We start from the raw sequence: 286804 nt of genomic DNA, 5'->3' as shown, positions 1-286804 counted from the left end.
CTAATATTCAAGCTAATATCAATATTTCATTCTCATTCTGTTGTTTCACAATGATAACAGAAAAATATGTACTTCAGAATGCATTTATTGTTAGGGATGGGTATCGTTTAGGTTTTATCCGATACCGGTGCCAAACCGGTACTTTTGAAACGGTGCCGGTGCTTAAACGGTGCTTAAACCGGTGCTTAAAGAATGGAGAACACAAAATTGGTCCAAAAACCTCTCATGTTCAGCTGTTTTTTTGTAAAAAGATAACAATGTTAGTCTTTTCTGCAGCTATAGGGCATATATGGAATCACTTTTGGCTGGAAGCAGTGCTTAAACAATGGAAAAAACACAAACTTTGTCCAAAAACCTCTCATGTTTAACTGTTTTCCACTTTTTCTTTGGTCATTTTAGCCTTTTTTGCCAGGGTGAAGGGAGTATCTGCCGTCAAACAAGAAGACAGCCGCATGTAACTACGACAGTGTTTCCTAGTTCACCTTACATGCATTAATGTAATAACGTGGTTAGCCTACTCAACGTGAATTACACACGAACAACATTAAGCTACTCACGCAGAGAAGAACGGCTGCTGCTGCCATCATCATCCGTCATCATTTCTGCTACACTGGCAGGGCTAGGGGCCAGGACTCTCCTCTTCGGGTTTTTGGGGGATGTTGCTAACTCCGGGTCCGATAACAGGCACCACACCCGCAGTAGTTGTGCTCGGTGTGAGGTCTCGCAGCAAGCTATCAGATTCGAGGTGTTACCTCCTTTGCACAGTATCAGCTTAAAGCACTTGTTGCAGGCTGCTGAGTTTGCATATTTTGCCATGAAATACAGCCAGACTTTTGACCGCTTCGCCTTGGGCATTTTTAATCTGTAGCTCTGCTCTAAAACAACGTACGTACCTGGGCCCGCCTACTATCCTCGGAAATGTAAAATGATTGGCTAAAATTTAAAGTCATCACAGCTCAGGAAAAAAAAGCACCGAAATAAAGCACCGAAATGTGCGCTGCTTTTCGGTCTGGTTACTACCGTTTATGTCAGAACCCGGTACCCATCCCTATTTACTGTATATTTGGCTGTGAATGTAGAGTTTGTCAGGGTATGTTGTGGTCCTATAAATGACATATTTAGCATTCGCTTCTCACCTAGATAAAAAGCATTAGCGGCTAATACTAATTTGAAGCTAATGGTGCCAAAAAGCCAATAAACCCTGCTAATTTCCACAAAGAGCTGTCCCACAGTAACTTTAGTCCTGTGAACAATTGAAATATAGGCTAAAGTTAAACTGAGAGTGATTCTTGTTGAACAAAATATGTTTTCCTTGCAATATCATCCACATTAGTAAAATTAGCATAGATTTGTTAGCTAGCAGTGAGGAGGCAGAACTATAGTCTGTCACAGACAGAGAGAGGAGATTTAAACAAATCAGATTTATAATATTCAAATGACTCAGCTCGTTAATTGCCTTTGGCTGCACCTGTGTCAGATGAACTGTTGAGTAACTAAGATTACATGAGCTTGATTTGGGACTGGCACATGGTTCATGCAGATTTCAGATAATTCCTGAAGCGCTGCTTGGAATATGTGAACATAAGGAGAAAGAGCTGTGTTTCGGGGTCGATACTAGTCAATAAATGTATTGATCTACAATAGTTTTTATACCACAGTGAAGTGTATGTAGTTAAATCACTCAGAAGTCAGAGGTCATGTACAATAACCACAAGCGCCTTGAGGCGACTTTTGTTGTGATTTGGCGCTATATAAATTAAATTGAATTGAATTGAATTGAATCAATGGCACCAAGAGGAGAAAAATAACTGGCAGCAAAGGCAGGGAGGTGTACTTTCCAGCTAAACAGAAGAGGAACATAAAGATAATGAAGGTCACGGTTACAATCAGTCATATTTCATTCAATACAGTGGTGTACTGACAGATCCAGGATCAGTCCAAATCATCAACAGTTTGATCCACGTATGGATTAAAATGTATTTGTGAAAATGTTGGACTGTTCCTTTATCAGTGTCTAACAGTATTTGTATGAAAGCAATGTAATGTGCTGACTGTGCTGGTCTGACCCCCCTCCTCCTTTCAGGGTGGAGGCTGCTGGAGAACAATGGTTGACACCAGGTCTGAAGAAGTGTAAGTGTGTTTTTAATGTGAATTATGAAAACAAAGCAGCACACATTCAACCTCTTCAAACTGTCACGTCACTCATTCTGTTAACTGCAGCTGGATTGTGTCTTTTTTCCCTCCATCAGATTCCTGTCAATTCACAATCGACACAAACACAGTAAACACAAACCTCAAACTGTCTGACAACAACAGGAAGGTGACACATGTGAAGGAGGTTCAATCATATCCTGATCATCCAGACAGATTTGATGGTTATCCTCAGCTGCTTTGTAGAAATGGCCTGACTGGTCGCTGTTACTGGGAGGTCGAGTGGAGCAAAAATATTTCTATATCAGTGAGCTACAGAAGAATCGGAAGGAAAGGATACAGTGATGAGTGTAGGTTTGGATTTAATGATCAGTCCTGGAGTCTGCTCTGCTTTGATGATGGTCCTAATTATGTCAGGCACAATAAGAGACAAACATCCATCTCCTCCTCCTCCTCCTCCTCTGTCTCTAACAGAGTAGCAGTGTATGTGGACTGTCCTGCTGGCACTCTGTCCTTCTACAGAGTCTCCTCTGACACTCTGATCCACCTCTTAACCTTCAAAACCACATTCACTGAAACTCTTTATCCTGGATTTTGGGTTGGTCCTGCTTCCTCAGTGTGCCTGTGCTGAGTTGAGAGTGAAGAGTGTCCTCGTGTTAAAGAAACAGTCTGTACATGTCTGTCTCTTTCACTCAGAAACACGTTTTCAGATTCATGTATTCAATCAGTTGATGTTTTAAACTGTTCTAAATGATTCCTTGAAAACTTTTCGCTCTTCAGTCCTTTAAAGATGTAAGCTATGATTATTCCAGAATCTACATATTGTTTTTCTGTCCTTTTCCACTCCAAGCGTCACAGTGAATATTAGTATGTTGCGTTTCTGAAGCTCACAAAAATCACTTTATTCTTATCAAATAATAATATATATATAATGATTGATTTGTACAGTCAGTTATGGGATTTATTATACAGTAATACTAAAAGTTGTTGACTTGTTACCGTACAAAACAGATGTGATTTCAGTCAAAGTGCAAATGTTCCAATGTTTTCAGTGTCTGACTTTCAGTGTGAAAGAGGAAAAAATGAACAATTGGGAGCAAGCAAACGTTAACATGTTGATATTGTACCTAAGTAAAGCATTTGGTCAGACTGCAGTGAATATGAACTTTGATTTTCAGTGAATGAACCTTTTTCCTCTCATCATCTTATGATATCAGAATATTTCAAATCAATCAAATGTATTTGAAATGGCAGATTTAAAGTCACATTCTTGAAATGTTTGTTGTAGGCTATAAAAAGTGCACTGTAAAACACACTTCAGGAAAACTCAGTGGAATGCATTAAGCTCTAACTGTACTTTAATGTGAGTTTCCACAGGGACTTAGAAATAGTTAGCCTTCAGCTGATCCAAAATGCTGCAGCAAGAGTACTGACAGGGGCTAGAAAGAGACAGCAGATTTCTCCTGTATTGGCTTCTCTTCATTGGCTCCCTGTGAAATCCACAATTTATAATCCTGCTCCTCCAGACAGTCTCGAATAATCAGGCCCCATCTTATATTATTCCTATTTTCTTTGAAAAACGTTTCAAATCCCATATGATCAAATCTCATGAACCCATGCTAGCGCTTCTTCCTCCTCCTCTTCCTTACACACTGCTGAGTTTGTCCTGGTGGATCATCAAGGGTGGAAAGCCTCCGTCTCCTCAGCTCTTCCTCAGAGACACCACAGATGATCTGCAGAAGTGGGTTTATCAGTCTGTCCTGACTCTGGACACTTGCAGTTGTCACACATGGAAATAAAATGTGTGATACACTGCAGGATTCAAACACAAGTTTAACTTATAAAAACATGCTCATACTTTGATTTTACAATCAGAGAGAAAGAAAAAGAGAGAGAAGACAAAAGTGCAGGACAGACAGAAAAGTGACAGGCTCAGGTGTATACTGTAATGGAGACCAGGGGTTCCAATTAGTGATGCGCGAATCATGAACGAATCGTTCAATACTTGAGAATCACTTTACTGACTCGTGAATCATGATTCACAAGCCCAACTGACTCACTGACTCATCCCTGTTGCTGTTAGCAAACTAATTTCATTAGTAGAAATATATCTAGCTTATAATTAAAATTGTGTGGAAAAAAAACAACAGCCAGTTTCTTAACAAAAACATTTCTGCTCTGAACTGGAAGAAAAAAACCTGAGTAGAAAGCTCACATCAAGACAATAGCTCCTCAGCTCACAGTAGCATCGCTCTGCTAACATGCTAACAGCACATTTGAGTTACTCACCCCCTCCCTCCTGTGCTGAATCGTACCATAAACGAATCACTCACTCACTCACCCCCTCCCTCCTGCCTCACAGCTTCCTCTTCTTCTTCCTCTGCTTCTTGGTTGGCAACCAATGTTAAGGAGCATTACTGCCCCCTGGCACACAGCTCAGTGGACATTTAGATGAGAAAATATACACATCTGAGGAAAATACTAATAAAATAAAATAAAAATAAATAAAATAAATGTGCCCTTTAGAAATCTTTTTTTTTGCTCTTTTTTGCTCTATAAAAATAGTTGTTTTTCTTTTTCAATCACTCATCTTAGCAGTAGGATTTACATGTAAAGAGAAACAAATTACGTTTGACAGGTAGGATGGCCAGGGAGACTGGCCATCCTACCTGTGTCAGGAAGAAGAACCTGAGTTAGAGGTGATCACATCACATTATTATCTTTTTTTCTGTAACCTAAATTCTTGTGTATGTAAAACGTGTTAACAGTACTTACCTTTCCTGGATGCTACTTTTGCAGGATGTGGAGCAAAAGAGTAAAAGCAGCTCAATCACCTGCTTATGAGCTCCTGGAACAAACCAATGTTCCAGGCTTGGGGAGTGTGGTTAAGGTGTTTAAATTTATATAGAAGTGATTGAAATCTGTATATGTTATTGAGTTATTTATAGGAGTTGCTACACTGTAAAATGTAATTCTAGATGTTTGTTATTTCAACATATTATTCTATATCAGTTTGACGATAGATGACTGAAGTTGTTGTTATAACATAGAATTACAAGTTAAAACGTCCCAATTACACCAAAAAAGCTAACTTGAAAACTCATGTCCAGCTAAATCAGCAACTTATGTGAACTTGACAATGTGGGTAAGTTGAGCACAGCAGGATTCAAAACTGCCTCACGTGACTGCTACCGAGGTGCATCATGGGGAATTGGCGGTTAACGACATGCTCACTTTACTTGGACGTTTTCTAATCGTCTTCTTTGGAATATGCTTTCAAGGTGAGTAACATTGGTTATAACTATAAGGAAAGAGAGCTACAAAAGTTGGAACATGTTTTGAATTTATGGCATGATGTGTGTTTTCTCTTTTACCGAAATGTTTGCTTTAGCTAATGTAACTTTAGCCGACAAGGTCCAGCTTGTGTGTCATGACCAAACTTGAGCTAATAAACTGACATATGGCCTTTTTATGGGTTTAATGTGGCACTGACCAAATCACAAGTATTGTGCCGCTAGCTTTAAGGTTGTGCACTCAACCACTGTTGCGATATTAGCAAGCTAACTCAGCTAATTAATAAAGCTTATTTCATATTGTCTCTGTACTTGTAAATTTCTTTCAAGTTCACAGGCTGTTGTATTTTGGTGGAAGTTCATTTTGGCAATATTTCCAATAACTGGCTGGGTTCAAAAGAACTTTTGGCAGGACTCGGATGCTTGTTGTCATCTGTTTACCCCTATGTAATCACTTAAGTTGTTATGAACTGCTGCATGCTAAGCTGCAAGAGTGCACTGAGGACTGAGACAAAATATGGTCTACAAACCAGCATTATATTAGTTTTTATCAGATAGTCCTCCAGTGTGTTTAGTTTTTGCTTTAATTCTATTGTGCAGTTATTTGTTACCCTGAAATGCTTTATGCTTAACAACAGCTCACTATTTTGACTTATTTTTGAACTCTTGTGATCAGTATGACTAGATTGTGTGAGTTTCCATACTAAAAGAGCTGTAGTGATAAAATAATTGGCATCAGAGACACTGATTTTGGCATGGTATACTGCAGAAGTTTTTTTTTTTTTTTTTTGCATAATTTACCTTTTAATTAAACTGCATTCTCTGTATTGTAACAAAACTAACATTGTTTATATGTCAGAAAATTAGCAAACATGAATAAATGGCGAAAACAATATAATTATAACATATATTTTTATTTTACTTATTTTAGGTCTGTGAAGCCAAACTTGATGCTGGGGATTTATTTTTGTCAGTGGAGTCAAATGGTAAGTTACAATTTGTGCATTTTGTCATACTGGAAACACCACAGATTATATTGTAACTTAATAGCTCTGTGGAACAAATGATATAAAGATTGTAGTGTCAGGGTACTTCTTAAGAAGTAATATGGCACTATTGATGATCACATGCAGGTGGCATAAACTAAATATTCAGATGTGTTACCAACAAATGATTCATTAACAAAAGCAATGGAGCAGACTGTTTAGGTTCTTGTGGTTGTAATAACATCCATAACTGCAAGTTTGTCATTAATTTATTTTCACAGGTCTAGATGATCACATCTGTCTTTGTCATTTAAATGAGGTGGACTTGCAAACTTTGCGCTCTTTTGGGTAAATTGCTGTCCACTACATATACACAGAATGTGCACAGTATTTCAGATCTAAAAGGGAGTATGTAATGGACTTGCTGGCTTTAATGTAAAAAGCCTGTTGTGTAACTTTAATGAGGCAGTTGGACTAAAACAGTATTGCTCATCAAGGTAAACATCTGAGGAATAAGGAAATTGTTACTTGTCCTTTTACTCAGTGTTCTTTTAATCGCACATTTACTAAAGTTTTACATCACATAAGTCATTTTCACAATCATTCTACTTTAAAAGATTTCGAGACAGAGCTTATTGTTCTCTGAACTTCCTTGTTTGCTGAACGGCAGGTAAAGTGCATCTTTTGTTTGTTTGCTTTTGTGTGTTTGTGTTTTTCTCTAATGGGCCTCAGATGACTGTTTGCTTAAATTTGGGTCTCAAAGAATCTTTTTTTTTATTCTGCCTGTACTCTCCACCCCTCTTCTTCTATTGCTCAGGTTGAAGCAGAATATGCCCGTCTTACATCTGTTGACCTGAAAGGGTTCCTTTTTGCTGTGCTTGACCATTATGGAGAAGTTCGTGGAGCTGTACAAAATCAAGAGCGGCATAGGAGGGCTAACTAGGCTCATAAAATGCTTCAATGATGATGTAAGTGTTCAACTGCGAAATGTTCTCCTTTGTTTAAGTTTTAGGTTATCCAGTTCAACTGATGAACTCATTGAAAGAAAGCTGATAAGTAAAGTCTGTCATCATATTTCACAACTGGACATTTAGTGTGGTAACTTTTACAGAATCTGTGTATATTGGTGGTAGGTTGGATATCATATTCTACTTGAATGTCCTGATAAGCCTGATTCAAAATCTCCAATGATAATCATATATTGATGGAATTATGTATCAAAAAGCTGTGAATTTGGAGCTGTCTACATGCTTCATAAACACTGTTTAAAAAGTGTTTTTGTTTTCTTTTTGACTTCTTTGACCAGAGCCCTACACAAAGGAAGAGGACAGAGGACCTCATTTTCTAAAGGAAGAGCCCTCACACACTTTCAAGACTGTGAAGGTTAGCATTGTTTCTTTTAGTAAATTTAATAATGACAGCACCACAGTGGATTTTAAATGAAACATGTGGCATCTATGAAACAACAGATGCCACATGATAACATGTGTACTTTTTCCTCACCAAATGTATTATTACAAGATCTTTGACACTGGATTTGGTCTGGGTTTCAGAGAAACTAACTGGCAAGCTAGCATTGATATTATTAGTGTCTTGTGTTTATTCATGTCTTCACCAGGGTCTTTGACATTTCGCTGCTGTACTGTTCACTTCAGCTTTACGTTTGATTTCACATTGTATATTGTAATGGCAGAGATATTAGGATATTTAAGGGGCTGCAGTGGCTGCTACAGCTGTGGGGGCAATACTTTGGTGAAATGTCCTGGACCCTGGAAAAGAGACTGTGTAGACTGGGTAAGCAATTAAAGGTTACTGGCCGAGAGTCATTGGGCAGCTGGGTAAAGGTGGATGTTGATATTCAGTGCCAATTATGCAACCTGTTCAGCCACGTCTATATGCTCTTTTTCATGCTGTTAATATAGGGGAAAAATAAACTTTAATCAATAAACTGATTAAAGAAGCATTGTCTATGGAGCCATAATCTGATCCTGTAGTGTAGCTGCAGTTTGCACATTTCATGTATTCTCAGCCAGATTTGGTTTAGAGCACAGCCAATATTTAGCATAACTAGATTTAAATTCACACACTGGTGATGGCAAGCTACATTGTAGCCACAGCCGCCTTTGGGGCGCACTGACAGAGGCGAGGCTGCCGGACATTGGCACCACCGGGCCCTCTGGCCACCACCAGTAGGCAACAGGTGAAGTGTCTTGCCCAAGGACACAACGACTGAAACTGTCGGAGCCGGGGCTCGAACCGGCAACCTTCCAATTATAAGACGAACTGTCAACTCTTGAGTCACGATTCAGTCATCCACCCATGTGTGTGAATGACTGAATGTGTAAAGCACTTTGGAGTCCTTAGGGGACTAGCAAAGCGCTATACAAATACAGGCCATTTACCATTTAAATTGAAAATTTTGTTTGAATTCTGCAATTGAAGACATGCTCAGTTATTTATGAACATGGTCTTTGTTTTAAAGCAAGAAATGGATTTGTAACATGGGGTGCATATCTCATTCTGAAAAAACTTTAACAACTAATAAGTGTTACCCAAAGCCAATCACCATCATCCAAAGCATCAGTATGGCTCTTCTTTGGAAAGACATGAATTCTTAAGCACAAGGGATATTGTGTAATTGTAATTGTGTAATTTTTTTTTTTTTTTTTGTCTTTGAACCCTTTTATAGCCGACAGGTATTGAAGACACGTTTTCTAAGAGGATGAAAGTTGGCATTGCGATGGTGAAAGAAGAAGACATCATCGATGTGTTGGTTGTCCTTGAGGCGGCAGTAATCCTGTCTAATCTGAGGGATGTCTCAAGTGCCATTTCCATGCTGATGGGCCTTCTTTTGCCCTCAACATAGACTATCCAAAGGAACTTAAGGACATCTTTGAAGTCATTCAGAACATCCTAATGAACATTGGTGGAAGGCAGTGCATCTCACTAGTGCATGGTCTAAGAAACAGACTCTTGCAGAAAGCCATGCAGAACTGTAATTGTATGTTCCTTAGTGTTAAGGACAGTTTTTATTTTACTGTTTGTTTTTTTTTATTCTTGCAAGTTCTCATTCTCACTTTTGTATGTCACTAAATGACTACACTTTACATTCCATATTAGACAATTACTCATTTGTTCATGGTTTAAGAAACTTATGTGAACAACAATATAATGCTGGACTTTGCAGATGCTTATCTCATGCAAGTCAGTAGTTTTTCCTTTGTTTTGCAATTGAGCAGACTCAAACTGATGTTTCTGAAATATCCATATTATCAAATGTTTCAGAAGCATGCACTCATTTTCAGAGATATTGGTTCTGTGGAATTTGTTGCAATTGTAAACGAAGACAAATACAAGAGTTTGATGTCTTACTTGTTATAAACTGATCTTTACTGTCACTTATCAAAGGTTTTGTACTATTTTAATATTTCAAGTTTTATGCTAACAGGTGTGACTGAGCACAATGAAGTTTAAAAATTTTGTAAATGTAAAGAATAACTTTTCTAAAATAGCAAGTGTCCCGTTGATACATTACATTAATGCAGACTTTATGTTGTTACTTCACAAGAATCACTACTGCTCCTAGAGTATTGGTCAGAATTTAATCTTCACCCAAACTGGGCTCAAGACCAAGTTCAAATTTATTGTTTCACAGGGAGCAGCCTTTGAGTTTTGATGGATTGTGAGCCTGATGAGCTACGTCACTGATTTTTCTGTTTCTCAGATGACTAAGATGGCACACAATAAATGGTGAATGTTGGGTGCTCATTAGTAATTGTCTTGTCATGTTCTTAAAACAAACTTTCTGTATGAAATGATCAGATAGACTTTAATGGAATCTGTGGGGTTTTATTTTTTTTCTGTAAACAACAGAAAATTAATTTAAAGGAATGTAGATATTTAAACCTGAGATCTAAGATAAACCTAACAGGTAGTTTTGCTGAAATGGATGTTAGAAAGCTAAAAAACAAAACAAAACTTAAGATGTTTAATACACATTTTCTTTACATCCAGTCAATCAACTCTGATAATTAAAATGAAAATGATTTACAAGTTCACTCAGCTACCTTAAGGAGCTCAGTTAATTAATAAACTTAAATCAACTTAGCTAACAGATTATGTTAGTTAAGCTAAAATAGATTCCTAAGTTAAAAGAACTACTAAAGTATTTGAATTAACTAAAAAACCCAAGTCAACTGAACTAGGACAAGAGTTTAAACAATAGATTATTTTAATTTAGCTGAAAGGGTTTTCCCAAGTAAAAATGACAATTAAAGGAGTTGAACTGACTAACAAATCTCAGTCAACTAAACTAAGATGAAAGTTTAGACAACATGTGATTTTTCATTAAGATAACAATTGGTTGTGTTATAAGAACAAACTCTATTTCTTGACTTAACTTAAAATTTTAAGGCAGCCCTTTACCTCATATTTTTAAGTTGAAACAACAAGTTATATTTTACAGTGTAGAAATCTGAATGTCTGTCATGTGTTATATTATGGTTGGATGTTTGCTCATGTGGAGGTTTATCTTTTCATTTGGTTTGCTTACCCCAGACTTGTGCTGTTTCAGATGCTCACCTGAATCAGGTAGAGTATAAAAGGAAGCCAGTTGCTTTTAGAGGGGTTGGATTCTTTGCTGTGTGTTGATGTGTAAACACGTGTTCTCTTTAATAAAGTCTTCTAGTTGATGGATACATTTTATTCCAGTCTCTTGCCATTTTATTGGAGGTGACCCATGACCGCTGGTCAAAACTGACATATACACTACTACAAAAACAGCACAAGAGAAGGAGCATTTCATGTTTGTGTTATTGTCTATGTTATTAGTCGGGTTACTAAACAAGATGAGAGCTAAAATTAAGCACAAAGTGGTTAATAAATTGGCCCACTGGCCAAATGTTACTAAAACTATCCATCCTCCATGTAGTGGTATTCTTTTAAAGCTCTAAATAAGACACTTCTGAGCTTCGTGCACAGTAACTTCAGTCTGGTGCACATGACAAGAGTTGCGATTCAGTTTGAAAACTTTTACTTTGTAAGAATTAAAATGACATCATCGTCACACGGTAGAAAAACTATATGCTCCCACACCTAATGCAGCTCTTTGTCTTTGTCCGCTGCACATGATGTCACTTGCTATATTAAAGGGAACATGAAAACTCATCAGCTCTGTCGCTACATTTTCTGAGTCGTGTTTTAATTGAAAGATTCAAAGTGTGGTTGGTGATTTGTGAGCAGCAGAAAGGAGGAAAGCACTAATGCTGGCACAAGGGGGCCACAAGCTGGTGTACTCCAAGTGTCAGCCGGGGTAAATGGGGAGTGTTACATCAGGAAGGGCATTCTGCATAAAAGCTTTGCCACATCAAACATGTGGATCATAAAGAATCAGAATGTCCCATCAGACTGGTCAGACCCCGGGTTAACAACAACTGCTTCTGGTGCTGTTGGCCAACAGGGTGCCAGTGGAAACTGTGCTACTGATGGCTGAAAACAAAGGAAGAGGAGAGGAGGAAAGAGGCAATGGTAGAGAAGGAAAGGCAGGAGAGTGGAGGGAGGTGAGAGCAGGACTCTAAATGTATGTGAACAATGTTGTGGAGGTGAAGAGAGGCTCAGATAGGATCACGAGTCTGAAGCTGGAAATCAAAGGAGTGATGCTAAATGTTGTCGCTGTGTACGGCCCACAGGTCAGAAGTCAGATAGACGAAAAAAGAGGTATTCTGGTGTAAAGTGGATGAAGTGGTAGAGAATGTCCACTGAGGGAGAGAGAGTGGTGGTTGGAGGGTACTTTAATGCAGCAGGCCCCAAACTTTTTTGCACCATGGACCAGTTTAATGTCAGACAATATTTTCACGGACCGGCCTATAAGGTGTCGCAGATAAATACAATGAAATAAAATGATACGACCAACAAAAAAACTGGTATTTTGTAAATATAATAATAAACGCGAATTCACTGTGTAATTGTGTAACTTTATTAGCAGTGTCCTCCTGAAATGCGCCAACAACACTGAGAGTAACATCCTCTTCTCTGCCCCTTAATGCTCTCTGGTCGCTATGGTAATGCGTAAATATTTCTTTCAAAAAAAGACACACAACCACAACACGGGAAAAGACCCAAGGAAACCGACTTAACGATAAAAACTCTGAAAACCATAAATTTAACACCCGAGCCTCAACTCTCGCAGCCAGTACCAAATGACTAATGGACCAGCACTAGTCCATGGCCCGGCTTTTTGGGACCGCTGCCTTAATGAACATGTAGGTGAAGGGAACAGAGGAGATGACAAGGTATTGAATAGGTACAGTGTTAAGGAGAGAAATGTAGAAGGACAGATGGTGGTGGATTTTATGAAAAGGATGCAAATGTGAGAAACATTGACTTTAAGAAGAGGAAGGAACACAGGGCCATGTATAAGAGTGGAGGACTGTGCACACAGGTGGACTACATTATCTGAAAGAGATAGGTGGCATGAATTAGCTGCGTGAAGCAGGTAGGATTGGACCCAAACGTAGACTCAAAGGCAGTTCTTTAACTCAAAAAAGCTTAGTTTGTATCTAGTAATACAAAACAAACTGGAAAAACACACAAACTAACAGGGCAAGCAGAACAAACAACACGGAAATGAGCGAGATCATGATGCAGGACAGTGGGAGACGAAGACATAAATACACAAAAGGGCAAAAAAGGGAGCGAACTGCAGGAGGGAACACAGCTGAACATGATCTAACTAATAAACAGTACCTTTGCACAATGACTGAAACTAGGGCTACGTTCACACTGCAGGTCTTAATGCTCAATTCCGATTTTTGATCAAATCCGATTTTTTTGTCTGCTTGTTCACACTACAAATAAAATGCGACAGCAAACGCGCTCTAGTGTGAACGCTCAAAGCGGCCCGCATGCTAAAAAAGAAGATGTCACACAACGCGCGCTCTGTTTAGACCCAGACCAACAGTATTGTTTGACTGATGGCCCTTAATATTAAGACTTCGGACTTTACGTTTCCCAATTTTTGCTTTAAGTTATTTTGTTATTTACATAATAATGTAAATACATTAAAAAATTATCCTTATTGCTGTTTTAGAGGAGCGGTGCTTCAAAGGATAGTTGCAGATTTCTGTCAGAATCTGCAGATTATACAGTACAAATAAAATGTTCACGTTGTCTTCCAAACAGTTTCACTAACATCTACACGGGATGGCCAGGAAGCATTTGCGATGTCTTCTCGGGGGCTTCTCCGGCGCTGATAATTGGCGTCTGTCTTGTGTCAGTGACGTAAAAGACGGATTTAATGCGACATGATCGTTCAAACAGCAGTCGCTTTCTAAAACATCGGATATGTATCGGATTCAGTACCACATACGAAAGTGACCCAGATCGGATTTGAAAATATCGGATTTGTGCCGTTCACATTGTCATACCATGATCGGATATGGGTCGCATAGGGTCAAAAAAAATCGGATTTGATGCGCTTTCGCCTGCAGTGTGAACGTAGCCTAGATGACTGAATGAACACTGGCCTCTGAGTCAGTTCCTTGAGCATTAATATGCAAATTGCCACAACCATTTAACAACCACAGATCAACAAACACTAATCAATGACCCACTATTCAAAATGGGTTGGGGAATGGCTGCAATCTCAGCATTATAAGATGGTGAAAGATGTACCCTTAAGCCCCCTCCTCGATTCAGAGATGGTCTTTCCCTTTTCACGTAAATGGCCTCCTTGACTGCCCGCTCAAACCAACGTTCCTCCCTGTCCATGATGTGTATGTCCTCATCATTGAAAGAGTGTCTGTCACGGCTGGGGTAGCAGTCATGTGGTGCGTGGGAGAAAAGGACCCAAAATGCAGGTACTGGCTGGGGTGTGAGTGAGCGTTTTTTGAAGTGATGGCAAAGTACAAAAACAGGGGATAAGGCAGCAAATAAAACCTAGACTGGGAAAACTAATAAACAAACCTGAAAACATAAGGACAGGCCAGGACTCCACAGTAAATAGGCTGTGGAGACAAGGAGTAAACAGCTGCTATGAAAACACATCAAACTTTATGATGATAGTTTTTCACGTTACTTTATGCGAAACATAACCTCAGCTTTAATTTTCAAAGCCACAGAGTCAGACACACTGTAAAGTGAAGTGTACAGTTCACAGCTGTACTCAGGTTTAACCAACCGTCAGTTTCTGTTGGGTTGGGTTATTGCCGTTCCCAGGCAAATACAGCGTGCACACACAAACACTCACATGCACATTTCTGTTATCTACAGGTTTTCTCAGGGCAAAATCAGTGTCCTATAGCTGCAGCTCTTAAGTCTGTGTTATACAGTTTCTTCTGTGTAATAAAAATGTAAATGATGTTCATCATCTCTGTTATAGCTTGAAGTTTAGTTTTTCAGATTTGCAACTCTGACTGATCCCAGGTAACAGCTCACATTTTTCTAATTACCAAGTGCAGCAAGTTTGGACTTGTTGTAATGAATGTCTTCACTCATCACTGTCACTGTAAACATAGGACTTCATCATTTGAATCCAGAGTGATCAAAACAACAGAACAACATGATAAAGATCAGCACATCACTATATTGAGCTAAACATTCATAAACACACTTCAGACATTTCAGTAACACACAAATGCTTCTACACACAGTCCACACACCTCCTGCCTTTGCTCTCATTTCTAACATCAGGAGACCTTTATGATCTCTGTCATGGTGTCTGTTTAACAACAACAGTCACTACATGAGTGAGACACAAACTCCCCCTGCGTTTTCATAAATACAGTATACATATTTACAGAAGTCAGAGCTCATCAAACACAGAGAAACAGAAACCTTTTCAGTATCAGCGAGCAGATGAACAAACAGATCAGAGTTCAAAAAAGATTTTATTATAGCAGACAGCTTGTGTTTGCATGGACAGGTTTCTGTGTGTTTTCTTTTCATGAAACCACTCAGGATCCACTTTGGTCACTTTTCTTAACTATTTATTTAGAGTAACATTTATAGAATAATTATGAATTTAATCTAAAGAAGTTCAGAAATTAAAACCTGAAAACTGCATCAACAAGAATATTTTAATGTAACTTTTATAATGAGGTAATCTGTGTAATATTCTTCTCGTGTGCACTCAGGGAGACAAACTTAAAATCCAAACTACTGAACACACACTGCTGGAAATAAGTCACCATTTATTGAACTAGTGACAATTTATGAAATTAAGTAATTAAAAGTTAAGCAACTTCTTTCAGAAAGTTAGCATGATTAACAGATTCCTGCCCTTTATTGAGGCCAGTTTGTTAATTTAATTAAAAAATCATGATCAGTTAGATCTGAGATCATAAATACAGAATAGTTATGGTGTAACAAAACTATTAATGATGCCATTGATTCAAATGTCATATTTGATTGATAGCACTTTAAAATCAAGCTCTGAAGGACATCTTATTTTGGTAAATCCTGCTGCTGAGCAGGTGAATCCAGCATGTGGAATCTGGGAAATGAAAAATATGGGATTGTAACTTTTGTAAATCTGGAGACATTTGTTTTATTTTATTTCTCATCTCAGCTTTTGAGTCTCCTTTCTTGCTCACTAATCTGGGAGTAGAATAATAAATAGTATTTTATTTTGAACTTGAACAAAGGTTTAAACAAGCAGAAAAGATTTTAAGATATATTGACTCTTAAGATATCATGTAAGATATCGCTGCTCTTGTGATAATAGTCTTCTCAATGCATTCTTATGGGTGGAGCAAGAAACACACCCAAACAACGTTTAGAGCTAGAATAACACAAGTCAAGACAGGATCACATTTAGAAACCATCAGGTGGAGTCCCGCCTCCTCCCAGAAAGCAGCTCACCTGTGTGTCCATGTTTAGTGTCCAGGTCTGGAGTCGCGCTTGTTGTTGTTGTTCGTGTGTGTGTTTGAAGAAACTGTAAGTTTGCTTTATTTCCTCCTTCAACAGTTTGTCTTTAGGAACTTTACTGTTTGTTCAGCTCATGTTTCATTTCTCTGTGTGTTTTTACTTCTAGTGTTGTGCCAAAAAGTGATTTAGAATGTTTCTATTATTAGTTTTTTTTATGTTGACTTGGTAAATGCACTATAGTGAAAAGGCTGCATGTATGGGTTATATATGAAATTAAGTAAATGTTCAAGTATCTTAATTACTCTACATCATTGTACCCAGATTATAGAGTTCTCATGTTATACTTGTTACAATATCTGGTGCCATATTTGCCAGCTCTCTCTTAAAAAAGACATTATTAATATCAATGACACTTTCTACCCGGATAATTGGATAAATAACAGTTATTTCCCAAAAACATATTGTGGCTACTGCCTTGCAATAGGAATATTCTGTTTGGCTCATGTTTGACATATATTTGAGAGATTATATCCCAACAAGTCATTTACAACATTTTACATTTTTTACATTTCCACAATCATTTTTTTTTTTCAAAACTGTCGTCTCTTCATTAGAGTTGGTCTGTAATGTTTTCCTGGCTAACACTTGCAGCTATTTGTCTTGAGCTCAGATAGAAAGTGAACTGTTTCTTTATATTCATGTAAACAGCCAGAGAGAGAAAGTGGAAAATTAGGATTTTTTTTCGCATACTTGTAATTCAAATATAGATTAAACATGTCTGACTCTGCCTAAAATCACTGCGTCACAAACTGTTGGCTCTGCTTCAACAGACTGTTGATGGTGGAACAAGTTTTACATTTCAAATGTCACTCAGATGGGCTCAATTAGTTGTTGCTTAATCACTCGAACCATTCAAAGATAATTACACATCAGTAATCAGTTTTATTTTTCAATAGAATCCACAATACACTTTTGCATTTTTTTCTTGTTGACCATAGTATTTATAAATATTCTTAGTTAAAATTATATAGTGCTGATGGAAGTCATAACTGATGACTTAAGGACAAAAAAAATTCTGACAAGTCATTTAGGAATTTTTTTATAAATCTCTCGTGCTCTTATGTTTACTTATTACAGAACAGATCCTCTGTGTCTAGTCTGAACTACACATGGCTCTGTCTGAAGGCTCTGTTTTAATGTCTGATTGGCTCAGAGATTTTTGGAACAAGTTGTGCTGAATGTTCTGGATCTGCTGAGAGATAACGCTGACAGTATGGACAAAAATATATTTGTAAAAATTCTGGTGCTTTCACTGTATGTAACAGTGCCGTTATGATTTAATATTATTTCCGCAAAACCGAGCTGGTTCGAATATTAAAGCTGAAAGTCTGTACTGAGCTCATTTTTACTGTAAAACTATAAAATAAATATATTTTTGCTAAACAGCTGAAGCATTAAAAACTTATTTCCTGTCTAAAAATATTTGAACTGAATTTGCTGCATTAAAAATCTCTAAATGATTTCTGCACTCTCAAACCTGCACTTTAGAAAAACTCAGTTAATTTAAGTCAGTTAAATTGAAGAGTGTAAAATTATTTCCATGTGCTGCGTTGAGAAGCAACGGTGAAATCTCTGAATAGACAATTGTTCTCCAGAGTTTGGAGTTTACACTTGAAATGAAAGCAGTTAAAAAGAGATTGTTATTATTTTTTATTAGAACCACATTCATGTTGCTTATTACAATGAAACAATAAACACTATTAATACTTTTAATGATAGATAACAGTTTGCTGACTTACAAAAAAGTCATTTTATTTTAATAAAAGCCAAATCTGCTCTAGAAAAACATTGTGAAATGAGACGAGTTTAAATCCACTTTATATCTGGCAACACAAACTGTCACAATCAAATCTGAAAATCTGCGTCCTCCAGACTGTGTGAGAGAGCAAATGCTGTGTTTGTTCATCAACGCTCCATCAGACTGCTTCACAGTAACACTCACATGGAACATGAACACAGTGAAGCTGGACACAAACGCGTCTCTGTGTTAGTCTCTGTGACATTCTACTCCACCCTGCCTTCCTTTTGGCCTGTTTGCATGTCTCATCTGCAGGCATTGGAGGGGTGGAGTTCCCATTCCCAATTAGTGACATATGAACAGTTTTACTCTATGAAAGCTTTCAGAGCTCAGCTCCTGGGTGGTGCTTTCCCCTGAGATAACATTTGATTTGGATGTGGACTTTGGTGGCCTTTGGTTTAGTTCGGTTTTGCATTAAACAAGATTGCATTCTTTCACCCATACACTCCTCTACACCACTAATTGTACTGACTCCATAAGCCATAGTTTGTGTAAGGTTTCTTTTTTTGTTTTATTTTCTTAAAATAAGAAAGTTGTTTGGATACCATTTACATGCATCTCTGGGATTTTGTCATCACTGTGTGGCCCAGTTTGTGACAAGTCAGGGCTCATTCATTTAAATTTGATTTGTTCGTGGCCATTTTGGGTTTGGTTGGTATAGATTTGTTGCCAGGATGGTACGTATTTGTGAAACGTACACTGTGGCTTGTTTGCTGGGTCATTCACATCTGTTTTGGAAAAAAAAAAAAATATATATATATCTTACTCAGCTCAGCTGATGTTGTAAGTTTACCATGTACAGTCTCTTATTTCTTGTTTTTTACTTTTGTTTGAATCTGCATGCTCCACCTGCCTGTCACTTTGCTGCTGGAGCCTGCAAATTTCCCTCAATGAGGGTCAATAAGGGAAATTTCTCTTCTCTTCTATTTTGTTTTATTTAGTCTCTGATCTGTTTCTCTGACTTTTTTGTCACTATTCTGTCTCCTACATAGCATTCCTCTCAGTTTACAGTTTAATGATTAGATTTAAAATCAAATGTAAAATTAGGATGTAAACGTAAATTCATGGTCTTCATATGATTCAATTCTGTGTTTGTTGCTAGCAGCTCCTGAAAAATAAATCTACAACACTTCTATTTGACTGACGCGAGTTAATCTGAACCATCTGGAATCAGACTAAACACAGTAAATGTGTCCTGCGTCCACAGTAACTGCTGTCAGATTAACTGTTACTTAGTTAGCTTAGCTGGCAGAGCAGCTAGCAGTTAGAGTATGCGCTCTCTGTGAGCAGTCAGCTTGGTCCTGGGCATTGTTACTGAAATAAAGCTGCTGTCTGTCATTTCTAAAGACATGTTTTATCTGCTGCTTTGTAGGACTACAGTAATGGAGGGACACTTTCTGTGACACTTTTTGTACTGAACTGATGAAAGCTGTCTCAGATGGAGTGGATGTTAATCCAACACATCAGACATGAACTCTGATGTGCACATCTCAGTTAATGTGCAGGTGAATGATTTGTGTTTCCTGTGCAGGTGAAAGTAGAAAGTGTGTGTGAGCTGATGCGGATGTGAATTCAGCAGCATGGATCAGTGTGAGGACAGAGAGCAGGGAGTCCCTCCCTCTAAAACCGCTCCGTGTGGAGAACATGAGAGCCAGAACAAAGCTCAGAGGTGAGATGATCATCTCTAACGGTCCATGTCTCTTCAACATGTCACAGCTCAACACTCACAACACTGCTCCATCATTATTCACAGGAACCAACCAGGACCTGAAGCTGAAACTGAACCTAAATTGGAATTTGAATCTGATTCAGATTCAGGTTCCAGTGTGTCCTTTAAGAGTGACCGGTCACCTGATCGCTTCATTGATTTTAAAGTCCAGCAACCGTCTGCTGCAGACAGGTGAGTTATTAGTAACATAAACTCTTTGAGAGCTGAATGAACTGCTTGATGGTTTTGGATATAAAGTGCAGTGCAAACATGTCATTCCCTCAATCCCATTTTAACTGTCTCTTGAAAACAAACCCTTGGTTTCTAAACAACTGAAAATAATTAACTTTAGCAAACAGGAAGTGATCAGTCTCAACAAACATCAGTGAAGAAAACACTCTGCAGTTAAATATAAAAAAAAAACAATTATTCCAAGATGAACATACTGAGAGTTTTCCCATTAATATATTATTATATTATAATTATCTTCAAAAATGTATTCCAACACATACTAAAAAGTAAGTAATGGAATGAAAATCTTATTATTTGGTCACCTCCAAAGGAGAATTCTGTACAATAGAAAATGTTTGAGATGCACCTGGGGGATTTTTTTTGCTAATGCTATACATATCAAAAAATATAAAAGAATCCTGGGAAAGAAGATAAAAAAAAAGCATCTTAGAATTACTAATATGTAAATAAATGTGAGATTAACTATTAATTAAATTGATAAATACATTTGCTAGTTTTTCATTTCTCGTCCTATGTGTTCCATGTTAGGATATATTATACACAGAGTTTTTATCTGCTGTGTGGAGATAACCAAACAGAAATCATATTAATTTATCAGCTCTCTCATAAACCTTAAACCTGTTAATGAACAACAGCTAGAACCAAATATTAACTGCAGACCAACAGCTGCATCATTCAGACACACTCAGCTCTTTCAGTTTGCTTGCGTGGTTAGATTTTCTCCTGCTACTGTCACAGTCCTGGGTCATGTGACCCAGTGTTTCTGAGTTTTCTTATATTTTGATATTCATTGTTTATATTTCATTGTTTATTAGATTTTTTTTAAAGTTATTACAATCACAACAGAAAAGACCGGGAGATGGGAAAGAGAAAGAAGAAGGAAAGAGAAGTTGGGAAGAGAGTAAACAGAATGAGAGGGAAAAAATAGAGGAAACAACAGATAGCGAGAAAAGAAATGGAAAATCTGATCACCTGCTGAAAAAAACTGCAAAAAGAAAACAACACAGTAGCGAAGCCACAGGAACAACCAACATAAGCATAAGCATAAGTAACAGTAAATAATACATATTGAATGTTGCTGAACTGCATACAGTACTAATACTGCATGATATATTTAGAGGCAGCAGCAAACCAAAATAGTGTGTCTGTGACTACCTGTGTGTACACTTGTGTGCACACCTGTCTGTGTGTGTGAGCGTGCTTGTATTCTTCAGGTTTCTCCATGTAAGTGTCTACTTGTGGGTGTGAGACATAGCCCTGCCCCCATGTAGCAGGCATAGAGGACATCTGGGTCCCACAGATTCAGAAGCCCCGCAAAAGCACGACTGCCCAGGGAGGCCAACTACAAAGGCTATCTCACCATCCACCTAGAGCTGAGGAGTGCCCTGAATGGGGGTCACCCAGCAACCATGGTGCAGTTGCCATGGTTTGCCGCAGCAACAAGCCCGCAGGCTCCACCGGCAGCCAGCTACGCCAGACCAGACTGAGCCCCGGGCCCAGAGAACCGAGATTCAAGCGAAAACTCAACCTGACAGACATCCATAAGGATTTAAAACAAACATAATAATATTTACACTAAATAATATTTCCTGATATATCAGAGACAAAACTTTACACACTTAAGATGAAGTTCTCTTATAAACAGTGCAAAGCAGATAACGTCTTGACTGTTATCTTGTGCTTGAACTAATTGTTCATGATTCCTCCACAGAGTGGACCAGGAGAGCTTAGAGATTCCCAGTGGTCAGGTCTCCCAGCAGACTGAAACACACCTGGACTCTATATTTATGGTCTGTACATGTACAACAACTACTTTCACATTTATTCTGTTCAGCACCTCCATGCTTCTCTTTCTAGACCAGTGGATTGTCAGTGTGTCCAATATGGATCTGATGTTTGGCTCATGATTTCAGTCTGATTGGGTCATTCATAAAATATTCTGTTCCAGCTGCTGGAGGACGACATCATCACTTTTGTGAAGAATGAGCTGAAGAAGATTCAAACGGTTCTGAGTTCAGATTACCCAGAAGGCTTAGAGAGTCAGGTGGAGGATGATGAGCAGAGGAGCAGAAGCAGAGTGTCAGTTGTGAAGATCACACTGGACTTCATGAGGAGGAAGAAGCAGGGGAAGCTGGCTGACCGTCTGCATAGAAGTAAGAGGATTTATCTAAAGAGTTAAACTGCTGGTGATAAATGGAGTATTTATTTATGGCTCAGCAGAGGGACAGACATATTTTCAAGGGTAACGCTTTAGAAAATAAAACTGTAATTTGCACTACTCAAAAAAATGACTCATATTCTACTGTTTTTTTTTATTTAGAACATCTTGTTACAGTTTGTCCACGTAAACTTAAATCTAAGCTGAAGAAGAAGTTCCAGTGTGTGTTTGAGGGGATCGCTAAAGCAGGAAACCCAACCCTGCTGAATCAGATCTACACAGAGCTCTACATCACAGAGGGAGGGACTGCAGAGATCAATGATGAACATGAGGTCAGACAGATTGAAACAGCATCCAGGAAACCAGACAGGCCAGAAACAACAATCCGACGAGAAGACATCTTTAAAGCCTCACCTGGAAGAGATGAACCAATCAGAACAGTGCTGACAAAGGGAGTGGCTGGCATTGGGAAAACACTGTTGACACAGAAGTTCACTCTGGACTGGGCTAAAGATAAAGCCAACCAGGACATCCAGTTCATATTTCCATTCACTTTCAGAGAGCTGAATGTGCTGAATAAGGAAAAGTTCAGCTTGGTGGAACTTGTTCATCACTTCTTTACTGAAACCAAAGAAGCAGGAATCTGCAGCTTTGAAGACTTCCAGGTTGTCTTCATCTTTGATGGTCTGGATGAGTGTCGACTTCCTCTGGACTTCCACAAAAATGAAATCCTAACTGACCCTAGAAAGCCAACCTCAGTGGATGTGCTGCTGACAAACCTCATCAGGGGGAAACTGCTTCCCTCTGCTCGCCTCTGGATAACCACACGACCTGCAGCAGCCAATCAGATCCCTCCACAATGTGTTGATATGGTGACAGAGATCAGAGGGTTCACTGATCCACAGATGGAGGAGTACTTCAGGAAGAGATCCAGAGATGAGGAGCAGGGCAGCAGAATCATCTCCCACATCAAGACATCACAAAGCCTCTACATAATGTGCCACATCCCAGTCTTCTGCTGGATCACTGCTACAGTTCTGGAGGATGTGCTGGAAACCAGAGAGGGAAGACAGCTACCCAAGACCCTGACTGAGATGTACATCCACTTCCTGGTGGTTCAGGCCAAAATGAGGAAGGTAAAGTATGATCCACACTGGAGTCCAGAGAGCAGGAAGATGATTGAGTCTCTGGGAAAAGTGGCTTTTGATCAGCTGCAGAAAGGAAACCTGATCTTCTATGAATCAGACCTGACAGAGTGTGGCATTGATATCATAACAGCCTCAATTTACTCAGGAGTGTTCACACAGATCTTTAAAGAGGAGAGAGGACTGTACCAGGAGAAGGTGTTCTGCTTCACCCATCTGAGTGTTCAGGAGTTTCTGGCTGCTCTTTATGTCCAGCTGACCTTCATCAACTCTGGGGTCAATGTGCTGGAAGAACAACAAACAACCTCCCAGAAGTTCAAAAGAAGTCAATCTTTCAACATGCTCATTTTTATCCAGAGTGCTGTGGATAAGGCCTTACAGAGTCCAAATGGACACCTGGACTTGTTCCTCCGCTTCCTCCTGGGTCTTTCACTGCAGACCAATCAGACTCTCCTGAGAGGTCTTCTAACACAGACAGGAAGTAGCTCACAGACCAATCAGGAAACAGTCCAGTACATTAAGGAGAAGCTCAGTACGAATCTGTCTGCAGAGAAAAGCATCAATCTGTTCCACTGTCTGAATGAACTGAATGATTGTTCTCTAGTGGAGGAGATCCAGCAGTCTCTGAGATCAGGACGCTTCTCCACAGATGAGCTGTCTCCTGCTCAGTGGTCAGCTCTGGTCTTCATCTTACTCTCATCAGAAAAAGATCTGGATGTGTTTGACTTGAAGAAATTCTCTGCTTCAGAGGAGGCCCTTCTGAGGCTGCTGCCAGTGGTCAAAGCCTCAAACAAAGCTCTGTAAGTAAATATGTGGTCTTGCATTCTTTAAACAATAAATGTTGATCCTATTTAACAAAAAGTATCTCAGTAACTCAGTCAAGTATAAGACTGTTTTAATATTTGACTAATATATCTATCTATATATATATACACATGTGTATATATGTGATATATATATATAAAAAAAACACCCATCTCGCCCCTGCGGGCGGTTTATCCTTCAAGCTCGGGTCCTCTACCAGAGGCCTGGGAGCTTGAGGTCCCTGCTTGCAGTATCTTAGCTGTTCCCAGGACTGCGCTCTTCTGGACAGAGATGTCCGATGTTGTTCCCGGGATCTGCTGGAGCCACTCGCCTAGCTTGGGAGTCACCGCACCTAGTGCTCCGATTACCACGGGGACCACCGTTACCGTCACCCTCCACATCCTCTCGAGCTCTTCTCTGAGCCCTTGGTATTTCTCCAGCTTCTCGTGTTCCTTCTTCCTGATATTGCTGTCATTCGAACCGCTACATCGATCACTACAGCCTTCTTCTTCTGTTTGTCTACCACCACTATGTCCGGTTGGTTAGCCACCACCATTTTGTCCGTCTGCATCTGGAAGTCCCACAGGATCTTAGCTCGGTCATTCTCCATCACCCTTGGGGGCATCTCCCATTTTGACCTTGGGACTTCCAGGTTATACTCAGCACAGATGTTCCTGTACACTATGCCGGCCACTTGGTTATGGCGTTCCATGTATGCCTTGCCTGCTAGCATCTTGCACCCTGCTGTTATGTGCTGGATTGTCTCTGGGGCATCTTTACACAGCCTGCACCTGGGGTCTTGCCTGGTGTGATAGACCCCAGCCTCTATGGATCTTGTACTCAGAGCTTGTTCCTGTGCTGCCATGATTAGTGCCTCTGTGCTGTCTTTCAGTCCAGCTTTGTCCAGCCACTGGTAGGATTTCTGGATATCAGCCACCTCCTCTATCTGCCGGTGGTACATACCGTGCAGGGGCCTGTCCTTCTATGATGGTTCCTCGCCTTCCTCCTCTTTCTTGGGTTTCTGCTGCCTGAGGTATTCACTGAGCACTCGGTCAGTTGGGGCCATCTTCCCAATGTATTCTTGGATGTTCGTTGTCTCATCCTGGACTGTGGTGCTGACACTCACCAGTTCCCGGCCCCCTTCCTTCCGCTTAGCGAACAGCCTCAGGGTGCTGGACTTGGGGTGAAACCCTCCATGCATGGTAAGGAGCTTTCTTGTCTTGATGTCAGTGGCTTCTAGCTCCTCCTTTGGCCAGCCTATTACCCCAGCAGGGTACCGGATCATGGGCAGGGCGTAGGTGTTGATGGCCCGGATCTTGTTCTTACCGTTCAGCTGACTCCTCAGGACTTGCCTGACCCTCTGCAGGTATTTTATGGTTGCAGCCTTTCTAGCGGCCTCTTCATGGTTCCCATGCGCCTGCGGGATCCCCAGGTACTTGTAACTGTCCTCTATGTCTGCAATGTTGCCTTCTGGTAGTTCAATCCCCTCAGTTCTGACTACCTTCCCTCTCTTTGTTACCATCCGACTACACTTCTCCAGTCCGAACGACATTCCAATGTCATTGCTGTATAGCCTGGTAGTGTGGATCAGTGAATCGATGTCTCGTTCACTCTTGGCATACAGCTTGATGTCATCCATGTACAGGAGGTGGCTGACAACTGCTCTGTTCCGTAGTCGGTATCCGTAGCCAGTCTTGTTAATGATCTCACTGAGGAGGTTCAGGCCTATGCAGAACAGCAGTGGGGACAGAGCATCTCCTTGGTAGATCCCATATGCTCTTCCAGTATTGCTCCGTCTCCAGCCTTGGTGGTGCTGTTCTCTTATTGTTCCCTTGCCACTGAGAGTAAACCTTTGCTGGTTCTGTGGAGAACAGCTGGTTTATTCTCCTGCCTTCTATCTCTCTGGTGTACCTCCTCAAGCGGCTGGCCAAGGCTGTGAGTCTTTGCTTGGCAGTTTCCAAGGCCTCAAGTATGGACAGCTTACTGTATTTCTTATGCACCTTGTTTGTCGCACCTTTCTGCAACTCCGTTAGTTGGCTAACCTTTGATCTACTTATATATATATATACACATATATATCTTAGGGGTGCAACAATACATGTATCTGTATTGAACCGTTCGATACAGTGCTTTCGGTTTGGTATGCATATGTTTTGAACGATACAAAATTTTTAATTTATTTGATCAACTTTTCTTCTGACGATGCCGACTCAGTGGATCTGTGCTCGATTACTTCGCCTGGGCTGCATTGTCAAGCGCAGATCCACTGAGCGCTGCCCACATGCATTCACTCAAGTTAGCATGGCAACTGTCTCAACAGTACCCGAAGTTGAACCTTATCCACCATCACTCAGATCTGGCGTTTGGAACTATTTTGGTTTTCATGTATGTATCAAGTATGACCCTACTTAAGCGCGTCGTGGACAAAAGTACAACAGTATGTCGGATGTGCCACGCAATGCTCAATTACATCGGTTGGAACACAGTGAATATGACTGCACATTTACGCCGACATCACGCTAGTGCAAAGACAAGTGGAAGCAGACAAAAACAACAACAAGCACGCATGCTACAAACTTTACCCAAGTCATTTAGACAGCCGTTAGAACAGGATTCTAAGAGGGCAAAAGAGATAGACAGGGCAATTGCTACTTTTATTGCTGTCGACAAAATAGCTTTTATTTTGGAAAGAGCCATTTCTCTGTAATAAACGCTCTTTTCCACAGATGAGAGATTTCTCCATCAGATACATTTATTTTTTTAATTATTTTGTTGTTTCAGCAACATTTAATTTAAAATCTGTACTTTTGAGTTAAAATAAATATTTATAATTTTAATAACTTAAAAAAGGCATGAACATTTTTTTGTATCGAAAAAATATCGAACCGTGACACCAAAGTATCAAAACGAACAGACAAGAGGAAAGACAAGAGTTACATGAAAAAATTGAGTTACAGAGCTAACATGTCACACGTTTGTTTACCGGCTTGGATGGGGTTGCGTAGAGCTGGAGGCAGAGGTGGATGGGGGAAAAGAGACAAACTGGAGGAAGGAAGACAGCCAAGAATCCCTTAAGCACTTTTTCAGTCGCAAAATCAGCCGCTAAGTACAACTGCCACTTTACCACTTGTGGGTGAGACAATACGCTGACACCAGACATCAGCTGCACTGCTCCTTTTATACCCCTAACTGATAATGCCTGATGCTCTACAGGTGTGTCGGGAAGTCAGGAAGTGCTCAGAAAAGTGGGAATGACAACACAACAACAACACACGCCATCCCGGTTCCTAATAATCCCCTCCCCAAATGAACTCCTCCAGGCAGCCTCCCTGGCTTGTCGGGATGCCTCATGTAAAAGTCATTAGTCAGGTCAGGGTCCAAAATGAAAGACATGAATGATGAATGACAACCTATACGGTCAGGCACGTATAGGCTTGGACACTATCTACAACCCAGGCAGCCAGAATGGGTCTGGAAAGAGGGCACAGAGGACTGCAAGAGACAGGCCTGAGTTCAGAGACATTAAATGTAGGGTGAACCTTCATGGAGGAGGGCAACCTTAACCAAACAGTAGCTGGGTTTATGATACACTGGATAAAAAAAGGAATTAGAAAGCCTGGGGACAGCCCTTCCCTTTACCTGAGTTTCCAGAATACATGGCTGCAGGTCTGAGATGATTACAAACTCGATCACTGACCTGTGGCCTAGGGTGTCTTGGTTGTATGTGCACTTTTGGACTCTGTTGTGTTTATGTGCCTCCACTCTTGCCACTGCCTGGCACACATTGCACCTGACCACTGCACCGCCTTCTGCGGCTGGCGGGCTCACAGGGTGATGAGCCCACTGCACCGCCTTCTGCGGCTGGCAGGCTCACAGGGTGATGAGACCATGTCCCTTTTTAAAACTGTGCCCTCGGGCACCCTCCCAGGGCCTGGCTCTAGGGTGGAGCCCCGGTAACCCTATCCTGGGCAGGGTAAACTGTTCTGTTGATGTTCTACTCATAGGGGTCTTTCGAATCACTCTGTCTGGTCCCTCACCCAGGACCAGTTTGCAATGGGTGACCCTACCAGGGGGCAAAAGCTACATGACGCACTGCCCCTGGGATCCCTGGGACAAACAAACTGCTACACCACAATAAGGTAGCGATTTTGGAGGGGATGGATTGAGTTTTCACAAATTTAACTGCGTTGTTTTTTCTAAACTTTAACTGTAGTTATTTTTAATTAATCATGAATTGTAGTGTACACTGACACATTCAATTTTCTTGCACTCTGTATACTTTCAGGTCAGATCAACATATAAAAACATATTAAATCAAATCCATTACATATGTGTGTGTGTGTGTGTGTGTGTGTGTGTGTGTGTGTGTGTGTGTTTCAGACTTAGCACCTGTAACCTTTCAGAGAGAAGCAGTGAAGCTCTGTCCTCAGTTCTCAGCTCCCAATCCTCTAGCCTGAGAGAGCTGGACCTGAGTAACAACATCTTGCAAGATTTAGGAATGAAGCTTCTATCTTCTGGACTGAAGAATCCAAATTGTAAACTGGAGACTCTGAGGTCAGGATTCAAACTTTTCTACAGATGATCATTAAAAATTTTAATTTAATTGTTGCATAAACAGCTAATCTTTATAGAGTTGTCAAGTGAACTTCTATTTACATTTGATTGGATTCTAAATTTGACTCTAAATTACTGGTTTTTCTCTCTCCTTGTATTTTGTTAGGTTCTGTCTGTGATTACCCCTTCTCTTACCCCAACCAGTCATGGTAGATGGTCTTCCTGTGGCCTAATTTAATCTAGAGTATCTTTCTGTTCTTCCTTCCCATTATCACCAGTGCTGCTTACAGTGGATTTTCTGATGGTCGGGCTTTCTTGCCAATATTGTAGGGTGTTACCTTACGCTGTTAAACAACTTGAGATGACTATTGAGAGTTTACTAGAGTTTATCGATGATGTGACACAGGACAGAATCAGCTGAATTAATTCTGAGGTGTTCAGAGACATACTGTTTGCTCAGATCCAGCTAAATGCAGTTAAATTGATTGGGCAGTGTTTCATAATACAGCTGGACAATGACCCAAAACATACAGTTAAAGCAACCCAGGAGTTTATTAAAGGAGAGGAGTGGAATATTCTTGAATGGCCAAGTCACTTGCTTGATCCTAACCCAGTTGAGCATGTGTTTCACTTGTTGAAGACTAAACCAGACAGAAAGGCCTACAAACAAATAACAACTGAAAGGTGTTGCATTGAAGCCCTGGACGTGCATCAAAACGACGAAACCCAGCATCTGGTTATATGCATATGTTCAAGACTTTAGGCTGCCATTGCCAGCAAAGGGTTTTCAACCAATTATCAGAAATCAACCTTTCTGTTTTTGGTTATTTAATTTGAAAGATACTTGAAAATGTAATGGGAATATTTGCAGTTTAAAATTAGTTTTAGTAAGTTAGTTAGTTTGTTTTTGTTTCTTTGTCTATTACTTTTCAGATTGTTTTCCAACGATTTAAAACTTTTTGAATATATAAAAGAAATGAAACAGTATAATATTTAGAAAACAGAGATGTCCTGCTATTAAATTGTAAAGATAGATATGAAAAATGTGCATTCCAATCAAATAATCAGAAATAATGTTTTTAGGAAGTTTATAGCTTTTTGTTTGAAAGAAAACCAACAAGAAGGTGGTTGAGATGGCGCTTACAGTGAGTGAGTGCTATTATATTTCCTGAAACTGGCCCATCACGAGAAAACTGCCTTTTACAGGGTTAAAGGAAAATGACCAAATATGGGTTGTTTAAGATTGAGGATCAACTGAGGGATACTACTGGGGTCAAGTATTTGAAATAAATAAGGATTAATTTGAACTGTATCTACCAACATTATATAAAGATGAGTGACCAGCAGTCCTATGTACCTGTGTCAGCACTAAGATAGTGTAACTAAATGTACCAGCTCTTTGTCCATTTCAATGAAGAGGTATTAGTGTGACTGTACTGAGCAATTTAAAAATTTTACATTTTGGTCTTAGCTTAGTGTGTGGTAGCTTAAATGTCATGTGAATTATGAATTGTTTTGCAAATTGACATTTGTTCACATTAGCTTGAACATTTTTTTTTTCAGACTGACTGGCTGTTTCCTCTCGGAGAAAAGCGGCGAAGCAATCTCCTCAGTTCTCAGCTCCCAGTACTGTAAACTGAGAGAGCTGGACTTAAGTAACAACAACCTGCAAGATTTAGGAGTGAAGCTTCTCTCTTGTGGACTGAAGGTTCCAAATTGTAAACTGGAAATTCTGAGGTCAGATCAAGGACTATTTATTTTTCATCAAATAACATAACTGACCTTGTAAAACCTTTTATTACTAGAGGGCAACTTCATGCATTTCAACAAGGATGGATCATTAGAAAGAACGAATATGATTTATTGATGAACAGAATATATACTGGTGTTTGGTGGTTAGAGTCCGATGGCCTGTCTCAGCTGAATGGAACCCCAGCTGTGAAAGGGATTAGAGCAGGACCCCTTGCAGCCTAAATGCTGGTGGTGGCTTGAATCAAGCTTGAGTAATGAGAGGTGGAGATGGGGATGAGGTGGGTTCCACAAATGCTTCTATAAGGGAGAATGACAAATGCACAGTGAGATTTAAAGTATGGGGCATGACTACTGATTGGCCTGGAGAAGGCCAGTAGAAAGTGATTGGAATAAACCAGTGATGATAGAAAGAACTTGACATCGTGGGAAAGTGGGAGTGATGATTTAGCTGGCAGCACCTGGAAGCAGACAGATGTGAGGCCATAGCTCTTCCTTATTGAATTCACACATATGCTTGATTTGTTCCATTCCTGGAACATAATAGATATTCCCAGATCTAGTAAGAACTGTACCATCAATACACTTTGATTTCAGTTTTTGTGTGTGTGTGTGTTTGTGTGTGTGTGCGTGTGTGTTTGTGTGTGTGTGTGTGTGTGTGTGTTTGTGTGCGTGTGTGTGTGTGTGTGTGTGTGTTTTTATTTCTAGACTAAGCAGCTGTTTCCTCTCAGAGAGAAGTGGTTACGCAATTTCCTCAGTTCTCAGCTCCCAGTCCTCAAGACTGAGAGAGTTGGACCTGAGTAACAACAACCTACAAGATTCAGGAGTGAAGCGTCTATCTGCTGGAGTGGAGAGTGCACATTGTACGCTGGAAACTCTGAGGTCAGATCAAATATTATTTATTTTTCATCAAATAACATATTTAATCACCACCCCACTAAAGGGCAGTATTATTTATTTGTTCATGCATCTTAGTATTTTTCATCATTTTCAAATCACAGTAAATTGACACGTTTCTGATGTTTAATATAAGGAAATAGCAATCCCACCTTGTCCTGGAGCATAAGAGACATTACCAGATCAAGTAACTCATCACTGTACAATCAATATACTGTAATTTCAGCTTGTGTGTGTGTGTGTGTGTGTGTGTGTATGTATGTGTGTGTTCTTGATTTCTAGACTATATGGGTGTTTTCTCTCTGAGAGAAGCTGTGAATCTCTGTCCTCAGTTCTCAGCTCCCAATCCTCTAGCCTTAGGGATCTGGGCCTGAGTAACAACAACCTACAAGATTCAGGAGTGAAGCTTCTGTCTGCTGGAGTGAAAAGTCCACATTGTAAACTGGCAACTCTGAGGTCAGATCAAGGGTGTTTATTTATGTCAAATGACATAATTAACCAATTAAACTTTTAGCTAATAAAAGTCAGTTACATGCATTTGTTATAGTAGTATATCATTTCTCATGATTTGTAAATGACAATGAATTCCTGATATGTTTAAAATCAGACAATAGCAATTCCAACCAGTCCTTGAGGAACATAAAATATTGCCAGATATAGTCACTTATCACTACACCATCAATGCATTTTAATTTCAGTATAGTTGGTTTTTATTTTTATTAATTTATTTTTTTGTCTTTGTGTTGATTATTTTTCAGACTGAGTGTCTGTAACCTCTCACAGAGAAGCTGTGAAGCTCTGTCCTCAGCTCTCAGCTCCCAGTCCTGTAGACTGAGAAAGCTGGACCTGAGTGAAAACGACATAGAGGATGCAGGAGTTAAGCTTCTGTCTGTTGCACTGAACAGTACATATTGTATACTGGAAACTCTGAGGTTAGGATTCAGTCTTTGTCACTCAGCATCTTTTAGAATCTGTATTGCATTACTGAATATATGTCTGAAGGTTATAGTATTATCAGGAGCCTTTTATATACCTTTGGTTGGATTATTTTAAATTACTGTCAGTAAAGTGTTTTTTTTTTTATAATACTGCAATAAATCCCAAAGTCCTTTGGTTCATGTTATGTTCTCTAATACAGACATTAAAGATACAATTAAAAATACTGTTTCAACTCAAACATCAGGAATCATGAAACGAGGAACACAGGAAGAGACTTACACAGATAAGGGGGTACGATGCAACAAAGGGCAAAGGAAAATACAGGGCTTAAATATACAATGAAGGGTTAAATAACACAAATATCAAACCAGGAACACAAGAAACAAGGAACACTAGGGAGGCACAAAGACAAAACCTAAAAGCTGGAAAATCACAGTGATCCAAAGATAAATTAAGGAACATGAAATACAAAAGACAAAACTATGAAAACCCCACATAATCCCAGAACACGGAATAAACAAAACTTAAACGCGGAGTCATCTGACCCTAGACCATGACAAATAGTAACAAGGACTGTAAAAAGAGACTATATCCATTCAGAGAATATATTTCTCCCATATTATCTTGTTTTAATTCCTGTTGAATATCACCGAGGCAACATTTTACCCTGCGCGATATGTTTACCAGGGCCCCGCCCTGGAGTCAGGCCCGGGGAGGGTGCCCAAGGGTGAGCATCTGGTGGCCGGGCCTCAGTCCAGTTCAGTTGCTGTTTTAAAATCCTAACTTGAATTGAATGGATGGAATGAATGAGGGTCCAGCAAAGAGAGACCTTCAGTGAAAAGCTTTTTAGATTAATTTTTATTTTGTGTCTGTACAGTCTGTCAGGCTGTCTGATCACAGAGGAAGGCTGTAGTTCTCTGGCTTCAGCTCTGAGCTCCAACCCCTCCCATCTGAGAGAGCTCGACCTGAGCTACAATCACCCAGGATACTCAGGAATTAACGTGCTGTTGGCTGGACTGAAGGATCCACACTGGAGACTGGACACTCTCAGGTATGGAGAGAATGTCTGATAGAGGAGGAAGAGCTGGAAACATATTATGTCCTTTAATCCCTGTTTATTTCATTTAGAGTTTGCAAGGAACACTGGGGGGTGGGGTGGGGGGGGTGTATGCATGAGGCAATTTATTCCACTTAAAAGATGCTCTAAATATAACACAGTTTTTCAAAAACTTACTTTAAACTTGAGGAATTACTAAATTGCAGTTTGTTAAAAATTGTGTAGCATGATTATGTATTTCACCTGGATACTGTAGCTGAGTAGAAAGAAAATGCGTTTAATGGCATTGCTTTCTTGATAAATAAAAGTAAGCCATAGTGTAATTTAGCTTGTACAGGAAGCCAAAACGTTTATTATGCATTCGATTGATACTGGTATAGTATGAACATCTCAACACTAATCTGGCCGCCTTATTCAGGACTAACTGAAGTTTGTTAAGCTCTGTCTTGAACAATACTCCAAATGAGACAATACTAGTGCATTAATGACATCTTTCATGTCTTGATGCAGCTCAACCATCCAGGAAATCAGTCAAGTAAATTTCCAAAAGTTGATTATGTTCATCTGGACGTAGCATTTTCAGTGGGAGAAACGTTTTGTCACTCATCCAAGTGACTTCTTCAGTCTCAGCTGACTGCAGGTTTCCCCAATCGTATAAACAGTACATTTTCACAATGACTGAAACTAGTACCACTGAAAGAACAAAAACGAAGGAACTGAAGGAACTGATCACACCCACAGAAACAGCTATTTGAAACAACAATATAACAGCAGTGGAAGCTGAGCAACTACGGATGAAAGTTTCGGGCTGTCTCAGAAATGCAAAGCCCCCAGCATCCAACATCACCATGGAGGAAAGGAAGGCACTCACATAACTTAGTAATTACAAAAACATTATCATCCTTCCAGCAGACAAGGGTAGGTGCACAGTATTGCTAAACCAGAAAGACTATCATGAGAAAATTTTGTCACTGCTCAGTGCCGAAAATATTTATGAGCCCATGAAACAAGACCCAGGAAGTGGTTACAGGAAGAGGGTGATAGACTATCTGAAGCAGTTAGAACAAGACAATGCTAATGACTGGACCTTATACTACAGGCTATACTCAGGTGAATCTACACCAAGTCGCTATGGTTTACTGAAGATACATAAACAGGGTGCACCTTTAAGACCGATTGTCTGTATGATCAACTCCAAAACCTATAACATCTCTACGTTTCTGGCTTTGATCTTCAACCCGCTGGTAGGCAGCTTTGAACACCACATCCAAAACACCCTGGATTTTGTTGAGAAGGTGAGAGATGTCATTATGGAGGCAGATGAAACCATGGTCTCGTACGATGTTACATCTCTTTTCACTTGCATCCCAGTCACGGACACGTTGGAGGTAGTTCATAAGAGATTACAGGATGACCCCCAAATGGCACCCCAAGGATCCCCCCCCCCCCCCGACACACACACACACACACAAAGTAACATAGTGTACGCTGTTAAGTGCCAGGAGGATTGCCAGGATTTATACATCGGGGAAACCAAATAACCTCTGGCAAAGCGGATGGCACAACACAGAAGAGCTACTTTGTCAGGCCAGGACTCCACTGTCTATTTACACCTACAGGCCAGTGGACACTCTTTCAATGATGCGGATGTACACATCCTGGACAGGGAGGAACGCTGGTTTGAGCACGGAGTCAAGGAGGCCATTTACGTGAAAGACTATGTCTGAATCGAGGAGGGGACCTAGGGGTACATCTTTCGCCATCTTACAATGCTGTAATTGCAGCCATTCCCTAACTCTATGTGAATGGTACTCATGGCCATGGATCAGTGGCCTTTTATCAGTGAGCCTTGATCAGTGGTTGTTGATCAATGGTCATGAGAATTTGCATAATTATGATGAAGGAACTGACCTCCCAGCCGATTGTTCCTTCAGTGGTGCTAGTTTCAGTCATTATGCAAATCTGCTGTTTATAAGATTGGGGAAACCTGCAGTCAGCTGAGACTGAATAAGTCCCTTTGATGAGTGACGAAATGTTTGTCCCACTGAAAACACTACATCCAGATGAACATAATCAACTTTTGGAGACATCTTTCATGATTGAAAAAGCGATATCGAAAGACCATTTCCTAGCCATAGCTATGTCCTGTCCCATTTTCTTAATAACAAAGTCTATGTGCTGAGACCATGAAAGGTGGTGATTTATGGTAACACCAAGTAGTTTAACCTATGTGACCTGCTCTAATACTGATCCGGATATGGAAAGATTCAGTTGTGGACTGTTGACTAAACGTGTTTTACTTCCAATTAACATAGATTTAGATTTGGATACATTTAGAATCTTGTTGTTTTTACTTCCGTAAAACATGTTTAGCAAATCTTGTTGTAATATGCTGGTCAATTAAGAGTTGTCACCGGCCGAATAAAACATGGCGGAATCATTGGCATACATTAAAAGATGAGATTTACCCAAGATACATGGCAGATCATTTGTGAAAACTGAATAGAGAAGTGGACCGAGGCAGGTGCTTTGGGGTAGACCACAGTTCATGTTGCAGACCTCTGAGAAATGACCATTACAATAAACCTTTTGCCTTCTTCCAGATAAAAAACTTTTCATCCAGCGCAGAGCATCTGATGAAAATCCACAACATTTTAGGTTATGAATTGAAAGATCACGATTTATTAAATCAAATGCAGCACTAAAGTCCAAGAATAGCATCTCAACCATTTTCCCATCATCTAGATCTTTATACCAGTTATCTGTCAAATGAATGAGAGCTGAGCTGGTGGAATGACCAGGTTGTAAGCATGTTGAAACTTAGTGAGTAGATTATTTTCTGTTAAATAATGTTGAATTCATTCATAATCAATTCTCTGCATAACTTTACTTAGAACAGGGAGTAGACTAATAGGTCTGCTACTGACACCATTAAAACCAACATTCTTATTTTTTGGAATAGGAATTATTTTCGATTCTTTCCACTACAGTGGAAATAAGCTTCACACCAAACATCTATTAAATATGTGACATGTAGGAAGGGACACAAACTTTTGCTCAAAGCTGCAACTTTGAGCAGTTCACCATCTATATTATCAGAACCTGAGAATGTTTCACAGGAAGGGATATTAATAAACGCTCCACCGTCTTAACATTCACGGCCTCAAGCTTAAATTGGCATCGCTTATTATTCATGATAGCATCCTGTATAAGACAGCATGATAGAGTGGGATCTCTTCTGCTCATATTAGATTTCAAATTTGTTATCTTATTGCTGTAGTAATTTCTTAAAATAATTGGCTATGTCCTTAGCTTTACTTATAAACATTCCATCCATGCTGATGTGTGACACCACCGGAGCGAGATCTCTACTCATTATATTATTTAAAACTTTCCACACATTCTTGCTGTCCTTATTGGCCTTCTTGAGCTTAGGTTGATAGTGTACTTTCTTCTTACACCTACTGTATTTTTCCGACTATAAGGCACACTTAAAATCCTTTCATTTTCTCAAAAATCAACAGTGCACCTTTTTATCCAGTGCGCTTTATGTATGAATTCTGGTTGTGCTTACTGACCTTGAAACGATTTTATGTAGTGTGTGGGTCTCAAAAATCTGTCAAAAAATGTTTTAGTATGACTTTGGTAAGCTAACGCTTTATGGATTGTCGGAGCATAACGGCTACCGTAGTCAGCAGCCTCTTGGAGTAATGTGAGTCCAAACTCTGCTTTAGGTCCCAAAGTCAAACGAACACTGCGGCACCACTGAGAATTAAAAACTGTCTAAATTCTTTCATGTTTAATAAAATGATCAGTGTTGCTGCTTTACCAGGTGTAGCAATTAAGTTTAACATCCAGGCATCCATGAAAACAGAATTTATCAACTTTAATGGAGTTAGAAGTTAGCAGGAAGTTAGCTCACTAGTTTCCACCTAAACATGATATACCATGTTCTGACTGAGAGATTTCTGAAAAAATTAAAACGTACAACTCTGCCATCACTTCCAACACAAATGAAGACAGAAAACCAAACAGCTGTGACATTTGTAGGGTTACTGAAGTTGGACTAGCTGGTATATAATGATGTGCTACGTCACCGCTAGCAACACAGCTATGTTAGCATAACATAAACACAGTGAAGCTGGAGGATGAACACTAACTTTTTTCCACTCGATAAAAGTTAACGTGAGGGTTCCCGATGGTTTGGGACAAATGCAATTGCACATGGCAGGATGCTGTAAATGTACCAAACTTCAGTCAGGAGAACAACTGAGATAATCCATCCACAATACAAGGTTAGTCATTAATATATTGCAACAACATGGGAATAGAGCAGCTGCAAGAGAATTTGACATTAATGAATCAATGGTACGGAAGTGGAGGAAGCAAGAAGAATGAGTCAAGTAAAGTTTGACTTATCTGACTGTTTTCAATTTCACTTCAATTTTATTTATATAGCGCCAAATCACAACAACAGTTGCCTCAAGGCGCCTTATATTGTAAGGTAGACCCTACAATAATACATACAGGGAAAAAAACCCCAACAATTATATGACCCCGTATGAGCAAGCACTTTGGCGACAGTGGAAAGGAAAAACTGCCTTTTAACAGAAAGACACCTCCGGCAGAACCAGGCTCAGGGAGGGGCAGCCATCTGCTGCGACCAGTTGGGGTGAGAGAAGGAAGACAGGATTAAAAACATGCTGTGGAGGAGAGTCAGAGGTTAATAACAAGTGTGATTGAGCAGAAAGGTCTATTAATACATGCTGAGTGAGACAAGTGACTGAAAAGGAAATACTCAATGCATCATGGGAATACCCCAGCAGTTTACACCTATTGCATCATAACTAAGGGAGGATTCAGGGTCACTTGATCCAACCCTAACTATACGCTTTTAAAAAAAAGGAAGGTTTTAAGCCTAATCTTAAAAGTAGAGATAGTGTCTGTCTCCCGAATCCAAACTGGAAGCTGTTTCCACAGAAGGGGGGCCTGAAAACTGAAGGCTCTCCCTCCCATTCTACTCTTAAATACTGTAGGAACAACAAGTAAGCCTGCAGTGTAAGAGCGAATCACAGATACTGGAACATTTTCAGGAGCAGAAACACTAGTCCAGCTGGATAATAAATATATTAATAAATATATTATTATAAGACAGATATTAGTGTAAGGGGTTTTCAAGGAGGCCTTTTGCCAGAACATTAATGATAACAGTTTTTTGCTTACAATTTATTCACCATTTGGATAGATCTCTGTATGTTTGCAGTTGTATGTCTGGTGCAGTCATTTTCAGAAAAATCCTCTTCCTCCCTTTTGACCTCATTCAGGTCAGATAATTCTCTATACAGAGACAGGGCTAGAACATATTTATCCTATTGTCCCACAAACACTGGAAGCCGTGAAAACTGTTGATGAAAAGATAAATTAATTAAAATTAATTAATTAATTAATTAATTAAAAATAATTAAAGTTAATAAAAATAAAAATGAATTGTGAGAGGCCCTGACAATCACAGAGACATAGCCTGTTAAGAATTTTATTAAAAGTAGAATCTAAAAAATACTTTTAAATCTGAGACCATAAAATCCAGTTGTAGTTGTGCTAACATACCCTGTTGCCTTGACTCCTCTCTCAAGGTTATTATCGTTAACGAAAACTAACGAAATAACGAAAACTAGAAGTGAAAAAACATTTTCGTTAACGGAAATAAAAATAAAAACAAAAAAAGGAAAACTAACTAAAACTGTAATGAGTGTTCACAAAACTAACTAAAATTAACTGAATTTATAGCAAAAATGTGTTTAGTTTTCGTTGATGTGTGTGTGTGTCACACAATAGTCAAGGGTAAAAAAGAAGTTTAGTTTCCAGGTTTTTTTCTTGCTGTGTCTCATTATGCCAGCAGGTGGCAGTACGTTAGTCGAGTCGTCTGTGTTGCTGCTCCGTCCACGCGCAGAATCATGTCAGGAAAAGTCGGGAGAAAGCGCCAGAGTCCAATTTGGGATTACTTTGAATATGACTGTGTTTTGGATAAAGCAAGTGTCTTGTAGTGGAACGAGACAAATTATGAGGGACATTTCTAAAGGGAAAAAAAATCCCACAAACCTTAAAGTGCACTTGAAAAGCTTACACAAGAAGGCTAACCTAGCTTACCTTGAGAAGGTAAGGGAGCACATTCAACCCTCATCCCCAGAAACAGAAGCTAACACCAGGCAAGGCAGCGTGATGCATCCCGAGACAACAGGACAGGGATATCTACATAACTGTGTGAGTCAATTGCCTTCAAAAGGTTTATCAATTCACTTGAACCAAAATTACGAACACCCGGTGCTGCAAGAGTTAATAGTCTCATTGGGGCCAAGATATACATTTTATAGTTGCCTGGTATCAACGGTTGTTCATCTGCCTTTATTTATTTATTTATTTAAAGAACCCATAGGTGGGAATGTGAGTTGTCTGTCTCTGCGTGTTAGCCCTGCGACAGACAGGCGACCTGTGCAGGGTGCAGAGTATGGTAGCTGGAATAGCAACATACCCAAGGATAAGCAGAAGAGAATGACTGATATGATGAAACTGGGATTTTGTTACACTTAATTATTGCAAACACAACCAAAACTAAACTGAAACTAAGGATTTTCAAAAAAATAAAAACTAAACTAAACTAGCAAACAAATGGTAAAAACTAATTAAAACTAATATAAAATTGAAAATCTGAAGTCAAAACGAAATAAAAATAAAAACTAATGAAAATTGCAAAACTATTAAAACCCTGCTCCTTGTATCCCTTCCTTGCATCCTCTGCTCACATCTCTGGTGGTAGGGGCTAAGATGTGAGCAAAGGAGGACAGACCGTAAATTTGGCATGTTTGAATTAACTATGTGAGATAAAGAGTGGTGGTGGAGATGGACTACATTCACTGGAGCCTGACCGTAAAATGCTCTGAAAGGGTGATGATTTCAAAGTGAATCCTAATGGCAGGTGAAAGATGCAGAGACAGGTGAGGAAGTGACAAAAATGAGCATTTAGTGGCCAAAACTCCAAAATCATAAAACTGTCAATAAAACAGAAATCCAATGCAGGCACAGGAAGAATGAAAAACAATAAGAGCTGCATGAATTTTCCAAATACTAAGGAAAGGTGCTTCAATGCTTCTTTTATTGCCTCCTTTAGCAGGGGAGACACTGGAGCATCCTTTATGAAATGATTTAAATACTGTCCTTTAATTGATAGCTACATGGCATTTGTAGGCTCTTAACCTGTATTGGATTGACTGTATGATTTATTAAGCAAGCTGGGAGGAGGAGGACAGAGATGAAGCACAAAGATAGTGAGAAATGAGCTGATTGGCTGGTGTGTATATTTGAGGATTGGTGGCTTTTTGAATTGTTACTGGAGGTTACAGGCTGGACGTTTACATCAACTATGGAATGAAATCACTATCCCATTACATTATCCCATGTCAAGAGATTTATTCTAAAAACACTTCTTCAGCTAAGAGTCTAAGAGGAGAAACACACACAGACGCTGCAGCATTTACATGTATACAAGGGCGATCACAGAACGCTCACACCAGAGTGGGGGCCCTGCGATGCGCGCTCTGCTCTTGCACTTGTCTTTATTTATACACAAGAAAAATGAATACATTTGACGTGAGCATGTGCGTATGTGATTGTGTGTGTGTGAGTGTGTGTGTGTGTGTGTGTGTTCGAGGTCAGAACTGCTTGTTTGTCTTCTTACTATCGCTGTGAGAAGACTCAGATACAAATATCAGAACATGTTTTATAAAGAACAATCAGTCCTGAACAATGAAAAGAACAACCAGCTCTAAGCAAGGAAATGATCATCATGCAGCATTCTATCACAAGCAAACTTATATCATTAAAAGCTTATACTGACTAATAAATACAATTTTCTATTGACATTCCCTCCTGTTGTCAGTATAACCTTTAAGTGAGATATCAGCATGTAACATCTTGTTGTACATTTTCTGTCACATCATCATCAATCACACAAAGTCTTCACATTCCAACAGGTGGGGGTCATCATCATCATCATTTGTCACGGCAATGTATGCAGCTACAGTGGAAACGATTATGCGGTTAATCATGAGTTTTAGACATGGCAGGATACATGTTACAAAACACAAAATAAAAGTAAAAATACTCCAACTCCGATGAGTAAGATAAGATAAGATAAGATAAAACTGTATTAATCCTATTAACTGTAAAATTTGGTTTCCAAATAGCACAGCACCGACAGAAGTTACAGAATGTGAGCAGAATACTATATATACACATATATAAATACAGAGACACAAAAAGGGATAAATAGAATAAATACGAATACAAGGGAATTGCAAGTATTTCAAGTATTTCAAGTATTGAAGTCTATTGCACTGTTGGTTATTAACAAAAAGTATTGCACAGTGAAAAGGCAGTAGTAGTCTTTTTAGCACCTGTAGCCAGGAGCCAGTGTAAAGCCAAGAAAACCAGTCGCTTGTATCACTTACATAGTCCTGATTTTGGGCCTGCTGGATCCGTCTCAAGGCGTTCAGTGCGCCAGTCATGTTTGATGAGTGTACATTGTCTGGTATGTAAGTGCAGCAGGTGTTGTTGAAGAGGACGCAAAGTCCCCCTTTCTCTGCTAGTATCATGTCCAAAGCTACTCGATGTTGCATCACAGCGATCCGTAATGCATTGATTTCCTGATTCTGCTGTTCGTTGATCTTGCACGAAGCGTTCAGGAATAGTCCAAAGTGGTAGTCCAGAGTTTTGATCCTCAGCATGTTTTTTTCCGGTTCCCACCCAGGGGAACAATGTGCGGAGTACTTTCTGTCCGGTAGTCCACAGTTTGAATTCCTTGGGTACGTTGCTTCCCCATATCTGGTCATGTAGTTGAAGTTTAGGGAACGTTGATCTTCTTTTCCAGCGTGCTGTAGAAGTGGTGTTTACTGCGGTCATCCTGAAAGTGTGATCTGACAGGAATATAGGAGCACATGTTCCTGTCCAGCCTGGGGGCAGTATGAAATATGCCCGTTGTACACATAGCCAGGCCATTCCTTGCACCCAGTACGTGCTGTTAGATGGTCCAGTCGTGTTCACAGGGGCACCTTCTCCTCCTCCAGCGGTCCGGTTGCAGTTGGTGGTGTGTCCAAGCGGCCTGTTACCTTTGTTTGTAGCACATGGAATGGTTCTTCCCTGGTCCTGTCGTGGATATAGCGGTACCAGGCATTGTTCATTCAAGGGTGTATGTGGTCTTGCGTCATGTCTCTTAGGTGGGAGTTGTCGTGTATCCATCTTTTCTGTCTGCCTCGTGGTTCAGCTGTTGTTGGCGTCAGCTGGGGTCCTGTAAGGGTGAGCGTCGTAGTCAAGGTAACCAAGAGGGTCCACCTTCCCATGGTTGTACACACCTGCACCTGGCTGCCCTAAAGTTGATCGGATGGAGATTGGAGTGCGGGCTTACCCTACGGGGGCCCAATCAGCACTGCCCCCCCTCACCCCCGAAGCAACCAAGCGTGAGTGAGACTTTCCTTTACTAGTTGATTTCTGTGGAAGAAGTGGAATCCTCGGGGACCTCAACTTTTTTGCAGTGGCTCTGATGTATCCAGGAGGGTCTCTCCGCTATTTTGCAGGCACTTGGTATGGACCCTCCCACCGTGGCGAGCTCCAATTTTTTCTTTGGAGTACTCGGACAAGGATCCAATCACCTGGCTTCAACCTGCAAGAAATAGGTGAAGAACAGTCTTGCGGCAGTTTATTGTTCAAAACAACTTCTCTGTTTGTCAACAATTGAGTCATCCAATCTGCCAGAGTGGTTTCACGGATTGATTTATCTAGTGGCTTGCTAATAACTGGCAATGGAAAAGGTCGCCCATGTATAATTTCAAATGGGGATAGTTTGTTATTTCCTTGTGTTATTCTCATCCACATTTTGACTAGGCCTACACATTCTGGCCATGGTTTGCCAGTTTCTTCCATTGTTTTTCTGAGCCTTTGTTTTATAGTGCCATTTGTTCTCTCCACGAATCCTGCACTCTGTGGATGGTAGGCACAATGGTGTTTTATACTGAAACCTAATGCTTCAGATACTTTGCTGATCACGTCATTTACAAAATGGGTTCCATTATCTGATCTTATCAGAGTAGGAATACCATATGTTGGAATGAAATGGTTGCATAGACATTTTGCAACTGAGATTGCGTCTGCTTTTTTCACTGGGTAGATTTCTGGCCATTTTGAGAAAACATCTATAATTACTAGAGCGTATTTTGAACCCTGACACTCATTCAATTCAATGAAATCCATGTGAATTGTATGAAATGGGTGAGGTGGTGTAGGAAAATGTCCTCTTTTTGGCCTTAAGTTACCTTGGGTATTGTGTTCTTGACAGGTCATACATTCATACATATGTTCTCACGTATTCTTTTGCTGAAGTTTCAAAATTAATAGTGTAAAATTGTCAGTTTCTAATAAGGACCATTCCTTGGATCACCCCCCCTGGTGAGCCATGGCTCAAAACCATGGCTCACCAGAGCGGCTGTTTTGTGTAATGATTTGGGAAGAATGGGCTTTCCTGCTATTTTCATTATGTCATCAGTGTCTAGTACTGCTCCGTGTTTTAGCCATTGTTTTCTGTTCTTTAGGTGATGCTGCTTTTTGTTCGTCCTGCAGTACAGACAGTCGAATGGTGTGGTTTTTATGGTTGCTGCTGTTTTTCAGCTTTGTTAGCAAAATTGTTTCCCTTTCTAATTTCAGAGTCATCCTTCTGATGTGCTGAACATCAGAAGCATATTGCTAAATGTCGTATCACATGACGAGTTTTCTCCCATGTAAACAGATGTGTGCCATGATAAAATCTTCCTCCACACACTAAAAATAAGAAACTTATTTCAACCGTTGTTACATCTTATTTACTTATTTTATAATCCAGTTATTTTTCCAAATCTAGTATCAATCAACAAATTTGCATATCAGCTTATAATGTGCTAAGTTGATAGGTCAACAGAAATGCACGTTCAAAATATTATCACAAAAAATTTCCTTCATACAGTAAATTACTTGTGTTGCATCAGTCAAACAGAAAGCATCTCACAATTTATTGTATTACCAACTAAATTTATTGTCTGATTACTGCTTGGTCATACCAGACTCTCTCTCTGTCTTTATTTTCTCTTCTCTGTTTTCACAAAGGTGTCACCTATTGTCCAGGAAGCTGGAGAGTTAAATGTCAGCAGTAGATAAATTCAGCATTTGATAACAAAACTCTGTCAAGTTTTTCCTGCTTTAACACCAATGAGAGATACAGAGGTGCATGTATATCGTGTGTGCTATAGTGTAAGCTGTTCTTCATTGTTCTTCATGTGTGTTAGTACGCTTGCATGCAGGGCCTCTGGGCCTGTCTCACCCAAAAGGGCATTTTCTTAACAGTTGCCTTTCTCTCATGTGTGTTAAAAAAGGCAAATGTGCTATTAGCAGCTGTGAGATTATTATGCTGCTTTATATTACATTATACCTGTAAACAAAATGAGTGACTCATGATACTGCTGTAGGCCACATCATACTTCTTGTGTAATCAGTATGTAGTTTTAGTTTGCATTATACTTCTGAGTTAAAAGAATGTGAAAATCATTAGATTTATTAGATAGGTTTGTATTATCCTATACTGCTGATTTACCGTGAGTGAGTTACACTGTTTCATGACATTTCATACTGCTGAGTTATAAAGAGAATATTGTGTTCAGAGAGTCAGGGCCTTTTTTTTTTTTTTTTTGTAGCGACAACAGAGCACATTGCACGGGGGCAGAAAACAGGGAGCCAAGGTCATAACTCAGGCTCACTGACAGAAAGAATGTAAATGCTTAGTTTTGTGGCTGTGGCGCATTTTGTATGGCTTCTTTTCTTTTGTTTAGTAGCTTTCTGCCTTCACCTGAGAGGGTGTGCCCAAAGTATGTGACTTCATAATTAGAGTTTATTTAAAGATACCTTGTGGCCTTAACTCAGCGACATAACACAGCCATAGTATTTTGCTTACACCCTCCCTCTGTGTGGCCAGTCACTAAAATGTCATCTACGTAGAGTAGAAACTGTCTCTGCCCCTCAAAAGTGAAGCCAAACACTGAGAAAGTGTTTGATAAGTCTATCACTGAGAACCATTGTTCTTTTGGAGTGACTTGATTCAGTATAGTGTGGGGATTTGCTACTACTGGTGGCATCATTTCAGTGATTTCATTTATTGCTCGCAGATCATGCACTAGTCAAACATCACTCTTTGTTTGTTTTATTATTATTATTATTATTATTATTATTATTATTATTTTAAATTCTCCTTTTTCAAAAATAGAAAATGAAATTGTAGTTGTTCTTGGCTGAGAAACACAAAATCTCCCCTTTTTTTTCTCTCAAGACAAGAAACTAAGTTTTAACTTTTCTGCCTTATCACCTAAAGCAAAGCAGACAACCCAGCTCTCGGCTGGCTCTGAACTTATCATCATCAAGGTGGCATGGTGAGAGCTACTACAGAAGTCACAGTACTCCTCACTCAAGCAACACGTCAAAACAAAAAAACAAAAAACAAAAATCAGCACACTACACAGAGAACAACAACAAGACACAACTGAAGATGTTGTTCTTGTTTGTTCTCCTTGAATTTTAGAATAAACTTATTACATCTGCATTAGTAAATCATATGCCTAATCATTATGTGTCACCGTGATTCACAAGTGTGATCACAAATTTAATTAACTTTCAAATCAACAAAACAAAACAAAACTTAAACAAAAACTAAACAAAACAAAAACAAGTTGCTGATGGCATCAACACTTTACACACGTGAGTCAGGATGCAAAAAAGGCTGCTGCCAAAGACAAATCAGAAGTGTGAGGGGAAAAAAACTGAGCCCACAGACAGCTGCATGTTTGAGCTTTAATCGCTGTTTCCCTCCCTCTGATGTGTTCTTATGTAGCTCCTGCTCTAAGAAATGTGTAACCTGCTCATCAGCTTAGCAGTGACCACATATTTAATTCAGCTTCTCAATCTTGTAGCTTTAGCTGTTGTATACAGGGTTTAGCTTATTAGTTGTTAGTATAGGTGTGCTCTATATTTCAGCAATGTCTCATCTAGGATGACAGGTTTTCGAGCAGGTCAAGTGCCTCTATGCACTTAATTAGTTTAGATATTTTCTTTATTTTCTTCATCTCATATGTCATTGTACTGAATTTGAGCAAACCTTAAGCTTGATGCAGACTTACTTCTAATTATCCACCTCACATCATAACTGACTGAGGTGCCTCTTCATATTAATATTATGTCATTATTAATGTTATTATCTTTTTTATATAACAGCAGTAATATATTACAATATTTTATTTATATTTTATTTGTATCCATCAAGGGCTGGGGTGATCTGCAGCTTCACCCCTTCCCAAGCTGGAGACACTTTCCTTTTCACACACTTTCCTTGGCTGAACGATGACACAACCTTAATATACCTTATGCATCTCTCTATTTCATTTAATATGTGTTTGTGTGAGTTATGTATTTTCTTTCATTCTTTTCAGTCTGGGCACGGTCTTCATCCCAACTATGTTTCATTGTTCATACCAGTTTACAGGTTGTTATCCTTGCTTTTATCAGTTTGAATACATTACAGTTAAGTTTTAATTCAATTTAGCCTTTTGTTTATTTTACTTTATTCCTCTTGTATTTATATGTATTCAGTCGGGTCTGTTTCCAACCCTTTTTAAACTTCTACTTTGATCTTGAATTTTTCACTTGGTGAGGGATTATTATGTTCTTCCTAATCTGAACTGTTCTCTTCACCTGAGCTGCTATCCTGTTCTGAGTCACTGTCTTCTTTGTTTGTTAATGCTTTTACTCTTTTTCGCCTGTCTGCCTCTCCATTCCTCTCCCCTTCTTCTTTTGGATTGTTCCTGCTCCGGCTTGTTGTTTTTCTAACCATCCCTTATCAGGTGTTAATTTCGCTTGTTTATTCCCCATTTTCAAAGATTTTGCTGGGCCGTCACTGGCACGCTCGACTTCAGAGTGGTTTACTGATACGGCCTTCGACTTGACCCTAAAGGTCAAGCGGTATCAGTTTTATGAGACGAAGCTCAACCGTTCTCCTCTGTCACCAGTACGTGAGCCTCAAGCAAAGAACAAAATAAAACAGAAGTAGTTCAGCAGCGTATTGTGCTGTAAAATCAACTTACTTCTAGACACATACACACATAGACATTTGCGCGCTAATTTGTCACGAAGTATTTCACGGCTACCTCTAAAACCAGTCTAAACACAGTTCCTTTTGGCGAACTTAAACCTATTTTAATTTCTTTGTCTCAACGTGTTTTAATTTGCCTAAACATATTTTAATTTGTCACGAAGTAATTTCGGCTACCTCTAAAACCAGTCTAAACACGGTTCCTTTTGGCGAACTTAAACCTATTTTGTGACGAAGTATTTAACGGCTACTTCTAAAACCAGTCTAAACACAGTTCTTTTGGCGAACTTAAACCTGTTTTATCACGTTTCTTTAAACCTTTGCGGCCGTTTTATATATCAAAATAGTGTTTCTCACCCTCAGACGTCTCACTGGTGGTTCGGATCGCCAGACTGAATCCCACCGCCGTGGACCAGACTAAAAACACCGGCCTGGACCCGAATTTTAGCGTCCCAGGTCTTTCGGCCTCGTCTAAGAGGGCTGTGCACAGACTTCGGTGCTGGCTTCCCACGGCGTCAGGAATCAGTGCTGGATCCTGGAACAGAGTCACAGATAACAGTTCTGATGTTTCTGCCCCGGCTTCGAAGGACCAAAATAAATGTCAAGAGATTTATTCTAAAAACACTTCTTCAGCTAAGAGTCTAAGAGGAGAAACACACACAGACGCTGCAGCATTTACATGTATACAAGGGCGATCACAGAACGCTCACACCAGAGTGGGGGCCCTGCGATGCGTGCTCTGCTCTTGCACTTGTCTTTATTTATACACAAGAAAAATGAATACATTTGACGTGAGCATGTGCGTATGTGATTGTGTGTGTGTGAGTGTGTGTGTGTGTGTGTGTGTTCGAGGTCAGAACTGCTTGTTTGTCTTCTTACTATCGCTGTGAGAAGACTCAGATACAAATATCAGAACATGTTTTATAAAGAACAATCAGTCCTGAACAATGAAAAGAACAACCAGCTCTAAGCAAGGAAATGATCATCATGCAGCATTCTATCACAAGCAAACTTATATCATTAAAAGCTTATACTGACTAATAAATACAATTTTCTATTGACAACTTGGAAAACAGAACTGAAAGCTGATAAACAAAGAGTGTGAAGAAATGGATACCGCAAGTTTGACGTGGCTCAGTGGAGTATATTTAAGTCTAAAGTCTAAAGCAAGAGTTAGATGATGTTAGGATATGGAATTGTCTTGTACCTGTGGATTAATTATTGCATTGTATATCTAAAATGTCACCGCCGAAGAAAGTTTCAAACCTAGGCAAGAATAAGACCATCAACGGATACATTAGCACCACCAATGTTAGCGAGCTTGATGCTAATGACAGCTGTACCAGCAGGGCTTTGGCTGAGCTTAAAGTTGTCACTCCGGATGACAAGAGTGAAATGTATAAGATATGTCAGGAAATGTGCCAGACAATATCTGAATCAGTCCTGGAGAAACTTGATGAACGGTTTGATGCTTTCGACGCCAAGTTCCAGTCGGTGCTAACCGTACAGACTGACTTACAGAACTGCATGGAAGGTCAGGAATTAGCGGTTAACGCGCTGGACGAGCGAATGAAGTCTCTTCTGCAAGAGACTCATATTAAAAAAGATACACAACATAGATTAAAGTGCAACTGGGTATCTCAGATATATCAGTCACCATTCACCTCACACGCGCGTGGTGTCGCAATACTATTTGGGAAGAATGTCCCATTTCAGATGACTTCTGTGGTTACCGATCTCTGTGGTTACCGATCTCCTAGGTAGATATATAATGGTCTCTGGTACCATAAATTTTCACCCATTAACACTCCTAAATATATATGGCCCAAACACATATGAAATTAGTTTCTTTAAGAGAATTTTTGATCTGCTCCCAGATAACGATTCTAATATAATAGTGGCTGGAGATCTTAACTGTTATCTTGACCCCTTCCTACATAGATCCTCTACACAACTAGTGTCAGAAACAGCATCCTCAAAACTAGGTGGTGCTCTGCAAGCCAGGCTAATAATTTGAGTTCGTTATGTGAGCTAATGCTTGTGGAGGATTTTAAAAACTCTGTTCCTGAGTGTATTGCTCTTTATTTAGGTGAACAGAGGGTTTCCACTTTACAGCAAACTGGCACCTTGGCAGATGAGTTTAAACTGACTCATAAAGCAAATGCTGTAGGACATGATATCCCTCTGCGCCATAGTACATCTTTGAGAGCTAGGAGTGGGCCAGTTAACAAGGCTAATGCAATTGTGGTTTTAAGATCTAGGGCCAAACTGTGTTTCTTCTGCCACAAGCCTGGCCATGTGGTTGCTAATTGTTTGAAACTGGCACTTAAGCGGAAAGCGCATCCTAAGGGAAGAAGTCCTGATTTGAAAACAGTCAATCATGGTTCCCAAACTGACAAGGTTGTCAGGCCCAGCAAAAGACCACACTTGGGGCATAGTTGCTTAAGGGGCTCCTGTGGTCAGTGTAAGAGGTCAACTAACCCTGAGCTGCCACTGGTTGACCATTTCTCAGGACCTCAAAATGACCTGCGGTGTGACAGATTGTGTATAACACCACCACTCAGACCTGCACACCTGGCTAACAGACATGCCTGTACCCCTGACCTGAGGAATCATCTGAAAACTGTTCCAGTAAGGTCTTCTAGTTGCCTGCTGGGTTCTCCACATGTGATGGCTAAAAAAATTCCTGGCTACCAGATGGGAGACTGTTTTGAGGGTCTGGGGCCACCCTCAGTCAGTGTTTTGAACCCACTGAGATGGGGTTGGCAGCTTCCGCAGGCAATGCCTAACTGTTGCTGTGGGGTTTGGCAGGTGGAAAGCCTACAGATTTGGTGCTGCAATGGTTACGGACTTGATCAATTGTTTTGGTTATCGTAACGTTAACGTTTGATAAACCATGGGTTTGTATTTATGGGAGGGGGTGTTACGGCCCTAGCAGGGCCTCCAAGTTGCCTGTGTGGGCGTGTCCTACCAGCTCTAATGCCTTAGGTGCCACCTTTTTCTTTTGTACAGCTGACTCACATCAGCAATTAAAGGTATTTAAGCCCAGAGAAAGGTGAGCTCTGGGCCAGAAGCTCTGAGGTTGTGTTGTGGGGCTGTTAAGACTACTCCAGTGGCTGCTTTGCAAGTGGAAATGGGGGAACAACCATTAGAACTAAGGAGGCGTCAAATTGCTTTGACTTACTGGGCAAATTTGAAGGGACATAGTGAAAGTCATATAGTGCAGAGTGTACTTAAGCCTTGCCAAGAGCAAGGAAAAGGGATTGGACAATGGAGAAGTTTCGGGTGGACTATAGGGAAAGAAGTCAATGAGATGGGATTTAGTGGCACAGAACTTAGCCCAGCAGTAGCCTTGTCAGTGTTGCCACCTTGGTTATGTGACCAAATAATTCCTGACTTCTATTTGCTACGTAAGGGAGGAGGGGGGGGTGACTAAAAGCCAGGTACAAGACCATATAGTGGGAAAGTACTCAGGTTATGTGAAGATATTTACTGATGCGTCAAAACTGTTGGATAACAGAGTGGGTGTTGCATTTGTTCTCCCAGACATAATTTTCGTGACGAGTGAACGAATTACAGAATGTGTGAATGTGTGTGTGAATGGGTGGATGACTGGATATGTAAAGCGCTTTGGGGTCCTTAGGGACTAGTAAAGCGCTATATAAATACAGGCCATTTACCATTTACAGATGATTTGGCAGTTTATACTGGGGAGCTTGTAGCAATTTTAATGGCTTTGACCTGGGTGGAGGACGCACCAATAGGGAGGTATTTGGTTTGCTCGGACTCTAGCAGCGCACTAGTGAGTATAGGTAATATGTCTTCAGACTCTAGACAAGATATTGTTTTTGAGATATTTCATTTATTGTATAGAATTAAACATAGAGGGATAGAAGTGGTTTTCTTATGGGTTCCTGCGCAAATCGGTGTTGATGGTAATGAAGAGGCCGATAAGTTTGCAAAAGGTGCAGCAAGAAGAAGTCATGTAGGTTTGACTATAAAATACAGTAAAAGTGAGGTGAAAAGTATAATCAAGGTAAAGTTAAAGGAGAAGTGGCAGACACAATGGGACAGAGACGGGAAAGGCAGGTATTATTATAGCATGCAGAAAACAGTCGGGCAATGTAGAAGGAGCTTTAGAAGTAGAAGAGGCGAGGATATAATCTCGAGAGTAAGATTTGGTCACATAGGCTTGAATAGCACACTTAAAAAGATGGGCAAACATGACACAGGGAATTGTGACTTCTGTGGACAAGAGGAGACATTTGAGCATGTAGTGTTGGAGTGCGATAAGTACAAGCGAGAAAGGGAAATATTGAAGTCTGAATTGCAAGAAAATAGTGTTCACCTAAGGGTGAGGGACATATTTCAAAGGGATGCAGGGGGTGTTATTTATAGGGCAGTGTTTGGCTTTTTAAGATCGACGGGTGTGTATCCGAGACTGTAGATTACAAAACCGTTCCAACCCACACTCCATTCCAGAGGGTGGCGGTAAATGCACCTAAAAGTTGTTTGCCAACCGCCATTAAAATGTAGGAGAAGAAGAAGAAGCTCTGGGCCAGAGTGCCATGTGAGTGGTTGCAGCTAGTGAGCTGTGTGTTTGCAGCTAGTGAGCTGTGTGTTTGCAGTTAGTGAGCTGCGTTCTGTGGCTGTTTACTCCTGCCAGTGTTTGGTGACTAAACTCTTTTTTTTTTTTTTTTTTTTTTTGGATTTACTTTTCAGTTTATTGACCAACGCTTGAGTTTTGTTTGTTTCCTTAAATGGTGATAGCGGCTTGTCCATCTTTTAGTTGAGTTATTAATAGAAACTTTAATAAAACTCTGTAATTTAACCCTTTTGCCTCCTTGTGTCCTTTTTCCGACCCGGACACTTTTTGTTACTTTCCCTCATCGCCTTGACTCTTTTAGGGGAACGTAACACTTGGCATCCATTATTCATCCTGACCAGATGGGGTTTATCCCTGGTAGACTTTCCTTTTTCAATGTTAGGCTCAATGTTAGACTCAATATCATCTATTCCGACTATAAAAATTCTAAGGGAGCCTCTGCTCTAGCCATGAATGCACATAAAGCTTTTGACCAGGTCAAGTGGCCTTACATGTTTGAGTCACTGCGCAGATTTGGATTTGGTGAATCTTTCATTTCTTGGGTGAAACTGATTTACACAGAACAACCAGTCTGCCCCATTCCTTCTGCAGCGCTCGGTGCAGCAGGGCTGTCCACTATCCCCAGCATGCTTTGCCATCGTTTTGGAGCCTCTCGCTGTGGCTATAAGAGAGCATCCAGATATCAAGGGGCTCCAGGGTGGAGGTGTTGAATCATTAGTTTGTATGCTGATGATGTAATACTGTACTTGCAGGATGCTGAACAATCAGTTCCTCTGCTCCTCAGCCTGATTACAGCTTTTGGTAAATTATCACGATATACCATCAACTGGTCAAAGAGTGAGTTTATGCCTCTTTCCAACAACAGCTCGCCAGAATTTCTGCAGCAAGTTCCATTCAAAGTAGTTAGGAATCATCTAAGCTTCCTTGGCCTGATCATACCTAGAGATCCCAAATGAATATTTAAATTGAATCTCACTGAGTACCTGTGGTCTAAAGCAAAGCATTGAATACTGGAAAACACTACCTCTGTCAGTGATTGGATGCATTAATTCAATTAAGATGATTTCTCTTCCCAAATTTTTATATCTATGTCAAAATCTCCCCATTTATCTTACAGTGGCTTTTTTGAAACATTTGGACTCAGTCATTCAGTCCTATATTTGGAATAGTAAAAGGGCTAGAATCGCTAAAGTGCATTTGCAGAAAACCAAGAGAGAAGGAGGGCTGGGCCTGCCAGTTTTAAACATTACTACTAGGCTGCTAATATCAGAGTGTTAGTGTTCTGGCAGCAGGACTCCCCTGATGACCAGGCATCGACGCCCCCATTGTGGGTTAGACTGGAAGCTGAATCAGTGAACAATTCCTCCCTGTCGGCTATGTTATTTACCAAGTTTGAAAAATTGGACTCTTATAAATGTCTGGGTTTTGATATCCATAAAAAGCTGACTGATCTTAGAATAAATGCAGTTGAAGAACCTGTCCCAGTGAGTAAAGGAACAGTACAGAAGACAATGGTACCATGGTGGGATCAAGAATGTAATGCAGCAGTAAAGGACAGAAACAGCATTCAGGCAGCTTAAAAGAAACACAATATAAAGAAGGCTCAGCAGTAACGAGGAAACAGGAAAATTAAAATAACATACTGGCAGGTAGTGATGGGCAGATGAAGCTTCATGAAGCACTGAAGCTTTTCATCCAATTGGTTCACCCCAGCGCAAAGCTTCTTGAAGCTTCATTTGCTCTAGTAGGACATCTACTGGACGTAAAAATATTAGTTGGCATGAATTTGAAGAGTGTGGCATTTTGCACACAGTCTGTAAATGTCAACAACAAAAGGAGTGTGTAAAACATGTATATTGTAGTGATGGCAGTATATATATATATTTATACTGGCAGTATGGAAAATGATTATTTGGAAATGCTTAAAATGGAAATGATCATTTGCTGTGAGGTGAGGTGTGGTTGGGGTATGGACAGCGGTTGTGCTTTTGTAACGTTGAGGTATGGACAGCTACACACTGAGGCTTTGAGCCTCAGTCCTGCCTGTTCACATTTTATTCTGTAAAAACTAAATTTTCACTGCTTTTATGACCTTTTTAGTGGGGAGAACACAGCTAGGATTTGATGATTTAACAAATCTTTTAAATCCTTTGTCCTCCACAATGCTAAATGGCTGGGAGTCCTCAATCACCATGCTAACCAGGTCTTCATCTATTGGAGATTGTTCTCCTGAGGAAAGACAATAAAAACAAAGCACAAATATAAATATCACACACGCAACTTATTACAGTTGTATAATATTGTTATATCACTTAGTAACATTACGGCATGCTATATTATCATGGCATTTGATGGCTCACCTGGTCTTGCTCCACAATCGGTGTTCCCCTTATTCTCATGCAAAGCTCTGTAGTGCCTAAGCATGGATGAGGTGTTGTTGTTATATCCCAGCTCCCTGACACATAGCAAACACTTCACCTTGTACAAAAGTAAAGACAGCTTAACATAAATTGTATTGCACCATCAGTATTATGAAAATACATCTTCTGTAGAAATTTACATACCTTGTTGGGAGGAATAAAATCAAAATGTTCCACACACAGGGGAGGACATCCTCCTCTTCTTAGCTGGCTCCATTCTCTCCTGTCTTTCTCTCCTCACTCTCTCCAAACTGTCTCCAACTCTCTCCAAACTCTCACTAACCGCAACTCTCCATGAAACACCCACATTTTGAATGAAGTCGGAGGGGTTTATATCGCTGTCATACCTCGCGGCAAAGTTCGAACCACTTCCTGAACCAGTCACGTGGTACAGCCGGGCAGCGAGGCTTCGGACGTCATCATTTTCAGCTCCTCCCATAAATGAAGCAAGCCTCGATACGCGCTTCGCGGAAAGGCCCCCTCCATTACTCGACACAAGCTTCGAAGCCTCAATACAGAACGTCCCATCACTACTGGCAGGAATACTGCAGTAATTTAGGAAGAAGCACACCTATTGAGAATGTGTGGAGTACAGTTAAGAACATGAATGGAGTCAGGAAACAACAGCAGAATCCAGTATTAGTAGGTCAAGGAACAATAGGAAGTATGGATTCAAAAAAGCAGAGATCCTGGCTAAAGAATTTAATCAAATCCTTTGTGGAAATAATTGACGTGATGAAGGTTGGTGTGAGAGAGAACAAAAACAAATCATGTTGAAATGTTAAAGCAGGAAAGTCCTGGAGAAGATGATAGATCTAATGTTCATTTTGCAAAGTGTGAATTCAAAGCAGCTCATAAATGCATAAAACGTACTTCCCCTAGAAGGATCAAGTGTGTTAAATTATGATAAAGCAGTTAGGGGATGAAGGACTGAATGTTCTGCTGCTCTTAGATTAGATTAGATGAAACTTTATTAATCCCTCGGGTGGGTTCCTCCAGGAAATTCAGTTTCCAGTAGCACAGCACCGACAGAAGTTACATGTTACAGATACAATAAAGGGGGATGAGAGTAAGGATATAAGCATAAATATACCATATATACAAATATACACATATATAAATACAGAATATATAATATGGATAAATAGGACTACCAGTGGGTTGCACATTTCAGTGAGTCTATAGCACAGTGATTATTGCACCGTCGAATATAAGAAAAAATATTGCAATTATTGCACAGTGAAAAAAAAGCACTACAGCTCAGTTGTTCCCGCCCTCCTTTGTCCTCCTGTTTTCGCCCCTCCCCCCTCCAGTGAGGAGTTAAACAGTCTGATGACGTGTGGGACAAATAGAATATGACAGGAAGCTGGAAAGAAGCTCCAATAATTCCAGCTGTGAAACCAGGGAAAGACCCCACTAAGACCACAGGTTGTAGGCCTATAGCTCCAACTTCTCATCTAGGGAAAGTCATGGGAAGAATGGCAGTAGACAGACTGATGTATGTGACTGAAAGAAGGCAGTTGATTTTACCTTTTTTGGGAGCGGAAGGGACACCATGGACACAGCAGTCTGTTAGAATCAGAGATAAGGGAAGCTCAGGGGAATAAAGAATTAGTGGGGGTAGTTTCTTGGATATAGGATATATATACTACAGACCTGAAGAGTGGAGAGTATTGTTTATTAGAGGAAAAAATGTCAGATACACCTGTGTAGACAGGTAAATGCATTAGGAGATGAGGTGTGGTTTTTATTAGCCAACTTAAATGTTGGAAATGAATGAGTTGTTTCTGGTTAATATTCTGTGTTTGCTAACAGGATCACATACCCAATCTGTCATCTGTTAACATGTCCAAAATATACTAATTTATTGGTGGATAATCTAGTATCATGTTTTAATGCACAAGTTAATATGATTTCTTTGTGCTGATAACATACAGTCTGTTCTGCATGGAAATAAAATAAATACATGTTATGCTGCATGGGGATGCTGCACCCACTCAGAGGTCAGAGGTCATGCACAGTAATCACACTGACACCAAGAGAAGAAAAACAGCTGGCAGCAAAGGCAGGGAGGTGTCCTTTCCAGGAGAAGAGGAATATAAAGATAATGAAGGTCACAGTTAGAATCAGTCATATTTCATCCAATACAGGGGTGTACTGATAGATCCAGGATCAGTCCAAATCATAAGCAGTTTGATCCACATATGGATTGAAGTGTATTTGTAAAAATGTTGGACTGTTCCTTTATCAGTATCTAACAGTATGTGGATGAGAGCGATGCAATGTCCATGTGTGCCTGCTGAAAGAGACTGTGCTGGTCTGACCCCCCTCCTCCTTTCAGGGTGGAGCCTGCTGGAGTCCGATGGTTGACACCAGGTCTGAGGAAGTGTAAGTGTGTTTTTAATGTGATTCATGAAAACAAAGCAGCTCACATTCAACCATCTTCAAACTGTCACATCACTCATTCACATCTCTGATGTCAGGAGTCATCATCAAAGTGTCAATCAATGAACTGATGATAGATCAATAACTACAGCTGGATTGTGTTTGTTCTCTCCATCAGATTCCTGTCCACTCACAATCGACACAAACACAGTACACACAAACCTCAAACTGTCTGACAACAACAGGAAGGTGACACGTGTGACAGAGGAGCAGTCATATCCTGATCATCCAGACAGATTTGATGTTCATCCTCAGCTGCTGTGTAGAGATGATCTGACTGGTCGCTGTTATTGGGAGGTCGAGTGCAGAGGAGACATTTATATATCAGTGAGTTACAGAGGAATCAGAAGGAAAGGAGGGAGTAATGACTGTGCGTTTGGATGGAATGATCAATCATGGAATCTGTGGTGCTCTGATGATGGTCCTCGTTCTGTCTGGCACAATAACAAAGAAACATCCATCTCCTCCTCCTTCTCGTCCTCCTCTGTCCCTAACAGAGTAGCAGTGTATGTGGACTTTCCTGCTGGCACGCTGTCCTTTTACATAGTCTCCTCTGACATTCTGATCCACCTCCACACCTTCAACACCACATTCACTGAACCTCTTTATCCTGGTTTTTATGTCTGGTCTGGTTCCTCAATGTGTCTGTGCTGAGTTGAGTGTAAAGAGTGTCCTCCTATTAGAGAAACTGTTTTGAACAGGTAGTTTAATCTGTACATGTCTGCCTGAGGAATGTATCTAAAAAGTTACACTACCTGCTGGCTTTTATTAGATCAGATCTTCAATTATCTTCCTCATTTTCCTCCTTATCACTCACACTCTTTTTATCTGCTCTTAATGAAGGTTAATTTGTTGACTTGAATTTCAGTCAAATTTGCATATTTACTTTTCACAGCAGCTTAATTGGTTTCAAGTCTGTCTAAACTCTTTTATTTGTCACATTAAAGCAGAAAGTCTGAATAAACTGCAGGAATTAAAGTTCGGAGTTGGAGCAATGTCTCATTTAATGAATAAGTCACATAGGATGTAACATGGTGTATGAATAAGTCACACAGTATAACATGGTGTATACTGTGAGTCGTGTGGCTTTGACCACATGACTTACAGTATACACCATGTTGCATTTGTTTGTGTGACTGAGGCCCACAGAAGTGTGTAACTACAGGGAGTGCAGAATTATTAGGCAAATGAGTATTTTGTCCACATCATCCTCTTCATGCATGTTGTCTTACTCCAAGCTGTATAGGCTCGAAAGCCTACTACCAATTAAGCATATTAGGTGACGTGCATCTCTGTAATGAGAAGGGGTGTGGTCTAATGACATCAACACCCTATATCAGGTGTGCATAATTATTAGGCAACGTCCTTTCCTTTGGCAAAATGGGTCAAAAGAAGGACTTGACAGGCTCAGAAAAGTCAAAAATAGTGAGATATCTTGCAGAGGGATGCAGCAGTCTTAAAATTGCAAAGCTTCTGAAGCGTGATCATCGAACAATCAAGCGTTTCATTCGCAATAGTCAACAGGGTCGCAAAAAGCGTGTGGAAAAACCAAGGCGCAAAATAACTGCCCATGAACTGAGAAAAGTCAAGCGTGCAGCTGCCAAGATGCCACTTGCCACCAGTTTGGCCATATTTCAGAGCTGCAACATCACTGGAGTGCCCAAAAGCACAAGGTGTGCAATACTCAGAGACATGGCCAAGGTAAGAAAGGCTGAAAGACGACCACCACTGAACAAGACACACAAGCTGAAACGTCAAGACTGGGCCAAGAAATATCTCAGGACTGATTTTTCTAAGGTTTTATGGACTGATGAAATGAGAGTGAGTCTTGATGGGCCAGATGGATGGGCCCGTGGCTGGATTGGTAAAGGGCAGAGAGCTCCAGTCCGACTCAGGCGCCAGCAAGGTGGAGGTGGAGTACTGGTTTGGGCTGGTATCATCAAAGATGAGCTTGTGGGGCCTTTTTCGGGTTGAGGATGGAGTCAAGCTCAACTCCCAGTCCTACTGCCAGTTTCTGGAAGACACCTTCTTCAAGCAGTGGTACAGGAAGAAGTCTGCATCCTTCAAGAAAAACATGATTTTCATGCAGGACAATGCTCCATCACACGCGTCCAAGTACTCCACAGCGTGGCTGGCAAGAAAGGGTATAAAGAAGAAAAACTAATGACATGGCCTCCTTGTTCACCTGATCTGAACCCCATTGAGAACCTGTGGTCCATCATCAAATGTGAGATTTACAAGGAGGAAAACAGTACACCTCTCTGAACAGTGTCTGGGAGGCTGTGGTTGTTGCTGCACGCAATGTTGATGGTGAACAGATCAAAACACTGACAGAATCCATGGATGGCAGGCTTTTGAGTGTCCTTGCAAAGAAAGGTGGCTATATTGGTCGCTGATTTGTTTTTGTTTTGTTTTTGAATGTCAGAAATGTATATTTGTGAATGTGGAGATGTTATATGGTTTCACTGGTAAAAATAAATAATTGAAATGGGTATATATTTGTTTTTTGTTAAGTTGCCTAATAATTATGCACAGTAATAGTCACCTGCACACACAGATATCCCCCTAAAATAGCTAAAACTGAAAACAAACTAAAAACTACTTCCAAAAACCATTCAGCTTTGATATTAATGAGTTTTTTGGGTTCATTGAGAACATGGTTGTTGTTCAATAATAAAATTATTCCTCAAAAATACAACTTGCCTAATAATTCTGCACTCCCTGTATCGTGCTTTCCCTGTTCAGACATGGCAGCTCTGACAAAGTGTGTCAGTCTCCGATGTACAGGTTATCATTGTCTGGCTTGTACCACATTATTCACACACCCCCTTTCTGAAGACTTTGTTGGGTGGATGTGGAGACATTTTGTGAACCAGAGTAACATATTTAACCCTTGCTGTCCAGCTACCCTATGAAAATGAGAGTCTACTGCTTCTGTTGCTCTGAATCATGAAGACCAATCTCTTTATGAAAACAGTGTTGTTGGGTTCACTTTGAATTTTGTTGTATGGTGCTCAAAGTCAACACGTTTAGGAGGACGTTTCGCCAAACTGTGGAGCTCATACACGACTCATACGCCTGTACAAGCTCTGCATCTGTGATTTCCTGAAAACAGGTTGGAAAACATGATCTATGTAACACATTCAGTGTTTTCTCTGAGATGTGGATAGTGTGGGTAAGACTTGTCACACCCAGAGACACAACAATGTTTTTAGTTTGAGTATCCGTGTTTGTTCTTTTCTCTTAGAGGTGCAGCAGGTGGAGACCCACTGTGTTTTTCCACATGTGCTCTGTCCACTGATTCTCATCCTTTCACCCGTTTTTCCCCTTTTCTTACTCTTTTTCTTCCTGACTCTCAACTCTGGCATTTACATATCCCACATGCACTCGTGAATAATAATAGAAATGAATAAGAAAGAAAACATAAAGAAGAAGAGCTTATAGAGAGTCTACCGAGCTCAGTAAAGTCAGATCCTGATTCTGACTGCAAGAGCTACTCGACATGACGGCCCTTTAAAAAAAAGAAAAACTGTGTCTGTCTGATAGCAGCTGATTGGTTGATTTAATACCAAGAAAAAAAGCTATCACTGTCAAAGGCACAGAAGGCTTGAACGTAGTTCTTTAATTTCACTAAGGAATCTAAATGGAAAGTTTTTTGCAGGAAGCAAAGGTCATAGAGGGACGAGTTCACTGCAGGAGAGGAAAAAGTGGATTGAGGAAAAAGTGGAGACTGAGCTGGCCATCGTTTGTAGCCCAGGTGAGAGACAGGGGAGCGGTGAGTATTGAATCAGAACGTGGACAAGAACACTTTGCAATAACACGGGAGCTGACTTACTGCTGTGAGGTAGCAGATGACCTGGAGAAGAGTGGGTGCTAAGTGATGACGATGACCTGCAAGTCAGATGAACTGAGAGTGGGAACACAGAGGGCGGAGCCTGGATTCAGGGACAGGAAGGGGAAAAACACTCCATGACCTGACACTCAGCCCGAATCATGACTTTAGCTTAAACATGTAAGTGAGGAGTGGGCAGATACTTTTCACAGCACTGGGTATATTTTCCTGTCATCGTGCTGTAAACAGGAAGTAGATGGAGCAGTACTAAGTGATATCTCTGAGGGATCAAACTTTCATTGCTTTGAGTGCCAGATGTTTCATCATAGTTTCTGCTTTCATCTTCAGTGTTGATTTTTATTTCATTTCCTTTCATTTTCATTTTTTGCTTTGTTTCATGTAAAGTGAGGCTTTTGGCAAAAAGTCTGATACAGGGCTCCATTCTCTCATTTGCTTGGACGTTTCCGCACACGCTCAGACTTCTTGTGAAGACCTCACACTGCTCTGTGCTGTGGAAGCTTCTGAGCTGTGCTGTGGCCAGACGATTTTACCCTTCGATGATGGAGTCTGGTTTCATTTCTGACCTCAGATCTGCTCTTTCTTCCTCCTGTGACCTCAGAGGTCAGCTCCTCTGCTGCTCCCTGCTGGCTCTTGTGATTACTGAGCCATTTACACAGTGCATACACTTACTGGCCACTTTAAGAGGCACATCTTGCTAGTACATGGTCAGACCTACTTTGCGTTCAGAGCTGCCTTAAATCTTCATGGCTCAGATTCGATGAGGTGCTGGAAACATCCTTCAGAGACATGACAGTATCACAGTTATGATGGGGATCTTCCAGTACATTAGCAACAATGCAGACATTTGAACTGTGTTTATTTAAAGTGAAAATGAGAACTTCATACCAGGAACAAAAAAAAAAAAGAGGATTAAAGTGATAAGATCACATCAGTGTTTTGACGTGGATGGTAGTGAAAGCAGAAAATGACAAATGTAGTTCAGCAGCAGCGTTTAACACATAAACTCAGTTTAGAAGTTAAAAACAGCAGTCTTCTCTGTGGTGCTGTGTTGGTCTCCTACAAAAACAGAGCTTTGAATAACCCACACTGTGAAAATATTTCTGAATGGAGTCTGAATAACACATCTGAGGGAGACTGTTTGCTTTAAGCTGCTCTCACATAAACACTGGACTCTCATAGCTGTGTCACACCTGTTTATGGACAAAGTCGTGTGATCATGAGAGTCATGTGCTGACGTACTATTTTAATGTTTAACAGGTGTATCGGGAAGGGGAGGGATAACCATTGAAGCAGCTCACATTCAGCTATCACACCTTTTCTCCTCATAGGGGTAAAAAAGTTTTTACTGTCCCCCTTTCCTGAGGAAAAAAAGCCAAATGCCAGCACACATCTGAGAGCGCATGTGGAGTGTGTAATCTGAAGGATTAAAGAAATAAGCTGTTTTACTTTATCAATTGCTGGACGCATTAATGAATCTTTTACAGTGACTTGCCTAATTACGGGATAGGGCTGATACAAGTGCAGGTTGGTTTCCCTTATATACATAACTTATTATTTTACTGGAAAGAAATATTTATGTAAATTTCAAAAAATTCTTCTAACATTTTTTCTACATTCAGAATGTTATTGGGTTTTTTTCATGAATGCTGTTAAAAATTGACTTGTATAGGCTTGAAATGCACTTTGATAAATAACTCAACACAAATAATAACTGGCTGATTACTTTACATAATTTCAGTTGAGGTGTGCAAATGTGCTAGCATGTTCTTTTAACATTTCATGAAACACGTACTTATGCTTATAGAAGGATAGGCTCACACATTTTTTGTGCATGTCTCTTTGAGAGGTATTTTGATAAGTAAGTGTTAAAACAGAAGTGATCACACTTTTGTTTAATCATTTTTTTTGAACTTCCATGTCTGAGTCCAGGCTCTGCACAAAGGAGTCATACCACTGAAGACCAGTAACATGAAGCTGGCCTTGTACCTGCCAGGCTGCTTGTAGGACAATACGTTTCCTGTCTGCACTAGTCCAAATTTAGATCTGACAAGTGGTTTCTCCATACTCATGCCCATTGTTTTCACTGGTGGCATATGTAGCAGGTCAAAGTCACTGTATGCCTCTGCTACCTGAAGCACTGACAGGTCAGGAAGAGGGCTAATCATTCTTCTGAAGAAAGTGTTCCTTTGAATAAAACATATCACACAAGCGTATTATATTGACACCACAATGTGTGAGGCAGTAAAACAGCAAAAAGTATCTGTGTTGACAATATTTACTCTAATCCTTCTCTACAGACTTGGCCCTGTACAAGCTTAACTACCAGCATCTTTGCATGTGGACCTGGTTTTATACCCTGTGAAGTTGAGAACTATAGATCCAGAGTAAAGGTTAGGTGCAATGTAATTTTTTTTTTTTTTTTTTTTTTTACAAATACATTATAGTCATACTTGAGGGCTGTCAATATAATAAACGTAGCTCAGAGCTAGCTATTACTGTATGACAGGCATTTAAATTAACTATCCAGTAAGAAACATACACATGTGCACCACTTTAAAACTTACATCTGTCTGAGGTGTGTGCCATTGCTGTTCTGATTAAGTACAGGTGTAAACTGGAGGAACCACTGGCACACTGAGCTGGGAGAAGTGGGCTGTCTGGAATAGCAAAACAACTGCATGGTTGCCATGTGCAAGTCACAGAAGAGCACCTGCACATCATCATAATTACAGGAACTGCATTGTGGAGGACTACCTGGGGATGGGTGATTTTCAGTCATTGGTGCAGGGAGGTGGCTTGAGGGGCAGTGCCAGGGAGGCTGGCAGGGCAGCTGAAAGCAATTCAATAATTATGCTCTCCCTCTTACTGTGTCGCCGGGAGGAAGGAGGAACAGGTCGAGACAGCTGGAAAGCTGTCAGGATAAGAAACTAAATAAATAAAATACAAAATTGTAAATAAAAACAATCACAAACACGCCGAGTGTCTTGGGGTCTTACTGTGATCAAGCCATATTTTGCACAAACTGAACAGCTTGAACTGCAAACTTTCAGAACACTTCAAGTCGATCTCAGTCAGATTACCAGTGCTGCCCTATTTTTACACTATGAGGCTTGTCATGCTACTTCATAGATCTGAAGCGAAAAGCTGGTACAGTAATCTCTCCAGTTACCCTCTCTGTTTGACACTAACAACAACAAACACAGATTAAAGCAATAAGTACAAATAGAAATTTAAACCTGTATGATCAAATCTTACTCTTGAAATTATATCATTTTCCCCTTTACTTCTATAACATCTTTTACACCCTAACCCTATTAACACAGAACACGTTACCTGCTTCCTGTATTTACATCATCCAATCAGCGAGCTGAACATTCTCACGTGGTTTGTAGTGACGCGTTTAGGTTTGCTTGGAGTTCATTTCGATTTTTCTCCGTGTGAAAACCGCAGGATAAAGCTATGAGTTTACAAACTCGTCGGGTGACTCGGACCAGAGTAAACGAACTACATGTGTGAAAATTCCCCGAGAGAGTGCCTCCGTACACCGATGCATCATCAGGAGGGGCGGGTTCCTTGGCAGCTGAGATAACGCTAACAGCAATCTCTCTAGGTGTTTCCTTCCTGCTCAAAGTTTCTTCTTCCTGAGGTTACTGTCTGATGATCGTGTCCGTGTGAAGGTAATGTTAGCAGTCTGTAATGTTTTCCCGGCTAACATTAGCTGTGTGCAGAAAGTTATTCAGGCTGATGATGTTTCAAACAGCAGTTCGTGGCTGCTGACTGTAGTAAAGAGACCTCTGGTAGACCTTAAATGCCCTTACTTAGCTTGGCTCTTAGCGTTCCTGTCAGTTTGGCACAGTTTAGAAATGCAGAGAGACATAACACGAAGCCAACAGGACTTTATCAGTCCTGTATCAGTTAACTAATTAGCTTCCTCTGCTCTCACAGGGGCATGAGTCTATGCACCGCTGATATCCCTCACGTACAGTAACCATTACACTGCCTTCAGACAGCGAAGCCTGTAACAAAATAGGTTATTGAGTATACTGAGACCATTTAAAGAAGACTGCATACGACTCACAGTTTACAGCTCAATGGAAGAATTCAGATGTTGAGATGCAACATATTCAAAATAGAATTTTTACTTTTTTCTTGCTTAGCTGATTATTTTTTTGTAAATATTACAGCTTGTTTTCTCTTCTTTTAACGGTCTTAAAATATTCAGTTGCCCTTTTTAAACAATAGAATAGATACACTCTTGTTTTCACCACAAATGTTTAACAGAAATGCTATTACCTGGTTTGTTTTGATATGGCTGCATATCTTAAGGATGGTTGCACTGAGTTACGCTGAACTCTCTGGATTTACTGTGTGAGAATGCTGGGCAGTATGCACAAAAAATGTTTTTATTTCTATTTCATATATAAGGATAAAAATACATTTGATTATTTCTATTTTATATCTAATATCTCTGCTTTTCTTTATTTATATGGGTAACACCCCCTCCAATCCATTATCAGAATAGTTGTCCAAGAGCCAAGGAGCACTTGTGGAGAGTTATAGAAAGGAATCAGCATGTATAAGTGTTTCAATGCACTCAACCACCATCGCCTGTATGAATGCTCACCACACAAGATGCTATAGCGGAAGAAACAGCATGTTGAAGTGTGTTTTTGAAGTTTACTGATCAACATTTAGACAAGCCTGTGAAATGCTGGAAGAATAAAGTCTGGAAAATGTATTGAGACATTCTTGATAAAAAATCTGCTGCCGCCTACCAGGATGATGAAGATGAAACCAGTGTGAACATTTCACCAGGACAATGATCCCAAAAAGAGATTCAAGGAAACTGTCAGTTGGTTTTGGAGACAGAAAATTAAGCTGCTAGAATAAACCAGCCAATCACCTGACCTTAATCCAACTCAAAATCTATGGAAAGAACTAAAGCTCAGAGTTCATGGAAAGGCTCCACGAAACCTTCAGGATTTGAAGACCTTGTTTTAAGAAAAATTAAACAAACTTTTCACATTGCGAGTCTAGCTTTTTCTTGTTTTTTTTTTTTTCTTGTCTCCCTGTTAGTGTATAGAATGGCGTTTGTACTACACATTTTTTATTGCAAGAATGATACCCATCATTAATATCTAAACTTATAGTGTTTAGATAATAAAGTCTGTCATACACTTGTTCTTGTGGATGCACCCGTTCATTGCACCCCTCACAGAGAGTGACTGAAGCTGCAATGGCTGTTTCTGCTTTGACCAAGAAGATGTGGATATGAAAACAATGATTGTACAGCACTTGTCTCAGAGCTCCTGATGCCTTCAATTCACCCCCTTCAATGCAATGCCAGTCCTTCTTGCTCTGCCAGTAAACTCCAGAAAATACTGTTATGGTTTACGTCTCATTAAAGTCTATAGACTTCTCAATGTCTGTTATTATGTGTGACATTGCCCTAACATCAATCACAAGTCCTTTGTTTCAATCCGCAAACTTAGAGTTCACCTGTCTTGAATGCTAATGTGTTGTCTTCAGTGCCAGTTGTTTGTTTTGCATTGGCTTTCTTTCTTCATCTCCAGTTTGAATCTTTATGAGTGGAAGGAAAAAAAAGTGCAGCACCATTTCTGTCCTCTGGATTTGCCAGGTTATTTATTTATTTTTTTGGCCACAATTATATCAGGTTAACATTACTTTGGAGTCTGTCCTTCTTTTTGTCTGTCCTTCTTACTGGGACACTTTGCCATAGTGTTCTTCATTTTTGTAATCTTTTTCATTGTCTTAATCCTCATTGGCCTCTCTCATTCTTTAGAGTAGGGGTGGGCAATTCCAGGCCCCGAGGGCCGGTGTCTCTGCAGGTTTTAGATCTCACCTTGGGTCAACACACCTGAATCACATGATTAGTTCATTACCAGGCCATGTAAAACCTGCAGGGACACCGGCCCTCGGGGCCTGGAATTGCCCACCCCTGCTTTAGAGGCAGGGGTGGAGAACTCCAAGCCTCAAGGGCCGGTGTCCTGCAGGTTTTAGATGTGTCCTTGATCCAACGCAGCTGATTTAAATGACTAAATTACTCCCTCAACATGTCTTGAAGTTCTCCAGAGGCCTGTAATGAGCTAATCATTTGTTTGACCCAGGGAAAAACCTGCAGGAAACCAGCCCTTGAGGCCTTGAGTTCCCCAGCCCTGCTCTAGAGGTGCCCCAGGAACTTTGCCTCACATAACACGTAGTTTTTATAATCTCTGTAGATGTATAATCTGTGTTAACTGCTCCCTTCTGGACCCATAACCTGTTGGCACAGCCATCATAATTTGATTTTTTAAATTTAATTTATTACACATGCACACTCATACATGTCATAGGTCAAAGTGTAAGTGTAAGAGTATATCCCCAACAACTTGTGCACAACTTAACAAAAGCTGAGTGTCTCACTTTCAAGTCTTTGTTTATAATTGAACTATGACTTGAATATGGTTTTGGTGAAGACCTCAAATAGAAACAGCTTCTATGACTGATCATAAATCCACTGAAGTTGATCAATAAAATCCTCTAAATGTGTCATTGAGGCTGCAAAAAGTTTTAAAATGTTTAAAATATCACCACACTTTAGAAATACTCAATTAAAGTGTTACTGCATTTAGAGTATGACTTCCGTTATATGTGTACATACTCATATAAGTTCTTGGCTGTGCTCTAATATTAATGTCACTAGTTTTCCGCGTGAGTCCATGGAGTTAACAACAGTTCAAAATCAGGACTTAATCTCTAATCATAAATAGTTCTACAGAAGTTCTCAGAGCTGCTATCAGCAGTTTTATGAATCCTCATTTTTTCAGATCCTAAACACCACATTTAAAAGTTTGATTCTGTTCATCTGGACGTAGTGTTTTCATTGGGAGAAACGTTTCGTCACTTAACCAAGTGACTTCTTAAGTCTCAGGTGACCGCAGGTTTCCCCAACCTTAAACAGTACATTTGCATAATGAATGAAACCAGCCCACTGAATGAACAATGGGCTGTGAGGTCAGTTTCTCTATCATTAATATGCAAACAGTCATGATCATTGATCAAAGACCATTGATAAATAGCCATGAGTACCATTCACAGAGAGTTGGGGAATGGCTGCAATCCCAACATTGTAAGATGGCGAAAGATGTACCCTTAGGCCCCCTCCTTGAGATGGACTTTCCCTTTTCATGTAAATGGCCTCCTTGTCTTGAGAAGGCCAGCTGTGGCAGAAAAGAAGCAGCTGGTATTTGGACAGCACGCACGATGAAAAGGAGGATTTCAATTGATGTGCACATGAATGATTTGTGTTTTCTCTGCAGGCGAAGGTAAAAAATGTGTGTGAGCTGATGTGGATGTGAATTCAGCAGCATGGATCAGTGTGAGGTCAGAGAGGAGGGAGTCCCTCCCTCTAAAAGAGACAGAGAGAGCCAGGACAAAGCTCAGAGGTGAGTTGACCATCTCTAACTGTCCATGACTCTTCTCCATGTCACAGATCAGCACTCACATCACTGCACCATCATTATTCACAGGAACCAACCTGGACCTGAACCCAGCTGTCTTTCCTTCAAGAGTGACCAGTCGATGCCTTTTTATATTGAGTTTAAAGAAGGCTGCTGTTCTCATGCAGAGAGGTAATGTGTGTCTTAATGCTTTTGGTGAGTTGGTGTCTGTGAATAAATCCTCCATCATGTTTAATGTCAGCTCAGCGCTTTCTTACACACATTTCTATCTTATGTGAAGTGGTGTGTGTTGGAGTGTTTCCACAAACACAGCAGTCGGAGTGTAAAGAATGGATGTTGTAGGAGGTGTTTCTGTAGTGAAGAGGCTGAGTGTCTGTAGGACTCCAGCTGCTCCAGCAGGTGTCTCCTTTGTGCTTTGCTTCAAACACAGTGTAGGTAGGAGCTTCCACTCAGGTGTTTCAGGTGTTGCTGGATAAAGGAGGACAAACAGTTTAGTGAGCGCTGCTTTGATGTCCTGCTGACAAGTTTGTTTTTATGGAGGTTTGTGGATTCTTGCAGGGATAAAATGAAGAGCAATTCAATTTATTTATATAGCACTCTTCACAGGATAAAAACCACAAAGTGCTTCACAGTCATATAAAACAGATATACATAAAATACACCAAAAATCAAACATACAGCAAAAAATCTAATTAAAAGCCAATCTAAATAAATGAGTCTTAAGCTGCTTTTTAAAAAAATAAATACAAGCAAGAGCATGAACTGTGAGCACTGAACTTTTAATCTAAAACCAGAAGAAAAAAGTTTAGACTTTGTTTTGTCTAGAAACTGGTGTACTATAGTACAGCAAGTCCCTCAGTTCCAGCCTTCGTGTACATCCCCTCAGTGGCTTTTATTCTAGCAGCTTAATCCCCTGAAGCTAAGTTGATACTCATGTGTTTGTCTGCTTTAACAGAAAAGAAATGGCTAATTAGAATAGTTACCTGTAAATATATCCAACGATGAGTTACACAGGTTACCAGAGTTATCGGATAATTATATTTCTGTGAATGTGTTTCTGTGGTAGATCAGTTAGTAAATTTTCTTGGGTTGTCACTCACTCTGATTCAGTTTCCTGTTAATGAGCTAACAGAGAATAGCCTTTCTGCTGTTACTAAAGAAAATATTTCCCATCAATTTGTCAAAATGATAACTTGACTTTATGGTGACCTTTGAAGTTGCCCTATGGCATGGGCCCAATCCAGATCAGTCAAACGTGGCATGGTTTTAGCCAACCCCAACTGACCACTGTAGCAGGGTCCATGCTCACAGGCACCAATCAGCTTCTGATTGTCAGTATCTGGGATACCAAAACCTCAAAACGGTAGTCAATAGCAGAATAATCTGTTTGAAATTAGCAGAGAAGACTTGGTAAGTTTTTCACTCATATACTCAACTATGCTGCTCAACCCATACCATGTTTGGCAGCACAGCATGACATGAACTTTGTGTTAGTGTTTTGAAAAACACAAGTCGTAAAGAATGCAAAAAGCCACTGACCTTCACTTAACTATCAGATACTACAAGGCACTTTTAGAGCCCCAGCTGTGTTGCTTTTATTTATGTTTTCTTAAGGCACAGGGAACCATTAGCATACAGGATAGCCAGCTCTATGTTTTGTCATTCATTCTTTACAATTCCTCCACAGGTTGGACCAGCAGAGCTCAGAAGTTCCCAATGATCAGTCTGCCCAGCAGGATCAAACACAGCTGGACTCCATATTTATGGTCTGTACATGTACAACTGCTACAATACTAAACTTATTTTCTGTTTAGTCATCTCTATGCTGGGTGTGTGGATTGTGTTGTGGTTTAGGAGATGGAGCCAGTTGCCTAGTTGTCTGCAGTAGTGGAGATGAGGTGAAGAAAATTGTATGAACAACCAGGCATGACCTATAGAGAGAGAGAGAGAGAGAGAGAGAGAGAGAGAGAGAGAGAGAGAGAGAGAGAGAGAGAGAGAGACACACACACACACACACACACACACACACCCACCCACACCTCTCATTGAATGGTTTTACTTCATTTTTACTACTTTCTACGTTGCAGGTATATACTGAAGACATCAAATACAGTGGCTTGCAAAAGTATTCGTCCCCCTTGAACTTTTCCACATTTTGTCACAATACAGCCACAAACATGAGTCATTTTTATTGGAATTCCACGTGAAAGACCAATACAAAGTGGTGTACACATGAGAAGTGGAACGAAAAATCATACATGATTCCAAACATTTTTTACAAATAAATAACTGAAAAGTGGAGTGTGCGCAATTATTCAGCCCCCTGAGTCAATACTTTGTAGAACCAGCTTTTGTTGCAATTACAGCTGCCAGTCTTTTAGGGTGTGTCACTACCAGCTTTGCACATCTAGAGACTGAAATCCTTGCCCATTCTTCTTTGCAAAACAGCTCCAGCTCAGTCAGATTAGATGGACAGCGTTTGTGAACAGCAGTTTTCAGATCTTGCTACAGATTCTCGATTGGATTTAGATCTGGACTTTGACAGGACCATTCTAACACATGGATATGTTTTGTTTTAAACCATTCCATTGTTGCCCTGGCTTTATGTTTAGGGTCGTTGTCCTGCTGGAAGGTGAACCTCCGCCCCAGTCTCAAGTCTTTTTCAGACTCCAAGAGGTTTTCTTCCAAGATTGCCCTGTATTTGGCTCCATCCATCTTTCCATCAACTCTGACCAGCTTCCCTGTCCCTGCTGAAGAGAAGCACCCCCAGTTGTTAACAATGGCTTTCTTCTTGCCACTCTTCCATAACGGCCAACTTTGTGCAGTGCACGACTAATAGTTGTCCTATGGACAGATTCCCCCACCTGAGCTGTAGATCTCTGCAGCTCATCCAGAGTCACCATGGGCCTCTTGGCTGCATTTCTGATCAGCGCTCTCCTTGTTCGGCCTGTGAGTTTAGGTGGACGGCCTTGTCTTGGTAGGTTTACAGTTGTGCCACACTCCTTCCATTTCTGAATAGTCGCTTGAACAGTGTTCCGTGGGATGTTCAAGGCTTGGGAAATCTTTTTGTACCCTAAGCCTGCTTTAAATTTCTCAATAACTTTATCCCTGACCTGTCTGGTGTGTTCTTTGGACTTCATGGTGTTGTTGCTCCCAATATTCTCTTAGACAACATCTGAGGCCGTCACAGAGCAGCTTTATTTGTACTGACATTAGATTACACACAGGTGCACTCTATTTAGTCATTAGCACTCATCAGGCAATGTCTATGGGCAACTGACTGCACTCAGACCAAAGGGGGCTGAATAATTACGCACACGACACTTTGCAGTTATTTATTTGTAAAAAATATTTGGAATCATGTATGATTTTCGTTCCACTTTTCACATGTACACCACTTTGTATTGTTCTTTCACGTGGAATTCCAATATAATTGATTCATGTTTGTGGCTGTAATGTGACAAAATGTGGGGAAGTTCAAGGGGGCCGAATACTTTTGCAAGCCACTGTATATGAAGAAAGATATGTCAAAGTGTCCACCCTTTGGCACTATAAACCTTTGGTCTTTTCTCAGTGAGCTTCAGTCACCTGTGTAAGGTTTTCACTTACTTGTTTCTTGTCATGGTTCATTTGTGGAATTTCTTGCCTTCTTAATGGGGTTGAGACCATCAGTTGTGCTATGTAGAAGTTAAGGCTGTCAGGTATTGTTCCAACCTATTTGAAAACTGATAGCTGATTAGTTCTTGCCATAATATGAATTCTAATTATAGAGAACAACAGTCCATCATTACTTTAAGAACTCACACTTTGAATGTGTCCCCAAGAAGCTGTTGCAAAAATTATCAAGCGCTACAACAAGACTGGCTCACATGAGGACCGTCCCAGGAAAGGAAGACCGAGTCACCTCTGCTTCTGAGGATAGATTCATCTGAGTCACCAGCCTTAGAAACTTTCAGAACTTTTTTCCATAATAAATGAAATCATCTCTATAGATTTACTTTGGTTATTAGAAGTTTCGTAGTTCCCAGGCTTGTCAGGTCTTTGGTATATCTTTTCCACTCACCTTTTGCTTCTGAAGTGGTTGGTTAGGACTAGAGATGGCACCTTTATACCTGTATGCAAAAAAACACTGCACCCAAAATATGTCATAGTTGAGCAATACTGACTTAGACTTACAGCTTAGACTTAGAGCTTTTTATTGTCATTGTGCAGTTTCTTGCACAGCGAAATTGGGTAGCTGGACCACAAAGGTGCTAAAGTAAGAAGAGAAACCAATATACAACGAAGGGGGAAAAAATAAATAAGTAAATAGAATAAAATAAAAAGCAGTGTATATGTATACATATGTGAGTGAAACTATATACATTGGTGTATTCAATTCAATTCAATTCAATTCAATTTTATTTATATAGCGCCAAATCACAACAAAAGTCGCCTCAAGGCGCTTTATATTGTACAATAGATCGCACAATAATAAATACAGAGAAAACCCCAACAATCATATCATATGACCCCCTATGAGCAAGCACTTTGGCGACAGTGGGAAGGAAAAACTCCCTTTTAGCAGGAAGAAACCTCCGGCAGAACCAGGCTCAGGGAGGGGCGGCCATCTGCTGCGACCGGTTGGGGTGAAGAAGGAAAACAGGATGAAAGAGATGCTGTGGAAGAGAGACAGAAATTAATAACAGATATGATTCAATGCAGAGAGGTCTATTAACACATAGTGAGTGGCTGGAAAGGAAAAACTCAATGCATCATGGGAATCCCCGGCAGCCTACATCTATTGCAGCATAACTAAGGGAGGATTCAGGGTCACCTGGTCCAGCCCTAACTATATGCTTTAGCAAAAAGGAAAGTTTTAAGCCTAACCTTGAAAGTAGAGATAGTGTCTGTCTCCCGAATCCAAACTGGAAGCTGGTTCCACAGAAGAGGGGCCTGAAAACTGAAGGCTCTCCCTCCCATTCTACTTTTAAATACTCTAGGAACAACAAGTAGGCCTGCAGAGCGAGGCGAAGTGCTCTAATAGGGTGATATGGTACCACAAGGTCATTAAGATAAGATGGGGCCTGATTATTTAAGACCTTGTATGTGAGGAGCAGGATTTTGAATTCAATTCTGGATTTAACAGGAAGCCAATGAAGGGAAGCCAAAACAGGAGAAATATGTTCTCTCTTCCTAGTCCCTGTCAGTACTCTTGCTGCAGCATTTTGGATTAACTGAAGGCTTTTCAGGGAGTTTTTAGGACATCCTGATAATAAAGAATTACAGTAGTCCAGCCTGGAAGTAATGAAGGCATGAACTAGTTTTTCAGCATCACTCTGAGACAGGATATTTCTAATTTTAGAGATGTTGCGCAAGTGGAAGAAAGCAGTCCTACATATTTGTTTAATATGTGCATTGAAGGACATGTCCTGGTCAAAAATGACTCCAAGGTTCCTCACAGTGTTACTGGAGGCCAAGGTAATGCCATCCAGAGTAAGAATCTGGTTAGATACCATATTTCTAAGATTTTCAGGGCCGAGTACAATAACCTCAGTTTGATCTGAATTAAGAAGCAGAAAGTTAGCGGCCATCCAGGTCTTTATGTCTTTAAGACATTCCTGCAGTTTAACTAATTGGTGTGTGTTACCTGGCTTCATGGATAGATAGAGCTGCGTGTCATCTGCATAGCAGTGAAAATTTATGCTATGTCTTCTAATGATGCTGCCTAGGGCAAGGATGTATAATGTAAATAGAATTGGTCCTAGCACTGAACCCTGTGGAACACCATAATTGACCTTAGTGGGTGAAGAGGACTCTCCATGTACTTGAACAAATTGGAGTCTATTAGATAGATATGATACAAACCACTGCAGCGCAGTACCTGTAATACCTACAGCATGTTCTAATCGCTCTAATAGGATATTATGATCAACAGTATCAAATGCAGCACTAAGGTCTAGCAGGACAAGCACAGAGATGAGTCCACTGTCAGAGACCATAAGAAGATCATTTGTAACCTTCACTAAAGCTGTTTCTGTGCTGTGATGAGCTCTGAAACCTGACTGAAACTCTTCAAATAAGCCATTCCTCTGCAGATGATCTGTTAGCTGTTTGACAACTACTCTTTCAAGGATTTTTGATATAAAAGGAAGGTTGGAGATTGGCCTGTAATTAGCTAAGACAGCTGGGTCTAGAGATGGCTTTTTGAGTAAAGGTTTAACTACAGCCAGCTTGAAGGCCTGTGGTACATAGCCGATTATTAGAGATAGGTTGATCATATTTAAGATCGAAGAATTAATTAATGGCAGGACTTCTTTGAGCAGTTTTGTAGGAATGGGGTCTAAAAGACACATTGATGGTTTGGAGGAATTAATTATTGAAGTTAACTCAGAAAGATCAATTGGAGAAAAAGAGTCTAACTTAACATCAATGGTACTAAAAGTAGCTGTAGACGATATTACATCTGTGGGATGATTATTGGTAATTTTTTCTCTAATGATAAAAACTTTATTTGTGAAGAAGTTCATGAAGTCATTACTAGTTAACGTTAAAGGGATTGTTGGCTCAGTAGAGCTCTGACTTTTGTCAGCCTGGCTACAGTGCTGAAGAGAAACCTGGGGTTGTTCTTATTTTCTTCAATCAGTGACGAATAGTAAGATGTTCTGGCTTTGCGGAGGGCTTTCTTATAAAGCAGCAAACTATTTCTCCAGGCTAAATGATGATCCTCTAAATTTGTGACACGCCATTTCCTCTCCAGCTTACGGGTTATCTGCTTTAGGCTACGTGTTTGAGAATTATACCACGGAGTCAGGGACTTTGGATTTGAGACCTTAGTTTTCACAGGAGCTACAGTATCCAGAGTCGTGCGTAGTGAGAAGGTAAAATTATTAACAAGATAATCAACCTCTGTTGGAGTAGCGTTCAGATAGCTGCTCTGCTCTATGTTGGTACAGGGCATTGAAGATGATAACAGTGGGTGGATTATATTCTTAAACTTAGTTACAGCACTTTCAGAAAGACATCTACTTTGATAAAGTCTACTCTCCATTGCTGTGTAATCAATTATTGTAAATGTAAATGTTATCAGGAAATGATCAGACAGCAGAGGGTTTTCAGGAAACACTGTTAAATGTTCAGTTTCTATGCCATATGTTAAAATGAGATCTAGAGTGTGATTAAAGTGGTGGGTGGGTTCTTTTACATTTTGAGAGAAGCCAATTGAGTCTAATAACAGATTAAATGTGATGTTGAGGCTGTCATTTTAGCATCTACATGGATGTTAAAATCACCCACAATAATTATTTTATCTGAGCTGAGCACTAAATCAGATAAAAAGTCTGAGAAATCAGACTGAAACTCTGTGTAAGGCCCAGGTGGACGATAGATGATAACAAGTAAGACTGGTTTCTGAGTTTTACAGCTGGGGTGGACAAGGCTAAGCATCAGGCTTTCAAATGAATTAAAAGTCTGTCTTGGTCTTTCGTTAATTAATAGGCTGGTGTGAAAAATTGCTGCCACACCGCCCCCTCGGCCTGTGCTTGAGGTTTCTGGTAGTTAGAATGACTCGGGGTGTTGATTCATTTAAACTAACATAATCATCCTGCTGCAACCAGGTTTCTGTAAGGCAGAGTAAATCGATTTGTTGATCAATTATTAAGTCATGTACTAACAGAGACTTGGAGGAGAGAGACCTAATATTTAATAATCCACATTTCATTGTTTTACTCTTTGGTTCAGATGTGGATTCTGTATTGTTCTTTCTTTGTGATTTTCTATGTTTAAGTTGTTTGTTGCTGGTTTTTGGTTTGTTTTTTGTCTGTTTGGGAGCTGACACAGTCTCTATGGAGATGGGTTTTTGGGGGGTAGCAGGAGGAGAGAAGCTGCAGAGAGGCGTGTAAGACTGCAACTCTGCTTCCTGGTCCCAACTCTGGATAGTCATATTTTGGGAGTTTAATAAATTGGTCCATATTTCTAGAAATGAGAGCTGCTCCATCCAAAGTGGGATGGATGCCGCTCTCCTAACAAGACCAGGTTTCCTCCAGAAGGTTTGCCAATTATCTATGAAGCCCACATCGTTTCTGGGACACCACTCAGACAGCCAGCAATTTAAGGAGAACATGCGGCTAAACATGTCACTCCTGGTCTGATTGGGGAGGGACCAGAGAAAACTACAGAGTCCGACATTGTTTTGGCAAAGTTACACACCGATTCAATATTGATTTTAGTGACCTCCGATTGGCGTAACCGGGTGTCATTACTGCCGACGTGAATTATGATCTTACTGTATTTACGTTTACAATTAGCCAGCAGTTTTAAATTTCCTTCAATGTTGCCTGCTCTGGCCCCTGGAAGGCAATTGACTATGGTTGCCGGTGTCTCTAGCTTCACATGTCTGAGAACAGAATCGCCAATTACCAGAGTTTGACCCCGGTGGTGTGTGCCGAGTGGGGAAAAAGCAGTTGAGACACATGAACAGGTTGGTGGTGTACCTGGGGCTTCAGTTTAAGACTATGCTTCCTCCTCACCGTCACCCAGCCGCCCTCTTTCCCCAGCTGCTTGGGGTCTGCCGGGGAACAGCTAGCGGGGCCTACGCTATCTTCGGCTGCACCAGCTACAGGGGCCTGGCTAGCTACGGGTGAATGAAGGGTGCAAAGCAGAGTCTCCAATTCAGTAATCCTGGCCTCCAGAGCTGCAAATATGCTACATTTGTTACAGGTATCATTACTGCTAAAGGAGGCCGAGGAGTAACTAAACATCTGACACAATGAGCAGGAAAGTGCAGGAGGGACAGGTGAAGTAGCCATGGTGCTAACGAGTCGGCTACGAGCTAAGCTAAGCTAGCGAAACAGTACAGAGACAGTGAGTGAATACTTTGGCTATAAATTAGGCAGTGAGCACACAGAAAGGGTGATTCAGATGAAGCACGTTAAGATTATACTATGAAAAAGGGATGTATCAAAAGATTTAAATTAAATTGCTAAGCAGAAAAGCTACTCAGAAACACCACTGTGTTTGAGCAGGAACAGGAAGTGATACTATACCGCAGAGCGAGCGAACACCAAGTGACAGCCTTGAGCATTGAAACAGACTGGGACCAAAATAATTGCACGAGTCAAAAATATTGCACAGAACATGGAAAGACTGAGATATTGCACATAGATGATCAACAGCAGTGTCAGAGTATATGTCTTGGGGAAGTCTTTACACACTCTTAGTTTGCATTAAGAGTTCTGACAGCCCACGGGAAGAGGCTGTGCTTTAGTCGGTTTTGCACCTGATGGATCTGAGCCTTTTACCAGAGGGCAGGATGTTGAAGAGGTGGTGGTTAGGATGGAGGTGGTCCTTTATAATTGCCCTGGCTCTGGAGAGACATCTTGAGCTGGCAATTAAGTCCAGGGAGGGGAGTGGACAGCCGATCACCTTCTCTGCAGTTCTGATGACCCTCTGTAGTCTCTTCTTGTCAGCTGTTGTGCAACCAGTGTACCACACAGGGATGGCGTGCATCAGCACACTCTCGATAGTGGCACGGTAGAAGGACACTAGGAGTTCAGTCTGCAGCCTGTTCCATCTCAGAACCCTCAAGAAATGGAGGCGCTGCTGGGCTTTCTTTACTAGGGCTGATGTGTTTGTGGACCAAGATAGGTCCTCGGATATGTGGGTGCCGAGGAACTTAAAGGAGGACACCCTCTCCACATAGTCACCTTTTATGGATAGGGGAGGGGGATCAGTTCTTGTTTTGCGGAAGTCTATGACCACTTCCTTTGTTTTCTTGGTGTTTAGGGTGAGGTTATTGTAGTTACACCATTCTGACAGTCGCTGGACCTCATCCCTGTAGGCGGGTGTCATCATCGTTGGTGATGAGCCCCATCAGAGTGGTGTCATCTGCAAATTTGATGATGATGTTGCACGGGTGCGTAGGGGTGCAGTCACTGGTGTAGATGGTCTATAAGAGTGGACTCAGCACACATCCCTGTGGTGAGCCAGTGCTGAGTGACAGGGTGGATGATCTCTGGTTGCCAACCTTGACTGATTGTGAACGGTCTGTGAGGAAGTTTTTGATCCATGCACATGTAGAGGGGAGGGGAAGTCCAAGTTTACCAGCTTGTCTATAAGAATGTCTGGGATGATAGTATTGAAGGCCGAGCTGAAATCAACGAAGAGCATCCTTACTGATGTCCCAGGATTCTCCAGGTGATGCAGAGCGGAGTGGAGAGTGGTAGGGCTGTTCGATATAACGATATATATCGGATGACGATATAAAAACGTCTATCGTTTCATTTTACGCTATCGTTTGTTTCGTGGTGTCGCAAAATAAACTGTTTACGGCAATATTTTTTTCACCGTTTTGACGGTCACTGTAGTGGCTATATTAATGTCTTAAAGTTCTCTCTTTCTCTTATATTTCATATAACCACACTACAGATGGACAAGCGCCTGTTTTTTATGCGTTGTCGTTAGCAACAAAGACGGCAACACCATTGCGTGCCCGCTTGTTTATGTTCCACATAAACCTTTCACAATAAAGCTCAAGATCCTGTTGAGACTTTTCAAAATAAACTGAATCACATGAAAGAGCAGATTATTTACGGATGAGAAGTAAAAAAGAGCCGCCAGGTGCTAAAAAATAAACCTTAGACTCAAACGTTAGAACAGGCTTTTCCCCGCAGCACACCGTGTAATATATATTCACAAAGAAAACGGTGGCCGTTACAACTTATGTCTAAAAATTTATCGTTTCATGCATCGGTTAAAACACCCGACTCCACACAGTAAAATTCGAAGAGTTAAAATAACACTTAAAGAGTTAAATTTAACACTGGTCCCGAGTCTATTTGGTCCCATTCGGAATTGGTGTTAAATCAACTCTTTCTATAGTGTTAAAATTTTAGAGTAAAATTAACTCTAAATAGAGTAAAAATTTAACACTGAGTAACACCGCAGAGTGTTAAATGAACCTAACACTACTAGTAGTGTCATATTATTTACTCTATCATAGTGATAAATTAACTCTATTTGAGTAAAATTCCACTGATTTTTAACACTGAATTGAGTTATTTGAAATTAACACTGGGAGTTCAAATAACTCTGATGAGAGTTGATGTTACTCTATACTGTGTTATTCATACACTAATCTCTAGTGAAAAATTAGCTCTCACAGAGTAAAATTTTAAATTAATTTTACACCACGTAGTGTTACTAAAACTCTTCCTGTAGTGTTACCTTTACACTCAATTTACTGTTTTGCAGCATGAAAACCTGGTTTCTAATAATGCTTTTAAATATAAAACAAGTAAACAAAAACCACAACTAGATAATACATTTAACAGCTTTATTTTGATGTCAGGCTCAAAATATTAAAACATCTCATGTAGTGTACATAAAACACTACACACAAAAACACACTCATAAAACACTTTAAAACAATGAATTTAGTTCGGCATAAAATGACAATATGGAACCACATGCAGGGAGGAATCAGAAGTGCCATACTTCATTTGAAGATCAAATGGTTTGAAGTAACACAGCTCTTTTACGTTCAACACCTTCAGCACCATATTGGGATGCATTCTGACTTTAAATGCATGATAATGGTCATCAAAACACAGGGTTTCCATCAGCTTTCCACAGAGCAATGCAATGTCATCTTTTACAACAATACTTTTGATCTTATAAAACACCGGAATCTCAGACACTACCTCTGTACAGATGATAAAGTCAGGGCGGTACTCTGTACCATGATGTTTTATCCACTTAGCTGAAAAAACACTGGTAGACAACACAGCTCCAAATTTTAAAGCAATTTCTGGACCTTCTTTCAGCTCTCCAAGTGTCACCATCTTTCCTGGTCCTAAAGCTAATCTTTCAAGGCTAAAAGACTCCCAATACATGGCCATACAACTTTGGTGTTTCTTGGCCAATGTCATTGTAATGTTTTTAAAGCTTTTTAATTGCTTCTTAAAGAAGTTATGTTTGGCTTCGTAACGCATGCACCACATGTGCAGAATTGGGCCAATATTTCGTATACTGCGAGGGTAATGTATCATGAAGTGATGCTTTGGTAGGAGACTGAGTGTAGGAAATAACTGCTTAAAGAGCTGATGATGATCAATAATTAAATGTTTGAGGTAGATGGTCATACCTTCTGACAGCACTGGTGAAAACACAATATTGACAATTTGTAGAAGCAGAAGTAGAAGATGCCAGTAGCTATCACCCACCTGTACTAAATCGCCAAACATCAAAGGTACATTACGCAATAAGCACCAAGATTGAATTGCATTTAGTCCTAAATCATTACTGCCATCAAACAACTTTACCCTTGGTGGGCGATTTCGCTGCTGATTGAAGCCATAATCAAAGGCATGTATTCTACCAGCAAGTTGTTCAGCACTTAGGAAGTTCTCCTGAATGTACTGCAGCACAAGTTTCACCTCTAACTGAGCAACTCTCTCCAAAATGTCATGCATGATATCTACAGAAAAATTGTTGGCTGTGTTGAAATATTTAAGTGAATTCAAGAGACAAGTGCGTTTCACACCACATACATGAGGTAGCGTAGGATCTCTTTGTACACTTTCACAGTGCTGCTTATGCATATCAAGAGTTCTTAGTACAACACCAGAATCATCTTCACAGAACACACTTTGAAAACAATCCTTCTCAAGCAGACAAAAACGACAACAATATCGAGCTGCAAATGACTCCACGAACCCAAACAGACTATGCAAGCCAAGATTGTCCCCAGTGACCTGGATTACAGTGCCATGAACCAAGTGTTTAAACATGGGAAGTTTCAGTCCCTCTGTCTCAAGAACTTTCAGATCATTGACAAGTGGCTCAAGGATTGAATTAAAGCCATAACGCTTTGAGTCTTGTGCATGAAAAAGAGCGCACAAATGAATATTGACCAACAACGAATTAAAGATAGGAGGAAAATTCCTTAGTGTAAAGTATATTGCACCTAATTTATGTATACCCTTTTTAGAGCCCAGAGGATTTGCAGTTTCAAAGTCATCATAAAACAGTTGAATTTGTAAGGCATCTTTTTCTGCAGAAAATAGGGGACATCTTTTAACATAGGCAGCATCGATTAAGTCTGCATACACACCTTCTCTGGACATATTCCTCGACTTGAACATGTCGACAACATGGTGGTTTTGAAAGATAGTTTTCAGTGTTTCCAAAATAGGAACATATGCAAACCTATCAGTTACAATGACTTGATCAAAAGTCCCTGTGATCTTGTTTCTTCTACTGTCAAATCTTGTGCCAAGCACCATTTCAACAGGTTCAACAGTTGCCCATTTTTGTTTAAAGTGCCTATTTCGTTTAGCTTCTGAATTTAACAGTGTGAATGGGTTTTCAAAGTTTTCGAATGACTGCTCTAATTTCTTTTTACTTGTAGTGTCCTGTGAAGGTAAGCTCTGTAAAGCTGCAGCTTTAGCCTGAGTATGAATCTCAAAAAACACTTCTTCCATTGAGGAGACAAAACTATTCACAGTAGATTGGCTTAATCCAGCTGCCCTGAGCTGTGCAACAGTAGAGGCAGACATATCCAAAGTGCTCTTATTTGAACTTTTCAACATTTCAGATGTTGTGGGTGTTTCTTCTACATTACTTGACACCACCTCCCCTGTAGTGCTAACTTCTTTAACTGCCACATCAGGCTGCAAATTAACATCAGTGTCAGCCTGTTGGTTGAAATAGTTAAGGTGTTTGGTATTTAAATGTTTTCTAAAACCTGAAAAAGTGCCAAACACACAGCCACAGTCACGCTGGGCACATTTAAGGCGAAGATTTCTTCCAGGTAAGTAACCATGAACTAACCGTAAATGCCTAACAAGCATGTTTGAACCAGTAAACTCAGCCTGACAGACAAAACACTTCATGATGGAGAATTAACCTTCAAGCCCTAACGAAGCAACCTTGTCCTTATTTCAGCAACTCTGGGACTTTCTTTGACTTTGCCAACATCTATATTGTACACAGTGGTTTGGATGAACGTGTACATGTTGTGAAGCATGGTGTTGTAAGATGTGCCAAACACAAAATGTGCTTTAAACAGTTCATCAAAAGCACCAAGTGAAGAGGTAGACTTGCATGGTATGGCATTCTTGTCAAGAATAATGAAGAACTGGTGGATGTCATTCTTTTTCACCCCAACAGCCAGGAGGTAGGGTTGAGTGCTGGTAGTGATGGCATCAAGGTGCTCTTGGATATTTGTTCCAGTCTGAAAAGACAAATACAGACAGGCAATAAGAATCAAGTGTTTCTTAAACTGGTAATTCATACCATAAAAATAGAAAAACACAAACCTTCTTGAAAACCACAAGATGCCTTTCTGCTTGAGAAGCTGACACCTTTCCTGGTCTCTTCCGACCCTGACCAGATGGTGGAATCAGATGTAATAGCAATAGAATCGCTGAGAGGTCACTGTCCCAGCCTGAAAAAAATATTTGTTTTTAATAAAGTTGAATCATCATCATCAATAACAAATTTCAATGCATCTGCATTGACAAAATGTTTGAGTAGACCCAAAATACAAAAGGACAGCTGTTCTGTGACAAACATTATATATCCTGTGAATGTGCTAATCAAAGAAACAACAGCTCACCAATGTCAGCATTAACTTCAGTGGCATCCTCAGGAGAGTCAGCTGCCAGCAAGAGTTCTTCCAGGTCAGTGGTAGAAGGAAGCTTTCTGCCTTGTTGAATAATCTTTCTTTTGAATGTTGTTGGCCACCTCTCCAGCAACCTGCCTGATACATCCTCACCAAACATCAGTACAAAATCCTGTTCGATCTGTAACAAGGATAGAGAATAAAGAATATTTGCTATCTGCAAAAATAAAAAGTGTTTACATTGTCAACGTAATTAAAAATATTCACCAAGCCTTTGATATCTTTGAAACGTGGAAAAACAGACAGTATGTTGCTTGACAGCAGGGGGTCAAGGACCATGTTGTGTCGATAAACAAATGTCAACTTCATCTTCTTGACTGTGTCTTCATCAGCTGAATGTTTCATCAGAGAGATTGCTTCCTTACACTCATCCTCACTCAGCACGTTCTCTGTAACAAACTGCAACTCTCGTCTGACAGTTGGTCCACCACACTGGTCTTCACCCGATGATCCATCTCCTGGTGCTAGACAATATGAAATACAACTTTATTAAAACTAATAACAACATTTGATAACCATTATTAATACAGAACCACAATTTGGAACTGTATTATATGTTTCCACTGAATTATAAATGTTACCTCCAGATGATAATCGCCTCTCTTTAGCAGTGCATCTCTGTATGGTTTTAATCCTCCAGGCCAAGTACCCAGTGCCACTCTCTCCATCATAATAATGTTCCTTGGAGAGTGACATATACAGACATTTTTTATATTAATTTATCAGTAAGTTATGTAACCATGAACAGTTGATAAGGACATACATTTTGGCAGGATTTAAAATTTTGATTTTAGTTGTATCAGTTATTACTGGTAGCTACTTACATAGCCATTTTTTGAGTACGGGTCACTGAGGTAAGGGAAAAAGGTTACAATTCCTCTGGCATACATTTCTTTTGCCTGCCGTGGTGGTGATGTACTGCAAGATCAAAAGGAAAAGAACTAGTCAGCTTCCCTGAAATTAATACAGATTTAAAATAATTTGAAAATGATAGTAAAAAAATCACAGGGCCAGAAATAAATTACCCATTTTTTTCTGTCATGTCAGCTACCAGTATGTTGACCATTTTTCTTCTGGTTTCATCAACCAGGGACTTGGTCCGATTGTATTCATTTATTATACGTTCTCCACCAGGTTTGCTGGTGAGAATCGATTCCACCAACTGGAAAACACAACCACTACAGTTCAGAACACTTAAACTACAAACAAAAATGACACTATTAGAAGAATGTGGAAATCTGTTAACTCTTACTTGCTTAGCTTCTGCATCCAGCTTCTGACGTTTCCTCAAAGGGCTGTCTGAAAGGATGACCGTATCCTGTGAATCTGATGAATGTGGCGATGATAACTGGAACCGCTCAGGAGACACTTCTGCAACAGATGTTTCCAGACCTCAAAAATAGGAGCAGAACAAATCAGTTTGCATGGTCCCTCCATAGACTCATTTTATACACTCTTTGATTAAACAATGTAATAATGACACACACAAAAAAAAGACATCCAATGAAACACACATCACTCAAACAAACCTGTTTCATATTTGATGGTTAGTACCCCGGTTGAGGGATCTGTTACTATATCCTCAAATACATCCTCATGCAACTCAGTCCCTGAACTATCAAAAACTTTCACTCCTTCTGTTACGGCTGGCACACCAAACTTTGCAAATGCTGAAAACAAGCACACAACTTTGTGTAAACAAAAAGATTACATGACATCTAATGTTTTGTAGCTTAAAATGAAGATCATTTCAAGACACTTTTTCAAAAGTGAGTCAGATAAATAAAAGCTAAATTATTAAGTGCCACTAACATGCTTGATAAGTGGTAGATTAAAATGGGTGACACTTACATTATGCAGTTTTTCCCCCACTAAATAGACATAACTAAGATGCTTCCAAAACACAGATCATTTTCAATTAATCATAAAATGCAGTTTGAAGAGATTAAATAACAAAAAGAACTCAAAGCCCCTTGTATATCTTTTACAATACAATGTTGGTTTCTTACCGGCAATCAAAAACTCCTTAAGGCTTGGCACAGATACTCTAACAAATTTCTGCACACCTCCAAGTTTTGCTTTAAGCAGCATGCTTCCTGTAGACAGTAATTTCTTATAGTCAGTGATCTTCATTGAACTACAGTAAACAGAAAATGTGAATATTAAAACAGTGCCATAAATATCAGCAAAACGGCCTTGCAATATTATTTCTTACACTGTATGTTACTTTTATGTCAGTGTAACAAGGTGTTTCGGCTCTTTGGCGGTAGTTTTTAGCCCTATACTAAATGAGTATTTCATCTACAAGATATATAATCCTCAATACAAAACTAAAACAATTCCTACTACTTTTTACCATTTGTCTGATCTAACTTAGCACTAGGGAGTCAGTATTTTGTTCATCTTTAGTTTAACATACTGAACAGTCTGGTAACCAAAATGGAAAAATGAGCGGGGTAACTTTTGTCAATACCATCAACTCACAATAAATACAAACGCTGTCATCTTAAGTTCAAACTACTAAAAAAAAAAGCATTAAAAACTGAATCCTGGACATTTTGGATACTTTATCAAGCTTATAACACCTGCTGGTTGTAATCTTGTAACTAAAATCGCTGAAGACAGCCGAGTTAAAATAAGACAATAACCTTACTGAAAACGACCTCTATATCTGGTACCTAGGTATCAAAAAAAAGAAAAAAAAGAAAGCTGTAACATTTAGTGTAAACTTTTAATTAGTTAATGCTTGGGTTACCTAATTTAAAATTTAATGATAACTAGCGAATTGCCCGCGCACTGAGGTTAGCCAAAATGCTAGTTAGCTAGCTAATGTTAATATATAGATCCCAACACATGGAGGGTTTAATTTAATGGAATTTCGAACATGCTAGAACACAACACAATCACCACTACACACTGAAATAAATTTTGATAACAAGCCTTACAGTCCAACACTGATATCAGTCAACTTTTTTAGCTAATTAACAACCTTACATTAGCATACAGACAGTGTCACATTTGCTTCTGGTACAAAATGAAATATATAATAAACATGGACAAAAGGAATGTAACCTTATTTTAACGTGCTACCTGTGCTTAAAATGTCGAATTGTTGGTTTAATAAGTAAATATGAACAACTTACCCTGCAACTGATGTGAAGAAAATGGCGTCCTGAAAAATCCTCTTGGTTTGAAAACGAGTCTGTGGTGGGAGGAGCTTTCTAGAGTAACGTTGACACTGCCTCTTTTAACTCCACGAATCATCACCCACACTGGGGGGCGTTTTGCTCCAGCTATTGTTATAATGACTCTATTAGAGTAAATACACTTTAACACTGCTGATTTAACACTGGGAAATTTACTGTGCAGCTACATGACGCGCAGCTGGAAACTCTTCCCGCATGTCGAGCTGCCCGAGATTCACAGAATTTACAGAAAATGTTTTGTCATTTATATCGTTATCGCGACGATAGAATTCTTATATCGGGATATGAGATTTTGGTCATATCACACAGCCCTAGAGAGCGGTGGAAATTGCATCCTCTGTGGACCTATTTGCCTTGTAGGCAAACTGGTGGGGGTCGAAGCTGGGTGGGAGGCAGTCCTTTATGTGTTTTAGGACCTTCTCAAAGCACATTGCATCCACTGGAGTCAGTGCGATGGGTCTGTAGTCACTGAGGCTACTAATGGTGGTGGACTTGGGGACTGGGACTATTGTTGATGATTTCAGGCAGTGAGGGACAGAGGCATGTGTCAGGGAGAGGTTGAATAGTCTGGCGAACACAGGAGCCAGCTGTTCGGCACAGGCTTTGAGCATTCTACCAGGTATTCCGTCAGGGCCAGCAGCTTTCCTCTGATTTACTGCTCTGAACACATTGCTGACCTGATGTTGTTAAAGGCTAAATGTGTGGGGGCTGTGCTCAGAGGACGCTGTGGGCAGGGCGGTGTGCATGGTGGGGGTGACTGCGGTTTTCTCGAAGCGGGCAAAAAAAGTGGTTAAGTTCCTCTGCTAACGAGATGTCCATGTTATCTATATTTGTCCCATTGGCTTTGTAATTGGTGATGTGTTTCAGGCCCTCCCATACCTTCCTGGAGTTGTTATCAGAGAGGTGATCTGATAGCTTGTTTGAATAGTCCAGTTTTGCTGCTCTGATGCCTTTTTAAAGGTCTGCTCTTGCTCTGCTGTACATCTCCTGGTCCCCAGATTTGTATGCACAGTTGCGTGCCTTTAACAGTGCCTGAACCTTGCTTGTCATCCAGGGTTTACAGTTGGGGTAGACCCAGACACGCTTTTCTGTGGTGACAGTGTCCATGCAGTGTTTGATGTAACCCAGCACTGCGGTTGTATGAGTCTCTAGGTCATCCTGTTCAAAGACACTCCACTCTGTGAGAGCAAAACAGTTCTGCAATTTAGCGAGATCTTCCTCAGAAAAGGTGTTAATGGTTCTGATGGTAGGCTTTGTCCTTTTCCTGAGTGGTGTGTATGCCGGGACAAGGAGTAGGGAGAGGTGGTCGGACATGCTCAGATGGGGGAGGGGAACAGATCTGTAGGCTTGCTTAATATTTGAGTAAACATGATCCAAGGTGTTACTTCCTCTCGTAGGACATTTCACATGTTGTACAAATTTAGGCAGCACAGTTCTTAAGTATGCTCTGTTGAAATCCCCTGCAATGATGTGTACTCCCTCTGGGTATGTCCGTTGCTGTTCGGAGATCATGTCGTGCAGGTATGCAAGGGCTGAGCTAGCATTAGCGTCTGGTGGTATGTAGACTGCTGTTATTAGAACTGCAGGCAGTTCTCTGGGCAAGTAGAAAGCTCTGCACATGACAGACATTGCCTCTATGTCCGGGGAGCAGACTGTGGTGATGATCTTAGTGTTTGTGCACCAGTTGTTATGTGTGTAAATGCACAAACCTCCTCCTCTGCTTTTCCCCGCTGTAGACTTTCTGTTGCTGCGGTGCATTGTGCGGCCCGCTAGCCGAATGGAGGGGTCGGGAATTCCCTCTCGTAGCCATGTCTCCGTGACGACCAGGACACAGCAGTCGCGGACGATTGGCTGTGTGGCGAGAAGTAGGTTCAGTTCATCGATTTTGTTGTCGACCAACCGTGCGTTGGTCAGAAAGATGCTCGGGAGCGGTGGTTTGAAAGGCTGCTTCTTTAGCCTGGCTAGGAGGCCCGACCGGCATCCCCGCTTTTGTTTGCGTTCCTTCCGCCGCCTGCGTTTCTTGGCAGAGCCGATAACAATCCACGGAGCACCCGATGTTCTCACTATCTCCGGGGAAATGTTTTGCACCCTCTGATAATCACTGGTAATGGGGATCTGGCTGTTATATCCGATCTTGTATAATTCCAGATGGTTGTAGGATAATTTGGCTTCACAATAAGGAAAACAAAAGAAGAAGAAAAAGAGGAGAAATGAAAAAGAAAGGCACCTAAGTGGAGAGCATAGAGCCGCTGCGTCTGTGTGCTACGCCATCTTGAATGCATGATGATCAATGATTAATCTAATATGTCTGTGAAGGTTCTCAGTCATCCAGGTCATTGTAGTCAAAGGAGTTTGCAAAGAAAAGCGTCTGGACTTCTTTAAGTTGCTTGAAGACGTTTCACCTCTCATCCGAGAAGCTTCTTCAGTTCTAAGGTCAAATGGCCGAGAGTCCCAGATTTAAACCTAGTGGGAGTATCCCCCCAAGGAGGGACAAAGGACCCCCTGGTGATCCTCTAATCACATGCGCCAAGGTGTGAAAGCGGGTGTGGGACCTAATCAGCCAGGGTTTCGGGTGAGCTCATTGTGAAACCATTCATGTGAATTCCTGAGGTCAGATGGCCCAGGATGTGAGTGGGCGTTAAGGCGTCTGGGAAGGGAACTCCAAACTGGATTATAGATGGCAGACAGTTGGTGTCGTAAACCACTGCCTCTGTTCAAAGATGGTCGCTCACAGTGGACATAGATGGCCTCTTTCACTCCTCTTTCAAACCATCTGTCCTCTCTGTCCAATATGTGAACATTGGCATCCTCGAAAGAGTGACCTTTATCCTTAAGGGTTTAAATCTGGGACTCTCGGCCATTTGACCTTAGAACTGAAGAAGCTTCTCGGATGAGAGGTGAAACGTCTTCAAACGTCTTCAAGCAACTTAAAGAAGTCCAGACGCTTTTCTTTGCAAACTCCTTTGACTACGATTAATCTAATAAACTTAAATCTACACCATCCTCTGTGTTCTGGTATTCTAAACAGTGATTAGCAGAAATACTAAACAACTTAACTAATAGGGTTGCCAACTCCCAGCAAAAAAAATAGGGAACCACCTCCCCACCCACCGCCTCATGATGCTTAATCAATGTAATCGACTTTTTTTAATGCACGTGTAAAACAAATGCACAGAAATCAATTATTTTTCTACAATAATTAAATAGATTCAACATCTTTCTTCAACAGAATTAATTAATTTAAACCTGTTGTTTCTGACCTAGGTTTTAAGTTGGACAGTACTGTTTTTTTGTTGTTGTTGTTGTTTTTGTTTTATTTTTTTTAAATTGGCCAGCCAAATTAGAGCAGTGAAGTCCAGCTTTTATCATTTAAGGCGACTGGCAAGAGTGAAATCTTTCTAGGCAGCACCTTGAAACAGTGATCCATGCATTTATTTCTTCACGTCTAGACTACTGTAACTCACTGTATGTGCGGGTCAGTCAGTTATTGCTCTCACATCTGCAGCTGGTTCAAAATGAACCAGGTGCTCGTAAAAGCCTTCAATTTTCTCAAAACTCGACAGTGCACCTTATAATCTAGTGTGTGTTATGTATGAATTCTGGTTGTGTTTACTGACCTCGAGCCGAGTTTATGTGGTACACAGTGCTAAAAAATCTGTCAAAACAATGTTTTAGTACGACTTTGGTAAACTATGAAGCAGCACCGCTTGATGGATTGTCTGAGCATTACGGCTACCATAGTCAGGAGCCTCGTGGAGCAATCTGGGTCCAAAACGCCGTCCCTTCAGGTCCCGAAGTCAAACGAGCACCTCTGCACACTGAGAGTTAAAAACTGTCTAAATTCTTTTATCTTTGATTAAATGATCAGCATTGCTGCTTTACCAGGTGTAACAATTAAGTTAAACATCCAGGCATCCATGAAAACAGAATTTATTACATTTAATGGAGTTAGAAGTTAGCGGAAGTTAGCTCGCTAGTTTCGCTAGTTACCTAAGCATGATATACCTTGTTCTGACTGAGAGATTTCTGAAAAAATTAAAACGTACAGCTCTGCTATCACTTCCAACATAGATGAAGACAGAAAACTAAACAGCAGTGACGTTTGTAGGGTTACTGAAGTTGGGCTAGCTGGTGTATATTGATTTGCTATGTGATCGCTAGCGACACAGCTATCTTAGCATAACATAAACAGTGAAGCTGGAAGGTGAACACTGTTTTTTCCACTCGATAAAAGTTAACGAGAGGGTTCCTGATGGTTAGGGACAAATGCAATCGCATGGCAGGATGCTGTAAACAGAACAAACTTCAGTCAGGAGAACAGCTGAGAAAATCCATCCACAATGCGAAGTTTGTCATAAATATACTGCAGCAACATGGGAATAGAGCAGCTGTGATAGAATACAGCATTAAGGAATTTTTTATTTTTTTTATTTAACCTTTATTTAACCAGGAATGTCCCATTGAGATTAAAAACCTCTTTTTCAAGGGAGTCCTGGCCAAGAGGCAGCACATTTCCAAACAAATACATACAAACAAACAAGATTAAAAATTACACAAAACAATTACACATTATTGAGGCAGTCTGTAGACCTTTGAGTTTAGTTTTAAAAACATTTAAAGACAACAATTCAGTCAGTTTCAGTCTTTCTGTAACAGGTTCCATGAAAAAAGGCGCAGAGTGGACAAAGGCTTTCTTACCCAACTCTGTGCGGACAAGGGGAACAGACAGCAGCAGCTGATCATTTGAACGCAAGGAGTAAGAACCACTATTTGTCCTTGTGACCAAAGTACAAATATAAGGAGGCAACAATCCAAGAATAGCTTTGTAAATAAAAGTGTACCAATGCCCCTGTCTTCTAATGGCCAAAGAAGGCCAATTTACTCTTAAGTAGAAGTCACAATGATGGGTCAGATATCTACAATTGGTGATAAACCTCAAGGAAGCATGATACATCGTATCCAACATTAGAAGACATGAAGAAGAAGCGTTCATATACAGAATGTCACCATAATCTAACACAGATAAAAAGGTTGCAGTGACAAGACGTTTTTTTTTACTGCAAAAGAAAAACACTGTTTATTACGGAAAAAAAAAACGAAGTTTCAGCCTCAGTTTCTTTACAAGTCTCTCTATATGTGGTTTAAAGGTAAAGGAGTCATCTATCCAGACACCAAGGTATTTATATTCATGAACTATCTCTATGACATTTCCTTCAAGGGTGGACACCACTGGAATAGGCTCTGGGACCTTCTTTGACTTAGAAAACAACATTAGCTTAGTCTTGTCAGCATTGAGAACTAATTTTAGCTGGATAAGTGAATGCTGGAAAGCAACAAAGGCTTTCTGTAAGGTTTCAATGGCCTGAGTAAGAGATGATCCATAGCAGTAAATAACTGTATCGTCAGCATAAAAATGCAAATTTGTGTCTGAGACATTTTGACCCAAGTCATTGATATATAAAAGAAACAAAAGGGGACCCAAAACTGAGCCCTGTGGCACCCCCTTGTGGACAGCAACAAATTTAGAACAAAGACCTTCAAGTTTAATGCACTGGGTTCTATTATTCAAATAATTTGAGAACCACGCTATTGCATGTTCTGACAATCCAAGGCTGAGCAGTCTGTTTTTAGGACAGCATGATCAACAGTGTCAAAAGCTTTTGAGAGGTCAATAAAGAGTGACGCACAGTACAATTTCTTATCAAGTGCCATAATAATATCATTTATCACTTTCATAGTGGCAGTGTTAGTACTGTGTTTTTCCTGAAGCCTGACTGAAATTTAGAGACAATATCATTAGAGTACAAAACTCCTTCAACTGGTCACAAACTAGCGATTCCATGATTTTGGATAAAACACACAAATTTGATATTGGCCTATAATTAGTCAACACCGATGGATCACCTCCTTTCAATAAAGGCAAGACAAAAGCTGATTTCCAAACCGATGGAATTTCTTTGGTTTTAATTGACAAATTAAATAAAATTGAAAGTGGTTCTGCAATATAATCCGCTGCCAGCTTCAAAAAAATAAGGTTCCATCAAGTCTGGACCAGGAGGTTTTCTGCGATCCAAAGCCTTTAAAGCTTTATGCACTTCATAAACACTAAAAGGTACAAAGTTAAAACGGTCTCCAGAAAACATAGAGAATTCTGGGCAAGAATTTGTTAAAAAGTTTCTGCAGAATCAAACAAGGAACCCACTGATAAAAAGTGTTCATTAAAGCAATTCAAAATTTCAGTTTTATCATTAATTGAGACTGAATCTTTTACAACAAATTTAGGAAAGGTTTGAGTCATTTTATTGACAGAAAGGGACTTGATTACTTTCCAAAATTTCTGTGGATCGTTGAGATTCTCAGTGGTAACAGACAAAAAGTATTCGGATTTGGCCTTTTAATAAGAGAAGTGCATTTATTTCTAAGCTGTTTGAAAGCAGACCAATCAGTGGAAGTATCTGTTTGCCTCGCCTTGTCCCATGCTCTATTACGCTTGTGTATGTTATCTCATGAGTGTCTCGAAAACCAGGGATTTTCTCGACCTTTAATTCTAACTTTCCGTGAGGGGCATGTTTATTAACAATTTCCATAAAGCTTTCCTTAAAATATGTCCAGGCTAACTCTACATCTGGTAATAATCCGATTTTTTCCCAATTAACTACTGACAAATCATGATGAAAAGCCTGTTCATTGAATTGTTTAAGATTCCTTTTACACACTATGTGACTTACATTTTGGAATTTTAGCATTTCTACAAACAGCAACAACACAGTGATCACTTAGGTCATTACAGAAGACACCAAGCGAAGAGAATTTATGAGGTACATTTGTTAAAACCAAATCAATTAATGTGGACTTTTCAGGGCATTTAAGATTTGGCCTGGTAGGAAGATAGACTAGCTGGGTAAGATTAATTGAATCGCAAAATTCTTTAAATTCACCAGAAGTTGCATTTAGCCAGTCCCAATTCAAATCTCCAGCCATTAGTAGTTCAGTGTAATTTAATTTAGCCAAAAGGTGCTTTAGTGAAGATAATGCCTCTTTTGAAGCAGATGGGGCCTGTAACACCCAACAATGGTTATCGAAAGAGTATTAGCAATATCTACATTCAAAGCCAAAACTCCATTTGTTTGCATATCGATTGGGACAGAACATTCGAGGCATTAAATCTTGATTTGACATAAATAGCTACACCGCCTCCTTTTTTTGGCCTATCAGTACGATATACGTTGTACCCATATATATTAATGTCTTCATTAGTAATAGATTTAGTTAACCAAGTTTCAGAGATTATAACAACATCTGCATCTGTAGATTTAACCCAAATTTTGACCATGTCCATCTTCGGTAGTAGGCTGCGCACATTAAGATGAATATATTTAACACCAGACATTATTTTAAAATCAGAAGGAGTCTGGGAATATTGCAGTTCAGGGCCAGGATTTGGTTGCACATTTCCTGACAAAAATAAAAGCAAGACAATCAACAACCTCTGTTTCACCTTTGATTTGGGTTCAGAACTTTGATATGTTGAACCCGAGCTGAAGCCTCCATTAAATGGGCAAATGAAATAAGTATGCAAGACCAGAGTAGACTGAAGTTTAGGGAAGTCTCTGGGCAAAACAGGCATGAAACTAATGTCATGATCCAACTGAGCTGGTAACTGCTCTATTTTTTGCAACATTATAGAGCATGTGCCTTTTTCAGAATTCTCTTGCAGATAAAGATCATTTTCAGAGATTCCCCTGCTATGTGTCCATATGCAATTGCTTAACCGAGGTACAGATGGTACAGAAGTGGAGGAAGCAAGAAGATTCAGTTGAATAAAGTTTGACTTATCTGACTGCTTTGTTTTGCTTAATTTGCCTTATAATCCTTTGCACCTTATGGTCCAAAAAAATATGTATTAGACTTTTTTATTTGGCACTGCAGTTTAATGTTGCAAAGCACCTCTTTTTAACTTTAGTGGATATTATATATGGTTATGCTCAGGATATGTCAGCCCATTTCCACTGGAAATGCCTTTTGGTTAAACTTTGAGCAAAGAATTTGCATTTGCACTGTTAAATTTTTAGATAGCTTTAATGCACATAAAAAAAAACAGCTGCTTGTATAAGGGAAAATACATTGATGGGTTTTTTTGTGCTAGTAAAGTTGTATTTTGTATTTTGTCTCGCATCAATTATGTCGTCAGTTATATCGTTATCGCAAAGTTTCAATTATATATTGTGATAAATATTTTTGGCCATATTGCCCTGCTCTAATCCCTACACACCCTAGGGGTGTCCAAATTCATAGAGTGCATCCTTCTAAGGACCCAACCTTCAGTCTATGTGGGCTGGGTCCTCAGAAGGCCAGGTTGGCCAGAAGTGAGCAGTTGTGAAATTGGACGGTCTAGCCTTCAGATTCGCGTCACCAGCTGTCTCGGTGGAGTTTAAGAAACTCAGCCGTCGGCTCCTGGCTATTTAAAATACAACAGGACACTGGCGTAAATTCTCGATCGTGCCCTGTTTAATCAGTTTTCCATTTGACGTTTATTCAGCAGTGTGAAAACTTTAGAACTTTTAATGTCAGCCAAACTGGTTTACTCACAAACAAATAAAACACTGAAAAAAGCCAAACAATAACATTTTTAAGTTCTATAAATGACCTATATTTATCATGTTTAACCTAGCGAAAGATTGCGGGGGGTTTGAAAACGATGTGCCGGTAGCTCGCTGTTTTCACCGGCTTTAGTGAGCTGGCTAGCTATGGAGCTAGTGGGTAACAGACGTCTCCAAAATGTTGGGAGCACTTTTGCAAGTATGTGATGTCTTGATAAACCAAGCAGATATTTGAAGTTTACACAGCTACACTCTCGCCTGATAATATGTTGAAAATGTAATTTGTGATCCAGAAAGAATAAGAGTAAAATTAAAACTAATTACCTGCCGCCATTGTTGGAAACTGTAATTGCCTGGGCCGCGCTATGAATTCTGAGATATAGTGGGCCATGAAGGATACACCCTACCCATCTTTCAAATCTGGGGAAAAGGAGGACGCATTTGTCAACCGCATCTGGAGGAATCTACAAATTTGGACAGCCTTTGTCGCGTCGCTGTCACGTAATTGGCCTACAAATGCGGCCTCAGGAGGATGCAGTCCATGAATTTGGACACCCCCCCCCCCCAGTTTCGCAGCACTGTAGATTATTGGAAAACATTGGAGATAAACCATATCCTAGTCATGAGAGATTAGGGATGGGTATCGTTTAGATTTTATCCGATACCGGTTCCAAACCGGTACTTTTGAAACGGTGCCGGTGCTTAAACGGTGCTCGAACCAGTGCTCGAACCGGTGCTTAAAGAATGGAGAACACAAACTTTGTCCAAAAACCTCTTATGTTTTTATTTTTAGCAGTTTTTAGCACTTTTTTTCTGCAAAATTATAACCAAGTTAGCCTTTTCTGTTGATACAACATACCTAAAACCTCTCATGTTTAGCAGTTTTGGTTTTTTTTTGTAAAAATATAACAATGTTAGCCTTTTCTGCAGCTATAGGGCATATATGGTATCACTCTTGGCTGGAAGCAGTGCTTAAACAATGGAAAAAACACAAACTTTTTCCAAAAAACTCTCATGTTTAGCTGTTTTCCACTTTGGTCATTTTAGCCTTTTTAGCCAGGGTGAAGGGAGTATCTGCCATCAAACAAGAAGACAGCCGCATGTAACTACAACGGTGTTTGCTAGTTCACCTTACATGCATTAATTTAATAACATGGTTAGCCTACTCAACGCAAATTACAAATGAACAACATTAAGCTACTCACGCAGAGGAGAACGGCTGCTGCCATCATCGTCCGTCATCATTTCTGCTACACTGGCAGGTAGCAGAAAGTTCTTGGGGGATGTTGCTAACTCCGGGTCCGATAACAGGCACCACACCCGCAGTAGATGTGCTCGGTGTGAGGTCTCGCAGCAAGCTATCAAATACGGTGCATTTCTCGGCTTTTAAAAAAACGCTATGTGTCGCCAGGTGTTTCATCAGATTTGAGGTGTTACCTCCTTTGCACAGTATCACAGTATCACCTTAAAGCACTTGTTGTAGGCTGCTGAGTTTGCATCTTTTGCTGTGAAGTACAGCCAGACTTTTGACCGCTTCGCCTTGGGCATTTTTAATTTGTAGCTCTGCTCTAAAAGAATGTACACCTAGGCCTGCCTACTATCCTTGGAAAGGTAAAATGATTGGCTAGAATCCAAGTGTATGACATCTCAAGGGGAAAAAAGCACCGAAATGTGCGCTGCTTTTCGGTCTGGTTACTACCGTTTATGTCAGAACCATAATGGCACCGGATATCAGTACCCATCCCTATGAGAGATGGCATCCAACTTCACACTGTGAAGCTGGCATATAGAAATATGACTCATTTTTATTTTTCTGTTAGGGACCTGTATTTTTTTTTTCTTTGGTTAGTTGTGAGTATTGCATGTTGTTTCTAGTTCTTGCACTGCACTGCAGTGATCTAAAGATGTTTTGCCCAGTGTTTGCACTGAACAATAATGGGGAAAAATGGAGCAGAGGTGAACCAACACACAACCATGACAACTTATGGATACCATAAACTATCCCTTAATTGTGTTGCTATAAGCTCAGGCTGAAAGGGGATTTGATGCACTGAGCTTTTGTTCTTCACTGCCTTCTTTTTAATCCACAGGTGTTTCTCTACCTATGTCATCTCACTTAACTTAATTTAATCCTTTAATCTTTTCTGTTTGTGTTTTATGTGATTTGATGCTTCTGGGTCTCTATGGGTTGTCTCTCTTCTCTTACCCTTCACCCTGATTGAGGTTGCAGAGTGACTGGATGATTCATGTAGCATTCTGTTCTAGCTTTTGGAGGAAAACATCATCAGCTTTGTGAAGAATGAGCTGGGGAAGATCCAGAAGGTTCTGAGTCCAGATTATACGGAAGCCTTAGAGAGTCAGAGGGAGGATGAAGATGATGACCAGAAGTCGAGCAGAAAGGCATTTGTTGAGATCACAATGTACTTCCTGAGGAAAATGAAACATGAGAAGCTTGCTGATCATCTACAGAGCCGTAAGAAGATTCCTCTATTTAAGAGTGTGTGTGTGTGTGTGTGTGTGTGTATTTTTTTTCTTTTTAATCTGTTGTTTCTTTCAGGAACTTGCACTAGGGATTATAAATGGAGCCAGCGTGAAATTAAATCTAATCTGCAGAAGAAGTTCCAGTGTGTGTTTGAGGGGATTGCTAAAGCAGGAAACCCAACCCTTCTGAATGAGATCTACACAGAACTCTACATCACAGAGGGAGGGACTGCAGAGGTCAATGATGAACATGAGGTCAGACAGATTGAAACAGCATCCAGGAAATCAGACAGACCAGAAACAACAGTCAGACAAGAGGACATCTTTAAACCTTCATCTGGAAGAGGTAAACCAATCAGAACAGTGCTGACAAAGGGTGTGGCTGGCATTGGGAAAACAGTCTTAACACAGAAGTTCACTCTAGACTGGGCTGAAGGGAAAGCCAACCAGGACATCCAGTTCATATTTCCATTCACTTTCAGAGAGCTGAATGTGCTGAAAGAGGAAAAGTTTAGCTTGGTGGAACTTGTTCATTACTTCTTTACTGAAACCAAAGAAGCAGGAATCTGGAGGTTTGAAGACTACCAGGTTGTGTTCATCTTTGATGGTTTGGATGAGTGTCGACTTCCTCTGGACTTCAACAACACAGCAACCCTGACTGATATTACAGAGTACACTTCAGTAAATGTTCTGCTTGCAAATCTCATCAGGGGGAACCTTTTTTCCTCTGCTCGCATCTGGATAACCACACGACCTGCAGCAGCCCATCTCATCCCTCCACAATGTGTTGATATGGTGACAGATGTCAGGGGGTTCACTGATCAACAGAAGGAGGAGTACTTTAAGAAGAGATTTAGAGATAGGAAGCAGAGAAAAAGGATCATCTCCCACATCAAGACATCACGAAGTCTCCACATCATGTGCCACATCCCAGTCTTCTGCTGGATCACTGCTACAGTTCTGGAGGATGTGCTGGAAACCAGAGAGGGAAGACAACTACCCAAGACCCTGACTGAGATGTACATCCACTTCCTGGTGGTTCAGGCCAAAGTGAAGAAGGTCAAGTATGATGGAGGAGCTGAGACAGATCCACACTGGAGTCCAGAGAGCAGGAAGATGATTGAGTCTCTGGGAAAACTGGCCTTTGATCAACTGCAGAAAGGAAACCTGATCTTCTATGAATCAGACCTGACAGAGTGTGGCATCGATATCGAAGCAGCCTCAGTGTACTCAGGAGTGTTCACACAAATATTTAAAGAGGAAAGAGGACTGTATCAAGACAAGGTGTTTTGCTTCATTCATTTAAGTGTTCAGGAGTTTCTGGCTGCTCTTCAAGTCCATCTGACCTTCATCAACTCTGGAGTAAATCTGCTGGAAAAAAAACAAATAACGTCCCAGAAGTCTGAAACAAGCGAGCCTACATTCTTCTACCAGAGTGCTGTGGACAAGGCCTTACAGAGTCCAAATGGACACCTGGACTTGTTCCTGCGCTTCGTCATGGGTTTTTCACTCCAGACCAACCAAAGTCTCCTGCAAGGCCTGCTGATACAGACTGAAAACAGCTCACAGACCAATCAGAAAACAGTTCAGTACATCAAGAAGATGATCAATGAGAATCTGTCTGCAGAGAAAAGCATCAATCTGTTCCACTGTCTGAATGAACTGAATGATAGTTCTCTAGTGGAGGAGATCCAACAGTCCCTGAGTTCAGGACTTCTCTCCACAGATGAGCTGTCTCCTGCTCAGTGGTCAGCTCTGGTCTTCATCTTACTGTCATCAGAAAAAGATCTGGATGAATTTGACTTAAAGAAATTCTCTGCCTCTGAGGAGGCTCTTCTAAGGCTGCTGCCAGTGGTCAAAGCCTCCAACAAAGCTGTGTAAGTAAATATCCTCTTTTTATTTCTAAAATGTTAAAGCTATTTAAGAAGAAAGTCATGCAAGTCAAAATCTAATCCTGTTAAAAATCTCAAACTTTTGAATATACTGATGTAATCACAGTCAAGTAAGTTTTAGTTCTAGTGTTTCATAACAGTAGAAATTGCAAGTACTCCATATGACCCACCCAGGATGATGAACAAAATCATATTTGTTTTTCTATTTAAAGGTTCCTGTTGTTGGATCTAAGAAAAAAATGTACTGATTCATGGAAAAAAAATCTATTTATCCAGCTACTCATTATACAATACATTCATTTTCTCCCTGTCATCAAGATATTTTATCAATAGTGCTCCTGGAGAAGTATTTTTATCTTTCTCCAGACCACTTTGGTACACTTCCTTCAGATTAGTTCAGTTATCAAGACCAAGCACCTCCATAAGCCATTTTACCAAAATAAGAACAGGTCTGAACACTCAGCCCCCTGTGCCTCAGGTTTTAAATTCACACACTTGACTTTAAGACATTCATGTAGTTTAACTTTATTGGTTTGTGTCTTCTGTCGTCATGAGTAGACACAGCTGGATATCATCTGCATAACAATAAAAATGTATCTTATGTTTTTTTTTTTTGTTGTTGTTGTTTTTTTAAATAATACTGTCGAAGGAAGGCATGGATAATGTAAATAGAACTGATCCCGGCACAGAACATGTGGAAGTCAATGTGAAGAAGACTCCCAATTCACATTAACAAATCTGAGTTTATTAGACAGATGTGATTCAAACCCCTTCAGCGCAGCACCGTCCAATACCTATGGCATATTCTAATTTCTATAGTGAAATATCACAGCACTGGGGTCGAACACGGCAAGAATAAAGATGAGTCTACTGTCAGAGTTCATAAAAAGACCATTTGTAATCTTTAGACAAACCATTCTTATAAAGATGATCAGTTTAACTGCTCTTTTAAATATAAACGAAAGGTTTGAGATTGTCCCAGAATTACCCTAGACAGGTGGGACGAGTAAAAGGTTTTTCAGCAATGGTTCAGTTGTGGAAATCTTAAAGGCCTCTGGTACATTATCCATCGATGCAGGTTAATTGATCATTTTTAAGATTTGACCATTAATTAATGGTTAAATTTTGTCGAGTCTTTTAGGAATGGTGTCTATGTACATCTTGATGGCATTTGGTATGTGATTATATTATACCAAGAAAATTCAGTCATACAATACCAATATTTGCCTACGTTTCACCCAACTCAACAGCTGAATTGTAACGCGAAGTCCACCCTGAAACTGTTGCGAGGATACAGACTAAACATAATATCACAGACTTCAACCATGTTTCCCTCTCGTCCCACCTGATTGGATACACATCATTTGTTGACTGTCCTACACGAGAAAATAAAACCCTTAATCTGCAGTATGCCAATGTCAATAAAGCTGACAAAGTTACTACCTTGCCGCCACTTTGTAGAACAGAGTACATCAACTTCTGTGGAGACACAATTGTACCAACAAAGAGTATATGCTGTTTCTACAACAACAAACCGTGGAACACAAGTAACATAAATCCTCAACCAGAAAAGGTCACTTTTAGAGATGGTGACAAAGATTGGTTCAAACAGGTGCAACATCAGCTGATGAAGAGATTAAAAATAGCAAAAGTGGAATACAAAAAAACATTGAATGGAATCAACAATACAGCAGCATCCGTGAGGTGTGGAGAGGATTCTATATCATCTCTGACTCCGTGGCCACACCCACTTCCACTGCTTCTCCTCAGCCGGCTTCTTCTAATTGTCCTCCACAAGTGTGCTTCTCCACCACAGCTTCCCCTACTCGCTTCTTGCATCCTCCCATGTGGTAGCTACTTCCTCTCTCACACCTATGCCTCCAACCTGGTCTATCACAGAAACAGCATTGAGATTGGAGATAGGAATACTATCCTCTGGCAAGGCTGCTGGCCCAGATGGTTTGTGTCCAAGGCTGCTTAAGGACTATGTTGCCCAACTATGTCAGCTTCTCCACATGATCTTTAACCAGAGTACATAGCTGGGGACTACTGCTGGCACTATGGAAAACAGTATTACATACACATACATAGGGCTGTTCGATATAACGATATATATCGGATGACGATATAAAAGCGTCTATCGTTTCATTTTACGCTATCGTTTGTTTCGTGGTGTCGCAAAATAAACTGTTTACGGCAATATTTTTTCATCATTTTGATGGTCACTGTAGTGGCTATATTAATTTCTTAAAGTTCTCTCTTTCTCTTATATTTAATATAACCACACTACGGATGGACAAGCGCTTGTTTTTTTTGTGTTGTCGTTAGCAACAACGACGGTAAAACCACGGCGTGTCCGCTTGTTTATTTTCCACATAAACCTTTCACAATAAAGCTCAAGATCCTGTTGAGACTTTTCAAAATAAACTGAATCACGTGAAAGATGCAGAGTATTTACGGATGAGAAGCAAAAAAGAGCCGTCAGGTGCTAAAAAAATAAACCTCAGACTCAAACGTTAGAGCAGGCTTTTCCCCGCAGCACGCCGTGTAATAAATACTCACAAAGAAAACGGCGGCCGCTACAACCTATGTCTAAAAATGTGTAGTTTCATGCATCAGTTAAAACACTCGACTCCAGGTATGCAACGCCCAGCTAGAAACACTTCACGCAAGTCGAGCTGCCCGAGATTCACAGAATTTACAGAAAATGTTACATTTTTGTAATTTATATCGTTATCGGACGATAGATGTCTTAATATCGGGATATGAGATTTTGGTCATATCGCACAGCCCTATACATACATGTTTTGCCAGTACCAAAAATAAAGTATCCAGATACACTAAACGACTACAGACCAGTGGCCCTTAAATCACATAGAATGAAAACCATGGAATGGCTGATTCTACACCAGGGGTCGGCAACCTTTCTGATGATGAGTCCCATCTAAAACGTCCTCAGAAGTCAGTGTGCCATATGATTGCATTAGCAATAAATTTAGTAACGCTCTATACTACCAGTTACACACTATATAGACCAACTTTATAGAATTATATTTGTTCGCAGATGTTGGCAGCTATCAGAGAATAGGTATCAGCTATTTTGAAACAAAAAAAGACACTTTTTTTTTTTATCCATAACAAGAACTCCATAACAGCAAATGAACTGTACAACGGAAAATGCAAATGCTATTGTTAATACAGAGATACACATGTTAATGTGATCTCTGGTCTCCCACTCAGAGACACAGGTCTCCGAGTGTCCAGCGTTCAGACGGCTACCTGAGGACTGTCTTTGTGTGAGAGAAAATCAGCTCACACAGATATGTAGAGCCAAATACTGTCAATGAGGCCTCTGTAATGTTCTGAACACAGTTAAACTTGTCAGGTAGTGATGTCCAGCAGGTGAAAATGCAAGCTCGATGAACACGCATGGCTATGGATTCCAGATGCGTTCGTAGTTCTGCAAACTTTGATGCCCACAGAGTGTGAGTTCTGCCTTGAGTCTATGGATGTATCCGTGTATTTCCGTGGTGTTGATGCTGCGCTGAGCGAACAGCTCCTGAAGCATTTGAGGTGTCGGAATATTACAGCAAAAAATCCTGGCACAACTTCACCTGCTTCCAAGGTGCATGGAGAAGATGAAAGAATTAAAAAAGCAGGAACTCCAGCAACACTTGAGAAATGAAGAACAGCTTTAATAATTGACCAACGCTAAGCTTTTCGACTTGTGGCCTTCATCAGGGTCATAGTAAAACATTGTAAAAAAATAGCTTAAATACAAGACAGGAAACAGAAAAAAATTCAAATTAACCAGTCAAAACTTCACAGATAGGTCAGCTGACATATCATAAGTAGGTATTGGTTAATTGGTTAGGTCACGCCCAAGTAGATGTTGGACTAGAACATTAATGATGAGGAAGAGGGGGGTGACATAACCTCCATATGTCTGAAAATAATACATGCATGAATAGCATAAGAAGGATACTATAAATATATACACAGGTCAAAAAAAAAAAAAAATAAAACCAACAAGGGGCAGTCTTTAATGGTAAAAGTACGTTTGAATTGGAAAACAAGATTACGTCAACACATGGGAACATATTTGTTAAAAAATCCTAATTTATGTCTCTAAAATTTAGACTGAAGTGTAGACTAAAGAAGAGATGTCTAGAACGCTACGCCTTCTTTGGCTGAAATAACAAGATTAATTGAATAAACATTACTCATGTGAGAGTAATTTAACTGATAAAATTAGGATGTCGGAATATTGACATTTTTTTAGCCAATTACAAGTTGAATCTGGTAGTTGGGGTTGTTAGTTAAGATACCGTCATTAAGAAGCGGCACAACTAATGTGTCTGTGCGAGTTAATTTGCGATGTGCACTGTTGGCCCGGCCATTTATTTTTTTTAAATGCACCTTCTCAGATTAATTCACTGCGTGTCGTGCCCAGGGCTGGACTGGGACAAAAAATCAGCCGGGGCATTTTGACTAGAGATCGGCCCACAAGGTATTATAGGAAAAGCCATAAAGCCTTTGAATGAAAACAAACGCTGTTGTGACAGTGATGTACACTGTCTTTTTGGTATATGTATGATTTTTATACATTTTACATCAGATAAAAACTTTGGTTGTAAGAGTCAGATAATTATTTCTTAAAAGCTAGATATTAAATGAGAATAAGAAAGAAAAGTATTTCTTTGTGCCCCACTTTCCCTGTTAATGCCCTACCTGGCCCCCTGGCTAAACTTTGCTACACCCGCCCCTGCACAGTTACCAGCTGTCAGCTACTTAGAAAAGGATCCTGGTGTTATTTGTCTCTCAGAAACAGTTCATAACTTCCCTTCAACTCATTCATGTCACCTAAAAGGTAAACCTGTTTCCCCATCACCTGTTCAGCTCTGATAATTCAGTAAGGACATCTCCTGGTTTCATCTTCATGTTTCCCTCTCACCACATATCCAAACAGATATCATAGCCAGCAGCTTACAGCTGTGGCTCCAGCAAACATCAGCTGATACTAGAAAGTAATATTAAATAAATTCTAACAACAGCTGATCAAGCTTAAACGTGCTGCTGTTGTTTAATGCAACCTCCGCTGGTTTCCTGTTTCTGGCGCGAAGTGGGCGATAAACAAACAAGTAGCCTCAGCTTTGGGGAAGTAGCAACAGGAGAGGGAGGGGGAGAGAATGAGAGAAGAAGAAACAGCTGCAGCGTAAAGACGCAGAATAACTCCAGCTTTGTGTCTTTTTCCATTCTAGCTGAAGTACAGGACAAAGTGCGTTCCTTTTCACCTCAATACGAAACATGTAATATTTTCTCTGAATACGAGACAATTCCGTTTTTTACCGGATGGTAACTCTAATAACTAACCTTATGAATGATATAAAGTTCACTATCAGTAACATCATAGCACCCGCCCAGCCGTTGGCTGTATAGAAACTCCGTCATGCTAGCTAGTACGCAGTACGAGTTGTTGTAACTGACTGTAAAAAGTCAGCACAACGAAAGTAAACTACACCTAAACTTGGTTTATATCTGACCCAGATAGACTGCAGGTCATAACTTCTTACTTGAAGTTCAGTTCATCTGACACTCGGACCGGCGGCCGCCTCGGGTCTCTCCTCCTCCTGCCTCCCCTTTCCCTCATCCACCTGCAAGCCTCTGTGAAAGCTCCGCCACCACCAAACAACTGAGTTATTTTTACACATCGGCCAGCATCTGGCCAATCCCCACCACCTTTCATTGTTTATACCGTTACAAAAACAACAACAACAACAACAAAACATCGGCCCATTAAAACGAAAAATCACCATCACCGGTATGCCCGATGGCCAATCCAACTATGGTCGTGCCATCAGTTAACCCTTCTCGTGCCAGCTGTGGCACGCATGCCCAGGGTTGCCGACCCCTGTTCTACACTGACTGAGACTGATGTCAAAGACAAACTTAATCTCAGAGAGTGTGCGTACAAACAACACAATGAAGTGAATGATGCTCTTCACTTGCATGTTTCACCTCTACATGCACACATCCACACCCTTTCTCCATTCCTTTCCACATTTTATCCAGCAGACTTGAAATACAGTGGCATTTTCATTTGAGTCCTGCCACATGCAGAAATACTCAGATGACAGTGACACGTACGAGGAATGGACAGTAAACTGAATATAGGAATATTGTATAAATCTTTAGCGATTGGAGTCAGTTGGGGGACCTTGGTCTTTGTCTGTGTTGGTTTTCCTAGTGGTGCAGGAGTTGGTGACCGTTGTGTTGCTCTGTCCTGTTTTGTCCACAGCTCTGAAATTGCTATGTTATACATGTACTCATGTGAATAATAAGAATAATAATGAATAAAATAAATAAATAAACATTTGCCTTTAATACATTTAGATGTCTTTAACAGTGCATTAAAAGCATGATTCTGAGTCGAAAAGCTGATTTTTTTTTTAAATTAATTTATTTGTTTTTTTAAGAAAAAGAAAGGAAACAGGGAAAAAAGCAACTTTGTTTTATTGAGCTTTTTATTGAGCGTGTTTAACTTTGCTCAAGGCTTGAATTTAAAGGTTTTTGGTTAACCATGAATTTTAGAGCACAACGACACACATACACACACACGCGAAAGAGAGAGAGCAATTCTTGCCATATTTTAATGGTAAAAGTGATTTTTCTTTTTTCAGACTGAGTGGCTGTAACCTCTTGGAAAGAAGCTGTGAAGTTATGTCCTCAGTTCTCAACTTCCACTCCTCTACTCTGAAAGAGCTGGACCTGAGTAACAATGACCTACAGGATTCAGGAATGAAGCTTCTGTCTGCAGGACTGGATAGTTCTCAATGTACACTAGAAACCCTCAGGTCAGAATTCAGAATTTGTCACAGATTGTTTATAATGTTACTTGGATTTTTTTCACAGCTAACCCTTATAGAATTGTTTAGTGACCTATTGGCAGTTAAAGTTACATTTGGTGTTTTTGTCATTCTTTTCACTGCTTTTTGTTAACAGAGCAAGGAATTTTCAAATTAGCATTTCTAAATATACTAGTGTTGTTTAAAAAGCACAAATTATTTATATTTGTACATACTATTATTTCAGAAAAAAATATTATGATCAACATTATTTCCCCCAAAAGAAATCAGTGTAGACTTAATAATAATTAATGTTCACAAATCAGGAGATGTATATACAAAGTTATCACAGCATTTCAAAGTCTCAAGAACTGAGACCACATGCTAGACCATAACAGATTTTGCTCTGTGTTAGCATAAGGAGGGTGAAGAATTCTTCTGTGACTTTTAATCACCATCTAAACAGCCTGAGCTTTGGGGTGTTTTGTCGAATTCAGCTCCAGGTGAACACACCTGGTTAAATTCTTTCCATTCCTCATTCGCCTTTTGTTTATGAAGGCATTTTTTTAAAACTGAACTAAAAACTGAATCTAATATAATATGGCCAGTAAGAGAAGAAATTGTAAAATGATGATCCAGATTTCATTATGCATATAAAAAATTTAAAAATAAATAAATAATTCTCTTCTCGCCCCTGCGGGCATTCTATCCTTCAAGCTTGGGTCCTCTACCAGAGGCCTGCAGCTTGAGGGTCCTGTGCAATATCTTTGCTAATTCTAGGACTGCACTCTTCTGGACAGAGATCTTGGATGTTGATACTTAGATCTGCTTGAGCCACTTGCCTAGCTTCGGGGGTCACTGCACTAGGTGCTCGAATTACCACTGGGACCACTATTGCCTTCACCCTCCACATCTTCATGAGCTCTTCTCTGAGCCCTTAGTACATTTTAAGCTTCTTCAGGAACTCATCAAGGAGATGCTCTCTCCCCACTGCTGTTCTGCGTAGGCCTGAACCCCCTTAGTGAGCTTATTATCAAGACTGGCTACGGATACCGACTACGGAATGGAGCAGTTGTCAGCCACCTTCTGAACATGGATGACATCAAGCTGTATACCAAGAGTGAATGAGACATCAGGTAATCAGAACTGAGGGGATCCAACTACCAGAAGGCAACATCGCAGGCAATGAGGAGAGCTACATGTACCTGCGAATCACACAGGCAAATGGGAACCACAAAGAGGCCGCTAGGAAAGCTGCAACGACCAAGTACCTGCAGAGGGTCAGGCAAGTCTTGAGGAGTCAGCTGAACGGTAAGAACAAGATTCAGGCTATCAACACCTATGCTCTGCCCGTGATCAGGTATCCTGCTAGGATAATAAGCTGGCCAAAGGAGGAGATAGAAGCCACTGACATCAAGACAAGGAAGCTCCATCAACCATGCATGGAGGGTTTCACACCAAGTCCAGCACCCTGAGGGTGTATGCTAAGCAGAACCCGGGAGGCTGGGGACTAGTGAGTGTCAGCACCACAGTCTAGGATGAGGCAGTGAACATCCATGAATACATCAGGAAGATGGGCCCCAACCAACTATGTGCTCAGTGAATACCTCAGGCAGCAAAAACCCAAGAAGGAAGAGGAGCAAGACGAGGAGCACTCATTGAAGGACAGGCACTGTATGTATCACCGGCAGATGAGGAATAGGCTGACATCCCGAAATTCTACTAGTGGCTGGATTGAAAGACAGCACGGAAGTACTAATCATGGCAGCACAAAACAAGCTCTCAGAACAATCCATAGAGGCTGGGGTCTGTCTGAACCAGACAAGACCCCCGGTGCAGAATGTGTAAAAATGCCCCTAAGACATTCCACCACGTAACAGCAGGGTGCAAGATGCTAGCAGGCAGGGCAGACATGGAACGCCATAACCAAGTGGCCGGCATAGTATACAGAAACATCTGTCCTGAGTATGGCTTGGAAGTCCCGAGATCAAAACGGGACTTCCAGATACAGACAGAAAAAATGGTAAGGTCTAACCAACCAGACATAGTAGTGGTAGACAAGCAGAGGATAGAGGATAGCTTGTGATAGACATAGCAATACCCAATGACAGCAGCATCAGGAAGAAGGAACACAGGAAGTTAGTGAAATACTAAGGGCTCAGAGAAGAGCTCGAGAAGATGTGTAGGGTGAAGGTAACAGGGGTCCCAGTTGTATTCAATGCAATTGATGAAGTGACTCGCGAGCTAGGCGGCTGGCTTCAGCAGATCCCAGGAACAATATCCGAGATCTCTGTCCAGAAGAGCACAGTTCTAGGAACAGCAAAGATGCTGTGCAGGACACTCAAGCTACCAGACTTCTGGTAGGGTACCTTAGATTGCAAGATAAAGACCCCCGCAACTCAGTATAGTACAGTATAATACTACTCCATTCAACAAGCAACCTCTAACCCTGTAAGATTGCTTTAAATAGTCTGGTTAAAAAGTTCACTGCTCTGTCTCCTAGATATCGCCATACTGATACGAGTATGTCATCTGGACTGCCTTTGATCCTCTTTCTAGCTGCCATCACTTCTACCTTACTAATCCTCTGCACTACCTGATTCTAAACTATATCAAGATACAAAACCTTTTTTTCATCCTTCCTCACACATACACGTCTTTCCCTTTGCTTTTGCTATTTTTCTTTTTGCTGTACACCTTCCTGTACCTTTGTCTTTCTTAATTTCTATAACTAGCCCTCTTTTCCTTTGTTAACCTCTTTCTTTCAATATTTGTGTGTATATTGTAATTCCGTTATGAAGTAGACATGGCACGATACCACTTTTTTATGTCCGATACAATACCGATATCATAAATTTGGATATCTGCCGATACCGATATGAATCCGATATAGTCTATTTTATAATCAATAAAACTGTTTTGTTTTTGTTTTTTATATCTTGCTGCATTTTGTATAAGTTCATACCCAAATTTAAAAAGACAAAACACTAAAGCTATTCTATTACACTCGTATGCAAAAAATACACTGCACCCAAAATATTTCGCAGTTCAGCAATACTGATCTTTTCATTTAAACCTTTAGCAGAACTTTAAATCTAAGTATTTAAAGTAATATTCAAAAAGTAATTAAAATGCAATTTTATGCAGATTTGAAAAATTCTTTGGTTCTGAAAAAAAGAAGTGCAATATCAGCACAAAATAATGTTTATAATTCACAACTTAAAAAAAAACCAAGAAGTTGTAGAATGGACCCTTTTATACTTAAAGTTTAACATAAATAGACATCCAGAGTGTAAAGCAGTACAAATCAATGCAAACACGGCTTCATGACATCTTTTATCAAGATGAATGTCAGTGTAAGTTGCTTCTATCACATTTAACCTTAAATTGAATTTTGTATAATTTCGATAGACTAAGGAGCTTGGAAAGAAAAGCGTCTGGACTTTGAGTTGCTTGAAGACGTTTCACCTCTCATCCGAGAAGCTTCTTCAGTTCTAAGGTCAAATGGCAGAGAGTCCCAGATTTAAACCCAGTGGGAGTTTCCCCCCATAGAGGGACAAAGGACCCCCTGGTGATCCTCTACCTAATCACATGAGCCAAGGTGTGAAAGCGGGTGTGGGACCTAATCAGCCAGGGTTTCGGGTGAGCTCATTGTGAAACCTGGCCCCACCCTATCATGTGATTTCCTGAGGTCGGATGGCCCAGGATGTGAGTGGGCGTTAAGGCGTCTGGGAAGGGATCTCAAAACTGGATTATAGATGGCAGACAGTTGGTGTCGTAAACCACCGCCTCTGTTCAAAGATGGTTGCTCACAGTGGACGTAAATGGCTTCTTTCACTCCTCTTTCAAACCATCTGTCCTCTCTGTCCAAAATGTGAATGTTGGCATCCTTGAAAGAGTGACCTTTGTCCTTTAGATGCAGATGAACTGCTGAGTCTTGTCCTGTGGAGGTGGCTCTTCTATGTTGTGCCATGCGCTTGTGAAGTGGCTGTTTGGTCTCTCCGATGTAGAGGTCTGGGCATTCCTCGCTGCACTGTACAGCATACACCACATTGTTAAGTTTGTGTTTAGGAGTTTTGTCTTTCGGGTGAACCAGTTTTTGTCTGAGCGTGTTGCTGGGTCTGAAGTACACTGGGATGTCGTGCTTGGAGAAAACTCTCCTGAGTTTCTCTGATACACCGGCTACATAGGGGATGACAATGTTGTTGCGTCTGTCTTTCTTATCCTCCCTCGCTGGTGTCTGATCTTCTTATCTGTGCATCTTTGCTGACTTTATAAACGCCCAATTAGGATAACCACATGTTTTAAGTACTTCCTTTACATGTGTGTGTGTTCCTTCTTTTTCCCTTCAGGCTTAGAGGGAACATGTTCTGCCCGGTGGTGTAGGGTCCTGATTACCCCAAGTTTGTGTTCCAGAGGGTGATGGGAGTCAAAGAGGAGGTACTGGTCCGTGTGTGTGGGCTTCCGGTAAACTTCAATGTTGAGGTTGCCATTCTCTTCAATGTGCACGGCGCAGTCCAGGAAAGGCAAACAGTTATCCTTTGTGTCTTCCCTGGTGAACTTGATGTTTTTATCCACGGCGTTAATGTGCGCAGTGAAGGATTCCACTTCTTGTCTTTTGATTTTGACCCAGGTGTCGTCTACATATCTGTACCAGTGGCTGGGTACTCTCCCTTTAAAAAAGCCAAGAGCCTTTCTCTCCACTTCCTCCATGTAAAGGTTGGCTACAATAGGTGACACGGGGGAGCCCATGGCACAGCCATGTTTTTGTCTGTAGAAACCCTCGTTGTATTTGAAATATGTAGTGGTGAGGCAGAGGTCTAACAGTGTGCAAATCTGGTCGGGTGTGAAGTTGGTCCTGTCTTCCAAGGAGTTGTCTTCTTGTAGTCATTTTCTGACAGTCTCCACTGCCTCCGTGGTGGGTATGCAAGTGAAGAGGGAGACTACATCAAAGGACACCATGGTTTCATCTGGGTCCAGGGTAAGTTTCTGGATCTTGTCGCTGAAGTCGGTGGAGTTCTTGATGTGATGTGGGGTGTTCCCCACAAGAGGTGCTAGGACGGTAGCAAGGTGTTTCGAGATGTTGTAAGTGGCTGAGTTTATGCTACTGACAATGGGTCTGAGTGGGACACCTTCCTTGTGGATCTTAGGAAGTCCGTAAATGCAGGGTATGGCATCCCCTGGGTAAAGGTGGTGATATGTAAGGCGGTCAATGATTTTGTCCCTTTCAAGGTCTTGAAGGCAAGCTATAACTTTCTTTTTGTAGCTGCTTGTGGGGTCTCGCTTTACGGCTTCGTAGGTATTCTCCCACTGGGTTTAAATATCCGATCCAGTAATTTAGGTCAGTATCGGGGGGATACTCCCACTGGGTTTAAATCTGTGACTCTCTGCCATTTGACCTTAGAACTGAAGAAGCTTCTCGGATGAGAGGTGAAACGTCTTCAAGCAACTCAAAGAAGTCCAGACACTTTTCTTTCCAAGCTCCTTAGTCTACGATGACCTGGATGACTGAGAACCTTCACAGACATATAAGTTCGATACAAAACTTAACACAAGTATCGGGGGAAAAAAAGTGTTTTTCATAGTTTTTTGGGTTTTTTTTCAAACCACGAATCTGTTTAACCTGCAACACTGTTATTTTCAAAGTAAAACTTGAGTCTATCCATTGTCAATCACAACGCACAGATATCTGAGCTCCACATATCAGTTGTTAAGCTTAACGTGGGAATGCTTCACAAACATTAAGAGATGAACTTACACACTTGCTTTACTTCTCTTGGATAGCTTTCTGAAATGCCGGTTTGAAAGCATGTAGCGAGGTTGCAAATGCTTTCAGTGTGAAGTAACTCCACACCGCCAACAGGTCTCGCACTCAACAGCCGCTCTATCATGTGACAAATACTGCTCCGACGTGCTAAGGTCACTGCCTGGGTTACGCCATGTCGCAAGTTTTGTGAGGTGCTTTTCTGATATTTAATGGATTGCGTTACATTTTTTATTTCTCTCCCATATCCGATCCAGTAAGGCTACGTTCACACTGCAGGTCTTAATGCTCAATTCTGATTTTTTAATCAAATCTGATTTTTTTTGTCTGCTTGTTCACACTACAAATAAAATGTGACAGCAAACGCGCTCTAGTGTGAACCCTCAAAGCGGCCCGCATGCGCAAAAGAAGACGTCACACACAGCGCGCTCTGTTTACACCCAGACCAAACAGTATTGTCTGACTGATGGCCCTTAATATAAAGACTTGTTTCGGACTTTACGTTTCCCAATTTTGCTTTAAGTTATAAAGTTATTTTGTTATTTACATATGGCCTAATAATTATCCTTATTGCTGTTTTAGAGAGGAGCGATGCTTCAAAGGATAGTTGGAAATTTCTGTCAGAATCTGCAGATTATACAGTACAAATAAAATGTTCAGGTTTCTCCAACGCTGTCTTCCCAACAGTTCCACTGGATGGCGAGGAAGCGTTCGCGATGTCTTATCGGGCACTTCTCCGGCGCTGATAATTGGCGTCTGTCTTGTGTCAGTGACGTAAAAGACGGATTTAATGCGACCTGACCATTCAAACAGCAGTCGCTTTCTAAAACATCAGATATGTATCGGATTTAGTACCACATACGAAAGTGACCCAGATCGGATTTGAAAATATCGGATTTGTGCCGTTCACACTGTCATACCATGATCAGATATGGGTCGCATAGGGTCAAAAAAATCGGATTTGATGCGCTTTCGCCTGCAGTGTGAACGTAGCCTAATTTAGGTCAGTATCGGACCGATACTGATACTGTTTATCAGCTATTATAAAGCCTTCTTGTCTTATTTCTTCTGTCCAGAGGATACGCCAACCACCTTCTTCTGAGTTTCCTTCACAGCATCAGCTGTGCTTTTATACTTATCTGGTAACTCTTTCCTACCACCGAGAGCCGGACTCATTTCCTCCCCTGAATCCTTTCCAACATTCTTTCTTCCTCAACTTTCACCATTTAATCCTTGCCTTAGCATTTCCTTCCTTTCTGTCCTTAATGGCCAACAACATTCTACAGCCTACATGTTATTGTATTAAAAAAAAACAGTAATTAAAGTATAATTGTTGTAATAATAATAATAATAATAATAATTGTTATTATTCAGTGAAGTGTTTACAGGCGTTTTGCTGTTTTGTGTGTCTGTAGTGTGTCAGGCTGTCTGATCACAGAGGAAGGCTGTATTTCACTAGCTTCAGCTCTCAGCTCCAACCCCTCCCATCTGAAAGAGCTTGACCTGAGCTACAACCATCCAGGAGACTCAGGAATGAAGCTGCTGTCGGTTGGACTGAAGGATCCACGCTGGAGACTGGATACTCTCAGGTATGGAGAGAATGTCTGATAGAGGAGGAAGATCTGGAAACATTTTTTGTAGATGTGACACGAACAATCACAGACACACAGCTTTGATAGCGACTTTACAAATGAAAAAATGAATGCGAGAGTCAAAGCTGGTTCAGCTGCAGGAGGAGTGGAGGAGTCCGAAAGAAAATGAGTGAGTTTTCACTGAACCTGTTTCTGGAACAGGACCCAATTCATACACATTAATGTAAAGCCTAAATCTTTTAAAGGTATCATGCAGTTTATCCTCTCACCACCAGTAGGGAAGAAAATCAACCCTAAATTACCCAAACTACTTCACAGTTATGTCCACAACATGTTATCTTGGAAGTCTGCTGACCGTCATCAATTATCTGTTTTTAAGTTTTCTAGTTAGAGCAATGGCATTATATAGAGCAATGACTGATTCTTTAATCAGCTGTTGTTCTTCACTTTCATAGATGAGTTGAAATGTTCCTAAACCTGTTTCCTGGAACAAATTCAAGCATTTGTATTTGTCTTTTGTTAATTCCAGAGCCTTTCAGAAGTAAGAGAAAAATAGGGTTTCAGAATGCACCATCGCCACATGATATATGCAGATTTCAAATAGGTCATGACGTGCTTCATGAGCAGTTTGAAAGGGTGACAGATCTGTGTAAATAAATGAATTTATCTACAATAGTTTTCATACTACACAGATCTTAATGTAGTTAAATTTTTATAGTTTTCCTTGTCTTTAATATAGGTAATGATTAGTATTAATAGCAGCCTTACCTGCGTTTGTGGCACATTTTAAGCTTAGCTTAGTATTTAAGCTTAGTATTAGCACAGTCAGAACTTCTGGTGCTGCTGAGGATTTTTTACATTATTATGTACAGTTATCCCACTTTTTGTTCTCATCAAAACATGGTGATTGAGAAGGTTTATGTTTGCTTTATTTACTGTCTCACTGTGGTTCCTCCTCTGGTTCCATTGTGGGGAAACTATTTGATTTGAATTTAAAATATTTTTAATGTTATTTTAATCCATGGAGTGAAATTAAAGAATTTTCACTTGGAGCAGAAAGATCTAGACCAGCAGTTCACTGCAGTCAAACCAGCTTCCATGTAATTTTGTTTTCTGTACATACTAGGCATTATGTAAACTCAGAGCTCAAACAAAAATAAGCGTCTTCTGGTGGATATGATTTCCACATTAGCAAGTCATTTACTCTGTAATCAGTGAGTTAATAGGTCATGATGTAAATACTAATATACAACTACACAAACAACTGAACACATTCAAAGTTCAAAATTAAATAAATATTAAAATATGAAACTGCTCTGGCTAAATGGATGGTACAACACAGAAGAGCTACCTCATCAGGCTAGGACTCCACAGTCTATTTACCGGCCAGTAAATATGGACGAAATGTAATAAGAGAAATTACAGAGGGAAAAAGTATGAAACACATGAAGAAAGGAAGGTGCAAAAAGACATGCAAATTTGTGACACCAGCTGAAATCTAAATCTGTCAATAACAACATAGCGGTCCTACCACTTAATGCAAATTAATATCATCTGGTTCAGTCCCAACTAATGGCCTATAAAATGGCGTCTCATTGCTAAGGTGTCACAAAAGAAACATCTCATGATGGGTAAAAGCTCTCTGAAGACCTTTACAATCTTATTGTTGAAAACAGAACATCATTTCACTAGAAACTGACTGTGAACAGGTGGCTCCCCACAAAATTTCAGACAAAGTGGGAAAAAAATGATCAGAATAGTTGTCTAAAAGCCAAGGACCACTTATGGAGAGCTACAGAAAGACTTCGAATCAGAACGTTCAATGGTTTCACAGAAAAACAATAACCAATGCACTCATCATCGCTTAAGAAAAAGGATGATCCAATTGGCTGTCCGTAAAGACACCGGAAGATCCTTGACCCAAATTAAGGCAGTTGGTGCCGGGTGCAGCCCCTCAACCATCAGACGGCATCTGAGACTGAAGGGCTTCAAAAACAGAAAACGTCTTCAAAGGCCTCGTTTCCTTGAACACCACAGAACTGACCATTTGGACTTTGCAAGAGGGCACTAAACATGGGACATTGAAAGATGGAAAAAAAGTTTTATTCTCTGATGAGAAAAAATTTATCTTGTCCTGATGGTTTCCAACGTAACTGGCATGATTAACAGATCCCACCTAAGATGTTTTCTACACGCCACAGTGGAGGGGGTGCCAATGGTCTGAGGTGCTTTTTTTTTCTTGAGTGAAACAATGGAGCTTCAGGAGCTGCAGGGGTGTCAAACGGCCGCTGGCTATGTCCAGATGTTGGAGAGAGCATCCCTCATGACTGAGGGCCCTAATCTGTGTGGTAACAACTGGGTTTTTCAACAGGACAACGCTACAGTACACAATGCCTGCAGAACAAGGTTCTTCTTCCAGGAGAATAACATTCTCTTTTGGACTACCCTGTGTATTCCCCTGATCTAAATCCAACTGAAAACCTTTCGGGATGGATGGCAAGGGAAGTTTATTAAAAAAAAAGGACAACAGTTCCAGGCAATAGATGCCCTTTGTGCAGCTGTCTTCACCACTGACCTGGTAGCCTGGCTGCCCCAGGGTGGGTCCGGGACGGGCGTGGGGTTGTGGGGGTGCTTCGTCTCCGAGCTGGGGCCCTGACTGGGCCTCGGGGGCTTGGGTCCTGGTTGGTTTGTTGCCGGGGTTGTGGGCGGGTGGGTGTATGGGGGCCCAGCCCTGGCGCAGGGTGCCGCCGGTGCATCGAGCCACCTGGGGGGCTTTTCGACTGGTGGGGGAGGTTGTTACATCTTGCAGGAGCTCTCCTCTCTTCAGGAACTCACTCTGCAGGAGGGGGAGATACAGGAGAGGTGGAGGAAGATCCTCAGCCTGGGCGTCTATTGTCTTGTGTAGTCTGGAAGATGAGTGGATGACGGGGTGGGTGCAGTTTTCTCTGTGGTGGGGTCGGGTGGGCTGTCCCGGGCTCTGTGGGGCCAGGCGGCGCTGCTGTACTGGGCCCCGGTCCGGATGGGCCTGGGCCCCCTTTCCCTGGCAGGTTGCAGAGTATGGGGGTGCCTACTGGGGTCAGTGGGGGAGCTGGCCCCAGGGAGGGGTCACTTGCCCCTCCCTTCCTTCCCTCCCCATCTCCAGCTGCCTCCCTCTTCCCGCTCCACCACAATCACCCACACATGCAGGGCCTTGGGGTAAAGGTGTGTCACCAGGGTGCAGGGGAGGCATCCCCCCCTCTGTCCCCTTCTCGCTGCCTGTGCCTCAATTTTATCTCACAACTTAGACATTCACATTACTCACACTCTCATAACACATACATATAGGGCACGCTACACGGACTCCAAATTACCATCAGGGTGTACACCTCACCCCTGGCGTCGTTGCCCACCTCTCAATTTTAAATACACGTAGACATTGAGGGCTATCAGGAGTGGCTATGCGCTTACCTGCTGCTCTCTGGCAGATAGCTCCATGCCCTCCTGGGTTTTAAATGCACCTTAGAACACAGATGCATCAACACTACATATGAGCGGGCGGAGGGAGGTTTGGAGTCTTCTTACATCCCTGTTCTCTGCGGCCTGCTGGAGCGGGGGTGCTAGGAGGAGGACTTGGCCATCCGGCTGGGGTCTGGAATGTGGGGCCTCCCTGCTGCTGCGGAGTCGGGGCGGTCTGCATCTCCCCACCGCAGGGAAAAGGGTAACACCACCTGGGTCTGGGTGCAGTTTCCCCCTCCACGGGCAAGGGTTCCTAGACCCAGGGCTTAGAGTACGCTTGGGGATTGTGATTGTGTGTACAGTGTCTCTTTATGTCTGTCTCCACATTGGGTGAGTGTTGAGTAATTGCTTATGAGAGCATGAGGGTGGGAATGGATGTTTGTATCTGTGTGTGCCTGTTTGTTTGCGTCCATATGTCAGGTCGGGTATCAGACGCCATCTCTCTGGGGACATCTCAGACCCTCCAGAGTATGGAGGCCTACCTCCCCCCACCACTTCCCCTGCCAGTGGCAGACGCCCTCAGACATTGGTGTGTTGGTGGGTCTTTGTGTCCAGGGATGGGCGTCCAGGTACACACCGGCTCACTCCTTGGTGGCTGCTTATCAGGGCCTGGGGCCTGGGGCTCGCTCGGGCCACTTCGGGGGTGGGGTGCCCTCATGCCTCTCGGCCTGGGGCTCGGTCACTCTGGCACAGCTGGCTGCCGGCGGAGCTCCCGGGCACGTAACTGCAACCCCCCCCCTGGCTTATGCTCCGCGGCTGCTGAGTGACCCCTCATCTGGGACTCTCCTCAGCTCTTTCTGGGATAGTGGCGCGGCTGCCCCTCTGTTGGTTTTCCTTGGTCTCTTGTGTTCTGAGGGCCTCTGGATGTCTGGAGTTTTGATCTCCTCCATACCTGCTTCATGCCCTGGAGGACGGGGCTGTGGCCCCCCACACCCTCTAGCAGATCATTACATGAAGGAACCTTTTAAAAACAAGCGCGTCCATGCTCACAGGTGTACACGCGGGTGCTCACACACACAAACTACACCCTTTTTGGCTCCTACCTTAAAGCACACTGTGCGCTGTCGATCTTACGTGCTGCACAATAATGTTTAACATTTAGTATTTACTGTTATATTCCCATAGATTATCATGATGTTGTTTATTCTATTGCTCTCGTTTTCTTCTGCTTGTTTTCTTTTTTCTTTCTCAACAGGTGATCCAGGTGATTGATATATGTATTTTTTGTCTGCTTATTTTGTTGGTTCTTGTTTTTTGCCCTTTTTCCCCGTCCCTCTTCTCCGCTGTTTTTTTTCCCTCTTTCTTTCTCCCTTTTCTTTTCCTCATTCAAGTCTGTCCCGTATCTAGCAAGTGAAAATAAAAAATAAAATAAACAATAAAAGGTGAATCAAATAGACCATTACGGCAAGGCTGGGATGGTCCATTTGGTAAAGTAAATCCGTTGGGCATCTTTCTTCGCCTTTAGACAATAATTCTGATGGCAAAAGAGCCAAACGGGACAGGCAAAAAAAAGAAAAAAGAAAAAAATGAAGTGTTCCCACTGACCTTATGGAAACTCAAGCATGCCGCAATGAATTTTTGAAGTGATCAACAATAACGGTGGAGCTACTCATTACTGAGTTCATGTTTGGAACTTTGATTTCTGTTTTGGGGGTTACGGGTTTTTTGGAGGTGTGGTCCTAAACTTTTGATCAGCTGTAAAACAGCTTATTTCAGTTTTTTTTTTCTTTCAATAACTTGCATGCAAAAATTGTTTTGTCTCACTCCCATTTCTTCTTGTTGTATGTTGAAGCTCTGCTTGGAACCCTATTAAGATCCAACCATGCAAAATAAGATATTTTTTTTTACCATTTTTCAAGTGGTCTTAAAGTTTTGATTGGAATGTATTTTCTAGATGCATTGTAGTGACTGTTGTTACTCAACTGTAAAAGGCCTGTTAAACACTATAAATTAAATCAGATTAAAGTTCATGAATCAGAGCAAAGGCAGAAGGTGTCCTTTCCAGCTAAACAGAAGAGGAATATAAAGATAATGAAGGTCACAGTCTGAATCAGTCATATTTTATTCAATACAGTGGTGCACTGACAGATTCAGAATCAGTCCAAATCATCAGGAATTTGATCCACATATGGATTGAAGTGTATTTCTGAAAATGTTGGACTGTTCCTTTATCAGTGTCTAACAGTACGTGGATGAGAGCGATGTAATGTCCATGTGTGCATGCTGAAAGAGACTGTGCTGGTCTGACCTCCCTCCTCCTTTCAGGGTGGAGCCTGCTGGAGTCCGATGGTTGACACCAGGTCTGAGGAAGTGTAAGTGTGTTTTTAATGTGATTCATGAAAACAAAGCAGCACACATTCAACCATCTTCAAACTGTCACATCACTCATTCACATCTCTGATGTCAGGAGTCATCATCAAAGTGTCAATCAATGAACAGATGATGGATCAATAACTGCAACTGGATTGTGTTTGTTCTTTCCATCAGATTCCTGTCAACTCACAATCGACACAAACACAGTAAACAGAAAACTCCAACTGTCTGAAAACAACAGGAAGGTGACAGGTGTGGATGAAGTTCATTCATATCCGGATCATCCAGACAGATTTGATATCCGCCCAGAGTTGCTGTGTGAAAATGGTTTGACTGGTCGCTGTTACTGGGAGGTCGACTGGAGAGGAAACGTTCATATATCAGTGAGTTACAGAGGAATTGGAAGGAAAGGAGACTCTACAGATTGTTTGTTTGGATTTAATGATCAGTCCTGGAGTCTGAGGTGCTCTGATGATGGTCCTCGTCATATCTGGCATAATAACAAATCAAAGTCCATCTCCTCTTCCCCCTCCGTCTCTAACAGAGTAGGAGTGTATGTGGACTGTCCTGCTGGCACTCTGTCCTACTACATAGTCTCCTCTCACACTCTGATCCACCTCCACACCTTCAACACCACATTCACTGAACCTCTTTATCCTGGTTTTTATGTTTGGCCTGGTGCTTCAGTGTCTCTTTGCCAAGTTGAGTGTAAAGAGTGTCCTCCTGTTAGAGAAACACTCTGACTGTTGAACAGATAGTTCAGTGTGTACATGTCTGTCTCTTTTACTCAGATGTTTTCAGATTCACAGATTCAATCCGTTGATGTTTTAAACTGTTCTAAATGATTCCTTGTAAACTTCTTCCTCTTCAGTCCTTTAAAGATGGAAGCTACTATTATTCCAGGATCCACATGTTGTTTTTCTGTCTTTACGGTGAATATTAGTATAATGTTTGTTTCTGAAGCTTAGTTCACAATGTGAACTCTGCATTTTCAACAAGTCTGAGCTCATGAAAATGAATCCAAATGTTTGATTTCTCTTTCTGAGTGTGATTTTTCCACACTGTCCGCGTGCTCTTACTGTTTCAATCATTTTTGAAAATGTTTCAGGCATAAGGGGAAAATATTGGCTAAGTAGTTTTTAATGGGGTTTTGACCATAATATGTTTGTATTAAGTGGCATGCATTATAATAACATATCTAATACATTGCAAAGACTTCATTAACTTATTGAAACTAGTCTCGCCTTTTTCTCAGAGACATATCGAGGTAGAATTTGGTACACTATGTAGGTAACAGCTTGATTATGATATTTATAGAAATATATAAATATGCCTGTATAGAATTGCATATGTTGTGTATCTGTTTAGTTTGTGATAGTTTTCATGTTTGATACAAAGGGTTCTGGTGGTGAATCTGGTGTAATTTGGTGATAGACATTAGTGGGTTTTTTTGGGGGGGGGGGGGTTGTAATAAAACATTGCATCGAAAACGAAGAGGAATTGATGACAGACGGTTTTTTTGTCCATAAAGGAACGTTTCCCCTCTAAAGAGCCTTTTAAGCTACCTTCTGCCTTCTGGAGTACACATCACTGAGTTTACCAGGTGATGTTTGATGTAATTCCTATTTTTGATGACTTCATTAATCTCTATCATATGTTGCTGTTTGTATTTGAATCCAAGCTTTTTAAAAATACCAGTTTATGGCGGTCTTTATTGCAGCAACAGCAGAACAGAGCCACCAGATCTCCTTACTGTAGGGATGAAAGGTTCTGCTTTTTCCTTTTGTTTGTCACAGAGTGTCAGGGAAGGCCAAGGCTCCCTGTCAGTGGTTTAAAGGGGACAGTCCCAGATATGACTAAACATTCCTGTAGTGGCTCTTACTTACTTTTGTGTTGATGGTTCATTTTACAATATGTATGAATTCAAAGATCTAAATTTGAATTGAATTTATTCAGCTTTTTTGACAGGCGGCCATACTGAGACCTGGAACTCCATCTAGTTTTCACTGAAAGATGAAAAGGTTCAGACAGCTTACAGTTTAATCACATGAGTTTAGTTCGATTGCTTTGATTTAAACCCTGACACATTTGATTTATCAGAATGAAATACTGAGACCGAATCATTTTGATGCTAATAGCCCCTTGTCAATTACCTAGTTGGATTGACTCGACACAGTCGCCACAATTTTCACGGTTTTCCATTAGGTCATTGTACCTTGTGAAAGATCCACAACAGACCCGTCTACATACTCTTGCTTTTGAGCATACTTTTAGTAACTACAGTCGCTATTACACACAACTCGGCAATAGCTCTGCGGCTCACGGCCGGGCCAACCACCCCAGACTTTTTATGGTGGCGAGGCATGATTGTGGACATCCGTCCAGGTGCGTCTGCCTCTGCATGCCACCGAATGGCTGGTCAGTAGCGTCACTGGATAAGTCATGAAAGCAATTCATTCACAAAAATCAAAACAAACATTTTTGAAACCTGGCAACAAGGAAAATGTCTACAAAAAATTATGCAAATTAATTACATTGCAGGACGCTCGGATGCGCAGAAGATGTGGAGACTTTAATGCTCATAGCACACTCTGGGGAGAAGAAAGTGTGTTTCAGCAAATACTTTTTTCCTCCCTCTGATTACACACTTGAGGCTGTTTCAGCTGCTCAGTAATTCAGTAATTCAGACTCATGTCTAAAATCTAGTGAGAAAACACTGCTGTGGTTGTTGTGATCAGCACACAAGGTTTCAGCTGTTTTGGGGCTTCACACCAGCTTTGGAAAAAAAAACTTAGACTTTGGATGTGTTTGGTTGACTTGAAGCTTTCTGGGAGTAGGTGTCATCAGGTTTGTTCTACACATTGTCAAACAAAGCTGCCGTGACTTTAACTTTGATGGTCTTCACAGTCCACAGCTACAATAATAGTAATGGTGTATTGTTTTCTTTTATACATATGTGTGTCTGCTTGGGATAAATAGAATTGATAGTATCAAAAACATTCATTCATTAATTCCAAGGCCCAGCCCAGATGACTCTAGTTGATAAATATGGGGATCCTGGTTGCTCCCTGCCTAGAAGCAGCAGGTAAGCCAAACTGGATGTGTGTTTCAAGTCAGCTATCTCATCAGTGAGCTGATGCAACAAAGTATAGATATATAATATTCATTACAAAGACAATTTGACTGTCTGAAAGAAACTGAGGACAATTATAGATCATAAGGCCCATTCAGAGTCTCCTTAACATCAAGTCCAACTTCATGTTTATCTTTCATCAAAGCAGGAAGCTTAGCTCAGCAAATCCATTTATTATTGACCTGCTTAGAGTCCCGATGAGGAAAGCAACATTTATTATGATTTTGATTATTATCAGCAGAAAGGAAGAACCTGTCATTTCTCAGTCATGTTTATCATCACATTATCGTTAAAGGCCAAAACCATAAAAACATATTTATCAGTATTCTGAACATTTGTTTTACAGCAAAATGAGCAGAATTAAAGAGCTTTTTATAAGTTTCACTTTTCATCTGCTCTTTTAAATCAAAAAGTTCACAGAGTCAAATTTAGTTTAAAAGTCAAAACAAAGAATTCCCAAATTTCAATCTTAATGAATGATACAACTTTAACAAAGTCAATCAGCTGTTTTTTGCTTTATACTCTTACTTGTTGTGTTAAAGGCTATAGCTTCATCTCTTACGGATGCCTCGGTTTCCATGGAGAATGATGAGATGAGGCTCCGCCCAGCGACAGCGTGGACAGCATCCTTGAAACCTGACGTGGAGACGTTTCCACCGACTTCATTCAATTTTGACACATTTTAAAAGATTTTGAAAAATAAGTGAAGAAAAAAGTGTTACAGATTTGTAACAGTGTTACAAGTACAGATAATGAACTTTACTAAATGAACAAATGCAGGATTGTGTCCAAATAGAAAGCATACAATTAAAGAAGGAAAGGAAAAAGGAAGTAAAATGAGGAGATAGAAGGAGGGAGGAAAGGAGAGAATAGGAAGAAAGGGAGCACAGAGCTCTGCTGCTCTTCTACAATAGAATATGACAGGAAGCTGGAAAGACTCACAGGAAGTCTTCCTGTACAACTCCTCCATCTAATGCACAGTACACACAGCAGTAGTTGCACCCTCTTTGTGGGATTCTGGATATTTATCACTGAGCAATTTGTATAAATTAGAGCTATTGCTTATATTTTATAACTTTATAGTATATTGTATTATTTAATTTAGTTCAGTCTGTTACTGTTCTTATTGTCTTGGAGGAACTGTAACCACATAATTTCCGTGTTCTAATTCCAAAAATTTGACAAAACAGAAATTTTCCTGCAAACATCCATGCCACAAGCTATAACACAGCCAAAATGATGGCTAAATCAAAAAAAAAGAGTAAAAAATGTACAAAAGGTAAGGATTAATTGGATCCAGTTTATCTTGTTAAATTTCTAAATAGTGGAGGAAGATGAGATGATAAGGAAGATGAGGTTTTTTTGGTGTGCATTGGGGGTGGGGTGAGCATGATCACTGCTTGCCTTTCTGTAGAAGTCACCACACACCACTGCTGTGATGTTGGTCTGTGGACGCCTCTCTGGGTTTTCCGTCCTGCTCAAGGTTTACTCTCACCTTCCTGAACTTCCTGTTTGTTGTAACTGATGCTGGTCAACTCTGTGTGAACCTGCATGTGAAGGTAATGGAAGCAGTTTGTAATGTTTTCTTGGCTAACATCAGCTTTGTGCAGCTTAGTTCCAGCACAAATCTGCCACTCCATGGTTCACAGTGATGGACTTCGAGCTGGACCAATGACCAGAGTGTTGGACCAACCGTTACACGCTTTTCCTCCTGTTAGTGTTTGTGAGTATGTGTCTGTTAAAATTAAATCTGTCTATACAGGTCTAAGTGATTATTTTCTCTGTAGACTATCTTTAACCTGTATATAAAAGATGATTGAATACACCATGTTCATTTTTTACTTCTCTTTTGAATTTTCAAGTTGAGTGTTTTGTCTACTTCTTCTGGAAGTTTCAGCTGCTGTTTACAGGCAGGTTTATAGAATTCAAAGGAAAAAAGGCTCCATAATGAGTCTGAATGTTTTCAGTGATCAGAAAAATAACAGTGATGACTTTTTCAGTTCTCAGTAGAGGATGGAGTTTGTGGTTCAGCATGTAGGCCAGTTTGCAGATGAAGGCAGCAGCTTTGTAGGCCAGCAGTTTTATTTTTGGACTCATTTCATATTTATTTTTTTAAACCTGTCCTGTCCAGTAGTTATAGCAAGCAGAAATATGGTCTTATCTAGCCTTAATAACAATGTCCCAAAGAATAGAATAGAATAGAATGCCTTTATTGTCACTATGCAGTTGTATAATGAGATACAGAGCATCTCCTACTCAGTGTAAACATGCTGGGGGGCATCAAGGCCCAGTGTGCCCAAGACCCACGCCTGACCAAGCGCACACACGCAAACAAACACCCCTAGAATTTCTACCCCACCCTCTGAAGTGTGCATGGACAGGTGCCCACCAATAACAAGCAGTGACCAGTGATACATTTAACCCGGGTACCAGTTGAAAAAATTGTAATGCAATGTAGAAATTCTTGATGATGGTTTCTATAGTCTAAAAGTTGATGCTACTCACAGATAAGCATACGTGTTTTCAGTGGCTGAAAACACATGTTTATCCATGACCAGCTAAACTAAATAAAGGCTGAAATTCTGTTTTTAAAAAAAAATTATTATTATGAAATGTACAACATACAGAATAGAGCAGGATAGATTAGGAAGCTTACAGACAAGACAGAGTTGGTAAAAAAAAAATAATACAAGTGTGATTGTGAGTGTGTGTAGTGAGTGTGTTAATTTCTATTCAGTCCAAAGCAACATTAATTCAGTATTATCACCATCATCACCAGTGATCATAATAATGACAATAATGATAGCAATAACTGTGTCCAGTGACGAACTATGAACAATAATAATAATCACAATGATAACAATAAAAACCATTATAAGAAGAATAAAGAGTATAACTTAGAGTCATGCGTCACCAGAGGGTAGCTGGGAAAGATCATCAGTAATAATGTTCTATGGTTAGTTTTTTTTTCTTCCCCTCTCTTCCCTTTTCCTTTTTTCCCTTTTCCTCATTGGCCCTTCTTCGTTTTCTCCCTCCCCTAGCCAATAAACTGTTGGCAAAATTTTTCTTGTTTTCAGAGGTAAAGAAAGGTGAGAGGAGGAGATAATAAGGATTAAATATAATGCTGAATAACTAAATGCTGCTAGTCTGTGATGTAACTCCCAGCAGTATCACATCATTTCTTTGCTTTGACCTTCAACACTAGTTTGCTTAGCTAGCAGTTAGAGTATGAACTCTGTAAGCAGTCAGCTTGGTCCTGGGCATTGTTACTGAAATAAAGCTGCTCTCCTACAGCCATGTTTGACCTGCTGCTTTGTAGGACTACAGTAATGGAGGGATTTGGAGGCTGAAGTCGGCTCTGTGAACTATAGTGGTGAACTGATGAAAGCTGTGTCTCAGATGGGGTGCATGTTAGTCCAACACATCAGACACGACCTCTGTAGCTCTCAGTTGTTGTGCACATGGCTGGTTTGTGTTTCCTCTGCAGGTGACAGTAGAAAGTGTGTGTGAGCTGATGTGGATGTGAATTCAGCAGCATGAATCAGTGTGAGGACAGAGAGGAGGGAGTCCCTCCCTCTAAAACCACTCTGTGTGGGGAACATGAGAGCCAGACAAAAGCTCAGAGGTGAGATGACCATCTCTAACTGTCCATGACTCTTCTCCATGTCACAGCTCAGCACTCACATCACTGCTCCATCATTATTCACAGGAACCAACCTGGACCTCCACCCAGCTGTGTGTTCTTAAAGGGTGACAAAGTGAAGGATATCATCAAGAAATTTGAACCAACACGACCATTTCAGAAAAAGTAAGTTAATGTCAGTATTATAATGTCTTGCATTTACATCACATCTAAACTGTGTCTATATTAGATGAGGCTTTTATTGAGGATTTGCGCTTTTTTTAGGATCCATCAGAAACTCAAACCTGAACCCAGCTGTGTGTCCTTACAGAGTGGCCAAGTGAAAAAGATGATTAATACATTTGAACAAAGAGAGCCAAGTGGGAAAAGGTTTGCTAATGCGATAATATCAGTAATATGTGATTAACCTTTTATTGAAGATCTGAACTTTTTTAGGAACCATCAGAGAGTCAAACATGGACCTGAACTCACCTGTGTGTCCGTCAAGAATGATGTATCAAACGGTGATGGTTGTTCTCCTGCAGACAGGTAATGTGTGTGTAAATGTTGTTGGTGAGTCAGTGTTTGTGAATAAATCCTCCATCATGTTTAATGTCAGCTTAGCTCTTTTTCACACACATTTCCATGATCATATGTGAAGTGGTGTGTGTTGGAGTGTTTCCACAAACACAGCAGTCAGAGTGTAAAGAATGGATGTTATAGGAGGCGTTTCTGTAGTGAAGTGGCTGAGTGTCTGTAGGACTCACGCTGCTCCAGTAGGTGTCCTTTGTGCTTTGCTTCAAACACAGTGTAGGGAGGAACTTCCACTCAGGTCTTTCAGGTTTTGCTGGATGTCAGAGGACAAACAGTTGTGTGCTGTTGTAGCATAAGTGCATCAGTTCAGGGTCTGTGTGTCAAGTTTTGCCCAGAAGGCAGAGTGACAAGACCCAATCGCAGAACTCTTCTGAACAGTAAGGAGAAGGGAGGGGAACTCGGGATGGAGGGAAAACAAAAACAAACTGGCTGGTCATGATAGTGAGGACAGGGGAACGATGACACTGTGTGTGCAGCTGTCGGTGGTTCTAAGTTGAAGCTTGGCTGGTACTCATGTCCTCCAAGGACCAGAGTTATCATGTCATCATGTTGTCAGTAATTTAATATATATTTTAACTGTAATTATTATGAATTCCTCCTGGTACCACATTTCTGATTCTAGAGCAGATTTAGAAACCTCTTTTAAACCAGTTTATAAATCTTGATTAAAAACTAATTAGTGTGTTTATCTTTTTCTGCTGGAGTCTTGTGCTTTTACTTTCTTTATTTGACTTCATTTTTTCATTCATATTTCTATTTTTTAATAAGTGATATGATTTGTAGAAATGTCAGTTGATTTTAAGTTGTTTTCTAAAGATTATGAGCCCTCTTTGTTTTCTGTTGAGAGTTTAATTCAATTCAATTCAATTCAATTTTATTTATATAGCGCCAAATCACAACAAAAGTCGCCTCAAGGCGAATTCCATAAGTATCTCTTTAATTTATATATTACAGTTTTTCTCGATTGCTTAAACACTATAACCAGGCCTCTAAACTAAAATTTCAAAACCATAAACGCTATTGGTCAAAAAGCTCACCCATTTCCCTGAACTATAAACACTATTCCCTGCTTTGACACATGACTCAAATTTGGTGAACTGGTACTGCAAAACTCTACACACAAATCCCTACATTTGACAGTGCTTACACCATGTAGTCATGTAGAAAGCACTAGCATGCAATAATGTTAACTTAAGTCAGCATAGCTTGAGCCCAATTAGCACACAATTAACCAGGTGGAAACACTAGGAGTCAAAATTTAGCACACACCAATCAGAACCTGCGATGGATAGATAAAAGGGCCAAAGTCAGCTCATTCAGGTTTGAAACAATGGATCCAAAGAGATGCAAAGGAAGAGGACGTGGTGGAGAAAGAGGACGTGGTGAAGGAGGAGGATGTGGTGGAGAAAGAGGACATGGTGAAGGAGGAGGACGTGGTGGAGAAAGAGGACGTGGTGAAAGAGGAGGACGTGGTGGAGAAAGAGGACGTGGTGAAGGAGGAGGACGTGGTGGAGAAAGAGGATGTGGTGAAGGAGGAGGACGTGGTGGAGAAAGAGGACATGGTGAAAGAGGAGGACGTGGTGGAAGAGGAGGAGGAGGTGGTGAAGGAGGTGGAGGTGGAGAACGACGGCGACAAGGAAGGGAAGAGCAAGGGCACGAAGACAGTCAGTCTCGGATGAAATTCGAGCCACTTTAGTTGACCATGTCCTTGTCCATGGGATGACTATGAGGGAGGCTGGGCAACGAGTACAACCAAATTTGAGTCGCTTCACTGTTGCCTCCATCATCAGAACCTTCAGGGAGGAAAACAGGTAGGTGTACTTGCAGTAAGACTGCTTTGTACAGTAACGTTTAAGTTACTGAATTTATGTGTCTTGAGTTTCAGTATGTTTCCATTATTTTCCTGTAAAATGAATGTGTGACAGTTACAGTAATGAGTGCTTCTATTTTTGTAGGACACAGAGACGACCACCTGGTGGAGGCAGGTTAAGGCTTTTGTCGGAGGAGCAAGAGAGGAACTTGTAAACATGGTAATTGCAAATAATGTAATCCGCCTGCAAGAGATTCAAAGGAGAGTGATTGAGGATGATCATCTTTTCGAGGCATAAATGCCATCAGCCTCTCCACAATTGACCGCATCCTCCGAAAGAATCAATTCCGGATGAAACAGGCATACCGAGTCCCTTTCGAGCGAAACTCTGACAGAGTGAAAAACCAACGTGTGGAATATGTTCAGGTATGAGTTTTGATACTGTATAAGGTATTGTGTACCATCACAGCATGGCAGTTTATGCTGCCATCTCAGCACTCTTGAACTTTGGTTCAGGGTACCGATTGACTCTACTGTGTTATGTGTTTTGCAGAGAATCTTTGAGATTGAAGGACGGCCTGTTCCCCATGAAATGATCTTTGTGGATGAGGCAGGTTTTAACCTGACCAAAAGAAGGAAAAGGGGAGGAACATAATTGGCCATCGGGCTATTGTAAATGTCCCTGGTCAGCGTGGGGGAATGTCACTATGTGCGCAGCCATCAGCCAACGAGGGTACTCCACCGCCATGCCGTACTAGGACCCTATAACACTATGCTTCTCCTTGCTTTTCTTGATGGTTTAAGACAACATATGTTCCAGCTGGACTACAGGGAACCAGCACAGCCAGAGCAGCCTCACTACATTGTTGTGTGGGATAACGTCAGCTTCCATCGCGCTGCTCTGGTTCGTGACTGGTTTACCAATAACCCAAGGTTTTCTAATATCTTTCTGCCTGCATACTCCCCTTTCTAAACCCGATAGAGGAGTTATTTTCGGCATGGCGGTGGAAAGTGTATGACCGAGAACCTTATGTCCGTGTTCACCTCCTTCAGGCCATGGAAGAGGCCTGCCTAGACATATCAGTAGATGCATGCCAGGGGTGGATCAGGCATGCAAGAGGATTTTACCCCGCTGCCTGGCTGGGGCCAATATAGCCTGTGATGTGGATGAGATTCTCTGGCCTGACCCAGACCAAAGACAAGATGCTGTGGTGGGATAATGTTTCTGGTGTGTGTTGTACTGTATAGTACATGAATGACAATGTGCCACTGTACATACATTGGTTGCGTCTTTTGTGTTTATCATGTGACAAGGGTTTTGAAGGGAGAACCATAAGCAACCTAATTGTTTTGGAACTATTGTTTTGAATTAATTGTACCAGTGTGCAAAACTCTGTTGTAGTGTGTGTGTTTTTGAGGGCTTGTGTTTGATGTCTGAGGGCAAAGTTCGGTTTTTCAGCAGGAGTGAATAGTTTTGGGTGTAGAGCTTCATTTTGACCTGGAAATAGGATGTTTGGGGAATTGAGTGAGATGTTATGGATTTGTGTTTACTGTTGTGCGGATATGAGGCGTAGTTTCAAGAAATGTGTTTTAGCAATCGAGAAAAACTGTAACAGCATTGTTAGAGTTACATTAAGTAAAATATACATGACAACTAGAGGGCACTGTGAAGTATACTAAAAGCTAAAACGTAGATGTGATGAGACATGTTTTATGTTTTACAGGTCAGAGATGGAGAAGGCCTTACCAGTGCAGCTGCTGGAAATGCTGAAGAAAATGGGAGAGGAGGAGCTGAAGCTTTTCCACTTTTACCTGCAGTATGAACCTGGAGATGACTTCCCCAAACTCTATAAGTACCAGCTGGAGAACGCAGACAGACTGAAAACAGTAGAAGTGATGGTGCAGGCATATTCAGACCGTGTGATGGAGGTGGCGAGGTTGATTTTAGAGAAGATGAATGAAGGTCAGTCAGAGGAAAAAGACACATTAAACATTCAGTACGGTATGCAGACATGACATTGTCACAGTTTATTTTATGAAATGTATCTAACCATTTTAGTCTGACTTTTAATTGTCTTTTCTTCTCAAATGATGTACAAATGTTATATTTACATTGTTCTGATGCCACACAGGTTGTCATTTTTAAAAAGACCAGTTTACGATTCAAAGTGCACTTTCCCCAACAGGAAGTCGCCCAGCCCAGGAAGCTTTAACAGTTTCATCAGAAGGTAAGAATACATTAATTTGTCTCAGGAGACAATAATAAGGCAGAAACACATGAAGCCTGAGCTGACCAATGAGAGCTTTGATTGTGTTGGGAAATCAGTTTTACCCTGGTTCTTTTTTATTCCTCGGGCCTCCAAAGATGGCACTGGACCCAGTAGTCATTTTTACAAAAACTTTATTCATCTTTATTTAAGCATACATTCTTCTAGAAGGGAAGACGAGGCCGGTGTCCCTCTGCAAAATCTTCACTCCTTTGTTCGTTACAGCCAGCTTTATAGAGGCGACCGTTATGCTATTTGTTTAAAATGATCAAAGCAGATAAATAAATAACAACCCCCAAAAATCTCCATTAAATGGCAAGTTGAAGATGAGGTCTTTCTAAAACCTGATTCGGAATCAGAAACTTTATTAATTCCAGATGGAAATTGAGTTGTCATAGCAGCAAATACACAACAAACAACACGCACTCCTATAAAATGAGTGTAGAAACAGAGTTATGATAGATGAATATTAAGATAAATAGATAAATATAGAGATAAAGGTATGAATATAAATATACAATAAATATAAAAGGACAAGTATGTGTGGAAATATATCTTGTGGTGTACAAAAGTGACAGGCTGCATTGAGGTGTAATTAATTCTGTTCCACATGTGTGGACCTGACCCAAGTGGATGGATTAAAGATTCTGATAGCAGCAGAAGGAACGACTTCCTGTAACGTTCTGTCAGACAGCGAGGTTGAAGGAACCTGTTGCTGAAACTGCTCTTCAGATTATCCAGTGTGTTATGGAGGGGATGGGAGTTATTGTCCATGATAGCCAGCAGTCCTGCCAGCATTCTGTCACTGGTCACCTCATCCAGGGTGGCAAGCTTCATGCCAACAACAGATTTGACCTTCCTGATGAGTTTGTTCAGTCTATTTGGGTCCTTTGCTTGGGTGCCCGCACCCCAGCACGCCATCGCAAAGAAGATGTTGTTCGGAATAACAGACTGATGAAACATATAGAGCAGCCTGCTGTATACATTGAAGAATCTGAGATTTGTAGAACATAAAGCCAGCTCAGATCCTTTTTGTAGGCAGCGTCCATGTTGGCAGGCCACTCCAGCCTGTGATCCAATTGATTGCGTTGCTAATTTGCTGAGGAGAAAACGTATTCGTGGTAAACCAATCGCATGACCAATTTAAGGTGACATAGCAACAAGATGTTATGTCAACCCAAGACAACCCCGATTCTCATTTTTTGTCTGAAAAGTGTGGACTTCAAACTATATACCTGTTTTTAAATTGTGTTGATAGGCCACGAAAAACCAGTTATGATAAAAAATGCAATGTTTTTTCCTGAATACTATTGTTGTTTATGTTTACTACGGGAAGAAATGGTAAAAACTGTGTTTTCTTAGGAAAGCCCTCAAAAGCACTCTCTGCTTGTGAGCAAAAACAAAAACCAAAAACCCCCCACCCTTTCCTATTGGTGGAAAAATGCACCATGTCGACCAATCAAAAAATGATATGGCAACATGGCATTTAGGTATTTAGGAGTGATGGCAGCGAGAAAGCGAAAAAGCGAGAGAGGGAGAGAGAGAGAGAGAGAGTTTTGAGATGTGGGAGATTTGTGACGAGTCTAAAGTTAGTGTGTTGTGTTGTGTAGTTAGTGTGCAGTGTAGTCAATAAGAGTTTTTTTGTGTGTCAGAACAATGAGGAGAGTCCTGAATGTCACAGTTGCTGCCAAAAAGACACCAAAGGAAAATTACAGTGTAAAAGCTGTCTCCAGGTGGAAAACAGGATGAGTGATACACCTCCTGCTGTCAGGCCTGCAGGTATCAGGCTTGTGATGTCCTCCTTTATCTTATAGTGGAAAGAAATTATTTTTGGAATGGCATAAATAATTTCTGTGGCATCTTATTTGATGAGAACACCTGATTGTTCTGTAAATAGTTTGAAATGTTTATATAATAAAAACCCATATTTCCTCTATTTTTAGATAAATAGCTGCATATAACTTTGTTGTTTTCAGTTCCTTTTTTGAAGAAGTAACTAGTTACTATAATTAATTACTTTTTCAAAGTAACTTGCACAACAATCGTCATTATATACTGTATTTTGCAGACAAAAAGTTACAGGACTCACTCACAGACGACAGTTGGACAATCTCACCCAGTGCACAGCAGGAGCTTCACACAGACTCATACTCATAATACAAGTCAGAGCTTTATGTGTGTTTTTGAAATTTTTGTTCAATTTATTTTTACTTCCAATAGTGTTAACATATTACACAGGTCATGAACATTTTTTTTTTTTTTAATTTTCATTATAAGTGTGCTAAAGCACCTAATTAAAAGTATTCTAACAGAAATGTAAATGCTGTCATTTTATTCTTTTAATAAACCATGTAACTTGGATGGATGTGATGGGCATGGCCACAGTGCACACGTCTGATGTTGCTCACAGTGGTCCAAGGGAACGCTCAGGGAGTTTGTGTATTTGCTCAGACTCATTAAAATTTAGAGGGAACATCGCTAATAGGATGTGACTATTTTGATATCAGTCCCACCAATGCAGACAGGGGAGGGTCAGGAGCTGTTTCTGCCAAATTCCACCACCAGCTCCTTTGATTTGGCCACATTCAACTGCAGGTGGTTCACCTCACACCACCTCACGAAGCGATCAATCGGTCTTCTGTACTCCTCTTCCCATCCCATCTCCACACTTCCAATAATGGCTGTGTCATCAGAGAATTTCTGGAGGAGACAAGTTTCTGTGATCTACTTGAAGTTGGTCATATAGATGGTGAAGAGGAAAGGGATATGAGTTCCCTGGGGTGCTCCGATGTTGCTCTTCAGATTCTCTGACACACAGCTCTGCCGTCTCACAAACTGCGGCCTGCCTGTCAGGTAGTCGCTGATCCACTGGACCAGTGGAGCCTCCACTTACATGTCCTCCAACTTCTCCCTCAGCAGCCTGGGCCGGACTGTGTTAAAGGCGCTAGAGAAGTCGAAGAACATTATCCGAACTGTGGTGGTAGGTCCATCAAGGAAGGAGTACGCTCTCTGCAGCAGATGTATCACTGCATTGCCCACCCCCAAGTGGGGCTGGTATGTAAACTGCAGAGGGTCTTGTGACTTGCTCACCAGGGGTCTGAGGTGCTCCAGGATAAATCTCTGCAAAACCTTCGTAATATGAGAAGTCAGTCCTACAGACCTGTAGTTATTTAGTGCCACTGGATGATTCTTCTTAGGCACTGGGACCAGGGATGTTGTTTTCCATAGCACTGGGACTCTCTGGAAGTGCAGGCTCAGGTTGTATAGGTGATGGAGTACTCCAAAAAGCTGCCTAGCACAGGCCTTCAGCACTCTGGGACTGATTTTTTGTTTTGTCTGGAAATGTATTTGTATTCTACTGTCGTACCCATATGTAATTAATTTTATTTCATATTTTACTATTGAGAAGCACTTTGGTGTACCTCTGGTCTTTAAATGTGCTATATAAATAAAGTATTGATTGATTGATTGATTGATTGATGCCGTTGGGTCCTGCTGCTTTCCCCTGTCTGAGCCTCCCCAGCTCTCTTCTCACCTGAGTAGGTGTGATATGCAGGTTGGTCTGTGGGCCGACTGTGTGGAAAGTGGCGGTGGCACAGCAGGCGTGGACGTGACCCTAGGCGAACAGGTGGCTTGGCAGGTGGCCAGCGCGCAGGACCAGATGAGGCAGGACCGGATGAGGCAGGACTGGACAAGGCAGGACCAGAGGGCTCATTGACCTCCGTCTTGGGCTGAACAGGTCCCTCAAGTGCACAGTAGAGGGATACCACTGGGGGCAGCGGCACTGTCGGCAAGGACCCAAGCCGAGCTACCAGACTTTATAATCTGGCGCACATGCAGGGGAGGCATGATGAGGTTCTGGTGTGTGTCAGCCTCCCCTGCAGCCCTGACACAAACCACGTCCCACCACAAACTTGTTTACACTCTGTACATCCCGCACAGTTTCACGTGTACCTTTCTTCTGAAAGCCAGCGATCTCTCTCAACACTCTGATTGGAATTCATATAAAATCCAGCCGTCTCCTGTCACCTCAGGTGGCTATATATTTTAAGGTACAGACCCTACAATTATACATAGAAAACTTTAACAATGAGACGACTAACTGGGTGCTCTAACAGGGTGATATGGCATTATAAGGTAATTTAGATAAGATTGGACCTGATTATTTAAGATCTTGTATGTGAGTAACAGGTTTTTGATTTGCGGATTTAACAGGGAGTCAGTGAAGGGAAGCCAATATATGACAAATCTGCTCTCTATTTCTAGTGCCTGTCAGGACTCTTGCTGCAGCATTTTGGATCAACTGAAGGCTTTTCAGAAAGAATTACAGTAGTCCAGCCTAGGAGTAATAAATGCATGAACTACTTTTTCAGCTTCACTCTGAGAGTCACTCTGTTTCTGATCTTAGAGCACAAATGGAAGAAAGCAGTCCTATATCAGTTAGCTGTTTTACAACTACTCTTTTTCAAAAAATTTCGAAATAAAAGGAAGGTTGGATATTGGCCTATGTCTAGCTAAGACAGTTGGGTCAAGTGATGATTCTTTTAACTAATTGTTTAACAACTGCCAGCTTGAAGGCCTGTGGTATGTAGCTGATCAATAGAGATAGACTGATAGATTTTCTCTCATGGTTAAAATTTTATTTGTGAAGAAATTTATTAACTCATTACTAGTTAACTTTAAAGGAAATCTTGGCTCAACAGGGATCTGACTTTCTGTCAGCTTGGCTAAAATGCTAAAGGGAAACCTAGGGTTGTTCTTATTTACTTCAACCATTGATGAATATTAAGAGGTCATGACTTTACAGAGGGCTTTTCTTTTGTTGACAAACTGTCTTTTCAGGCTAAATTAAGATCTTCTACATTAGTGAGGCATCATTTTCTCATCAGATTATGGGTTTTCTGCTTTAAGATGTGAGTTTGTGAGTTATACCAGGGAGTCAAGCACTTCTGATCCGAAGCTTTCTTTTTGCTTCACTTTTAGAGCCTGATGCTACAATCTTTTAAGTCTTTTTTTTATTTTAATAGTCTTTACTCAATAGACCATAATGACAAAGTGAAAACATGATTCCAAATTTTTTTTTAATTAAAAAAATTATCAGAAAAATAATCTTTAGATAAGTATTCAGGCTTTCCACTTTTCTTGACTGCTTAGAGGTTTCTACACCTTGAGTGGAAGCCACTTGTGGTACATTAAATTGATTGATTATGTTTTGGAAAGGTACACCCCTCTCTATAGAAGACATCGCAGCTGACAAATCAGAGCAAAGCCATGAAGTCAAAGCTAAAAGATAGGGTTGTTGCAATGCACAGATCTGGAGGAGGCCACAGAAAACTTCTTGCCTTCATAATTCTCAAATGGTAGAGACTACCAGGATTCTCCCAAGATCGTCTTAGTGAGAGAGATGACCAAGAGCCTGAAATTCACTCTGAGCTCCACAGAGCCTCTGTGAAGATGGAACTATATTCCAGAAGGACAACAATCACTGCAGCACCTCCACAGATTTTGGCTTTATGGCAGAGTTGTTAGACACAGGCCTCTCCTCAGTGCAAAACACATGAAAGCCCATTTGGAGTTTTCAAAAAAGCACCCGAAGGACTCTCAAACTGTGAGGAACAAGACTTTCTGCTTTAATAAAATCAAGATTAAACTGTTTGGCTTCAATTCTAAAGTCTTTGTCTTTGCCTGATGGTTATATCTAGCCTAAATGAGTTTAAAAGGATTTGCAAACAAGAGATCACAAGATTCCCCTGTCACACCCTGTTAGAAAAATAAGATACGACAAACGGAGACAGAGCAGAGGCAAAGCTTTACTTTATCTTACAAAAAGGAGTCACAGAAGGCACAGAGTCTATTCAGTAACCTCAAATTGGGGAAGTCTGTCTGTCACTCTTTATGCAGTTACCCCCTCTCCCTAGTGACACAACACCAGGAATTCCTTCGCCATATGACGAGATGTTTAGGATAGAGTTAATAGTGGGAGAGAATGTCATGGCGACAGGTATGTGCTATGTTTAGCTGGTTCATCATATGTGGTATAACACAACAGACTCAGACAACTTAACTCTTTTAGTGTTTTTCAATAAAAGCAATGCTGTGTTTATTTATGATTAATCAAGTCCGTGTATCTCCTTATCAGTTTTCAACACGTTACAATCCAGCATATGCTGAAATGTCGTATGAGACATCTTCATCAGCCAGACAGAGTTGGTCATTCATGTAATTGGTCTTGGTGAGTGCCGTGTCAATTAGTCGGTGAATAGGTCCTCAAATAAATGGAATGCAGCAGTAGCCACACAGCATCAGCAAGGCGGCTGCAACTGCAATAGATACTAAGAGAGAAGAGATTAGACCATTCTACTTTCCAAACCATTGGTCTTGGAAGTCCTTAAATGGATCATTGATCCCAGAATTTCAGCTAGTTCTTCTGCCAATGTGTCACAGAGCCATCTGGATAGATGTTGTTTGGGATGAATGTGCAACAGCTGCTACCAAACATTCTGCAAACACCCCCTTTCTCAGCTGGCAAAATGTCCAGTGCCATTCTATTCTGCCAAACCATGAGTGATGCAGCATGCAGCTGTTCAAAGAGTCCCTTTTTCTGTATCTCTGGTATGATTCAGGAAACGCTGTTTAATATAATACAGAGAGTTAATCCAATCTATATTCACATTTATTGTGACCCACCAGAAAAATGGTGACTCAAATCCCATAGTTATCTCTTTGCAAGCATTGTATTCCACCAGTGCTATGGTTTACAAACCAATCTTTTTAGTAAGAGGCTGAGTTGCCTGTCACAGTCACAGTTGCACCACGACAGGTGACCCAAATTGCAATCTTGCCCCACTCTAGTAAAACGTCTAACTTTCTACATAAGCATGAGCATTGAGTGGAGTGTCTGGCTTTAAAGGTGGATAAGAGGCAGTGTAGAGTGCAACAAGAGGTATTACTTGGCCTCAATGGTGCTGCTTGAAAGCGCCATTGCATTTGAATCCTTGTGGCACATTAACTTTACATTGCTTGTAAATTGAGATTTAGTTAAGCACCTTGAGACGACTATTGTTGTGATTTAGTGCTGTATAATAATGGTCTACACACGTATGTATATCTATCTATCTATCTATCCATCTATCCATCTACACATATAGATATATATTATTCTTCATTCTATATAAAATGGATTACACTAATCATCTTGTCTCCTGTTTTAAATTCAGAGGATCTTCAAAGCTGTCAGTTTAAACTCAAATCTAACCTGAAGAAGAAGCTCCAGTGTGTGTTTGAGGGAGTAGCTAAAGCAGGAAACCCAACGCTTCTGAAACAGATCTACACAGAGCTCTACATCACAGAGGGAGGGACTGCAGAGATCAATGATGAATATGAGGTCAGACAGATTGAAACAGCTTCCAAGAAACCTGACAGACCAGAAACAACAATCAGACAAGAAGACATCTTTAAAGCCTCACCTGGAAGACATGAACGAATCAGAACAGTGCTGACAAAGGGAGTGACTGGTATTGGGAAAACAATCTTAATACAAAAGTTCACTCTGGACTGGGCTGAAGGCAAAGCCAACCAGGACATCGAGTTCATATTTCCATTCACTTTCAGAGAGCTGAATGTGCTGAAAGAGGAAAAGTTCAGCTTGGTGGAACTTGTTCATCACTTCTTTACTGAAACCAAAAAAGCAGGAATTTGCAGCTTTGAAGACTTCCAAGTCGTGTTCATCTTTGATGGTCTAGATGAGTCTCGAATTCCTCTGGACTTCCACAAAACTACAATCCTAACTGACCCTAGAAAGACCACCTCAGTGGATGTGCTGCTGATAAACCTCATCAGGGGGAATCTTCTCCCCTCTGCTCGCATCTGGATAACCACACGACCTGCAGCAGCCAATCAGGTCCCTCCACAATGTGTTAATATGGTGACAGAGATTAGAGGGTACACTGATCCACAGATGGAGGAGTACTTCAGGAAGAGATCCAGAGATGAGGAGCAGGCCAGCAGGATCATCTCCCACATCAAGACATCACGAAGCCTCCACATGATGTGTCACATCCCAGTCTTCTGCTGGATCACTGCTAAAGTTCTGGAGGATGTGCTGCAAACCAGACAGAAAGGAACACTGCCCAAGACCCTGACTGAGATGTACATCCACTTCCTGGTGGTTCAGGCCAAAATAAGGAAGGTCAAGTATGATGGAGGAGCTGAGACAGACCCACACTGGACTCCAGAGAGCAGGCAGGTGATTGAGTCTTTGGGAAAACTGGCTTTGGATCAGCTGCAGAAAGGAAACCTGATCTTCTATGAATCAGACCTGACAGAGTGTGGCATCAATATCAGAGCAGCCTCAGTGTACTCAGGAGTGTTCACACAGATCTTTAAAGAGGAGAGAGGGCTGTACCAGAATAAAGTGTTCTGCTTTGTCCACCTGAGCATTCAGGAGTTTCTGGCTGCTCTTCATGTCCATCTGACCTTCATCAACTCTGGAATTAATCTTCTGCATGAAGAACAAATGTCACCCAAGTGGTCCAAATTTTTTAAAAAGAAAAAGAGTTTAAAGTCTCTCCACCAAAGTGCTGTGGACAAAGCTTTACAGAGTCCAAATGGACACCTGGACTTGTTCCTCCGCTTCCTCCTGGGTCTTTCAATGCAGCCCAATCAGACTCTCCTACGAAATTTTTTGCCAGACACACTAAGTAGCTCACAGACTATTCAGGAAACAGTCCAGTACATTAAGAAGAAGCTCAGTACGAATCTGTCTGCAGAGAAAAGCATAAATCTGTTCCACTGTCTGAATGAACTGAATGATCGTTCTCTAGTAGAGGAGATCCAACAGTCACTGACTTCAGGAGGTGTCTCCATAGATAAACTGTCTCCTGCTCAGTGGTCAGCTCTGGTCTTCATCTTACTCTCATCAGAAAAAGATCTGGATGTGTTTAACCTGAAGAAATACTCAGCTTCAGAGGAGGCTCTTCGGAGGCTGCTGCCAGTGGTCAAAGCCTCCAACAAAGCTGTGTAAGCACATTTATACTGATCCCTCTCCTTTATCCTGCAGTTGAGTCAGTAATTTATTTAATCAGACTTTCCTCTCAGCAATCTCGTTAAAATGACGTGGCAAATTTCCGTTAGCAAGTTAACGCGGTTCGCCCCGTGCGTGGGACTGGACGGCGCTAACGCTTTGACCCTGTGCAGCCCCAGGTTTCTCAGCCCGCTTGCATGTTCTACCAAAAATTGTGCTTTGGTGGGTATCTGACTGACGAAAACCTCACCAGTTCCACACTACTGAAGTTGGCCCCGTTTTTACAAACCAATTCTGGTTCATCTGTTTTATTCAATGATCTGCTTTCACCCTTCTCATTCTCCGTCGCTGCCATGCTTTTTCCGACATGTGCGTATGAAAACAAATGCACTGCGCATGCGCGTTTTACTCATATTCCATCGCAATATTTCATTTTCTTATCATTGCCTAACATTATACCAGTATTACCGTGAACGGTATGATATGGCCCAGCCCTAAGCAGCAGAAGAGTACAAATCATGTCTTACCAAAAAGCCGCAACAACTAGAGTTTTACCTACCTTTGGTATTTCCTGACAGCACAATATTTACTGAAAAGATGTCTTCTCTCATCTTTGTTGCTATGAATGTTACTGTTTCAGCTGTCCACTTGGCTTTAAATTGTACAAATGGATCTGAGAAAATTACGTTTCTGATCACAAATCAGAAATTATGTTTTTATTAGATTTGCAGTTTGTATTCATGTCTTCTGAATCAGAACGTGGGGGAGTGCTGATCCAGAAGGGCAATTGTGTTTTAATGAAGTTATTTTGTTAACCATTAATTGTGTTGCATGTTGGCATTTTTAAATTTTTTCACAAATTTAGTTTTATTTGATTGATTTCATTAGTTTGTTTGTTTCCTTTTTTCAGACTGAGTCACTGTAACCTCTCAGTGAGAAGCTGTGGTGCCCTGTCCTCAGTTCTCAACTCCCAGTCCTCTAGTCTGAGAGAGCTGGACCTGAGTAACAATGATCTACATGATTTAGGAGTCAAAATTCTGTCTGCTGCTCTACAGAGTCCACACTCTACACTGGAAACTCTCAGGTCAGGAGTGAAATATTTCACTGCTGATCATTTACAGTCTGAATGATTTTCCTGTATAAACAACTATGCTTTATAGCATTGTCAAGTGGCCTTTTATTTAGGACTCTGATTTTGGGTAGCAGAATAAGTGAGATATCATTTTGGTTTCTGAGATATAGTGATGTTGTTTTCTTAAGTAATTTATTTAATTTAAAATTGTGTGTTAGAGTTATTTACAAACCAGATTCCAAAAAAGTTGGGACACGAAACAAATTGTGAATAAAAACTGAATGCAATGATGTGGAGATGGCAAATGTCAACATTTTATTCAGAATAGAACATAAATCACGGAACAAAAGTTGAAACTGAGAAAATGTATCATCTGAAGGGAAAAATATGGTGATTCAAAATGTCATTGTGTCAACAAATCCCCCAAAAGTTGGGACAAGGCCATTTTCACCACTGTGTGGCATCTCCCCTTCTTACAACACTCAACAGACGTCTGGGGACCGAGGAGACCAGTTTCTCAAGTTTAGCAATAGGAATGCTCTCCCATTCGTGTCTAATACAGGCCTCTAACTGTTCAATCGTCTTGGGCCTTCTTTGTCGCACCTTCCTCTTTATGATGCGCCAAATGTTCTCTATAGGTGAAAGATCTGGACTGCAGACTGGCCATTTCAGTACCCGGATCCTTCTCCTACGCAGCCATGATGTTGTGATTGATGCAGAATGTGGTCTGGCATTATCTTGTTGAAAAATGCAGGGTCTTCCCTGAAAGAGATGACGTCTGGATGGGAGCATATGTTGTTCTAGAACCTGAATATATTTTTCTGCATTGATGGTGCCTTTCCAGACATGCAAGCTGCCCATGCCACACGCACTCATGCAACCCCATACCATCAGAGACGCAGGCTTCTGAACTGGCGTTGATAACAACTTGGGTTGTCCTTGTCCTCTTTGGTCCGGATGACATGGCGTCCCACATTTCCAAAAAGAACTTGAATCGTGACTCGTCTGACCACAGAACAGTCTTCCATTTTGCCACACTCCATTTTACATGATCCCTGGCCCAGTGAAAACGCCTGAGCTTGTGGATCTTGCTTAGAAATGGCTTCTTCTTTGCACTGTAGAGTTTCAGCTGGCAACTGCAGATGGCACGGTGGATTGTGTTCACTGACAATGGTTTCTGGAAGTATTCCTGAGCCCATTCTGATTTCCTTTACAATAGCATTCCTGTTTGTGGTGCAGTGTCGTTTAAGGGCCCGGAGATCACGGGCGTCCAGTATGGGTTTACGCCCTTGACCCTTACGCACAGAGATTGTTCCAGATTCTCTGAATCTTCGGATGATGTTATGCACAGTTGATGATGATAACTGCAAAGTCTTTGCAATTTTTCACTGGGTAACACCTTTCTGATATTGCTCCACTATCTTTCTGTGCAACATTGTGGGAATTGGTGATCCTCTACCCATCTTGGCTTCTGAGAGACACTGCCACTCTGAGAAGCTCTTTTTATACCCAATCATGTTGCCAATTAACCTAATTAGTGTTAATTGGTCTTCCAGCTCTTCGTTATGCTCAAATTTACTTTTTCCAGCCTCTTATTGCTACTTGTCCCAACTTTTTTGGGATTTGTTGACACCGTGAAATTTTCAATCAACATATTTTTCCTTTAAAATGATACATTTTCTCAGATTAAACTTTTGATCTGTCACCTACGTTCTATTATTCTATATTGACATTTGCCATCTCCACATCATTGCATTCAGTTTTTATTCACAATTTGTTTAGTGTCCCAACTTTTTTGGAATCTGGAATCTGTATATTTCATTTAAGGTATTTTCTTAATAATTCTGACACATAACAAAGATGTTTCGGTGATGCAAAAAACACCTTAGTAGGATTAACTGCTGAAAGGTGTAATTCTACATGTGGAGACACTGGTATTAATTTCAGTAACATTAGTATCATTTTGTGATCTCTGAACTGTTATTTTATGTATGGCAAGTCACTAAATTTCAAAACCCAGGCCTCGTGCTCAGTCCTGCATTACCCCTGTGATCTTGTGTGAATACTAGCTGCACTGGTCGGGTGCAACAATAGCAGCAGTCATTTAAATAATCTCTGACAGTGGAAAATGTTGTATCTTTTGCTTGCTGCGGGTGTGATAGTTGCTACTAGGAGAAATTGTTTTCAGGAGAGGAGATGTTACCAGAACAAGTTTAAAAAATTAAGTGTCACTGTCTTACATTGTCTGAATGTTGCCATGTGCTATTAAAATGTACAAATGGATCTGAGAAGATTACATTTACAATCAGAAGTCAGAAATTATGTTTTTAGTAGTTTTACAGCATTTTTACATATTTGCAAATTTTTGTTTTATTTGACTGATTTCATTTGTTTGTTTGTTTCTTTCAGACTGAGTCACTGTAACCTCTCAGAGAGAAGCTGCGGTGCCCTGTCCTCAGTTCTCAACTCCCAGTCCTCTAGTCTGAGAGAGCTGGACCTGAGTAACAATGATCTACAGGATTTAGGAGTCAAACTTCTGTCTGCTGCACTACAGAGTCAACATTGTACACTGGAAACTCTCAGGTCAGGAGTGAAATATTTCACTGCTGATCATTTCAATTCTGAATTATATTATTTGATAAACAACTAAGCATTTTAAAATTTGGATAGATTATTAAATAAATAAATACAATTTTATTTATATAGCACCTTTCTAGACAGAATCACAAAGTGCTGCACATAAGATAACAAGTCATGAAAAGGTAATACAGACGATATAAAGCAGGCAAAAATTAACTAAAAGCAGTTCTAAAAAGGTGAGTTTTGAGTTGTTTTTAAAATCAACTATAGCCCACAGTTCTTAAGGTTTGGGGGAGAGAGTTCCACAGTCTAGGGGCCACAGTGGCAAAAGCTCTATCCCCCTTAGTTCTCATGTTAGTATGTTTTATAGCAAGTAAGCCCTGATCAGACAACCTCAGGGACCTCCTAGGGACATAGGGCTGTAGCAGATCAGAGATCTAGGCTGGTGCCAGTCCATGCAAAGCTCTAAAAGTCAAGATCAGGATCTTAAAATGGACTCTAAATTCAACAGGAAGCCAGTGTAGCTGAGATAGCAATGGTGTCACATGTGAATACTTAAAAGATTTTGTCAGAAGCCTAGCTGCAGCATTTTGCACAACCTGCAGACAATCCAGAGAACCTTTGCTTATATACATAAACATAACAGTGAGTTACAATAGTCCAAGCGTGAGGAAATAAATACATGTATAGCATCTCCAGGTCAGAGCGAGATAAAATAGGGCTTAACTTACCCACATCTCTTAAATGACAAAAACAAGACCAAACCAGAGATTTCACATGACCATCCAATGTAAGAGTCGAGTCCAAAGTGACACCTAAATTCCTGATAGAGGATTTAACCTAAAGTAAAAGAGAGGACCAAGGGCTTTCACCATTTGGGATAAAATTCTGTCATGAGCACATACAAGGACTTCAGTTTTCCCCTCATTAAGCTGGTGTAAATTTGCAGCCATCCATCTGTTAGGTTCTAAGTACTGTGAGAAGAATTTTTACAGTCATTTTTTTGTTTAATTAGTAACAGAAAAGTACAGTGCGGGTTATTTTTCTTGCGGCATGTTTTGTTTAATACTCAGATGATCAGGCCATTTGTTCTACAGCAATCAATGTGGTAGTTGAGTTTGACCTATTGTGCCGATGAACCTGAATTAATTTAGCCAACAAAAGGCCTGTTCCTCTCAGTTGTTCTGCTCACGCATCACTGATTCAAAACCAATTCAGACAGCAGCGATGTGGATTCTGATGGTGCTGTTGAGAGTCAGGACAGCCTGGCAATTAGAGATGGGTTGGAAGGCCAGAACTATATTCAAATTCTGAGTATCCACCAAAAAACCAACTTCTCATTTCTCACTCACAGAGTAGAAAAAAGACAGTGTTCCATAAATGGCAGGTTTTAGTTTAGAGTTTTAGTGTCAGTTCCACAAATTTGTAATTCAGATTTTGCTACAATCCAAATATTGAATTTGAGGAGTTTGTTGCTCAAGAAAAATAAGCAATTTTGCTCATGAACAAGTTTGTTCATGAAGGTAAAAAAATATAAATTAAAATACATAAGATACAATAACAACAATGCCAAGTTATAGTCTTTTAAAAACTTATTTAACTTTAATATTTAAACTTTGAAGTTTAAAGTTCAATTAATATTTAACTTTTGTCCCCTCTCTCCTTCATTTGTGTTTTGTTCTCGTCTCTCTGTGCTTATTTCTTCTATTTACCATAATCCCTTAAACCTCTTCCTGGAGCCTGTTGTTATTGGAAGGATTTTTATTTAAAAGGGAGTTCTTCCTTTCCACAGTTACCAAGTGCTGCTCAAAGTAGATTGTCTGAGAGTTTGAGCTTTCTCTCTAATAATTTAGGGGGTTGGCTCATAGTGTAAAAAAGCTTGACATGACAATGACTGTCTGTTGAAAATTGTCCTTTTTAAATAAAATAAAATTAAATTGAATGGATAAAAATGCCAGACATTATTGTATATGAAAAACACAAAGTCATTGTTCAGAGGTGGATTGTTGTTTTGTGTGTCTGCAGTCTGTCAGGCTGTCTGATCACAGAGGAAGGCTGTACGTCACTGGCCTCAGCTCTGAGCTCCAACCCCTTCCAACTTAGAAAACTGGACCTGAGCTACAATCATTCAGGTGACTCAGGAATGAAGCTGCTTTCGGCTGGACTGAAGGATCCATGCTGGAGACTGGACACTCTTAGGTATGGAGAGAATATCTGATAGAGGAGGAAGACTTAGAAACATTTCCTGTCTCTTTCACACACTTCCTGTTTGTTTCATGCAGATGTTTTAAATTTAATTTAAATTAAACACATTTTAGAAAAGAGAGAAATAAATAAATGGATTCAAAAATCCAAGATTTCTTTCTGATATTTGAAAAGGCAATTCCACTCCTCATTTGAAAATCCATTTCCATATTACATACATATTTATTAATGTAATTTAATCAAAATCCAAACACAGTGTGCTGAATCTTAACATTGAATGTCTAGTATATTCCAAAGAGCTTAATTTAAGCATTCACTGCACCTACAGTACCTACACCTAGTCAAGTGTGGTAAAGATACAGGTAATGAAATTTAATTATTACTGAAATATGCATAATGAAAAACAAAACTGGGCAGCACAGTGGTTAGCACTGTTACCTCACCGTGACAAAGTCCTGAGTTCAATTCCACCATCAGGCTGAGGTCTTTCTATGTGGAATGATTCTATGTGTGTCTGTGTCTATGTGTTTGGCCTGCAAAAGACTGGTGACCTGTCCAGGGTGTACCCTGCCTCTCGCCCTAAGACAGCTTGGATAGGCTCCTGCGACCCTGAAAAAGATAAGCGGAAGAGAATTGATTTATGGATCGCAAAACAAAAGCTGAAACTGATTCACTTTAGTACTATGCTCTGTGCTTATAAAGTCCCTTGATGCTGTGATATATACTGTAAATCATGTGGAAATAATTTTCACAGACCTCATAAAGTAAGTAAATTATTGCTGATTTTTGGTTGATGTTTATATTTTCAGGTGTTTTTGTGTGTGCATGGGTTTTTTTTATGGCAACAACTGGGACTCCTATGGGAGTTGAGCACACACCCACATCTGTTCCATATCATAGTCATGGAGGATGTTATAGCTCTGAGTCTGTTTTGTGGCATCAGACACCCACACAGGAAAACGAGCAACTGAACTTTATGCAGGAGAGACTGCTTCAGTGATGGTTGACTCTGCATCTTCTGCATCCTCTTCTGCATCTCCTTTAACTCACAATTCAAATCACTTCAAAAGAGTTGTGTATATTTACCTAGAAGGACATCTGTGACTTGTACAAATCTGTAGTTTTGCTTGTTTTATGAGTTAGATTTAAAAAGAGAGAGAGGATATAAAACTTATCATTCCCCTGCAGAACGCAATCTTAAGCGCTAATTCTTGTGATTTTATGAATTCCAGTCTGATGTGAATTCACTTTTTGTCTGATGATTGGCACAAAATTTAAACTGGTTTTCTTCTGAGAGATGCTGCTGAGGCTGAAAATAAGCCAAGTGAAACAATAACTGAAAACAAAAATCTAAACATAAAAAATCTCTTAATTCCTGAATTACAGGCAAAGACATGCCCAAAAGTTTAGTTTCTCTGGATGTTTTATCACTCATCTAAGTGACTTCTTCTGTTATACAGATAAGTAATGAAATGTTTCTTGGAAGGAAAACTGTTGTGTACAGTTGAATTCAATCTACTTTTTTAAGGTTTTTAAGGTTAAGCGAGTAGTTAACGCTCCATCACCTACATCATAGTTCTTTTCAGCTGGGGTTAGGCGACGAGAAAAAAAAGCCACATGGCTGAAGCTTTGCTTGGCGACCTGAACGCTGGGAAAGTCATACAGTCTTGTGGGTTGGTAGTGAGACAGCCTTTTGTTTGCTGAACACCTCCTGTAGGTCACAGTCCCCTAATGGGATGGAGGTAAGATCTAGAGCCATTCTATATGAGAGTTAACCAGTGGAAACCAAGAATAAGTTGGGAAAAAAATAGTAATAATAATACTATTATTAGTATTATTATTGTTACAGGACGTAACTAGCATGACAGTTTCGGTTTGATGAGTGATGTGGGCAAACACTTGATTATTTATTTTGATTATGATTAACAGCTTTGGCTAGTATGGGAAGTTCGAGTGCTAGGAGAGGAGTGTGCAACTGTTTAGCTAACTCTCAATCAACAAGTCTCTGTCCTACACCGAAATCAACGAGAGCCTGAAGGGGTTTGAGTAGCCTGGTTAGCCTGCAAAAACACAGGGAGCAGTAGCCAGGGTTTAATATTAGTAACTGATCCACCCACCTGTATCCCCGAACGTACCTGCAGGCAGAGCTTTTTAACCATTTGGGGCAGGACAATAGAAAGTGATCAGGCAAGCCACAGTAAAAACAGTTGAGAGCTGGGAATGCTCAATTTGCATGGGTTCCAGCACATAATCTGTGACAGAAGAGGCAATAACTGGGGTGGATGTTTGTACTCGTAGCGTAGCGGAAGTTAACCCAAAGACAGCGAGGAAATGGCCTGTGGAGTCTGGTTTTCTCTCAGCTTCCCTCTTCCTCAGGCATTGTCTATCTGGAGGGAAAGGGAAACTAAATCCTTGAAAGAGGCGGGTTCATCACAAGAAGCGAGCTGATCTTTCATGGACTCTTTTAGTGCTTGCAAAAATACTCCTTGTAGTGCCTGATCTGGCCAGCTTGCCTCCTCCAATACCAGCCGCCTCAGTGGGCTGGCCAGTGGGGCTGTGGGAGGAATCCAGAGTAAACCTGTGCAACCTCCAAATAGAAAGGACCTGGCCAGGTGATGGAATCGATCTCAGCACCTTCTTGCTTGGTGTGGTGATTAGCAACAGTGCTAATCACCACACCAAGTGCTGCCATAACTGGAATGTATAATTTCAAAGATGTAAATAGAAACAATATATACCAGATTTGGTGTGATGCTTGACCTGACAAAACTTCACGGTACTTTATCAGCTTTGAATGCCTAGATTTGTGGTTCCTGCTTTAAATGCATTCACTCTTTAGATTCAGAAATCAAAGCAATAAGAGGGCAGATCATCAACAGTTTGATCCACGTATGGATTGATATATAGTTGTGAAAATGTTGGACTGTTCCTTTATCAGTGTCTAACAGTATGTGTATGAGAGCGATGTAATGTCCATGTGTGCATGCTGAAAGAGACTGTGCTGGTCTGACTGCCCTCCACCTTTCAGGGTGGAGCCTGCTGGAGTTCAATGGTTGAGACCAGGTCTGAGGAAGTGTAAGTGTGCTTTTAATGTGATTCATGAAAACAAAGCATCACTTATTCACATCTCTGAAGTCTGGACTCATGATCAAAGTGTCAATCAATGAACAGATGATGGATCAATAACTGCAGCTGGATTGTGTTTGTTCTCTCCATCAGATTCCTGTCAACTCACTATCGACAAAAACACAGTACACGCAAACCTCAAACTGTCTGACAACAACAGGAAGGTGACACGTGTGGAGGAGGTTCAATCATATCCGGATCATCCAGACAGATTTGATGTTTATGAGCAGTTGCTGTGTAGAAATGGTCTGACTGGTCGCTGTTACTGGGAGGTCGAGTGGAGAATAACAGTTTTTCTATCAGTGAGTTACAGCAAAATCAGAAGGAAAGGATTCAGTTATGACTGTATGTTTGGAAACAATGATCAGTCCTGGAGTCTGTACTGCACTGATAATGGTCCTCATTTTGTCTGCCACAATAAGAGAGAGACATCCATCTCCTCCTCCTCCTCCTCTAACAGAGTAGCAGTGTATGTGGACTGTCCTGCTGGCACTCTGTCCTTCTACAGAGTCTCCTCTGACACTCTGATCCACCTCCACACCTTCAACACCACATTCACTGAACCTCTTTATCCTGGGTTTATGCTCATGTCGCCTGGTTCCTCAGTGACTCTGTGCTGAGTTGAGTGTAAAGAGTGTCCTCCTGTTAGAGAAACACTCTGGCTGTTGAACAGATAGTTCAGTCTGTACATGTCTGTCTCTTTCACTCAGAAACACATTTTCAGATTCATGGATTCAATCAGTTGATATTTTAAACTGTCCTAAATGATTCCTTGTAAACATCTTCAACTCAGCAAGGTCCACTTACATGTTCATGACCAGCTGATGTGATTGACATCAGTCGCTATGGTAATTTGCCTGGTAAAAAGAGCTAGTGCATCTAATCCTGCCTCACTGACAGGCTTTTGGACTGTTCCAATTAAACTATCAGTTCCCTAACATCAGAATGTGTGGCTGTTATGCATGTCAAAGTGATGTCATTTTAGGCTTAAATGTCCAAGTTGCTCGGCCATATTCATTACCATAGTGTAACATTACTCAGCTAATCAGAAAAGAAAAGCTAAACATGTCTATGGCCTTCACATTACTCAGTCTGAAGCAGGTCTCTGATCCAGATTGAATCCAGGGTATAGATATAGTGCTGCTATGACTGAATCTTCTGTGTTCTTATTTGCTTTTTCTTTGTTGTATTTCAAATCCTAGGAAGAGATGCTGTGGAAGTGGAAGTATTGCCCTGTTAACTTTCAAAAGAGGGCAGCTATTTAAGCATTACAGGCTAAAACATTGGATTTTTGCAGGAACCGAAGTATTTCGTTGTTTACAGATATGCCAGTTCCATTTTGCTGTATGTCATGTGGGTTTGCTGATTCTTGTTCTGAGACTGACTGTTTTACCCACCTGTGTACTGCACACTTCAAAGTACAACATAAAGTCAGGTGCCCTTATAAAGGCTGTAAGTTTGAAAGCAGAATCTGCTCCACCGAACAAAACAGACTAGGAACACAAGTGGAAGAGATACAGAGACTGATTTTCATATAGCACTTTTCTACTCTTCCGGAGTCCTCAAAGCACTTAATACAACATGCCACATTCTTCTATGATTTTTAAGTGCTTACTAACTAACATTCCCACGCTGATGGATGCATCAGAGATCAGGTAAATATTTTGCCCAAGGATATTTGGCATGTAGACTAGGAATCAAACCATCAACCTTCCAATCAGTAAATGACCTGCTCTACCTCCTGAGCTAGAACCACCATGAAGTGATTGGTTGTGACCTGAGTAACAACAGAGATGCTGCACAAGAGCAAATGCTGATAATATGGAGGAGTTGCCTCTTCTTTCTCCTTTCCTTTCATGTTTTCTCCTGGATTTTTCCAAGGATCAGATTTGTAGATAAAATGTGGAATGTACAACACACAATACAGAAAAAGCTTTAATGAAACTGATTCTCCCAAAATGTACCTTAAATTCAAAAAGTACTAAAGAGATAACAGTAATGAGCATACACTCAAACAGCAGTAATGATGACTAAGAAGTTCTTCAAATGACACTGTAACTCTATTTAACAGGAACATGGTCATTGAAAGCATCACACTTGATGCTGCCATCTCAGGTTTGTACAGAGTTTGAAGAAGAAAATTAAATAGTCACATGACGTTCATCTGTCTCAGCTGATTTTGTTCCGATGTGTTAAATTGACTGAATATTTATGGAATGAAGCTTCCAGTCAAAGTGAATCAGTGTAGGTCAATGACTGCATCGTGTGTATGATTGCCTGCAGCTACGTGACTCCATCTAGTGGACTGATTATAGAAATAGAGCTGTTCTACTTTACATTACAGACACAGCCACTTAAGAAGTGACACTCATCAGTGACAGGACCATGATGGATTTGCACTTTGTTCTAAATATTTCTGGTAATCAATAAGGTCAGTAAAATGCTGCTGTAGGAGTGAACCACAAAGCTCTGGCACTATGTTTCAAACTATTGATATTTCTCACGATAATAATTCTCTCGTTTCTTAGGATTGTGCAATCAAAGCTTCATCATCATATGACCAACTCAATCTGAATCTAGGGTGTCATGTCATTAACATCACAGCGGATTCCTTTGTCACACATTAGGTGATCATTTAAACAGCTCTCCAATCCCCCACAGAACGCCAATGACTTTCAAATCCTGGCCCAAATATCCTCTCTATGCTGGCTGTGATTTTAACACATGTAAACGGTATTCCAGGAATCATTGACAGAAAGTATTTACAGGACACGATTATAAAAATATTATTTTTTATGTATTTTCTTGAACTTCATGACAAAGTTCAAATGAGGGATCTTTGCTTTTCTCATTTTACTGCTTGTTGTTCAGCTGCTGCGCTTCATTTCCATATCATCACCTCTTGATGCAGAGCCCTCTGCAGACAAGAAGCAACCCCCCCATCTCTGCCTGTCTGTGAATCCCTTTTCGTGAATGCCACTGCTGGGTTTTTGTCCTTTAATAACATTCATCACAAAAGACTTTTAGATTTTTACATTACTGTTAAAATCAGTTTTTAAAAGTAAGCAATATGTTACTAAAACTGCTGTTATTACATCTCCAAACTTTGTGACATTTTGAATTTATAACAGAGTTTAACTTAAAAATATACAGGCGTAATGTCAACTTGGTGGAATAATCTGACAGAAAATGCCTTTTAAGTTTATTTAGGTTGAGTTACTTGAGTGTCAGCTGTCTGACCTCTGGCTGAAAGCAGCAAATTTGAATGACTGTAACTGTAACTCCATCATTATTCACAGAAATCAACCTGGACCTGAATCCAGTTGTGTTAAAGAGTCACTGGTCTGAAAATTGCCCCATTGATTTTAAAGTCCAGCAGGTGTCTGTTGCAGAGAGGTGAGCGGTTAGTACATGGACTCTCTGAGAGCTGATTTAACTGCTTGATGTTGTTGAATATAAACTGCAGTTCAAACACGTCATTCCCTCAATCTCATTTAAACTGCTTTTTATTTCATGTGTTATAGAGTAATGATGGAGGAAGAGGAGAAGGACCTGTCACAGCAGGCAGCTTCATCAGCAGGTGAGGGTTGGAGATCAATAGTCTTTCTAATGAGAGGTCAATAAAGCCGTCTAAGCTTAGTAATCATACGTGAAACACTTATATATTAATTTAAAAAATATGTACAACACCGTAAAATCAAGAGGTCTGAAATTAGTACTTTCAGAAGCGACTACATTCAGTAAAAGGACTAGATATTACAATCCCTGATAATGCATTGCTTTAAATGGAGAGAATCTTGAGGGATGGCTGTTATGAGGAAAGGCTGCCCAGAAACTTTACCAGCAGCACATATCGTTGTGTGCCTCAACTTTCGGTCTTTTACCCAAGCTAATCTGCCATTTTTTCGTTGGGTTTAGGGATTAGAGATCTGATCTAGATTATCATATTAAAATTTGGGACACATCGTCAGTAGTGAACCTTGGATTCATTGGGTGTTCCGGCCAATATCACTAGACACCCTCATCCAAGGAGGCACTGTCAGGGTTGAAGTGAATTGAATTGTTAACTATTTAAAACCTGACTCTATTTTCCCTCTGCAAGGATGAGGTTCAGTGCTTTTCTCAGCTATTTTATTTTACTTATCATTCAAGATATTTTCAAATTCAAATTGCTTCAATAATCTGGGAGACTAATATCAAATATTACTAATATCAAACTTGAGTAAAGGTTTTGAGATTCAGAAAAGATTTAAAAACATTTTGAATTTTACGAAATATTTTTAGCCGTATCACTGTCTTTGTTTTCACACTGTGCAGTGTTATTTCTGCTCATGCTTTACTATTCCCCACTCTGTGCTGTGCTGTTGTTATGTGACATGTCTGTACTTGGGTGGTATTTTATGTTTCCAGTACACTCTGGATGAAATGGGTGGCAAGAAAAAGAATTGGAAGAAAGAATTTGGAAACACAAAACCACAAGTTGAGACAAAAACATATGGAAAAGGCCCCGGGTGTGGAGATGAGATTCTTCTTTTTCTTGGGATTTTCACAACACTGTAAGTTTCTTCTTTTAACTTATTATACTTTATTGGTTGACTGAATTTAAACTTTTTGATGAAATCATCAAATGACAATTTAATTTCTTCAGAACACAAACTGTGTGTGTGTGTGTCTGTGTGTGCGCGTGTGTGTGTTATTTTGATGATGAAACCTGTTGCTTTTCCATTGAAGCCTGTGTCTGTGTGAGTGATCGGAGTCCGGGAATGAGAGCAGCAGCAGCTAGTTGATAGTTACCCACTGAACTCAGAGTTGTTGTTACTGTTGATCCACTTATTGATGACTGCAGGCAGCTTTTCCTGCCTCAGGAAAGGAAGTGTACGTCAGAATTTGGCAATTAAATTTTTGGCCAAAGTACAGACATTTATATAAATCGCCCTGAGGCGACTGTTGTTGTGATTTGGCGCTATATAAATAAAATTGAATTGATTTGAATTTAAACCTGCCAACAAAAAGTTGCTCAGCCTGTTGTATGTGTAGTTACACATGTAACTACATATACATGACTGAATGGGAGTGTGCTAGAATTCTACTGTCTTTAAGACAGTTTTTTCAGTATTAAAGTGAAGCTTGGTGATAAATCAGTAAATCCATGGCTGCACAACAGTAAGAACATCTGTAGGTAAACTGGCAAACTTACAAAAAGTCAAACCCTCAAGACTGATGTGTAGCACAGATCAGTGTTTTCACATTGACTTTCAGAGTTATTTATGAAATATATATATATATATATATATATATATATATATATATATATATATATATATATATAGATAGATAGATAGATAGATAGATAGATATACAAATGCAAATATTTTATTATGAACTCTGATCCTGTGTAGCAGAATTAGATGTACCCGCTATGATGTACACTTGTCAAGACTTAACAATTATAAAGTGTGAAGTAAATTATTAATGTAGAACATTTGTACTTTTACTTCAGTAAAAATTTACTTTTACACAATGTACATATAATATAGTATTAATACTTTTATATAAGTATAAGATGTAGGAAAGGTTCTTCTTCCACAACTGCAAAAAAGTTGATAATCAGCATTTGATCAGAGCATTTGTTCACTGTTCATTAAAACAGTGAACAACAATTTTACTAATAATCACAGATCTAAATACAGAACAGAAACTGCTCTTTAATATTGCTCTTGCTAGTCTCTTTATGAACTCTATTAAGATTTCTAATGAACAAATATTTAACTTATCAAACAAAAAATTGAAAGAATTTCGAGAAGACTGTACAAAAAATATATTTGAGCAGTGAAACAGACAGCAGGTAGATGTGTGATGTTTCCCTGTGGTTTACAGGTCCAGGCCCAGAGGGATGGATCTACAACAGACATAACTGAAGTAAATTCAGTTGTTAGCAGCACAGAAATAACCACGAAGCATAAAAACATAGAACGCCTAGCACGCAGCAGCTACAAGCATCTTGTGTACATTTACACAGCATGACAGCAACAACCTGAACTATTTATGAGACACTATTTCAGACCCGTCAGCTTCTTACTAGAGACTGTGTCACATCCATCTCTCCTGTCCACCTCACAGACTGTCTGTTCAGCTAACCTGAAATATCATCTGGAAGAACTGTTACAGTGAAGCCTGAACTCACAGTGAGTGAAGCTCTGCAGCCAGATGTGTACAGCTGTTTCACTGAGTGAAACTCACTGGCAGCAACATAAACACATTTTATAAAATTAAGTTTAATCAATAGCCTAAGAAACAGTTTGACCTTTTCCTTAGGATTGATGCATGCTTCCCATCCCAGAAGGGATGTGATACTGTCCAACAGATTAATGAGACAGCAGTGCAGACGCTTCAGGACATGCCTTTGAATCCTCTGGTTTAAAATATTTCTTCAACATTATATAATCCAGTGACAGTTGTCAGTATTTCCACTAATGCACAACAAACAATAACTTCTGACAATTCATTCGGCAAACTTTATTTTTCAAATTGTAAACAAATACAGTTTAAAACAGCGTTTCTATTGCTGCCACAGTGTAACTCAGTTTAGCAGCAACCTGAAGTGTCCATCACAGTGACCAATCACATTAGGACCCCGCCCTCTTTTCAAATCAAATCACTTTTATTGTCACATCGCATGTGTAGTGTATGCACATTACTGAATATGTATAGTAAATATGTATATCTACGTGTGTGAAAATTAAATAAAAATAAAATATACAGAGTGGCAGTTGGAAATGTGCAAAACAAGTGGCATTTATGTACAGTATGGAGTGCATAGTGTTGAAGTTCCAGTAAGTGACGGTGAGGTGTGTATGAAGTGTTCAGCACTTGGCCTTTTGTGCTCCGCCTTCAGATACTCTAAAATAAGTTTATCTGCGTGAGCAAGTTTTCTCACCTAGCGCAGACATGCGAGAGCTCTAAGCTGCAGCAGCAGCATGCAAAGCCGACATTGGCTGCACGAGTGACATGCAATTATTTGCTCGGATTCTTATTTTACCTCACGCATTTGTTATGATATAAAAATCGTTTCATGTCAGTTTGTGGAGGAGGCGTTCACTGACACACTGAATGTGGCCCAAGCTCAACCACAGAGCCGCTGAAAACACTCTCAGCTCTGGGGTGTTCATATTAACACTGCAGGACTAACAGACAGAGACATCTCTGTGAGTCTCTGAGAGCTCTGAATCAAGATCACCTAAGATGTGTTTTCACATTATTAAGAGTTAATAATCTAAAGATCAACACAAAGTTCAAACTGAAAAGTAGCCTCAAGGAGTCGTTGACAGAAAAATGTCTCCACAGAGATTCTCCTGCAGAAACAGTTGCAGACAGAAATTTTCTTCGGACAGCTACAAAGCTGCAAGCCTGACTCCTCATCACTGCTTGTGAACAGCTTTGGCTGCTCAGCTGTGGTCAGCACTCAGCTTTAACATCATTCTGGGTCTGGGCTCATTCACTGCTAGTTTTGTGTTAGGATGTTGTCTTTGGAGATGCTGTGTGTTTGTAGCAGTGGGCCGAGTTTCTGTCCTTGTTCAGTTTGAACTTTACCCTCATGTCCTCCTGGAACACATGTTCTTATTGTGATAATGTGCCTCCCCCTCTCTTTCCTGTAATTTTCCCTTAGAGGTGAACCTCTGACTCATTCCAGGTAGCAGCTCACCTGTCTGTCAATGCAGCAGGTATGGTATGAAGCTAAAGTTCCAGGAGTAGTTTAGTGAGAACAAGAGGACTCAGAATTGTGTAAATGTGACATGTATCAGCTCCATGGCAGTAAACCATGGACATGGTTCATCATTTGAATCCAGAGGGATCAAAACAACAGAAGAACATAGTAAAGATCAGCACATCACCATATTGAACTAAACATGACTGGATTTAAGAACAAACATTTCTACATCTTTTTAAATTTCAAAGTGAGCAATTTCTGTTGTTGCTTAATCCTAGCTTCCCAACAAACGCCTCTCTGGGTGTTTCCTTCCTGCTTAAAGTTTACTTCCGCTTTCCTGAGCTTCATGTTTCTGATTGATGCTGATTGTCTCCGTGTGAAGGTAAGTGAAGCAGTTCGTAATAGTTTCTTGGCTAACATCAGCTGTGTGCAGCTTAGTTCCAGCACATATCTGCCGCTCCATAGTTCACACACTTCCTCCTTTTACTGTGTGTGTGTTGGTTAACATTAAGTGTCTCTAAATAGGTGTAAGTAATTGTTTCTACTCTGTACTATCTATAAGCTATATATAAAAGATGGCTCCAAACACCAGGTTCATAGTTTAGTTTTAGTTGAAGTCTCAAGTTGAGCGGTTTTTCTTCAGTTTCTGAATGTTTCAGCTGCTGTTTACGTTTATTGTCCTGGATGTTTGTAGCTTGAAGGAAAAAAAGATACCATGATGACTGACCACGATGATCTGTAGAAAAATAACAGTGAAGACTTTTCAGTTCTGCAGTTTGCAGATGGCGGTAGCAGCTCCTTAGGGTTACAGTCTGAATCCTGGTTTAGGTACTGATGTAAAAATTCTTGCCGATCGTTTCTTGCGGTCTTAAAATTGATGCTACTCACAGATAAACATGCATATTTTTAGCCTTTGTTCAGTTTTTGCTGCCACAACTTTCCTGATGTGATGAATGTGCAGCTGTAAACATCTGGAGTAGGTAAGGACAGGTTAAAATGTTGACAACATGATCATCAGCTGAGCTGGAACAGCAGATTTCTCTCAGTGCTTCTGGATTCAGAGACTTTTGGAGACTTGTGATCACTTCCTGTTAGAAATGTTCGACTGTAAAACTCTGTCTGAAATGACGCTGCTGACTTTAGAGAGGGTTCAGCCTTAATAGTGAAATAAAAGAGGAAAGACATAAATGTTCCTATGCAGTGACCTCCCTCAGACGTTTGATCACACTCAGACTAACAACAGCTTCACTGCATTTAGTTCATGTTTGTCTGTTTAGACACAATCACTGCTGTGTTTTAGTGTCTCTGCTGGAACTGCACCAAATGCCTTCATTCACCATCCCAACACTGAGAGGGACGTTAGAGACACAGGGGCACCTTCAGCTCCCCGCACGAGAGCCCCTGGAGCTGAGAAAGTACCAGAACACAAAGAGAAGAAAATGCGTGTATTCAGCTTAGCAACCACACTTCCTGTTGTTTAACACCAGTATGAACACATAGGTGTGAGAAACACTAAACTGCTAATAGTCACATGACTTTGACCACAGGAAGTTTGCAAACTTAATTAAACTACATCCTCATCTCACACAGGAAGATGTATAGAGATAGCTTTGCTCTCGGCTCTTCCATCTTCTGTGTCTGTACCGAGTATGAAGAAAAAAGCTGAACTCTTCTTCTTCACATGATGTTCCTCTGTCTCTGCATCCGTTTCTCTGACTGCAGCTGTGTTTGAATGAACTGGTACGTCCAGTTTTCCCTCTCTGCTGATCCTCTTTGAATCCTGGATCAGAAAACAAAACCGATGAATGTGTGGTCTTTAAATAACATCTCTTTCTTTGACCATCTATCCATCTATGCTGGCTGTCATGCGACTGAGTCAACTTGCCACGCTGTTCTTTTCATTCTGTGTTTTTGATCTTTTAAATTCTCCTTCTTTCAGTATGTGATGTTATTCCCATCACAGAAGAATCTATCCAAAAATAGTAAATCCTAAGTAATCCAGTGATCTGCTGTGAAATGCACTAAATAAGTGAAAATACATGTGATTCACATACTCTCATGTTTTACAGCTCAAAGATGGAGGCATGCGTTCACGAGCAGCTGCTGAACATGCTGGATGATTTGGGAGATGAGGAGCTGGAACGTTTTCACTTTTACTTGCAGAATGGACCCGGAGGCGATTTCACAACCATCAAAAAGAGCCGTCTGGAGAAAGCAAGCAGAACGAGAACAGTGGATGTCATGGTGGAGACATATACTACTGGCCATGTAATGGAGGTGACGAGGTCGATTTTAAAGAAAATTAAAAAAGGTCAGTCAGGGAAAAAATACACTATCAGTCAGTATGGTACGCAGACACAATTTGTTTTATGATATGTATTTAATTGAGGCTGTTTTAGTCTGACTTTTTCTTTTCTCAAAGTATGATTGAATATAAATATTATATTTAGATTATTTTGAAGCCAAGGAGGTTTTAAATTTTAAAAAGACCAGTTTATGAGTCAAGGTGCAACTTCCTCCAACAGGAAGTCCTTCAGCCCAGGCAGCTTCCTCACTTTCATCAGAAGGTAAGAATTCATTATTTTGTCTGAAGAGACGTCAGCAAAGCAACAACCCTGAGTTAACCAATCAGAGCTCTGGTTATTTCAATGTGGTATCTCAGTAGCCTTAGTGCAGCTCTTCAGTACAACTTAAGCCTGAGCTCTAGTGAATGGATGGCTGTTTGGTTTAATAATCTCTAACTTTATTTCATTGGACGTAAAAGCATTTACATGATATTTATGCTCTAGAGTCACATCGACTTACAAAGCTGTAGTTGAGATGTGAAAATAAGAAAAAGCTGTGGAATCAGAAATGTTCATACAAGTTATTGTTTAAGGAAAATTATACGTACAAAAGTATAGAAGTATACAATTAATTCAGAAAACACTGAGACCTTCACTGTTTGTGCTTTTAAATGCATGATGTTGTGACTTTTTTTCAATAGTTTACTTTCAGTAACCCATAATTACAAAATTAAACCAGAATTTCTAGAAATATTAATAATGTTTTTAAAATTAAGAAAGAATAAAAATAGTAATTATTTTAACTGTTTACTGTGTATTATGCTGTTTACTTAAAATGAGCAAAGCAAATGAAATAATGATACAAAAAAAGTCCATTAGAATGGAATGGAGGTCTTTCTATAATATGAGTGGATTTCATCTCTCACAAAGCTGTCTATCTAACCCACAATCCACACTGCACATCAGGACCAAATCCAAAAACAAAGTCCAACAAGTATCTGCAGACCTCTTAAACTGTGGTGGGGAAGAGATCAGAGTGAAGGCACCAAAGAAACTTCAGAGTGTTTCAACAGCTGTTAAATGGGAAAAAAAAGAGGTTTGAACCAGCAGTGCGCTTCATAAAGTAAATCCAGCCAAACAAGTAACCTCCATAATATTACTTGCTGCTCGCTTTCAGTGTTGTTTTTTATAACTTCAGTTCAGTTTTATTTATATAGCACTAAATCACCACGAGGTGATTAGAATGTTTCTTTTAACAATAAGAAACCTTCAGACAGAGCCAGACTCAAGGAGGGGCTGGTCTCTGAGAGACTGGTGGGGGTGAAGGAAGGAAGACAGGAAAAAAGACATGCTGTGGAAGAGAGACAGACATTAATAATAAATAATGATTAAATGCACAGTGGTGTGTAAACATATAATGAGTGAAAATAGGTGAGAGAAGGAAAGAAGCGTAACTAAGGGACGATTCAGTCACACATTGATCCAGCCATAACTATATGTTTTATCAAAAAGAGAGGTTGCGTTAAATGCACTATGTTAAAAGTAGAGAGGTTGTCTGTTTCCTGAATCCAAAATGGGAGCTGGTTCCACAGGAGAGAAATCTGAAAGATGAAGGTGTTCTCACTGCAGCATTTTGGATAAACTGAACCATTGTGTAACATATCCTCTTCTTTTTAATACAGTTTGGAGATTTCTGGACATAGTGGGTTTGAGTTTCTGGACTTTTAGTGTTGGAATTTGATACCATTCTTGCCTGATGTAGGTTTACAACTGCTGAAGAGTTCACGGTTATCTTTGACGCATTTTACATTTATTGATGCACCAAATGTTCTCCATAGGTTAAATATCTGGACTGCAGGCAGACAAAGCAATGCTGTTGTAATAGTTGAAGTATGCAGTTTTGCATTGTCCTACTGAGATACATAGGGACTTCCTTGACATAAACGTCATCTGAAGGAGAACATATGTTGGTCTAAAACCTTTATATAGCCTTCAGCATTCATAGTTCCTCCCAAAAAATTTAAGCTTCCCATACCGTATGCACTTATGAACCTCCATACTATCAGAGATTCTGGCTTTTGAACTGAGCGCTAATAGCACGCTGGAAGGTCTCCCTCCTTTTAGTTGTCCTTCCACAAGGACAACTACATCTGCAGCCCTTCACAGATGTTGGCTTTATGGTACAATGGCTAGACACATGCCTCTTTTTAGTGCAGCATGCATAAAAGTCCACTTGGTGTTTAAAAAAAAAAAAAGCACCTAAAAGATCAGACTATGAGGAACAGGATTCTCTGCTCTCTACAGCTGTGGCTTATAGGCAACTTTACAAATGCCCAAGAGTAACCCCATCAGAGCACCGCTGAACTCTACCTGACATCTCTATAGAGACCTGAAAATGGCTGTCTCACAGACCCTAAAAATCTTAATAAATGAATGCTTCACCTCATATTTCCCACCAATTAAGCACAGTGTGCACCTTAATAAGACTTATTGCTTATTAAAGTGTTTATTTACTTTACAATATGAAATATACGACTATGTAAAATATTAATTGCTAGTCATTTGGTGTGAACTAACATGGTAAATTAACCAATTCTCTCAAAGTGCTTTTCAGACAATGTCCCATTCACACCAGCATTTTCTTCTATGCTTAAGTACTTTCCAGCTAAAATTCCCACACATTTATACTTGTGGTTAGTATCCTGCCCAAGGAAATTTGGCATGCAGACTGGAGCATTCAGGGACTGAACCACTAAGCTTCCAATGAGTAGATGACCTTCTCTACTGCCTGAGTTACAGCCACGCCACGAAGATCAGCTAGCCAAACATTGCTCTGTGTTGACACAGAAAGAACAAGAACAAGTTCAGGATTATGCTTAAAACTTTATTTTTTTGACAAAGCTTATACTTAGGACTGGATGTGGTAACTTTAGACAAACTTTAAAGGACTGCATGCATATACATACATACAGTGTATAGTGGACAGCTAATCAAAGGCTATTTTCTTGTATTTGTGTCAGTGTTGATGGTTTACTTGCACATAAACCACTACATTGGACACTGATTTATCACTAAATACCCTGCCACCCAATGGTTGTTTAATATTACTATAGATGTATGACATGTTTCATTGTAATTATTGTTATTTAACCCTGTCATGCATGAATTATGACAGCCTCAATCAGGATTTTTTTCCTGAGGACTTTTATTCATCCTGTCATGCCTAAAGATGAATAAAAATACTTGAGAAAGAAAAATACTGATTGAATTTGTCATAATTCATGCATGTAAGGGTTAAATATCTAAAATGTCAGACATTTCCAGACTTTGTACCATAAGATTTCCATGCAAATCAGCAATAATCGAGTACAAGGCCAATTTTGATTTGATGAGATGTATGCAAAAATTGTTATAAAGATGCAATAAAAAAAGATGTTTTACATGGTATAAACTGCAACAGGCTAATCCTCTTATCTGCTGTTTCTAACTTAGAGGCTCTACAAATGTGTCACCTTAAACTCAAGTTTAACCTGAAAGAAAAATTCCAGCGTGTGTTTGAGGGGATCGCTAAAGCAGGAAAAACGACTCTTCTGAATCAGATCTACACAGAGCTCTACATCACAGAGGGATGGACTGCAGAGGTCAATAAAGAACATGAGGTCAGAATGATTGAAACTATATCTGGCAAACCAGACAGACCAGAAACAACAATCAGGCAAGAAGACATCTTTAAAGCCTCACCTGAAAGAAATAAACCAATCAGAACAGTGCTGACAAAGGGAGTGGCTGGCATTGGGAAAACATTGCTGACCCAGAAGTTCAGTCTTGACTGGGCTGAAGAAAAAGCCAACCAGGACATCAAGTTCATATTTCCATTCACTTTCAGAGAGCTGAATGTGCTAAAAGAGGAAAGGTTCAGCTTGGTGGAGCTTGTTCATCACTTCTTTACTGAAACCGAAGAAGCAGGAATCTGCAGCTTTCAAGACTTCCAGGTTGTGTTCATCTTTGATGGTCTGGATGAGTGTCGACTTCCTCTGAACTTCCACAAAACTAAAATGCTATCTGACCCTAGAAAGTCCACCTCAGTGAACGTGCTGCTGGTAAACCTTATCAGGGGGTACCTGCTTCCCTCTGCTCGCCTGTGGATAACCACACGACCTGCAGCAGCCGATCAGATCCCTCCACAGTGTGTCAACATAGTGACAGAGGTCAGAGGGTTCACTGACCCACAGAAGGAGGAGTACTTCAGGAAGAGATTCAGAGATGAGGAGCAGGCCAGCAGGATCATCTCCCACATTAAGACATCACGAAGCCTCCACATCATGTGTCACATCCCAGTCTTCTGCTGGATCACTGCTACAGTTCTGGAGGATGTGCTGCAAACCAGAGAGAAAGGAACACTGCCCAAGACCCTGACTGAGATGTACATCCACTTCCTCGTGGTTCAGGCCAAAGTGAAGAAGGTCAAATATGATGGAGGAACTGAGACAGATCCACACTGGAGTCCAGAGAGCAGGAAGATGATTGAGTCTCTGGGAAAAGTGGCTTTTGATCAGCTGCAGAAAGGAAACCTGATCTTCTATGAATCAGACCTGACAGAGTGTGGCATCGATATCAGAGCAGCCTCAGTGTACTCAGGAGTGTTCACACAGATCTTTAAAGAGGAGCGAGGACTGTACCAGGACAAGGTGTTCTGCTTTGTTCATCTGAGTGTTCAGGAGTTTCTGGCTGCTCTTCATCTCCATGGGACCTTCATAAACTCTGGAGTCAATCTGCTAGAGAAACAACAAACGACATCATTATTCTCCAAATTATTTAAGAAACCAAAGCTAAAGTTTCTCCACCAGAGTGCTGTGGACAAGGCCTTACAGAGTCCAAATGGACACCTAGACCTGGTCCTCCGCTTCCTCCTGGGTCTTTCACTGCAGACCAACCAGTCTTTCCTAAGAGGCCTGCTGACACAGACAGGAAGTAGCTCACAGACAAATCAGGAAACAGTCCAGTACATCAAGGAGAAATTCAGTGAGAATCTGTCTGCAGAAAAAAGCATCAATTTGTTCCACTGTCTGAATGAACTGAATGATCGTTCGCTAGTGGAGGAGATCCAACAGTCTCTGAGTTCAGGGCGTCTCTCCACAGATAAACTGTCCTCTGCTCAGTGGTCAGCTCTGGTCTTCATCTTACTGTCATCAGAAAAAGATCTGGATGTGTTTGACCTGAAGAAATTTTCAGCTTCAGAGGAGGCTCTTCTGAGGCTGCTGCCAGTGATCAAAGCCTCCAACAAAGCTCTGTAAGTATATATGTGATCACACCTTCATTTTTTGATTGTTCTTAATAAAAAAAGATGTTTATAATTAATTAATTAAAAATCTTATAATGAGTTTTAAACTTGTAATTGGTACTGGGCCCTTAGACTCTAAAAGTATTGAATACAGCACTCCTAGCCAAGTATAAGATACTGTTAATGTTTCATAGTGCAGAAAATGTCTGTTTCTGAGACATTTGTGGGTGTAGCCAGAACCAGCCAGTGTTGGACTCATAGGTGATAATCATTAACACGTCAGCGTTTGTTTGTTTGTTTTTTTACGGTTTTCATCATGAAGCGCAAAGAACATTCAAATGTTTTTTCACTGTAATGTTCTGTTTAGTCCTCACTTATTTCTCCTCTCATTTTCTCAACTGGGCTATTTTTAGTGTTTGCTGTAGTTTTCTCCATGGAAATCTCCCATGGATGGGATTTTTTCTGTGTCAATTAATTATTGTTGAATCATGAACAATGACCTTAACTGTACCAAATGAGTTCTCTAGTTCATAAGATGTTGTACTGGGTTCTTCTGTGACCTTCTGGATTAGTTCTTAATGCTCTGATTAATTTTGGTAGACCAGCCACTCCCGAGAAGGTTCACCAAGGTAAAAATCCTCTCTATTTGTAGATAATTGCTCTCACCATTGTTTGCTGGAGTCTCAAAGCCTTAGAAATGGCTTAGAAGTTAATTTGTGATTTAACAGTTGTTTTGAAAAATAAATTATATTATAAATTACATAATTTAAAAACTACATTTTGTATTTAATCTAGTAATATTTGTCTCGTATTAAAATTAGTCAGAAGGAACTGCCATCCCAACTGGAGATTGTTGAGGTACAACACAAATGCTATGGCAAGAGCTGATGATGGTATCACCCCCACCCGAGATTGGGCACTAATCCCCAAATATGACAGGAGACCAGACAGTCATGATCTCCAAGGATCCCCAGAGGGGACTGGTCCCATCCAACTACCAGCCATTAACCTAACTCAGTACCACATGGAAGCTCCTGTCAGGCATTATATAATCTAAAATGAAGAGCTCAATAGTTGAATAGTTGCAGAGACTGCAAAACCTCACAGACCAACTTGCGCACCACCTGGATGGATTATAAGAAAGCCTATAACTCAATCCCCCACACATGGATCCTGGACTGCTGGATGTCTGCAACATTGCAGACAAGTACCTGGGAATCCCATAGGCAAATAGGAAAGCTGCAACCACTCCCAGGACAAGGAAGCTCTTGACCATGCATGGAGGTTTTCACCCCAAACACAGCACCCTGAGACTGTATGTTAAGCATAAAGCAAACAGCAGAAAACTAGTGAGTGTCAGAACCCAATTTTAGGGTGAGACAATAAACATCCATGATTACATCCGGAAGGTGGCCACAAGCGACCGTGTGATCTCTGTCCACAACAGCACAGTCCTAGGATCAGCAAAGACACTGCACAGGACCCTCAAGCTCCCTGGACCTGAGCTTTAAGGAAAATGAAGGGCAGAGGGAGAATCTAAATAATAAATTTATATATATACATATATACATATATAATTTGTCCAATTACTTCTATCTATCTATCGATCGATAGATAGATTCATTGTTGTATTTAGACAGCTGATGAACTGAGGGCCTATGCACTAGGGTCCAGTATATGAAATGAATGACTGAAATGTATCTAGCAACAGCAACATCACAGATGCTGGATTGACAAGTAGTATTTACAAAGTCAGTACTATTTACACGTGCCAAAACTTACTGAAGTATTATAACTAAATGTACCAGCTGCTCACTGTTTTCCATTTACAGGGGTAATTGTTTTTATTGAGCAATTTTAATTTTTTTTTTATTTAAACCTGACTTAAATTTTAAGCTTTTTTGTTAACTGGGAATTGTAGTACACTTATTTTTATTTTTATTATTAGGTTCAATGGTCAATGTGTTTGTTTTTAAACACAAATATGTATTTTTTAAAATTATTTTCCAGACTGAGTGGTTGTTTCCTCTCAGAGAGAAGCTGTGAAGCTGTGTCCTCAGTTCTCAGCTCTCAGTCCTGTAGTCTGAAAGAGTTGGACATGAGTAACAACAATCTACAGGATTCAGGAGTCAAGCTTATGTCTGCTGCACTCCAAAGTCCACACTGCAACCTGAAAACTCTAAGGTCAGATCAAAGGATATTTTATTTTTCATCCAGTGACATGATTTACCAGTTAAACATTTTAGTTACAAATGTTATATCAACCATTTCTTGTTGTGTCTTAGTATTTTTTTCTTATTATTTCCTCAGTCACAGTAGACTGCCACATTTCTGATGTGTTTAAAATAAGGCAACAATTCCAGGCAGTTTTCAAACATAAAATATCCCCAAACTTAGAAATTCCTTACAGCACCATTATTACAATAAAAAGCAACTGTTTTTTGTCTTTCTCTTCTTTATCTTCCAGACTGACTTGCTGTTTTCTCTCAGAGAAAAGCTGTGAAGCTTTGTCCTTAGTTCTCAGCTCCCCTCTCTGTAGTCTGAGAGAGCTCGACCTGAGTGACAATGACGTTCAAGATTCAGGACTGAAGCTTCTGTCTGGTGTATTACAGAGTCCACACTGCACCCTGGAAACTCTGAGGTTAGGGTTCAGTCTTTTTCACCCAGGATTATTTGCAATCTGTATTACAAGATTTCATAAAAAGCTAAATCTTATACACCTGTCAGGTACATTTTATTTACTTTTGAGTGGAATACTTGCCTCCGAATTACTGTTTGTAAAATTTCCATAACACTGCAATGATTCTTGGAGTCCTTTTTGATTAAATGATGTGATTTTATGTGCACAGTAAAGATAAAGAATGGTGTTAAAAATCAGGTAACATACTTCTGGGCTGGTTTATTGTCATTCACTGGTTGTCTGAAAAGCTCCCTCAGAAGCCTAGTTGATCCAGAGTGCTGCATCAAGAGTACTGAGAGGGACAACAAAGAGAGATGATATTTCTCCTATATTAGCTTTTCTTCATATAATTAGGTCCATAAATATTTTTAGAGACAACTTTATTCTTCTAGTTTTGGTTGATTACATTACATTACAACAGTATATTTTAAATGAAATGGTGCAGATGCAGTTGAAATGCAGACTTTCAGCTTTAATTCAGTGGGCTGAACAAAAACACTGCATAAAAATGTGAGGAACTAAAGTATTTTTTAAACAATTCCTTTATTTTGGGGGCTTAAAAGTAATTGGACGAATTAAATAATTAAAAATAAAATGTTAATTTCTTACAGTTATATTTTAATAGAAATTTAATAGGATTTGGTTTTTGGGTTTTTTTTGACTTATCAAAACTAACAAGACCGGGAGATGGAAATGAAAAAAGAAAGAGGGATGGTGAGAGAAAGGGAGAGAGAGAAAAAATATCGAGAATCTGCTTCAACACCTGTTGAGTAAATAGAAAAAGAAGAAAAACACATATTAGATAAACCACAGTAACAACCAACATATGCATAAATAACAATAATAAACAATAACTAACAAATTTTACTCAAAAGCGCAGAGTAGTAATAATACGAGAAACTGTTTGAGGCAGCAGCCACCCAAGATATTGTGTGTCTGTGTGTACACTTCAGTGCACACCTGTGTTTGTGAGCGTGCTTGTGTTCACAGAGTTTCTCCATGTAAGTGTCTAAGTGCTTCAACCCCACGGACCTGAAGCAGGCGTGTCCTGTGTCACATCATCGATAAACAGCGATGCATGCCCAAGCCATCACACTTTAGCAAGTTTTACAGATGAAGTGGTATGCTTTGGATCATCAGCTGAGGTCTTTCTGAGGGTGTTTTTCCTTACTACTATATTCAAGTGCTGCTCAAATGTTTCGATGTTCTCTAATGTTGGATAATATTGTACTGTCCACTGCTATACAACTTGAGACAATGGAATGGATGAATATCATTTTGTCTGAAAAACAGAAAAAACACAGACAAAGCTTCAGCAAATTCTTCACTGATAGATTGTTGTTTTGTCTGTCTGCAGTCTGTCAGGCTGTCTGATCACAGAGGAAGGCTGCACTTCTTTGGCCTCAGCTCTGAGCTTCAACCCTTCCCATCTGAGAGAACTGGACTTGAGCTACAATCATCCAGGAGCTTCAGGAATTAAGCTGCTGTCTACAGGACTGGAGGATCCACACTGGAGACTGGACACACTCAGGTATGGCAAGAAAGTAAGAGGAGGAAAAGCTAGAAACATTTTCTGTGTCCTTCATTCACTTCCTGTTTGTTTTGTGTAGATATGGCATGAACAGTCACAAGGTACATTATCAGAAACAGAAATACTAGTCTAGCTCGATAATAAACAGTCATTATATACACAGGAGTCTCCAAAGAGACCTTTTTCAGGAATCTTAATGATAACTGCCTTTTGCCTGTCATTTATTCACGATTCGGCTAAATAGCTGTATTTTAATGGTGCATTTATTTGATCCTTTTCCTCCCTTTTGACATGGTCCAGATTAGCTTAATCTCTGTATGGGAACAGTCCTAGGACATGTTAAATATGAAACAATCATATTTAAAACAAAAGTTTTAAAATCAGATTTGAAACTGAACCTGAAAGCCAAAGGAACATGACTAGTCTATTGTGAATTTAATTAAAAGTAGACTTAAATAAAGCAAACCAAAAAACATATCAGAAGAATAGAAGCTGCATCTTTGCTTGTCCGTGCATGTGCAAAATCTCCAGACCTCTGAACTACCTTTGCTCGTTCTTGTAGCAAGAAACGAGGGAACAAACCACAGGAGGGAACACAGCTGAATGGAATCTAGCAAATGAGACAGAGGGAAACAAAACTGAACATGATGCACACCAGCAATGTTCCCTCTAATTTTTCACGTGTCTGAGCGAATACACAAACTCCCTGAGCGGTCCCTTGGACCACTGTGAGCGACATCAGACGTGTGCACTGTGGCCATGCCAGCATCTAATCCATCCAAGTTACATGGTTTATTAAAATAATCAAATTACAGTATTTACATTTATGTTAGACTACTTTTAATTAACTGCTTTAGTCCACTTGCAATGAAAATGTAAAAAAAATCTAGTCATTGACCTGTGTAGTATGTTAACACTATTGGAAGTAAAAATAACTTGAACTCCAATTTCGAAAACACAACTTTTTTTTCTTTTTTTTAAAAATAAAGCTCTGACTTGTATTATGAGTATGAGTCTGTGGTCTGGGAGAGAGTCCTGTAACTCTCTGTCTGCAAAATATACTATATAATGACCAATGCTGGGCAATTAATTATATAGTTACTTCTTCAAAAAAGTAACTCAGTTTGGCAAACATCAAAGTTTTTTGCAGCTATTTTTTTTTAAATGCAGCCAAGGCGTTTTTAAATAAACATTTCAAACTATTTACAGAACAATCAGCTGTTCTGCATCAAATCTGATGCCACACAAATTATTTGTGCCACTCCAAAAAATAATTTCTGTCCACTATTAGATAAAGTAGAACAATAGCCTGATACCTGCAGGCCTGACAACAGGAGATGTATCACTCCTGTAACACCTGTAACATTCAGTAGTCGCCTCATTGTTCTGACACACACAACAAAACTATTGACTACACTACACACTAACTACACAAGATTTGTGCTAAACGTCTCAAATCTCTCACATCACAAAACACCGCCGTCACTCCTAAAACTTCCCCCTGTTTCTTAACAACTAGAGTCCACGTTGCCATATCATTTTTTGATTGGTCGACATGGTACTTTCTGGACGAATAGGAAAGGGAGAGGGGGGTGGAGTTTGTTTTTGCTCACAGGCGGAGAGTGCTTTCGAGCCTTTTTTCTTATAAAATGCCGTTTTTACCGTTTATTCTCGCAGTAAATATAAACAACGACAGTATTCAGGAAGAAAACCAAACATTGCATATTTTTTATCACAACTCTGGTTTTACGTAGCCTATCAACACAATTTAAAAACTGGTATAAAGTCCCCACTTTTTCCGTCAATTGTTCCGTCTGTCCTGCTCACATCTCCAATGGTTGTACACGTTGTCATTAACGTGGCTTCACTCCACATCAGCCACGCCGCTTTGCCAGCTAAAACACCGGTGTCGGCACATAAGGACGCTGTCATAGCCTGTCAACGACGTTGATTAGCTGCGTATATACGGATGTAAATCGCATTATTGGCTGCGATTTACATCCGTATATATATATACTATGGGATAAGGTGGCATCGTTCTAATCCCATACGGGAGCAGCCAGTCACTTACTGACTAACACTGCAAAACAGAATTGTTAAAGTATTAATTTTAATTTCAATTCAGGTTAGATTTTTTTTGTGCGCAACGCAGATTTTCTGTGCGCAGAGACCGTGCCAGCAGTGCGCAATTGCGCATGTGCGCACCTTAGAGGGAACATTGCACACCAGACAGGAGGCTGTCAAAGTAAAAAAAAAATAATTGTAAGAAATAGCTTGTGAAATCGAATGAGCAGATAATTGTGATGCACTTGGAAGAAATGTTGACGAAAAGGAAACTGACTGTGAAACTAATTGAAGGTAGAGCATAGCTGTGCCAGAGCAATATAAATATCACCACACAGTGTCCAGCATGACTATATGTGCAGTGTGATATTCGATACATTTAAAAGACTCATTATGTAATGGTATTGGTCTCAGTGCCCCTGAGAGGCTGGTCATTTATGCATGTGAGCCTGTGCATATATTGAGGTAATGAGCTATGTTTCTCTAAAGAATGTAGGTGTTTAATTCTAGAATACATATTATTCTCTTATTCTCTTTGGACCTTTCTAAAATGGCATAGAGCTGGCCTTTTGGTACCTAGCTTGATAAAGTTTCCCTCTTGTGGCTATGAAGAGCATGGCTGGTGTGGACAATTCCAACTGTAATGTTTGACTTTAGATACACTCTAAAAACTAAAACTGACATTTCCTTAAAAATTTTTGATGCAACATTTTTACACTCACAAATATTGAGTAGACTGGAAATCAGTCAAATCTCTTAATTATACTTGATCAATTGAATATCTAAAGCTTAAACAAGTTAATTTGAAATGAATAATTGTAGTTGGTACAGTAACATCAAAACTTGAGTCAATAGAACTGAAATTATAAGTTTAAAAAAGTAAGCTTAAGTGAAAACCACAAAAAATTGAGTAGATAATACTGAAATTCTTGGTATATGTAACTAAAATCAAGATGGTCATTTAACACAAAAATTGTTGCATTTACTTAATTTTTTAAATTGTAATTAATCAAAATTGGGCTTAAAATTTAATATGAATTTTATTGTATTTCACTGGTAGTTCTAAGTTAAAAAACTAATTATATGTAGATGTGTGTTTTATAATACATGTATGAAAAATGACCACATGGTAACATTTTTAACAATGAAACATTTTATATTTTCATCAACATGGCAATAACTCCAAACAACCAAGCACTAAAAAGAAAACAGTCTTTTCCCTGTTAGCTCAAAACCTTTCCTACTTAAAAGATAAATGACAAACGAGGAAAGCAAACACAAAATCTCAGATTGTAAAACAAAATTAACCAAACAATGAAAAAGGCTCATGGTTTCTGTTCCATCCTGCAGTTAATTACACAAGAACTGCCATGATGCAAGAACAAGCTTAGACCCTTCCTCAGGGTAATAGACAATGCACAGAGGTGATTTTTCAGTCTCTGAACCTTGACTTAAAGGTTTGCAGGATCCAGCTCCAGGAACACTTTTTGGAATACCACAAAGGAATATTTGAGATTCTTGGGGTATTTCAGATCTAAAGCATAGGCTAGTCCTAACACAGAGTAACAGGCTCTGCTGAGATCCCCAAGATTACTTAGAACAGTTATGTCCTCAATAATTATCCCTACATCACGCGGAAAGACCCATCTTGGTTCTCCAGCAGGTAAACCTTCATCACCTCCTCAGCCAAAGCCTCTTCAACACAACCATCATCAACATCCTCATGTAGACATAACACAGAACTAGAGCTTACTTTTATCCCACATATTTTAAGACATGGACACAAAAAGCCTGTTTTCATGTGAAATCTGAAGCTACTAATTTTAACACTGACATCTGCAATTTTAAGTAATTTTAGGTAAGTTAGTTTTTCCGCTGCATAAATGGTCTCTCTGTGTGAAATAATATGGGGGGAGTGGTTGTTTTGAAATGGGCGGGGGCTTTCAGCAGTGATACACACCATGATAAACAGTTATTTGATGTTTCCTTTATAGCTGGTGAAGGTTCTCAGTCATTCAGGTCATGGTAATCCTAGTAGGTTAAGTGAAGGAAACTAGGCTTCTTTGGTTCCTTCAAGATGTTTCGCTGAATTGAGTCCAGTTTCCTTCACTCAGACCTACTAGGAAATGTGAATGCTGCAGTTATGACATTTTTACATCATTATGATTCAATGTGTCTGACCCACTGATCTTTCGATTATTGTATTTGGGGGCTGGGTGGAGAATCTCAGAAAAAAAATTCCATTACTCATGCTTATATGCAACCCTTAAGTGTCCTAAAAACAGCAACAAATAAACTAAACTAAAACAGCACTACTACACACTTCCTGCAATCAAAATTTCATTTATTGCATAGGAACTATGATCCCATTACCCAAAATATAAAACTTTTAAAATTCCTGAAAGTGACTTAATGCACCAACCTTGAAGTCTTTGATTAGGGTATTTGCATCTTCTCCCAGATGGTCAATGAGACATCTGATGATCACCTCTCTTGTTTTCTCAATGGGAATGTAGTTAGTAAAATATGAAACATTGCACATTTAAACATCTTTTTGCTTTTCTGTGTAAACTTAAACATAACTTTTGCAGTTGAATTAACAGTAGAGAAATTAAGCACTTTCTAGAATAAAACACTTGTATTTGTGAAGGAACAAAAAGTGAATTCCAAAATAAAAATATTAAAAATCTGGCACATGCCACAAAATAACAAGACTAAGCCAATGAAGACTGATAAATACAAATCAACAGTGCGCCTTATAATCCAATGTGCGTTGTGTATAAATTCTGGTTGAGCTTACTGACCTCGAACCGTTTTTTATGTGGTACATGGTGCTCAAAAATCTGTCAAAAATGATTTACTACTACTTTGGTAAGCTACGAAGCCGCACCGCTTGATGGATTGTTAATAAAAGTTAACGTGAGGGTTTCCGATGGTACGTTTCCATCATTAAATGTTCTGCCATTTTTTAAAGAGATGATAAAATGAGTAAAATAAAAATTAGATTCTTATGCTGGAGCGTCTATTCTCTGGTTGAGGGTAACTTTTTGCATTTGGCTATACAAAAGTATTTACCAATGGTTTAAATTGGTATTAAACGACAATTTAAATAATAAACCGAAAACCTGTAGACTGTTCTTAGGCTGGATACTAAGTTTTAATGGCACTGGCATTTTACATTAGAGAACATTAGAAATCTGGACATGACGCCCACACTGTTGTAAATAAGAAGCAACAGGCATGCGGGTGAGCAGCATCAGCTCACATGCCAGTGACGTGTGTTAACGGATTTTACGCATAAAAAAGAACATGAAACAACCTTTTTAATATTTGTACTGACAGGTACAACAGATTGCTTGTATTTTAACTGCTATAAATAACTTGTTGGTCTATAATATGTGAAAGATATGTCAAATGTATCCCTCATGAATGATATCAAGTCATCTTGAGCCATAAAAAACATTCCTTTAACAAGGTAGAAGACGCAATCAGTTTTTGGCAGTGACTCCTATATATCCTTTATTTACCAGTTAAAAAATCTCATTGGCCTTAAAAATGTCTTTTTTAAGATTAATCTGGCCAAGAGGACAGCAGAAACTGCAACAAATATAACAATAGTTCTGTAAACATATTTTAAGTGGACAAAAAGAACAGTCCACTTACCAGCAAATTTTCCAGGTGGCTCCGCTCTCAGTTTGTGTCCGTTAACCGTCGTTGTGATGAAATGAAAATTTTCCTGTGAGGCTGTGCGTTCTTGCTGCGTACTAATAATCAATTACTCTATGTTATCATGTTTTACTTAGACTTTTAAGTTGTAGTTGCTGAAGATAAATAATATTGATTTTGAGTAATTAATGATTTTACTCCAAGGTACTGATAAGTACCTATTTCTCAAATATTTTGATTCAGTTTCAAACAAAATATTATGTACATGCAAAAAAGGTATTCTGAATTTTTTGTCTAAAATAAATGTAAATAAATACCTTAATTTAACGCAAAAACACAAGTTAAATTTTAGACATTTATTTCAATATATCCAACTCAAATAATTACTTAAACAATATTCAGAGATTTTATCAAGGCCATTTAACTTATATTTAAAGTGATATTTACTAAGCCTCTGAATCACTTTTTAGAGTGTAGGTAGACACTTTATTTAGGTAGATCACAGCATGGAAGCTGTGGGTCTGCCCAGCTGAAAGACCTGTTGATGTGTTGACATGCGTCAGAGTTGCGCACAACCACAGATTCGTTAAAAAAGTTTTTGAAAGTCTGGTCCTGCTTATGTGAAAGAGAACTGCATTAATGTTCTGTGTTTCTCTGCACCAAGTCACCGGCAGCTCTTTCACACCGTAAGGATGTCTATCAAAGCCTGTGCTTCATAAATATCTGATAGTGCTGATTGTTTGAACTGTGTTTAAAATTTCATTTATTGATGCAGACCAGACCATTTCCTCAAGATGTGAAATGTTACTGATTTGATAAAGATTTTTCTAACCCTTAGCTAGATGTCAAACATATGAAAGACTCTTAAGCTTAATTAAACCTCAATAGTCTCAGTGGTAAAAGAATGTCAAATAAAAGATGTGCACCAATGCATCCTTATACATCCCAACACAATCCTAAGTTTGGGAACAGAACTTCCCCAATCTCAATTATGTTTTATCTGCTGTTGGGTCTGCGCTTAGCAGGCCCGCTGGTTCAGAGACTTATTCCCGTGGACAAAGACAAACAGCTCAACCTGTTTTAACTTTATAGCAAGGGGAGCCTGGCCGGCAGCACCACTGCCCTCAACCTCAGACGACTCCAAAGAACCAGTCTCCCCTGCAGCCTTTTATTCTATGACACACAGTTTCACAAACACCCATTGTAAAACCCCCCTGTGGTGTGTCATAAAACTAAGGCACTGAGTGTGTGTGTGTATGCATGTGCGAGCGTGTGCGTGTGTGTGTGTGCGTGTGTGTGTGTGTGTGTGTGCGTGCATGTACACTGTTGTCATTTTATTGATTCCAAAACCTTTAGAACTAATTATTGGAACTCAAATTGGCTTGGTAAGCTCAGTGACCCCTGACCTACATACACAGGTGAATCCAATAATGAGAAAGAGTATTTAAGGGGGTCAATTGTAAGTTTCCCTCCTCTTTTAATTTTCTCTGAAGAGTAGCAACATGGGGGTCTCAAAACAACTCTCAAATGACCTGAAGACAAAGATTGTTCACCATCATGGTTTAGGGGAAGGATACAGAAAGCTGTCTCAGAGATTTAAGCTGCCTGTTTCCACAATTAGGAACATATTGAGAAAATGGAAGACCACAGGCTCAGTTCAAGTTAAGGCTCGAAGTGGCAGACCAAGAAAAATCTCAGCTAGACAGAAGCGACGAATGGTGAGAACAGTCAGAGACAACCCACAGACCAGCACCAAAGACCTACAACATCATCTTGCAGCAGATGGAGTCACTGTGCATCATTCAACCATTCGGCGCACTTTACACAAGGAGATGCTGTATGCAAGAGTCATGCAGAGGAAGCCTTTTCTCCACCCACAGCACAAACAGAGCCGCTTGAGGTATGTTAAAGCACATTTGGACAAGCCAGCTTCATTCTGGAATAAGGTGCTATGGACTGATGAAACTAAAATTGAGTTATTTGGGCATAACAAGGGACGTTATGCATGGAGGAAAAAGAACACAGCATTCCAAGAAAAACACCTGCTACCTACAGTAAAATATGGTGGTGGTTCCATCATGCTGTGGGGGTGTGTGGCCAGTGCAGGGACTGGAAATCTTGTCAAAGTTGAGGGACACGTGGATTCCACTCAGTATCAGCAGATTCTGGAGACCAATGTCCAGGAATCAGTGACAAAGCTGAAGCTGCGCCGGGGCTCTTTTAACAAGAAAACGACCCGAAACACTACTCAAAATCCACTAAGGCATTCGTGCAGAGGAACAAGTACAACGTTCTGGAATGGCCATCTCAGTCCCCAGACCTGAATATTATTGAAAATCTGTGGTGTGAGTTAAAGAGAGCTGTCAATGCTAGAGATGTTTTGTAAAGAGGAATGGCCCAAAATACCTTCAACCACAATCCAGACTCTCATTGAAACCTACAGGAAGCGTTTAGAGGCTGTAATTTCTGCAAAAGGCGGATCTACTAAATATTGATTTTATTTCTTTTTTTGTGGTGCCCAAATTTATGCACCTGCCTGATTTTGTTTAAACAATTATTGCACACTTTCTGTAAATCCAATAAACTTCATTTCACTTCTCAAATATCACTGTGTGTCTCCTATATGATATATTTAACTGACATTTTTTATTGTAACAACCAACAATTTATACAGGAAAATAATGACTATTAACAAGGTTGCCCAAACTTTTGCATCCCACTCTATGTGCACGTGAGTGATTGTGTGTGTGGATGTGGGTGTGTTTGTGTGACTTCCTGATCACAAACGGGCATCTCCCCTCACCCTGTATATGGCTCAATTCCTGTAATGGCTCACCATACACAAGCAGAGGTGAGGCCATAAATGGCAAGAAGTAAACATCCTCACTAAATAAGGACACAGAACCTTCACATAGGATGTGCCTGCAGTTAAACACTATAACTAATTGCATCCGCCGCCATTCAACAGGCCAGGGAGGAGGACAGAAACAGAACAATGTCTTTGATCATACAGTTTGAACCAAGGCTTACAAATTCAAGTACAATAATAACAACATTTAACAATTCACTCTAACATCTACCACCATGGATTTTCAAACCACCATATTGTATTTGTTTTCAGTTTTTTAATGCATTTCCAATCAGCTTGTTTACAAGAGGTGCAGTTTATACATTAGAATAAACGTCTTCTTTTCAACACACTTTATAGATATAAAACTGAAAAATTTTGAGCTCATGCACATTGGGGAAAAAAATTCTAAGTCCTGTATCTTGTATAAAAACATGTTGTTTTTATGCGGAGAATATGAGACATCTTTGTGGTCCCTAATAATGATCTATTGTAATTATTAAAGAGGAAAGAAGAAAAGAAAACTTGAGAATGTTTTTGTTCATCATAAAGATTGTGATGTGAACTATTAGCATCAACATTAGTTCAAAGTGTCAGTTCAATGATGCTGCTTGGAGAAAGCAGTGTTGACACATACTAGTTTTTAGAAATCTTAAAACACAAAAACACAAATATCAGATGTTGTTTTTAGGTTTAAAAAATTGTGTTAAGACAATGCATTTTCCTTCTCACTTTCCATGTTATGTTGTGGTATCCATTTTATCATGCATGTATGCTACTTTGCTCTGTCAAGTGTAAATATTTTTTTCTAATAAATTAGACTTTCACAGTCTGCATCTTACCTTTATGTTTTAAATGGGAAATCCTGTTAAATCATTGCTCAACTTTTGTCTGCATGACAGCAGACTTTTGATATACTTACAAGAAGACTTGATGAAAAGGAAACTGACCCTAAACTAATTCATGTACTTACTAACATACATGCATTGATGAACACCTGGGTATCTTATATTATCTCTTAATTTCCTCTCTTTTACTAACTTGGGTATCTTTATCTCTTAAAAACAACATCTGATATTAGGGTTGTATTGGGATGTCTTAGGATGCATTAGTACACACTTAAGCATCTTTTTTTGTTCTTTTACCACTGTGATTTTTGATGTATAATTAAGCCATAGAGTCTTTTATACATTTGACATCTTGTTAAAAATGTTGAAAAAATCTTTAATAAATCTGTAACATTTCAAATCTGGAAGACATGTTTTGGACAACTGAGGACTGTACATACAAAAATAAATATAAAATCTAAAATTGTTTAAAAAGCACTAACTTTAGACAAATAAAAAACTTGCACCAGCCAAACTTTTCATACCCATGGGAGGGAAATCAATCAATCAAGCTAGGTACCAAAAAGCTAGTGCAGGAGTAATAAGTAATGTGGGAATGGGCAACAGGAGGGAAACACAGCTGGGATTAATAAGACATAACGTGACAAGGGGGAGCAAAACTAGACACACTGACATAGGACATGGCACCGTCAAAGTAAAACAGGAAATAACACCAACATCATCCCAGGAACACAAGACACAACACAAGGAACACCAGGGAGGCACAGAGACAAAACCTAAAGGCTGGAAAATCACAGAGGTGCAAAAGAATAACTAAGAAACATGAAATACAATAAACAAAACCATACAAAAACCCACAAAATCCCAAAACAAAGAATAAAAAAAAGCCTAACCACAGAGTTACCCGACTCCGCACCATGACATAAATAGCATATGACAAACAGAGTCAATGGGAGATGAATAATATGTAGCCTAGAATTAGCTGTTTCTAACAGTCTAAAAAATAGTAGTAGTTGTCATGGTCCTGGGTTGATGACCCAGTGCTTTGAGTTTTATACTTTTATTATTATTATTGTTGTATTATTTATTATTATTGTGATGTGGCTTCCCTGTGTCCTGAATTGTGTCTTCTCTGTGTCTTCCTCCCTGTTTCGTCATGTTTAATTAGGTTCAGCTGTGTCCTTCCTCCTGTGTGCTGTTTCCTTGTTGCCTTCTGTGTATTTATAGTGTGTGTTCTACCTTGCTCCTTGTCAGTCTGTCTGCTTGTCTTCCCCTGCGTTTCGCCTGTGGTATTTCTCCGTACTCCAATGCTCCATGTCCTGTGTTCTCAGTCTCAGGTTTTTATCTTTCATGTCTCGAGTTTCTAGTCCCTGGTTTTTGTTCCTTTGTATTGCTCTTTAGTTTCACCCAGTATAGGTTTTTTAAGTGTAGTCGCTACCATGTTTAGCTTTTGTTTGTATTTCGTTCATGTCTCACTGTAAATAAAGTTAACTCACAATAAGTCCTTCGTCAGTGCCTGCTCTTGGGTCCACACTCCTCATCTCCCAATAATCTGCCTCGCCAATTGTGACAGTACTCAGGCTTTATTCTCCATAGTGTAGTGTAGTATAAAACATTAAAACCTAATTGAAACCCACCAACTCGGACAACAGAGAGATGCCACACTTATGTTTCATTGTCCTTTCCAGCTAAACAGAAGAGGAATATAAAAATAATGAAGGTCTTAGTTTAATACAGTGGTGTACTGACAGATCCAGGATCAGTCCAAATCATCAGGAATTTGATCCAGGTATGGATTGAAGTGTATTTGTGAAAATGTTGGACTGTTCCTTTATCAGTATCTAACAGTATGTGTATGCGAGCGATGTAATGTCCATGTGTGCATGCTGAAAGAGACTGTGCTGGTCTGACCCCCCTCCTCCTTTCAGGGTGGAGCCTGCTGGAGTCCGATGGTTGACACCAGGTCTGAGGAAGTGTAAGTGTGTTTTTAATGTGATTCCTGAAAAAAAAAAAAAAGCATCACACATTCAACCATCTTCAAACTGTCACATCACTCATGCAGGAGTCATCATCAAAGTGTCAATCAATGAACAGATGATGGATCAATAACTGCAACTGGATTATGTTTGTTCTCTCCATCAGATTCCTGTCAACTCACAATCGACACAAACACAGTAAACGCAAACCTCAAACTGTCTGACAACAACAGGAAGGTGACACATGTGGAGGAGGTTCAGTCATATCCTGATCATCCAGACAGATTTGATTTTTGGCCTCAGCTGCTGTGTAGAAATGGTCTGACTGGTCGCTGTTACTGGGAGGTCGAGTGGAAAGGAAAATCTTATATATCAGTGAGTTACAGAAGAATCAGAAGAAAAGGAGACAGTAATGACTGTGTGTTTGGAAATAATGATCATTCCTGGAGTCTGAGCTGCTATAATGGTGCTCCTCGTTCTCTCTGGCACAACAACAGATCAACATCGATCTCCTCCTCCTCCTCCGTCTCTAACAGAGTAGCAGTGTATGTGGACTGTCCTGCTGGCATTCTGTCCTTCTACAGAGTCTCCTCTGACACCCTGATCCACCTCCACACCTTCAACACCACATTCACTGAAACCCTTTATCCTGGGTTTTGGTTTAATTCTGGTTCCTCAGTGTGTCTGTGCTGAGTTGAATGTAAAGAGTGTCCTCCTGTTAGGGAAACACTCTGACTGTTGAACAGATTGTTCAGTCTTTACATGTCTGTCTCTTTCACTCAGAAACACATTTTCAGATTCATGGATTCAATCAGTTGATGTTTTAAACTGTTCTAAATGATTCTTTGTAAACTTCTTCTTCTTCAGTCCTTTAAAGATGGAAGCTACAATTATTCATGCTAGAACACCTCACTCAGGATACGCGCAGGAGGCATCCTGGGTGAGGATGCCCGATGCCTGAACCACAACAGTTGGTTCCTTTCGATGTGAAACTTCTCACCCTATCTCTAAGGGAGAGGCCAGCCACCCTTCTGAGGAAGCTCATTTACGCCTCTTGTATCCATAAACTCATTCTTTCAGTCACTACCCACAGCTCATGACCATACCTTTACTCAACTCTCTCTTCAGCACGACGGACCGGTACAGTATCTGCATCACTGCAGCTGCAGCACCAATCCGTCCGTCAATCTCCAGTTTCCCTCTCCCATCATTCATGAACAAGACTCTGAGATTCTTAAACTCCAACACTTGGGGCAGGAACTCGTCCCTGACCCAGAGTCACATCACTCCGAGTCAGGGAGAGGGAAACCCCATTGAATGGGGTTCTGGCCCATAACAATGGCTCTCCTTTCAAGCACCCTGGCATAGCGTTTCCCAAGGAGGCTGATTCCCCTAAAGATGGGAACCACCACCCTGGTCTGCCATTCCAGAGGTACCGCCCCTGATCTCCACGCAACATTGCAGAGGCCTGTCAACCAAGACAGCCTTACAACATCCAGAGCCTTTATGAACTCAGGGCAAACCTCATCCACCCCAGGAGCTCTGCCACCAAGGAGTTGTTTAACTGCCGCAGTGACCTCACCCCCAGAGATAGGTGAGCTGCCCCCTTCGTCCCCAGACTCTGCTTCCTCCACAGAAGATGTGCCAGTGGGATTAAGGAGGTCCTCGAAGGATTCCTTCCACTGCCCAACAGTGTTCTCAGTTGAAGTCAGCAGCGCTCAACCCGCACCATACACAGTGCAAGTACCAAACCGCTTTCCCCTCCTGAGTCACCTGACAGTTTGCCAGAATCTTTTTCTGTCTTTTTCCACTCAAAGCGCCACAGTGAGTATCGGTATGTTGTGCTTCTCTGAAGCTCAGTTCACAACCAGCTGCTTTGCATTTTCAACAAGTCTGAGCTCATTAAAACAAATCAAAATGTTCTATTTCTCTTTTTTTAATGTGATTTTTCAAGTGGACATCCAATAGTGTATAAAATATTAAAGACATTCAGCATCTCTCATGTTTCTGTCATTCTATATAAACAGCTGCTTCTAAAAACTGATCCAATCAAAGAAACATGAACTTCCATATTGATCAGATCAATACCTACAGCTCTGACATCACTAACATCTGCTTGAACTCTTCATTGATGGTGATTTGTGGCCCTCTGTTGGTGAGAAGATGAACTGCATGATGTCAGTTTTTTGAACACAGATGGCATGAAGTGTTTTAAGTGTTTTTAAACCTGTTTTTTCAGTCAGCTTCAGCAGACTCTGAGGTTAAAAAAAAAAAATCATTTAATGTGAGTTGGAGAAAAGAGTCATTTTAATCAGTTTAACCACTCTATCATCATCATAGACAGAATCAAGTTTGATATTAAAAATATCATTTTGATCCTAAAGGAAATCAGTGTTTGTCTTTGGTGCTCTATAGATAATAATAATGAGGACACTTGGTTTCATTTGTAAATCAGCAGCTATGTATTCAAATGAAGTTGTGAGGTCAATCAGGTTGGTTTGAGTGAGGAACTGCAATGCCTCCACCTTTCTGATAGTGTCTCACAGCTTGGAAACCACTAAAGTGTGGGGGATAGGTTTCATTTCTAACTGGGAAACCATTCTCTGTGAGCCAGGTTTACACAAGAAACATTCAATCTGAATCATTTTCACTCATTAGAGACTCATTAAAGACAGCAAGCTGTGTCGTACTTAAGGGTCCAGCGCGCTCTCAGTGCTGCTGTTTATTTTTAAGGTGATGGCACATTAGAGCTGTGAAACTTTGAGCTGGATTCATTTCTGGAATCCCCTCTTAATTTAACTGTGATTAATATTTAACCATAAAATTAACTATAAAATTAGGGACACTGGCGTGCCAGATGCACAACCAGCTTGGTATATTGTAAATATTGACTGTATGTGATATTGTAGGTAACGGTCAATATACTCCACATTCAGTGTAGAATAAGGGACAAAACAATTTTTGCTCATTATACAGGATCTCCCGCCTAAAACAGGACAGTTGGAAACCCTATTCTCAGAGCTCACTGTAATGAAATCCTTAGTCTGACTGCAAGAGCTACCCAACATGGCAGACAATAAAGAAACTGTGTTTTTCTGATAATAGCTAATTAGTTGATTACAGAGGAATCACATAGAATTACTATCATAGCTAATGGCTCACTTACTATGCTAACTCAATTTACCCGAGGTTCACAGTAATAAGAAGAACTGACTTATGTCAGCATCAAAAACAAAAAGTGTCCCAATTTCTCAACAAGTGGAAGAGCAAAACACAATTTTGTGTCTTCAACCATTGCTTTTTAATCAGGACTTTTTGAGACAATTTAATATGGGTTACATAGCAGAGTACCGGCATTTAACACATAACCTCTGTTTAGAAGTTACAAACTGCAGCCTTTTCTGTGGTGCTGTGTTGGCACATGCTGAATAGCCTCTGACAAAAACAGAGCTTTGAAAATGTCTGTGAAGTTTCTCAGTCATCCAGGTCATGGTAGTCTAAAGAGCTTGGAAAGAAAAGCGTCTGGACGTCTTTAAGTTGCTTGAAGACATTTCACCTCTCATCCGAGAAGCTTCTTCAATTCTTAGGTCAAATGGTGGAGAGTCCCAGATTTAAGTCCTAGTTGGGTGTCCCCCAAGGGGGTCACGAACCCCCTGTTGATCCTCTACCTAATCACATGAGCCAAGGTGTGAAAATGGGTGTAGGTCACAATCAGCCAAGGTTTTGGGTGAACCCGCTGTGAAACTTAGCCCCAACCTATCATGTGATTTCCTGAGGTCAAAAGGCCCAGGATGTGAGTGGATGTGAGTGAGCTTTGCATAAATCACACTGTGAGAATATTTCTGAATAGAGTCAGAATAATACACCCAAGGGAGACTGTACTTGCTTTAAGTTGCTGTCACATGATCACTGTACCCTCGTGGCTGTGTTACAACCTACATGGACAAAGTCAAGTAAACCGTGTGAGTCACATGTTGGAAACAAATAGCCAAAGAGCTGATGGACTTTTTTATCATTTAAAAGGTATATCAGTGGGGGTCACCATGGAAACAGCTCACACTCTCAGATACCACATCTTCTCCTCATGCAGATTAAAAAACTTAAAAGTCTCTCAGCTGTAGCACAAACAACACAGCGACATTTTGATGAAGTGTTGCCATAGCAGAGTTAAGTGGTTAAAAGCACAGAACTTGACATAGACAAAACACTGAGACATGGTAGATGTCAAAGAAACACAGACTGATGACATGGAGAAAAGGAAGAGAACTAATAAACCTAAAGTAATTTACGACTGAACTAGTGACATAAATAATAGAATACAGAACTAACAGGGATCAGAAAATCTCAGCAGCACAAGGAAACCAAAATATAATTCATAAAATCTAGAAACAAAATCCACTTCCCAATTTGATATTGAATTAACAAGATTCAAAAGTCCAAATGCAAAACACTGGGCCACGGATCCAGAACCATGATCCTGTGAAACTAACAATAAATGGTATTTAATATGAAAGTTGAGCAAAAGCATAGGCAAGTTTAGAGTGGAATTGTCCTCAATGTTATATTTTCCTAAGTTTTCTATTGACAACAGTGCAAAACAGAATGAAAACAGCTTTTATGTCCACTGGGAAAATTTAGGTTTGCAAATGTGAAAAGAGTTGGTAACATTTGCAGACAGCTGTTGTTATGTGACATGTCCGTGCTTGTGTGGTATTTTTTTCATTAATGCACCCTGGATCAAATGGGTGGAGAGAAAAGCAAAAGTAGAAAAAAACAGTCAAAGAACCTTTGGAATCACACAACACGAGTTGAGACAAGAACACACTGAAAAAGCCCCGGCTGGGGAGATGAGATTCCACTATCTCTGCAGAGTTTAAAGAAACTGTAAGTTTCCCTTGCTTCTTTTTTGACTTATTTTAGATTGACTGGAGTCAAAGGCTTTGATAAAAATCCTTATCAAATAACGATTTGAATGATTTCAGAACAAAAACTGGATGGTTTATTTTTAAGTTTCAGGGAAGAAAAGTGTTGTTTTTTCATTGAAGTGGGTGTGAAATGTTTTCCTGGCTAACATCAGCTGCATGCAGCTTAATTTCAGCAGAAATCTGTTGCTCCATAGTTCATATTAGCAGAGTCACAGCTGGACCTATGAAGTCTGTGTGTGTATGCGTGTGTGAGTGATCAGAGTCCGGGAATAAGAGCAGCAGCAGTTAGTTGATGGTCATCAGCTAAACTCATAGACGTTGTTACTGTTGATCCACTTACTGATGACTGAAGGCAGCTTTTCCTGCCTCCATTAGTCTGTGGAGGAGGCAGTGAGGAGCCGCTGATCTCCCGTTCACTGACACACTGAATACGGGCCAAACTCGACCACAGAGCCGCTGGAGAGACTGAGCTCCGGGGTGTTTATATTAACACTGCAGGACCCACAGAGAGAGACATCTCTGTGAGTCTCTGAGAGCTCTCAGTCAAGATGACCTGAGACGTGTTGTCACGTTATTAAGAGTTAACAATCTGAAGCTCAGGCTACACACCCTGCCACTAAACCCCGTCCTAATGAGGACACAGGTTCTTTGTTTCAGTGTTTCAGATTGAACACAAATTTCAAATTGAAAAGCGTCTCAAAGCGTCATTGACAGAAAAATGTCTCCACAGAGATTCTCCTGCAGAAACAGTTGCAAACAGTTGCTCAGCTGTGGTCAGCACTCACTCAGCTTTAACATCATTCTGGGTCTGGGCTCATTCACTGCTACCTTTGTGTTGACATGTTGTCTTTGGAGATGCTGTGTGAGTTTCTGTCCTTACTCAGTTTGAACTTTACCCTCATGCTCTTATTCTTCTGCGTATGAAAAAATATTGTTCATATTACCACTCCTCCAGAGCTGTAAATGTAATTAACATTTCTCTCCATCTGCAGGAGCAGGCAGTTGGCTGTAACTCAGTTATTAGGCAATGATGTTTGATATTCAGGCTTATAAAAATGGTTGAATTTAAAATGGTTGTAATGTTGGAGCTGTGACCTGAAATAAATGGAGTCTGGACTTGTTGATATTAAGCTAAAGTTTTTATGAAGAGCCCACACTTGTTACACAGCTAAGCTCCATAGCAGTAAATACAGGACTGATCTGTTCATCATTTGAATCCAGAGTGATCAAAACAACAGAACAACATGGTAAAGATCAGCACATCACTATATTGAATTAAACATGACTGGATTCATACATGCTTCTACACACAGTCCACACACATCCTGCGTTTGCTCTCATTTCTAACATCAGGAGACCTTTATGATCTCTGTCATGGTACAGTATACATATTTACAGAACTCGGAGCTCATCAAACACAGAGAAACAGAAACCTTCTCAGTATCAGCGAACACCGTAGCTTCTGCAGGGCACCGTCCAGAGCAGCAATGCATGGAAATCCAATGAAATCTCCTTTTTTCACTAATCTTCTTCAAGATCCTCAGTCTGCTGCTGTTTCTTTTGTGGATGCAAATCCATTCTGTTTCCTTCAAAGCATCATTTCCAGTTCAAAGGTGTGAAAATTGTGTCAGATGAAGTTCCCTCTTTAAAAAGTGATAATGAAACTGTGGCACTTTTCCACAGCAAGAATTGCTCAGACTAGTGTCTGAATTGTGATCTAAACTGAGCAATGCTTTAGTTTGAGAAGCATTCAAATCCACATGTGCATCATCCAGGAGCGCAGCAGACGCAGCACAGGAAGCAAAGCTGCCTTTGAACCATACACATACATGTGTTTGTTTCATTTAGCAACAAACAGGTCAGAGATTCAAAGAGCATTTTATTCTAGCAGACTTGTAGAACTTTTATCAGACAGTTTTCGTCTTTAAAGATTTTTTAGTCAAAATCATTCTAGACCCACATCGTCTGTGGTCTGCTCAACACTATCAATTCTTTCTGAGGATTTCTGGGTCATTTTCAAGACACTAAAACAATCATTACCTCAATTTATAAGCATTTCAATTCACGAGTCAATCAAAAACCAGTATTCAAATGTAGAATTACTCTACAGGTGAAGAAAAAACTGCAGCCAAAAAAGTAACCAAAGTGTCTAAGAATCGATTTCAAATGAAGACAAAGTTTTTAGAGCTCTATTTTAAAAAACAAAAAACAAAAAAACTGTCATTCTGAGGATCTGAACTCTGAGCCATCTTCAAGAATGGTGACAATGCTTTCAGGAGACCTGATTGGTCTAATCTGGCAGCATGAGTTACCATGGTGACATAGTAGAGGTGATAGTAGAGAAAAGCCAGAGTTAAACTTGAATTTAGCTGAATAGGTTGAAATCCTGCTTGATAGTGCAGGCCTCTAATGTTGCTGTGATTTCTCTTCAGCATCCTAAGATCAAATCCTGACTGCAAATTTGAATCCTTCAGTGCTGATGTCAGCCCCTCATTTACCTCTAAAAACATATCATGTTACAGATTTACTTCAGTCAGAGCTTATCTTTCATTATCTTTGCTGAAAATATGTCAGACTTGTTTTTTAAGAACACATCAGGGAGTAAAAATCAGGAGTTTGGGCTATTGTTTTTGTGGTTTCTGTTTTATACTGCCTGTTTGGAATGTAACTAGTTTGGTATCATCCATTAAACGTTTGCTTTACATGTTCAAAGCTGTGTCAGTGGCTTGAGTTGGGCCCATCCGTGAAATTGGTTTCATGGTGTGTGTTAAAACGCATCAGTATTACACTGAAGTCTTGATGCATGCTCAATCAATAAGGAAATCCCAAAAAGTTGATTCTGTTCATCTGGACGTAGCGTTTTCAGTGGAAGAAACATTTCGTCACTCATCCAAGTGACTTCTTCAGTCTCAGCTGGCTGCAGGTTTGCCCAAATTTGTAAACAGTACATTTGCACAATGACTGAAACCAGCCAACTGAATGAACAATGGCCTGCGAGGTCAGTTTCTTGGTAATTAATATACAAATTGTCATGATGAATCATAACCACTGATCAGAGACTATTGATCAATGTTGGGTCAAACTGTAGACCTTGTTTGGATGTCGTATAGATGTCCAGAATGGGTCATGGACTGATAGACCCAATATAGGAAAGGTCTGCACATCTTGTAGAATTATAGGGATTATTTTATATAACCATCATCTTTGTCATTGCATTAATTATCATTTCATCCAAGCATTTATTGAAGTTGCTGGCGTTATGTTATAATTTATATTATAGGGGTTATCATAATCAAATATTAACATGTTTATTACAGGTGCAGTATAACTACTTTAAAATGATTGAGTTAAATATATATATATATCATAACTCATATGCTGAGTATATTGTTACAGTAAAATAGTAGCTGAGCAAAGGCCTGAATGTATTCAGCTTCTTGTTGCATTTGAGTTTGCTTAGTTACAGGTGACGTAAGGATGTCCAGTCCATGGTGACCTCAAAGGCCTTAGATCATCACCATATTCTTAAGAGGATGCCACAAGGAGGAACCTCTATGTTGCAGTTAATTCTTAAAATACATGAATGTTCTGTACATGCAAATTATGTGCTTGTAAACGCAAGAAGGGGCGTTACAATACCCTGATGTTATAAAAGCAATCTAGAGTGTATTTTGGGTAGAGATGTACAACTGCTTTGCAGTTTGCACCTCTCCACGCTGCGTGCATTCATTAAAATCAATTGTTTGAACGGCCTTTGCTGGACCATCATTGTTTTACTCTCATCCTCAATTTCGGACCCGTAACATTTGGTGCATTTGGCCGAGGTTGAGGGAGAAAAGTTGGAGGTTGAGACTGAGAGGGTCCAAGGTGCTCAAACAGGCAGACACGAGTCAGTGGTCGAAGTGAGTGGACATAAGCCGGCTTATTCAAAGGTAAGGCACTACCTGTTGAATTATTTCCAAACAGTGCTGAATTGGTTCTGACAAAATTGAAAGTCTACTCACTGAAAATTACTGGTGAATGTCTGTTTTTTAATTTTGGTGAAGTTTTCATGAAGTTTACCGGTTGAAGTAATGATAAGGAAGTATAAGTGACAGTACTGAGTAATGAGAATAAAGGAATGAAAAGAGAATTAAAGCAGTTGGACTGCTGAGTGAATTCTTAGAATGATAGGGAATTTGGTCATTGTGTGGGTTCAAGTCCCATTGGTTATGCAACTCTGAAGAAGTTTCTCGGAGGTGACGCTCCCTGCTGGGTAAAGACGTTTATCCTTCACCTACCCTGAAGAGTAGGGATAGTTTCGGGCAACATCCGAGGAGTACTGGGGAATCTCCAAAATTGTTGAGGGTTGTCCTCAATCTTAATCCTGGTTTGGATGTAGATTGTTGGTTCAAATTACTCTAAATTTTTCAAGAACGGCAGCTGGGCTGCTAAGAAGCGCATAGCCCGGACGTTGCGATCCCTCCTCGATGTGGACGCACATTGTTGACCTATCGGTGAATAGGATTAGCTCGGTTTGGCTTGACCGTGGGGTACAGGGCATCCTGAAATAAGCTAGTGGTTGGACCACTTGACCGTTTGGAACGGTATTTGCGCTTTTTTGGGCAGTAAAGCTTGGAGCTTGGGCGTTGGACGCTTTTAAATTTACTTAGGATATTTAGGGATTAGAGCAGATACAGTTTGGAACTGAGACTGTCATTGATTATCAAAAACTTGGAGTTTGTCCCTTGGAGGGTTAATTCAAATTTTGTCTAAATTATGTAGGTTGTGCAATTTAAGGCCTTGTAAATATTAATTAATTTATCAGACGTCTCTGTGTTGTAATTTCTATGTTTGTATATAGGCTCTGTCTGCCACGGGCACTGCAGCAGGCTGGTTATTTTGAGATTGTGTGTCTGTGTCTATGTAAATGAGATGCCTGTGACTTATTTAGAGTGATATTTCCTGTTTACTAATGAGTGGCTAATGACTGACTGCAGAGCCTGGGTTAAGGACGACTTATATTGGTGTTTTAAGGGAAGAATTGTTTTTATTTCTACTTTGTTGGCATTACGGTTGTTAATTATGATGACTACTTTATGACACATGTAGAATTGGAGTATGGGTTTTGCTTTACACGTCCTTGAACGACGTAATACTTGTTGAGAGTAATAGGACTCATGTTTTATTGACTCTTTGTAATCACACCGTGTTTTTTGACCAACATTTTATAACAGTTTGTGTAAATACACATGTTGGATTCAGGGTATTGTGTAATGATTGTGTGACTGATGCTACAAAACTGACCTAAAGAATGGTGATGTGTGTGGAGAAGCGGGGTGTGAGACGATGAGAGGTTTCAGTTTTTTTTCTTTTTCTTTTGACTTGCTCTTTCTGATTATGAAAGGCATGTTTAAAAATACTCGTATGAAAGCGTATTTCGAGTGATTTTAACTGTGTGAATGCTGTCAGTATTTGATTTGAGTGACTGGGTGATTTGTCTCAGTAAGTGAAAAGGGGAAGTCTGAGAGAGAGAAAGGCAGTGCGTGTGAGACGATTTATGGCGTCTGAAAGAGGTTAGAGCATTTAAAAGGTGTGTATGGAATAAAGGAGTGTGAAATATATTTCTTGTGTGATGAAAAGTAGGATGTGCTAAAGTTTGAAAGTGTTTTTAATTCAAGAAAACAAAAACAAAGGAGTTAGATTAGTTTGAGGAACAGGAAATATTGCTCTGTCTACCGGGGCTGCAGCGACAGGAAATAGTGAACAGGAACTGTGCATGCCCATATATGGGAACTGAGTGTGTACAGAAAGAACACAGAGAGAGATTTAACTCTAGGCACATGAAGCAAATGAAGCCTTTAAGAAAAAATGAATATAATACTAATTATATGGTTTAGTGTGTCAATACAGGTGGGCGTCTTTCAACTTTGCAACCTTGAGTTCAGCAGCAGAAAAGTAGATTAAAAGAATTGGGAGAATAAGCCAGTTTTTGGCTCGAAATTGTGCGGCTGGATCTCTCACTTTGTCCCTGAAGCGGAGAAGAAGTTCAAAGGACAGTTAATCGCCTGATGAAGACCGATAGAACATCGTGGTCTTGAATACAGCAGGCAAACGACAGTGCCACTGATCCAGTAACACTGATGACGACTGACGACCAGCAGCAGCATGTAAGTGTAATGTAACATGTACTGTGAAAATACAGGCTGGGCAGTTGAACAGTGGGATAAAGAATTGTGGAAGAGCACTGGACATTGAGTGATATTTTGCCATGCTGGGACTTAATCTGAAAGAAAGACTGTAAAGGAACAGAGAAGAAGACAACAGCTGAGTTGAGACTGTGTTTGCGGGAGCTTTGAAGCCCGAACAGGACATTGTGCAGAGAGGACCAGTGAGAGATGAAGCTGGACGAGTTTGACTGCGAGAAGATAGGAGATGATTGGATTGAAAATTGAAACCTGAACTCATGAATTGTTTAGGGACGTCCACCATAGCATAACAAAGAGGTAAACATTAGAAAAGGTAAGAATAATGAAAGAAATAATTGTCATTACCTTAATGAATAGAAAACACACATACAAATTGTTACATGTGAAAGTATTTTTGAGACGAATCAGAAGTGAGATAGTTTGAATCTAGAGCTCAGTGAAAACATGCATAAAGTGTTAAATATGAATACACGAAAATGCAATGAAAAGCACAAATAGGATGCAATGAAGATGCAGCTTACATTTAATTAAGATGATCACATGGCAGGCAACGGAGAAAGCAGCTTACACTCAATTAATGTAAAATGCAAGGAAGAACACGCTTACATGCATGGCATAATTGGTATTTCTGACTAGAGACAGAGAAATGGGTCATTTAAGTACTTGTGGTAATAATGAAAATGTCTTAGTTTTGTTATTTTCAGGGGTAAAGCAGAACCGGACCAACTCTCCACAGCAGCAGTCAGAAGAAAATTATAGGTTAACATCACTGGATAAGTTAAGGCAAGTTTCTGGTTGAATTGTTCACAGAATCATGTGTCCAGGAACCTGAAAAGCAAGCCCTAGCTCCTGGCTGAAGACCAGGAGGGCGGTAATTTAAGGTGGGAAATCAAAATGTGGGTTAGTAACTCGGGGAAAAAGAAAACTGACTGCTTAACTGGAGAGTTGGGAAGAAGTCTGGGAGACTGTGAAGTCATAGATGCAAAATAACATATACCCATACACACACAAACAGAAAATGCATTAACCTTATAAAGACAAGCTCCTGAAGCTTAATGAACAGATATTGATTAAAAACCTGGCTAAGAACATAAGCATATGCAATGAAGATCAGCTTGCTGCTTGTATGAGTGAGAGAATGGTGTGAATGGTTAATAAAATTGATGGAAAGATTTAAAATAGATGGAAAAACACAAGAAAACTATTAAAGCAGTGTTTATAAGAGTGACTCAGGAGTGCTCTTGCACTGATTGATCAGAGTAAGTGATTAGTATAGAAAGAAAATGAAAATAATCGAATAATGTGATAAAGTTTAAACATGTATTTATTTTGCCAAGTTAAATTGTTGAGATATGGCTGAGTATGGAAAAAGTTTGAGAGCTCGTGTGAATGTGGACAGAGGAGGTTGCTGTGTGTGTGTGATTGAGGCCTTAAAGGAGGGGTAGATTGTTCAGAGGTGCAAATTTGATTAGGAGGTTTTAAATTAGTGTTGACATATTGTGAGAACGTGCTTATATGTTAAGGTTGAATGTGAGTTTGGTAAAGTGCTTAAAGGGGGATATTGTGTACGAAACGGTGTAGCTTTTTACGTTTTGGGTGTGTTCTATGGGTGAAATTTAAGATTGTTTCAGATTTTTGAGGCTGTTGTTTTATTTCTAGAGAGGGTGTTTGATTAGACCTGGATATGTCTGAGAGGGGCCCCAAAAACTTTTGTAGTAGTAAGTGCACTCAGGAAAAAACCTGTCAGGTGATTTTGTTTTGTACTTTGATGAGCTAATAATCAGCTCTCTTTTTTCATTTTGTTCTAAGCAGGCCTGGAAGAGAGTGAACGGAAGGCGTTGACAAAATTACCAAGTACGAAAACCAGGTGGGCATTACAGAATTGTAATTGATTACAATCAGAGACTGATTGGCGGCAACTCTCTGTCTAAAAATGGATTGATCGATTCAATCCAGTCAAAATATAGAGAACTATTTTCCTAAAAAGGAAAACGAAATAAAACAAATGATTGAGCTCATTTTGCTGATGTGGAGCATCTGATGACGTGCGCAGAAGGCTGCAGTATCAGCAAAAACACAAGGTGTGAATGCATGTGAGTGAATGTGTGGGAATGGACAGGTGAATGGACGGACCAGGCAGACCATAGGTTGGACCACCTGGACACTGACAAAAGACTGGACTAAGGACGTTTCAAGGATGCAGGCTGCGGATGGAGCCAAGAAAGGATTTGACATGATGATTAATTTCATTTCATTCCTTAAAAACAGGTTTGAAGGGCCGGAGCATGTATGCATAATATGATAGGACTAACCTTTTTCTTTTAATTTCCTAAGCTCGAGTGAAGGATTTTGAGTTTGTAACACATGAGATGTGTCACAAAAAGGGGGGTGTTAATATATGCGATTAGCTACATGAAAGGTGCTCTTTTAGGGTTACTAAGCAAATGTCTACGTGACCTCTCTGAGTTCTGAGAATAACTCTGTTAAGTTGACAGGAAACACGTCGAGACAGCAATATAGGGCAAATCTGTTTGAGCTTGTAATTAAATGTGGGACTTGAAAAGAGGAAGTAAATTGGGTACAGGACGTACTTGAGATGATCAGACGAGAGAAGGAGAAGGTCAGGAATAGTTTAAACTGACATTGAGAAATTAAATGGGGTAAAAGGGGGTGTAGCTTCAGGGCAGCTCACAGCCTGGCGTAAACGCAAGGTGCTGTCACACAGCTTAAGTTATTTGGGTGATTTATTTTATGACAAAATAATAAGGAAATATTAAAAATATACAACACGTTGAGAAGATCTCTTATGTTATATTTTAGTGTTTAACATGGAAGATGCCTCTCTGGAGCTTCTCTCCTGATGCTACTCCACCAAAAGAAGTTCATTTATAGAGACTATGTCAGCTCCCAAACAGACAACAACAAACCAAGATTAGCAATAAACAATCTAAACATAAATAATAATAAATAAAGAACAATACAGAATCCAAATCTGAACCAAAGAACAAAATAGTGAAATGTGGATTATTGGGTTTTTCTCTATATATATGAAGTATTTGTAATGTGTATTTGCTAATGAAGGCTTGTAGAGGCCAGTTTATACTCACAAACAAGTGCTCACCCAGACTGAAAAACAGGAAGCTTTAGTGCACAAGGCATATTAATAAATATAGACACAAAAAGAGGAACTCCCCATATAAACAACGTTCAAAAATGTGTGAAGTATAAAGTACCGAAATAACACTATATAAGTCACAGTTGATGATTCTAATGTTAGAGAGCTCTTGCAATTGGCGTCTGAGCTGTGCAGAGGTCTCTCTTAAGACAGGTACTTATGTAGGTTAGCATGAGGTTGAGTTAATTTTATACACAATGCATAACTGTGCTTGTTTAGAGTTGATGTTCCGTCCAAAAGGGTTTTACGCTTCACTGGTGAGAGTGTCCAGGTGATACATGTTGAGGGAAGATGAGAACATAGCAGGCGAATTGCATGCACGCTTACAAACACACATGATTTATATATAGGCCAGGCCAAAGGCCTGGACTTGATGTAGCTTTCAACTTTACAGCTCCTAACTTGTAGGAATGGCGTGGAGTGTAATGAATGAATGCAAAACATGCTTACAGACACAATCATGACAGGGGTTTATTTTACAGGGTAAAGGTGGACCACAGGTTGCTTTGTTTCTGCTTAGCAACTCCTGAGGTAAAAGGTGTTAAAGATAAATATGCAATAAGTGAACAGGAAATGTGTGAAGGTGAGCCGGGTGAAACAAAATGTTGTAGATAATGGAAACTTGTCTAACGGGCATTAACAGTAACTTTTGCATGTTATGTATATGCTTGAGGCCAAAAGAGGCGTAAAACCAGATAGAAAACTTTGAAGTGTGCTTTTTAGCGGAGAGTCAGGCTGACATGGGGATGGTGTGTATTTTACTGGGGTGGTGTTTAATAAAACTAAAAGCGTTGCTTATACACATAAAGAGTATTGAGATTGAATAAAGTTAATATAATGGATAGAGCCCAGAACAGGATAATATATAAGTGAAATCAAATGCAATGTATGATTTCACTTTTATTGGGAAAATAATTAGCCAAGAAATGTGTATTGAACTCTCCACATACTTTGAAACTGCGCAACTCTGAGTGGGCAATGTAATGAAGCAACTGTTACATATCTGCATTAAACTAGCCAACATAGACTCACCACCACATGATGTTGCCCTGCAGCGGGGGCAGAAAATCATTTGCAAACCAGGGATCTTAGGTTGATCATTATATTCTTACTTATGTACACACACACACACAGAAGGGAAAATTTCAAAACAAAACAAAAAATAACTTCGCTTAACCTGTCAAGCACAGGAGCAAAATAAAATCTCTTTGGGCTCTGTTAAAATTTCTTTAGTAAAAGTGTAAAAGGCCAAACCTAGGAAGTTCGGCAAACAGGAAAGTTCCTCGAGTATCAGGAGTTAATAGTCAGGAAACATTTCTCACATTAACGCCTTATATCTGACAAATCATTGACTCATAGATGCAGATAGACGTACAAGTGCACATACATCCAGATGTGCATTTAGACATTAAAAGTGTAGAGACATGTACACACAGATTGGCAAACCGGTACAGAGTCTAGCTGAAGAGCTTAACAAAGCAGACGTGACAGTAGGGTTTGTGATTTTGCTTGATATGATATTGTGAACCAACTTTGAATAATGACAGGAATCTGAGATGAACACAGTAACTTAGTAAGGTGTAGCAGGGAAAGGTTGTTTGTTTTCTATCTCATACAGGAGAAGATTTCCACTAGAGAGGGACCCAGAAAAGGAGCAGAGACCACTTAAGCATGAAGTGTTTTTAAGTGGGAGCTGGTGTTTTATTGCTGGACCACCTAGAGGACATGAGGTTGTTGCCGGATTTGCTGAGTCAGGGGGCGGCTAGAGAGGGTCAGAGCGAAGGTAGTGGACCTGGGAATAGTGTAGTGACGTCTCTGGAAGAGACGTCAAGAGAGGGAATTGTAGAATTATAGGGATTATTTTATATAACCATCATCTTTGTCATTGCATTAATTATCATTTCATCCAAGCATTTATTGAAGTTGCTGGCGTTATGTTATAATTTATATTATAGGGGTTATCATAATCAAATATTAACATGTTTATTACAGGTGCAGTATAACTACTTTAAAATGATTGAGTTAAATATATATATATATCATAACTCATATGCTGAGTATATTGTTACAGTAAAATAGTAGCTGAGCAAAGGCCTGAATGTATTCAGCTTCTTGTTGCATTTGAGTTTGCTTAGTTACAGGTGACGTAAGGATGTCCAGTCCATGGTGACCTCAAAGGCCTTAGATCATCACCATATTCTTAAGAGGATGCCACAAGGAGGAACCTCTATGTTGCAGTTAATTCTTAAAATACATGAATGTTCTGTACATGCAAATTATGTGCTTGTAAACGCAAGAAGGGGCGTTACAATACCCTGATGTTATAAAAGCAATCTAGAGTGTATTTTGGGTAGAGATGTACAACTGCTTTGCAGTTTGCACCTCTCCACGCTGCGTGCATTCATTAAAATCAATTGTTTGAACGGCCTTTGCTGGACCATCATTGTTTTACTCTCATCCTCAATTTCGGACCCGTAACAATCTATCCAACGTTCAGTGTTTAGTGTAAAAACATACAAAGCAGAAGTTAAGAAGGTGAGCTAGAAGATGATTAGACTAGAGTAATGATGACAGTATTGAGATTGACAGCGTGGGGAAGTGGCAGTGATGTAAAGCAGCTTGACAAAAAGCAGCTTGACAGCCAGGAAAGAAGGCAGATGAATGAATTACAGATCATCCTTATTGAATTACGCATAACCTTCATATAGTTCTTTCTAAATTAAGCTGTTTCTCAGTTCTTGGTTTCAGTGGTGATGACTGCACGTGTTTAACCTGACCTCTGATTGAGCAACACAGCACACTGCAGTGCACTGTGACCCACTATTTGGGTTTTTTAGAGATTTACAGCATAAATTAAATAATGAAGTACCAGGTCAAAGTCAAAAAGTCTAAAAGTGTTTAGTTGTTGCTCTTGTTGTTGTTGTTGTTTTTTGGGGGTTTTTGTGCTTTTTTAAAATATTAGTTGTGCAATGTATTTACTAAGAAAGTTCAAGTGCAGTCATGCTAGTGCACTGAATTGTTATGCTGTCATTATTTTTAGTCACCTGCCAGACTCATTCTGTCCTTTCTGAAACTCTTAAGTAACAGTCAGTTATTATGAGCACGATAAAGAAAACTGGAAAGTAAGGTAGGTAGAAAATAATTTACTTTGAAAAATTTGTTTTCTTCCATGAATACATAGGATGAGACTGTTGAATAGCATACAATGGTAAAAACAAAAGCAAACAAACAAACAAACAACTTTACAATTTGTGGAGGAGACAGGTAAGGCTTGCAATTAAATCTAATCCTTGAATATCTGACTCATAAATATATATACAATGATTTAATTACATGTGCCTTACTGTCATATACAAACCATTGTAGGTAACTGTTTTTTTAAATTACTAAATACAAAAAAAGTACTTTTTCTTGGCTTTGTATTCTCACATTCTAACTGCCAGATGAGCATTGCCAGTATCTAAAGTCTACATAAATCACATTATGATCTTGCATTCTGAACCCCCACTCTTGCAATTCTCCATTCAACAGCTCTGATTAGACCTACAAGTCACTGCCACAATATTGTTTGTTTGTTCCCTCCCACATCTGTCTATTGGTGACCCATACTGTCCTTTAGTTACAGCAGTCTCATCAGTTGAACTAGAAAGCTTTTTTTCTCAAAAAGAAAGTGACAGCAGATAAATAATTTGCAAATATCATAAAGGCATACTTTATTCACATTAGAACATATAAACATTTAAACTGAGACCTTTACTATTTCTTGACACTTAATGCCACGTACTGGGTATTAAAAGAGCAACTTAGAGAGGCAGAGATTCCCTAATCTGCAAAGACCAGCAAAATTCAAAATGAGCCAATGGTTTTCTTAAAATAGTACATTTTCTCAGTTTAAGCATTTTATTTTGTTACTGTGTTTTATTGTGAATAAAATATGGGTTTCTGAGATTTACAGATCATAGCAATCTGTTTTCATTTACTTTTTACACAGTGTCACAACTATTTTGTATTTTATTTAAAACTAGTGTGAAGCTTTTAACTATGCTGATCCTCTTGGAATCATGGATCAACTAAAATGTTTGAAAATGTTGTTCACATGTGTTGAACTGACTGAATATTAATGGACTGAAGTTTACAGTCACGGTGAATCAGTGTGTGTCAGTGAATGCATTGTGTGGGCTTTATGGCTCCATCTAGTGGACTGATAGTAGAAGTAGAGCAGCTGATGGCAGCTTTCTCTGCCTCACACTGTCTGTCTGACTGCATTCACTGTCTGTATCACTGAATGTAGACAAATGTAGAGCATGACAAAAACGGTGTAAAATGAGAGCAATTATTAAAACACTCAATGCAAAATAAGAAGAAAACATAAATGAAGAATAGAGGAAATGATGTCTTTACGACAGATGCCATAAAGAGGTCAAAATTCAGCAGAATGAACATCAGCAGAAGCTGATTGATGAACATCCGCATTAAATATCAACCTGTAGGTGCAGCAACAGTGTTGGTGTCCAGCAGTGACCTTTGAAGATTGTTTAGCTTGAATGGCATCAAACAGTTGGTAGATGTTAGTTGGTTGTTCAGATAATTATTTGAAACAATGGATAAAATAAAAACAGATGGACTGATTCTTATATAGCGTGTTTCTACTCTCCTGGAGCGCTTAAAGCACTTTACAAGACATTCACCTATTCACACAAGCACTGTCTTCTATGGTTTTAAGTGCTTACTAACTAACATTCACACACGTTCTCCGACAGATACATTGGAAGCAACTTAGGGTTAATATCTCAATAGATAACGTGTTGAATACCCGTGCATCTCATCAATAATCAGAGATTTGGACAGAGTTTGATCGGCTCATGCTGATTGGTTTCTTTTTTCCAACCACGACAGGAGAGAGTGGAGATGAAGAGAGCAGCACACTGATGTGACAGTAAAGAAAAGTTGAGCATCTGACAGAGCAGACAGAGGGGAGTCAGTTTAAAGGCGCCGTTATGGCTTAATAGAAGGTCTGAGTGCAAAACCTGAACTTACACTGTCAACATGTCAGCACACAACCCCACGCATGACTGCTTCATCAACACAGAGCTCTCAGTGTTTATTTCAGGATCATTCTCTTAAAGACAGCCGAACACGCCTGACTGCAGTCTTTAGCGAGCACACAGTGTCTGACATTTACATCCATTTTATTATAAAATGCACACAATAACTTCAAAAAGCTGGTCTGATTTCGGGGCTCGGCTGAGCCCCCAGTGTTTCAGGATCCTAGTGACACCTCCTAAGGACTCTAATTCTCTTAACTGACACTGAGATGAAGCAGAAAAGAAGCAGTTGATATTTGGACAGTACACAGGATTTAAGTCGATGTGCACATGAATGATTTGTGTTTCCTCTGCAGGTGAAGGAAGTGTGTGTGAGCTGATGTGAATGTGAATTCAGCAGCATGGATCAGTGTGAGGACAGAGAGGAGGGAGTCCTTCCCTGTAAAACCACTCTGTGTGAGGAACATGAGAGCCAGACCAAAGCTCAGAGGTGAGATGCCCATCTCTAACTCTCCATGTGACAGTTCAGCACTCACATCACTGCTCCATCAAACAGAGGTCCAGGAACCAACCTGGACCTCTGTTTTTTTTGTTTGTTTGTTTTTTACTTACTTACCCTGAAGGTTGCTGCATTCATTTTAAAGGACAGCAATGATAATATACAAAAAAACAAACAAACAAAAAAATCCCAATAGAATCAACATATTCCAATGTAATGAATGTGTAATGAATTATTTTAATTAATGATGGTGATGGTGGTGCTGAGTTTAAGTTATAAGAAAAATGTTTTTAAAAAACAGGAAAAACACTACTGTTTTTCTCTTTGTTTTTTTAGTTATTAGTTCATTTCTTTAGTCTTATAGCTGCTCTGTCATTATCAGGGTTTTTCTATATTTCTCCTCATGTTTGATAGATCAGTGATGGAGAAGTCTGTTCATGAGCAGCTCCTTGAAATGATGGAGAACTTGGAAGAGGAGGAGCTTAAACATTTCCACTGGTGCCTGCAGAATGTACCTGTGGGTGATTTCACAACCATCAAAAACTGTCATCTGGAGAACCCAGACATAGTGGAAACTGTAGATTTGATGGTGCAGACATATACTAATGAGCATGTGATGGATGTGGGGACATCTATTTTAAAGAAGATGAATGAAGGTCAGTCAGAGGAAAAAGACACAAAACCCTCAGCGCAGTATGAAGACACATAACTGCAAAATGTATTTAACAAAACGTATTAATAAATTCAGGTTGTGCTAGTTTACTTTACTCTAGCTTTGTGACTTCATTTTGTGTTTGAGCGCAGATGTATTTATGTTGTTTTGAAGCCATGCAGGTTTTCACTCTAAAAAGACAGTTGTATCATTCAAGGTGTGCTCTTTCCGTCAACAATCCAGGGAGCTTCATCAGTTTCACCAGAAGGTAAGAGTAAACATCTGCTATCGAAAAGCTACACCTACACCATTAAACATCATCACCACCACCTGAAGCACAAGGCAGGGAAACGCCTAAACACATAAAAAATTCTCTAATCTGATGAGACACAAGCTAATGTGGACATTTGGATGTAGACTGAAATTGTAGATTAAAATATAATTAAATCATGCATTCATAATGCAATAAAGTGAAAAAGCTAGCAATCACTTTTTATCATATTTATACCACACCTGAGACCTAAATGCAGACACTGAGGCTTGCACAGGTTTACATATTTTATCTTTAACAGAAGAATGAGAGCAGTCCCTGTCGGCCAGGAGAATTACCCCTAATGAGGGAATAGGTAAGAAGAGGAAGTTTGCTCCTGGGATCTGATTAAAATAATGGGGAGTCCATGGGAGCAATGTAGTGGAGAGCAGAAAGGCAGGCAAGTCTGAGATGGATCTTCCTTTTGCAGGTAGGAATTTTGAGAGGTGGTGACAGAGAAGGTTACCAATTCAGGTCTAACTGAGGAGTTTCTAAAACATCAAAACAACAGGAAACATCCTACTTTAAACGATTATTGAAAATAAGTCCTTAAGCCAAGACTCTTAAACATACACTTGTATGTTTGTCTTATAATGAGTGGAAGTATCTATCTCAGCTAGCGTTTGGACAGAAAGAGCATGGTTGAGAGGATATCCATTGCAACAGGAAAAAACCTCCATCAGAGCCAGCTTGAAGCCAAGTGCTTATACTTGGGAGTTAATAGTCAAGCCAAAAGAGCATCCATCAGTAATTTACACAATGTTGGCTTTCAAGTTAACCCTGTTACAGCCAGTCTCACTCCAAGTGCTGATAGACTCGGGGTCAGAGCAGTGTTTTTAGATGAGAGACTGTCTAAACAGTTTGGCATCACCATTTAACCTCTACAAACAGCTATTTTTCTAACAGTTTAAATGGAGACCAACTAGCTGAGGCTACTTATTTTCCTGGATAAAGAAACATAACCTTATTGATCAGTTGGTCATTTGGTCAGTTGGAGGAACCTCTGTCTGTCTACATGCTTGCAGTCTGCTGTGCCAGAAGCTACGAATCCTGTGATTCCTGCAAAACATGACATGAGTCTTACTTGGTGGAAAAACCATTGTTGGCAAGCATAGTCGTAAGAAAGTTCTTGCAGTTGGTCACCAGGTTTGCAGAGGAGGGATTTTGGCCCACTCATCCTTACCCTTGCCTGACGCTTGGCAACTCGAAGCTTCAGCTGCCGCCACAGATTTTCATGGGACTGAGGTCTGCAGGCAATTCTTGTCCTAGATTTGACGGTACATGGCCTATGCCATGCTTTCTACTTGGCATCTGAATCAGAAATCAAACCAACAGGACATTTATTTTCACACATAAAGTTATCAGAATTCACTCACACATGAGAAATCATTATTATTATTCTACAGGCACATCTTCCTAAAACACTTAAGTGTACTGACTTTACTAAGTTCATTTCTTATTCTTTTAGAGGAGCTGGCCATGTTGCGGAGAGAATTTGTGAGGAGGGTGTCAAAAGAAATCCTTACACAGCTCCTTGAAGCTCTTGTAAATGATGGTGTTTTGGGTGATTTGGAGAAAGAATCAATATTAGAAGAAAACCAATCCAGAGCAAATAAGGCTCGCTGCTTAATCGACACAGTGAAGAAAAAAGGAAACGAAGCGTGTAGGATAATGATCAGGCATCTTCGGACTATAGATCCAGTTCTCTCATCTCAACTGCGTCGATCCTCATCTGTAAAGAAAGGTGAGACCACATATCTTGAAACAAAAGTTTGTTTACTCAAACTCGTATTAAAACGGTTTAGTTTAATTAACAACAAATTAAATTTATGAATTTTGATATTTTCAATAAATTTATGTATTGCATTTTATTTATCAGACATTTTTAGAACTGTTATCAATCACGTGCCTTATATGCTTTCCAGTTTATTACCCTTGTAATTTATTATGAACTTATGTAATCCAGCTTTTTCCAGCTCAGGGCCCTTGCAAAAATTAAGAACATTTTGTCATATGCTTACTTCCAGAAAGTGATTCATGGATTTATTTCATCCAGGCTTGACTACTGTAATAGTCTTTATTTTGGTATCAGCCAGGCTCTGCTCTCTCATCTTCAGCTTGTTCAAAATGCTGCAGCCCGACACTTGACAGGCATACGTAAACGCAACCATATTTCCCCAGTTTTGGCTCGTTTACACTGGCTTCCAGTACATTCTAGAATTGATTTTAAGATTTTATTGCTCGTTTTGGAGTTTCTGAATTGATTAGCTTCTCATATCTCTCTGATCTTTTAACTCAAAATACTCTAAACAGAACTCTTAGGTCAGCTGATAAGTTGCTTCTGATTGTTCCTAGAAGCAGACTAAAACACAGAGGAGACCGGGCATTTGAGATTGCTGTGCCTAAACTTTGAAACAGTCTGCCTCTTCAAATTAGGGTCTCTCTAACACTTGACATGTTTAAATCCCGTATGAAAACACATCTTTACCCCCTAGCTTTTAATGGTGAAGAGTTTTATTTTTTACTTTATACAGCACTTTGGTCAATCTGTGTCATTTTTAAACGTGCTTAGAAATAAATTGATTGTGATCTCTACAGTTATAATCACTGAATTTGTAATGTATTTTTCAAATTATTATGTTATTATAAAATCACTACCTTTTGCTCTTACCATGTCATCCAAAGTTAATCTATACATAATAGCTTATTTAACAGATATTTAATTTAGTTTGGTTAGTTATATTGCTCGGCTGGCCTGGGAATGCCTTGGTATTCCCCCAGAGAAGCTTGAAGGGGTGGCTAGGGAAAGGAAGGTCTGGGCTTCTCTGCTCAGGCTGCTGCCCTGGCGCCTGACCCCAGATAGATAGATGGATGGATGGATGCGTAGTTTAGTTATTTACTATTGTTACTATCTTGGAGTAACTGTAACCACATAATTTCCTCAGGGATTAATAAAGTATTCTGATTCTGATAGCTGAAGCTAGTATAGGCTTGGCTTAGTACTTAATAACGAATTGTCATTGAGTAACTCTTTATGATGCTCTTCTAAAGCAAAATATGATTTTGCTTAAAAAGGAAGAAGTACCTTCCTTTTTTTTTCTAATTACAATATGTCTTAAATGTCTTTCTTGGTACAAAATTAAATCTATAATTACCAGGTCTTAATAAATCTGTCTCTGACGATACTTATACTTGTTAGTTTACATTCTATACCTTTTTGTCCTATTTCTCCCACTTTTTTTCCTGTGTATTTTTTCTGAAAGAGATAAATTTCACACTTAAAACATTTATTTACTTTATACTTATTTCAATGGGACCTCTTGATATTTGAGCCTCTCTTAAAAATCAACAGCAAAAACTTTATTTGAATTAAATACTGAATTTACATTTTTTGATAAATTATCCAAATTATCCAAAAGGACTAAACACTTTGCAGACTGATTTTCACCTGAAAAAAATAAATAACATGTACTTAACCTCATGACCATGGAGTTCATGAGGCTCTTCAGCTAAAGAAGCTGCAGATAGAATTTCCCAATTTAAAATCAGGATATGGTGTCACACCAAAGCACTGTGTTTTCAGTTACAAATTTGATCAAATTTCATTAAATTACACTTAAATAAAATATATGTATGTAAATAATGATTATGTTATTTACAGTAACAGACACTAACACAATTGCACCATAAACCTTTTTTATTTATTAATGTTAATATTTTTTTAACCATTTTTGAGATGTCACACCACAGAATAATTAAAGGATTTGGCATGAAGTTTAAAAAGTCTAAAATTAAATGTAGTCAAATGTTGAACAACAGATCTATAAAAAATAAACGTTTAATATTTTATTGCATTTTTGATGAAAACAATGCTAACAAAACTGATTTTAATCTTGCAAGACTCCCAAATTTGCATGTCACATCAACATCTCACAACATAACCCAAACTTTTGTGGTTCCGCATCTACACAGTAAACTGAAGATATTTAAATTAGTTTATGATTTTCAGGTAATTATACACTGATTTGACCATGGGTCGCCATGGCATGCAATAGGTCGGCAGCCTTATGAAATTTCCCCTTGTGGGACTAATAAAGGTATATCAATATCGATTTTGAACACTCCTGTTTATTTCAAAAATTTAACACTTGCACAGGGATGGCTTATTTGAAAAGTTTAATCACTTAGGGCTGGATGAAGTGAAAAAGAACAATCCCATAGTAAACTCAGGATATTTGAAGGCTTTTCATAAGTTAAAGCAGCACTAACTTAGGTCTCTGACATGATATCATGGAAGTTAAGGTTTTGAAAATGTACAGGAGTTTTTTCCTTTTTTTAATGGACAGTTAAAATAGATGCAAGAAATTGCATGTAATTATTTTAATAAAATGAACTACATCAGCACATGGAGATCTGAAGAGAAAGTAATTTCAAAATGCCAGTTACTTTTATTGATGCATAGCATTTTTTTTTCTTATCTTATTTTTTTTCCTTTCTTTTTTTGTTATTCAGAGACTCTGCAGAGGTGTCGATCTACACTCAAGTCCCATCTGAAGAAGTTGTTCCAGTGTGTGGTTGAGGGGATTTCAGCAGCGTTAAACAAAACCCTTCTGAATCAGATCTACACAGAGCTCTACATCACAGAAGGAGGGACTGCAGAGGTCAGTGATGAGCATGAGGTCAGACAGATTGAAACACTATCCAGGAAACCAGACAGACCAGAAACAACAATCAGACAAGAAGACATCTTTAAAGCATCAGCTGAAAGAGATGAACCAATCAGAACAGTGCTGACAAAGGGAGTGGCTGGCATTGGGAAAACAGTCTTAACACAGAAGTTCACCCTCGACTGGGCTGAAGACAAAGCCAACCAGGACATCCAGTTCATATTTCCATTCACTTTCAGAGAGCTGAATGTGCTGAAAGAGGAAAAGTTCAGCTTGGTGGAACTTGTTCATCACTTCTTTACTGAAATCAAAGAAGCAGGAATCTGCAGCTTTGAAGACTTCCAGGTTGTCTTCATCTTTGATGGTCTGGATGAGTGTCGACCTCCTCTGAACTTCCACAAAACTACAATCCTAACTGACCCTTGCAAGTCCACCTCAGTGGATGTATTGCTGGTAAACCTCATCAGGGGGAACCTGCTTCCTTCTGCTCGCCTCTGGATAACCACACGACCTGCAGCAGCCAGTCAGATCCCTCATGACTATATTGGCATGGTGACAGAGGTCAGAGGATTTGCTGACCCACAGAAGGAGGAGTACTTCAGGAAGAGATTCAGAGATGAGGAGCAGGCCAGCACGATCATATCCCACATCAAGACATCACGAAGTCTCCACATCATGTGCCACATCCCAGTCTTCTGCTGGATCACTGCTACAGTTCTGGAGGATGTGCTGAAAACCAGAAAGGAAGTAGAGCTGCCCAAGAGCCTGACTGAGATGTACATCCACTTCCTGGTGGTTCAGGCCAAAGTGAAAAAGGTCAAGTATGATGATGGAACTGAGACAGATCCACACTGGAGTCCAGAGAGCAGGAAGATGATTGAGTCTCTGGGAAAACTGGCTTTTGATCAGCTGCAGAAAGGAAACCTGATCTTCTATGAATCCGACCTGACAGAGTGTGGCATCGATATCAGAGCAGCCTCAGTGTACTCAGGAGTGTTCACACAGATCTTTAAAGAGGAGAGAGGGCTGTACCAGAATAAAGTGTTCTGCTTTGTCCACCTGAGCGTTCAGGAATTTCTGGCTGCAGTTCATGTCCATCTGACCTTCATCAACTCTGGAGTCAATCTGCTGGATGAAAAAAAATCTCACTTATTTAGAGTCTTTCAAATAAAATCCAAATTAAATTTATTCTACCAGAATGCTGTGAAAAGGGCCTTACAGAGTCCAAATGGACACCTGGACTTGTTTCTCCGTTTCCTCCTGGGTCTTTCATTGCAGACCAATCAAAGTCTTCTACAAGGTCTGCTGACACAGGCAGAAAGTAACACACAGACCAATCAGGAAACAGTCCAGTACATCAAGAAGAAGATCTGTAGCAATCTGTCTACAGAGAAAAGGATCAATCTGTTCTACTGTCTGAATGAACTGAATGATAGTTCTCTAGTGGAGGAGATCCAACAGTCCCTGAGATCAGGAAGTCTCTCTACAGATAAACTGTCTCCTGCTCAGTGGTCAGCTCTGGTCTTCATCTTACTGTCATCAGAAAAAGATTTGGATGTGTTTGACTTGAAAAAATACTCTGCTTCAGAGGAGGCTCTTCTGAGGCTCCTACCAGTGGTCAAAGCTTCCAACAAAGCTCTGTAAGTAAATATGTGTCCATCCCTTTATTTGGAAACAATGAATTGAGTCATTGATTTCTTTGATCAGATGTCACTCTACTCTGAGCCTCTCCTGGATGGCTGAACTCCTCACCCTATATCTAAGGGAGAGGTCAGCTACCCTTCAGAGGAAGCTTATTTCCGACGCTTGTATCCGTGATGTCGTTCTTTCAGTCACTACCCACAACTCATGACCATAGGTGAGGGTAGGGACGTAGATAGACCAGTAAATTGAGAGCTTCACTTTTACACTCAGCTCTCTCTTCACCACGATGGACTGGTACAGTGTCCACATCACTGGCATTTTTTCTTGACTAATTGAATATATTAACTGATTTAATTTGTCGAATGGATAATTTTAATTGTTATTTGTTTGGTTTTGTTTGTTGATGTGTTTGTTTTCAGGCTGACTCACTGTAACCTCTCAGAGAGAGGTTGTAACGCTCTGTCCTCAGTTCTCAGCTCCCAGACCTGCAGTATGAGAGAGCTGGACCTGAGTAACAACAACCTAGAGGATTCAGGAGTGAAGCTTCTGTCTTCTGGACTGGAAAGTCCAAACTGTACACTGAATACTCTGAGGTCAGACCAAACAGTATTTTTGTTTTCGTCAATTTAGCCAAAAAAGTAAAGTTAACGTTAAAGTTACGTTAACCCATGTGTTGTAATCTATGTAAGACATTAATTACTGGGAAAAAAAACAAATAAAAATCTCAACTGAATATTGTTAAATCTTTTAATGAGGCCTCACTGCATACTTGCTCTACTTCCACACCAGTATTTGTTTCCATGTTTGTCTGTTGTTTTACAGACTGACTCACTGTAACGTCTCAGAGAAAAGTTTTGAAGCTCTGTTCTCAGTCCTCAGCTCCCCGTCCTCTCCTATGAGAGAGCTTGACGTGAGTAACAACAATCTGCTGGATTTAGGAGTGAAACTTCTTTCTTCTGGACTGCAGAGTCCACATTGTACATTGAATACACTGAGGTGAGATCAAGTGAGATTTTCAACAACTGACTTAATTACCTGATTAAAAATTTAAGCCTCAAAAAATTGGATTAAACTTGTCAAATCTAATAACTCCTCACTGAACCCTCATACTTCAATAACAATATTTCTTTTGTTTGACTTTTTTTTCCCCCAGGATGAGTCAGTGTAACCTCTCAGAGAGAAACTGTGAAGCTCTGTCCTCACTTATCGGCTCCCAGTCATCTAATCTGAGAGAGCTGGACTTGAATAACAATGACCTGCAGGATTCAGGAGTAAAGATTCTGTCTGTTGGAGTCAAGAGTCCACATAGTGAACTGGAAACTCTCAGGTCAGGATTTAAATTTGTTCACTGATTATTATGTCAATCTGAATTATATTACTGTATAAGAATAGAACAGAATAAAATAGCACTTTATTGTCATTGTACATAGAGCGAAAACTGTGGGTGCTCCACACCAACTGTGTCAGAATAAAATTTAAATAGCAGACACTAGGTATAAATAGTAAAACTGGAAAAATATATACAAACATGGGGAGAAAAATACAAAACAAAAGGAATATATACAAAAATAAGAGAATCGCACACATTGGAGAACAAGATAGTTGCAAGGTGGTGAGTGGTAGTGCAAAGAAGACAGCTAAGCTTTATAGAATTGTCAAGGGATCTTTTATACATCTTTGGATGTGTTTTTTGATTCTTAATTATTGTCTAAAGAGTTGGAATTGTTGGTGCTCATCCTTGACCTGTTTAGACCATGATTTCTCTAGTGCGTTTTGTCCTCCACATTAGCTATGTGTTTAGTGAGCGTTTCATGTTCTCTCGTTTACATCTAGACATGAGTTCCTTTGTCACCACTGTCTTTGTTTCTATTTCATCTTTTCTTTGCTTCTTTTAGTGTTTCATTGTAAATTGTTTTTTGTTCATTTTCACAACCACTAAAGCTGTTCCTTTAAGTTATTTGCTTCGTCTCTGAGTCCTGTATTTGGGTCCTACCCCTGCCTTTGGGTGGGTGGATGTGTGGTGGAACTGCTTGTAGCCCAAAACAGCTGCTATGATTGTAGAGGTCTTGAAATATTCCTTCCTGCCAAGACTCTTAAGAATGTGCCATAGAGTTTGGTACTCATGCTTTGATGCTGGTCTAGAGGCCTGCCACCACTCAGTTCTATCACTCTTCCTTTTCTGCATTCATTTTTTGACACAGCTATTGGCTCAGCTGTTCATCTTGTTCACAATTGACCAGCATCAATTTTTCGGTTCGGCCACTAAGTCCAGGCATTCATCTGAGTGGTCAGTTAAAGGGGCTTGGTGCTTTCCAGTATGGTATACAGTGCAACAATGACAGTGGGTTTTGCAAAAGACTGAACATTGTGCAAAAAATAATTTAATGTTTGAAGGCATGTATGTGTGTGTCAGTCCAGTCACTCAGTGTTCAGGAATCTGACAGCTTGGGGAAGAAACAGTTTCACAGTCTGGCAGTGAGGGCCTGAATGATCTGGTACCTCTTACCAGAAGGCAGCAGGGTGAAGAGTGTGTGTAAGGAGTGCATGGGGTCTTCCACATGCACTGAGTGTGTGTGATGGAGGGAAGAGATGATCCAATGATCTTCTCAACTGTTCTCACTATCCGTTTTAGGGTATTGCAATCCGATACGGTGCAGTTACCATACCAGTGCAGCTGCTCAGGGCGCTCTTGTTAGTCCCTCTGTAGAAGGTGGGAGATGAGCTTTTCTCAGCATCCGGAGGAAGTAGAGACGCTGTTGGGTCTTCTCAGTTATGAAGCTGGTGTTGAGGGACCAGGAGACATTCTCTGCCAGATGGACACCAAGGAATTTAGTGCTCTTGATGACCTCCACAGAGGATCCATCGATGTTAAGCGATGGATCCTCTGTGATGGATCTCTGTGTGCTCTCCTGAAGTCAACAATCACCTCTTTTGTTTTGTCCACGTTCAGAGACAGGTTGTTGACTCTACATCAGTCCGTTAGCTGTTTCACCTCATCTCTGTATGCTGAAACATCGCTCTTGCTGATGAGACCCACCACATTCGTGTCATCGTTGAACTTGATGTGGTTCAAACTGTGCATTGCTGTACAGTCATGAGTCAGCAGAGTGAACAGCAGTGGGCTGAGCACACAGCCCTGAGGGGCTCCAGTTATCAGTGTGGTGGTGTTGGAGATGCTGTTACCAGTCTGGACTGTCTGAGGTTCCAGAGCCAGATATAGGGTGGTAGCAATGGCATCATCTGTTGAGGGTGATAGGCAAACTGGAGTGGGAACAGTGTGGGTGGCAGCCAGGTCTTAATGTGCCTCATGACAAACCTCTCGATGGGTGATGGGTGTGAGTGCAATGGGAATAGTCACTGAGGCATGACACTGAGGATTTCTTTGGTCGGTTGGACCAACAGCAGTGCTCAGGGAGAGTTTGTATGCAAGGTTGCCTTTTACTTTAACTGGCCTATTAGAATATTATTTGTTGAATGTGAACACTGTGCTTCTCCTAGTTTTTTCTGTTCTTTCAGGTTTGGAAGATCAAGAACAAAACAATTACAGAGGGTCTTGTTAATTCATTTAGGGGTCCTAAAGGAACCCTTTTGAGGGCGGGGGTGTTACGCCCCTCTGCAGCCACTAATGTGTTTGCAGTGGCAGTGAAACAGTGTTCAGCTGTTGCTAACTGACCATACCTGGTGAGGTGTGGATAAAGGCATACCCGAGGCAGGCTTTTGGGAAGGCACACCAGTCTTTGCCTTGGTGGTATCAGCTATTTTAGCTAGCTTATTATATAATTTAAAATAAAACCTCTTCTCTGTGAAATTCTGGTGTTAGTCTCCACATTTATGTTGCGGCTTTTGAGCTGAATCGTAACATAAATACAAAAATAAGTTTTCCCAATGTGGCTGAAAATACTATTTAACATGCAGCCTTACATGGTGACCTCATTGTACACATAAAACAACATCTATAACCTGACTCAAACATTTACACAAGTGTAAATGACAAAATGCAGTAGCAAAAAAAGTAGACACACAGCAGCAGGCTTCTCTTCATCCCCATTTAGCACAAGTGAAAGACAGATGTATGGGGTGGTATAACTGATAAATAAGAATAGAATAGAATAGAATAGAATAGCTTTTTATTGTCACTGTTACAAGAACAGTGAAAGGCAGTTTGGCATCTCTCCATGTGTGTGAAGTACACAATAGCGTAAGTATTTACACAATGACAAATTTACATTTACACAAGAAAGATATGTACAAGTTATACATACACCTGCAAACATACACGCACATACATACATATATGTATATATACATATTTGCATCCGTACATGCATACACACACATATTTCCACATACACGCTTACATCTATATACATACACATACATGCCATCTAACTAGCAGGTGCATTGAGAGGTGCAGTGTGATCAGTGATATTGCACATTGAGTGTGTGGCGGGGGGATGATATTGCACATTGAGTGGGGGTGGGGGGTGGGGGGTGCTGTTGGAACTATACTAAATAATGTTATAATAAATACAGTTTAAAGAGGTAGGGGTGTTGTTTGCATTGAAGTATAAACAGAAATACGATTTATAAATAAGGTGTAATGTCCATGAGTGTTGGCAGTGCAGTTATCCTCCAATCAGGGTGGAGGTAGGGCATGTTTGACAGCCTGTGGGTAAAAACTTCTGTTTACATTACTAGTTTCCTCATTCAAAGGAATTAAAAAGCATTTTTGAATTTTGAAATTAAGAGTTAATATTTAGTGAAGCAAAATACACCAAATTGAAACTTATGATTCAGTATAGGGAGTGCAAGTGTGGAGTCCATGCAACTCCCACCAACCCCCACGCATGCAACATGCTTACTAGTGGTGTCCCACTGATTAATGCCCCACGACAACAGCAACACGTGGCACCTTAGTATTACAAAAATTAAATTGAAATAAAAATTATAAATAAAATAAATAAAATGCAGTTTTGAAAAAGTTCACTGCAACTCACTCAGTACATTAAATCTCAACTACAAAAACAGAATTGGTCCTAGCACTGAACCCTGTGGTACTCAATAATTAACTTTTGTGTGTGAAAATTTTTTTGAGATAAAAGGAAGATTGGAGATTGGGTCAAGAGATAACATTTTAAGTAAAGGTTTAACTTCTGCCAGCTTGAAGGCCTGTGGTACATAGACAATTATTAGAGATAGGTTGATCATATTTGAGATCGAAGCATTAATTAATGGTGGTAATTCTTTGAGCAGTTTTGTAGTAATGAGGTCTAAAAGACACGTTGATGGTTTGGAGAAAGTAATTATTGAAGTTAACTTAGAAAGATCAATTGGAGAGAACGTTTGTAAATGAATATGGTACTGAAAGTAGATGTAGATAATGTTACATCTGTGACATAATTTAACTATTTTTTTCTCTAATGGTTAAAATTTTATTTGTAAAGAAGTTCATGAAGTCATTACTAGTTAACAATAAAGGAATGGTTGGCTCAACAGAGCTCTGACTTTTTGTCAGCCTGGCTACAATGCTGAAAAGGAACCTAGGGTTGTTCTTATTTTCTTCAGTCAGTGATGAATAGCAAGATATTCTAGATTCATGGAGAAGGTTTTTTTTATTTTATTTTTATAAAGCGGCAGACTATTTTTCCAGGCTAAATGATGATCTTCTTTGTGAGTGAGGTGCCATTTCCTCTCCAGCTTAACTTTAAGGTGCATATTTTAGAGTTATACAAGGAAGTTAAGTACTTTTGATTTGAGGCTCTGATGTGTGTATGGGGTGAAGGAGTAAAATTATTAACAAGATAATCGACCTCTGTCGGAGGAGTGTTCAGGTAGCTGCTCTGCTCTGTGTTGGTACAGGGCACCGAAGACAAAAACAGTGGAGAGGATTATATCCTTAAACTTCGTTAAGGCACTTTCAGAAAGTCATCCACTGTGAAGAAATCTACTCCCCACTGTTGTGTAATCAATTATTGTAAATTTAAATGTTATCAGGAAATGATCAGACAGGAGAGGGTTTTCAGGAAACACTGTTAAATGTTCAGTTTCGATGCCATATGTTTAGCATCTACATCGATGTTAAAATCACCCACAATAATTATTTTATCTGAGCTGAGCACTAAATCAGATAAAAAGTCTGAGAAATCAGACACAAACTCTGTGTAAGGCCCAGGTGGATGATAGATGATAACAAATAAGAGTGTTTTTTGACTTTTGCAGCTGGGCTGGACAAGGCTAAGCATCAGGCTTTCAAATGAATTAAAAGTCTGTCTTGGTCTTTGGTTGACTGATAGGCTGGTGTGGAAAATTGCTGCCAGGCAGCCTCCTCAGCCTGTGCTTCGAGGTTTCTGATAATTAGATTGACTCGGGTGTGTTGATTCATTTAAACTAACATAATCACCCTGCTGTAACCAGATTTCTGTAAGGCAAAGTAAATTGATTTGCTGATCAATTATTAACTCATATACTAACAGAGACTTGAAAGAGAGACACCTAATGTCTAATAATCCACATTTCAGTGTTTTACTCTTTGGTGCAATTAGGGATCACATGTTGTTCTTTCTGTGCGATATTTTATGTTTAAATTATTTTCGGGAGCTCTAAGATGGTGGGGTTTTGGGGGGATAACAGGAGGAGAGAAGCTGTAGAGATGTGTGCAAGACTGCAGCTCTGGTTCCTCATCCTAACTCTGGATAGTCACGTTTTGGGGGGTTTAATAAATGTTGTCAAATTTCTTAAAAAAGAGAGCTGCCGAATCCAAGGTGGGATGGAAGCTGTCTCTCCTAACAAGATCAGGTTTCTGCCAGAAAGTTTCCCAAACATATATGAGGCCACATTGTTTTTGGACACCACTCAGACAGCCAGCAATTTAAGGAAAACATTTGGCTAAACATGTCACTCCTGGTCTGATTGGAGAGAGGACCAGAAGTAAAAATATTTCTTTTTTATTCTTGTCTGCTGCTGAGTCTCGAAAACAAAGGTTTCCTAGTTGGTAAGAAAATAAAAATTAGTTACAGAGAGGCTGAGGGGTAGAGCAGATTTGAAAGTGGTTGACACAGTTTAACATCACATTTCCTGAGTTAGCTTCCAGCTAACAAGCAAGCCAGCTGCACTACAGCTGCAAGCGGTGACCACATTTTTATAACAAGAGCATCGGACATTCAGACTGGTTTTCTTTCTGGGTAAAGATGTTTTCTCACGTTGATCCTTCACGGTGATGCTTCCATCCACTACTGGATTCAAATCTCCATCATCATCTCCATCAGCCCTCACAATATATGATCTCATCAGCTTCATGTTCAGGAGCCTGGATGGACAGCAATCCTTTAAATGGATTATTATGGGACATTGAGAGCTTAAGTAAAAGAAAACTCAGAAATGAATGACTGTGTTTAATGATCCATTACATTTTATATTGTGAAATCCAGCTTTGTTCAGAGCAATAATGTTCTTTTTTGTTTGTTTGGTTGATTTTGTTTGTCTGTTTTAAAATATTTTTCATCATTATTTTTTCAGACTGAATTTCTGTGACTTGTCAGAGAGAAGCTGTGAAGCTCTGTCCACAGTTCTAAGCTCCCAGTCTTCTAGTCTGAGAGAGCTGGACCTAGGTAACAATGACCTGCAGGATTCAGGAGTGAAACTGCTGTCTGCTGGATTAAAGAGTCCACACAGTGAACTGGAAACTCTGAGGTCAGGACTGAAACTTTTTCACTAACGTTAATTGAAAATGTGATATTTATGTTATTGTATAAACAGCTAACCTTTATAGAACTGTCTACTGATTTTTTTTTTTTTTATTTAGCTTTGGCTGGATTATTAGACTTAGATTTATTTATCTAAAACAAATTCATAGTAAAAAAAATTTCATGTTTTTTTTTGTTAAATGAAAATTTCATATACTTATCACAAAGCATTGTTAAGAACAACTGATCTCCAGATTTAGATCTAAAATTAAAGGTAAGCTGTCATAGAAATGTCTTGATCTAAATATTTTCTTCTGGAGGTTATACTGATGTTGTTTGACTTTTTTCATTTGCAATGAAATATCCAGAATTTTAAATTTTTCTAGGGTATTTATTTAATGTCGACTTCTCAAAATGAAAAAAAGATGACTACCTTTAAGACAAGCTTCAAAATGCATTTTTTAAAATAAAGCTTATAGTTAAAGCTGGATCACATGATCCCAAACCTTCCCCTGTCATACGCTCAGGCTGTTTATGGACTTCCCTTGATAATCAGAACATTTCTTCTCCACTCATTCCTGATGCTTTTATATGTCACGATTGCATGTCCTTAACTTTTGTCTTCTTTCTCCTTAGTTTGTGATTTGTTCTTTTGTCACTGTATTCAACTCTTCTCTGTGTTTGATAGCATGAGCTTTCTCTCTAATATTGTTGGGTGCTATACACTCTTAAAAAACTTGAGATGACTGTTGTTGTCTGCTGGGAAATGTCACTTATAAATAAACTTAAATTAAATTGAATGGATGTAAATAGATAGAAGTTATTGTATCTGAAAAAAAAGACAATTATTTTTAACAGATGGATTGTTGCGTTGTGTGTCTGCAGTCTGTCAGGCTGTCTGATCACAGAGGAAGGCTGTACTTACCTGGTTTCAGCTCTGAGCTCCAACCCCTCCCATCTGAGAGAGCTGGACCTGAGCTACAATCATCCAGGAGAATCAGGGTTGAGGCAATTGTCAGCTGGACTGAAGGATCCACACTGGAGACTGGACACTCTCAGGTATGGAGAGAATGACTGTCGAGAAAGAACTTCTCCAGGACATGCTGTATATGTCTCAGTATACTTAACAGTGCAGCTTAATCTCTGTATAGCGACACCTAGGATATATTTACCCAAGCTTAATACAAATACGGGAAGCAGAAGAAACTGTTAGCCCACCTTTAAAAAGAGAAAAAAAATTATACCCAAAGATGAAAGCTTTATAATCAGAGTTGTGGTAAAGCTAACAACTACATGGCTTGTTGTCTGTAAATTTAAAGTCTATCAGAAATGCATTTCTAGTGCTTTTCATAGACAATGTGCTTTGAAAGGCCAATACACATTATAAAATAATGAACTGAAAGCAATGGAAAAATAAATACATTTAGAGGTAACCCCGGTGGAAGATAGAGAGGCAGGAAGAAAGTGAGAAAAAGGTGCATTTATTGGTCCAAATGCAAAACTCAAAAAATTAGGAAACACAACGTCCATAAAACAGAAATCCAAAGCAGGCACAGGAAAAGAGGACAGTATATACACTGGGAACTATCTGCAAACAAGAGGCAGGTGGGAGCAAAGCACAGGTGCGGACAGTGAGGGAGTGTTTGGTTGGTTACAGAGGAGCTTATTGGATGTTTACCATGGTTACATGAGCTCAGAAAGCAGAGTCACTGAATGGAGAGTTGTGTCACCGGAGGTTCAGAATGCAGGATCGTTACGTGGTTAATGCAGACTTCAGATAGTTCCTGAAGCGCTGATTGGAATATATGAACATAGGAAGACAGCGCTGTGTTTTTAGGTCATTACTAGTCAATAAATGTATTGATCTACAATTGTTTTTATACCATAGTGAAGTGTATGTAGTTAAATCTTTGTATATATTGTTACGAAATCAGTTTCACCCCGGTTCTTTTTATTCCTCGGGCATCCAGAGACAGCACCGGACTCAGTAGTCATTTCACAAAACCTTTATTCATCTTTATTCATCTTCAGTTAAGCATGCATCTTCTAGAAGGGAAGACGTGCAAGGCCCGTGTCCCTCTGTAGATCTTCTACTCCTTTGTTTGTTACAGTCAGCTTTATAGAAGCAACCCCATCATAAAACCCCCATCGTGTGTTGAAAACTCTGTGTTTGTGTGTGTATGTGCGAGCAAGTGAGTGCCTGTGTGTGCGTGTACCCGCGTGTATGTGTGAGTGCACGTGAGTGTGCATGTAGGTGTGTTTATGTGAGTGCACGTGAGTGAGTGTGCATGTAGGTGTGTTTATGTGAGTGCACGTGAGTGAGTGTGCATGTGGGTGTGTGAGTGTAACAGTCAAAGCACTGTGTGTGTGTGTGTGTGTCTCTGTATCTGTGACTTCCTGCTGGTCATAAAAGTAATCTCCTCACCCAAGCTACACCAAATTCCTTTACACAACATAGAAAACAGAGTTAACATATTACAAACACTGAGACCCCCACTCTGCATCCACTGGGCCATGGGCCTCTTGTTGTCTTACATTTACAGATAAGGTGGAGAGTCTCCTGCAAACCTACTTCTAAGTTATAACAATTATGACCGTTTATTAGATTCAGGTTAAAGCATCAGGAACCCCCAACTGTAGCTTCCTGTCTCCTTTTATGACAGCAGACCCCCAGTGTCAATAAATTCCTTTCCCTCTAAACAATTACACACACTCTCAGGCCTACAGCTAAGCCAGACTGAAACACAGACAAATCCTTCCTTATTCCTCTGATCTAAACAAATTTAACACATCATATTATAATAATTATTTTCTTGTACTCACAATATAAATCAAATATTCAAGGATCAGTGTTACCTGCCTTCTTCACATATATATTTGTATTACCACAGTCAGAGATGCTGCTGTGTTTCATTTGATTATTTTTTAACATTGTATCCTAACCAACAGCAGTCACACTTCAATATTTATTGTTCTAATTCGATGGAATAGAATAAATATTGTAACATGAATGATTTTCTACTTCCTAATTTGTCTTCATTGAGTTGTCAGTAATGTGACAATAACTGGAAGTAATTTTAATGACAAATAAATTTTCAGACTTTCAGAGGACAGAAGGAGACTGACAGGTGACTCTCAGTGTTGTCACAATGTCACAATTCAGTGCACTAAGCGTGTTTGCAGAGGAAAAACACTGGTCCCTTAATAGTTTCAACATGAAATATTCAAAAACAAATATATGGTCCACTGTTTGTGTGACAGAGGCGGAAATTTCTCTGTGTGCATGTGGAGAAATCTGCTGTTAAATCAGACCATGAACAGGTTTCATGTGGAATTAAAACACATGAAAACAATGCTGCACTCACTCAGAGGTCAGAGGTTGAGTACAGTAACCAAGCTGACACCAAGAGGAGAAAAACAACTGGCAGCAAAGGCAGGAAGGTGTCATTTTCAGCTAAACGGAAGAGGAATATAAAGATAATGAAGGTTTGATCACAGTTTGAATCAGTCATATTTCATTCAATACATTGGTGTACTGACAGATCCAGGATCAGTCCAATTCATCAGCACTTTGATCCACGTATGGATTGACATGTATTTGTGAAAATGTTGAACTGTTCCTTTATCAGTGTCTAACAGTATGTGTATGTAATGTCCATGTGTGCATGCTGAAAGAGACTGTGCTGGTCTGACCCCCCTCCTCCTTTCAGGGTGGAGCCTGCTGGAGTCCGATGGTTGACACCAGGTCTGAGGAAGTGTAAGTGTGTTTTTAATGTGATTCATGAAAACAAAGCATCACACATTCAACCATCTTCAAACTGTCACATCACTCATTCACATCTCTGATGTCAGGAGTCATCATCAAAGTGTCAATCAATGATCAATAACTGCAGCTGGATTGTGTTTGTTCTCTCACTCAGATTCCTGTCAACTCACAATCGACACAAACACAGTAAACACAAACCTCAAACTGTCTGACAACAACAGGAAGATGACACATATGGAGAAGGTTCAGCCATATCCTGATCATCCAGACAGATTTGACATTCATCCTCAGTTGCTGTGTAGTAATGGTCTGAGTGGTCGCTGTTACTGGGAGGTCGAGTGGAAAGGAAACATTTCTATATCAGTGAGTTACAGAGGAATCAGAAGGAAAGGAGACAGTTATGATTGTGTGTTTGGAAAAAATGATCAGTCCTGGAGTCTGATTTGTTATAAGGATGGTCCTCGGTCTGTTAGGTACAATAACATACACACATGCATCTCCTCCTCCTCCTCCTCCCCCTCTGTCTCTAACAGAGTAGCAGTGTATGTGGACTGTCCTGCTGGCACTCTGTCCTTCTACAGAGTCTCCTCTGACACTCTGATCCACCTCCACACCTTCAACACCACATTCACTGAACCTCTTTATCCTGGATTTGGACTCTGGACTACTTTAAAGGGATTAGAAATCCAGTATGGTGCCTCAGTGTGTCTGTGCTGAGTTGAGTGTAAAGAGTGTCCTCCTGTTAGAGAAACACTCTAACATTTGTCTGTCTGTTTCACTCAGAAACACATTTTCAGATTCATGGATCCCATCAGTTGATGTTTTAAACTGTTCTAAATGAATGAAAGGAATTTGGTAATTGACATTACATTTGTATTGATGTATAATTTTTATAAGCTGTTTCATTGTTATGCCTTCAACTCTGAATTTTATAAAACTCTGCATCCAAAACAAAGAGAAAGTGATGACAGATGTGTTTATGTTCACAAAGGAAAATTAGCCCCAAAAACGCCTTTTAAACAACCTTCTGTATTTTGGAGCATAGATCGCTCAGTTTACAAAGTGATTTTTGATGTCAGTCTGTTTTTTGTGATGACACGTCAATAATTTCTATCATATTTTGCTGTTTCTATTTGAATGAGAGCTTTTTAAAAAGACCATTGTATGGGGGTCTCTTTTACATCCATAGCAGAATAGAACCATTAAGTCTTGTCACTGTTTGTTTGTTTCACTTTATTAAAGACACACATGGGTCCTCAACCTCATTCCATCATTGTATGCTACAATGAGTTTTTGTATATTGTCTTCTCTGTAGGTCTTGTACAAATGAGGAGTGTACATTGGAGTGCAGAAGGCTTTGAAAAGTCCAACCTTCACTGGAGCAGTGCCCATACCAAACTTACGGCTCAACATGTTATCTTGTGCATACACTATAGGTGACATTGTCTATAAATGTCCATATCATCAAACAAATAATCAGATATGTAGTGACCTAAATATTTAACCACAGTACACACTTTTAGAACAGAGCCTGATAGAGAGAGTTCAGGAATGACTCAATTCTGGTCTTCTTTATTTCTGGCAGTTAACATATTCTACAACTATTCTTGGCTTTGTAATGAATATCAAACTCATATTGAGACCAAGCCTTTAATACTTGTTGAAGGCCAGCACTATATAGGGGGGGAGGTCACTAAATCATCTGCATACATCAAATGGTTAACTATGGTACTGTAGGCTTGAAAGGTTTTTTTGTTTTTTATTGATTTCAAACCTGTCACATTTGATTTATCTGGATGAAATAATGAGATTTAAGCAGTTAAATGCTAATGTGGATTAACTGGAATTAAAGCTGCAGTTTGTATTTTCATTTTGCAAAAAATGCAAATTATCTGTAACCTTCAAATAATAATACTAATAAATATAGTGATACTTTTCTATAATAGTGAATGAAATCAGCTTTGCACAGGAGCTGAAGGAAAGCCCAAACTGTTGTTCTTACAGTATAATACTCGTATGTGCTGTTTATGACCTGTACTGCAGCCAGACACCAGGGGGTAATAGAGATATTTTGGCTTCCTTCTATGGGGGAACTGTTTGGTAATTCATGTTTTCTAGTAATTTCATGGTCACCATGGTGACCTGGGTGTTTTGAAGCCCACTTTAGACTAGTGTTTCCAAACAGTGTGGAGTTTTACCAGATTTAAGCCCTAATGGTAGTTGTCCCTTACAAGGGTCATGTGATTAGGCAGATGATCAATAATGGGGCAATGACCCTTAAAAGGGACAACTGCCACTAAGGCCTTAATCAGGGACTCTTCATCAATTGTTCTTTGAACTGAAGAAGCATCTCGGATGAAAGGTGAAATGTCTTCAAGAAGTCCAGTAGCTTTTCTTTCCAAGCCTTTTGTTTTTATATCACAGAGACTGATGGATGAGCTCCATTCACTCAGACTTTGCTGTAAACTCGTTAAAATATCTCAATAAAAACATCCTCTCTGCTTTCACGGAGAAAATAGCTGTCACTCAGCTCTGATTCACTTTGGTTTTCAACAGAAATTTTTGTTTGCGGCATGAAGTGGCTTCTTCCTCACTGTAACACGTTACTCACTGGGCTGCCATAGGTTAAAAAAAAAACATATTTATACTCTAAAAAGACACTGTGTTCCAGTGTTGAAACGCTGCAGGAAGAAGAACAAAAGCGTCATCACAGATGTTTGTTTCAAAAAAGCTGGAAAATTAGGAGAAATAAATCTCCCTTAGGCAGCCTTCCAGCTGTTTGAGGAAAGATTTGGGGATTTCCGAGGTACACCTGAATGCAGCGTCGATCCTTCTCTCTGAAGTGTAGATATAGAGACCGCAGTGTTTTTGTCACAGGACCGTGGTTTGTGGACCCCTCTTTTTGCGTTTCCTTCTTTCTCAGATTCATGAACTTTGTGTCGCATACAATCGTCTCAGTGTGAAGCTCCACCTGAAGGTAATGTTAGTAATCTGTAATGTTTTGTTTTTTTTCCTGGCTAACATCAGCTGTGCGCAGTTTAGTTTCAGCACAAACAGCAGAAATCTGCCGCTCTATATCACGGTAACGGACTCACAGCTGGACCACCGAGGCCGAGCGCTAAACGCTAAACAACATAAGAACATAAGAAGTAAAACTAGTTACAATTTTTTTCTATGTTGAAGCCTGGAGTTCAGTATCCTATCATCGTTTTATGGAAGTTTCAGTTGTTGGTTTAACTACAGTAATAGTTTTAGTAATAACTATGCACTGAATTATTATTTTCATTTTCATAAAACACTTGAAAGCAAGAGTCCAAATTCTTCTGATAATGCCAGTCATTGCTGTGACTTTGTATGTTATATTGGTATTTATATATTTTTAACTAGTATCTGCAGTAGCTTGAAGAGATTAGCATAATGTTGTGGATGTTATTTTTCATCCATAACATTCTTACATTTTTATTATGGATAAAAGCACAAAGCTTGAAAGAGGAGGAGGAGAGAGAGAGAAACAAGTCAACATCATTGTCATAAAGCCAACTGGTTTTATAACAGTGATGTGATAACAATAAAATGATTCATTGATGATGGTTTCACGTGACTAAGTAGTGCATTATACGGTCATGGAATCTGCATTTTTTTTCCAGCATCCTTGTAGAATAACTTGTTAAAATTACTTCATTTTGTTTTAGTGACATCATACCATAATTTTTAAGCTGGAAACAACATGTTTATGTAATTGCCAGTGAAAAGAGAGCGCGAGGAGTGTGGAGAAAGAGGATTTTACAAGATCTGGAAGAACTAGGTGAGCAATGTTAAGTGGAAAACAATAAGTAACAATAACAATAAGCCAAAAATAAGCCAAATATTTACATGCATGCACAAGGCTTTGTGTGCATTTCAGTAGCACACTTAAATTGGGGTACATCATACTTGATGTATAATGAGTATTTAAAATAGAGCTGGGTATTTAAAATAGAGGTGATGGTATTTAAAAAATCTCTCCCCAGTTTGTTTCTTGCTCGGGTGTATGGAATGGCAGACTGTTTTTCCAGTGTCTGTCCTGAACAATGCTACTTAAGTTTCTTGATGAGTTGGTGGACTGTCCTCATGTGGTTAAGAGGCTAAAGCAATACTCTGCATAATTTTTCTATGATGTTTTTTAACTTTCTTTGGAAAATTCTGGCAAATGTGACGAGCCTTTGCCTCAGGTTAGGTCCACTCTAAAACAGGTGCATTCAACTAGACCTGTGAGTATCCATTCTGAATTATCCTTTGACACTACAATGAGCTTCAAAATCATGGCTTTTGAAAGTAGCACTGTAAAATGTACCTAACTGAACTGAGGTTTGCAGAGTTATAAAGGACTGAATACGTTTGCCTGCAAAATACTCAAAATGCATTTTGGAATATGCTTAAAAAATATTCGAACCACAAAAAGCCCAGAAAAATGTAAATTCTAGAACCGCCTGTGTTTTACAGAGTTTGAAGAGTCAGCCTGAAAGTATTCAGCGATTACTTGTAAAGAAATAACAATGAAGGTCATTTTTAGTTTTTAGCACATGGTGGTTTTTGTGGCTCAGAATACAGGACATTTTGCAGATAAAGGTATCAGCTTTTTGGGGGTGAAAGTTTGCAGCACTGACTCAAACCTTACCTTACTGTGGCACTTTCCGGATATCATGTTCTGTTCTGGCATTTGCGGTTGATGGCTTGGCTGTTTGGATGGCTTGGCTGTGTGCTCCAGTACTTTGTAAGTACTGGAGCACACAATAGTGCATGTACATGCACATCTTCAGTAGAGTTAAAGGCTTGTAATGTGTCAGGTTTAAATACTTCAGTTAACTGAGCACATAATCAAATGTTAGACTGACTTTACCACAGTGAAACGTTCCATTTCTGCCTCTCATTGCTGTCAAACATTACATGTGTTTAACATCTCCTTGGATCTGTTCTGTTCTCTTTTCCCCTTTATTTTACAGTGGAGTGGTTACTCTCTATTTCCATCTTACACACACACACACACACACACACACACACACACAAATTGGACTGGCGGTCGAATAATGATACCCAAATAAATTTTTAAAGATATTTCTATGCACTCTTTTATGTAACAGGCAAACATCTTTTTTGCCTACAGATGATTGTCCGGAAAATGTTTCACAATAAAAGCATTGTTATAAAATGAACAGTTTTTGTCCACTGAAATATTGAAGAGCTTTGAAACTGAAACAGTGTAATTCGGCATTTTTAACAGAACACAATAAGAAGAAAGGGTACAAATTCTACTCATCAAATAGAAGGATAGAGAAATGTGCAGTTACATCCCAGAGTGCCGTGTAACACAAAAGAGGCAGTTTCTGTTCTTGGTTTTGTGTGGTAGCCAGTGAAGCTAAAGGTAGCATCACCACTGTTAGCAGCAGATTGTCCCGAGCAGCTGGAAAAACAGGATGGCTGGGTGATGGTAGTGAAGTGTAGTCCTAAACAGAAGCCCTTCAGTACAGGTACAGGTTTCAAATCGTTTTTCCCCACTCAGTAACACACCTGCCAGGGAACAATCTCTGGTTATTGGCAATTTTGTTCTGAGACATGTGAAGCTAGAGTGGTGGCTAATGATAAATGTAAATTTGGTAAAATTAAAATTCACATCAGCAGTAATGGCTAAGTCAATTGGAGTTTGCTAAAATTAATATTGAATTGGTGTGTAACTTTGCCAAAACCATATCGGGCTCTGTAGCCAGCCGGGCCACAGGCGCCAGGCCCCGCCAATCGGCCACCAGGAGTGAGTTGGTACATACATGAGCGCCCAGCCCCAGACACCAAGAACCACCAACACACCAACGTCTGAGGGCATCAGCCAGCAGCAGGGAGTGTGGTGGGGGGAGATAGGCCTCCATACCTCGGAGAGCCTGAATGTGTTCCCATAGAGGTGGAGTCTAAGACCCAACCTGACATATAGACACAGACGAACAGGCACACGCAGACACAAACGTGCATTCCCACCCCCATATACACAAACAAATACTCGGCACACACCCGACGTGGAGAAAGACACAAATAGACACTGTACACACATTCACACTCCCCAAACATACTCTATATCCCAGGTCCAGGTACCCCTGCCGCCAGAGGGGCAAACCGTACCTAGACCCAGGAGATGTAACCCTTCTCTCTGGGGTGGAGGCAAGCAGACCGCCTCCTTATCTGCAGTAGCAGGGAGGCCCCGCATCCCAGACCCCAATTTGACAGCCAGCACCTCCTCCCAGCCCCCCAGCCCTGACGGTTAACAGAACGGGGGTGAGTGAAGACCCCAAACCTCCCTCCGCCCGCTCATATGTAGTGTTGCTGCGTGCTGTTCTAAAGTGCATTTAAAACACAGGAGGGCATGGTGCTTCCTGCCAGAGAGCAGCACGGCTCCTCCCTTCATACACTAAGGCTAATTATGGAGTTCCACAGGGTTCAGTGGAAGCCATCTGTTTGGACTGGTTAGGGGTGAGAGGATGGAGAAAAAAGCTTGAAAATATTTTTAATTCAAACACTGTAAATATCTGAAAGATTAGAAATGGAAAGATAAAATGTATTAGGTATTTGGTCAAATTAAAATCACATCGGCAGTAGCCTAATAGTTAAGTCAATTGGAGTTAGCTAAAATTAATATTGAATTGGTGTATAACTTTTCCCAAAACAATCCTGGACTCTTTAGTTTTTTTCCAACCACCTCCCCAGTTGGATCAGGAGTGACATGTTTAGCTGCATAAATTCTATTAGGTATTAAGCTCACAGAAAGATGACCTGAGCAAGAAGAACAGTCTGAGGTTACTCTGTTTTATACTCCATTCTAGTCTGTGACATTAAGTGCACATAGCAACAGCATAGCAACTACATTTCCTGTCATTTCCACTTCTCTGAGCTCACGTATGGGACAAATGCTAAACCACTAACTAACTAACCACTAAGAGAAACATGGCTGTAACCACAGGAAGTGCAGCATTTTGATGAAAGCACGCACCTCTTGTGTTGACACAGGCAAGTATGTAGAGATGGCTTTCCTCTTGTCTTTGTGGGTTTCGATCAGAGTGGTCTGATCTTTTACTTTCTACAACACACACAATACACAAAAAAGCTTCTATGAAACTGAATCTTCCAAAATGTACTTTAACTTGAAAATGTACCAAGTAGGTAGTAGTAATGAGTTAACATTCAGTCCACAATTATAGATGAATATGAGGTTCTTAGAATGAGTTTTATTGAAACATCTTGTTAAAACTGTAACTCTGTTTAATTAGGACATGGTCATTAAAAGCACTTGATGCTGCTCTCTACTGCATCTGTGCAGAGATTCAAAAAGGAAAGAGGAAAGTTTCTCTTCTTTAGTCACATTAAATTCTCCAATATGTTTAGACAGTGGATCCTCTTTGAGTCCTGGATCAGTTTGAAAATGTTGTTCACACATGTTGAATTGACTTAATGTTAATTGACAGAAGCTTCGAGTCAGAGTGAATCAGTGTCTGCCATTAAATGTATTGTGTGCGTCTGTCAGTGTGTTTTTGTGTGTGCTGGGCTGCTCCTTCATGGCTCCATCTAGTGGACTGATAGTAGAAGTAGACCAGCTGATGGCAGCTTCCTCTGCCTGACACTGCTGTCTGACTTCATTCAGCTGACACTCAGATGAAGCGGAAAAGAAGCAGTTGATATTTGGACAGCACATATTATGGAAAGGAGGATTTCAGATGATGTGCACATGAATGATTTGTGTTTCCTCTGCAGGTGAAGGTAGAAAGTGTGTGTGAGCTGATGTGGATGTGAATTCAGCAGCATGGATCAGTGTGAGGACAGAGAGGAGGGAGTCCCTCCCTCTAAAACCACTCTGTGTGGGGAACATGAGAGCCAGACCAAAGCTCAGAGGTGAGATGACCATCTCTAACTGTCCATGACTCTTCTCCATGTCACAGCTCAGCACTCACATCACTGCTTCATCATTATTCACAGGAACCAACCTGGACTTCAGTCCAGTGAATTTAGAACACACCAACTCTCTGCTATTAGTGACTTTGAACAAATTAACACCTTGATGTTGTTGGATATAAACTGCAGTGCAAACATGTAATTCCCTCAATCCCATTTAAACTGACTCTTTAAAAGTAGCTCTTTGTTTCCAAAGAACTGAAAACCCACTTTGGCAAACAGAAAGTGATGCTCATGCATTTATTTCATTAATCATGTTGTACTGTATGTTATAGAAAGTCAGAGAGGGGTTAATTCTCCACTTAAGTGAAAGAAAACACTAAGTTTCCTGCGCAGAAATGACTTACTTACAAAACAGCGTGAACATCATTGTTAGTGGGTTTTTTCTTTTAATCTTCTGAAAAAAAGTTTAAAAAAATTCTCATGATTGATTACACTCTAAACTCTGGCAACATTCTTTCAAATCTAGTTTTCACAGGAAACAGCAGCACACTGCTGTCTATGACTTTAATGGTAATGGTTTTCTTTCAGGAAATAGAAACAGAACATGGTTTGTTTTCTAGAGAAATCAAACATGAGCTTTTCCAGTCAATCAATAGTCTATATAAACATTTGAATTTGTCTTCAAACAAAAGTGTGATCCAGATTTTATCTGAAGTGATTCTTGATCATTTCTAGACATTACAAAGCAAAAACTAGTCCCAACCAGGCACTCTCAATTTTACTCCATCCTGAAAATCAAACAAAATTGACAGTTTCATCTACATGTCCATTAAAGTCTGTTCCAATCACAACTCTATTTAGCCTGGAGATACTATTTACCATTTCATCCAGCTTACTCCAGACTTTGTCTTTATTTTCTGACTTATATCTACTTGTGGAGCATATGCGCTGAGATTACCTCCTTGCTTTGCTTTTCTTCCATCTGGTCTCCTGCCCACACAATATATCTTCCTTCATTCTCTCCATCATATAATCCAGCTCTATGTTTTTTTTTTTTACCAATCATAGTTAATACATTTAAAGTCCTTACTCTTGTGGTGGCAGATTTCTTTTCTCATGTATTAATCACATATTTAATTATATCACTTTAGTATAGCAAGATCCCTCCTGTCACCAGTTTGCATGCACGTGGAATGTTATCACAAGTGGGCCCCAGGGTTTATTGTACCTTCACAGAGGGTCTATTATAGACTTGAAGATCTCCAGACATCCTGCTCTTAGGGAGATGATGGCCAAGCAGAAAACAAGGTCATAATTCTCTCTGTGAGTGAAGAGGTTTTTAGGATGGGGCTGATGGTATAGCCTCCCCGTGAGGCCAACATGTAAGAGTTTGTGGAATGTCTTTTTCTGTCTCTGTATATAACGTGCAAGGGCAGTGGCCATGATTCAGAGATCACCCTGGTGTTTGACTGGGGTGGTTCTCTCCACATTGCAATGTATTAATTAAACCACTTCAAATTGAGCTCACTGGGTGTGTTGCAGGTTATTGTTAAAATTTCCACAACACTCTCACGTCCACCTTCCGGCCTTTCCTTCTCTCTCGCTGCCTCCTAACATGCCTCCCCTGTCTGCTATTCCTTTGTCTTCAGCCAGCAGTTGCAGTTTTGACTGGCAACCTGTGGGCAACAGCATCGATTGTGCTTGTTGTTAACCTGGGCTCTGACTAATGGAAAATCTGGAAATGGAAATCTGAATTTTTTGTACAGTTTCTTACACAGATATGAGCTTCCAAAAAGGCATATTCCACAGCTTCGGGAATTATGGAGGCAACTCTCTTAGAAACTTTGCAGTCTTGATAGCTTTCCCCTGTGCCTCCCCGAACATAGTATTCAGTTCACTATTGCACTGCAGTGAGTTCAGTTTGCAGCATGGTGGGGAGACTCCACATAGCTGAGAAGGGTTCTACAAACAACAACACATGCCCCCTCCTGTGCTAATGCACCTCAGTAAAGTACCATAAAATCCCTCAATTTCCTCCAAAAACACCCTGAACCTACAGTGTTGTAAACCTCCGGACCTGATGTAATTTATGCATTTTAGGATTTAGAGACATGACTTCAAGCATTTTCTGCACAGTGCATGTTGATGTAAACGGCAGTGCAGAGCCACTGCATTTTCATCCGCTAACTTTCTCTTTACCAGTGCTACTAGTCCGTAGTGTTTACCTGTCATGGATAGCGCTGTGTTCCAAAACACACCTAGCTGCTCAATTGCAAAGAACAGCTGCAAAAATATAACTTTTAGCTTTGGTTTGGCCAAACATGCAACACAAACTCAGCAACTCTTCTGTCAACTCTATGTGAGCCAGGTGTTTCTGACCCCTGCTTTGAAGTTTACCCAGGATATATATTTTGAATTACAAAATACTAATCTGAGCTGTTGATTCTCAGTGGATTCAGACGGACTAGTAAACTTTTATAACTATAGGGAATCATCTGAATCGTTGGGCGTTTATCAATATGCGTACTTGTGCGTACTTGCGTTCTCGTGTACTCGTGATACGTCATCAGTCGGAGACCAAGTACTGTTCCAATTGGCACGCATCAAGCCGAGAACGCGAAAAAGTCCCGGATGTGTTCTCGATCCACCCGTTTTATCGAGCATGCATCGGTGTGGACTTGGGACAGCTAAATATCCCAGAATGCATTTCGTCCAAAACTCAACAGCGGACTCCCGGCACATCGTTTTCAACTCCCCCCCCCGCTCGCGGACTTCTCACTACTCAGGTTAAAGAAACCCCAGCAGCTGTCTATAGTATTGAGTGTCCACTACAATAGAAATAAAAGCGTTCTAACATCTCACCTGCTTGTTTTTATTAAGGTATGTACACGTATGTACATGTACACTATTTTTTATTAATAGAGGTTTCACTACTGAGGTTAAAAATGATATATAAGTCACTTAGATCACTTCTAAATGTTAATGTTTGGTTTATTTCAGTGTTTTATTTGTTCCTGAGTAAACCGGTTTGGCTGTGATTACAGTTAAGCTTCATAACATGTTACTCACAGTTACATTAAGAGGGGACGGCAGTAAAAACTCCGGACCTGTGACATCATCACGTACGCAGGTGTTCCAATTGTACATATCGCGAGTCCGTGCTCGCGTTCTTGGCGGGTACGTACTCCCGTGCGTTCTCGGCGAGTATGTACTCACCGAGAACGGGAGTACGTACTCGCGTACTTGGGCATTGATAAACGGCCACTGTCTTAAAAGGTCACTTACTGAATTTTTACTCTGTGCTTGAACGAATTCTTGATGATTCCTCCACAGAGTGGACCAGGTGAGCTCAGAGGTTCCCAGTGATCAGTCTGCCCAGCAGAGTCAGACACACCTGGACTCCATAATTACGGTCTGTACATGTACAACAACTACTTTTACATCTATTCTGTTCACAGTCATTTCCATGCTGCTCTTTGTAGACCAGTGGATTGTCAGTGTCTCAAACATGGATCTGATGTTTGGCTCCTTGACTTCAGTCTGATTGGGTCATTCATAAATTATTCTGTTCCAGCTGCTGGAGGACAACATCATCACTTTTGTGAAGAATGAGGTGAAGATGATTCACAAAGTTCTGAGCCAAGATTACCCAACATATTTTGAGAGTGAGAGGGAGGAAGAGGAGCGGTTGGAGGATGAGGATGAAGAGCAGAGGTGGAGAAGCACAGAGGCATTTGTGACGATCGCACTGAACTTACTGAGGAGAATGAAGCAGGAGAAGTTGGCTGACCGTCTGCAGAACAGTAAGAGGATTTCTCTAAAAATCTAAACTGCTGAATGAATGGGACATTTAATAATGTCTCAAGAGATGGACCAACATGTATTCAATTGGACATGTCTTAGAGAAAGGAAACTGGACCGTCCCTTTACAAAACGTGAACTGATAATCTGCTTTTCTTTTCAGAATATCTTGCTTCAGTTTGTCAACGCAAACTTAAATCTAATGTGAAGAAGAAGTTCCAGTGTGTTTTAGAGGGGACTGCTAGAGTAGAAAATCCAACCCTTCTGAATCAGATCCACACAGAGCTCTACATCACAGAGGGAGGAACTGCAGAGGTCAATGATGAACATGAGGTCAGACAGATTGAAACAGCATCCAGGAAACAGTACAGACAGAAAACAAGAATCAGAAAAGAAGATATATTCAAAGCTGGGAAGCCTGGAAGAGATAAACCAATCAGAACAGTGTTGACAAAGGGAGTGGCTGGCATTGGGAAAACAGTCTTAACACAAAAGTTCAGTCTTGGCTGGGCAGAAAACAGAGCCAACCAGGACATCCAGTTCATATTTCCATTCACTTTCAGAGAGCTGAATATGTTGAAAGAGAAAAAGTTCAGCTTGGTGGAACTTGTTCATCACTTCTTTACTGAAATCAAAGAAGCAGGAATCTGCAGCTTTGAAGACTTCCAGGTTGTGTTCATCTTAGATGGTCTGGATGAGTGTCGACTTCCTCTGGACTTCCACAAAACTGAAATCCTAACTGATCCTAAAAAGTCCACCTCAGTGGGTGTGCTTCTGACAGACCTCATCAGGGGGAACCTGCTTCCCTCTGCTCACCTCTGGATAACCACACGACCTGCAGCAGCCAATCAGATCCCTCCTGAATATGTTGACTCGGTGACAGAGATCCGAGGGTTCACTGACCATCAGATGAAGAAGTACTTTAGGAAGAGATTCAAAGAAAAAAAGCAGGCCAGCAGAATCATCTCCCACATCAAGACATCACGAGGCCTCCACATCATGTGCCACATCCCAGTCTTCTGCTGGATCACTGCTACAGTTCTGGAGGATGTGCTGAAAACCAGACCAGGAGGCAAGCTTCCCACAACCCTGACTGAGATGTACATCCACTTCCTGGTGGTTCAGGCCAAAGTGAAGAAGGTCAAGTATGATGGAGGAGCTGAGACAGATCCACACTGGAGTCCAGAGAGCAGAAAGATGATTGAGTCTCTGGGAAAACTGGCTTTTGATCAACTGCAGAAAGGAAACCTGATCTTCTATGAATCAGACCTGACAGAGTGTGGCATTGATATCAGAGCAGCCTCAGTGTACTCAGGAGTGTTCAAACAGATCTTTAAAGAGGAGAGAGGACTGTACCAGGACAAGGTGTACTGCTTCATCCATCTGAGTGTTCAGGAGTTTCTGGCTGCTCTTCATGTCCATCTGACCTTCATAAAGTCTGGGGTCAATCTGCTGGAAGGACAACAGAAGACCTCCATATGGTCTAAATTGTTTGCAAAACAAGAGTTAAGAGAAGTAGAATCTGCAGTGAAATTTTTCTACCACAGTGCTGTGGACAAGGCCTTACAGAGCCCAAATGGACACCTGGACTTGTTCCTCCGCTTCCTTCTTGGTCTTTCACTGCAAACCAATCAGACTCCCTTACAAGGTCTGCTGACACAGACAGGAAGTAACTCACATTCTCATCAGGAAACTGTCCAGTACATCAAGGAGAAGCTCAGTGAGGCTCTGTCTGCAGAGAAAAACATCAATCTGTTTCACTGTCTGAATGAACTGAATGATCATTCTCTAGTGGATGAGATCCCACGGTACATGAGTTCAGGAAGTCTTTCCACAGATAAACTGTCTCCTGCTCAGTGGTCAACTCTGGTCTTCATCTTACTCTCATCAGGAAAAGATCTGGATGTGTTTGACCTGAAGAAATACTCTGATTCAGAGGAGGCTCTTCTAAGGCTGCTGCCAGTGGTCAAAGCTTCCAACAAAATCGTGTAAGTATATTTGTGCTCATCCTTTAATTTTTTTAAATTCTTCCTAATGTTGATTCTAATTATAAAAAAGCTTCCATGAATAATTCAAAAACCTGAACAGCGTGATGGTAAATGGACTGGTTCTTATATAGTGCTATTCTATTCTGAGCACTCAAAGTGCTTTATACAACTTGCCTCTTTCACCCATTCACACCAGTTTTGCACATGCACTTTTTTATGCCCTTTTTCAGTAAGTTCTTTCAGTCTAATATTTACACACATGCTGACTTCAACTCAGCAGACTGGCCAAGCAAATTACATTCGTTATGTTGCGAGTCAGTTTCTGTTGCCAGATCTAAGAAAATTCTCTCTCACTGATTCTTTCTCCACCTCCTCCACAACTTTAAGTTTTTCTCTGAAAACATTTATAATTGGTGTTTTTTTGTTCTTTCTTTGGTGGAGCAAACTGTTACTACATCTTCGTCTGTTGTTAGTGCGCACAGCTCAGGTGTGTCTTTTTTTTTTTTCTGCAATGATGGTATTGCAGTTAGAGAGGAAAGAAATGCTACAGAAGCTCCTGTGCCACTGGGTTTATTTTCAGCTGGGCAACCAGTTGTCATAAATTGCAGTGGATCAGTGCTAATCATTCATCATTAGACATCATTTAATCTGACAACAAATATCTTTTTTTTTCTTCAGAATGAGTCTCTGTAACCTCTCAGAGAGAAGCTGTGAAGCTCTGTCCTCAGTTCTCAGCTCCCAGTCTTCTAGTATCAGAGAGCTGGACCTGAGTAACAGCGATCTCCAGAATTCAGGAGTAAAGCTTCTATCTGCTGGACTGAAAAATCCACACTGTACACTGGAAACTCTCAGGTCAGGATTCAGACGTTCCACTTTTGGTAATATTAATCCTATTGCCTAAAAAGACTATTTTTCACAGAATTGCCAAGTATGTGTGAATTATTTGTATCTCAATTTCTGCCTGGAAAACTTTTCCATATTCACATTTTTTTTGTTTTTGCTTTGTAAAAATGACTCATGAACATGACACTGGAGGAAAAAAATCTCTCTAATAATTTTTCATGTGCTGTTCAGGTTAGAAATGTGCTTTTAAATCTACTTTCACTTTCTTTTCTTACTGGAAGAAAGAAAGTGTCCAGAATCCATGCCTATTAGGTGCCTAATAGGCATTACTAAAAATGACTGCATATTGAACATGTTAAATACATGGCTCTATAATATAGTGATTTACACATATACTGAACAAGCATAAGATCCAGTCATTACTAACTTGCTTAGTAATGACAACAACATTATCATCCCTCCGGCACACAATGGTAGGTGAACGGTTTTGGTAAACCAGAAAGAGTACCATGAGAAATTTTTATCACCACTCAGTGACAAAAAAAGTTTTTGAACCCCTGAAATGAGACCCAGGAAGTGGTTACAGAAAAAAGGTGATAGACCTGTCTGAAGCAGTTAGAAAAATACAATGCTATTCACTGGACCTCACAGAGATGTCAGTGTGGAGGAAGAATCAATTCAATTTTATTTATATAGCACCAACAACAGTCGCCTCAGGTGCTATGTTGTAAGGTAGCCACTACAATAATACATACAGCAGCGGAAATGGGCTTTCTCTAAAGGGTGACTGGCCTCTCCCTTAGAGATGCGGTGAGAGGTTCGGCCATCTGGGAGGGGTTCAGAGCAGAGCCCCTGCTCCTCCACATCAAAAGGAGCCAGTTGAGGCGGTTCGGGCATCTGACAAGGATGCCTCCTGGGCACCTCCTGGGTGAGGTGGTCCAGGCATGTCCCATCAGGAGGAGACCTCAGGGCAGACCCATAACATGCCGGAGACATTATGTCTCTCAGCTGGCCTGTTCCCCTGGACAAGCTGGAGAAGGTGGCTGGGGAGAGGGAGGTTTGGGCTTCTCTTCTTAGGCTGCTTCCCCCACAACCTGGCTCCAGATAAGCAGATGGATGGATGGATTATTAATTCATGTACTAACAGAGACCTAATGTTAAATAATCCACATTTCATTGTTTTACTCTTTGGTGCTGTTAAGGATACTGTGTTGTTCATGATAATCACATTTTGGTGTGAGACTCTCATCTCAGAAGATGTGATGTCAGGAGAGAAGGAGAGAGAAGGGCAAATTAGTCATCATCTGAGGATTTGGCCTGGAGAGTCCACAGGTATAGTCAGTAAGGTCAGAGGAGCAGCCACTGCCCAAAACTGTGGACTTACACATTGTTTTTGTATTTGTTTGTCTTTTTTAAAAGTGAACACAGAGAAAGGTGCATCTTCACCTCCAGTTGTGCTTATTCTCTCTAACCTCTCTCCTCTCAAAAATAAGAAAATCCGCTTTAGCTCAGAGTAGGTTAATTAGATCATTCAAGTTATTTTTTCAATTTTTAATTTTATTTGATTTTGCTTTGCTCCAGCTAAATTCCAATATATTGCAATTAAAGTCTAAAATTTGTCTTCCCATCAACTGCACTAGTTGATGGGAAGACACTAGTTACCAAGTGCACCAATCTAGAGGGGAGGTACTATTAACGGTCCAGAACTGCAAGAACTTGTGTTTTGCGGAGTGTATGACAATCCATTTCTTTACAGTTATCCTGCAATAGTCTTATGCTGCTGGGGCCTTCCCATGATGCACAAAGGGAGGACTCACGGTCACCTGATCCAGAGCTAATTATATGCTTTATCAAAAAGGAAACTTTTAAGCCTAATGATGAAAGTAGAGATTCTCAAAACTGGGAGCTGGCTCCAAGGATGAGGAGCCTGAAGGCTTCCTTTCGGTACTCAACCACAAGTAAACTAGCAGTGTGAAAACAAAGTGCTTTATTGGGGTGATATGGTACTGAAAGGTCTGAAGGGCCTAATTATTCAAGATCTTGTATGTGAAGTCTGTTTTGTGTTTCTGCAGTGTGTCAGGCTGTCTGATCACAGAGCAAGGCTGCATTTATTTGGCTTCAGCTCTGAGCTCCAATCCCTCCTGTTTGAGAGAGCTGGACCTGAGCTATAATCATCCAAGAGGCTCAGGAATGAAACTGCTGTTGGCTGGACTTAAAGATCCAAGTTGGAGACTGGACACTCTCAGGTATGGAGGAGAATTTCTAATAAAGGAGGAAGAGCTGGAAACATTTTGTATCCTTCACTTAGTTCATGTGTCTTTCATGCAGATGTGACATGAGGAGTCGCATGTACAGGGACATATTTTTCCTTTTCTTACAATAGAAATGCTAGTCTAGTTGAAAAATAACAAGCAAAATATATGTAGGTGCCTCCAAGCAGAACAATAATGATAATAATGAAAGCTTGTTTACTTCCCCTTAAAATTCCAATATTTGCAAGGAAAATGCATTTGTGGGTTGAACAACACAGATGAGTATGCGGGTTGCTCTCATGGAAAAACTTGCCAGATCTCGTCTGCCACTGCCAAGCAGTTATTCAGTTATTGATTCTTGTTTGGTGTTTTTTGTTTGTATTGTTTATTTATTGTACTGAAGTCTAAAGAAATATTTTCTATTATTGGTAATTTAACCGTTTATTTAATTTCCTCTGGATCATCTGGGAGAGAGCTGTCAGTCATATCGTCCTGCAAACCTTCACCTTGCTTGCTGTAGGTTGGACTTTTTGCCAGTGGATGAGAGGGTTGCTTGTTTAAAGTTATGTATGTCCATAAGTGGCATGTGGGATTAGGACACCTTAGAAAATAAATAAATCAGGACAGGATACCTTAGAAAATAAATAAATAGATTATTTATTTTGTAATCAGATAATTGGGCCCGTGGCCATATAGTCTGGACACTTGGGTGACGAGAAGTCAACTGTGAACTGATCACCACCTGGTGAGTTGGATCGGCTAGCACTGCAGGATGCTGAGCAGAACTGGCAAACCTTGGTCTAGAGCTGGGGTGGGCAATCTCAGTCCACGAAGGCCGGTGTCCCTGCAGGTTTTAGATGTGTCCTCGAACCAACACAGCTGATTTAAATGGCTAAATTAGCTCCTCAACATGTCCTGAAGTTCTCCAGAGGCCTGGTAACGAACTAATCATGTGATTCAGGTGTGTTGACCCAAGGTGAGATCTAAAACCTGCAGGGACACCGGCCCTCATGGACTGAGATTGCCCACCCCTGGTCTAGAGGATGTGCACCAACTACAGGGCATCACAATCCCCAGCTTCCTTGGGAAAGTCTATGCAAGGTTGCTGGAAAGGAGTCCATAAGTCAAGATGCGGGTTATACCCTGGACAGGTTGCCAGTGTGTCGCAACCATGTGCACTCACATTCACACCTATGGGCAATTTATAATTACCAATTAATCTAACCCCACTTACTACATGTCTTTGGACTGTGGGAGGAAGCCAGCGTAACCAGAGACAATAAATGAAAATACAGGGAGAACATGCAAACTCCACACAGAAACGTCCCGGCTAGATGAGTCTAACTCAAAACACTCTGGCTGTGAGGCAACAGTACTAACCACTGCACCCCTATACTGCCAGCTCTTTATCCTCTCAAGTATATTTGAGGGTCCATGGGAGTTTGTTCAACCAGTCTATATGTATTTTGACATGTAGACTGACTTGGACTTAGAGAAGGCATTCAACCATGTCTTTTTTGTGGGGGGTCCTTTAGGAATATGGGGTGTCTGGCCAGAGCCATCTCTGTAAAGCTGTTGCAGGAGCTTGGCCCACCTTGCCACCAGAGAGTCAGATTCATTATTGGTGGGTTGTTGACTCCACCAGGGCTACTGATTCTATTAATTATTTTCATCGACAGAATTCTAAGTGTAGCTATGTGGTGGAAGGCTTCCACTTTGATGGCCTCAAAATCTTATCTATGCTTTTTTTAGATGATGTGGTTCTGTTAGCTTCATCAGGTTCATTTATAATAAATAATAATAAAAACTGAGATTAAAACAGTGGGAAGACTTGAGAATTTAAAATTCATAACTCAGAAAGGCTACCATGTTTTATCCATATTACCAAAATTCCTCGCCAAAACAAACATGTCTTTAAGAGACCTTAAACACCACCACAGACTGTGCAGAGCTTAGAGATAGGGGCAGGTAGACCAGATGTAAAAAGGAAAAAAGTAATTGCCCACTTAATCAGGTAACTGTTTTTGCCACCCTTATGAGCAAAAACTAAAGATAAGCATTTCCAATAATTATTGATCACATTGATATGGAGGATTTTTGGCTCACTGTTCTTTGTAGAATTGTTTTAATTCTCCAACATATTGTCAGGTTTATGAACATTAATGATCAAGCCAAAGTATCTAAATAGGAATTCATTCTAGACTTTGACTAGGCAACTCAAAAAAAAATCTTTTGTCATTCGAAGATGGATTGATAATCACTGCATTGACAGTAAGGAGAGCATTTCAAGTTGGGGACAGTCAAAGGAGGTCAAACCAGATTTTATTGCTGTAACAAGCAATCCAAAAATCCAGTCCAGATCATCAGCACGTTGATCCACATATGGATTGATGTGTATTTGTGAAAATGTTGGACTGTTCCTTTATCAGTGTCAAACAGTATGTGTGTGAGAGCGATGTGATATCCATGTGTACATGCTGAAAGAGACTGTGCTGGTCTGACCCCCCTCCTCCTTTCAGGGTGGAGCCTGCTGGAGTCCAATGGTTGACACCAGGTCTGAGGAAGTGTAAGTGTGTTTTTAATGTGATTCATGAAAACAAAGCAGCTCACATTCAACCATCTTCAAACTGTCACATCACTCATTCACATCTCTGATGTCAGGAGTCATCATCAAAGTGTCAATCAATGAACAGATGATGGATCAATAACTGCAGCTGGATTGTGTTTGTTCTCTCCATCAGATTCCTGCCAACTCACAATCGACACAAACACAGTACACACAAACCTCAAACTGTCTGACAACAACAGAAAGGTGACACGTGTGACAGAGGAGCAGTCATATCCTGATCATCCAGACAGATTTGACTATGAGCCTCAGCTGCTGTGTAGAGATGGTCTGAGTGGTCGCTGTTACTGGGAGGTCGAGTGGAGAGGAGAGGTTCAAATATCAGTGAGTTACAGAGGAATCAGAAGAAAAGGATACAGTGATGACTGTTTGTTTGGATACAACGAGCAGTCATGGAGTCTGTACTGCACTGATGATGGTCCTCGTTCTGTATGGCATAATAACAGAAACACGCTCATCTCCTCCTCCTCCTCCTCTTCTGTCTCTAACAGAGTAGTAGTGTATGTGGACTGTCCTGCTGGCACTCTGTCCTTCTACAGAGTCTCCTCTGACACCCTGATCCACCTCCACACCTTCAACACCACATTCACTGAAACTCTTCATCCTGGATTTTTTGTCTGGTCTGGTTCCTCAGTGTGCCTGTGCTGAGTTGAGTGTAAAGAAGGTCCTCTTGTTAGAGAAACACTCTGACTGTTGAACGGATAGTTCAGTGTGTACATGTCTGTCTCTTTCACTCAGAAACACATTTCCAAATTCATGGATTCAATCAGTTGATGTTTTAAACTGTTATAAATGATTACTTGTAAACTTCTTCCTCTTCAGTCCTTTAAAGATGGAAGCTACGATGATTCCAGGATCTGCATGTTGTTTTTCTGTCTTTTTTCACTCAAAGCTTCACAGTAAATATTAGTATGTTGTGTTTCTCTGATGCTCAGTTTACAACCAGCTCCTCTGCATTTTCAACAGGTCTGAACTCATTAAAATGAATCCAGATGTTTGAGTTCTCTTTCTTAATTAAATTTCTCCAAACTCTCCCCATACTCTTTCTGTTGACTCATTTTTTGAAGCCAATCATTTCACAATGGCCCAGCCATATAAGTTGAAAATACTGAGTCAATAGCTTTTTTTATCCTATTATAACCATAATATGATTGTATTGAAGGATCATAATGCATGTGACTAAATACATAGCAATGGCTGCATTAACCATTTTAAACTAGTTTTATGTTTTCAGACAAATTTTCAATAAGAATATGGTGCAGTATGTTGGTAAGCGCTTGTTTCTAATTTTCTTAGAAATATGTAAATATGCCTGTATTGCATTGCATATCTTGTGTATCACTGTAGCTTCTATTAAAAATGAAAACTGTCACAAAGGGTCCTGGTGAAGAATCTTGTGGAATTTGGTGGTAGACATAAAATTTATTTTTAACAGAGAAATTTTAAAATCACTGTTATGATTTCAACTTTAAATTTAATAAAATGTTGTATGAAAAACTATGAGGAAGTGATATCAGATGTAAACAAAGGAAAATTACAGAAAAATGTCTTTGAAGCAACCTTGTATTTTCTAGGGTAGATAGTTCAGTTGCTTCTCTCTGGTGTGTAGATGGCATGACTGAAGTGCCACTTTAGGTGTATGCCAATATCTTTAAATAACACTTTGGCAACAGTGGGAATGAAAAACTCCCTTTTAACAGGAAGAACCTCCAGCAGAACCAGACTCAGGAAGTGGTGGCTATCTGCCACAACAAGCCGGGGGTGTAGGAGAAAGACTGAACAAAGACATGCTGTGGAAGAGAACCAGAGATTAACAGTAACAATAATAATAATAGGACTATTCCAGGATGACTATGAGAGAGTTCAGGGTAACCTGATCCAGGTTATACAGGCTATTGGGAAAAGCTCAAGAAGTATGCACAGCGCTGTCGATTGATGACAGCTTAAACTATAATATTGTGAAAGCCGCTGTTCTGTGTGCATATGAGTTAGTGGCAGAGGCATATAGGTAAAAGTTTACAATTTTGAACAAAACCACCAGCCTCATGTGGAGTTTGTGAGGGAGAAAATGATAATTTTTTTTGACAAACGGTGTCAGGCTAATAAGCTTGTTTAGTTAAAAAACAACTACCAGAGAGGATCCTAACTTATTTAAAGGAGCAAACTGTTACTGTGCTAGATGCTACTATTGTACAAGCGGATGAGTTTGCTCGGACACATAGGAGTGTTCTCTTATCTCCTGTGAGTAATACACTAGGTTTGATAAGCCTGAAAAACTGCTCCCCTAAAGGCTCCCATCATACCACCACTGTTGCAGAAACCCGAAAATGTTTTTACTGCTAGGTCAAATCCTTCATTTTATAACATGTCCAAAATCTACCCAGTTATTAGTGATAATGCAATAACATGTTTTAATTCACAATTTAATGTGATTTATGTGTCCTGATAACAGACTGTTCTGTGTGGGAAAAAAGATCTCAGAGAAAGTATGCAATGTCATTTCTGGAGGAGTTTTGATGAGATTTTTGCTACTGCAGGACTCTGTCTGTGGCTCGGTACTGCCAATAAAAAGTTGAAGGTAAAGCCAAAGGCTGAAGGAAGATGACTCATAATCAAGTGGATGGCTACTTTATTAGGCCACTAGTGTGCTGTACCTGAGATAGTGGCCACTGTGTATGTGTTTCCCATGCTGTGTGTTCATACTTAGAAACACAGACAGTCAGGAACACTGATAATAGGTTGGATAAGCTACATCAGGTGAAATATAGTCCATTTAGCAGCGCCAGCTAATGCTGCTAAGCTCATGCTGTTTATGGGCCATGTTAAATGGACCCTCTTCATTTTCTTTCAGTTGTTTGACAACAATATGTGATAAATATGTACTTGAGAAAGTTCAGAGCGGAGCACAGTGGCTGACCTAACATTAGCTGCTCACCCTGCTAAAAAGCAAGAGAAACAACAACTCGATTAGCATTAGTTGCTAACAGGGTTAACTAGAGCAGTTTCATCTGCTAATAGCCCCAAAAGAGCTGTCCCATACTAACCTTAGCCCTGAGAACACTTTAAATAAATCCTACAGTCAAGTTAAGAGTGGTTTTTGTTGGACAAAATATGGTTTGCTGATAATCATCCACAGCAGAACAATTAACATAATGTTTTCAGATAGAAGTGAGGGGGCAGAGTTGTGGTCTGTCACACCCACAAAGAAAGAGAGAGGAAATTCAAGCCCATCAGATTTATATAATTCAAATTACTCAACTCATTAGCCGTTGAGTATCATGGTTATGTGAGCCCAGCTCCACATTGTTTTGTGTTGTGTGTATCAACTAGGCATTACAGTAGGAGAAAGCAAGCATAATGAAGTCCACTAACATGAGGATAAAGGTGTTTGCTGTGGAAATACACTGGTTCCTTAATGGTTTCCACAAGAAATTTTGAAAAAGTAAAGGTCCATCAGTAATAATTCTTCAAATATAATCTTCAGTGTTTGAGCAGTTATGATATCAGGGGCAATCTAGACACGTGTGACAATACTGAACATGTCACATGACACACCTTAAAAATCATGTGATCCACTCTCAGGCTGCACTTTCATTCATGACTTCAACATGTTGAAATGAGCTTTGAAGAAACATTCAGTGGAATAAAAGCTTTCATCACAAGATTCATGTGAGCACCAGATGGACTTTACAAAGAATCAGTGGATTTATCTTCTGTTTTAGATCAACCTTTATCACTTACAGCCATTTTAAGTCCGTTTTTTCTCACTTCACACTTACAAACATCTCATGGTTTCACATCCCTGATGTTCTCCACCTGCCCGGTAGGTGGCCTCAGGGTTTTCCTAGTGTTTCCAGTCACCTGTCCCCTCTCCATCAGCACACCTGTTTGCCTGTTGCTCCTCCTGCATGAAACGAAAGTCTGAACACTGTGGAAAATGTCCATAAAACAGAATGAAATGATCATAAATCACTTCAGTCTGATATTTAATGAACATAGTTCAAAGTCAATAGATCAAATGTTCAAACTGTAAATTCTTCTTATTTTTGAAAAGTTCTTTTTGAATTTTGATGCCAGTGACACATTTGAAATATTTGGGTCAGGGCCAGAACTAATTTAAACTCAATCTGAGCAGTCAAACGACATATTTTGAAATCAGCACATGAAGGTGTGGCCCTCTGACAGTTTTCAGGTGAAATCCCAACTCCTTCCAGGAAGCAGCTCACCTGTGTATCCGTGTTTAGTGTCCAGGTGTGGAGTGGAGCTTGTTGTTCGTGTCTCTGTTTGAAGAAACTGTAAGTTTGCTTTGTTTCCTCTTTTAACACTTTGTCTTTATGAAATTTGATGTTTGTTTCTGCTCTGTAATGTTTGTAGATGCTCAGCTCTTATTTCAGGATCAATCTTGTGTTTGAAGACAAATCCACATGGTTATAGAATATTGATTGACTGGAGTCAAACAGTTTCCTGAACAGCTGCTGTTTCATTGATCTCTTTAAAAAACAAACTGTGTTGTGTTTTTATTTTCTGGAAGAAAACCGTCGCCTCTCCATTAAAGCCACACACAGTAGTGTGCTGCTGTTTCCTGTCAGACCTTTCGAAATAAAATAACTGTAAGGTTACTTGTAATGTGTTTAATTGCAGTCAGATTATTAAGTTCATATTTCCCTGATGGATCATTGAATCCACTCCTGTCGCTATTTGATTCTCATCAGAGAATCAGCCAACAGTCAGGAGTGTGAGCAGTAACCTCAGATGGTTTCTGCCAAGTGCTGCTGCCAGTTTGCAGTGATCCTTGTAGGATGGATTTACGGTGGCTGTAGTGAGTCCCTCACAGCTACACACACAGTTCAGTGTCGTCTGTGCACAAACATTCATCCATGTAGCAGTTTCAGCTGCTCCTCAAAATCTGATAACAAGGAGAAGTTAGTTCCACATGGATGAACGCAGACGAGGAACACGCTTGTCGTCATGGGAGTGCATTTCCTTTTGGACTCAAACTGAAGCTCAAAGGAGCGGTTTATCTGCAGGGCAGGTATGTTCACCTTGTTCAGGTGTAAGTTAGACAGTGTGTGAGAGAAAATTATGTGTTTGTTCATCAGGGCTCCATCAGACTGCTTCACAGTGACACCCACATTAAACACGAACACAGTGAAGCTGGACACAAACAGCCTGATGCTGTGGATCCTTCTAGGATTTCAGTGTTTGTCCAAACACATATCTGTCTGACTGTGAAAGCACAAAGCTGCCCTCCACACAGTCACAGCTCACATGATCACTGCCTTACATGGCAGCTGACCTGCTGGCAGCTTTTCTTCATCACCCTCTGTCTCCTCCCCTCCTGATGAGCCTGAAAAACGTCCTCATTCTTCACTTCCTCGTTCATGCAGTCCAGATTACATCACATATCTGACTCTACACAACCGTAGGCATTAAGCTCTTATATTCAATCGGTCATCAGTTCAGCACAAAGATACTCATCCTCAGCTATGAATAAATATACTCTTAACTCTTGACTTTGAAACAGCAGTCAGGTTGTGAGTTCCTCTGCACTCAAAGATTTGTTTTTCCATGACAAAAACTAGTTAACTCACATGAGTCTTTATGAAACTTTAGACACATGAGAAAACTTATCAGAAGCAAAGTAGAGGCATGAATAAAGGCATGTCTGAGACTGACTTTGGGGAGACATCACTTCTTGCTTTTATGCTCTTTGGGTAGTAGCTTTTTTAACCTATTAAATAATTTAAAATAAAATCCATGCTTCTTAAAACACTGGCATCAGTCTCCACAATTATGTTGTGTCTATCTGTTAAATTATGTTTTGTTACAGCTGATCCATCACAAAGATCACATGTGCCACTAGCTCAGGGGTCGGCAACCTGCGGCTCCGGAGCCGCATGCGGCTCTTTAGTCCTTATACTGCGGCTCCGGGTGGTTTGGGAAAATAAATTAGAAGTATTTAGCTAAAGTGTATTTTATTTGTGTTTAGTTCTTTTTTAACTTGTAGTTCTAAATTGGAAGATTATTGTGATATTGAAATATAAAAATAAAATTATATTTTATTATTTTTCGTCGTTCAAAATAAGCGTCACACTCGGAGAAGCCGGTATACCCGCCGAAACGCCGTGTATTTATTGAGACCTTCAACCCCAGGTTGGCCAATTATGGATCTTTGGGTCCACATTATGTCGGCAGCTGTTCTACACCGTGAACTATGTTAAAAACAAACACCGCTCACGCCTCACAGATGACAGCTTACAGTCCTGTGTAAAGATGAAAGTGACTTCGTACAGCCCCGATTTGCAGACGCTGTGTGCAGAGGTTCAGGAGCAGAAGTCCCATTGTAAACACATCACGGCAGACCCGACGATGTTTCCGTGAACATGCTTTTCAGCATCTCTTTATTGACCACTTTTCATACACGGTTGCTGTACGCATACAGCCGGCTGTAGCTTTTCAGCTCACAGCCTGACAACACAACAGCAGAGAGAGCACAGACTTTAAGGCAGCGAGGCGCGATTGCGGGTGCCGCTCAGGGGCGTCCGACTCCCATGCAGCGGCACTGCAGACCACGCCCCGCCACACACATTAACCAGGTAAAACACATATTTATGCAGAATTTTGCAGATATTTATTTTTCATTTTTTCGTAGCATAGGGATTTTTTTCCAATTATTTTTTTAAAATTCAGGTCAAGGCTCCGCTACGTTCCAAAAGCCCAAAGGCGATATAAGGGTGGCGGCTCACAACAGTTTTTCTTTGCTACATGGATCATTTAAGTTCAGCTTTTAAATTCATTTAAGAGACCTTCAACTGAGTGTATTTCCTTTTTGTTATATTTCTTTAAGAGTTTAAAATGTGTTAATTACATAAATAAAATGTAATTTTCTCTGTAGCACTTCATGGATTTCATAAGCAACACACCTTAGTTGTTCACAGAAAGCATAAAGGTAAAAAAAACAATATATACAGTGTTATCTTCATTTTAGATGTCAAAAAGTATTTGCGGCTCCCAGTGTTTTCTTTTGCGTGGAAACCGGGTCCAAGTGGCTCTTTGGATGTTAAAGGTTGCAGACCCCTGCACTAGCTGAAACTATGCTGCATGCAGTTACTAGTTTTTCTAGTTTGGTGGTGGAAACTTTCTTGGCTTAAAACACCCGTCATACAAAACTCCTCTGTTTCTCATGAATTTAATGTAAGAGAATAAAGAGCTAATAGTGACTTATGAACATCTTGGGACCCACTTCTACTGACCTCATTGTGTTCAGGGGTCTCTATAATATTTATACCTATAAAACGTTTAAGGTATTTCTTTATGTCAGGAATTCTGGAGTCATTTGATTCTGTATTTTTAAGAACTTATTTTTAAGAACACTGTCAGTGCGCCCCAGGGCAGCTGTTGCTACAATGTAGCTTGCCATCACCAGTGTGTTAATGTGTGTGTGAATGGGTGGATGACTGAATGTAGTGTAAAGCGCTTTGGGGTCCATATGGACTAAGTAAAGTGCTATTAAGTAAAGCACCATTTACCATCAGCACATGTTCTACCAATAAAGTCTAGATTATTAAATCTGATGGTATTATGATGTACTTTTGGTCTGTCTGTCAGCAATTCCATTGCTGCAGCAACTGTAGAAACAGTTTGGTCTCATATTTTGCACCAGTTGTTATAAATGAGTGCAATGCCAGAAGGAATATAGTGGAAAAAAAGAGTAGAGTTAAAGCAGTCCCTTTTTGTGTGTTCCTGTCCCAGAACTTCTGTGGACTTCCACAGAAGACCAGCTTGTCTATTCTGCTTTTCTATTTTGTTTTCTTGTGTGAATAGATTTCTTGGATTCCAGTGCATTCACAGAATTTCAGTTGCTGTCATTTTTGCTGTGCTGGAGCTTCATGACTGATAGTAGAAGTAGAGCAGCTGATGGCAGCTTCCTCTGCCTCACACTGCTGTCTGACTGCATTCAGCTGACACTGAGATGAAGCAGAAAAGAAGCAGCTGATATTTGGACAATACACATGATGGAAAGGAGGATTTCAGCTGATGTTTTGTTTCCTCTGCAGGTAAAGGTAGAAAATGTGTGTGAGCTGATCTGGATGTAAATTCAGCAACATGGATCAGTGTGAGGACAGAGAGGAGGGAGTCCCTCCCTCTAAAACCACTCTGTGTGGGGAACAAGAGAGCCAGACCAAAGCTCAGAGGTGAGATGACCATCTCTAACTGTCCATGACTCTTCTCCATGTCACAGCTCAGCACTCACATCACTGCTCCATCATTATTCACAGGAAGAAACGAGGAACAAAACGCAAATACGAACCTGAACCCAGCTGTGTGTCCTTAAGGAGTGATGAGTCAAAGCCTGATTATATTAATTTTAAAGAAGGCTGCTGTTCTCCTGCAGAGAGGTAATGTGTGTGTAAATGTTATTGGTGACTCAGTGTTTGTAAATAAATCCTCCATCATGTTTAATGTCAGCTCAGCTCTTTTTCACACACATTTCTATGTTCATATGTGAAGCAGTGTGTGTTGGAGTGTTTCCACAAACACAGCAGTCAGAGTGTAAAGAATGGATGTTGTAGGAGGTGTTTCTGTAGTGAAGAGGCTGAGTGTCTGTAGGACTCCAGCTGCTCCAGCAGGTGTCTCCTTTGTGCTTTGCTTCAAACACAGTGTAGGTAGGAGCTTCCACTCAGGTGTTTCAGGTGTTGCTGGATGGAAGAGGACAAACAGTTTAGTCAATGAGGCCATATAAATGCTGCTTTGATCAGCATTATCTAATTTTTCTAGACATGAAATTGAATGGACATCATTCAATTTGGACATGCTTTTTTAATGTTTTTGTTTTGTGAAGTTGAGAGATTTCTCTTTGTTGTCTGGCAACAGTTTGTTCAGTTCTGTAGTTTCTCTGTGAGTGGTACCACTTATAATCAGTGCTGGGAAGGTTACTTTTAAAATGTATTCCACTACAGATTACAGAATACATGCCCCAAAATGTATTTTTTAACATATTCTGTTACGTTACTCAATGAGACTAATGTGTTCTGAATACTTTAAATTACTTAATATATTATCATGCTTTTTACAACTACATGAATGTACTATTGCTGTGTGATTTATTACTATTACTGAAGGTTACTCGCCATACCAATACCAACTAGATTTTTAAATCTTAATATAAAATGAGTAACAGTAGGATGGACATTAGGTAAGGCTGCACTTTTTGCAGCAATCTCGCATAGAAAACTAACTAAACGGGTTCACGGCTCCGAACCGTAGTAAAGGGACCTCTGGCTAATATGTCGGGTTCTGTGGCGGCTCGTAGCTGAAAACTAGCTTTACTTTGTTGTCTGGGTCAACTTTGCTAGCGAGATACAGAAAGAGGCATTGAAATGCTGCTCCAGTGGAACTTATTGTTTCAGAGGAAAACACAAACACAGTGCACAGTCGAGTCTTAATAGCTTACTTACAACTGGGCTCGTCAGGCACTCTTTTTGGCTGCAGTGGTTATTATTATATTTACATGCTTCCATCTCCCATTTCTAGGCGGTGATAACTCGTACTTTTTGACTCTTTTTCTCCCTCCCTCACTCACAGACACATAAAGGGGATGGCAGTGCATTCTCCCTGCAGCACGGACTACACTGCCTATGAGGCTACATTCTTTAGGGCTATGGCTGTAACACTCTGCCTATTGCCTTCATATTAAATCATTTTTTGAATAATAATTTAAATAATATTTCTTCACGTCATTATGCAGGCTGCAGTAGAGGTGACATGAGCCGCGAGATTGAGACCCAGGCATTAGAGCCTCTTAATGCGTGGAATTACCAAAAATAGAGAGGGCATAGCCTAGCATATGAAACAGGAAAAGACAGCCATGTATTCCATTTATTTCAACAATGTAACTGTATTCTGAATACCACCTATTTAAACAGTAACTGCAACCCAATACAGTTACTGACATTTTGTATTTTAAATACGTAACACCGGTACATGTATTCCATTACTCCCCAACACTGCTTATAATGACAGACTATTAGCATTAGTAAGGTATTAGTAAGTGCTTAATTCATCATTTATAAGACATTACTCCTTACTATGCAATTTATAAATACAAATAAAAATAAATAAATATTTATTCTTGATTAATTCATAATTAACAGTTTGTATGCCATCATTTAGAAAGTTTAAATGGCTGATAAAGCTTCTGTATATTTAGGTTAAGCTATACTGTGGCTCCCAATGCTCAGTGTATCTTCCTCACTTAAAACCCCACTTACAAGCTAAGTACTCTGTAAACCTCAGGTGGGTTATCTTTGTATCTGGCAATAAATGTTTGTATTTTCTGTATGTCTTTGTGCCTTGTCTGCATCATTTTTCTGTTGTAAAGATAGCTGAGACTTGTTGGATTCTAGAGCTACTTTCATTTTCATTAATAAATGCTTTATAAGGCATAACACTCGTCACTTTACACAAGCTCACACAAAATATCTAACAACTAGTAAGTGCCTGAATTACAATGTAAAATAAGTATCAATAAAACCTCTATTAAAACACTCACAGACAATGAGCTTGTAAATTAATAATTATATACATAAATGGGCTTTTAAATACGTATCATTTATTAAGAAGTTATAAATGAAACCTTGAATATGTTGTATATGAAGTTATTGGTCAAGAATAAACATTTATGTGTATTTTTCAATTACACATGAAGGCTGAATAATGCTTTATAAATGATCAAGCAAGTACTTACTACGTTATATGGTGACATTATCACAAAGTGCTACAGAGGTTTCTTATTTTGTCTTCACTTCAGAGGAGCACACTTCTGTAATCAGTTTCTCCTTCTGCACATTAAAACTATGACTTGCCTGAATTGTAAAAAAAAATAAATAAATAAACAAAAAAAAACATCCTTGGGGTAATTTCTAAAATGGATTCAATATTTAAACACTAAAAGGTTAATACTGACAGCATTGAAGTTTTAGCTGTTAGCTGGTTAGGTTTTATTCTGGGGGTTTGGACAGACTCTGTGATTGAAACTGTGTTGCTGGTGGCAGGAATACAGGAAGCTAATAACCTTCTTTGTTATAAATGTCTTCTTGCCACAGGGCACCTTCACAACTTCAGGCATTAGCAGATGTGAGTACCTGGAGGACCAGGAGCATCTTAGGTAAAATGTTTTGTAGTCTTATTTGTATTCTTCATGATTTCTCCACAGAGTGGACGATGAGAGCTCAGAGTTTTCCAGTGTTCATTCTTCTCAGCAGCATCAAACACAGCTGGACTCCATATTCATGGTCTGTACATGTACAGTAACTGTGTTCACAGTCATTTGAATGTTGTGGCTCAGCTATGAAAGCCATTTGTGCTTTAAACACACCGTGTGTGGTCAGACTTTTGCCTTCTTTAACCCTAGAACACTATCGCTATAAATAGTAACACAATCACTAATGCCGGGTGATTTTTACCTGATATAATATGACCAACAAAAACTACTTTTCATCAAAATATATCAAACACATGACAAATCAGAGTGGTCAGCTTTTACTTTCAACTGTGCCATGTCTAACAAAATGAAAAAAAGTGTCATGGGGGGATGCTAAAATAATGCTCCAAAATTACAGAAAAATCTGGAATTGAAGAACAAAAAATTCCTAAAAAAAAAAAAAAAAAAAACTGACGCTGGAAAGCTGGTCTTTGATACACCCATTCCTGGGACATTTGAGACTTCCCTGGTGAAGGCACAATCTCCTCGACACACTAACAGCTGCAGGAGAGAGAAATCATGTAAATGTATTTGCTCGGGTGAAAATCACCCAGCGATAGTGTTCTAGGGTTAATCTGCATGCCATAGTATGTAAGATGCTCAGTTACAGTTGAATTTCAGAAATGTTTGTACTGCAGTGTAAAGAAATGTTGCACAGGTATACCGAAACATGACCTTTAACACCCAGATATCAAAGCTCACGGCATCTTATTATATCAACAAAGTGCTTTGCTCTCAGACTGCAGGCTTAGTTGTGGTTCCTAAAGTCTGTAAAATTAGAGTGGGCAGAGACATCGACAACCGTGCTCCTCTCCTGTAAGACCAGCTACCAGTTTCATTTCAGGAAAAACAATACCCTCTCTACATTTAGGATTAGACTACCAGCTTTTTGATGAATATTTTTTCTTCTCTTCTTTCATTATCCAACCAGTACAGATTGTTGAGTGACTGAGGCATTCATATAGTATTCTATTGCAGCTCCTCGAAGAAAACATTGTCATTTTTGTGAAGAATGAACTGAAGAGGATCCAGAAGGTTCTGAGCTCAGATTACCCAGAATGCTTGGAGAGTCAGAGGGGGTGTGATGAGATTAAGGGTGAGGATGAAGAGCAGAGGAGGAGTAGCAGTGAGGCATTTGTGAAGATCACACTGAACTACCTGAGGAGAATGAATCAGGAAAAGCTGGCTGACCGTCTGCAGAACAGTAAGACAATTTCTCTACAGAGATAAGCTGATGGATAAATTGGATGCTTACTGTTTCAACTAATATACAAACATCTATTCAAAATTTGCACTCTGGTTATTCTAGGGACTACCATTAGGGACTCCCACTGGAGTCAGGCTGAACTTAAATCTAAGCTGAAAAAGAAGTTCCAGTGTGTGTTTGAGGGGATTGCTAAAGCAGGAAACTCAACCCTTCTGAATCAGATCTACACTGAGCTCTACATCATAGAGGGAGGGACTGCAGAGGTCAATGATGAACATGAAATCAGACAGATTGAAACAGCATCCAGGAAAGTGGATAGTCTAGAAATTACAATTGAACAAGAAGACATCTTTAAAGCCTCAACTGGAAGAGATCAACCAATCAGAACAGTGCTGACAAAGGGAGTGGCTGGCATTGGGAAAACAGTCTTAACTCAGAAATACACCCTCGACTGGGCTGAAGACAAAGCCAACCAGGACATCCAGTTCATATTTCCATTCACTTTCAGAGAGCTGAATGTGCTGAAAGAGGAAAAGTTCAGCTTGGTGGAACTTGTTCATCACTTCTTTACTGAAACCAAAGAAGCAGGAATCTGCAGCTTTGAAGACTTCCAGGTTGTGTTCATCTTTGATGGTCTGGATGAGTGTCGGCTTCCTCTGGACTTCCACAAAACTAAAATCCTAACTGACCCTAGAAAGTCCACCTCAGTGGGTGTGCTGTTGACAAACCTCATCAGGGGGAAACTGCTTCCCTCTGCTCGCCTCTGGATAACCACACGACCTGCAGCAGCCAATCAGATCCGTCCACAATGTGTTGATTTGGTGACAGAGATCCGAGGGTTCACTGACCCACAGAAGGAGGAGTACTTCAAAAAGAAATTCAGGGATAAAAAGCAGGCCAAGATGATCATCTCCCACATCAAGACATCACGAAGTCTCCACATCATGTGTCACATCCCAATCTTCTGCTGGATCACTGCTACAGTTCTGGAGGATGTGCTGAAAACCAGAGAGGGAGGAGAGATGCCCAAGACCCTGACTGAGATGTACATCCACTTCCTGGTGGTTCAGGCCAAAGTCAAGAATGTCAAGTATGATGGAGGAGCTGAGACAGATCCACACTGGAGTCCAGAGAGCAGGAAGATGATTGAGTCTCTGGGAAAACTGGCTTTTGATCAGCTGCAGGAAGGAAACCTGATCTTCTATGAATCAGACCTGACAGAGTGTGGCATCGATATCAGAGCAGCCTCAGTGTACTCAGGAGTGTTCACACAGATCTTTAAAGAGGAGAGAGGACTGTACCAGGACAAGGTGTACTGCTTCATCCATCTGAGTGTTCAGGAATTTCTGGCTGCTCTTCATGTTCATCTGACCTTCATCAAATCTGGAGTAAATGTGCTGGAAGTGCCAGAAACGACATCAGAGAAGTTTAATAGCAGAAACTGTTCTGAGATGCTAGTTTTGTTCAAAAGTGCTGTGGACAAGGCCTTACAGAGTCCAAATGGACACCTGGACTTGTTCCTCCGCTTCCTCCTGGGTCTTTCACTGCAGACCAATCAGACTCTCCTACGGGACCTGCTGACACAGACAGGAAGTAGCTCACAGACCAAGCAAGAAACAGTCCAGTACATCAAGAAGAAGCTAAGTGAGAATCTGTCTACAGAGAAAAACATCAATCTGTTCCACTGTCTGAATGAACTGAATGATCGTTCTCTAGTAGAGGAGATCCAACAGTCCCTGAGATCAGGGCGTCTCTCCACAGATAAACTGTCTCCTGCTCAGTGGTCAGCTCTGGTCTTCATTTTACTGTCATCAGAGTCTTCAGAAGAAGGTCTTGATGTGTTTGACCTGAAGAAATACTCTGGCTCAGAGGAGGCTCTTCTAAGGATGCTGCCAGTGGTCAAAGCTTCCAACAAAGCTCTGTAAGTAAATTTGTTTTTCATGCTTTATGTTTTTATTATTTGTTCATGTCTGTTTTGCTTAATAATGAAAGCAGGCAGGAAACCAGAAAAATCACAATTAAGTATCTGATCTTTCTAGTCTTTCAAAAAGAAAAAAAGAGTTAGGGTTTCTGAAATATTTGTGGGTGTAATCTTTCTCAAAGTACCATCCAGATGCAGCCTACAGCTGATAGCTGATAATACCTATCTTCTCAAAAAGCACATGGAACAACCTAATGTTCTGTTACGGCACTTTTTCTCTACAGTTCTATCAAATTTTTCCTCTTCTCGACAAAATTATCTGCATCAGTTCACTTTTAATTCAAAGATGTGGTTTAGCTTTTTGAATTCTATCCTTGGTGATGGGAATCAGTTTCTCCATGTTGTTTATTGGGCTCCTGTTGTCAGATCTAAGAAAAAGCTTACTTACTGATTTTTGCATGAAAAAATTCTTTCTCTACCCACTAAGTAGAGATTACCTTTATTTTGTCTCCATGATTTCATTTCATTTGTTTTGTTTTGGGGGTTTTGTTGTAGTTGTTTTTTGTGGCACAATTATTATTCATTATTATTATTATTTTATCTGGACAGTGGGTAGAGTGGTGGCCCCATGATCGGAAGGTCGTGGGTTCAAATCCACTGAACGGCTACCCTGAGGTACCCCTGAGAAAGGAACTGTCCCTACACACTGCTCCCTGGGCGCCCAATGGCTGCCCACTGCTTCACTGAGTGAATGGGTTAAATGCAGAGAGGTTAAACATTTTTTTTAAAAGTAACGCAATAGTTACTTTTAAAGTAATTAATTACTTTTAGAATCTTGTAACTCAGTAACTAACTCAGTTACTTTTTTGAAGAAATAACTAGAAACTATAATTAATTACTTTTTCAAAGTAACTTGCCCAACACTGGTTGTGACAGTGTTATTCTTTTTCAGTAAATCTTTTCAATAAATCTTTAAGAGAAAATTAACCTCTTTTTTTCTTCTTACATGGTGTTGTATTTGTAAGGAAAAGGCATTTGTGGGCTGAGCAGCAGAGCTGAGTATGTGTGTTGCCCTCAATAAAAACTTGTCAAATCTTCTCTACCAATGCTAAACTTAGTCTGCTATTGAATACTGTTTGATGCCGTTTATTGGACTGGATGATCAGGGTCTGAAGAAACAAGTCATATGCGGCTTCTGTAGCATATGGCAGAACCATACACAGCTACAACAGCCTGGCATTTCTTCCTCATGCTTTTCACCAGATTAGTAACACTACTGTGAGATGGCATTCCATTCTTCAACTAGCAATTGTCACTAATCAACCAATGTGGTTGTTGGATAAAGTTCAGTCCAGCACGGAAGAGAAATGTTTGTTGCCACTGGTTGTAGAATCTAATCTCTAGTTCTCTGCAATGATATCACCTGCAATGATGACACACATTGTTTTTCCAGTGAGTGAGATGCTACCTCACACATCGGCCTTGGGGAGACAGAAGGCATTCCTCAGAAAAAGGCACATGAAAGCCCTGGAGTTTGCCAAAAGGCACCCAAATGATTCTCAGACCATGAAAAATAAAATTCTCTACTCTTACTTATGTTTGCTTTCACTAATCAAATTTAAAGTGTTTTTTATTTATTCTAACTTAAATTTGAAGTAAATTTTTAACCATGAAATACATATGAAAGTTTTTTGTTTTGAGTTTTTGTGTGTGTTCAATATCTAAAGTGATTTCATTTGATCACAAATATTGCTTTTCAGACTGAGTGGGTGTAACCTCTCAGGGAGAAGCTGTGAAGCATTGTCTTCAGTTCTCTTCTTGCAGTCCTTTAATCTGAAAGAGCTCATCCTGAGTGACAATGACTTGCAGGATTCGGGAGTGAAGCTTCTGTCTGTTGGACTGAAAAGTCAAAATTGTACACTGGAAACTCTCAGGTTAGGATTCAGACTTTTCCACTGTTTCTTTGAAGTTCTTCAGACTGTTTAAATCTGAATTTTATTATTGCACAGACAGTTGCATTTCATAGAACTGTCATTTCATCTTTTATTTAAGTTTTTGTATATTTTTAATTTCTTAATTTATGTCTGAGAAGTCTTCATATTTACATGTTAGGTTTGTTTAAAGAAAATACATTGGTCAGTTTAGAGGTATTTTGCCCTCATGACATACCAACTGTCTCATATTTTTCCATATTACCCACTTTGCTCTCAAAGCATAGGCTCTGTGGCTCTGGAGTTTTCAAAAGTAGATATACTGACACAACTGTCACATGATAAATAAAGCTTAACCCCCCCCCCCACACACACACACACACACACGGCCAAAAAACTTCAGTGAATTGTTGACAGATGGATTGTGTTTTTGTGTGTCTGCAGTCTGTCAGGCTGTCTGATCACAGAGGAAGGCTGCACTTCTCTGGCCTCAGCTCTAAATTCTAATCCCTCCCATCTGAGAGAGCTGGACCTGAGCTACAATCATCCAGGAGATGCAGGAATGAAGCTGCTCTTAGCCGGACTGAAGGATCCACGTTGGAGACTCGACATCCTCAGGTATGGAGAGAATCTCTAATAAAGGATGTAGAAGTTGTAATATCTTATGCATCCTTCACTCAGTCCCTCTTTGTCATATTTGTTACAAACTGCCATTTGTCACCATTTATTCACCATTTTGATAATTGGAGATAAAGTATCTGAATGTCAGGAGCGGGACCACACCTCCTTCCGGTTCTTATCTATATATGTTCCCTCAGTTCTACAAGCTGTTCATTCTCATTTTCGTGCAAACAAGGTTCATTCTCAGCGAATACCTTTCAAGAAGCGCATCAGATGAAAACCTATTCAGCTCTGCTTCATCTCTTTTCCCTCCTGCAATCCCAAAAACTCAAACACACTGAACGCCACGGCAGTGCTTCTGAGAAACCGAATGCCGATGGCCGTCCAGGAAAAACTTTCTAGCAGTTTTCTCACCACCCAACATACGGTCTGCTATGTCAGTCCATCCAGTCATCTTCTCTCCACTAAATCCAGCCACTCGCCACTTCCTCTAAACTCAGTGGAGTTCTCACTCACAGCTCCACTCAGGTTGCTCTGAAACAGGCCCACAGGCCAGACGAGTTAGCCAAAAAGCAGATGGACATCAGTGCCGAACCCAGAAGCCACGCTGTACACACGCTTCCATAAGATCTCAAGAATATCCTTTTGTTAAGAATTCAGACTGGACCATAGCCAAGTCTACTGCTTCTTGTCCTCACACATCCAAATGTCATCTAAAGTCTTCTTCCGTGCAGAAGCAAAATTGCAGCACCAACAGCAAAAGCTACAGCATACTTCGTAGCTCCACTCACTTGTCAGCACCAGGTAGTAGGGACAAGCTCGGTTCTGTGCATCTGCTTCCTAACACCATTTAATGCGAAGCTGGAAATTTGTTGCTCGTTCCATGCTCTACTGTTCTCCATCACCGTTTATCTCTGCTAGCCAAAGGATGCCAGTTTTGATGTTTTCCATCCCTCCTTTCGCTAAGTGCACAAGCAAGTTGGCATGGGGATGCCAGGTTCTTCCCTATCCGTCATTTGCAAATGCATCAGCAAGCTTCCTACCTCCAAACTGCTAGTTTCTCTTCATTGACTGCCAGGCCCAGGAGCCCCCAGGCCTGGCAGTCAATTTTCTCTACTAAAACGCTGTCAAACCTAAAATGAGGACGAGGGCCACCGAGAGAAATCCCCTTTAAAATGGCACAGTAATTTTTAGAAAATTAAGTTTCTCCCTGTGATTCTAATTCATGTTAATCTTGGTATAGGGATAGAATTTATTTAGTATAGCTTAGCACAGTTTTTGGAAGTGGAGGTAACTCAGCAGCAGACTGATGGACTTGAAAATGATACAGAATTTATACTTTAAATGTTTTCACCTTTGGCATGTAAAAGAGTGTAAGTCGCATCCTCATCCTCTCAACATTACTAATGCAAATTGAAATATACAGAACTTTAGACATGCTTTTATCAACATTTCAACCCCTCCTTACCAACTCCAAATGTTTAATCAATTAGTATAGTTATATTCAGGTTTAACAGTATGTTGTTGAAAATTTAAAAATTTCAAACATTTTAGCAAGTTGTTGCATGGAATAGAAATGCAGTTATAATTATCCTTTCCATGACGTGTGCCATATTATTGGTTTTATTTATTGAATTCCTGAATGATTTGATGCTGCCTCACTGTGAATTATGGGACAAAATTTTATTAATTACTTTCATAAAGAGTTGTCCTAGTGGACCATGTATTACAAGAGGTAATAAAGGGAGAAAAGAAGGTTCAAAAGTCAATGTTATTGCAAGAGATAAAACACAACATGACAAAAACCTGTGAACACCTAAGTAACATGATTGAAATGCAAATATAAATTTTAATTTTGACAAAATTTTGTTCAAATTAAGCAAACAACAAAGGTAATCCAGCTATTTTTATTAAAATAGCTAGATTACCTTGCCTGAGGTGGTGTTTTTAAAGAGTATTTACAAAAGTTACAATTCAATTCAGTTTTCTTTATAAAACATGCAGTGCATCATGAGAATCGCCTGCCAGCGTATTGCAGCATAACTAAGGTAGCATTCAGGGTCACCTGTTCCAGCACTAACTATTTATAAAATCCTCAGGTCTTGCAATAAGATGCCACAGAAATTATTTGTACAACTCCAAAATATCCTGTGCATCACAGGGCAGTGCAGCACATCACAGGTCTGACAACTTCAGGGTGTATCACTCCTCCTGTTGTCCACCTGGAGACCACTTTTACATTTCAGTCTATCTTTGGTAGCTTTTTGGGCAGCATCTGTGACAATAGTCGCAACATTATTTTTACACAGAAAACAAGCAACAACAAAAAATGACTAGACTACACATTAAACACTAAGGAATGTATTAGTTATGTGTTTAATGGCAAGAAAAGTGTAGAAAATTTGTAAAACCTAGTAAAAACAGATTTTACTCTGGATGTGTGCATTATTCCCTCATAGCTGAAGGAGCACCTCTTCAGGGGAGTGCTCCTTCAGTAATAAGTAAGGGGAGAGAAAGGATTATGATTATCACACAATATTTTCTTTACTTGGAATGCTCTTATCATTACTAAGACACTGATCGCAAAATGGTGGAGCATGCTTGGGCTTTATAGATTTATTGCTGCGACAACCAGTCCAACAACTGCTTCAAAGTACTGACAGATCCAGGATCAGTCCAAATCATCAGCAGTTTATGTATTATTGAAGGGTTTACCTTACAATATAAAGCGCCTTGAGGCAACTGTTGTTGTGATTTGACGCTATATAAATAAAATTGAATTGAATTGATCCACATTTGGATTGCAGTGTATTTGTGAAAATGTTGGACTGTTCCTTTATCAGTGTCTAGCAGTATGTGTATGAGAGTGATGTAATGTCCATGTGTGCATGCTGAAAGAGACTCTGCTGGTCTGACCCGCCTCCTCCTTTCAGGGTGGAGCCTGCTGGAGTCCGATGGTTGACACCAGGTCTGAGGAAGTGTAAGTGTGTTTTAATGTGATTCAAACTGTCACATCACTCATTCACATCTCTGATGTCAGGAGTCATCATCAAAGTGTCAATCAATGAACAGATGATGGATCATTGACTGTAGCTGGATTGTGTTTGTTCTCTCCATCAGATTCCTGTCAGCTCACAATCAACACAAACACACTACACACAAACCTCAAACTGTCTGACAACAACAGAAAGGTGGCACGCGTGCCCGAAGTTCAGTCATACCCTGATCATCCAGACAGATTTGATGTCTTTCCTCAGCTGCTGTGTAGTAATGGTCTGAGTGGTCGCTGTTACTGGGAGGTCGAGTGGAGAGGACAGGTTTATATATCAGTGAGTTACAGAACAATCACAAGGAAAGGAGACGGTGATGACTGTATGTTTGGAAACAATGATCAATCTTGGAATCTAAGGTGCTATGATGATGGTCCTCGTTCTGTAGGGCACAATAACAAAGTAACATCCATTTCCTCTTCCGTCTCTAACAAAGTAGCAGTGTATGTGGACTGTCCTGCTGGCACTCTGTCCTTCTACACCGTCTCCTCTCACACTCTGATCCACCTCCACACCTTCAACACCACATTCACTGAACCTGTTTATCCTGGATTTTTAGTCTGGTCTGGTTCCTCAGTGTGTCTGTGCTGAGTTGAGTGTAAAGAGTGTCCTCCTGTTAGAGAAACACTGACCGTTGGACAGATAGTTCAGTCTGTACATATCTGTCTCTTTCACTCAGAAACATGTTTTAAAATTCATGGATTCAATCAGTTGATGTTTTAAACTGTTCTAAATGATTCCTTGTAAACTTCTTCCTCTTCAATAATTTAACACATTTAAAGCTTCACATTGAATATCAGTATGTTGTGTTTCTCTAAAACTCAGTTCACAACAAGTTCACAACACTGTTAACGCCAGTACTATGCCGTTATTCCCAACACTGGCCAGGAGGACAAATTCATGTACAGCCTCGCCTAAACCTAGTAGTAGATATTTAGGAATTTGATTCATTGATTATTTTTTGTTTTTACATTTTTTTCCACTTTTATTTTTCTTATTTAAAAATAATTTGTGTGATTATTGTCATCTCATTGAGCTGTTTGCTTTGTCCCATGTTAATACTGCTTAACTAAAATATCCTATTTCCATTTAAGTGAATTTTGTGGACATTCCCTTCTTGGGTTCTTTTTAACAGTAGAGGTAAGACTTGTGACTGTATACATCTTTTGATTGTTCTGTCCTGGGACCTATTTTCTAGGTCACTGAAGTAAAACCTAGCAACTTTTCAACTGCGATTCATCGTTTGGGCAGCTATATGTAATGGATGTGGCTGCTAATTTCACTCAGCTCTGGGTTGCTAGTTAAGGGGGTTTCATCAGAGTTAGCAGGATAGGCACTCAGATGGAGGTAGTATTTAGCTAAGTGAATCACCCCACCATGGGCTTAGATTAGTTTCTGTCAACCTACTAGGTAATACTCATAGGTACAGGGACTCTGACCCTTTAGACCGAGAGCTGGTGCAGACCTCGTGTACAGGGGTAACCCGGATCAAATGCCTCTCCCCATGCTCTATTTCACTTATTTTTGAATGCTTTGATGAATGCAGGACAGGAAGACCTTCCATATTGATCAGATCAGTAGTACAGCTCTGATGTAGCTAGCATCTCCTTGAACTCTTTCTTAATGGTGATTTGCAACCATCTGCTGGTGAGAAGATGAACTGCATTATACTTACTGACACCAATAATGAAGTCTTCACATCCACGTAATTGAACAGTCATTATTAAATGTGTATTTGTTGTTTAACATGTTTCGGTTTTTGTACATATAGAAACATTTGATTTCTGAGGTTTTCTTCTTTTATCTACACTTAGTTTCCCAAATTATTTCATGATGTAAATCTTTAATACTCTATGAAAATAAAAAGCATGTCACGGTTTTTGTGTCCTTTGTCTGACCCCTTTGTCCTTTGTGTCCTTTGTATACAATGTTAACAACACATGCTGCTGTGTGCTGTGCTGTGTGCTGTGCTGCTTGGGGATGCTGGACTCACTTAGAGATCAGAGTTCATGTACAGTTTTCATGTCTTTCAAGCTTCCAAGCAATACACAACGCTGGAGCCAGCCTCCTAATGCATCCAAAGCGAGGTCACATGATTCCTATTTTATACTCCTTCCACTGGTTCCCAGTAGATTTTAGCTTTGATTTTCAAACTTGTGTCCTCACATACAGAGCACTAAACAGCATGCTCCAAACGAACTATCCCAGCTTCTTACTAAACACACTGCTGCTTTCAGTCTCCATCACAAATCAGAAACTGTTAGTTGTTCTTTGTATGAGATTACAGACCAGGGGGCACACAGCCTTTCACACTGTGTTTCAGTCAAAAATATAAATATAATTAAACCTGATGATCAAATTTGTTCCAGTGTGCATCAGTAATATAATTCAATAGCAGCTTTCATGCAGGTTCAGAGTGCTCCACAGATCACTAACACTCCCATAAGACATAACAAACTGTTCTCAAACAAACAGTGAGACATGATAATCAATTTAAAACAATCCAAAGTGAAACGTCAAAGAAATTGAAATGAAAACTTAGTGTGGGATAAAACTTACCCGCTGTTTAGTTCAGCTCCACACAATAAGGATCAAAAATAGACTGAAATCACAGACTCACTGTGATGTTTTCACAGCTCTTTAAATGAAGCGTTCATGACTTTAATATCTAAGTGTCAAAACTCAGTTTCCCAGAGTTCACTGATGTTGTCACAGATTAATTTTTGTCCCAGCAATCAAGCATTTCCTGTCACTGAAGTCTGAGAAACCCATGAAATATTCACATTCATGAATACAGCTGCAGATTTGAGGGAGTTTGACTTTGAAAAGGTGAAATAAAGATGAATCAAGTGTCAGATTTGGGGGACGTTGTTTGGCTCCTCAGATCAGCTAATTTGAAGAAAAACAAGTTTCTTTTGTCTCTTAAATGTAATAATTGTTATCATTGGGAGCTGGTTTGACAGGAATCTTTATTGTGCCTGAAATTATTTGGCAATTGGTTCTGTGTGTTACAGAAGATACAGTGAAAATGCGGACACACAAATCAGACTCAAATTACTGTAGGACCTGTGATACTAGCTACCAATACAGAAATAATCTGCACTCAAGTCAAATATAAATATATTTTTGCTGTAGTTTATGACCATTTCATTGTTTAAATAATTATCCAGGAAAACTTCACTCCACTGATAAAATTTAGCAACCACTTTTTTAAAACAGAGAATTTATTTTAATTATTTCTGCCATTGCTAGATAACTAGATTAGATGCTAACATATGGAGAGAAATGTGTCTCAAAGAGACACATTTCAAGAGTAAAGAAGATTTACAAATGAAATGATTTGTAACTTTTGAGGACTCACAAATGTGTGCTCCAGTCCATGCACAATTAGAAAGCAATTTGACCACACGTAAAACTATTTTACAATCCTATTTTGCATCCAAATAGGAAAAGATAGTAATTATTTATACAAAATTTATTAAGTTCAGCTTTACAAATCAGATCATTTTCTATTTCAAATACCTTTGTGTGCACACAAATGTCTGAAACTACACGTAACATCCCTCTCGCTCACTCACAAAACTCTGTTCATCTGGACGTAGCGTTTTCAGTGGGAGAAACTTTTCGTCACTCATCCAAGTGACTTCTTCAGTCTCAGCTGACTGCAGGTTTCCCCAATCTTAGAAACAGTACATTTTCATAATGACTGAAACCAGCCCACTGAAGGAACAATGGGCCGGGAGATCACCTTTATCATAATTATGCAAATTCTCATGACCATTGATCAACAACCACTGATCAAGGCCCACAGATTAAAGACCACTGAGAATTGGTCATGAGAATTTGCATAATTATGATAAAGGTGATCAGCTGAGACTAAAGAAGTCACTTAGACAAGTGACGGAAGATTTACTTACCTGGATGGTTAAGAATGCATCAAGACGTCACTCACAAAACATTAAATGTGTGCACATCATCATCACAGTGTCTTAATTTCACAACCACCAACACAGAGTACAGAGGCCAAAGGGTGACTGAACTAAAAGACTGACTACTGAACAGATGCTGTTCAGGTGTCACAGACATGAAACACAGAGGGGCAGCTTTCTTCCAACAAGAGGCAAGAATTTCTGTAACTGTGCAAAGTCGACCTGGCCATTTTCTCATCAGTTTTATTTTAGTTCTCTTTCAAGTACTTTTTGGATTTAGAGCTCCTCATTAATTTATTTTTATAATTTTATTTATTTTTCACATTCAGCTTAATCCTGTAAGACCCAACCCATCAAAAAAATAGTCAGAAAATTATGATTTTTTGGAACTGAGATGTTTATTAACCCCTATAACAAAATCCACAGATTTGTTTTTTGCTATATCGTGTTGTGTATGATATATTTTAATTATATATTTATTATATATTTTTTTGTATAGCATTTGATCCATTGGTCGTTTTTTGCAACTTTTTGTTAACAGCAATGTTAATTTTAGAAACTCTTGTATCAAATATGATTCAAAGGGCATTACAGGATTAAACAAAAATCTAAACTCTAGAGCAGTGGTTCCCAAACTTTTTTTTGCCTTTTTTACAAGAAAAATGTTCGCGCCCCCCCCCCCCGCACAAACACATCCTCCAAACACACACACCCATATTTTGTTTACAAACTCCATTGCGGTTTATTTCACACCTCAAACATTTAGTAAACAATTAAGCAAATACAAGTAAACGGCAATAAATTACAGGTAGTAGTACTACTAACTCTTTTACGCTACGTCCACACCTACACGGGTATTTTTGAAAACTCGAGTTTTCAGCTGTTTCTATGCGTTTGGGCTTTTCGTCAACACGTAAACGGCGTTGCGATTCACCGAAAACGGAGATTATTTAAAACTCCTTTTTTGCGTTTACGTGTGGACGAGGATTACAGAGTTCGTCACGCAACGTCAAAGGTATGTGCCTCTTTTCACGTCACGCTGTGCGCCACGTTATTGTTTACATGAGATGAATTGCAGAATGGCAGATAGAGACAAAATACTGTTACTGTTAATCTGACTATCTTCAGGTTTTACACGCTTACATTACACACACGCAGTTACTGTCCCTCCATTTAGTTGTTTTTTTTTCCTGTGTAATAATATTCAACATTGCTATCAATACATTTTTCAAAAAATGCCTCTCTGTGCAAAATGAGTTTAAACACATAAACAGCTGTGGGATACTGTTTGTCCGTGATTTGAACAGGGGGAACAAATTACGGCAGGATCAGCCTGATATTATTTGTATCCCACTGTAACTTTACTGTATAAAGAGCTAACATCTCCAAAATGTCAGGAGTAGTTATTACAAGAAGTGTTTGTGAACTAAAAATCAAGAATGTGGGATACTGTTTGTCCGTGATTTGGAGAGCCCAGCGCTGCTCCCGACGCAGGGAAACTAATTTTGCAGGGGAGACCTACCTTGGCACTTGTGCAGGTGAAGCCAAAGGGAAGATATGCTTCACCATATTTTCCTGTCTTTGGCTTGGAAGGAAGTTGGTTTGGAAACATATTTGGCGATGCTTCATCTGTTTGTGTGGGAGCCCCGTCAAAAACCTGTCCACAGTGTCCAAGCGCTCTTTTATTTTTTTTTCTTTTCATACCGCGCCCCCCCTGCAATGGCTCTGCGCCCCCCCTAGGGGGCGGGCCCCACACTTTGGGAATCTCTGCTCTAGAGAAATATTCTTGGCAACATTGCTAACTCTGGTTTCCTCCCAACTATATAGTATTATTTCTATCTGTGCTGTATTTTTCCTCACTCCATGTATTGTGTTCATTATTGTAACAAGTCTGGGCTCGTGAGGACATTCCTGATGCATCATCAGTAAAACTGATAGCGAACAAACATTTATAATATTGCGCAACTGACAGCAAACGACAAAATCTCAAGTTCAGACAGGAGGAGGGATTTAAAAATCAATACATGCACACACATGCATACCTGAGCTTCAGGTGGAGTCCCAACTCCTTCCAGGAAGCATCTCACCTATCTCTTCGTGTTTAGTGTCCAGAAGCTTCTTGTTCGTGTCTCTATTTGAAGAAATTGTAAGTTTGCTTTGTTTCCTCCTTTAACAGTTTGTCTTTAGGAACTTTACTGTTTGTTTCTGCTCTTTAATGTTTGTTTAGCTCTTATTTCAGGGCAGACTTTGGATCACTCTTGTATTTGAAGACTAAGCCACATGATTATAGATATATATTGATTGACTGGAATCAAACAGTTTGATGAACAGCTGATGTTTGATTCATTTCGTCACAAAACAAACTCTGTGTGTTTTTGTTTCCTGGAAGAAAACTGTTGTCTCTCCATTAAAGTCACACACAGCAGTGTGCTGCTGTTTTACCTTCAGTCCTTTCAAAACAAAATAAAATAAATGTTAGTTGTAATGTGTTATAAACTGAATAATTGAGTAACACTAAACAAATCCTAAATATTCAGGTAATTAGTGATCATTTCTGTTTTAAAGTATCATTGTGAAAATATCTGCTGTAAGGGTTTGATAGATTTCTTTGTTTTTCATGATAGGACCTTTAGCTGCTGGAGCTTCTAACTGATACTTGATGGAAAAACAATAAATCTAGATGCTAATTGGAAGCTAGCTGATGTAACCAATGTTCAGTAGCATCTGTGGTTAGATGTTCACATTAATCCTGAACGTTACTGGATGGAAGAACAGTACATTTTTTAGTGGCAGCTCATTTCAAATTCAAATTTTCTATCAGATGAACAAACATCAGCAAACACAAAAACTGTTTGTGTGCAGTTTGTCGCACAGTGTGTTGCTAGCTAAAGGTCTAGCTGCTGTATTTCACAGGAAGAGAAAAGAGTACAAGATAACTTCACTCAGAAATGGAGAAAGATGTAAGAAAATACAGGACAGAAGAGGAAGAAAGAAGGTTATATTTAAAGGTAAGGACTGCTTGATAAACTGCAGATTTAATGCTTACAATATGTTTTGATGAATTATGTATTTTCATTTGGGAATATGTCCTGCAAAACAAACAAAGCTATACGAACTTTTGTTATTCAGATGTTGCATGAAAGTCCTAGTTTTGTGCAGAACAAACAGGTTAGCTCACATTAATGTGGTGAATTTTTAGTAAAGCACTGCGTTGGACTGGTGCATGGTGGCCTTTGGTGCTCAGTGTTAAAGTTACGTTGCATCCAGTGTAGTAGAGATGAATTTGCATTTAAGCTGATGATGCTTAGATTTATTCACTTAATTGCATAAATATAGCATACATATTGTTTCTTTTTGTTTGTTTGTTTGTTTGTTAGTTTGGTTTTTTTAAACCTTTTTCACTGCAGGTGTCCTGAATAACAGATTCAAGCTAAGTATATTCATTATACTTAATTTGGATTTATTTGGATTAATGTATGTATTCTTTTGTACAAATATGAGCTTATTATCATATTGACACAGCACAAGGTTCAGTTACCTTTGTACAAAAAAATGTTAATAGCATTGTCCTTGATGGAGCTGCTTCAGTGCTTCAACATTTACTGGAGTATTTTTTAACCCAGGTATCTGTACTTCTACTTTTAGTAAAGAAAGTTTGTACTTTTGCCACCTCGGGTGATGTGGATGTGAATTCAGCAGCATGGATCAGTGTGAGGACAGAGAGGAGGGAGGCCCTCCCTCTAAAACCACTCTGTGTGTGGAACATGAGCGCCAGACCAAAGCTCAGAGGTGAGATGACATCTCTAACTGTCCATGACTCTTCTCCATGTCACAGCTCAGCACTCACATCCCTGAGCCATCATTATTCACAGGAACCAACCTGGACCTGAACCCAGCTGTGTGTCCTTAAGGAGTGACTGGTCTGAAGAGCGCCTCATTCATTTTAAAGGAAACCAGCGGTCTGCTGCAGAGAGGTGAGAGCTGTTAGTAACATGAATTCTTTGATAGCTCAAAGGAAGTCACTGAACGAGGAATCGCTTTATTCTATAAAACGTGTCCAATATGTACACGTATAACATGTGCTTTAAATGTCTAGTTAGTCTTTTCCAGTTAATATAAAAACAGACTATTGTACTCAAAAATATACATTGATTTGTGTGTTATTAGTTCTTATGAAAAAGTAATGCATTCTCATAAACTTAGAAGTAATTAGAATTAGAAATGAAAACATGAAGGCGTGTTAGAGCCCTGACGTCAGTTCAGGAGATGAGAACTAAGGTGAGAAGGAAAAGCAAAACATTTTAGTAAGATGTTAGTGACATCTAAATAAAATTCCTGAACAGATATCAGGTTCTAACACACAAGAAACAGCACAAACATGCTCATTTATTCCTTCCATCAACCCTTCCATCTCTGTATAGCGGACAACAGGCTGGGAAACAACAAAAAAAGTTAGCTATAATCTAATGTTATGCCAGCTAATGTTAGGCTTCAGTGTCCTAAAGGTCCCACTTCTGATAAGCAGTTTACATTCTCACATCATTTGACAGTTTATTCAATAAGAGCCTAAATTCAACAATATTTGTCAACTCAAGTTAAGTCAAGTGGCTTTATTGTCATTTCAACCTTAAACAGTGGGCACAGTATAAAGTGAAACGAGACGGTGTTTCTCCAAGACCATGGTGCTACATTTAACAGCAACAGTAATATTCACTTTAAAGAAAGTTCCACCAATGCTGGCTAACAGCAGCAAAAACAGCAGCATTTACCAATAGGAATTTTAAGAATACCCTTAATTCACCTCAGCATCACTGTCATTGGACAGAAGTGACCTTCACTGACTCATTGACTCGTATCTGAGTAAATATACGTGGATGAGATAAACAGCAGACTAACAGCCTACAAGCAGCCTACGTACAGATGAATGGCAGCCGGAGTTGTTTGCCCAACAGCTGCCACCATACTTAGGATCATGCACGTGTACGATTTTGAGATGTAAAAAAACAGAAATCAGTTGACATTAATGTGCAATCTACTGACATGTGGTGGGAAAATTATAAAAACTATAACTTTGAAATTGCGCTGCTTATAGTAAGACCATCAGTAGTTCTGCAATTGTGCAAATGGTGGTGTTTACTGTGGGTGACACTCTGTTACACTGCCAACACTAGTTTGGAGTTTCCTTCTGCTCATGCTCAACATCTAAATCAGTTTTTGAGATGATGAAGGTATTCTCAGTCTTCATCAGTTTCTGTAACAGGAAATTTAAAAAAGACTCCTTTCTTCTCTGTTTAACAGGATCTATGAGAGACCTGAATCCAGAGCTGAACCCAGCTGTGTGTCTTTAAAGAGTGACTGGTCTGAAGAGCGCCTCATTCACTTTAAAGAACACCAACCATCTGCTGAAGAGAGGTGTCAGTAACATGAACTCTTTGATACCTGTCAGTTTGGTTTCCTGATTTAAATGAACGTCTAGATGTTGTTTTGGTCTCTAAATTGCATTTCAATGGAAGTTAATGAGTGAGTAATTCCTTAATTCCATAGACCATGTTCAACATGTACATTTAAAGGTCCAGACAGTCATTTTTTATGTTATTTAATAGACAGAGACAGAGAGAATTTAAGAGAATTTAAAGGCATTCATATGCCATGGAGACACATTTTAACTTGTGTCTGCATCTTCAGACTCAAGATATGATGGATCACACCTATATTTTATCATCTGAGGAGGTGTCCCATTCACCAAAGAAGCAGAAATGTGAAGGACAAAGACGGTGCAACTTGCATTTGGATAAAATGCCATCCTCTTCCTCCTGACATCAACTCTCATCTCCTGAACTGAAGTTAGGGCTCTAATAAACAAAAATATGTATGAACAGATTAAACATGCAACCCTCTTTTCTCTGGACAGTTGACCATGAGCCAGCTAAGCGACAGCTACTTGTTATAAGCCAACTTGTTATGTCAGCTAATGTTAGGCTCGAGTTTTGAACACATCACAATTTCCCTCTGATAAACATTTTAATAATAGTCTCATGAGCTATCAGATTTTCTTCGCCAAGTTTCAGAATCCAAGAATGTTAGATCTACTTAAAAAAAAAGTTTCACTAACACTGGCTAAGAGCAAACTAGGCAAAACCATCAGCACTAACCAACAGAAAAGTTGGATACCCTCAACAACTCATTTCAGTATCATTATCACTGGAGAAGTGAACAGCAGCCAGATTTTACACACTTTATATTTAAACTCAAACTGCTCGTAGTAAGATTATCAATTATTCTGCATACTGTAAATGACTATTTGTCTGTCACCTGTTGTCCTATTGTTACACTGTCAACACTAGTTTGGAGTTCCCTTCTCCTCATGCTCAGCCTGCAAATCATTGTTTCTTTTGGATGATGAAGGTTTTCTAAGTCTTCATCAGCTTCTATAGCAGGAAAAGAAAAGTATACTTTTCTTCTCTGTTTAACAGGATCTATGGGAGACCTGCTGAACCTGGAGCTGAACCCAGCTGTGTGTCTTTAAAGAGTGACTGGTCTGAAGAGCGCCTCATTCACTTTAAAGGACATCAACCATCTGCTGCAGAGAGGTAATCTGTTAGCTACATGAACTCTTTAATGAACTCCAGTTTGGTTTTCTGATTTGAATAAACTGTGTGATGTTGTGTCATGGTCTCTAAACTACATCTCAATGGAAGTCAGTGAGCAAGGGATTCTTTTATTTTAATAACCATGTCTAACATGTACACATAAACTCCTGTCATTGTTATCGTATACAAATTTTAGTCCAAACACATCATTCTCTCTAATACCATATAAATCGTCTCTTAAAAGCTTTTGTTAACTGAAATTCCACTTCAGCAAACATAGAATAATGTTTATCCTCATTTTTTCTTCTATAATTTATGTTGTGTTGTATACTGTATAATGTAAGATATCCTTATTGATTTTACCCTGAACTATCAAGAAGTATCCACTGAAATCTAGTTTTCATACAAATTGCTACTGTATCTGAAAAAGAACTACTGTATCTGTACTAGAGATGGACCGATCCGATATTATGTATCGGTATCGGTCCGATACTGACCTAAATTACTGGATCGGATATCGGCGAGAAATAAAAAATGTAATCCGATCCATTAAATATCAGAAAGACACCTCACAAAACTTGCGACATGGTGTAACCGTAGCACGTCAGAGCAGTATGCCTCACGTGATAGAGCGGCTGTGTGTATTTGTAGCCTCGAGCAATCCGGCATTTCATCTCCGAGGAAGTTATCCCAGAGAGAAGTAAAGCAAGTGTGTAAGTTCATCTCTGAATGTTTGTAAAGCGTTCCCATGTTAAGCTTAACAACCGATATATAGAGCGACTGCCTCTCCCTCCCTCTCCTGCCGCTACTTCAATCGTGAAACTGCTTAATGATCAGCTGATCGGCTTTTCTGTCGGGAGTCTGTCTCTCTTCTTTGTTTTTGGCCCACTTTGCACCAGAAAGAGGAAACCAGCGGCTGAACAACAGCAGCACCTTTACGCTTGATAAGCTGTTGTTAGAATTTATTTAATATTACTTTCTACACCAGGATCCTTTTCTACGTAGCTGAGGGCTGGTAACTGTGCAGGGGCGGATCTAGCAAAGTTTAGCCAGGGGGGCCGATAGGGCATGAACAGGGAAAAGGGGGCACAAAGACATACTTTTCTTTCTTATTCTCATTTAAAATGTCTAGCTTTTAATAAATAATTATCTGAATCTTACACCCAAAGTTTTAATCTGATGTAAAATGTATAGAAGTCCATTACTGTATATAGTAACTGTTAAGTCTAATATACCCTAGTAAGCTATACTACTTTTTCCTTTGGGAAGGTACCATCTGTGAATTCTGCAATTCTGTTGAAGAACGATGTTGAATCTATTTAATTATTCTTGAAAAATAATTTATTTCTGTGCATTTTTTTTCACCCTGCATCAAATTAAAGTTGATTACATCGATTAAGCATCATGAGGTGGAGGGTGGGGGTGGTTCCTTTATTTTTTTTTGGGAGTTTGCAACCCTATTAGTTAGGTTGCTTAATATTTCTGCTAAGTACTCTTTAAAATACCAGAATAGGGAGGATGGAGTAGGTTTAAGTTTATTAGACTGATCAGTATTGCTGAACTATGAAATATTTTGGGCGCAGTGTATTTTTTACATACAAGTATAACAAAATAGCTTTAGTGTTGTTGTTTATTTAAACTTGAGTATGAACTTATACAAAATGCAGCAAGATATTAAAAAAACAGTTTTATTGATTAAAAAACACACTATATCGGATTCATATCGGTATCGGCAGATATCCAAATTTATGATATTGGTATCGGACATAAAAAAGTGGTATCGTGGTATCGTGCCATCTCTAATCTGTACAATAGTTCTAGATAAGGATGTCCATACAGACTTCAAGCATACAAGCAAAAAGGACCTGTGAAGTTGCTAAAAAAACAGAAAAAAGGAAAAGAGAATAATATAGTTTTTTGTACTCACTACCTCACTTTATTAGTTCTATGCACATCTTATTCACATGCATGATTAACTCTAACTCTTTTATGTGCCTCCTTGACTCCCTTTAAACTGACCTGAGTTACTTATACAAAACTGAGTTATCATTTACTAAACAGTAGCATTCTGATATTAATGTGTAACCTTAATTAGTTAAACTTTTCTGTTTTAAAAAACAGTAACTTCTTATAAAAATGACTGTAACATAAAGATCTGACACCAGGTTTACAGATTATTCTATTTCCTTGAAGTGTTTTGTTATGTCCATCACCGATCCTAAAGTGTTTCTGACAAGAACTCTGTTGTTATGTCTAATTTCTTGCTGAGAAGTGAAGTGGAGGCAGGTCTTTCACTCCATGTCTCCTGTTGAATTAAAATGCTTGTTGTTTTGTATCATAATTTCTGCATCTGATTAGAGTTTTATCTGGCCATTTTGGAATCAGGTTCCCTTTGTGTGACAGGAGAGTAGATAGATTTTAAGTCCCATGAATAGTTCAGCCGGGTTATTGCCAGTAGGTATTATAGCTGTTGCTCTGTAGCATATCAGTTCTAGCAGTGGATCCTCTTTTTATCAGAATAAGTTTGTCAATCTGAAAAGCATGCTTTGCAACAACATTTCCTTGGGGGTTGTGTAGACTTCATTTGACATTAACAATGCCATAGTCTCTACAGAAGTCTTTTTTGATCTGTGAAAACAGTATTGTGGACTGTTTTCACTAGTTATTATAATAATAATTTCAATTCAGTTTTATTTACTCTGCTGCTTCATATTGTGAGGTAATAAACCCTACAAGAATACAGAGAAAGCCCCAACATGCTGAGGGTACTTCAACATAATTTCTCATTAGCTCAGTCACACATGCATATCATCACTCTTTATGATTTCAACATTATCCCTTTTTATTTCAGTTATATAGGAATACTTTTTCTCTCAATGACTTGTTTTTTAAATCATACATTGTAAAATAAGAGATTCTCTGAGATTCTTCAGCCTTCTTAGTGTCTCACTTATTCCTCCCTCTCATTCCTATCACCCCTTACACAAAGAGACTCTCTGAGACCAATATCAGCATTAGTACTAAACATACCACTCCGCACAAAATCTCAGTTAAAAGTCAGGTATTGGAATCATTTCAATGGTTGGCCATTTTTTTCTTATTCATCATATTGATTAGACCTTTATTTGATTATATTCTGACTAGAATTAAGGATCAATCTCTACAGGGAGTGCAGAATTATTAGGCAAATGAGTATTTTGTCCACATCATCCTCTTCATGCATGTTGTCTTACTCCAAGCTGTATAGGCTCGAAAGCCTACTACCAATTGAGCATATTAGGTGATGTGCATCTCTGTAATGAGAAGGGGTGTGGTCTAATGACATCAACACCCTATATCAGGTGTGCATAATTATTAGGCAACTTCCTTTCCTTTGGCAAAATGGCTCAAAAGAAGGACTTGACAGGCTCAGAAAAGTCAAAAATAGTGAGATATCTTGCAGAGGGATGCAGCAGTCTTAAAATTGCAAAGCTTCTGAAACGTGATCATCAAACAATCAAGCGTTTCATTCAAAATAGTCAACAGGGTCGCAAGAAGCGTGTGGAAAAACCAAGACGCAAAATAACTGCCCATGAACTGAGAAAAGTCAAGCGTGCAGCTGCCAAGATGCCACTTGCCACCAGTTTGGCCATATTTCAGAGCTGCAACATCACTGGAGTGCCCAAAAGCACAAGGTGTGCAATACTCAGAGACATGGCCAAGGTAAGAAAGGCTGAAAGACGACCACCACTGAACAAGACACACAAGCTGAAACGTCAAGACTGGGCCAAGAAATATCTCAAGACTGATTTTTCTAAGGTTTTATGGACTGATGAAATGAGAGTGAGTCTTGATGGGCCAGATGGATGGGCCCGTGGCTGGATTGGTAAAGGGCAGAGAGCTCCAGTCTGACTCAGACGCCAGCAAGGTGGAGGTGGAGTACTGGTTTGGGCTGGTATCATCAAAGATGAGCTTGTGGGGCCTTTTCGGGTTGAGGATGGAGTCAAGCTCAACTCCCAGTCCTACTGCCAGTTTCTGGAAGACACCTTCTTCGAGCAGTGGTACAGGAAGAAGTCTGCATCCTTCAAGAAAAACATGATTTTCATGCAGGACAATGCTCCATCACACGCGTCCAAGTACTCCACAGCATGGCTGGCAAGAAAGAGTATAAAAGAAGAAAAACTAATGACATGGCCTCCTTGTTCACCTGATCTGAACCCCATTGAGAACCTGTGGTCCATCATCAAACGTGAGATTTACAAGGAGGGAAAACAGTACACCTCTCTGAACAGTGTCTGGGAGGCTGTGGTTGCTGCTGCACGCAATGTTGATGGTGAACAGATCAAAACACTGACAGAATCCATGGATGGCAGGCTTTTGAGTGTCCTTGCAAAGAAAGGTGGCTATATTGGTCGCTGATTTGTTTTTGTTTTGTTTTTGAATGTCAGAAATGTATATTTGTGAATGTGGAGATGTTATATTGGTTTCACTGGTAAAATAAATAATTGAAATGGGTATATATTTGTTTTTGTTAAGTTGCCTAATAATTATGCACAGTAATAGTCACCCCACACACACAGATATCCCCTAAAATAGCTAAAACTAAAAACAAACTAAAAACTACTTCCAAAAACATTCAGCTTTGATATTAATGAGTTTTTTGGGTTCATTGAGAACATGGTTGTTGTTCAATAATAAAATTATTCCTCAAAAATACAACTTGCCTAATAATTCTGCACTCCCTGTAAGTGGTACTTTAAATTCAAGGAAAAGACTCAACTTCTTGGACAAGAGTAAGGATTTAAACAAGATTGAACAAGATTAAAACCAAGATTGACTGATATTTCCAGAATCTGACATACAGTTTAACGTTTCAAACTTGAACTTTGCTGAGCATTAAAGCTTATCAGAACACTGCAAGAACTTAAACTCAAAGAAAAACACTAAACTGAGCTGTTGCTTCTTAGTCGCATCAGCAAGAGTAGTAAACTTTTACAATTACAGGAGTCCTCTGGATAACTGTCTTTGTCAAAGTGGAATTTCCTGGACCTTAATTCAGTGCTTGATCTAATTTTTCGTGATTTCTCCACAGAGTGGACTGGGAGAGCTCAGAGGTTCCCAGTGGTCAGTCTGCCCAGCAGCATCAAACATGTCTGGAAAATATATTTATGGTCTGTACATATATAACAACTACTTTTACAGCTATGCTGGTCACAGATATCACCATGCTGCTCTTTGTGGATTTCTGGATTATCCTAAATCTTCAACATAGCTCTGCTTTTTGGCTCCATGATTGGGTCTGATTGGGTCATTTGTATAGTATTCTGTTACAGCGGCTGGAGGACAACATCATCACTTTTGTGAAGATGGAGCTGAAGAAAATCCAGAGACTTTTGAGTCCAGATAACCCAGAATGTTCAGTGAAACAGCAGGGAGATGGGACCTTGGACAGTAAAGATGAAGAGCAGATGAGGAGTGGGAGAGGGGCTATTCTGAAGATTGCAGTGCAGTTCCTGAAGAAAATGAAGCAGGAGGATCTAGCTGAGCGTCTATGGAATCGTAAGGGGATTTCTCTTAAAATTTCAAAAAATTTCGGTGGATAAATAGAACATTTATACTTAGTCTTCAGGCAATTGGAATTTTTGGATAGTTATGCACAACTCGTTACTTGAATTTATTACTTGTATTTTTTCAGAAGTGCTTTCTCCACTTTGTGAATGTGAGCTTAAATTGAACCTGAAGAAGAAGTTCCAGTGTGTGTTTGAGGGGATTGCTAAAGCAGGAAACCCAACCCTTCTGAATCAGATCTACACAGAGCTCTTCATCACAGAGGGAGGGACTGCAGAGGTCAGTGATGAGCATGAGGTCAGACAGATTGAAACAGCATCCAGGAAATCAGACAGACCAGAAACAACAATCAGACAAGAAGACATATTTAAAGCCTCAACTGCAAGTAATCAAACAGTAAGAACAGTGCTGACAAAGGGAGTGGCTGGCATTGGGAAAACAATCTTAACACAGAAGTTCACTCTAGACTGGGCTGAAGACAAAGCCAACCAGGATATCCAGTTCATATTTCCATTCACTTTCAGAGAGCTGAATGTGCTGAAAGAGGAAAAGTTCAGCTTGGTGGAGCTTGTTCATCACTTCTTTACAGAAACCAAAGAATCAGGAATCTGCAGCTTTGAAGACTTCCAGGTTGTGTTCATCTTTGATGGTCTGGATGAGTGTCGACCTCCTCTGGACTTCAACAAAAATAAACTTCTGAGTGACCCTAGAAAGTCCACCTCAGTGGATGTGCTGCTGATAAACCTCATCAGGGGGAATCTGCTTCCCTCTGCTCGCCTCTGGATAACCACACGACCTGCAGCAGCCAATCAGATCCCTCCACAATGTGTTGATTTGGTGACAGAGGTCAGAGGGTTTACTGATCCACAGAAGGAGGAGTACTTCAGGAAGAGATTCAGTGATGAGGAGCAAGCCAGCAGGATCATTTCCCACATCAAGACATCAAGAAGCCTCCACATCATGTGCCACATCCCAGTCTTCTGCTGGATCACTGCTACAGTTCTGGAGGATGTGCTGAAAACCAGAGAGGGAGGAGAGCTACCCACAACCCTGACTGAGATGTACATCCACTTCCTGGTGGTTCAGGCCAAAGTGAAGAATGTCAAGTATGACGGAGGAGCTGAGACAGATCCACACTGGAGTCCAGAGAGCAGGAAGATGATTGAGTCTCTGGGAAAACTGGCTTTTGATCAGCTGCAGAAAGGAAACCTGATCTTCTATGAATCAGACCTGACAGAGTGTGGCATCAATATCAGAGCAGCCTCAGTGTACTCAGGAGTGTTCACACAGATCTTTAAAGAGGAGAGAGGACTGTACCAGTACAAGGTGTACTGCTTCATCCATCTGAGCGTTCAGGAGTTTCTGGCTGCTCTTCATGTCCATCTGACCTTCATCAACTCTGGAGTCAATCTGCTGGAAGAGGAACAACCAACAACAACCATGTTGTCTAAATTATTTAGCAAACCAAAACTCCAGTATATCCACCAGAGTGCTGTGGAGAAGGCCTTACAGAGTCCAAATGGACACCTGGACTTGTTCCTCCGCTTCCTCCTGGGTCTTTCACTGCAGACCAATCAGACTCTTCTACGAGGTCTGTTGACAGAAGCAGGAAGTAAGTGGTCAAACAATCAGGTAACAGTCCAGTACATCAAGAAGAAAATTAGAAAGAATCTGTCTGCAGAGAAAAGCATCAATCTTTTCCACTGTCTGAATGAACTGAATGATTGTTCTCTAGTGGAGGAGATCCAACAGTCCCTGAAATCAGGGCGTCTCTCCACAGATAAACTGTCTCCTGCACAGTGGTCAGCTCTGGCCTTCATCTTACTGTCATCAGAAAAAGATCTGGACATGTTTGACTTGAAGAAATACTCTGCTTCAGAGGAGGCTCTTCTGAAGCTGCTTCCAGTGGTAAAAGCGTCCAACAAAGCTCTGTAAGTATATTTGTGCTCATCCCTTTTGTTACAAAATATGGTTGAGTCAGTGATTTCTTTCATCACAAGTCCATATCCTACCATATTATCAAATTACTTTTATTAATTTTGGTACAGCCTGAAGTCGTTTATATATTTTTGATAAGCTTTTTATTATTGTGGACACTAAAATTTGAGTTTTACTCTGATAAACATATACTAAATCCTCTATTACCTTTGAAGAAAAAAGAAAAACATTTAAGGAGCTCAACACATTTGGACACAACAACCTACTTCCAACACACTAAACCTGAGCACAAGAAAATCCTACTAACACGGGAGTCTCTGCTCAATTCTCCAAAATGTTCTTCCTCAAGTTGTAGCCACTGGTTTGTCCACACACTTTGAGGTTGAGTCTATGCATGCCTAACTGTGATATTAGCAACATTAAAAAATCCAACAAATGATTTAATCTCAGTTTTTTTAAAATATTAATTTACTTAAATATCAGGAAAATGAAGACAAAAACAAACAAGCTTAAAACTGAATCACAGTGTTTACATTGCTTGTGCGTTTACATTGCCTGAATGTAGCAAAAGCTCTTCTGGCGATCTTTGTATCTTTACTTAGTCATATTAGTATACATTTGTTAGACAATTTGTTGAGAAACTTAATCATTGCGGTTCTCAGAGGAGAAATTCTATCCCTCTTTAATCTCTCAAAAACAATTTGAATGTGAACAACAAGCACCTACTACATAAATGTTCCCAAAAAAAAACATGGTTCCAGTCCTTTAAACACCAATGACAGGGCTGTATGCCTTTGCCATTTGGTGCTGAACTAATATCAATAAATGTATCTTTCACTCAATGGTTTCCATTTAGACAGAAAGAAAGAATTTAGTTTTCTCTAAACAAATTCAAATTATTTAAGATTTGTCCCAGGATAGCATTTAATTAACTGGCGAATTGTGCTGTTTGGCTCATCTGTATTCATCATTTGAATTTATCTAATCAGATGTTCTTTCTCTTCTTTTTTGTAGACTGAGTGTGTGTAACCTCTCAGAGAAAGGCTGTGAAGCTCTGTCCTTAGTTCTCAGATCCCAGTCCTCTAGTTTGACAGAGTTGGACATGAGTAACAATAACCTAATGGATTCTGGTGTAAAGCTTCTGTCTGTTGGAATGGAGAGTCCACACTGTAAACTAGAAACTATCAGGTTAGCTCAGGTGATTTGTTTTTATGGGAGAAAAATATACAATATTAAACATAGCTAATTAAGTTTAACTTACATATTTTTGCATCTTTATATTTTTAGCATTTCAGTCTAGGTCAGGATCAATTTCACACTTAAGATTTCTAACTTATTTAACATAAGGCCACAAGACAATAAGGATTTCACTTAGTCCTAAAACAAAATATCCATCCATCCATCCATCCATTCATTCTCTTCTGATTATACTTGTCAGGGGGTGTTGGAGCCTATTCCAGCTACCATAGAGCAAGAGGCAGAATACACCCTATACTGGTCACCAGTCTGTCACAGGACAAACACATATAGACAACCATTCACACTCACATTCACAATGTAGAATTACCAATTAATCTAACCCCACTGACAAAACAAAACAGAATAAATATTGCTAAATATAGTAACTCTTTTGGCTACCATAGACACACTTTAATTAAAGCCTTCTTTTGTATAATTTTTCAGATTGAGAGGCTGTAACCTCACAGAGAAAAGCTGTGAAGCTCTCTCCTCAGTTTTCAACTCACAGTCCTGTAGCCTGAGAGAGCTGGACCTGAGTAACAATGACCTGCAGGATTCAGGAGTGAAGCTTCTGTCCGCTGGACTAAAGAGTCCACACTGTATGCTGGAAACTCTCAGGTCACATCAAGAGACATTTTGTTTTTCATCAACAGACCAAAATTGCCAATAGTTATTGTGGCTAAATTATTGAACTTAACCTATCTTCTCTTGTGGCTTTGCAGTTTTAGTATTTTTTTTTAAGTCACAGAAAACTGCCACATTTCTGTTTATTTTAACATAAGGCAATGAAGATTTCAGCTGGTCCTGAAATATTGCCAAATCTATTGTCTTCTTGTTGTACCTTGAATATGCTTTAACACCAGTGCTATTATGTTCTTGTTCATAATTTTTCAGACTGAATATATGTAATCTGTCCGAGAGAACCTGTGAAGTGCTGTCCTTATTTCGCAGTTCCCAGTTCTCTAGCCTGAGACAACTGGACCTAAGTAACAATGACCTGCAGGATTCAGGGCTGAAGCTTCTATCTGCTGGACTGGAGAGTCCAGATTGTACTGTGGAAACTCTCAGGTCAGGATTCAGACTTTTCAACTGATGATCATTTCACATATGAAAAGGGGAAAGAAGAAGAGAGCAGAGAGAGTGGGGACAAAGACACACTTGGCAAGAGAAAACCATTTTTTAAATGTTTACTAATAATTAAATGTTATAGAGCTGTTCACAGAGCATAAAATGGATTGAGTAAAGAAGAGGATTAGTACATCATGAAAAGCTCCTAGGATCCTAACCCTATTACAGCATAACTGAGAGAGGGTGTGCCTCCTCTTCTACTTTCAGAAACTCTAGAAAATAAGTCTGCTGTCAAAGAGAGAAGTGGGCAGTGTTATGTGTAAAGAGAAGGATTTTAAAATCATTTATGGATTTCACAGGGAGACAATATGGGTGAAATATGGTCTTTTCCTTTTATTCCCTGTCATTTCCAATCAAGTGATGTCTTTTTTTTTTTTTTTCAAATTAACCCAATAGAAGCCCAATTCCACCAGGACTAGGAACCTTCCTTTGTGCAAGGAAGATCAAGATTAACACCACCAGAGCCCTAGAAAATGGCCTCACTACTCACTGGCACTTCACTACTGTGAATGTCTGTTTTAGTGTCTGCCTTTTCCACATTCTACACTCCATTAAACAATACAATTACACTTGTAGGATTATTGGATTAAATAACAACAAATAGAGCCATTTAAGAATATGAACAACCTTTGTGCAACTTCTTGATTGTGTATGTAATAAAGAGTTAATGACTTTGGTATAGCTGGAAAAATGTTAATCAATTTCACCTTACAGAATCCATTTCTCAGAATTTCAATATTGTAAAAATTCAAATGACACCTATTCCCAGTTATAAACAATTATAGACAATTATTTTGTTATAATTATATAAGTTAGATAATTTGCACTATTTGCAACAAATCACAACTTGTTTTCTATGATTATAAGAGATGCTGTAAAATGGGTGTGGATTTATAGTTCATAATTGCACAGAAACAGCACTATTGAAGGTTACTATTGATCTTCTTATGGCCTCAGATAATAACCTTTACTGTGTTTGTCTTGCTATACCAAAGTGCAGCATTTAGTGCCCTTGATCATTACATTTTACTACAGACACATAGAATACATCACTGGTATTAACAGAAATGGTTTGAACCCTGTGAAAGTATGTAGTTCCACAGGGTTGCATACTGGAGCCAGTTTTAATTTATACATCTTTCCTTTTGGCAATATTATTAGAAGGCATAGCATACATTTTAATTGCTTTGGAGATGATACCCAACTTTATATATCCACTGAGCCAAATGCCACACACCAGTTAATTAAACTGCAGGGATGTCTTAAGGACATAAACACCTTGATGACCTCTAATAGCTGGTTCTAAATATAGTTACAACGGAGGTTATTGTACTCAACAATGAAAATCTTAGAAACATGGCGTCTCACCAGATACTTCCTTTGGATGACATTAAATCAACATTACAGTAACACTGTGAATCTTGAAATTGTTGATACTAAACTAGAAAGAACTTTGTCCTCTCCTGTAGCTTGTGTTTTGTCCTGTTTGTTATTTTTGATCTCTCAAGACTTCTTTCTTTCTTTTCTCCTTTCTAATTACTCTACAACTGGTCAAAGCAGATAGCTGCCCGTCCCTCAGTCTGGTTCTGTTGAAAGTCATGTCCTAAAGGGTGTTCTTCACTGTCATCAAGTGCTGCTCACAGGGGACTATGTAAATGTTGAAAGTCAATGCTTAATATTGTAGGATTTTGCTTTATAAATCAATTTTAGGCTACTGTTTTCATCTCTTGTGGATTGTGGCTTATGGATGACATTGTATCTCAATATTTAAAAATAAAACCTTCAGGGAACAGTTCACAGATTAATTTCTGTTTTGTGTGTTCACAGGCTGTCAGGCTGTCTGATCACAGAGGAAGGTTGTACTTCTCTGGCTTCAGCTCTGAGCTCTAACCCGTCTCATTTGAAGGAGTTGGATCTGAGCTACAATCATCCAGGAGACTCAGGAATGAAGATGCTCTCAGCTGGACTGAAGGATCCACAATGGAGACTGGACACTCTCAGGTATGGAGAGAATGCCTGATAGAGGAGGAAGAGCTGAAAACACTTTGCTTCTTGCCTGTTTGTGTGACTCTGAGATGAACAATGACACAGCTCTCTGTGTCTAAATTGAAAACAGCAGAAATTGATGGGTTTACTGTAGAATTTACAAGTTTTTTAAAATGATGTCAGACAGCTGTTTTACAATAAATTCATAGAATATATATCAGAAAGAAACCTCTCTCTCTCTCCCAAAGAAAACTTCTCCTACTATAAAACAAGGGCTCATGAAGAGAATCATTTATATTCTCTTCACTTGAAGCACTCTTCTTATTATCAATACACCAATCAGTAAAATGGTGGAGCCATGCTTTCACTATATAAATGTATTGCTGTGACAACCAATCCAACAACTGATTCAAAAAACTGGCAGAGCCAGGATCAGTCCAAATGATCAGCAGTTTCAGCCATAGCGATAACATGATAACATGTAATGTCCATGTGTGCATGCTGAAAGAAACTGTGCTGGTCTGACCCCCCTCCTCCTTTCAGGGTGGAGCCTGCTGGAGTCCGATGGTTGACACCAGGTCTGAGGAAGTGTAAGTGTGTTTTTAATGTGATTCATGAAAACAAAGCAGCACACATTCAACCATCTTCAAACTGTCACATCACTGATTCACATCTCTGATGTCAGGAGTCATCATCAAAGTGTCAATCAATAAATAGATGATGGATCAATAACTGCAACTGGATTGTGTTTGTTCTCTCCATCAGATTCCTGTCAACTCACAATCGACACAAACACAGTAAATAAAAACCTCAAACTGTCTGACGACAACAGGAAGGTGACATATGTGTTGGAAAAGGTTCAATCATATCCTGATCATATGGACAGATTTATTGACCGGTGTCCTCAGCTGCTGTGTAGAGATGGTCTGAGTGGTCGCTGTTACTGGGAAGTCGAGTGGAGTGGAAAGGTTTGGATATCAGTGAGTTACAGAGGAATCAGAAGGAAAGGAAAGGTTAATGACTGTGTGTTTGGATGGAATGATCAGTCCTGGAGTCTGAAGTGCACGGATGATGATCCTCTTTCTGTCTGGCACAATAAAAGCCAAATACCAACCATCTCCTCCTCTTCCTCCCCCTCTACAAGAGTAGCAGTGTATGTGGACTGTCCTGCTGGCACTCTGTCCTTCTACAGAGTCTCCTCTGACACTCTGATCCACCTCCACACCTTCAACACCACATTCAATGAAACTCTTTATCCTGGGTTTGGCGCAGGGCTCATGGATGATTCGTGGGGATTTTCATACTACCGTGGTTCCTCAGTGTCTTTGTGCTGAGTTGAGTGTAAAGAGTGTCCTCCTGTTAGAGAAACACTCTGACTGTTGAACAGTTCAGTCTGTACATGTCTGTCTCTCTCACTCAGAAACACGTTTTCAGATTCATGGATTCAATCAGCTGATGTTTTAAACTTTTCTAAATGATTCCTTGCAAACTTCTTCCTCTCCAGTGCTTTTAAAGATGGAAGCTATGATTATTCCAGGATCCACGTTTTGTTTTTCTGTATTTTTTCCCTTTAAAGCTTCACAGTGAGTATCACAGTGTTGAATGGACTCCACGCACACAATGGGTGTGCTCACACATGTCAGGTTTATTTACCACACACTCTGGCCAGCGCTGGTCTCAGCTTTTTTATCTCTCTTCTCTCGTTTCCTGCCTCACTAAGAAGGGAAAAGGCCGTCATCAGTCCAAATGCCACACGCTGTGTTCTCACCTGCCTCCGTGGCACCGCCCTCTTCAGCTCACTGCACCACTCCTCCCCTGCAGCTGAGCCAGGGACCACACCTCCACCGCAACCAGTATGTTGTGTTTCTTTGAAGCACAGTTCACAACCAGCTCCTCTGTATTTTCAACAAGTCTGAGCTTGTTAAAATGAATCCAAATGTTTGATTTCTCTTAATGTGATTTTTCCAACCTCTCCACATGCTTTTACTGTTCCACTCATTTTTGGAAGCTCTGATGGAAGTAGGACAGGAAGGAAGCTCTCAACAGGAACAGATTTTCATATTAAGAGCACATTTGCATGGTTCTTGCTTTCATTTACTGTCAAATCCTAAGAACAGAGAGACTGGATGGATGCTCCACGACTGAATAAGTGGACATACAATAGTACTCAGTGTATAAATCATTAAAGACATTCAGCATCTCTCATGTTTCTGTTGTTCTATAAAAATATCTCCTTTAAAAACTGATCCAGTCAAAGAAACATGAACTTCCGTACTGATCAGATCAATATATACAGTTCTGATATCAATAACTCCTCAGAGTTTTTATCACCCTCTGCTGGTGAGAAGATGAACTACATGATGTCAGTTTTGGGGGGGTTTAATTTTGTTTTCTGTGATCCTTATCTGTTTTGGATTCATTCTGCCATGCAGGTGGACTCCAGCTTGGTCACAGTGTGTCCATAATCATGCTCCAAGTAAAACCACAAGATTAACCTTATAGTGTTGAAACAACAACAATTAAAAGTTTGAGTAATACTGAACCAGTTCCATCGTTTGTGGGCTACTCGAGCTGAATCCAGCAGGTTATTTGGTGGACATTTAAACACTTAAACAAATAAGCACACATCTATAAGTTGAACATCTCCAAAATCCTTTAAAAAATTGAACTTTATAGGACAATTAGACTTATCCCTCTATGAAAACTCTCCAGCTGCTATAAAATGTTCAGATGAGTCAGAACAGGTGGTTGGTGCCAGGTGTGACTCTCTATGCCAGAAACAGTCTGAGCTGGAAACAAATCCGGTGGTTGTTTATTAATAGGATGCACAGGCCTCAGATTAACACTCTCAGCCCACAAATCCTCCGCTATGAAAGGAATATACAGGCCACCATCTGCAAATAAATAAATGGTCCACGTTTTTTTTTTTTTAAATTACAGATAAAATCATGTTAAAACTAAAAGAGAGTAATACGATAATAATATAATGTGGTCCTTACGAAGGAAAACACTCTGTCTTTCAGATTACTGAAAGTGGCTGAACTCAGCAGTACACTGGGGTTATAATTAGATTCAAATATTAATTCAATGGCAGATTAAAACGCTGTGTTTAGAGTAGTAAACACCAGAAAGTGGGATAGTCACGTGGTTTATGTAGACATCAAGGACATCTGGAATATTTGAGCATAGGGAGACAGAGCTGTGTTTTTTAGACATTACTAGTTAATAAATGTATTGATCTACAATAGTTTTTATACCTCCGTGCATGTAGCATAATCTTTTGTGTAAATATAAGTAAAATATTCAAGGAACAGTGTTGTCAATTCTTCTTCCTTAAGTTGTCAAACAATAATCTGACACTAATTCAGACCAGAAGTCATCTTAAACTAGACAGGTAAATGCATCGAGACATTAAACTGATTTTTATGTTTTTATTAGCCTTCTTAAATCAATTAATTGCTGATGTTATATAAAGTCTGTCATTGTTTCCTATCAGTGTGTGTAATAAAGAAACAGGATTAGTTTTGTTAACACAGCTAAATAAAGCATAAAAAGTATTTAGTATAGTTCCCCATTTAATCTTGGGTGATTATGTTTTCAGAGCTGGTGTTAAATTTTAAATTAACCCTATATTTTTAGTCTCACTTTGAGTCCTCTGCCATCAGCTGAGCTGTGACGTAACACAGATGTTAACTGTCAGCATGGCACAAAGACTCAAAACTGTTAATGAAACTTATCAGATATGCTTGAATCTTTATTTATAGCCATGTTTCACATAAGTAGAAGCTTTATCATTAATTTTTGTGCCGTTATAATCCTACATCCTATAACATGGCAGGTCATATATATCACTGGATAAATACGTTTACGCAGAGCAGACAACTTCATAATGTTCATAATATTTCACTCAGTCCAGTAAAACATATATTTTCTTCTGATTTCATAATGTCGCATGAAATAACAAATATAAAGTAATTTATATTGTTGTTCCTGGTTAAGATTATGTTTTCTGTTAGCATGTCAAAATTCTACCAATTGATGGGTGAATAACTCTATAATCTATTTTACAAGTCATTCTGATTTCTCTGTGTTGATAACATATAGTTCTTTAAAACCTTTCCATTTAAAAGTGCATCTCAAATTTTTGTGTCTGCTGCTAACTTCCTGGAAGTATTGCCAGGCTATGTCATACCCCATCTCTATAAAAAAAAGAAAAGAAATGTCCATTGGTGTGAATGGGGCGGCTGTAGCTCAGGTGGCAGAGCAGGTCAACCACTAACCAGAAGGTCGGTGGTTTGATCCCAGGCTGCTCCAGTCTGCATGCCAAGTATCCTTGGGCAAAATACTAACCATCGGAGTGTGAATGTGCATGAATGTTAGATACTTAGCACTTAAGAGCTTAGAAGAAGTGCTGGTGTGAATGAATTAATTGTGTAAGCGCTTTGAGTGCTCAGACAGAGTAGAAAAGCGCTATATAAGAACAAGTCCATTTACATGGTGCGACTCTCCATTCAATGGCTCTGGTAAATATTTTAGAGAGTCACCTGTCATGTCTGCAAGTAACCAGTTATCAGCTGCAAAGTGATGTGCAATGACCAAATCGCTTCTTGTGGACGCAGCTTTAGAAATAAGAATGTAAACATGTTTGCTCATGCGCTTCTGATGCGCAAGTCCATAACATGCAACTGTTCCCATTAGACTGTTAGTCATTTTAACTGAATTTTATCGAAGCATACCCAAAACAGACTCCACTGAGACAGTTCAGGAGGCCGACCCGGGGGCCAACAACACACAAGTCTGAGCAGTTCAGGTGGCCGACCCGGAGGCCGACGACAGAGACAGAACGGGTCCGGAGGCCAGCTGTGGGGAAGGCAGCGGCGTCGACAAAACCGGTCCGGAGGCCGTTTGCGCCGGCAAAGAAGTCCAGTCAGCGGCCTGGAAGCGACCTGTCCATTAGTGTTATGAGTCACCTTACAGTGAGATGACAAACAGCAGAAGGTCACGTCCCTCAAGCCGATCCAGTTTAGTACTACAGGCAATTGGATGGTGGATTTTAACTGAGAAGGCTTGTTCATTCAGAGAAACCACAAACACAATGAGATATTGCATGAGTTTAATTGAATACTCCATCACACTGATCAATAAAATCAATAAAACCCCACGGACTGATATATTGACACCCCTCATCCTAATCAATAGGACAGTCGATACAATAAAATAGATGAAAGTTTCCCCAAACATGAGATACAATATTGCACACTGAATGAACAGGATCAGCTTGTATTGATGATTTCTGCTCAGCAGGCAGCGACCCGTACATTCACAAAAACATCAGAGATTATTGATTATCAGATTAACACTTGAAGAGTTTGATCCAAACATCCTTCAACACCCAGAGAGACAAACATAGGTGCTGCCTTAGAAAATCCCTTTCACCTGATCAAAACAGCAATTCAAACTCTTCATCCATTCATTCATTCATTGATTAATTACATTTACAAGCTGGTGATTTAACATCCCAAGTGCCAAGAAAAGTCCCAAAATCCAACACAGAGACACAAGATGACCTCCTCCACTATGGCCACACCTCCTTCTGTTACCTGGTTCCATCAATAAAACATACTGGGTGGGGCTGGGCACTGCTACCTGGGTCAGGTTCCTGTCCAACACCATCTGGCCCCACCAAACTGAACAAAAAAAATCTGACTTAAAATATTACAAAGACCAAACAAGGAGTCTGGTGCTATCTGAAAACAGAAAGAAAGAAAAGAAATCCATTACCAACAAAATAAAAAAAATAAAAATATAATTTCTATCAATCTGACCAAAACCGGTCAAGTCTCTGAGGGAAACTGCGCCCCCAAGTGTTGGTGAAGAGGTAGTGCCACACTGCACACAGATGGATGCTGATGAGGCAGATGTAGAGTTTGTTTTAACACACCTGGAGGGCCAGGTGGGCGATGTTTACCCACACTGGGACACCACGACTGCAGCTCTGATGGTTTTTAATGTGCATTAGGAGCGTCAGAGGGTAAAAACACAGAGAAATGGTTACATTCTGTTAGCTTAGTTTCGTTTTTAAATCTGCACATTCTGTAATGTGCATAATTGGATAATAGCTAAATAAATACAAAATCAGGGGAGAGGTTGGATATGATGATAGAACACTGAATTTGGGGTGATTTCATAGGCACTTTCCTGCTTCAGCTCTTGTTTAAAAATGCTCATGAAACCTTTACCCTATGATATATGGACTACTGAAACATATTGTCTTCAAGGCAACCTATATAGTGTGAGAAAACGTGCTGCAGTCATGCCGCATAAATATATTTGGTTTGGTTTTGTTCCAACAGATCTCACTAACATGAACAAGAACATTTTTCAAAAGCCACAACTATTCATGTATATCCATTTGAGGCTGCTTAAGGTTGAGGCTTTTCTAAAAAGAAAAGGAAAAACAATAAAATACAGAGTACAGGTAGCATCGCTCGGCCTTTAGGGATTGATAAAAGCACAGTGAGGCTGGTGACCAAATAAATCACTTCCAGTCACTGACTAAACTGGCCACAAGCATTAAGAAGTGATCACTCCTTTTTCATCACCTATCATGTGTAAACTATTTGATGAAAGACTGTAAAGCTTCTACAAGAAAGATGGCCTGGATATGGACTTCCATGTCCACAGATAATGCTCGATATTGGATTGTTTAAGCAAGATAACTAGGGATGGGTACCGGTGTCCGGTGCCATGATGGCCCCGGTTCTGACATAAACGGTAGTAACCAGACCGAAAAGCAGCGCACATTTCGGTGCTTTATTTCGGTGCCTTTTTTTTCCTGAGCCAATTCTAGCCAATCATTTTATGTTTCCGAGGATAGTAGGCGGGGCCAGGTACGTACGTTCTT

At 39.9% G+C, this 286804-nt stretch overlaps 8 protein-coding genes and 2 long non-coding RNA genes across 16 annotated transcripts; 8 read left to right on the top strand and 2 right to left on the bottom strand.

Annotated features, from left to right (window-relative positions):
- Nucleotides 1-62333: 62333 nt before the first annotated feature.
- On the top strand, nucleotides 62334-63709 carry LOC120436383. The gene is made up of 3 exons (XR_005610369.1): nucleotides 62334-62472; nucleotides 63246-63338; nucleotides 63556-63709. It is a non-coding gene; the product is annotated as an uncharacterized LOC120436383 (long non-coding RNA).
- On the bottom strand, nucleotides 62471-64419 carry LOC120436382. The gene is made up of 4 exons (XR_005610368.1): nucleotides 64282-64419; nucleotides 63703-63875; nucleotides 63513-63605; nucleotides 62471-63132 (listed from the first exon to the last, which is right to left on the bottom strand). It is a non-coding gene; the product is annotated as an uncharacterized LOC120436382 (long non-coding RNA).
- A 3915-nt stretch (nucleotides 64420-68334) lies between these two features.
- LOC116314066 (NLR family CARD domain-containing protein 3-like) lies at nucleotides 68335-120752 on the top strand. The gene is made up of 9 exons (XM_039607323.1): nucleotides 68335-68393; nucleotides 68478-68579; nucleotides 70096-70174; nucleotides 97142-97349; nucleotides 97434-99234; nucleotides 105930-106103; nucleotides 113274-113447; nucleotides 119211-119257; nucleotides 119433-120752. Exons 2-9 carry the CDS (start codon nucleotides 68530-68532, stop codon nucleotides 119999-120001), a joined length of 3102 nt encoding a protein of 1033 aa, XP_039463257.1. The 5' UTR covers nucleotides 68335-68393; nucleotides 68478-68529; the 3' UTR covers nucleotides 120002-120752.
- Nucleotides 82274-86452, bottom strand: LOC116332754. Its single transcript, XM_039607325.1, has 11 exons — nucleotides 86214-86452; nucleotides 85080-85166; nucleotides 84600-84740; nucleotides 84323-84462; nucleotides 84096-84232; nucleotides 83895-83988; nucleotides 83652-83751; nucleotides 83278-83534; nucleotides 83005-83191; nucleotides 82706-82833; nucleotides 82274-82620 (listed from the first exon to the last, which is right to left on the bottom strand). Exons 1-11 carry the CDS (start codon nucleotides 86332-86334, stop codon nucleotides 82303-82305), a joined length of 1710 nt encoding a protein of 569 aa, XP_039463259.1. The 5' UTR covers nucleotides 86335-86452; the 3' UTR covers nucleotides 82274-82302.
- Nucleotides 120753-121461: 709 nt separating the features above from the next.
- Nucleotides 121462-141488, top strand: LOC120436300. The gene is made up of 9 exons (XM_039607067.1): nucleotides 121462-124114; nucleotides 125879-126016; nucleotides 126101-126199; nucleotides 126299-126403; nucleotides 126470-126562; nucleotides 130142-130380; nucleotides 130604-130645; nucleotides 137902-138068; nucleotides 141417-141488. The coding sequence occupies exons 2-9, from the start codon at nucleotides 125928-125930 to the stop codon at nucleotides 141486-141488; spliced, it is 906 nt and encodes a 301-aa protein (XP_039463001.1). The 5' UTR covers nucleotides 121462-124114; nucleotides 125879-125927.
- Nucleotides 141489-150764: 9276 nt separating this feature from the next.
- Nucleotides 150765-179747, top strand: LOC116314065 (NLR family CARD domain-containing protein 3-like; the record flags this gene model as incomplete). The annotated part of the gene is made up of 11 exons (XM_039607066.1): nucleotides 150765-150804; nucleotides 151989-152085; nucleotides 152214-152269; nucleotides 157698-157812; nucleotides 158467-158708; nucleotides 158923-158964; nucleotides 162175-163972; nucleotides 166431-166604; nucleotides 168001-168174; nucleotides 179529-179575; nucleotides 179743-179747. Coding segments are annotated over exons 1-11 (2790 nt in total), but the record flags the coding sequence as incomplete, so codon positions are not given.
- A 16546-nt stretch (nucleotides 179748-196293) lies between these two features.
- LOC116314058 lies at nucleotides 196294-205097 on the top strand (the record flags this gene model as incomplete). The annotated part of the gene is made up of 5 exons (XM_031731940.2): nucleotides 196294-199399; nucleotides 199823-200064; nucleotides 200278-200328; nucleotides 201839-202114; nucleotides 204883-205097. Coding segments are annotated over exons 1-5 (873 nt in total), but the record flags the coding sequence as incomplete, so codon positions are not given.
- A 66-nt stretch (nucleotides 205098-205163) lies between these two features.
- On the top strand, nucleotides 205164-219394 carry LOC120436381 (protein NLRC3-like; the record flags this gene model as incomplete). Its single annotated transcript, XM_039607324.1, has 9 exons — nucleotides 205164-206677; nucleotides 207101-207274; nucleotides 207504-207677; nucleotides 207835-208008; nucleotides 214197-214370; nucleotides 215249-215422; nucleotides 218074-218120; nucleotides 218284-218492; nucleotides 218663-219394. Coding segments are annotated over 9 exons (2700 nt in total), but the record flags the coding sequence as incomplete, so codon positions are not given.
- Nucleotides 219395-226026: 6632 nt separating this feature from the next.
- Nucleotides 226027-239010, top strand: LOC116314057 (NLR family CARD domain-containing protein 3-like). The gene is made up of 8 exons (XM_039606774.1): nucleotides 226027-226037; nucleotides 229374-229452; nucleotides 229615-229843; nucleotides 230005-231829; nucleotides 232508-232681; nucleotides 234745-234918; nucleotides 237444-237490; nucleotides 237666-239010. Exons 3-8 carry the CDS (start codon nucleotides 229660-229662, stop codon nucleotides 238196-238198), a joined length of 2937 nt encoding a protein of 978 aa, XP_039462708.1. The 5' UTR covers nucleotides 226027-226037; nucleotides 229374-229452; nucleotides 229615-229659; the 3' UTR covers nucleotides 238199-239010.
- A 2776-nt stretch (nucleotides 239011-241786) lies between these two features.
- On the top strand, nucleotides 241787-282101 carry LOC116314064 (NLR family CARD domain-containing protein 3-like). Of its 7 annotated transcripts, none has more exons than XM_039606768.1 (15): nucleotides 263539-263618; nucleotides 264386-264480; nucleotides 265118-265261; nucleotides 265345-265446; nucleotides 266771-266884; nucleotides 267946-268062; nucleotides 273134-273212; nucleotides 273375-273600; nucleotides 273740-275540; nucleotides 276562-276735; nucleotides 277231-277404; nucleotides 277681-277854; nucleotides 279742-279915; nucleotides 280444-280490; nucleotides 280666-282101. In XM_039606768.1, the coding sequence occupies exons 3-15, from the start codon at nucleotides 265173-265175 to the stop codon at nucleotides 281232-281234; spliced, it is 3840 nt and encodes a 1279-aa protein (XP_039462702.1). In that variant the 5' UTR covers nucleotides 263539-263618; nucleotides 264386-264480; nucleotides 265118-265172; the 3' UTR covers nucleotides 281235-282101. The 7 variants fall into 7 exon arrangements, with proteins under 7 accessions (XP_039462705.1, XP_039462706.1, XP_039462702.1 ...); XM_039606767.1 differs by having other exon boundaries at nucleotides 273737-275540; XM_039606773.1 differs by lacking the exons at nucleotides 279742-279915; nucleotides 280444-280490; nucleotides 280666-282101 and having other exon boundaries at nucleotides 273737-275540; nucleotides 277231-277385; nucleotides 277681-277784.
- The last annotated feature ends 4703 nt before the right edge of the window (nucleotides 282102-286804 follow it).

Source organism: Oreochromis aureus, linkage group 23, assembly GCF_013358895.1.
Source record: "Oreochromis aureus strain Israel breed Guangdong linkage group 23, ZZ_aureus, whole genome shotgun sequence".
Taxonomy (NCBI): domain Eukaryota; kingdom Metazoa; phylum Chordata; class Actinopteri; order Cichliformes; family Cichlidae; genus Oreochromis; species Oreochromis aureus.
The sequence above is the reverse complement of the archived record's forward strand: the minus strand, read 5'-3'. Positions and strand labels throughout refer to the sequence as shown.

Coding starts and splice junctions, on each gene's coding strand:
- LOC116314057 (XM_039606774.1), top strand. CDS start 229,660: ATGATTCACAAAGTTCTGAGCCAAGATTACCCAACATATTTTGAGAGT. Junction 231,830..232,507: donor AAAGCTTCCAACAAAATCGT/GTAAGTATATTT, acceptor TTTTTTCTTCAG/AATGAGTCTCTGTAACCTCT. Junction 237,491..237,665: donor GACACCAGGTCTGAGGAAGT/GTAAGTGTGTTT, acceptor TCTCTCCATCAG/ATTCCTGCCAACTCACAATC.
- LOC120436300 (XM_039607067.1), top strand. CDS start 125,928: ATGAATCAGTGTGAGGACAGAGAGGAGGGAGTCCCTCCCTCTAAAACC. Junction 126,200..126,298: donor ACACGACCATTTCAGAAAAA/GTAAGTTAATGT, acceptor CGCTTTTTTTAG/GATCCATCAGAAACTCAAAC. Junction 126,404..126,469: donor AGAGAGCCAAGTGGGAAAAG/GTTTGCTAATGC, acceptor GAACTTTTTTAG/GAACCATCAGAGAGTCAAAC.
- LOC116314066 (XM_039607323.1), top strand. CDS start 68,530: ATGCCTTTTTATATTGAGTTTAAAGAAGGCTGCTGTTCTCATGCAGAG. Junction 99,235..105,929: donor AAAGCCTCCAACAAAGCTGT/GTAAGTAAATAT, acceptor TTCTTTTTTCAG/ACTGAGTGGCTGTAACCTCT. Junction 119,258..119,432: donor GACACCAGGTCTGAGGAAGT/GTAAGTGTGTTT, acceptor TCTTTCCATCAG/ATTCCTGTCAACTCACAATC.
- LOC116314064 (XM_039606767.1), top strand. CDS start 265,173: ATGGATCAGTGTGAGGACAGAGAGGAGGGAGGCCCTCCCTCTAAAACC. Junction 265,447..266,770: donor CAGCGGTCTGCTGCAGAGAG/GTGAGAGCTGTT, acceptor TCTGTTTAACAG/GATCTATGAGAGACCTGAAT. Junction 273,213..273,374: donor GTCTGGAAAATATATTTATG/GTCTGTACATAT, acceptor ATTCTGTTACAG/CGGCTGGAGGACAACATCAT.
- LOC116332754 (XM_039607325.1), bottom strand. CDS start 86,334: ATGATTCGTGGAGTTAAAAGAGGCAGTGTCAACGTTACTCTAGAAAGC. Junction 83,752..83,894: donor CGTACTCAAAAAATGGCTAT/GTAAGTAGCTAC, acceptor TCACTCTCCAAG/GAACATTATTATGATGGAGA. Junction 83,535..83,651: donor GAGGCGATTATCATCTGGAG/GTAACATTTATA, acceptor CATATTGTCTAG/CACCAGGAGATGGATCATCG.